This window comes from Trachypithecus francoisi, unplaced genomic scaffold, assembly GCF_009764315.1.
Source record: "Trachypithecus francoisi isolate TF-2019V2 unplaced genomic scaffold, Tfra_2.0 Lachesis_group11, whole genome shotgun sequence".
NCBI classification, from domain to species: domain Eukaryota; kingdom Metazoa; phylum Chordata; class Mammalia; order Primates; family Cercopithecidae; genus Trachypithecus; species Trachypithecus francoisi.
Window position 1 is genome coordinate 22594780 of NW_022681456.1, and position 211807 is coordinate 22806586.

Consider the following 211807-nt stretch of genomic DNA (forward strand, 5'->3'; position numbering starts at 1 on the left):
CAGGATTATTCATAAATTGACGTTTTGCCATACTTGCTCCACATTTCTTTTTTCTTAGGTTTATAGAGGGATAATTTATATGCACTATACGTTTTTTGTGTAATAGTTTTGATGTAAGGTTTTTCTTACACATCAGGGTACAGGTTTCTTTGGTGGGCAATTCTATGAATATTTCTTCTTTCCTTTTTTATTTTTATTTTTGGGTAGACACAGAGTCTCACTCTGTTGCCCAGGCTGGAGTAAGGTGGTGAGATCATAGCTCGCTGCAGCCTTGAACCCCTGGGCTTAAGGGATCCTCCCACCTCAGCCTCTAGAGTAGCTAGGACTACAAGCGCGTGCCACACGCCTGGCTCAATTTTATGAGTTTTTTTTGTTATGTTTTTGTTTTTTTGTGATGGAATTTTGCTCTTGTTGCCCAGGCTGGTGTGCAATCACAATCTCAGCTCCCTGCAACCTCTGCCTCCCGAGTTCAAGCGATTCTCCTACCTCAGCCTCCCAAGTAGCTGAGGCATACACCACCATGCACAGCTAACTTTTTTTTGTATTCTTAGTAGAGATGGGGTTTCACCATGTTGGTCAGGCTGGTTTTGAACTCCTGACCTCAATTGATCCACCCACCTCAGCCTCCCAAAGTGCTGGGATTACAGGCATGAGCCACCATGCCTGGCCTAGTTTTATGCGTTTTTTTGTTTGTTTGTTTGTTTGTTTTGAGACGGAGTCTCGCTCTGTCACCCAAGCTGGAGTGCAGTGGCCGGATCTCAGCTCACTGCAAGCTCCGCCTCCTGGGTTCACGCCATTCTCCTGCCTCAGCCTCCCGAGTAGCTGAGACTACAGGTGCCCGCCACCTCGCCCGGCTAGTTTTTTGTACTTTTTAGTAGAGACGGGGTTTCACCGCGTTACAGGATGGTCTTGATCTCCTGACCTTGTGATCCACCCGCCTCGGCCTCCCAAAGTGCTGGGATTACAGGCTTGAGCCACCGCGCCCGGCCTAGTTTTATGAGTTTTAACAAACACATACAATCATGTTAACCACAACCACAATCAAGATGTAGAACATGCGGGCAAGCTGGCTCACGCTTATAATCCCAGCACTTTGAGAGACCAAGCTGGGAGAATTACTTGAGGCCAGGAGTTCATAGACCAGCTTGGGCCATTGGCAAGACCCCGTCTCTATGGAAGTGAAAAAATTAGCTGTTTTCCATATGGCTGTACCATTTTATGTTCCCCAAAACAGTGCATAAGCATCCAACTTCTCTAAATCCTTGTCAACACTTATGGTTTTCTGTTATTTTGATAGTTATCATCCTAATGGGTACAAGTCGATGTTTCATGGTTTTGATTTCCCTAATGATTAGTGATGTTGTGAATCTCTTTGTGTGCTTGTTGGCCATTGGTATATCTTCTTTGCAGAAATGTCTATCAAGTCAGTGGCCCATTTTTTAATTGGGTTGTTTATTGTCATTGTTCAGTTGTAGGAGTTCCTTATATATTCTGGAAATTATCCTCTTTTCAGATAGGTGATTTACAGATATTTTCTCCTATTCCATTGAGTTGCCTTTCACTCTGTGATTTTTGCCTTTGATGTCCACAAGTTTTTACTCTGATATAGTCCATTTGTCTATTTTTTCTTTTGTTGTCTGTGCTTTTGGTGTCTTATCCAAGAAATCATTGCCAAATCTAATATCCTGAAGCTTTTCCCATATGTTTTCTTCTAGGAGTTTTGAGGTCTTAACATTTTGAGGTCATTAATCCATTTTGAGTTCATTCTGTATATAGTAAAAGTAAGGATCCAGCTTCATTCTTCTGCACGTGATTTCCAGTTTTTCCAGCATCATTTGTTGAAGGGACTCTTCTTTCTCCATTGTGTAGTCTTGGCATGCTTGTTGAAACTCCTCTAGCCATATATGCAAAATTTTCTTTCAGTTCATTATTTTTTTATTTTTTACAATTTTTTGTAGAAATGAAGTTTCACTATGTTGCCCAGGCTGATCTCAAACTCCTGCCTCAAATGATCCTCCTGCCTCAGCCTCCCAAAGTGCTGGGATTACAGGCATGAGCCACCATGCTTGACCCAGAACATTTTGTTTTGTTTTGTTTGTTTGTTTGTTTTGAGACGGAGTCTCGCTCTGTCACCCAAGCTGGAGTGCAGTGGCCGGATCTCAGCTCACTGCAAGCTCCGCCTCCTGGGTTCACGCCATTCTCCTGCCTCAGCCTCCCGAGTAGCTGAGACTACAGGTGCCCGCCACCTCGCCCGGCTAGTTTTTTGTACTTTTTAGTAGAGACGGGGTTTCACCGCGTTACAGGATGGTCTTGATCTCCTGACCTTGTGATCCACCCGCCTCGGCCTCCCAAAGTGCTGGGATTACAGGCTTGAGCCACCGCGCCCGGCCTAGTTTTATGAGTTTTAACAAACACATACAATCATGTTAACCACAACCACAATCAAGATGTAGAACATGCGGGCAAGCTGGCTCACGCTTATAATCCCAGCACTTTGAGAGACCAAGCTGGGAGAATTACTTGAGGCCAGGAGTTCATAGACCAGCTTGGGCCATTGGCAAGACCCCGTCTCTATGGAAGTGAAAAAATTAGCTGTTTTCCATATGGCTGTACCATTTTATGTTCCCCAAAACAGTGCATAAGCATCCAACTTCTCTAAATCCTTGTCAACACTTATGGTTTTCTGTTATTTTGATAGTTATCATCCTAATGGGTACAAGTCGATGTTTCATGGTTTTGATTTCCCTAATGATTAGTGATGTTGTGAATCTCTTTGTGTGCTTGTTGGCCATTGGTATATCTTCTTTGCAGAAATGTCTATCAAGTCAGTGGCCCATTTTTTAATTGGGTTGTTTATTGTCATTGTTCAGTTGTAGGAGTTCCTTATATATTCTGGAAATTATCCTCTTTTCAGATAGGTGATTTACAGATATTTTCTCCTATTCCATTGAGTTGCCTTTCACTCTGTTGATTTTTGCCTTTGATGTCCACAAGTTTTTACTCTGATATAGTCCCATTTGTCTATTTTTTCTTTTGTTGTCTGTGCTTTTGGTGTCTTATCCAAGAAATCATTGCCAAATCTAATATCCTGAAGCTTTTCCATATGTTTTCTTCTAGGAGTTTTGAGGTCTTAACATTTTGAGGTCATTAATCCATTTTGAGTTCATTTCTGTATATAGTATAAAGTAAGGATCCAGCTTCATTCTTCTGCACGTGATTTCCAGTTTTTCCAGCATCATTTGTTGAAGGGACTCTTCTTTCTCCATTGTGTAGTCTTGGCATGCTTGTTGAAACTCCTCTAGCCATATATGCAAAATTTTCTTTCAGTTCATTATTTTTTTATTTTTTACAATTTTTTGTAGAAATGAAGTTTCACTATGTTGCCCAGGCTGATCTCAAACTCCTGCCTCAAATGATCCTCCTGCCTCAGCCTCCCAAGTGCTGGGATTACAGGCTTGAGCCACCGCGCCCGGCCTAGTTTTATGAGTTTTAACAAACACATACAATCATGTTAACCACAACCACAATCAAGATGTAGAACATGCGGGCAAGCTGGCTCACGCTTATAATCCCAGCACTTTGAGAGACCAAGCTGGGAGAATTACTTGAGGCCAGGAGTTCATAGACCAGCTTGGGCCATTGGCAAGACCCCGTCTCTATGGAAGTGAAAAAATTAGCTGTTTTCCATAATGGCTGTACCATTTTATGTTCCCCAAAACAGTGCATAAGCATCCCAACTTCTCTAAATCCTTGTCAACACTTATGGTTTTCTGTTATTTTGATAGTTATCATCCTAATGGGTACAAGTCGATGTTTCATGGTTTTGATTTCCCTAATGATTAGTGATGTTGTGAATCTCTTTGTGTGCTTGTTGGCCATTGGTATATCTTCTTTGCAGAAATGTCTATCAAGTCAGTGGCCCATTTTTTAATTGGGTTGTTTATTGTCATTGTTCAGTTGTAGGAGTTCCTTATATATTCTGGAAATTATCCTCTTTTCAGATAGGTGATTTACAGATATTTTCTCCTATTCCATTGAGTTGCCTTTCACTCTGTTGATTTTTGCCTTTGATGTCCACAAGTTTTTACTCTGATATAGTCCCATTTGTCTATTTTTTCTTTTGTTGTCTGTGCTTTTGGTGTCTTATCCAAGAAATCATTGCCAAATCTAATATCCTGAAGCTTTTCCCATATGTTTTCTTCTAGGAGTTTTGAGGTCTTAACATTTTGAGGTCATTAATCCATTTTGAGTTCATTTCTGTATATAGTATAAAGTAAGGATCCAGCTTCATTCTTCTGCACGTGATTTCCAGTTTTTCCAGCATCATTTGTTGAAGGGACTCTTCTTTCTCCATTGTGTAGTCTTGGCATGCTTGTTGAAACTCCTCTAGCCATATATGCAAAATTTTCTTTCAGTTCATTATTTTTTTATTTTTTACAATTTTTTGTAGAAATGAAGTTTCACTATGTTGCCCAGGCTGATCTCAAACTCCTGCCTCAAATGATCCTCCTGCCTCAGCCTCCCAAAGTGCTGGGATTACAGGCATGAGCCACCATGCTTGACCCAGAACATTTTGTTTTGTTTTGTTTTTTTGAGATGGAGTTTCACTCTTGTTGCCCAGGCTGTAGTGCAATGGCACGATCTTGGCTCAGCACAAACCCCAGCTCCTGGGTTCAAATGATTCTCCTGCCTCAGCCTCCCGAGTAGCTGGGATTATAGGTATGTGCCACTATGCCAGGCTAATTTTGTATTTTTAGTAGAGATGAGGTTTCTCCATGTTGGTCAGGCTGGTCTTGAACTCCCAACCTCAGGTGATCCACCCGCCTCAGCCTCCCAAAGTGCTGGGATTACAGCCATGAGCCACTAGGCCTGGATTACAGGCCGGGCGCCCCAGTCCATTCTTTTTCTTGGTGACAAGTGTTCCAAAAATGGCTCTTTTGCAATTTATCCATCCATTCATCAGTTGAAGGAATTTGGATTTTTCTAGGTTTTGGTGGTTAAAAATAAAATATATGTTTCATTTATCTTATATACATACCTACGGGTCAGATTTCTGGGCTGTATAGTCAGTATGTGTTTAAATGTATAAGAAACTGCCCAACTTTTTTCCAAAGTGACAGGCCCATTTGCTTTCCCAATAACAACGTACGAAAGTCCCAGTTTCCCATGCTCACGGGCACTTAGGATGGCCACCACTGTTTTCATTTTTGTTTTTAGTTATTCTGATAGGTGTATGGTGGTTTCTTCTTGCAGTTTCATTAACTGGCTTTTAAGAAATCCAGTCACGGCAGGGCGCGGTGGCTCATGCCTATAATCCCAGCACTTTGGAAGGCCGAGGCAGGCAGATCACGAGGTCTAGGAGTTTGAGAGCAGCCTGGCCAACATAGTGAAAACCCGTCTCTACTAAAAATACAAAAAATTTAGCCAGGAATGGTGGTGGGCGCCTGTAATCCCAGCTACTTGGGAGGCTGAGGCAAGAAGAATCACTTGAACCTGGGAGACGGAGGTTGCAGTGAGCTGAGATCGCACTACTGCACTCCAGCCTGGTGACAGAGTAAGACTCCGTCTCAAAAAAAAAAGAAAGAAAGAAATCCATTCAGGCCGGGCGCGGTGGCTCAAGCCTGTAATCCCAGCACTTTGGGAGGCCGAGATGGGCGGATCACGAGGTCAGGAGATCAAGACCATCCTGGCTAACACGGTGAAACCCGTCTCTACTAAAAATACAAAAACTAGCCGGGCGAGGTGGCGGGCGCCTGTAGTCCCAGCTACTCGGGAGGCTGAGGCAGGAGAATGGCGTAAACCCGGGAGGCGGAGCTTGCAGTGAGCTGAGATCTGGCCACTGCACTCCAGTCCGGGCGACAGAGCGAGACTCCGCCTCAAAAAAAAAAAAAAAAAAAAAAGAAATCCATTCACCTGGTGACAGCACATCTACATTATATATTAATCTTGGGGTGCTGAAAGTATTTGTCAAATGTGAAATGAAAAAATAAACTCATTTTTCTGTATACAAGGAGCTTCAAAAAATGAAAGTGAGCTGGCTTCCTGGTCCAACTGAGCAACCCTGCTCTCTCCTCCTCCACTGCTATTTCTGTTTCTGTGTTGTAAATATGTTTTCATTCTTTCCTCGGGACCTGCAGATAGTTCCTCTTTCACTTACCTTTTACTGGCTACTGGCAGCCTGTTAGTGAATTCTTCTTCTTCTTTTTTTTTCTCTTGAGACAGAGTTTCACCCTTGTTGCCCAGCCTGGAGTGCAATGGTGTGATCTTGGCTCACTGCAACCATGCCTCCCATGTTCAAGTGATTCTCCTGCCTCAGCCTCCCAAGCAGCTGGGATTACAGGCACACACCACCTCCCCCGGCTAATTTTGTATTTTTAGTAGAGACAGGGTTTCACCATTTTGGCCAGGCTGGTCTCAAACTCCCGACCTCAGGTAATCCACCCACTTTGGCCTCCCAAAGTGCTGGGATTACAGGCGTGAGCCACCACGCCCAGTGTTTGTTTGTTTGTGTGTTTGTTTTCTTTTATTTATTTATTTATTTGAGATGGAGTCTTGCTCTGTCACCCAGGCTGAAGTGTAGTGGCACCATCTCAGCTCACTGCTCACTGTAACCTCCACCTCCTGGGTTCAAGCAATTCTCCTGCCTCAGCCTCCCAAGTAGCTGGGATTACAGGCACATGCCACAACTCCAGATAATTTTTGTATTTTCAGTAGAGATGGGGTTTCACAATGTTGGCCAGGCTGGCCTCAAACTCCTGACCTCAAGTGATCCACCCACCTCGGCCTCCCAAAGTGCTGGGATTACAGGCATGAGCCACTGTGCCTGCTCAGAAATACGTATTCTTCAAGATAAAATCCATCATACTGATGTTTCCAATTAAGACTCTGTCCCCCTCCCCCACTACCAAAAAAAGAGAAAAACAATACCAATAACAATACTAATTCTTAATACAGAATAATGATACCAATACTACCACCCAACCACAGGATTAGTTAAAATATGTTAAGAATGTTTTTAGCTGCACACTTTCTTTTTGGGACACAGTCTCACTCTGTCACCCAGGCTGGAGTGTAGTGGCGTGATCTCGGCTCACCGTGACCTCCACCTCCCGGGTTCAAGAGATTCTCCTGCCTCAGCCTCCTGAGTAGCTGGAACTGCAGACACCTGCCACCACATCCAGCTAATTTTTGTGTTTTTCATAGAGGTGGGGTTTCACCATGTTGGCCAGGCTGGTCTCAAACTTCTGACCTCAGGTGATCCGCCCACCTCAGCCTCCCAAAGTGCTGGGATTACAGGTGTGAGCCACCGTGCCCAGCCTGCACACTTTCATTTAATCCCTCGGTTTTAATGGATGTTTAAAATCCATTAAAGGAGGATGTTGCCTCGCCTCCCCAGATGGTATTTATATTCAATTAATTATTGGTTTTCGGTCCCACCTCTCAGCACAGGGGCCTTCGACCAATTCCTGAGCCTTTCTGGGGTTTATCAACTCTAACTACCTTGCTATTCGTTAGCAACTCCTGCAAGAACTAGGGTTTCTCCTCCCAGGTAAACCACCCATCTACATTCTATCTTCCAAAAAGGATTTGAGATCCCTCATGAGCAGTCTTCTCCCATTCTTTGTGGGTTTATACCTCTTTGATTCCTTTACTAGTATTTTAGGAGTGTTTCAGGAGAGAGCAGAGGTAACTGCATGGGCTCAATCTGCCGTGTTTCTATATGTTTTATGTAAAGATTTTCCTATCAGGCACGGAGAAGTAATATAGCGAAATGATTAGAAGCACACATTCCATAATGGGGGAGGATAGGCCTATGTGGGGCAGGGGATATATCTCTGTACTTTCTGCTCAATTTTGCTGTGAACCTAAAACTGCTCTTAAAAATAAGGTCTAGGCCAGGCGTGGTGGCTCACACCTGTAATCCTAGAACTTTGAGAGGCCAAGATGGGCGGATCAGTTGAGGTCAGTTCAAAACCAGCCTGACCAACATGGTGAAACCCCATCTCTACTAAAGATGCAAAAAAATTAACTGGGCATGGTGGCGTGCACCTGTAATCCCAGCTACTTGGGAGGCTAAGGCAGGAGAATTGCTTGACCCTGGGAGGCGGAGGTTGCAGTGAGCTAAGATTGCGCCACTGCACTCCAGCTTGGGCCACAAAGTGTGATTCTGTCTCAAAAAAAAAAAAAAAAAATGGTCTACTGGGCAGGGCGTAGTGGCTCACGCCTGTAATCCCAGCATTTTGGGACGCTGAGGCGAGCAGATCACTTGAGGTCAGAAGTTCCAGGCCAGCCAGGCCAACATGGTAAAACCCCATCTCTACTGAAAAATTTTTTAAAAATACAAAAATTACTGGGGCCTGGTGGTGGGCGCCTGTAGTCACAGCTACTTGGGAGGCTGAGGCACGAGAATCCCTTGAACCTGGGAGGTGGAGGTTGCAGTGAGCTGAGATTGCCTCTGCACTCCAGCCTGGGCGACAGAGTGAGACTCTGTCTGAAGGAAGGAAGGAAGGAAGGAAGGAAGGAAGGAAGGGAGGGAGGAAGGGAGGAAGGGAGGTAGGTAAGGGAGGGAGGGAAGGGAAGGAGGGAAGGGAGGAAGGAAAGAAAAGAGAAAACGAGCACACTTTCTGAAGCCACAGTGGTTGGGTTCAAATCCCTAGTTCTGCCACTTGCTAGCAGTATAACTTTGGGCATGGTTTCTGTGTTCAGATTCTTCATCTATAAAACAGGGAAATAGTGATACCTAGGTACCAGTTTTGTGCATACAACATGGTGTATGCAGTATGCAGCATGGCTAACTAAGCCCTCAAAAAGCTTTAAAATGCAACCTGGACAATATAGCAAGACTCTTTCTCCACAAAAAACAAAAACAAATTGGCCAGATGTGGTGCCACACACCAGTCCTAGCTACTCAGGAGGCTGAAATGGGAGGATCACTTGAGCCCTAGAGTTGGAAGCTGCAGTGAGCTATGATCATGCTACTGCACTTCAGTCTGGGTGACACAGCAAAATCCTGTCTCCATTTGAAAGAAAATAAAAGCTGTCTGGGCTTGGTGGCTCACGCCTGTAATCCCAGCACTTTGGGAGGCCGAGGCGGGCGGATCATGAGGTCAGGAGATCGAGACCATCCTGGCTAACACAGTGAAACACTGTCTCAGTAAAAATACAATAAATTAGCTGGGCGTGGTGGTACACACATAGTCCCAGCTACTCAGGAGGCTGAGGCAGGAGAATTGCTTGAACCCGAGAGGTGGAGGTTGCCGTGAGCCGAGATCACGCCACTGTGCTCCAGCCTGGGTGACAGAGCAAGACTCCGTCTTAAAAAATAAAAAATAAATAAGCAAAAGCTTAAACATGTTATTTGAGAAAGGGTGCAGGGTGCAGGTTTCCTTAATTGGAAAAGACAAGATGATGTTGATTAATTTTCCAGGAAGCAAAAGGAGAAAATATATATTAATCTTGCCTTGAAATCGACTGTATTGCCCTCAGGATTTAGCAATTTTGAATAATGCCATTTCACCTATTCCCTGCAGATGGCAGCCTTTGTCACCAAAACTTGGTTCCTCTCACAGGGTTGACCCTGAGCAGAGGAGAAAATGCTACTCTTTCATTGGCTCTAGTTCACTCAACAAATATTGACTGAGCACCTACTATGTGCCAGGACCCAGAAACAGCAGTGGTCAGGCAGGCACCAGCATTGCCCTCTCAGAACTTCCAACAGTTCTAGAACTTCATTCCAAGGAGCTGAGGGGCCCTCCCAAGGAAAGCTTCCATGAGAATGGGCCTTCAATTACAGAAGCCTTAACAGGAGTCAGAAACAGAATGCCTTCTCAAGCAAAAACTATGTTGCAAAGGACATTACTCACCACCAATTGATTTCCAGGCTTACCTGCACTTAAAAAGAGCCTTTAATAAATTCCACCCTCAGAGGAAAGAGCTGGGATATTTTATTTTATTTTATTATTTATGTATTTATTTTGAGACAGAGTCTTACTCTGTTGCCCTGGCTACAGTGCAGTGGCCCAGTATAGGCTCACTGCAACCTCTGCCTCCCAAGTTTAAATGATTCTCGTGCCTCAACCTCCCGAGTAGCTGGGATTACAGGTGCCCACCACCACGCCTGGCTAATTTTTGTATTTTTAGTAGAGACAGGGTTTTGCCATATTGGCAGGCTGGTCTCAAACTCCTGAGCTCAGGTGATCTGCCTGCCTCAACCTCCCAAGGTGCTGGGACTACAGGTGTGAGCCACCGTGCCCAGCCAAGAGTTGGAATATTTTAAATTAAATAATTCAAACTTAAAGCTGCTGGAACTTTCTTCTGAACCTTGGGAGGAATGTGGCCATGTAGTATGCAGTTGCAATTTCTGCTTTGTCCTGTAAATGATTAGAAATGACCCAGTAGGCCGGGCGCGGTGGCTCATGCCTGTAATCCCAGTGCTTTGGGAGGCCAAGACGGGTGAATCACCTGAGATCAGGAGCTGGGGACCAGCCTGGCCAATATGGTGAAACCCCGTTTCTACTAAAAATATAAAAATTGGGCATGGTGGTGGGCACCTGTAATCCCAGCTACTTGGGAGGCTGAGGCAGACTTGCTTGAACTCAGGAGGTGGAGGTTACAGTGAGCCGAGATTGCGCCACTGCACTCCAGCCTGAGTGATACACGGTGGCTCACGCCTGTAATCCTAGCATTTGGGGAGGCTAAGGCAGATAGATCACGAGGTCAGGAGTTTGAGACCAACCTGACCAACATGGTGAAACTCCATCTCTACCAAAAAAAAAAAAAAAAATTAGCCGGGCGTGGTGGCACACACCTGTAATCCCAGCTACTCAGGAGGCTGAGGCAGGAGAATCACTTGAACCTGGGAGGCAGAGGTTGCAGTTAGCCAAGATGACACTACTGCACTCCAGCCTGGATGACAGAGGGAGACTCCATCTCAAGAAAAAAGAAAGAAAGAAATGACCCACTAGCACCAGAGATAAGACCCTCTCAGGACATTACTCTTCTTCATAGAATGCTAAAGCATCTTCCTTGAAATGTAGCAAGCTGCTTTAATCAAATGACTGTAACATACATAAGGGCCTTGTATGGAAAATGTTGCAACTCAGCTGAAACTGTTTCTATCTACATAAGTGAAACCTTAGCTTCCCCTCTTTCCAACACTGACCCCATTCCTTCAGAGTCTGTGTTTCCCAGGTGATCATCCTCAAGACTTGCACTTGAGTAAACTCTGTACTTAATCATATTTTCTAAATCTCGTTATGCAAGTTTGACAGATACTAAAAGGCATTGTCACCAATGCAGAAAGAGGGTGGCGGGGTTATGGGGTGAGTAAACGGGAAGATTTAGAAAATACAGACCAGGGATAACAATTCAAAATGCCCCACCAATTTTTAAACGAAACATCTCCTTTTTAAGAAAAATTATCCAAATTTTGGAAATAAGACCAAGAGAGGGCAGTGTAGTTCTTTCAATGTCATCTAGGACTTTGTTTCACAAGCTCACCCAAAGATTACTTAATTCTGTAGCAGGGATCAGCAAACTCTTCGTGTAAAGGTCCAGGTAGTAAATATTTTAGGCTTTGTGAGCTATTTCCTGTCTGTCGACTACTCAACTCTATCGGTCATCGTGGTCCACAGTTTCTGTACAGCAAAAGCAGCCTCAGGAGCTACAGAAATAATTGGGTGTGGCTGTGTTCCAATAAAACTGTATTTTAGGCCAGTCATGGTGGCTCACACCTGTAATCCCAGCACTTTGGGAGGCCGAGGCAGGAGGATTGCTTGAGGCCAAGAGCTCAAGACCAACATAGTGTGACCCCATCTCTTATTTTTAAAAATAATAAAATTAAAATCTTATTACAAACACAAGCAACCAGGCCAGATGTGGCCCACCAACTACTTATATAGGCTAGGGAATGCTCCTTTGTTTGCACAGGTATTGATTGATTAAAGGCCCAGATTTTTGTCCAGTAGAGTTTTTGGTTGTTTTTTGCTTGTTTTTGTTTTTGAGACGGAGTCTCACTCTGTTGCCTAGGCTGGAGTGCAGTGGCATAATCTCAGCTAACTGCAACCTCCACCTCCTGGGTTAAAGCAATTCTTCTGCCTCAGCCTCCCGAATAGCTGGGACTACAGGTGTGCTCCACCAGCTAATTTTTTTTTTTTTTTTTTTTGGAGAGGTGGGATTTTACCGTGTTAATTAGACTGGTCTCGAGCTCCTGACCTCAAGTGATCTGCCTGCCTCGGCCTCCCAAAATGTTGGGATTACAGGCATGAGCCACTGTTCCTGGCCTTGTCCAGTAGAGTTTTGAATTATTTCTCTCCAGTACAAAAGAGAATCCCATAGCTTATAGTTCTTACTACCCTGCAGAAGATTAACCAGTTTTGTATCTAAGTTTCCCACTTCCTCAAGTACCTACTCTCTGAAAACATTCTCTGAACCAACTTCACCATCCGACAGTTTCCTCTTTGACAAGTAGAATACATTTCTGACGTGTCAATTCTATATTTGTTTGTTTTGTTTTTTGTTTTGTGTGAGATGGGGTCTCACTGTGTCACCCAGGCTGGAGTACAATGGTGCAATCTTGGCTTGCTGCAACCTCCACCTCTGGGCTCATGCCATCTGCCCACCTCAGCCTCTCAAGCAGCTGGGACTATAGGCGCACACCACAATGCCCTACTAATTTTTGTATTTTTGGTAGAGACAGGGTTTCAACTTATTGCCCAGGCTGGTCTCGAACTCTGGGGCTCAAATCATCTGCCTGCCTCAGCCTCTGAAAGTGCTGGGATTACAGGCATGAGCCACCATACCCAGCCCTCCATTCTATATTTGAATGAGTCATGCTTTATTTTTATTTTTATTTTTATGTTTTGAGACGGAGTTTCGCTCTTGTCGCCCAGGCTGGAGTGTAATGGCGCCATCTCAGCTCACTGCAACCTCCACCTCCTGGGTTCAAGCAATTCTCGTGCTTCAGTCCCCCAAGTAGCTGGGAGTACAGGCGCATGCCACCACGCCCAGCTAATTTTTGTATTTTTAGTAGAGACAGGGTTTCACCATGTTGGCTAAGCTTGTCTCAAACTCCTGACCTTAGGTGATCTGCCCGCCTCTTTCTCCCAAAGTGCTAGGATTACAGGCGTGAGTCACTGCATCCGGCCCTCTCCCCACCTTCTTAATTTCATTTTCTACCTCCCCATCATTCGCTACACACTTTGGCCACACAGACCCTTTTCCTACTCCTCTAACAACTCAATCTTTAAATAAAAACTTTGGCTGGGCACAGTGGCTCACGCCTGTAATCCTAGCACTTTGGGAGACCGAGGTGAGTGGATTGCCTGAGCTCAGGAGTTCGAGACCAGCCTGGACAACATGGAGAAACCCCGTCTCTACTAAAATACAAAAAAAAAAAAAATTAGCTGGGCGTAGGAGCATGCGCCTGTAGTCCCAGCTGCTTGGGAGGCTGAGGCAGGAGAATCGCTTGAACTGGGGAGGTAGAGGTTGCAGTGATCCGAGATTGTGCCACTGCACTCCAGCCTGGTGACACAGTGAGACTCCGTCTACAAAAAAAAAAAAAAAAAAAAAAAGATTTAATTGTGGTAAAATATATATAACAAAATTTCAGAAACCATCTTTAGGTGTACAGTTCAGTGGTAATAAGTACAATTCACACTGTTGTGCAACCATCAACATAGTCCATCTCCAGAATTCTTTTTCATCTTGCCAAACTGAAACTCTGTACCCATCAAACAATAATTCCACATTCCTCCACCCCCCAACCCCTAGCAACCACCATTCTGCTTTCTGTCTCTATGAATTTGACTACCCTAGGTATCTCCTATAAGTGGAATCATAAAGTATTTGTCTGCTTGTGACTGGCTTATTTCACTTAGCATAATGTCCTTTAAGAAGTACATCCATGTTGTAGCCTGTCTTAAAATTTAAAATTTTTTCCTTTTCTTTTCTTTTCTTTTCTTTTTTTTTTTTTTGCTCTATTGCCCTGGCTGGTGAGCAGTGGCGTGATCTCAGCTCACTGCAACCTCTGCCTCCCAGGTTTAAGCAATTCTCCTGCCTCAGCCTCCCAAATAGCTGGGATTATAGGCATGTACCACCATGCCCAGTTAATTTTAGTATTTTTAGTAGAGGTGGGGTTTCACCATGTTGGCCAGGCTGGTCTTGAACTCCTGACTTCAAGTGACTCCCTCACCTCGGCCTCTCAAAGTGCTGGAATTACAGGTGTGAGCCCCTATGCCCGGCTCCCCCTTTTTTTCTCTTTTCTTTTTTAAAGACAAGGTGTCACTCTGTCACCCATTTTGGGGGGCAGTGGCACACTCATAGCTCACTGTAATCTTGAACTCCTGGACTCAAGTGATCCTCCCACCTCAGCTTCCCGAGTAGCTAAAACTATAGGTTCACACCACCATGCCAAGTTAAAAAACTTCTTTTGAGAGATGGGGTCTTGCTATGTTGTCCAGGCTGGTCTCAAACTCCTAGGCTCCAATAATCCTCCTGCCTCACCCTCCCAAAGTGCTGGGATTACAAGCATGAGCAATAGCACCCAACCAGAACTTCCTTCCTTTTTAAGACTAAATAACCAGGTGCAGTGGCTCATGCCTGTAATCCCAGTACTTTGGGAGGCTGAGGCAGGCAGGTCACAACGTCAAGAGATCAAGACCATCCTGGCCAACATGGTGAAACCATGTCTACTAAAAATACAAAAATTAGCTGGGTGTGTTGGTACACACCTGTAGTCCCAGCTACTCAGGAGGCTGAGGCAGGAGAATGGCATGAACCCAGGAGGCAGAGCTTGCAGTGAGCCAAGATCGCACCACTGCGCTCCAGCCTGGGTGACAGAGCGAGACCCCATCTCAAAAAAACAAAACAAAACAAAACAAAAAAAAACACTGTATGGATGGACCATATTTTCCTCATCCATTCATCTGTCAAAGGACACTCAGATTGCTTCCATGCCTTGGCTATTGTGAATAATGCTGCTACAAACATGGATGAACAAATATCTGTTTAAATCCCCACGTGTGTGTGTGTGTGTGTGTGTGTGTGTGTGTATGAGACAATGTCGCTCTGTTGCCCAGACTGGAGTGCAATGCTGCGTCCCACCTTACTGCAATCTCTGCCTCCAAGGTTCAAGCCATCCTCCAGCCTCAGCCTCCCAAAGTGCTGGGATTACAGGCATATTCCACCACATCCAGCCAATTTTTGTATTTTTAGTAGAGACGGGGTTTTGCCATGGTGGCCAGGCTAGTCTCAAACTCCTGACCTTAAGTGATCTGCCCACCTTGGCCTCCCAAAGTGCTGGGATTAAAGGCATGAACCACTGTGCCCAGCCAAGTCCTCACTTTCTGTTCCTTTTGGGTATATACTCAGAAGTGGAATTGCTAAATTATATGGTAATTCAATTTTTAATTTTTGAGGAGCCACCATACTCTCTTCCATAATGACTACCATTTTACATTTCCACCAACAGAGCACAAGGGTTCCAATGTTTCCACATCCTCACCAACACTTCTTATTTGCTGTTGTGTTTTTTGAGACCAAGTTTCACTCTTGTTGCCCAGGCTGGAGTGCAATGGCAGGATCTCAGCTCACCACAACCTCCACTCCCAGGTTCAAGCGATTCTCCGAGTAGCTGGGATTACAGGCATGTGCCACCAGGCCTGGCTAATTTTGTATTTTTAGTAGAGACGGGGTTTCTCCATGTTGGTCAGGCAACTTGAACTCCCGACCTCAGGTGATCCGCCCACCTCGGCCTGCCAAAGTGCTGGGATTATAGGCGTGAGCCTAGCCTATTTTCTGTTTTGTAATGGGTATGAGGGGGTATCTCATTGTGATTTTGATTTGCATTTTCTTTTTTTGTTTGTTTGCTTTTTTGTTTTTTTGTTGAGACGGAGTCTCGCTCTGTCGCCTAGGCTGGAGTGCAGTGGCCGGATCTCAGCTCACTGCAAGCTCCGCCTCCCGGGTTTACGCCATTCTCCCGCCTCAGCCTCCCGAGTAGCTGGGACTACAGGTGCCGCCACCTTGCCCGGCTAGTTTTTTTGTGGTTTTTAGTAGAGACGGGGTTTCACTGTGTTAGCCAGGATGGTCTGGATCTCCTGACCTCGTGATCCGCCCGTCTCGGCCTCCCAAAGTGCTGGGATTACAGGCTTGAGCCACCGCGCCCGGCCTGCATTTTCTTAATGACTAGTGATGTTGATCATCTTTTCATGTGCTCATTGGCCATTTATATATCTTCCTTGAAGAAATGTCTATTTAAGTTATTTGGCTGTTTTTTTGTTGTTGTTGTTTTTTGTTTTCAAACGGAGTCTCGCTCTGTCTCTCAGGCTGGAGTGCAGTGGTGCGATCTTGGCTCACTGCAACCTCCACCTCCCAGGTTCAAGCGATTCTCCTGCCTCAGCCTCCTGAGTAGCTGGGATTATAGGTGCACGTCATCATGCCTGGCTAATTTTTGTATGTTTTTTATTGGAGACGGGGTTTCACAGTGTTGGTCAGGCTGGTCTCAAACTCCTGACCTCGCGATCCTCCCACCTCCGCCTCCCAAAGTGCTGGGATTACAGGCCTGAGCCACTGCGCCCAGCCTTGCCTGTTTTTCAGTTGGGTTTTTTGTTGTTGAGATGTAAGAGTTCCTTATATATTCTGTTTTTTGTGGGTTTTTTTGTTTGTTTTGAGACAGAGTCTCTCACTGTCGCCCAGGCTGGGCTGGAGTGCAATGGCATGATCTTGATTCACTGCAACCTCTGCCTCCTGGGTTCAAGCAATTCTCCTGCCTAAGCCTCCCGAGTAGCTGGGATTACAGGTGCCCACCACTACACCTGGCTAATTTTTTATATTTTTAATAGAGATGGGGTTTCACTATGTTGGTCAGGCTGGTCTCCAGCTCCTAATCTCAGGTGATCCGCCCACCTAAGCCTCCCAAAATGCTGGGATTACAGGCGTGAGCCACTGCGCCTGGCCTGTATTCTGTTTTTTTGTTTATTTGTTTGTTTTTGTTTTTGTTTTGTAGAGACAAAGTTTCCCTCTGTCTCCTAGGCTGGAATGCTGAGGCATGATCACGGCTCAATGCAGCCTCATCCTCCCGGGCTCAAGCAATCCTTTCACCTCAGCCTCCCAAGTAGCTGGGACTACAGGTGTGTGCCACGACTTCTGGATCTTTTTTTAATTTTTAGTAGAGATGAGGTCTTGCTAAGTCGCCCAGGCTAGTCTTGAACTCCTGAGCTCAAGTGATCCTCCCTGCTCAGCCTCCCAAAGTGCTACGGTTACAGGTATGAGCCATATTATCTGGATATTAGTCCTTTATCAAATATACGACTTGCAAAAATTTTCCCTCATTCTGTTGGTTGCCTTTTCACTCTGTTGATTGTGTCTCATGCACAGAAGCTTTAAATTTGGATACAATCCAACTGATGTATTTCTTCTTTTGTTGCCTGTGCTTTTGGTGTCATATCCAAAAAATCATGGCCAAATCCAATGTCATGAAGCTTTCTCCCTCTGTTTTTTTTCTAAGAATTGTATAGTTTTGGCTCTGACACACAGATTTTTGATCAGTTTTGAGGAACTTTTATTACCTTTTTTTTTTTTTTTTGAAACAAGATCTCACTGTGTCACCCAGGCTGGAGCCTTGATCTCCCCGGCTCAAGTGATCCTCTCACTTCAGCCTCTCGAGTAGCTAGGACTACAGGCATGTGCCACCATGTCCGGCTAATTTTTGTATTTTAGTAGAGATGGGATTTTACCATGTTGGCCTGGCTGGTCTCAAACTCCTGGGCTCAAGCAATCCACCCACCTCGGCCTCCCAAAGTGCAGGGATTACAGGTGTGAACCACCGCACCCAGCTAAACTGTTATCTTTTAATGTGGTCAAGTTGATCTAAATTTTCCTTAACAGCTTGTACACTTTTATATATTATTGAAGCTGCCATTTCTTATCCCAATATTCTATATTCTAAGACTTTTCAATATTTCTTGTTACTCTTGGAATTACTCTTGTATATAATGTGAGTTTGGGATCCAATTTAACTTTTTTTTTTTTTTTTTTGAGACGGAGTCTTGCTCTGTCACCCGGGCTGGAGTGCAGTGGCCGAATCTCAGCTCACTGCAAGCTCCGCCTCCCGGGTTTACGCCATTCTCCTGCCTCAGCCTCCCAAGTAGCTGGGACTACAGGCGCCCACCACCTCGCCCAGCTAGTTTTTTTGTATTTTTTAGTAGAGACGGGGTTTCACCATGTTAGCCAGGATGGTCTTGATCTCCTGACCTCGTGATCCGCCCGTCTCGGTCTTCCAAAGTGCTGGGATTACAGGCTTGAGCCACCGCGCCCGGCCTTTTATTTTTTTTTTTTAAGACAGAGTCTCACTTTGTTACCCAGGCTGGAGTGCAGTGGTACGATCTTGGCTCACTGCAACCTCTGCCTCCTGGGCTTAAGCAATTCTCCTGCCTCAGCCTCCTAAGTAGCTGGGACTACAGGCATGAGCCACCACACCAGTTAATTTTTGTATTTTTAGTAGAAATTGGATTTCGCTATGTTGATCAGGCAGTAGTCTCAAACTCCTGGCCTCAAGTGACTTACCCACCTCGGCTTCCCAAAGTGCTGAGATTATAGGCATGAGCCACCATGCCCAGCCCACAATTTAATTTTTTAGAGAGATAACCAAAGTTCTCACACCATTTAAAAAATAATTTATTTTTTGGCCAGCCACGGTGGCTCACACCTGTAATCCCAGAACTTTGGGAGGCCAAGACAGGTGGATTGCCTGAGCTCAGGATTTTGAGGTCAACCTAGGGAACACGGTGAAACTTAGTATAAAAAAAAAAAAAAGTTACCCAGGTGTGTAACATGGTGAAACCCCGTCTCTGCTAAAATACAAAAAATTAGCCAGGCGTGGTGGCAGGTGCCTGTAGTCCCAGCTACTCGGGAGGCTGAGGGAGGAGAATGGCGTGAACTCGGGATGCAGAGCTTGCAGACAGCCGAGATTGCACCACTGCACTTCAGCCTGGGTGACAGAGTGAGACTCCATCTCAAAAAAAAAACAAAAAAAAAGTTAGCTAGGTGTGGTGGCACGCACCTATAGTTCCTGTACTCAGAAGGCTGAGGGGACAGGATCACTTGAGCTTGGGAGGTGGAGGCTGCAGTGAGCTGAGATTGCACCACTGCACTCCAACCTGGGTAACAGAGTAAAACAGTTTCAAAATATATGTATATTATTTTTTTCCAGTAATTTATAATATTACTGCAACTTCCTTTCAAGTTTTTGTATATTTGTGGGTGTCTTCTTCTCTTACTATCTACCTAGCGGGCTGGGTACGGTGGTTCACGCCTGTAATCCCACCCACTTTGGGAAGCTGAAGCAGGTGGATCACCTGAGACCAGCCTGACCAACATGGAGAACCCTGTCTCTACTAAAAATCCAAAATTAGCCGGGCGTGGTGGTGCATGCCTGTAATCTCAGCTACTCGGGAGGCTGAGGCAGGAGAATCGCTTGAACCCAGGAGGCGGAAATTGAGGTGAGCCGAGATGGTGCCATTGCACTCCAGCCTGGGCAACAAGAGTGAAACTCCATCTCAAAAATAAAAAATAAATTTTATATGTATATATATATATATGTACCTAGTTAAGCCTTCAAAATTTCACCTCCCTTCCACATCTGTTTGGCTTATCTACTAAGATCACAGTTCTAGCTCTTTATAAAAGATCCCTGTAATTCCACCACTTTGGGAGACTGAGGTGGGAGGATCACTTGAACCCAGGAGTTTGAGGCTGCAGTGAGCTATGATCGTGCCACTACAGTCCAGCCTGGGTAACAGAGCAAGATCATGTTTTAAAAAAAAACTCTGCCTTCCTCCAATTTAGTCAGCAGATCTTCCTTTATGTCTTTCACTCTTCTGCTGGTTCTGTCCTGGTAGCACAACAGAAGCATATTTTATTTATTTATTTATTTATTTATTTATTTATTTATTTATTTATTTAGAGATGGAGTCTCTCTTTGTTGCCCAGACCAGGCTGGCTCAATCTCAGCTCACTGCAACCTCCACCTCCCGGGTTCAAGGGATTCTCCTGCCTCACCCTCCCGAGTAGCTGGAATTACAGGCATGCGCCACCACCATGCCCAGCTAATGTTTGTATTTTTAGTGGAGATAGGGTTTCACCATGTTGGCCAGGCTGGTCTCAAACACCTGATCTCAGATGATCCACCCACCTTGGCCTCCCAAAGTGCTGGGATTACAGGCGTGAGCCACCGTGCCCGGCCCAGAAGCATATTTTAAAACACAACCCAGGCCAGGTGGCTCACGCCTGTAATCCCAGCACTTTGGGCAGCAGAAGCATGGTAAAACCCTGTCGCTACTAAAAATTAAAAAAGAAAAATTAAAAAAAAATTGGCTGGGTGTGGTGGCACACACCTGTAATCCCAGCTACTGGGGAGGCTAAGGCATGAGAATCGCTGTTGCAGTGAGCCAAGATTGCACCACTGCACTTCAGCCTGGGTGACAGAGTGAGACTCCATCTCAAAAAAATAATAATAATAAAATAAAAAATAAAAAATAAAAAGCACAACCAGGCTGGCCACGGTGGCTCACACCTGTAATCCCAGCACTTTGGGAGGCTGAGGCAGGCAGATCACTTGAGCTCAGGAGTTCAAGACCAGCCTGGCCAACATGGTAAAACCCTGTCTCTACAAAAAATAAAAAAATAAAAAAAATCCAGGTGTTGGTGCCTCACGCCTGTAGTCCCAGCTACTCGCCAAGTTGAGGCGGGAGGATTGCTTGAACCTGGGAGGTGGAAGTTGCAGTGAGCCAAGATCGCGCCGTGCACTCCATGTGCTCCAGCCTGGGCGACAGAGTGAAACCCTGGCGCAAAACAAACAAACAAACAACCCACAAAAAAACAAAACCAAACAACCCAGGTCCAGGTCCTCCTTGATTTCTCAAGCAAACCTGTTTCTCACAGACAAAAGTTTCAAGGCATAAGCCTGACTGTTTTCTTATCTTATAGGTCTTCATTCAGTTTATCTACCTCCACCTGCAAAGAAGCATATCTCCTACACAATAAGGGCCCTGTTCTTTTCATTTGTTTTCACTAATAAAATATATCCCCATTCTATGGGTAAAGCCAGAGTCTGAGCTCTCCAAATGCTAAACCGTGATCAAAGTTCATGCAATTCACAAAGCAGAGTCAACTTGCCCAGCCACGAGTGTTGCTGAAAGAGGTATTACAAGCCGGGCGCGGGCGCTCACGCCTGTAATCCCAACATTTTGGAAGGCCAAGGCGGGTGGATCACCTGAGGTCGGGAGTTCAAGACCAGCCTGACCAATATGGAGAAACCCCTTCTCTACTAAAAATACAAAATCAGCTGGGCGTGGTGGCACATGCCTATAATCCCAGCTACTAGGGAGGCTGAGGCAGGAGAATTGCTTGAACCTGGGAGGCGGAGGTTGCGGTGAGCCGAGATCGTGCCATTGCACTCCAGCCTGGGCAACAAGAGCGAAACTCCGTCTCAAAAAAAAAAAAAGAAACGAAAGAGGTATTACAGAAAGCAAAAATCTACCCACCGGAGTCTACAGGTTAGTAAACTAAAGTTCTGCCCTTTTTAAGGTAAGCCTTCTCTGGGACAGAAAGACTTTTTCCACAATAATCGAATCCCTGTCTCACCTGCCTGCTGAGGTCAAGGCTTTACTCACATGAGTTAGGTCAAGGCCTGCCCCAGAGGCCCTTGTACTCAGGCTCCAGCCAGTTAAAATCCTGTGAAACCACTGTAGCTGTCACAGACTGCCTGGGTCAAGAACACACTTGACCCATAATTACCTTTAAGCCTGGAGCCCTGACAACACCAGAATTTGATCTCCACAGGACTGCCTCTCAAAGTTTTCTAAAGAAAAAATGTAAATGAACATGTTGGGGTTTCATGGGACTGATAATTAATTGCACCCTTCTTAGCCTTTCCAAATTCCAAACCCACTGAGGAAAAGGTATATGAATCAGGAAACTAGAGCTCTAGAGTTTTTTTTCTGGATAAAGCTGATTGGAGAATGTGGCTTTAGTGGTGCTTGCAATTTCCCTCTGGATTAAACTAATTTACCCAGCCACAGGCTGGGTTACTGCAAATGTCTTCCACAGGGACAGGCTCCTCATGGTGAAGGAGGAAAACAGCAGTGTCTAAAGGTCAGGCATAGCAAAAAGAAAAAAAGAGAAAGGGACTAGGCAACAAACTCAGTATCTTCTCCCAAACCCACCATTAGGCAAATCACTCCTCATCTCATTGAGGTACCAGAGAAAGGGATGAGAAGTTTTCCTTCAGTAGCTTCTCTATTGAAAAGTGGAAGTTCCCTCTCTGCTTATATAAATAAGTGGAGGATAAGTTCCCTTCGAACAGTTGCTTTTGGTTTCGGGATTTGTTTTTGATTCAGTAACTGTAGTCATGGTACTTAGATCACATGATGTATTTGTTAGAATTCACTGCATTACAAGGCAAAATCAAAGTGGCTAAAGCAACATAGGGAACTCATTAGTTCAGAGACTGATCCTCCCTCAGGCAAAGCTGGATTCAGGGTTTGATTGACATTTACCAGGCCTCTGTTTCTTACCATCTCTAGGCTCTGCTTCTCTCTGTATTGACTTCATTCTCAGGCTGGTTCTTCCCAAGTAGCAGCAAAAATGGCCACCAGGCCAGGCTTGGTGGCTCACACCTGTAATCCCAGAACCTCGGGAGGCTGAGGTGGGTGGATCACTTGAGTTCAGGAGTTCAAGACCAGCCTGGCCAACATGGTAAAACCCCATCTTTACTAAAAATACAAAAATCAGCCAGGCGTGGTGGCAGCTGCCTGTAATCCCAGCTACTTGGGAGACTGAGGCAGGAGAACAGCTTGAACCCAAGAGGCAGAGGTTGCAGTGAGCCAAGATCGCACTAATGCACTCCAGCCTGGGCAACAGAGCAAGACTCCATCTCAACAATAACAACAACAACAACAAAAGAAAATTTAAAAATGGCCATCAGCAGCTCCAAGCTTGCATTCTACCAGTTTAGAAACAAACCTTGGTGATAATTTCTCCCTCCTAACACTTTCAGCAAAATCCCATAATGAAGTTTCCTTGGTCTAGCTTGGGTCATGTGCCTTCTCTCTGGACCAACCACTGCTAGCAACAGAATATAATGCTGTGATTGGCCAGACCTAGGCCACGTGTCCATCCTTGGAGCCCTGGTCCAGTTCCACATAAATTGCATGAACCTAGGGGCTGTTGGATTATTCCTCCAAGGAAAATCAAAATACAATAATCAGAGAAGCAGAAGAATGGATTCTAGGGGGAAAAAAACATGACCATCACACATGACACAAAGCAAGATAAGTTAAATGGAAAGAACAGCCAACGGTTAATGACTTCGAAAGGGCTTTTCAGTGAAGGCATTAAGTGTCTCAGGGACACTTCTCCAGTTCAGCCCAGCTCTGCCTAGCGAGATGAATATATTACTCAGCCCTTTCTTCAGCTTATTGCTTGTTACATGTGATTTCCCAGGTTCTTGTATTCAATAGCATTCACTTGTTAGGTTATTTATTTAGCACCTATTATATGCCAGGCACTATGTTGGACACCATATAAAGTCTTTTCTTTTTTTTCTTTTTTAGACAAGGCCTCACTGTTGCCCAGCCTGGAGTACAGTGGTATGATCACAGCTCATGGCAACCTCCACCTCCCCTGGCTCAGGTGATTCTCCCACCTCAGTCTCTTGAGTAGGACTACAGGTGTATGCCACTACACCTGGCCAGTTTTTGGGGTTTTTCTTTGTACAGACAGGGTCTCATTATATTGTCCAGGCTGGTCTTGAACTCCTGGCTTCAAGTGATCCTCCCGTCTTGGTCTCCCAAAATACTGGAATTACAGGTGTGAGCCACTGTACCTGGCCTAAAGTCATGAATAAAATAGACAAAATTTCCTGCTCTCGTGGCATTTATCATTTAGTCAGGGAGGAGACAAACATTCAACAAAATAAGTAAGCACTATGTGTTATGAAGAAAAATGCAGATGGCACTGTTGGGTGATTTAAATAGGTGATCAGGCCGGGCACGGTGGCTCACGCCTGTAAAATCCAGCACTTTGGGAGGCCGAGGCAGATAGATCACGAGGTCAGGAAATCGAGACCATCCTGGCCAACATGGTGAAACCCCGTCTCTACTAAAACACACACAAAAAATTAGCCAGGCATGGTGACGCACCTGTAGTCCCGGCTACTCGGGAGGCTGAGGCAGGAGAATCACCTGAACGCGGGAGGTGGAGGTTGCAGTGAACCGAGATCACGCCACTGCACTCCAGCCTGGCCACACAGCGAGACTCTGTCTCAGAAAAACAAAACAAACAACAACAAAAAAAGAAAACAGGTGATCAGACAAGAAGATGCAGGCCAGGTGTGTGGTGGCTCATGCCTGTAATCCCAGCACTTTGGGAGGCTGAGGTGGGCAGATCACTTGAGGCCAGGAGTTTGAGACCAGCCTGGCCAACATGATAAAACCCTGTCTCTACTAAAAATACAAAAATTAGCCAGGCGTGGTAGCGCACGCCTGTAGTCTCAGCTAGGGGGCTGAAGCAGGAGAATCACTTGAATCTGGGAGGTAGAGGTTGAAGTGAGCTGAGATTGCACTGCTGCACTCCAGCCTGGGCAACATTGTGAGACTCTGTCTCAAAAAAAAAAAAAACAAAACAAAAATAGAAGAGGATGTGGATGCAGTTAAAACACATGGTACATGCTTAACCCATGGACTCCATTGTCCTTATTCTTGTTACTATCATTACCACTATTATTATTTGGCGTATTAAAGGCATTTGGTTACCCTTTGCTGTCTCCAGCATTAAGTAGCCTCCGTTCAGCATATAAGACCCCCTGCGTCAGGTCCTAAATTATTATTTTTATTTTTTTGAGACAGTCTCACTCTGTCGCCCAGGCTGGAGTGCAGTGGTGTGAACTCAGCTCACTGCAACCTCTGCCTCCTGGGTTCAAGCGATTCTCCTGCCTCAGCCTCCCTATTAGCTGGGATTACAGGCACGGGTCACCATACTTAGCTAATTTTTTCTGTATTTTTTAGTAGAGACAGGGTTTCACCATGTTGGCCAGGATGGTCTCGATTTCTTGACCTCGTGATCTGTGCGCCTCAGCCTCCCAAAGTGCTGGGATTACAGGAATTTTTTGATTTTTTGTTAAGAAGAGGTCTCACTGTGGTGCCCAGGCTGGTCTTGAACTCCTGGACTCGAGCAATCCTCCTGCCTCGGCCTCCCAAAGTGCTGGGATTACAGGCATGAGCCACCATGCCCGACCATATTCACCCTTTTAAAGTGTACAGTTCAGCAGTTATTCATATATTTATAAACTTGTGCAACCATTGCCACTATCTAATTCCAGAATATTTTCATCACTCCAAATAGAAACCCGGTACCCATGAGCAGTCACTCCCCATTTGCCCCTCCCCCAAGTCCCTGGCAACCACTAATCTACTTCCTGTCTCTCTGGTTTTGCCTATTCTGGACATTTCATATAAATGGAATCATACAATATGTGGTATTTTGTGTCTGACTTCTTAAAATACTGATTTTGTTTGTTTTGGAACTGGGGTTTCACTACGTTGTCCAGGGTGGAGTACAGTAGCAATTCACAGTCTCCATTGTGACACTCTATAGCCTTAGCCTCCCAAGTAGCTAGGACTACAGGCACTTGCCACCTTGCCCAGCTCTTAACCTCGCCTTTAGCCCCACCTTTTTTTTTCTTTTTGAGACAGGGTCTCACTCTGTCACCCGGACTGGAGTGCAGTGGCATGATCTTGGCTCACCGCAACCTCCACCTCCCAGGCTCAAGTGATTCTCTTGCCTCAGCCTCCCGAGTAGCTGGGATTACAGATGCACGCCACTACCGCCCAGCTAATTTTTGTATTTTTAGTAGAGATGGGGTTTCACCATGTTGGCCAGGCTGGTCTTGAACCCCGGACCTCAAGTGACCCACCCGCCTTGACCTCCCTAAATGCTCAGATTACAGGCATGAGCCACTGCACCTGGCCCAGCCCCGCCATTTATTATTCGTCTTTCAAATCCTAAGGTTGTATTGCTCTTCTCCAATCGCATTCTGCATTCATTGCATATCGTTTTCCTCCTCTTGAGCTGGTTATGCTGCATGACAGACAGAGAGACTTGTCTGTCCATTCAGGCCTCTCACAACTGTCACGTCTTTGTGAAGTGCCCTAGGTGTTCTCTAACCCCAGAGGGTCTCATTTCCCCTTCCCAGACCCCTCCTTTATTTCAGCTTGTGGTGCTTATTATTATTTTATTTAGTTACTTTGAGCCAGAGCCTTGCTGTGTTGCCCCAGCTGGAGTGCAGTGGCATGATCTCGGCCTATTGGAACCTCTACTTCCCAGGTTCAAGCGATTCTCCTGCCTTAGCCTCCCAACTAGCTGGGATCACAGGCGTGCACCAACATTCCCAGCTAATTTTTGTATTTTTAGTAGACCCAGGGTTTCACCATGTTGGCCAGGCTGGTCTCGAACTTCTGACCTCAAGTGATCCACCCCCCTCGGCCTCCCGAAGTGCTGGGATTACAGGCATTAACCACCACACCCAGTCTATTATTATTATTTTAATACATTTACTTAATTTTAACCTTCCTGCTGCACTGTGACTGCCACAAAATCACCATTTTTAAAAATCCTTAGCCTACAGCCTTTAGCATAATAAGTGCTCAACAAACATTTGCTCATTTGCATGGTATTGCTGTAACACAGTGGCTCCAAGTCGGGGACAATTTTGTCCCCTAGGGGACATTTGGCAATATCTGGAGACAGTTTTGGTTGTCCTGGGGGCATGGAGGTGGCATTCTTCTGGCATCTAGTGGGTAGAGGCCAGGGATGCTGCTAAGCCCCCTCCAATGCACGCACAGCACAGCCCTCACAGCAAAGAATCATCCTGCCTAAAATGTCAATAGTGTCAAGCTTGAGAAACCTTGCCATAAGCTAATTAGTGCTCATTGTGAATACGTTAGCAAAAAGAAACCCAAAGAGGTCAATGTACTAGTCTGGCAGAAAATCTCACTAGGAAATGTCATGCCTTCTTTGTTTGTTTGTTTGTTTGTTTGAGGAGTGGAGGGTGACTTTAGTGCAAAGCTCTTTCCTAATGTCATAGAGGTGCCCTGGGAGCCCAGATGGTATTTTCACCACACTTGTTCACCTTTAAGAGTGGCAACTGACCTCTCAGGAATCCTTGAAGTGCTAGGAATGTAACTCTGTTAAGGAAGAAAACTCAGGCCTTTTTAAGTCCAGCAAAATGTCAAATGTGAATTGTGTTTCTGGGAGAGGGAAGGGGAAGGGAGGTGTTTTATACAGTACCCTCTCCTGGCTTCCCCCATGGTGATGAAACTTCAGAGCTGGCTCTGGAATAAATGATTCAAGGGAACTCGAGGCCCTATCTCCTGTTCTTTTAAAACTTGCAAAGGAGTTTTGAGAAGGATTCTGTTCGCCACATGCTTCTGTGGGCAACTCATTTGCAGGAAACTCACTTGCAGGAAATTCATTTGCCGGAACTCAAGGTACTGGTATCACTTAATCATGAAAACAGCGGCCCCATCGGAGCAGAAGTCACTGGCTTTAGAGTCACATCTTAGGTTCCTACTCATCCCATCAAACCAGTTCTTGTGACTGACATGGAAATTAGGTAACATATGCCCTGAAAAGGAAAAGTAGGAGCAGTCTGAAGGAGTTTGACGAGGCAAGAAATAGGGTTGACATGCTATTTTAAAAAGTTTGTCCTTGGGGTAGAATTACCTGCCAGGCTGACAGGGATCTGGTAGTGGTGTGTGTACTTGAAAGAGCTACCTTTAGCACAGCTGGCAGAAATATAAATGCCAAGTAGAGGATTCCGAGAGGCACTACCCCCTCTTCTGGGAACTCTCCAATTCTTGCGCCATTAAAAAAAAGCAAGGTGTGAATGCATTATTGTCATTACTATGCCATTTATCCAGTAAATGAACATTTTCTGGGTTCTGTATATTTGACAAAATGCCACTAGGTGAAGTCATTTCTTCAGTCCAATTTTGATGAAAGCCCTTAAAGACAGAAACATATAGAGAGTACTTGGCACACTGTGAACTGCAAAAGTGTTTAATGATGACAGTAATTAGGATAACAGAATAATGTGTGTTGAGTTGATAGTTGGCAGCATTTAAAATATATTAAGAAAGCATAAAAAAGGACCATTTAAAAACAAGGTGGGAATCCCCAAAGTAACAATGGTCTTGTCAAAAGTGAACTGGAAAAAGACTGCTGTTTCTGAGAAATATATGTTTCAATCAAACTAAAAATTACTCTAAATTGGATTACTTGCCCCAAAGCTCATTTTCTGTTGTTTGTGAACCCCACTCACTCAATCATTCCTGTATTCAACAAACATTACTTTCTTTTATCATTTGTGGTTCTTATTCCATTATTCCTTCTTTTTTTTTTCTGAGATGGGGTCTAGCTCTGTCTCCCAGACTGGAATGCAGTGGCACTATCTCAGCTCACTGCAACCTCTGCCTCCCAGGTTCAAGCGATTCTCCTATCTCAGCCTCCTGAGTAGCTGGGATTACAAGCGTATGTCACCAAGCCCAGGTAATTTTTTTTTTTTTTTTTGTATTTTCAGTAGAGACCACGTTGGCCAGGCTGGTGTCAAACTCCTGACTTCAAGTGATCTGCCCACCTCGGCCTTCCAGAGTGCTGGGATTACAGGTGTGAGCCACCACGCCCAGCCTATTATTCCTTCTTTTATTCCACAGACATTTACACATTCTCCTACTGTGTGCTAGGCATTGCTTTAGATTCTAATAATTCAGCAGCAAATGATCCTTGTCCTTGGGAAACTTAGAATCTAGTGAAATATTCATTCATTCTTTCATTCATTCACGTATTTACTGTGTGCTTACGTCTTCTGAGGATACAGCAACAGAAAACACAGGACCCTCAGATAAACGAATTACATTCTAGAGGGTAGAAGGGAAAGCAAGGGCAAAGGTCTTAAGGCCCTGTGAGCATGGCTAGAGGCCAGTTAGCAAAAGGGACATGACACCACTTGTGTCCCCTCCCACTCTGATAGGGACACATAACATTTTCTCAATTTTTCCTAAAAGACTGTATAAAAAGTCTCTTCTTTCCAAACAGTTTGCCGCCCTACATCCTTCCAGTATATTACTTGGGGAGGTGTCACTAGATCTGTGTACCTGTTTCTCATTGTGTGACTCCATTCTGGTTTCTTGCAGGTTTTTGTTTAAAGGAATGGTGGCGTTATTTATTTAAAACAGGCTTTAAAATATACGGTTAAAACAGGGGAGAAAACCCTCACGTGGCCCACCTACAATTCCTACTAACTTAACACAGGTCCCGGGTTTGGGGAATCCTCCTAGGTCCTAAATCTTTGGCAGCCAAGTCAAATGTGACTACGACGCGGGACTATAATTCCCAGGAGACACTGCGTTCGCACTCTCTGCGCATGCTCAACCTTGGTGACTACAGAAGGCTGAAAGCCCGAGGGGCGGGGCTTGGGGGGGGCTGAGCGTTGAATCGGGGCGGGGCTAGGGGCAGGGCCAGGGAGGGGGCGGTGCTGCCGGCGCCGCCCGGAACACGCTAGTGGAGCGGAAGATGGCGGCGGCAGCTGCGGCTGCAGCCGGGACCTCAGTTGGGCTGAGGCGGAGAAGCCGCCGGCTCTGACCTCGCTCTGGCTCCGGTGCGCGCGGCTGAGCGTGTGCGAGGCCCCGCGCGTCGGGCAGGGGCGGCGGCGGCCACTGCGCGCCGCCCTGAGGAGCGCCCCAGCGGCGGCGCGACTGCGGCTGAGGAGAGAGCCGGCTCCGGGCCTCCGCGTCCTCCTGCTTCCCCGGCCCCCCGCCTCCTCGGGGGGGCGGCGGCGGCGATGTTCTCGGTCCTCTCGTACGGACGCCTGGTGGCCCGCGCCGTGCTCGGCGGCCTCTCGCAGACCGACCCCAGGGCCGGCGGCGGCGGCGGCGGCGACTACGGGCTGGTGACGGCCGGCTGCGGCTTCGGCAAGGACTTCCGTAAGGGCCTCCTCAAGAAGGGCGCGTGCTACGGGGACGACGCGTGCTTCGTGGCCCGGCACCGTTCCGCGGACGTGCTGGGTGAGTCCCCGGCCCGGTTCCCTCGCCCCAGCCTCGGATCCGCCTCCCGGGGACTCCCCGCGCGGGGCTTCCCCAGTTCCTCCCGGCGGCGAAAGGAGCCAGAGCGCTCACATGGAGGGAGCGCTTACTATGCGCCAGGCGCCGTGCCAAGCGCTCCGAGGCGCGTTTTCCGCGTGAACGACCCCCATTTTAGTGAGGAGGAAACTGAGGCCCACAGCGGTCAAGTCGTATTCTCAAGGTCACAACCCGAGAGTGTGACCGGTCTGTCAGAGTCCAGAACCACACTGTCGGTCTCACTCGGCCGTGCCAGCCCTGGGCGACCTCGTCCCCTCCCTGGGCGACACCTGCAGGCTCCTAACCTCGCTCTGGTTCCCTCTTGCGTGCCCCGGGGATCCTTGCCTCTTCGCGTGCTCCCGACACTACAGCCCGGCCCAGGCTGTGGGATCGGGCAGTCGTGAACCCCCAGACAGCCCGGCCGTATTATTTCGCCGCCTGGATGGTGACCAAATCTTCACCCTTTTCGGAGTCTGGCCGTGGGGGCTGCTGGCTTGGCGAAGAAACCCTCACAGCGTGTTCTCCCAAACTAATCTTGTCCACTTGAGGTCACTTGGGGGTTGGCAGAGTCTCCTTGATCCAAAATAGAATGGTCGAACCTACTTGTAGACTGCAGCCGGGAAAGCTTTGAGATTGGTCACAGCCTTTTCAGGCAACAGGTGCTCCCTGAGGCCTATTCCAGTTATACCTTTGAGGGGTGGGAGACTAGGGAGAGAGCTGGCAGAAAAGGCTAAATATAATTCACAAGTAGTCAGAAACTTTATCATAATGTACGCCTTAGGAGATTTTGTGTATGCTGTGGGATACTGTGCCATTAAAACTCTTTGAATGAATAAAGCACTCGCTTTGAAGTTGAAGGACGTGTTGTCATTGAACTTGGGTTCAAATGTCACTTTGATTTCCCTTCCCAGGTGAGACTAACTTTTTGGTTACTTTAAATTTCATATGCTGAGGCAGAGTTTGGCATTGGAACAAATGGTTCTGTAACTTTTTTATGACAGTAATTATTTTTTAATCTGATCTCAGAATAATTGCCTAGTATCTTTGGTTCTACCACGTGTAGTGTTTGTGAACATGGGAATGGAAAGGTTGTTCTCAGTTTAATTTATGAATGACCCCATTACCTGGGTTGAAGAAAAAGCGTTTAATATTTAGGCAACGCTATTGATATTCACGTGAGAGAGAGACTTAGAAAGGTCCTGCAGCTTGCAGATTGAAATTGTACAAATCCACTCCGAAGTCAGCTGTCAGTAGCTATCTTTTCCCTGATACATTTAGAAGTGCCTCACTCAGTGAGCTTATGACCTGTGCTGCTTTTGTTTTGTTTTGTTTTAGACGGCAGGCCGGAGTGCAGTGATGCAATCTCGGCTCACTGCAACCTCCGCCTCCCGGGTTCAAACGATTCTCCTGCTTCAGCCTCCCGAGTAGCTGGGATTATAGGCGCCCACCACCATGTCCAGCTCAGTTTTGTATTTTTAGTAGAGATGGGGTTTCACTGTGTTGGCCAGGCCGGTCTTGAGCTCCTGAACTTGTGATTGGCCTTGTATTTGCCTCGGCCTCCCAAAGTGCTGTGATTACAAGTGTGAGCCCGGCCCCTGTGTTGCTTTTTAAAGTTTTGTTCATAACATAAGATAGGGGATAATGAGCCTCTAAGGTTCACCTTATAAATCTGTATGCTGGGCTGGGCGTGGTGGGTCCTGCCTATAATCCCAGCACTTTGGGAGGCTGAGGTGGGTGGATCACGAGGTCAGGAGTTCAAGACCAGACAGACCAATATGGTGAAACCCTGTCTTTACTAAAAATACAAAAATTAGCCGGGTGTGGTGGTGCACACCTATAGTCTCAACTTCTCAGCAGGCTGAGGCGGGAGAATCACTTGAACCAGGGAGGCGGAGGTTGCAGTGAGCCAAGATTATGCCACTGCACTCCAGCCTGGGTGACAGCGAGACTCCCTCTCAAAAAAAAAAAAAAAAAAAAAAAAAACTGTATGCGGCTTTTGTGGAAGATCTGTGACTTGATTGATGATTTGTGGAGTATTTAAATGTGTCAAATCCTATATTGAAGCTTGATTTTAAAATTTTAGAAGGCTAGGCCGGGCGTGGTGGCTCACGCCTGTAATCCCAGCACTTTGGGAGGCCGAGGTGGGCGGATCACCTGAGGTCAGGAGTTCCAGACCAGCCTGGCCAACGTGGCAAAACCCATCTCTACTAAAAATACAAAAATTAGCCAGGAGTGGTGGCACACGCCTGTAATCCCAGCTACTAGGGAGGCTGAGGCAGGAGAATTGCTTGAATTTGGGAGATGGAGGTTGTAGTGAGCCGAGATCACGCCACTGCACTCCAGCCTGGGTAACAGAGCAAGACTCAGTCTCAAAAAAAAAAAAAATGCAATATGATACAATAAAATTTTGGAAGGCTACCTTCTTAATGGAGTGGGATATTTACAAGAGTTGGGGGGATTTTGGTCAAACCCATTCTAAAAAAGTATAAACATAATTTCATGCCATAGACATCCTGGTGGAAATCCAGCGAACTTTGATGCTCAGCTTTGCCACTTAGTAGCTATGTGATATGTGGTCTTGGGCGGAGCCTCTCTTGAGTCTCCTTTTCTTTATCTGGACTAGGGGATGAAGGGAATGGATGACCTGACCCTTAATGACTACAGCTTCTGACCGTCATCTCATATTTTCTTTTGTTCTTTTCTTTTTTTGGTGGTGGGGGGATGGTACAGAGTTCCGCTCTTGTTGCCCAGGCTGGAGTGCAATGGCACCATCTCAGCTCACTGCAACCTCCACCTCCTGGGTTTAAGGAATTCCCCTGCTTCAGCCACCTGAGTACCTGGGATTACAGGCGTGCACCACCATGCCCGGCTAATTTTTGTATTTTTAGTAGAAATGGGGTTTCATCTTGTTGGCCAGGCTGTTCTCAAACTCCTGACCTCAGATGATCCACCTGCCTTGGCCTCCCAAAATGCTGGGATTACAGGTGTGAACCACCACGCCGGGCCCATATTTTCCTTTTGCTTTGAATAGATGGCACCCTTTGTTGTTCTGCACCTTAAATGACAGGTGTCATGGGCACCTTCGGTAGATGCCTGTTTTGTATGTAGCACTAAGCCAGTGGTTTTTAGCTTTCCTTGGTTCACAACCCCTGAGGATCTTTGTCCAAGAGATTTCTCCTCAGGACCCTGTGCACAGAGATAAAATTTTGCATAGGCTCTTAGGAACTTTGCTGACTCTGTGACTCCTCTAATACCACCTGGAGGTCCATGCATAGGAATCAGATCAAGAACCCCAGCTCTGTACCCGTCTTGAAGGGAATGCCAGTAGACACAGTCAGATAGTGGTTGCTGATGTAACCAAAGGGTGGTTGTTAGCCATGTTTGACAAAGATCAAGCGTGCACATATGCAAATGGTAGGGGATAGGGGCAGTGAAGGACAGGTTCTCCAGGACTGTCCTGTTGTGGAGGAGCTCTTCCAGACAGCAGTCTTGGGAGCCACCTGAAATAACTTCATGAGTTGGCCTCATTTAATCCTTGGCTGTCCTGAACCAGTTCATATGATGGAGACTTCTATTTTGTTGATACTATAAAAGGTGATGACTCTTTTTTTTTTGAGACAGAGTCTTGCTCTGCTGCCCAGGCTGGAGTGCAGTGGCGCGATTTCGGCTCACTGCAACCTCTGCCTCCCAGGTTCAAACAATTCTCGTTCCTCAGCCTTCCAAGTAGCTGGGACTACAGGCGTGTGCCACCACGCCTGGCTAACTGTTTGTATTTTTTTAGTAGAGACGAGGTTTTGCCACGTTGCCCAGGCTGGTGTCAAACTCCTGACCTCATGTCATCCACCTGCCTCAGCCTTCCAAAGTGCTAGGATTACAGGTGTGAGCCACGGTGTCCGGCTAAGGTGATGACTTTCAATGACTCTTTAATACTGCTGTCTACTCTAGAGTTTGGAGTTACAAACTGAATTACATTAAAAGGCTGTGTTGAGTAATAACGTTACGTTGAACTAAAGTGCTTTTTGAAACTTTGGTTCTGTAGATAATTAATTTTCTTTGACACCATATTTTATTTTATTTTTTTTTGAGACAGAGTCTCACTCTGTCGCCCAGGCTGGAGTGCAGTGGCGCGATCTCGGCTCACTGCAAGCTCCACTTCCCAGGTTTACGCCATTCTCCTGCCTCAGCCTCCCGAGTAGCTGGGACTACAGGCGTCCACCACCTCGCCCGGCTAGTTTTTTGTATTTTTTTAGTAGAGACGGAGTTTCACCGTGTTCGCCAGGGTGGTCTCGATCTCCTGACCTCGTGATCCGCCCGTCTCGGCCTCCCAAAGTGCTGGGATTACAGGCTTGAGCCACCACGCCCGGCCCATATTTATTACTGAGTATCTGTGTAACAAATTATTTACTGTGGTCATCTAGGACTCCTTGACTGGAGTGAAAACTTTATTTCTTTTTATATAAGAAAGAGAAAGCTTTGTTTCTTTAATTTAAAATTTATCTGTCCTATTAGTCATGCAGTGACTAATAGTACTTGGTGCTTCACAACATTTTGTATAGTCCCCACTGGATTTCTTTTTGGAAGAACCAACTATGGTGGGTGTGGTGAGACATAGGAACCACTCCTATCATTCTCTGGAAAATTGACAAAGGTGCTTTCTCTTTACTAGGTCCAACAGGAGTAAACCAGTACTAGCGGGAGCTATGTACACTTTTCTTGTTCCTTCTTCCCTGTGGCAAATTCCAAGGTCTCTTATTACTCTATATGGCATGACTTCCTAGGTGCACAAAAATGTGAGAACTGCATGTTGTAATAGCTGGGCTTCCCACAGCCTTATGCTACTTAACAATAGAATCAAAGACTGTTGAGAATTATAACACTTAGAAACCTTGGAGTCTAGTTTTTTTCACCTCACTGATGAGAAAACAGGCCTCCAGAGAGTCAGATGACTTCCCCAAGGTTACTCTACTAGTTACGGGAACTGAGGTTGACACCTCAGTCTCTTAACTGAGACTGCCTTTCCCAGCCCTCTCCCCGTTAGACTACTGGTCAGGTTTTCTTGATGATATATGTGAATTAAAAACCAGTCAGTCTCCTGATAACTTTTGTCCTTCGAATGCTTTTCCTGGGTGTGTGTATGTGTGTGTGTTTATAACTTCTTTATTCACTCTGACTCATAACTGAAGTGCAACAAAAACTCCTCTGCATGCTAAACCACAGTTTACAGAAACCACTTATTTTAAAAATGGCAGCCTGGTCTGTGCCATATAAATTTTGACCTCTGAATAGAATTGTAAAGTATTTATTATGAAACTGTGGGATGTTTATTTAAGCTTGGTTCAACTTGAAACCTAAAAATGAAATTAAAATTTCATATTCCAGCCTTGGATCTGATTTTGATCGTGGTCAGGATTTTGAAGTGTTTTTGTGAGTAATGTCCATCTTAAAAGTAGTTGTCAAGGTATAAAGATCGTGTGAACAAAATTAAGATCTAAATTCTATTTAGGAAGTGAATGGATGAGGTAGAATTTGGTGTTCTCAAACAGTCATGATCATTTTAATATACTTACAGAACCACTATTCTAAAAGTGAGTTGTCCATTTAAAAAAGTAGTCACCTTGAGAGTGTGTGTGTGCCCGCTGACATCAGTCTTTCAAGAAGTCCTCGTTGGAATTTTCCTCAGCTAGATTTCAAGCCATGTCAGGACACCAGTCTCATTATATTACCATAATTTTCTTTCTTTTCTTTTTTTTTTTAATTTTATTTTAAGTTCCAGGATACATGTGCAGGATGTGCCATAATTTTCTTAAAGTCAGATTCCAGCTTCATCTACCTGTTGATAGCAATATGACCTTGAGTGGATTTTTTTTTTTTTTTTTTTTTGAGACAGAGTCACACTCTTGTGCCCAGGCTGGAGAGCAGTGGCGTGATTTTGGCTCACTGCAACCTCTGCGGTGCGATTTTGGCTCACTGCAACCTCCGCCTCCTGGGTTCAAACAGTTCTGCCTCAGCCTCCTAAGTAGCTGGGATTACAGGCGCCCACCATTACACCTGGCTAATTTTTGTATTTTTAGTAGAGATGGGGTTTCACCATGTTGGCCAGGCTAGTCTCCTGACCTCAGGCGATCCACCTTCCTTGGCCTCCCACAGTGCTGGGATTACAGGCGTGAGCCACACGCCCAGCCCCTTGAGTGAATTTTAAAAAACTGATATGTATAATTCACATTCCATAGCATGTATTCTTTTAAAGTGTACAGTTCAGTAGTTTTTACATTCACAGAGTTATACAGCCGCTGCCACTATCTAGTTCCAGAATGTTTTTCATCACCACCCAAGAAACCCCCTATCCATTAGCAGTCACTCCCCATCCCCCAGTCCCTGGCAACAGAAACTAGATTCTGTCTGTGGATTTGTGTTTGGGACATTTCATACAAATGGATCATGTAATATGTGGCCTTTCCCTTAGCATGTTTTCCCTTAGCATGTTTTCAGAGTTCATCCATGTTGGAGCATGTGTTAGTACTTCCTCCCTTTTTATGATATGAATAATGTTCCATTGTATGAATATACCACATTTTGTTGATCCATTCATCTGTTGATGGGGCCACTGAATTGTTTCCACTTTGGGCTGCTGTGAATAGTACTAAGCACATTTGTGTACAAGCTTTTGTATGGACATATGTTTTTAATTTGAGGGGATATATACGTAGGAGTAGAATTGCTGGGTCATATTGTAACCCTGTTTAACTTTGTGAGAAACATAGCTCTTTTTTTATGTAGTTATATAGTATTAATATACATATAATTACTTTATATAAGCGAAAATATTTTTAAAATTGCAGTAATCAAATATATAAATTCTGAGATCAGTCGGTATTTTAAATATGCCTGATTTCATAATGAGCTGTGAGGTTCCAAGAGAATTGTGGAATATTAATAAGGAAGTGTGACTGGGTTTAGTAAAAGAGCCATCTAGGACTAATAAAATAGCAGGATTTAGGAAGCCACTGACTAGTGGCTTTCTGACTATTTTGAGTGTTCTTTCATTCTGTAATATGTAAGATTACAGGGTTGATGGATAGAGGAGGTTTGCTGTTTGCTTTTTAAACTTCTGTTCCTTGATATTTTTCTCATTTTGCTATATAGGTGTATTGCAGTTTTTATAAGGTACTTATAAGATACCTTTATTTTTGAAGTCATTTCCTCATTTGTTATAGCTTCAGAGCTACTTTTCCTTTCTTCACAAATGTTTTGAGATTTTTCTAGCTTAGTTTAAAATTTTCCTAACTTACAGTTTATCTCTCAATTTCTTAATAATCTCTTTAAAGGATTCTGGTTGAATCCTTCTGTAGTGCAAGTAATTGAATTTTAGAAGCACAACTATTTACTTTTTATAAGTGCATTTTTAAAGGAGGTTTTAAATTGTAGCAGAAGGTAGATTACAGATGGAAGCTGTTGTGGAGATTTCTTTTTTTTTTTTTTTTGAGTTGGGGTTCCTGGATGGGAGGAGGCTGTACCCTGAACTTTAGCACGGCTTTATGAAACTGGGCAATACATAACCTGAATGGTTGCAACAGTATCCAAATGGAGTTTGTACTAGTGTATGACACCAGAAGCACTACACCAGGTTAGAATGTGACCTACAACCATGTCCTTTGAGTAGCTCAAATGCTAAAGTTAAGTTCAAGCTAAATGTCAGATTCATTTTATGTTCCCATGCCTTCTAGAGAGAGGTCTTGCCTGGGGCTTTAGGTTCAGAAGTTTTAGGAAAATGCTTTGCAAAAGTAAGTTAGCAGTATTTTATTTCTAAAGAAATTTGACTTTTCAAACAGGAAGTTTTAGTTTATTAAAAATAACGTGAGCTTGCCTTTCAAAATTAGATGTTAACCTTTGGTCTCTTTTTAAGAAGTGATGTCCTGGATCCTAATTTTTGTTGTTAGCAATAAAATTTATGAGTCTGTCTTGTTTGGGAGTTGTCATATATTTTAAAAATATGATAGGGGCTGGGTGCGGTGGGTCACAACCTATAATCTCAGAACTTTGAGAGGCCAAGGCAGATGGATCGTTTTAGGTCAGAAGTTCAAGACCAGCGTGGCCAACATGGCGAAACTCTGTCTCCACTAAAAGTTAAAAAAAAAAAACAAACCGGCATGGTGGCATGCACCTGTAATCCCAGCTACTAGGGAGGCTGAGACATGAGAATCGCTTGAACTCTGGAAGCAGAGGTTGCAGTGAGCCGAGATCATGCCACTGCACTCCAACCTGGATGACAGAGCCAGTCTCTGTCTCAAAAATAATAATAATAATAATAATCTGATAGGGAGTTTTCTATTTCCCTGAGAACTAAAATAATTTGTTTCCTAACAGTTCGCAAAATTGGATGTCATAAATCAAGACTATTGGTAAAAGCTGACCTATTGCAGAGGGCATTAGGCTGACACATGACTTATTATTCATTTCAACTTGAATTGACAACTGGCACAGCTCTTTCAATTTAAAGTTTTTAGAGAAGAAAAGATAAGCTAAATATTTTTGAATAAAATCTCCAACAGGAAAAATCCCCAACAGGATTGGGGATTGAGGATTGGGGAATGGGGAAGGATAGAGGCTTTTCTTTAAGAAGTAAAAATGCTTCATTCTTTTTTCTTCTAAGCCAGTTGTTTGATATCTAACACAAAACATGATTCTCCCATCCTTCTAGTGCTTTGTATAGTGCCTTAAAACTTGCAAAGCATTTTTATATTTTACCTTATTTAATCTTTGTAACTACGAAGCTGCTGCTCTTATCTCCACTTAATCTGAATCTGTTTCCTCATCTATAAAATTGACACATCAAATAATGGTAGTATAGTTAGTATTATATTGGGACTTGAACCTAGGTCTCTTGCTTGCATGTCTAATGCTTTTAATTTTTTTTTTTTTTTTTTTTTAATTATTGTAGAGAGAGAGTCTCTCTGTGTTGCCCAGTCTGGTCTCAAATTCCTGGGCTCCAGCGATCCTCCCACCTCAGCTTCTCAGAGTGCTGGGATTTAAGGCATGAACCACGTGCCAGCCTGTGTAGTGCCTTTATTTATTTATTCATTTAGAGACAGAGTTTTGCTCTTGTTGCCCAGGCTGGAATGCAGTGGCGCAATCTCCACCTCCCGGGTTCAAGCGATTCTCCTGCCTCAGCCTCCTGAGTAACTGGGATTACAGGCATGTGCCACCACACCCGGCTAATTTTGCATTTTTAGTAGAGACAGGATTTCTCTATGTTGGTCAGGCTGGTCTTGAACTCCCAATCTCAAGTAATCTGCCCGCCTTGGCCTCCCAAAGTGCTGGGATTACAGGTGTGAGCCATTGTGTCCGGCCTGTGTAGTGCTTTTTAAATAATGGCTGTTTAGTACTTATAAAAGTAACACATCTTCAGAGAAGTACCACATAAAACACCTATAACTCATAACTCAGCTATAGTAAGCTATAGTCATTGTGGTTCCGTTTAGCCTTTGTGTATATAATTGTATACATGTTATTAAATAACATAAAATACACATTGGATTAATATGCATTCTACTCTGTAAAGCTTAAAAAGTTGCAAGAGTATGCAAATGGAGTTTGTAATGGTGTATGACTCCAAAAGCATGTTGAAGTGCATGTTTCCATACTGGTAAGCATAACTGCATTATATTCTCCTGCATGTATAGCCTATCAGTTACTAAACCAGTCCTCTATTTCTGGTTATTTAGGTTGTTTCCAATTTTCTGTTATAAACAACACTAGAATGAGTATCTCTTTACATCCGAATATTTCCTCAGGGTAAATTCGTTGAAGAGGAGTTCCTGGGTCAAAGCCTATGAATTTGCAAGGCCTTTGATAAAGATGACCATAGGGCCAGGCATGGTGGTTTACGTCTATAATCCCAACACTTTGGGAGGCCAAAGCACGCAGATCCCTTGAGGTCGGGATTTTGAGAGCAGCCTGGCCAACATGGTAAAAACCTGTCTCTACTCAAAATACAAAAATTAGCTGGGCGTGGTGGCAGTCGCCTGTAATCCCAACTACTCAGGAGGTTGAGGCAGGAGAATTGCTTGAACCCAGGAGGCGGAGGTTGCAGTTAGCCGAGATCACGCCACTGCGCTTCAGCCTGGGCGACAGAGTGAGACTGGTCCCAATAAATAAATAAATAAAAATAAAAAAAGATTACCATAGGTCCTCCAGAAAGGTTATATATTACTTTCCCAACTGCTGTGAAATTGCTCTCATCAGCAAACTTATTGTTGATCTTGAGTCTGTCTCACTTAAGAATTTATGAATTTACTGAGTTCCTAAATAGTTGTTTTCGAGATTAGTAAGTTTATAGTTGATGAACTGTTCTAGAATGGATTGAATTGTCGGTATGAATCCTAAGGACTACAAAATGACTGCAAAAACTTTGCCAGAGACTAAGAAAGTGACTTACTATAAGGAGTGCTTTCTGCTGAAGGGCCCAGTACTATTTTTACTTGGCGAATTCCAACACATTTTTGCACTGTTCTGGTACTCATTAACGAAGTATTTTGAAAAGAAAGGGAATTTGTTTCTTTTTGGACTACTCTGTACATTGTTATCTTTGTCTTTTTTTTTTTGGAAACGGAGACTCACTCTGTTACCCAGGCAGGAGTGCAGTGACGTGGTCTCAGCTCACTGCAAGCTCCACCTCCCAGTTCAAGCAATTCTCCCGCCTCAGCCTCCCAAGTAGCTGGGACTGCAGACACATGCCACCACACCCGGCTAATTTTTGTATTCTTAGTAGAGATGGGGTTTCACTATGTTGGCCAGGCTGGTCTTGAACTCCTGACCTCGTGATCCGCCCGCTTTGGCCTCCCAAAGTTCTGAGATTACAGGTGTGAGGTGAGCCACTGCACCCAGCCACGTTATCTTTCAAGGATGCTGCTATCTAGCAAGTTTTTTGACTTATCAAAATTAGTCTATGCTGTCATTTGAGGTAAATGCAAAAGGTTGGCTGGGCAACAAATGAGGCAAACAAAAAGTGCTTCCGTTTTCACATCTGCTATGTTTGAATAGCAGTTTGGGGCAAGAAAATAAGATTTAAGCTATTTCCATAAGAGCTAGAAAACTTTATGGGCTCTAGGTTGACCACTAATTGGTGGTGGAATCATTAGTGTTTCAATGAAATGAGAAAGTCTAAATAAGGATGCCTTATGTATGCATTGTTCTTAGAAATCCATTTCTCTTGGTTTTGAGAGGCCATTTTGATCCTGTCATTTTTTTCTTATTAAAATACACAATTCACCAAACCCTCAATGATCTTTGGATAACAGGGTTAGTGGGTTTTATGGATGCCTGAAACTGTTGAGTATCAAACCCTATATAGGCTATGTTTTTTCCTATACATACATACATACATAGCTGTGATAAAGTTTAATTTATAAATTAGGCACAGTTAGAGGTGAGCAGCAATAATTACTGCACAATTCTATACATGCATATTTATAGATCATTTGACTTCAGTGAAGTCAATACTAATTTATAACCATCTTGTTTGTTGTTGTTGTTGTTCCAGGATCTTGTGCTTGACCATCATCTTTTATTCTTTTATTAGAATTTCAAATTGAAAAGTGGTTGAGGTGTTTGTTAGTAGCTTAGAAAAGAAAAACTTTGCCAACATTTTTTTTTTTTTTTTTTGAGACAGAGTCTTGCTCTGTCGCCCAGGCTGGAGTGCAGTGGCCGGATCTCAGCTCACTGCAAGCTCCGCCTCCCGGGTTCACGCCATTCTCCTGCCTCAGCCTCCCGAGTAGCTGGGACTACAGGCGCCCGCCACCTCGCCCGGCTAATTTTCTGTATTTTTTTAGTAGAGACGGGGTTTCATCATGTTAGCCAGGATGGTCTCGATCTCCTGACCTCGTGATCCGCCCGTCTCAGCCTCCCAAAGTGCTGGGATTACAGGCTTGAGCCACCGCGCCCGGCCAACTTTGCCAACATTTTAGTTAGGTGTTTAAAACTAAAGTGAAAGGACAAGGGGCAGTGTTTCCACTCTCTAAATCATTTTTGAAACTTCACTGGAAATACACATGTGGCAGTGCAATAAGGACAAGAGATGGTAAATTGGGAAGCCTGAAATGGAGCCTTTGTTTCAAAACTAGTTCATGCAGTAAATGTAATATTGTATGTGAAATGCAAAGTATAGCCCTATTTGTTTTGTTTTCTTTTCCTAACTGAATGAAGACAGGATAGCCCTATTTGTTAACCTTTGTTTATAAAGAGTTTCTTAAACTGGCTCTTTTTTCCTGCAGTGTGACTTAAAAGTCCCACAGTCTTGGATCCAAGAAAAGGACTCTAGAGAGACTGTGTCTTCCTGCCCCTCATTTCACAGATGAGGAAACTAAATCTTAGAGAAATGATTTGACCAGTATCTTAGGTCCAGTTAGTGGCAAAGAAAGTTGGGAGCAGTGTTATCTCCAGACTTTTCTTTAATGCTCTTTCCATCAGCTCAGTCCTCTCTTTGTCTTTTTTTATTTTTATTTTTTGAGACGGAGTCTCACTCTGTCGCCCAGGCTGGAGTACAGTGGTGTGATCTCCACTCACTGCAACCTCTACCTCCTGGGTTCAAGCAGTTCTCCTGCCTCAGCCTCCCATATAGCTGGCACCCGCCACCATGCCTGGCTATTTTTTGTATTTTTAGTAAAGATGGGGTTTCACCATGTTGGCCAGGCTGGTCTTGATCTCCTGACCTCAAGTGATCTGTCCACCGTGGCCACCCAAAGTGCTGGGATTACAGGTGTGAGCCACCATGCCTGGCTTTTTTTTGGGGGGGGGAGCAGGATGAGGGGAGTACAGGGTCTTGCTATGTTGTCCAGGCTGGAGTGCATTAGCTTTTCTCTACACAGGTGCAGTTGTAGTGCATTGCAGCCTCGACCTGAACTGAAGCCATCCTTCTGCCTCAGCCTCCCAAGTAGTTGAGACTACAGGCTTGAGCCATCTTGCCTGGCAGCCTTCTCTTTGAATGGCCTGTTAGAGGAACATCTTGTAGCGAGTTCTAACCCAGGGAATGACACCTTGTGAAATGCCAGGATCTGTTACTAGGTTCAATCCCTTTGGAGTTTTTGGCTGAAAGTTTGTATACCAGATGATTGGTGTTCTAACTTTTCATGTCTGGTCAGCTGAATTCATTGTTTATTGGTTGCTTCCTATTAGTTCCTGACAGGTGTTTTAAAGACCAATGAACAAAACAGACTTCAACCCTGATGTTTCATAGTCCTGTGGGGAAGGCAAACATGCACGGGACTGGTGTGAAAGAATACGCATGAGGGCCTGGCGCGGTGGCTCATGCCTATAATCCCAGCACTTTGGGAGGCCGAGGCAGGTGGATCACCAGGTCAGGAGATCCAGACCATCCTGGCCAACATGGTGAAACCCCGTCTCTACTAAAAATACAAAAAATTAGCCGGACGTGGTGGCAGGCGCCTGTAGTCCCAGCTACTCGGGAGGCTGAGGCAGGAGAATGGCGTGAACCCGGGAGGCAGAGCTTGCAGTGACCGAGATAGCGGCACTGCACTCCAGCCTGGGCTACAGAGCAAGACTCCATCTCAAAAAATAAAAATAAAAAAGAATACGCATGAGGTTGTAGGGGTACAGCGTCAGGCCTTAAGAGACGAGTTTTTCAGTAAGCTGAGGCAAATAAGAAGGATGGGGATGCTCCAGATTGAGGGCTCAGCAAAGGCAAAGTAGATCCCCAAAACTGTAGCTGTTTCATGGCTGATAGGGTCGGCATAGGGGGCAGTGTTGAGAATTGGTGTTAGAAAATAGACTGAGACTAAATTGTCATGTTAAGGAATTGGGTGGTTTTTTTTGTTTGGTTTTGTTTGTTTTTTGCGGGGGTAGGTGGGGAGGAAGCTATAGAAGAGGTCTTTGCTTTTGAAGAGGCAGCACATTCAAATGGTAGAGAATTTAAAAGGTGTTCAGAATTCAAAAGAGTGCACAGTGAAGTCTCACCACCCTTGTCTCCAAGCTACAAAGTCCTCTCAAGAGGCAACCAGAGTTGTTAGTTTCTGTGTATCCTCCTAAAGAATATTTTACATATACAAGCAAATAAATATATATACATGGAAGGTATTTGACTAGAGAAGTAACATGGACATTGCGATGTTGTAAAAAAACAAATCGATACAGAAGGTGTAATGGGAGAACTGAAGGCAAAAGACCAGTTACGAAGCTACTGAAATAGTCTGAGCTAGAAAGGGCTTTACCTAGGGCAGTGAGAAGTAGTAGAGCTTCAGACTCATTGTAGACTTGGTGATAATTGGTCAGCGGATGAAAGAGAAAGAGGAGTGCAAATTGATTTAGAGGTTTTCCACTTGGAAGATGCCTTAAGGTTTCTAAGCCTAGAAGTATGGGTAGCTGGGCTGCCATTAATTAGGGTGGGAAATACAAAAAGGAAGGATCAAGTTTGGGAACACAAAATGGGATTGTTTGGTATAAGAAGCAATTTACAAGCAGAACCATCAGGCTTGTGGAATGCTTCCATCCAGCTGGACTGCTAATTCTCGTTAGAATAACCTGTGCTGAGAGGCCTAGGCCCATCCTGGCCACACCAACTCAGGGAGTAGGGCTGGGGTTCCATAGGTAATCTCAGTGTGCAGCAAGGGTGGGGAATCATTGGGCCAGGTAGTAGGCCAGCCAGTGAGGATGAAACGACGGTTAGCGGTGTGAGACTCAGCCCTCTGGGGGCTCACAATATACAGAGGAAGAAGAGAGAAGGGAAAATCGCTATAAAGGCACTGGTATTATTGTAGTGACAAAGAAAATGGTTAGGTCCATGTATGTATTCCTCATAGTTTTAGGATTTCCCATGTAAAATGAGAAATCTTTGAGTTGGAATCCTGACACAGAGGAGGCGGCAGGCTCTGAATAAATATTTGCTAAATAAGGTTACTTCAGAGTCCCTCTGGGGAAAATATTCTTTTCAAAGTGCAGGTAAATCCTTTTTTGCTTGTTATTTTTGGAGACAAATATACGTTTATTTCTTAGTACTTGAAAATGTTACTGTTGAATGTTTAATGGAATATTGAATGGTGGTGGATGTGTGACTGAAAGAGCTGAATGGACTAATCTTTTATGCATTGTATCTGAGTGGGCATTGTCTTTTGGTTGTGACCACAGACTAGTGTTTGTAGAGCTGGCAGCCTACAAACATGGGCCAAAGACTGTTTTCTGATTGCTGCAGTCTAGGCTGGTCTGTTTGCTGTTCACTGGCCTTTCTTAAAGATAGGCGTAACTCTCACTTGCTGAATGTTGGCTGTGAGCGGAGCACTGGCAGGTGTTCTGAACAGGTTATCCTCGTTCCTCACACCGGCCCTGTGAAATCGAGGATACAGCTCCATTCACAGGTGAAACTACTGAAGCTCAGAGAGCTGCTCAAGGCCACGCTTAGCACATCTTGTTCTGGGGCTGGAGTTTGAACCCAAATCTGCCTCCAGAGCCTGTGTCCTTGCTCAGTATCCCACATTGCCTTTCCAGTTAGAAATTATCATTTTAGGCCGGGCGCGGTGGCTCAAACCTGTAATCCCAGCACTTTGGGAGGCCGAGGCGGGCGGATCACAAGGTCAGGAGATCGAGACTCATCCTGGCTAACCCGGTGAAACCCCGTCTCTACTAAAAAATACAAAAAACTAGCCGGGCGAGGTGGTGGGTGCCTGTAGTCCCAGCTACTCGGGAGGCTGAGGCAGGAGAATGGAGTAAACCCGGGAGGCGGAGCTTGCAGTGAGCTGAGATCCGGTCACTGCATTCCAGCCTGGGCGACAGAGCGAGACTCCATCTCAAAAAAAAAAAAAAAAGAAGAAATTATCATTTTAGACTTTCTTTTAGGGAGGTGATTTTGGCTGATGGTGAATTCTACTTAGTTATTAGCTATTGCTTTTGTTTTAATTAAGGGGTTTTGCTCAACTGTTAACCATTAGTTAAAACAAAAGCTTCACAAGCCTTTTTGAGTTTGGTAGCCTCAGGCCAGCCTTTCCTGGGACCTCCTAAATGCCATAAGCTCTGTACTGCATTGTTTGCGCTGATTAATGGTGAGAGGTTCCTGGCATGAGTGTAGTAGACCTGGAGGTCAAGTTTCCCTGCTCTTAGAACTCTCACCTGCTATGACTTGTACTTTATTCCTGTAAGTCAGACTCCTAGGGAGTTGCTCAAAATGCCTGTCTTGTCAACCTCTCCTACAACTCATGTTTTCTTTTATCCTTCAAGGCTCATTTCAGACACTTGTTCATGAATCCCTTTGATTCCTTCAGCTATGCATAATCTGACCTTCTTTGCTTTTGTTTTTATTGGTGCATATTTTGCTTTATTGTAGTCATATATCTTGAATCTCCCTAAACTGTCCTCCCCAGACAAAATCATCACTTCATTTTTAGTTCCCATATGCAGGAAATATTTTATTACATATAAATCCCTTTAGCTCCCTTTCACCATTTTATTACATATAAATCGCTTTAGCTCCCTTTCACCATAGTGTCTTGCATACAGTAAATATCCAATAAAATGTGTTGGATAGTTTTAATATTAAATGTAAGTATAGAATGTAGTTTTTACCTGATTTACATAAATAGTTCTTGTCATCCTTCCCATAAAACTAACATTACTCATTGCTAAAAAATTGGAAAGTATGGGCCGGGCGCGGTGGCTCATGCCTGTAATCCCAGCACTTTGAGAGGCCAAGGTGGATGGATCACGAGGTCAGGAGTTCAAGACCAGCCTGGCCAAGATGGTGAAACCCCATCTCTGCTAAAAATACAAAAAATTAGACGGGCATGGTGATGGGTGCCTGTAATCCCAGCTACTCAGGAGGCTGAGGCAGGAGAATCTCCTAAACCCGGGAGGTGGAGGTTGCAGTGAGCTGAGATTGCGCCATTGCACTCCATCCTGGACGACAAAAGCGAAACTCTGTCTCAAAAATATATATATATATGTGTGTGTGTGTGTGTGTGTATACAAAATTAGTGTTCAGAAGTTAAGAGACAGCTCTCCACTTGGCAGGCTATTCAAAGAATGATGTTCTCATTTAAAGGGGAAAAAAAAGTTACATTTGTGCCAGGCCGCATGTGACTATAGACCTCTCCCAGAGGGTGCCTATTTTAGTCAAGGCCAGCCCTTATTTTTATAGAGGGTGAAGAAAGCGGTGGGTAAATAGTATCTTCTTTAGGGTTAGGTCAAGGATTTATGGCTTGTCATAAATAACAGGTTGACAAGAATTCTAGATCTAATCTTGTAAATTATAAACAGAAGGAAAATCTTCTCCCCGGCCTAAAGGGCCAGTGCAAGTAGGCACATCTCAGATAGCTCACCTTTAATTGCTTATTACTTCCTTACTTAATTTTTGAATTATTTGGTATTATGTGACATTTTCTAACACCTGAAAACAAACTGAAGCCACAGCTTTAATAGAGGCTCTTAATTCTGTAACATACTTAGTGCTCTGCCTCTGCTGTTCATAATTTACAATAAGTATGACCTCCCAGATGATTTGTTTGTTGCTTCCTCCTGTCCAGAAAGCATTGCTAACAGCATTTGGCATTTGAGGAAGATACTGTTGCAGGCCAGAAAGAAGTGAAGTGACCTTTTCAGTGACTTAACCTTCAACTCTGCAGCTTGTGGAAGGCAGGCCAGTGATTCATACCAAGTCTGTAAGTTGCACAAGTTCCCCAAGCCACAGTTGAATCGGAATAGATAATTCCACATTCAGTGTTTGGTATTTATACAGAATTATTAAAGTTAAAGGAAGAACATTTTTACTTTTAAAAGGTTGACCTTAAGTTTCTTTGCCTTCACACAATTGTTTCCTAATCCTCATGTCAGCGCCTTTCACTGCTTTTTAAGACAAGGCAGCTGCCCAGAATAGTCTGGAAATTATCTTCTCTAGGTAATGAAGTAGTCTAGACATAGGTGTAAGTGTATGTGGAGGCTCATTAATTTGATTAATTCTTAAGTAGTCTCATATTTACTAAGCTAGCAAGGAATAGCTAACTATTTTGTTTGGAATTCTCAAACACAAAATGAACCACTTATTCCAGCTTTGATTTTGTTATTTGAGTTTTGCCTGTAGTTTCTATTTTCACACTTTTTTTTTTTTGAGATGGAGTTTTGCTCTTGCTGCCTAGACTGGAGTGCAATGGCGCAATCTTGGCTTACCACAACCTCTGCCTCCCAGGTTCAAGCGATTCTACTGCCTCAGTCTCCTGAGTACCTGGGATTACAGGCACGTGCTACCATGCATGGCTAATTTTGATTTTTAGTAGAAATGGGGTTTCACCATGTTGGCCAGGCTGGTCTCGAACTCCTGACCTCAGGTTGATCCACCTGCCTCAGCCTCCCAAAGAGCTGGGATTACAGGCGTAAGCCACCTCATGCGGCCATTTTCACACATTTTATTACAGAGTTGAACCTTTCTTTCCATCCTTTGAGCTTCATTACCTTCACTTTTGAATTTACTTCTGCTTAGAGATCTTATTCTTGACATAGTCTTGATCTCTGGAGAATCAAAAGACACAGATTTCATTGTGATTAATGTGGAATGGAAACTTCTTTTTTCTTCTTCTTTTTTTTTTTTTTTTGAGATGTAGTCTCACTCACCCTGTCGCCCAGGCTGGAGTGCGATGGCGCAATCTGTGCTCACTGCAGTCTCTGCCTCCCGGGTCCAGGCAGTTCTGTCTCAGCCTCCCAAGTAGCTGAGACTACAGGTGCCCACTACCAAGCCCAGCTAATTTTTGTATTTTTAGTAGAGACAGGGTTTTGCCACGTTGACCAGGCTGGTCTCGAACTCCTGGCCTCGGGTGATCCACCCACCGCGACCTCCCAAAGTGCTGGGATTATAGGCATGAGCTACTGCGCCTGGCCAGAAACATCTTTTCTTCTTTTTTTTTTTTCTTTTCTTTTTTCTTTTTTGAGACAGAGTCTCACTCTGTCACCCAGGCTGGAGTGCAGTGGCTCAATCACAGCTCACTGCAACCTCTGCTTCCTGAGTTCAAGTGATTCTCCTGCCTCAGTTACCCAACTAGCTGGTATTATAGGTGTGCGCCACCATGCCTGGTTCATTTTTATATTTTTAGTAGAGATGAAGTTTCACCATGTTGGCCAGGCTGGTCTCAAACTCCTGACCTCAAGTGATCTGCTCACCTCAGCCTCCCAAAGTGCTGGGATTATAGGTGTGAGCCACTGCACTGGGCCAGAAACTTCTTGCAAAGGGAGTATTTCACTTGCTTGTTAAAACAGGAAGTGCAGCATAATCTATATAATTTTACTTTCATAGAACTGAAAGGACTGTTATTAGTCAAAAAGCAAATGGCATTTTTATGTATAACTTGACAGAATATATTTGTTGAATATAGTTTTTCAGTAATCCTGCTTTTCATTCATTTTGGATTTTTTTTTTTTGAGACGGAGTCTTAATCTGTTGCCCAGGCTGGAGTGTTGTGGTGTGATCTCGGCTCCCTGTGCAACCTCCGCCTCCTGGGTTCAAACGATTCTCCTGCCTCAGCCTTCTGAGTAGTTGGGACTACAGGCATGCGCCACCAGGCCAGGCTAGTTTTTTTCTTTTTTTCTTTTTTTTAATTTTTGAGATGGAGTTTCGCTTTTGTTGCCCAAGCTGGAATGCAATGGTGCAATCTCGGCTCACCGGAACCTCTGTCTCCTGGGTTCTAGTGATTCTCCTGCCTCAGCCTCCCGAGTAGCTGGGATTACAGGCATGCGCCACCACGCCCAGCTGATTTTTGTATTTTTAGTAGAGACAGGGTTTCACTATGTTGGTCAGGCTGGTCTCGAACTCCCGACGTTAGATGATCTGCCTCCTCAGCCTCCCAAAGTGCTGGGATTACAGGTGTGAGCCACCACACCCGGCCAATTTATTTTATTTTTAAAATAGAGACAGTGTCTCGCTCTTTCACCCAGGCTGGATTGCAGTGGCATAGTGATAGCTCACTGCAACTTCATCCTCCTGGGCTCAAGCGACTCTCCCTTTGGGATAATTATTTGCAGGTATATTTCACAGTCCTGAATCACAGGGGAGTGTTTTTTGTTTTTTGTTTTGTTGGGGGTTTTTTTGAGGTGGGTCTTGCTGTGTTACCCAGGCTCGAGTACAGTGGCACAATCACAGCTCCCAGACTCAAGTGATCCTTCTGCCCCTGTCCCCCAAGCAGCTTGGACCACAGGCGTGTGCCACCATACCTGGCTAATTTTTTGTCTTTTTAGTAGAGATGGAGGTTTTACCATGTTGCTTAGGTTGCTCTCGAACTCCTGAGCTCAAATGATCCCCCCGCCTCAGCCTCCCACAGTGCTGGGATTACAGGCATGAGCCACTGCTTCCCGTTGGGAACGTTCTTAAGTGCCCAAATAGTTGAGGTTTAAGAAATGTTGATATAGGCTGGATGCAGTAGTTGACGCCTGTAATCCCAGCACTTTGGGAGCCCAAGGCTGTGTCTGGGGGAATCACTTGAGGTCAGGAGTTTGAGACCAGCCTGGCCAACATGGCAAAACCCCATGTCTGTATACAAATACAAAAATTGGCCAAGCAAGGTGGTGGGTGCCTATAATACCAGCTACTGGGGAGGCTGAGGCAGGAGAGTCGCTTGAACCTGGGAGGCGGAGGTTGCAGTGAGCTGTGATTGCACCACTGCCCTCCAGCCTGGGCCGCAGAGTGAGACTCCATCTCAAAGAAGAAAGAAAGAAAAGAAAAAGAAATGTTGATATAAATGTGATCTGTTCCATTGGATAGGAAATTGACTTTCTACTCTGATCTCATTTTTTTTTCCAGTTATAGTGCTTCATGCTGTGATGTCTTTAGACAAATGAGGTTGGCTCTGAGAACACTATAGTCTTTGAAAAGTCTCAGCATCTGAAAATAAGATGGCTGTCATACTGCAATAAATATTGCTTAGCCCCCTTTCTCATTAGATGGCCCCTTACTGCAGAAAGCGTAAAAGCAGATACCCTTATTCCTCAGAGTACAGAGGGTCTCCTGATACTTCTATTATTCAATGCTTGTGATCCTGCCAGACTCTTACTCAGTTTCTCCTGTAGAGTTTCAATTCACTATCAAGTACCCATCCTAGTAGGCAGGAGATGTGTTTCACTGATGGAAAGACAATCCATGTAGAGCCAGTATGCTGCTTTGGAATGCGAGGCTTGATGTAAGATGGCTTGAGATCATGAAAGATGCAAGGAATAAAGCTGTTAACTTTGGGTACTACTTAATATTTGAAATTCTGCCAGAGTGTACATTAAATACATTTGTGGACAAAATCAAATTGTTGTTCTTCATTGATGCTTATATTAAAATTGAAATTTAGCATTTATTCTCTAGGCATCACTTTCTTCTAGAAAACGTTTACTTTGTAGGTAACTGCATGTCAGTCTGAAGATGAGTGCAGTAGGAAGGGTTTAAAATAATTGCAACATCATGCTGATGACTGATAACGGAGGACAGTGCTGGAGAGGCTCTTGCTGATTTTGACTAGTTCAGAAGTCTTTCTTATAGTGAGCCTTTTGCAATTACACAGTTAGGCGACTGTGTAATTGGGAAGATAGGATTTTTAAGATAGCTATCATTTGGTTATAACTACCTTTTTTTTTTTTTTTTGGAGACAGTCTCGCTCTGTCGCTCAGGCTGAAGTGCCGGCAGTGTGATCGCAGTGATCACAGCTCATTGCAGCATTGACCTCCTGGACTCGAGCAATCCTCCCACCCTCAGCCTCCTGTTTAGCTGGAACTAACTTCAGGTGTGTGCCACCATCCCTGGCTGATTTTTTAATGTTTTTGTAGAGACAGGTTTTGCTTTGTTGCCCAGGCTGGTCTCGAACTCCTTAGCTCAAACAATCCTCCTACCTCAGCCTCCCAATATGCTGGGATTACAGGTGTGAGCTACCACTCCTGGTCATAACTACCATTTTGCATGGTTATACAATTTTGGCAAAGACAAAAACGTGTTAATTAGAAAAATGAAAATTGCTTAAAAATTTTCTTCTTGGCTGGGCTCAGTGGCCCATTCCTGTAATTCTAGCATTTTGGGAGGCCGAAGCAGGAGGATCACTTGAGCCTAGGAGTTCAAGACCACCCTGGGCAACATGGCGAGGACCCATCCCTACAAAAAATAAATAGCTGGGTATGGTGGCACATGCCTGTAGTCTCAGATATTCGGGAGGCTGAAATGGGAGAATCTCTTGAGTTCAGGAGTTCAAGGCCACAGTGAGGTATTACTGCGCCACTGCATTCCAGTCTGGGTGACAGAGTAAGATCCCATTTCTTTTTTTTTTTTTTCCTGAGGTGGCAGCTTGCTCTGTCGCCCAGGCTGGAGTGCAGCTCACTGCAACCTCCACCTCCTTCAAGTGATTCTCCTGCCTCAGCATCCCAAAAAGCTGGGATTACAGGCACGCACTACCATGCCTAGCTAATTGTTGTATTTTTAGTAGAGACGGGGTTTCATCGTGTTGGACAGGCTGGTCTTGAACTCGTGACCTCAAGTGATCTGCCCACCTTGGCCTCGCAGAGTGCTGGGATTACAGGCGTGAACCACCACGCTGGGCCCAAGACCCCATTTCTTTAAAAAAAAAAAAGTTTTTTCTTCTTATAAACACTTAATGATGGCAGACACCCAGAATTACTCTTTTTGCTCCCCTTTTTAACTCTTAACCGTAGAAAATCAGTCTGTGAGAGCAGGCATGATGACTTGTGCTTGTAATCCCAGCACTTTGGGAGACTGAGGCAGGAGGATCACTTGAGCCCAGGAGTTTGAGACCAGCCTGGGCAACATAATGAGACCGCATCACTACAAAAAATTTAAAAAAAAAAAAAAAAATGAATTGTGTGTGGTGGTGCATTCCTGTAGTCATAGGTACTCTGGAGGCTGAAGTGGGAGGATCCCTTGAGCCCAGGAGTTCGAAGTTACAGTGAGCTGTGTTTGCACCACTGCACTCCATCTGTCACAGAGCAGGATGCTGTTAAAAAAAGAAAAAGGGGCTGGGCGCAGTGGCTCAAGCCTGTAATCCCAGCACTTTGGGAGGCCGAGATGGGCGCATCACAAGGTCAGGAGATCAAGACCATCCTGGCTAACCCGGTGAAACCCCGTCTCTACTAAAAAATACAAAAAACTAGCCGGGCAAGGTGGCAGGCGCCTGTAGTCCCAGCTACTCAGGAGGCTGAGGCAGGAGAATGGCGTAAACCCGGGAGGCGGAGCTTGCAGTGAGCTGAGATCCGGCCACTGCACTCCAGCCTGGGCGACAGAGCGAGACGCTGTCTCAAAAAAAAAAAAAGAAAAAGGGAAAAAAAATCAGTCTGTGGAAAACCTAATACTTTGTAGAAACATAAATACTATAACTATTTTCTAATTGCTCATTTTGCTTCATAAAACTGACATTTCCATTGAAAAGATAAAACTAGGCTGGGCACGGTGGTTCACGCCTGTAATCCCAGCACTTTGGGAGGCCGAGGTGGGCGGATCACAAGGTCAGGAGTTCAAGAACATCCTGGCCAACACGGTGAAACCCCGTCTGTACTAAAAATACAAAAAATTAGCTGAGTGTGGTGGTGTGTGCCTGTAGTCCCAGCTACTGGGGAGGCTGAGGCAAGAGAATCACTTGAACCCGGGAGGCAGAGGTTACAGTGAGCCAAGATCACACCACTGCACTCCAGCCTGGGCGACAGAGCGAGACTCCATCTGAAAAAACATAAACAAACAAAGAAACAAAAAAACGCACTAAAGGATTTTTCTGTGTCTCTTCTCAGTCTTTTGCTCAGCTATTTCTGATATGTAACCATTATCGTAATCTAATAGTGATTTTAATTGGATTTGGGGTCAAAGGAAACACTTAAGCTAGATGTGTGCTCACGGAATGTTATTAATGGAGACATAAGATGATTACAGTGAATTAAAGGAAATAGCTTCTATATTCGGTGCAACCTCTTTATCTTGGCATTCAAGGCCTTTCTAGTTATTAATTCAGCCTACTTTTTAGTTTCACTTCTCTCTGCCTCCATAGAGATTATATCATTCTGACAAACTGGATACCCTACCTGAGCGTCTCATTCACCACTAAGGTATCAATTCTTAGATTTTCTGGCCCCAACTTGCCTTGCCAGCCGCAAACTCATAGTTCCTCACTTTATACACAACACTTCCACAAAGATGCCCTGCTGGCACTTGAAGTTCGACATACCCAAGACAGAATTAAATGTCTTTTAAAGGCATTTACACACCCTTGCCAACTATAAAATAATCTAATCAATACTTTCTCATTCCCCAAATCCAGAAACAGTAGTTTCCCCTTATTTGAGGTTTCAGTTACCCATTGATGTGTTTTGGCATTGTCCTCACTCAGATTTCATCTTGAATTGTAGTTCCCATAATAATCCCCATAAACCCCCATGCTACTGTTGTGATAGTGAGTTCTCATAAGATCTGATGGTTTTATAAGGGGCTTTTCCCCTTTTGCTCAGCACTTCTCTCTCCTGCTGCCATGTGAAGAAGGATGTGTTTGCTTCCCTTTCTGCCATGATTGTAAGTTTCCTGAGGCCTCTCCAGCCATGCAGAACTATGAATCAATTAAACCTCCTTCCTTTATAAATTACCTAGTCTCAGGTATTTCTTCATAGCAGCATGAGAACGAACTAATACACCCACATTACGTAACAATAATAGAGACCACATTCACACAACATTTATTATAGTATATTGTTATAATTGTTCTATTTTATTATCGTGTTAACCTCTTTTTTTTTTTTTTGAGACCGAGTCTCGCTCTGTCGCCTAGGCTGGAGTGCAGTGGCCAGATCTCAGCTCACTGCAAGCTCCGCCTCCTGGGTTTACGCCATTCTCCTGCCTCAGCCTCCCGAGTAGCTGGGACTACAGGCGCCCGCCACATCACCCGGCTAGTTTTTTGTATTTTTTCGTAGAGACGGGGTTTCACCGGGTTAGCCAGGATGGTCTCGATCTCCTGACCTTGTGATCCGCCCGTCTCGGCCTCCCAAAGTGCTGGGATTACAGGCTTGAGCCACTGCGCCCGGCCGTTAACCTCTTAACTATGCCTAATATATATATATTAAACTTGGCCAGATGCAGTGGCTCATGCCCATAATCTCAGCACTTTGAGAGGCCAAGGTGTGAGATTGCTTGAGCCCAGAATTTTGAGACTAGCCTGGGCAACATAGTGAGACCTTGTTTCTACAAAAACTTAAAAAAAAAAAATGCTATGTGTCGGGGTGTATCTGTAATCCCAGCTACTAAGGAGGCTGAGGTGGGAGGAACACTTGAACCCAGGAGTTCAAGACTGCAGTGAGCTATGATCAGGTCACCACTCCAGCCTGGGCTAGAGTGAGACCCCATCTCTTAAAGAAAACAAAACTATTACTTTTTTTTTTTTTTTTTTTTTTTTTTTTTTTTTTTTTTTTTTTTTTTTTTTTTTGAGACGGAGTCTCGCTCTGCCGCCCAGGCTGGAGTGCAGTGGCCGGGTCTCAGCTCACTGCAAGCTCCGCCTCCTGGGTTTACGCCATTCTCCTGCCTCAGCCTCCCAAGCAGCTGGGACTACAGCGCCCGCCATGTCGCCCGGCTAGTTTTTTGTATTTTTAGTAGAGACGGGGTTTCACCATGTTAGCCAGGATGGTCTCGATCTCCTGACTCGTGATCCGCCCGTCTCGGCCTCCCAAAGTGCTGGGATTACAGGCTTGAGCCACCGCGCCCGGCCACACAAAACTATTACTAAGTCATTTTAGTTTTTCTTTTGTTGGTACTAAGTTTTTGGAATCCAGAATGTATTTTACACTTAATAGCAAACACTTCTCAATCCAAACAAGTGACATTTTAGACTCAATAGCCACACGTGGCTAGTGGCTCCCATGTTAGACAGCACAGGTCAGTAGCATAAAGAATTTTAAGAAATCTTGAACTGGCATTCTTGATTTTCTACAACTTTCGCTGCTGCTCTGCATTTTTCAGCTTCTCCCTGCTCACCCAAGCCCCAGTGTCTAGTTGTCTGCCTTTCTTTTCTTCTTGTTATCCTTCCCTGCCACGGAAATCTGGCTGACCCCCGCCAGGGACTATCTGAATGCCACTTTCAGAGCAGGCTGGCACTGTTCTTGAGATGCTCCATTCTCATCGTGTCCGTAAGCACTAACCACTGGCTGTTGACCATCCCGCAGCAGCGTTTATGGGAGCCGTTTGTCTGATTTCTCTGTGAAAAGTCTAGCTCCCCACTAGCAGGGGAGCTTCTCAGAGACCGGCTTTCTCTCAGCCCCCTTATTTCCTAGCTCAGTGTGCACAATGTGGTGGTCCACGTGTGGCCTGCATTTGCTCTTAGGGTATTCTTATTCTTATCCTTTGCTGTTTGATAGTTGTATTCCTGACATCTTTGGGATCTTAAGCAATTTCCCTATAACAATTAGTTTTCTCTACCTTTGAAATGTATTCTGAATGAAATTTCCCTTTGTATCTGTATTAGTTCCACTGTTTAAAGTGTGTTCTTGCTCTTTGCAGTCTGAAGCTTTTGCTTATGCAATAGAGGACATTAATTTCTGTGTAGAAACAACCACCTAATATGAATAAAATTAGGTTTCATATATACATGTAGTAGGTTATTCTAGTTTTTTTTTTTTTTTTTTTTTTTTGAGATGGAGTCTTGCTCTGTCGCCCGGTCTGGAGTGCAGTGGCCGGATCTCAGCTCACTGCAAGCTCCACCTCCCGGGTTTACGCCATTCTCCTGCCTCAGCCTCCCGAGTAGCTGGGACCACAGGCGCCTGCCACCTCGCCCGGCTAGTTTTTTGTATTTTTAGTAGAGACGGGGTTTCACCGTGTTAGCCAGGATGGTCTGGATCTCCTGACCTCGTGATCCGCCCGTCTCGACCTCCCAAAGTGCTGGGATTACAGGCTTGAGCCACCGCGCCCGGCCGGTTATTCTAGTTTTAGTCTGATTCTTACCCCAAATACAACTCTTCCCCTCATATAACTTAGTTATATATATATGTACTGTATTAAGGCTTTTTTCCCTACAGCTTTATTGAAGAGTTTATATGCTTTTTGAATTTCTGTCTCCCCTAAAGAGATTTGGTCAGTGGTGTTTTGCTCGGCATCCTTTGCCTGTGTGAAAAAGCAAACAGGTGCCCGAAAGGTTGCGCTCTATTCTGGGAGAAATCTGATTAATGTTGAAGGGCTGTGTCAGGTCAGACTCAACCTGCTGACAGATTATTTAGTGAGTGTGAGGATTGAGGATCAACTCTAAACGTTATCTTAGATTTTAATAGTTTTCTTGTGAAGGGCATTTGCAGATGAAACCAATTTGTAGTTAAAGTTAATTGAAGTTGTACCAGAGACTAGTTAAGAAGAAATTCTTCCCTGAAGCAGGCAGTAGTTTGAAAAGAATGAATGATTCATCAGATAGTGTTGCAAGGCTTATAGTTATATTCTGTATTTTAACATAAATTGTTGTGTTTTAAATTGTGGTGAAATCTTACTCCTAGTAAAATAAGAATTTCTCCAAAGAAGTTCCTATTTAAATGATCTTAAATTCTCTTAATATAAAAAGTTTCCCAAATCTCCTCACAACTCCTTGAAAAACAGAGTGAAATGTGCTGTTCCTTGTAAGATAGATTCCTAGTTAGCCCGGCTGCTTCTCTTTCCCTCACCCTCACCCCTCAATCCACGTGTTCTGTTTCATGGATCCCAAATGTCTGCACACCTCTAACCACACTGCCAGCAGATTGCGAGTGGACTATGAAAGTGGACTATGAAATGGATCTCTTACTTAATCTCCTCCTTCCACTCTTGCTCTCCACACAGCAGGCAAAAGGGTCTTTTTTCTTTGTAAACTTGTTATCGTTATCATATAAATGTTGTGTTATGGAAATTTTAAATATATATCAAAGTAGAGAAATGGGTGTACTTCTTATTCAGCTTCTATTCATGGCCAGTCTTGTTTCATCTGTGCTTCTGTCACTCCTGCTTCAACCCCTTAAATATTTTGAAACCAATCCCAGACTTTTTATTACTTTAATTAGCTAGTTTGGAATTGCCCCATCGTGAAATTTGGCTTATTGGTTGGTCACATAGGTGGGGAAAGTTGCTGTCCCAATGGTGATAAACTATTTGTCGCCTTCTTTATGTCTTCCAATTCTGTTTCCTCTTACTTTTTCAGTGTGTTCCCTTTCTTTTTGATAACTACCATCCCCAGAGAAATAGTTTCACGTGTCCAATTCATGTTAAGCCCTTTTTTCAGGGATGTATATATAGGCACTCTGCTACTTTTGTACCAAATACATTCTTAAAGTTGAATGTACATATAAATGTGTATATGGGAAGGATGTTTCATGCTCAAAGTTTTAAAAATTATAAAATCCCTGTTTTAAAAAATCATGTGATACATGCTCATGATAAAAATAAAATTAAAACAATACAGAATAGTATGAAGTAAAAGGCAAAAATTCCCATTTTGTTCAATGGATCATTTTCAGTTCCTTATTTATTTATTTATTTATTTATTTTGAGATGGAGTCTCGCTCTGTCGCCCAGGCTGGAGTGCCGTGGCCGGATCTCAGCTCACTGCAAGCTCTGCCTCCCGGGTTTAGGCCATTCTCCTGCCTCAGCCTCCTGAGTAGCTGGGACTACAGGCGCCTGCCACCTCGCCCGGCTAGATTTTTTTTGTATTTTTTAGTAGAGACGGGGTTTCACCGGGTTAGCCAGGATGGTCTTGATCTTCTGACCTTGTGATCCGCCCGTCTCAGCCTCCCAAAGTGCTGGGATTACAGGCTTGAGCCACCGCACCCGGCCTTTCCAGTTCCTTATTTCTAAAGCAACCATTGCTAATATGTCTTGTGGATCCTTCCAGAAAGACCATTTAAAGCCTTAATAATGTATATTTTTGACATTTTCTCTCAGTGTCTTTGAATTTAGTAGATAGAAATTAGTTTTAGTGTTGGAAAGAATAGCTTGGTGTTTTGCAAGAGTTTGAGTAGAAGATTGTATGATGGCTTTGATATTTTATTGACTTTCTTAAACACTAATTTCCTCTTGATAAAGGAGCTTTAATCAGACTCTGAACTCATTGGCAACTCTTTGGGCCTATGAAAAGCTCTATACTAGTACTATCCAGTAGAAATATAATGTAAGCCACATATGTAATTTTAAATTTCCTAGTATTCATATTAACTAAAAATAAAAAGAGGCCAGGCATGGTGGCTTACGCCTGTAATCCCAGCACTTTGGGAGGCTGAGGCAGGAGGATCAGTTGAGCCCAGGAGTTCAGAACCAGCCTGGGCAATATAGTGAGATCCTGTCTCTGTATTGCCAGACAAACAAAAACTAGCTAGGTGTGGTGGCACGACCCTGTAGTCCTTGCTACTCAGGAGGCTGAGGTAGGAGGATCACTTAAGCCTGGTAGTTCAAGACTGCAATGAGCTGTGATCCTAACACTACACTCCAACCTGGACAACAGAGCAAGCCACTGTCTGTGAAAATAATAATAATTAATTTTTTAAAAGGTGAAATTTGGCCGGATGCAGTGGCTGATGCCTGTAATCCCAGCACTTTGGGAGGCTGAGGTGGGCAGATCACTTGAAGTCAGGAGTTTGAGACCAGCCTGGCCAACATGGCAAAACCCTGTCTCTCCTACAAATAACAGCCAGGTGTGGTGTCGAGCACCTGTAGTCCCAGCTAGGGAGGCTGAAGCAGGTGAATCACTTAAACCTGGGAGGCAGAGGTTGCCGTGAACTGAGATCATGCCACTGTCCATCAGCCTGGGTGACAGAGTGAGACTCTGTCTCAAAAAAAAAAATAGGTAAATAATGAAAGGTGAGCTGAGTCTTGATAATGCATTCTCTTTGGTGCTTTATATCCAAAATATTCTTTCTTTTTCTGTTTCATTTTTTGAGGCCAGGTCTTGCTGGTCCACCCACGCTGGAGTGCAGTGGTGTAATCATGGCTCACTGTAGCCCCAACCATCGGGCCTCAAGCAGTCCTCCTGCCTCAGCCTTCTGAGTAGCTGGGACTACAGGTGCACACCACTATGCCCGGCTAATTTTTTTATTTTTAGTAGAGTCAGGTACTCACTGTGTTGTCCAAGCAGGTCTTGGGGGGCCGGGTGCCGTGGCTCATACCTGTAATCCCAGCACTTTGGGAAGCCGCAGCCAGCAGATCATGAGGTCAGGAGATGAGACCATCCTGGTTAACACGGTGAAACCCCTTCTCTACTACAAATACAAAAAAATTAGCCAGGTGTGGTGGCATGCACCCGTAGTCCCAGCTAATCGGGAGGTTGAGGCAGGAGAATCCCTTGAACCCGGGAGGCGGAGAGGTTGCATTGAGCTGAGATCACACCACTGCACTCCAGCCTGGCGACAGAGCGACGGAGTTTCACTCTTGTTGCCCAGGCTTGAATGCAATGGCGCAATCTCGGCTCATCGCAACCTCTGCTTCCCGGGTTCAAGCGATTCCCCAGCCTGAGCCTCCCAGGTAGCTGGGATTACAGGTGCCTGCCACCATACGTGGCTAATTTTTTGTATTTTTAGTAAAGACGGGGTTTCACCATGTTGGTCAGGCTGATCTCAATCTCCTGACCTCAGGCAGTCTACCTGCCTTGGCCTCCCAAAGAGATTATACTTTTTTTCATATTAAGTTTTCAAAATCCACTGTGTTTTTTGTTTGTTTGTTTGTTTGTTTGTTTGTTTTTTGTTTTTTTTTTTTGAGACGGAGTCTTGCTCTGTCGCCCAGGCTGGAGTGAAGTGAAGCAATCTTGGCTCACGGCAAGCTTGGCTTCCCGAGTTCACGCCATTCTCCTGCCTCAGCCTCCCGAGTAGCTGGGACTACTAGGCGCCCGCCACCATGCCCGGCTAGTTTTTCGTATTTTTGGTAGAGACAGGTTTTCACCGAGTTAGCCAGGATGGTCTCAATCTCCTGACCTCATGATTTGCCCTCCTTGGCCTCTCAAAGTGCTGGGATTACAGGTGTGAGCCACTGCGCCCAGCCCACTGTGTGTTTTATACTTAGAGGGGCACATCTCAAGTTGGGCTACCCTCATTTCAGATGCGCAGTAGCCACGTGTGGAATGGCTATTGTATTGTACAGTACCGCCCTCCACAGGGTAGAAGGAGAGGGGATGGGATATGTTCTCAATTTTGTTCTTTATTTCCCAGTGATTGACCAATGTTTGCAGCTTTTGATGTTCTTTGTGATCTCCAGCTCTGCCTCAGTTGTATCATCACTAGCATCAGCACTTTGTTTAAAAATCAGTTTTCATTCTTATAAAAGACGACAAAGTATTAATGACAAATACATCTTTACACAGATGCTAATCCTGCTGAAATTGAACTCTTGGCTGGTAGGCAATGCCACCCTGTGGTAGCTCAAAAGTTTATTCATCAATATATGAAAGGCCAAATTCTAAGTAGAGAATGTGGCTTAGGAGTGTTAGTGTAGAATACATTAAACGTGAGTGCTTTTTATAATGAATTTTGGAGTAAATATATGTAGTAGCATGTAGTGAAATTAACTGTTAGGAGAAAACAGAGGTAAGAATTCCTGAGAAGTTGGTAAGATTGTTCTTTTAATGTAATTTTTTTTTTCTTCAGGGGTCGCAGATGGTGTAGGAGGCTGGAGAGACTATGGAGTTGATCCGTCTCAGTTCTCAGGGACTTTAATGCGGACGTGCGAACGTTTAGTAAAAGAAGGACGGTTCGTACCTAGTAATCCCATTGGAATTCTCACCACAAGCTACTGTGAGTTGCTGCAAAATAAAGTACCTTTGCTCGGTAAGTGGATATCCTATGTGTTTTCCTCTAACGAAGCCCCCCAGATGTTTAAAAACAAAACCAAGAAAATCACTTATCGGACCAGCTTTTTTCTGAGGCTCTTCCTACTAAGCAGAGTGTGATAGAGAAACTATAGGCTAACCGCTGGGCACAGTGGTTCACGCCTGTAATCCCAGCACTTTGGGAGGCTGAGGCGGGCAGATCACCTGAGGTCGGGAGTTCGAGACCAGCCTAACCAACATAGAGAAACCCTGTCTCTACTAAAAATACAAACATTCGCTGGGCATGGTGGCGCATGCCTGTAATCCCAGCTACTTGGGAGGCTGAGGCAGGAGAATCACTTGAACCCGGGAGGTGGAGGTTGCAGTGAGCCGAGATGGCACCATTGCACTCCAACCTGGACCACAAGAGCGAAACTCTGTCTCCAAAAAAAAAAAAAAAGAGAAACTATAGGCTAACCAGAATACTTAGTACTGTTTGGAGGGAATGTGGATAGGTACAGCACTTCAGAAAACAATTTGGTATTAAATATGAACACATAGTATGCCGCAGCAATTGCACTTCTAGGTGTTTACCCTAGACTAGAGAAACTCTTGCACAATACGTGAACCAAGAGATAGGTATGAGAATGTTCTCAAAATGTTGCCAATAATAGCAGAGAACTGGGGACAACCTAAAAGTCTGTCTGTTGTAGAAAAATACATTGTGAAAAGAAATGACTTAAAGCTGCATGCTCTACTCAGGAACATGTTGTGAAGGGAAGAGAGAACATTGCAGAATTCCACCTAACAGATTTCACATATTTCAAGTTTAGAAACATAAAAAGTTAAAACTGTATTGTTGAGGGATTCTAAAATTTGGTAAAAGAAGAAAGAAGAGCAAGAGGAAAGAAAAGAAAGGATCTGGCCTGCAAAATTCAGTTCATTACCTGTAATGAGTTCAAGTTGTGTTTGGTCACCCCACACTGCTAACAGGTGATTAGTTGGTGAAATAACTTGGCACAAATTAGATCCCCGATAATCTTGTATTAGAAAATTTAAAACCAAATATCTAGGGGTTGTTTATCTGGTATGCTAATGGAGCATCCTTTGGCCAGGCCTCTACATTTGTTTGTTAAATGATTTCCTGGGAACTTACCCAGCCTTCTAAGCAGACTCTCAGGGTATTATTACATTTCTGCTCATTGCCAGCATCTTTCTAGTTACTAGAAAGCCTCCCTCCCAGTCACCATTGACATTTAAAATCAGCCTCTGTTCGGCCAGGCGCGGTGGCTCACACCTGTAATCCCAGTACTTTGGGAGGCTGAAGTTGGCGGATCACAAGGTCAGGAGATTGAGACCATCCTGGCTAACACAGTGAAACCCTGTCTCTACTAAAAATACAAAAAATTAGCCCGTGTGGTGGCGGGCGCCTGTAGTCCCAGCTACTTGAGAGGCTGAGGCGGGAGAATGGCATGAACCTGGGGGAGCTTGCAGTGAGCCAAGATCGCACCACTGCACTCCAGCCTGGGCAACAAAGCAAGACTCCGTCTCAAAAAAAAAAAAAAAAAAAATCAGCCCCTGTTCAGTGTTAATGGAGATCACCACAGTTGTAGAATTTGCCTTCAGTTTAAAGTCCTTTGTAAGGAGTACTTTTTATCAGTCTGCTGTCTTCTGTCTTTGTGCTGTGATTAACTAACTTGTTTTTCATCAAACTGAGGAGGAATCTTGTCTTGCAGTTGCAGTATATACTGCTTTGTCTGAATTCCCTGTTTTGGACATGCAATCTGGAGCTTGCCTAGCACAGTGAAACATTCTAGATTCTATTTCTAGCACCTCTCTGTCAACTTGCTGTGTGACTTTGGGCAACCCACTTAACCTCTGATCTCCTTGCTTCACATGTTAAATGGAGAGAGAGCCCCTAGACACAGATTCCAGGGGCCTGACTCCTGCATGTTCTCAAGAGTGGCTCTGCTGACCCCCTGACCCCCGATCATTGACTTGAGATAACCGGTTACAAAACACATAACTATCCTGATTTTACACTTTAAAAGCTTTGGTTTTTGCTGTGCTTTTTTTCCTATTCCTACTTTCCCTTTCTTTCTGTTCACCCTCATGTATCTGGGAGATATTAATAAAATATATTTAAATTTAATATTAGAGAAAATAATATTTTCTTGCATTGAATATTGTGATTACTTTTTTCTCCTAAAAGGCACATTGAAGTAGTCTTTCATCACCATGTTTGACATACCTCTTTTTCACAAAATCTACACATCTCTAGGCTGTTGGTAATGAAACTCAAGCATATTTTGACAAAGACAGGCTGCTGAGTTTTACTGAACTTCAGCTAGATATAATTGTAAATCATGACAACTTTTTAAGTTAGGTAATTTTTTTTTTAATCCAGCAATTGCGAAAAAGCCTACAAAGCAATTCCAATATAAAAGGCAAGCTGGTAGCTGTAACCATTTATTTCTTTGACTTTCTAGCTGTGTTTGGGTCTAAGGGCATTACAGACTAATTGTTGACATATATGATTTCCTCAGAAACCCTTAAATGGATTGATAAGGTCCTAAGCAGCCAGCGTATCTTAAGAACATGAGGGATTGGTCCTAATAAGGTTATCCCTTTTTCTGCCACACAAAAGGCTTAGTAGTAGTTTACAAAATAAGGGGCTGGGTGATAAAAATATTTCCATTTGAGGATGAGGGACTCGCCTGCGTTCCCATCTATACGGGTCATTTGTCTAAACATCCTACGCTGTGGTTCTCAGCACCGCTTTTCTTACTCATCTTTGCCTGCTTGTTCCTCTCCAAGCACATGAGAATGATGAGCTTTTCTCCCAATATTAGGCTGCTGGGGCCTGAGCCATGTGCACACATCAGGAATTTGAGGAGGCAAAGGAGGAGGGTACACTCCAAGCCCAGATGGTTCTGTAAGGCCGGGCTTATACTCGTTGGTGCTGCTTTGGATACTGAAGCTCAGTCACTCACCAGGACTGTTTTGATTCCAACTCGGCGAGTTACTGTCACAGGGTAGCAAAGGATAGCCTGGCTTCATCAGTGAGTAATAACGAGTCACATGAGTCCTTCTTGCAGCAGAATTTTCAAGGATGTGCTACTCGGGTTGTTTTTCTTTCTCAGAATATAATCCCATGAGTTTTCAGAAGATGTTTTGGGTGGTGATCTATTAATGATAAATGGTTAGAGTTGATGTGCAGTGAGTTAGGAAGGAAAGGTAATGGGCAATCCTTGTCCTACTGTAAGCTATGGAGCGGGTTATCTGACAGCACTGCCAGTGAGTTATAGTACCCATGCTTTGCTTTTCATTGACACTTAATGGCTAGCGTAGTATGAGTTTAGTACTAATGCATATACTGTAGATAACAAGGAAATGGAATTTCTGTACGTTAGCATGAGAAAGATATGTATATTTTTAAGTGTTTTTAAGTTACTTTGTTAGGACAAAATTAACAAGAATTACCCATAATCCCACTAAGAAAACTATTAATATTTGAGTGATTATGCTTTCAGATTTTTTTTCTGTGTGTATTTGTGCATAGAAGAATGGTAACTTGAATTGAGTCTACTGTGTGCTCACAACAGCCCCATGAGGTAAATACATAGGTACTTAATGTTATTCCCCTCCGCCTTTTTTTTTTTTTTTTTTTTTTTTTTGGAGGCAGGGTCTTGCCCTGTTGCCCAGGCTGGAGTACAGTGGTGCAATCCCAGCTCACTGAAACCTCCGCCCCGCCCCGGGTTCAAACAATTCTTGTGCCTCAGCCTCCCAAGTAACTGGGATTACAGGCGTGCACCACCACGTCCAGCTAATTTTTTGTATTTTTAGTAGAGAGGGGATTTCACCATGTTGGCCAGGCTTGGAGGCTTAGTCTCAAACTCCTGGCCTTAAATGATCCACCCGCCTCGGCCTCTCAAAGTGCTGGGATTACAGGCATGAGCCACCTGATGCCTGTTTTGTCAGGAAGAAACAAATCTGGAGAGAATAAGTGACTTGCCATGGTCATATAACTGGAAAATGATGACACACTGGGATTCAATACAGCTGGTTCCATGGCCTATTTGTTTTGTTTTCCTTTTAACCATTATTTAAATAATTTAGACTTTGCCTATTGCTTTTTTTAAAAAATTTACTTCTAGTAAACATTACTCTTTTTGGTGTACAGTTCTTTAAGTTTTGACATCATCTTTTGTTAAGGAAACTTTCATGAGTTTGTAATCTACTTATTTTAAAGTTACCTTTCCTTTCAAATATATTTTATATAATTTTAATGGCTATAAAATAGCTAACACTATCTGTTGTAAGGGTTTGACATGACTTAACTAATTTTAATCCTTAGAAACAATTCTGTGAGGTACTTACTGTTATCCCTATTTTTGTGGATGAGGAAACTGGGGCACAGAGAGGTTAAGTAGCTCTCTCCGTCACAGAGCTGGGAAGTGGCAGAGTTAGGATTCAGACATAGGCAGGCTGACTCCAGAGCCTGTACTCCTGAGTATTACGTGATGGTGTATCTTTGCACTGTATGGATGTACTGTAATTTATTTAACCAGTCCCTTATTTTAGATGTTTAGATTGTTTCTAGTTCTTCCTCATCTTAAGCAATGTTTTTGTACTTAAGTCTTGTTTGTCCCTCTAATTATTTTCTTAGCATAAATTCTCACAGATGGAATTGCTAGATGAAAGGAGGTACATTTTTCAGGGCTATCTTGCCCTCCAGGAAAGTTGTTTACTTTTACTTTTCACTCCCACAGAATGTTCTGTGCAGTGGGCATGTTCCCTACACTTTGCCAACACCATGCATTATCTTCTTTTGACTCGTGTTAAACTAATAGGTGAAAAGCGTTACTAGTGAGGTGGTCATTTTTTCATATATTTACAGATCATCTACATTTATTTCTTTGTGAACTGCCTATTTTTCTATGTTGCCATTTTTCTGGTGGAGGTAGGTATAGGTTTAACTGTTAGTACTTGAGAGCGGTCTCTGCTAGTTGTGCCGTTAGCGTTTCAGTCTAGGGAAGATTCTGTGGCCTGTGCACAGCTAAGCTATCTTGAGTTCTTTGCCCAGAGTCTCTGTCGAATGAACAGGTTGATTCCACAAGCTGCCTGCAGAAATTTGGTCTTGTTGCCTCATAGTGAGTGAGTCATTAGTCTCCAATAAAAGTTCTTCATGACCTCAACAGATGGAAATCTGGTTTAAAATTGTAGTTATGTGCCCTGTCTTAAATGTTGGTGAATTTTGTGGAGAAGGCTTCCTGCCAGTGACTAATAAGAAATGTCAGGAAAATGTAACATTTTCATTCTGGCATTTAAGTATTAAAACTTAATATCTCAACAACATGCTTTTGAGCATTTGGCATAGGTGATATAGCACTACTGTTGAAATAGTGTGATTAAATACCAGTCATTTTTATTGCTTTCTATCACTGCAAATGGAAGAATTCAGATCATCGGTGGCCCAGTTACTATTTATAATACAAATCCTTTTTCTTTCCCCACCATGTTAACCCTGATCAGGGTATTATTGACATTCATAGAGGATGTGGAACATAACTAAGAAAGGTCCTGTTTAGGCAATGGAGATTCATATTATGGTGTGTTGCTCTTTGGGGTTATGTATTAATGTGTGTGCAAAGGCAGCCTAGGAAGAAAAAATAAATGGAGATGATTTTTGTTTCTAGGTAGCAGCACCGCCTGCATTGTGGTGCTGGACAGAACCAGCCACCGCTTACACACAGCAAACCTGGGCGATTCAGGCTTCCTGGTTGTCAGGGGTGGTGAAGTTGTGCACCGATCAGATGAGCAGCAGCATTACTTCAACACTCCATTCCAGCTCTCAATCGCTCCCCCTGAAGCTGAGGGAGTCGTCTTGAGTGACAGGTAATCTCCCCTCTCAGCCATTAAATGTGAGCAGGATGTGGTTCATTCATAGTCCCCTCCTGTCCCCCTTGAATGCAGTGAGGTAGGTATTTCCATGAAAAGAAGACAGAGAATGTCCTCATCAAGAGGACCTTTTAGTTTAACTTTGAAGGATACTTTGCTGGAACTAGACAATCTAGCTCAGTGGAATTCTGATAAATACCCAATAATTTGACAAGACCATGAAAATGCTATTTCAGGCTTACAGAATATCAGTTTTTCATATCAACACCACATGGTACATACAGTACCTTTATGAAATTGTGCTGGAGAAATGAGTCATTGTTCATGCATGCCATTGCTTATACAAGATTTTGCATACATTGTTGGGGAAGAGCACAAATAGACATCTGCGTTATTTATCAGAGTAACTTCCTGATTCTCTAGACCTCTTATTACATGCATCAAGTAGAACTTGCAGGAAATTGAATCAAAATGGTCTTGAGTGGCTGGGCACGGTTGCTCAGGCCTATAATCCCAGCACTTTGGGAGGCTGAGGTGGGTGGATCACTTGAGGCCAGGAGTTCAAGACCAGCCTGGCCAACACGGTGAAACCCCATCTCTACTAAAAATGCAAAAATTGGCTGGGCGTGGTGGCGGGCGTCTGTAGTCCCAGCTACTCGGGAGGCTGAGGCAGGAGAATCACTTGAACCCGGGAAGCAGAGGTTGCAGTGAGCCGAGATCACGCCACTACACTCTAGCCTAGGTGACAGAGCAAGACTCTGTCTCAAAAAAAACCAAAACATTAAGGCCAGAATGGTCTTGAGGTGGGCACAGTGGTGTAGAACCATAGTCCCAGGTACTTCAGAGGCTGAGGCTGGAAAATCGGTAGAGTCCAGCCTGGGCGACATAGCGACACCCTGTCTCTTAAAAAAAGTGGTCTTGGATATGTTCTTTGATAATGTTATTGAGGTGTTCTCTTTTTCTTTCTCACGTCTTTTCTCAGTTCACTTTTAAATTGTCAAGAACATTCCAAGATGGTACTTTTTTCTTCCCCTCCTTCTCTGAGACAGAGTCTTGCTCTTGTTGCCCAGGCTGGAGTGCAATGGCATGATCTCAGCTCACTGCAACCTCTGTCTCCCGGTTCAAGTGATTCTCCTGCTTCAGCCTCCCAAGTAGCTGGGATTACAGGCGCCCGCCACCATGCCTGGCTAATTTTTGTATTTTTAGTAGAGTTGGCGTTTCACCGTGTTGGCCAGGCTTGTCTGAAACTCCAGACCTCATGATCCACCCGCCTCGGACTCCCAAAGTGCTGAGATTAACAGGCATGAGCCACTGTGCCCAGCCAAGACAGTGCTTTTTTGAGTTGACTTTTACAGTTTTTCTTTTCTTAGATGAGTATCCAGAGTAAGGCAAAGCCCCAGATTTCAGTGTCTTTAACAATCTTATAGCTTTATAGAACCTGGCACAAACATCACTGGCAATTCATAAATGTTGATTAATGGACAATGAGCCTTTTGTAAAAGTAGAAGCATTCTAGCAAGTACTTGTCTCTGCTTAATAGCTCTTATTAAACCAGCTCTTAGGTCCAAACTAAGATAAAATGAATTATTATTATTGCCATCTTTTAAACTGGAATGAGCATGTTATATAATTAAATATTCAGTATTGCCCATCTAAAAAGTAACTTTAGCAGTATAAGTAACTTTTTAAAAGTCTAAATATTCTTCCAATTATGGTCACCAGCTCAAATCCGAAAGTAAAAAGTAAAAGTAGGCGGGTGACCATAATTGGAAGAATATTTGATTCTAGCCCCTTCTTAAGTTGGCTGTAATCTACATTATTGTTAGCCACACTGGAGTGGGGAGAACTCTGAACCCCAAGGCCTCCATAGAGCCCAAGCTCAGATCACAGTTTTTGGAGACTGGTGCTTTTAATTTTTTCTTCATTTGATTCTTCTTGTTGGGCTGCCAAGCACCAAAGCAGCCCTGCCATATCTCACACACTGTCTGTGGGACAGACAGGTTGGGGCAGTACTCTGCCGGCGTGCCAACGAGGTGGAGGTGGCTTCCCCTGGAGCCCAGAGACAGCTCGCTAGCATGTGATTTCAGCTCATGTTTCAGTGCAGTCAAAAGTTTCCAGCAGCACAGTATGTTCAATCAAAATGGGCAAAACTGCAGCTGGCGGAACACCAAGCTCATGGGTGGGAGTGTTAGGAGAGGACGAACGGTCCAATGGGAGCAAGACTCTCACAGACAGAATAGCAAAGGACACTCCTGGGGAAAGAAAAACCTCAGCATAAAACAGAGCTTCAGTGCCAACCTGGTCATTAATCTACACTTCTACAATCGGATTAGCTTTCAAAGGCTGAGTAGATGAGAGCATCTTGCATGGTTTTCTCTTTATTCCACAGAGAGAATTGACCTCGTTTCCCCCAGTTTTACAGTCTTTTTCCTTTTTTTTTTTCATGCTGCATGTATCTCCTTAGTTAATGGTCCCTCTTATCTACAGAATATTATTTTAACCTTAACTTGCAGGTTTTCCTTTAGTAGACATTTTTACAAAATGTTGATTATCTAAATGTGTAAGTGAAAGTCGGTTCCCTGCAGCAGCACGTGGCAGAACTTCACATGTGCCACCTTCTTCCTCAGTCAAGTGAGGATAAACCAGAAATTTTCTGAGTGCATTTAGTGTGAATCCTCAGGCATGTGTGCTTTTGTTTGGTAGTTTTTATGCTTTCTCTTCACAAATGTTGTCACATGTTGCTTACACAAGTGTTGGGGTTTTTCTGTCAAGCTTAGGGTGCTTTGTGTCTGGGGCCTCCCTTCCGGGTCAGTATCTGATTTGCTTTCCTGGCTCTTGTTCCTTAATTACAGGTTAAGGCAGATTATCAGATCTCACCTTTCCCTCCCCAGGGAGGCCTGGAAGGCGTGAAACTGGCCTTAAGAAGTACCCAAGAGGCTGGGCACGGTGGCTCACGCCTGTAATCCCAGCACTTTGGGAGGCCGAGGCGGGCAGATCTCAAGGTCAGGAGATCGAGACCACAGTGAAACCCCGTCTCCACTAAAAATACAAAAAAATTAGCCAGGCACAGTGGCCGGTGCCAGTAGTCCCGCCTGTAGTCCCAGCTACTCGGGAGGCCGAGGCAGGAGAATGTCGTGAACCCGGGAGGTGGAGCTTGCAGTGAAGTGAGATCGCGCCACTGCGCTCCAGCCTGGGCGACAGAGCAAGACTCTGTCTCAAAAAAAAAAAAAAAAAAAAAAAAGGAAGTGCCCAAGAACCAGCCTCAGGAGGCCATGATCTCTGAATATAAGATCTTTTCTCCCCACCCAGGGTTTTCCCCCATTTTTATGGATGCATCTGGTTTTTTTTTGTTTTTTTTGTTTTTAAGAGTTGTACACAAAAAAGTTTAGTGAGACATCTGCCCCTGTTTCTGTCCTCAGCCACATTCTCTCCTCAAAGGTAGCCGCTATGAGCAGTTTCTTTCTTTCTTTTTGTTTTTTGAGAGAGATCTCGCTCTGTTGCCCAGGCTGCTGGAGTGCAGTGGCGCAGTCTCAGCTTACTGCTACCTCTGCCTCCCTGGCTCTGGCAGTTCTCCTGCCTCAGCCTCCCGAGTAGCTAGAATTACAGGCGTGCACCACCACTATCTAAGTTTTTGTATTTTTTTAGTAGAGACGGGGTTTCACCATGTTGGCTAGGCTGGGCTTGAACTCCTGACCTCAAGTGATCTGCTCGCCTTGGCCTCCCAAAGTGCTCGGATTACAGGCATGAGCCACCAGCCACAGCCCACTATGAGCAGTTTCTTTGATTCTCTCCATATTTATTCTCTGCATATAGAAGCATCCATATCTGTGTGTCTTTCTGCCCTTTTTTTTTCTTTATGGAAATGGTTGCACATACGACACACCGTCTGCACCTTGCTTTTTTCTTCAACAGTATATTGAAGAGTTTTTTTCCCCAATTTGGAGAGTCAAATATTTAGCTGCTGCTTTCATTTAGTTATGCAACAGATACTTCTTTTTTCTTTTTTTTGAGATGGAGTCTCACTTTGTCGCCCAGGCTAGAGTGCAGTGGTGCCATCTCAGCTCACTGCAACCTTCACCTCTGGGGTTGAAGCAAGCGATTCTCCTGTGTCGGCCTTCCGAGTAGCTGGGATTATAGGCACACGCCACCATGCCACCATGCTTGGCTAATGTTTATATTTTTAGCAGAGATGGGGTTTTACCATGATGGCCAGGCTGGTCTTGAACTACTGACCTCAAGTAATCTGCCTGCCTCAGCTTCCCAAAGTGCTGGGATTGCAGGCGTGAGCCACCATGCCTAGTCAAGATACCAAGATATTTCTTGAAGACGTGTTAAACCAGGCACACTAATAAATACCCATGTATGGTGAGCACTTTGGGACCCTGGGGAGACACAGAGTCCTTACTGTGCCAATACACTGTAGATATTTCAGGTGAATGAATTCTTTTTTTTTCTTCTTCTTCTTTTTTTTGAGACGGAGTTTCGCTCCTATAGCCCTAGCTGGAGTGCAGTGGCGTGATCTAGCTCACTGCAACCTCTGCCTCCCAGGTTCAAGCGATTCTTCTGCCTCAGCCTCCCTAGTAGCTGGGATTATATGCGCATGCCACCACGCCCGGCTAATTTTTTGTATTTTTGGTAGAAATGAGTTTTAACCAGGCTGGTCTCGAACTCCTGACCTCAGTAATCCGGCCAAGTCTCACTCTGTCGCCAGGCCAGAAGGCAGTGGCACAATCTTGGCTCACTGCAACCTCCATCTCCCGGGTTCAAGCAATTTTCCTGCCTCAGCCTCCTGAATAGCTGGGATTACAAATGTGTGCCACCACGCCCAGCTAATTTTTAAATTTTTAGTAGAGATGGAGTTTCACCATGTTGGTCAGGCTGGTCTTGAACTCCTGACCTCAGGTGATCCACCTGCGTTGGCCTCCCAAAGTGCTGGGATCACAGGCGTGAGCCACCACGCCCAGCAGTGAATGAATTCTTTTTTTTTGAGACGGAGTCTCGCTCTGTCGCCCACGCTGGAGTGCAGGGACCGGATCTTGGCTCACTGCAAGCTCCGCCTCCCGGGTTCACACCATTCTCCTGCCTCAGCCTCCCGAGTAGCTGGGACTACAGGCTGCGCCACCTCGCCCGGCTAGTTTTTTGTATTTTTTTAGTAGAGACGGGGTTTCACCTTGTTAGCCAGGATGGTCTCGATCTCCTGACCTCGTGATCCGCCCGTCTCGGCCTCCTAAAGTGCTGGGATTACAGGCTTGAGCCACCGTGCCTGGCCTAGTGAATGAATTCTTATAGGATTGGCATGTTGTTCTCCACAAGTACTCATCATTCCACCCTCACGGCACCCCAGGAGCCAGATTCAAATATCCAAGGAAACTGATGAGTGAAATATGTGAATAAGAGAGGGTGGGCTGGGCGACTGGTGATTACAGTGGCTCACACCTGTAATCCCAGCACTTTGGGAGGCCAGGGCAGGTGGATCACCTGAGGTCAGGAGTTCAAGACCAGCCTGGCCAACATGGCAAAAGCCTGTCTCTACTAAAAATGTAAAAAAAAAATTAGCCGGGCGTGGTGGTGCATGACTGTGGTCCTACAGGCACTATTTTACACGCCTGTAGTCCCAGCTACTCGGGAGGCTGAGGCAGAATGGCGTGAACCCGGAGGGGCGGAGCTTGCAGTGAGCAGAGATCATGCCACTGCACTCCAGCCTGGGTGACAGAGCGAGACTCCATCTCAAAAAAAAGGAGAGAGAGGGAAGATGGAATTTGGCTCTAAAGTATTAGGAATAAAGACTCATTTCCGCTTGGATTTTAGAGGTGTGTTAGATCTGACTCAGAAGAGAACCCTTCCTCCTTCTCAGCCACTTGTGACTAATCATCATACTTGGTTTTACTCAGGAGTTTCAGTTAAAATTTTGAAACATTTTATATTAGTTTTCAATTAACTTTTTTCAGGGTTGGGAGTTTCAGAGTGACTTTTTAAAAAAATTGATTACATTATTATAAATTAGTTTTTCTTGCAAAAGGCTTATTACATTGTAAAATAGTGCCTGTAGGACATTTTGAACTCATCTCTAAAGGGCCTTTTTAACTTTGTCCCTCTCCTGTCCTTGCCACAGTCCGGATGCTGCTGATAGCACGTCTTTTGATGTCCAGTTAGGAGACATTATCCTGACGGCAACAGATGGACTCTTTGACAACATGCCTGATTATATGATCCTTCAGGAGCTAAAAAAGTTAAAGGTAATTAACTCAAAGGTTAGCTCTTGGGAACAGTGGCCCTCTCTGGACAGCTGAGTTTTATGGATTCAGTTGCATTATCTCTTTGTAGTTTTGGAAAGAACTATTTTGTGAATTTCAGGAAACTAGTAATAGCTCTGGTCTTTCAAATAATTAGAGCACTTGGAAAAAGAAGCTTCCTACCCAAGTTTTTCATAGGCTGGTAAAAGTAGGAAAAGTCTAGATGGAGGGCATTTCTTGTTTGTATCTTTATTTGTATTTTAATGGTGTCTAATGGTGTTGGGTCCTGGTTGTCTTTTTCTCCTTTTATTCTTCTAACACACCCAGCAGGTGTTGAATCAGGCAAAGACGGGAAATAGTCATGTCAGAGCCAGCCAAAGGCAGCAGGCCGCTGGAAGCCTCAATGTGACCTGAGCTGCCACTGGTAACCAAATAGTTTGGGTTTCTCCCATAGAGAGAGGAAGGAGGTGAAAACTAGGCTTTCAACTTTTTCCTGGCTTTGTGAACACACTCTGGGAAAAATTAGTCTTTTTCTCATGAGTCTTTACCTCTAACCAGTATGACTTTGGGTACATTTCTTTCTTTCTTTTTTTAATTATTTATTGAAGTTGCTGAGATCTAGGGTTTCTTAAAAGTGTTTAAGCAGTATTTTCTTCACATAAAATGGGGCATCCTAAAGATCCTCTTTTATAGGGTTGCAGTGAGGATTAACTACAGCCCTGTGTAGGACTCCTTAGTGCCACGCCTTGTCTGTGGAGTGCAGTGTGAGGTGCTTCCTTGTTGCAGGCACTGTGTTCTGTGTGGTGACACAGTGGTGAGCAGAATCTACACAGTCCCTACCTGTATGGAACTTACATCCTAGTGGAGGAAAATAGATAAATACAGGGAAGTAAATCTATGATGTAATGTGGGTGCTAAATAAGAAGAAAAACAAAGCTGGATAAGGGAATAGAGAGTAGAAGGGACTGCTACTACTTTAGATAGATTGGTCAGGGAGGGCCTTTTTGAGGAGGTGACATTGAAGCAGAGACCTGTCGTTACACTGAAACTAGAGCTGAAGTGGACCTCGTGTTCCCATCCCCGTTTTGCAGATGAGGTAGTTGGAGCAGCAAAGATAAAGTTAAGGCCCAAGATTTCACAGCTAGACAGGAATGTCCTCCTGATACAAAATTCTGAAGGTATTTTCACTAGAGCAACTGGCAGCTCTTGGAGGCAAACTGGGGTTGGCCAGGGTGTGTTCCTAAGCAGGTAAGTTTTTGAAGTATCCTTCAAAGGCTATCAGAATCTGCCTTTTCAGTTCATCCTATTTTAGCAAGAATACCTGAAGAATTTCAAATGGGAAAAATGCAAAAATGAAAATCCAAACTTTAGGGCATAAGGCCACCATAGCAAAGGACTTTCTGATTGATACCTTGTGCAGGCAGCACTGGTGTCTTGTTCATATTAGCCAGGGCATGATGTTTTAATGTCTTTTCTAACTAGAATAAAACTTAAATGATGGAAAAGGTGGTTAGATAAATGTTACTGTCTTGAGCATTATGGTAAAATAACTTCCTCATGCTTTATCTTAGAATTCAAATTATGAGAGTATACAACAGACTGCAAGAAGCATTGCTGAGCAAGCTCATGAGCTGGCCTATGACCCAAATTATATGTCACCTTTTGCACAGTTTGCATGTGACAATGGATTAAATGTGAGAGGTAAGCATTCTTTGGGAAGGTCATAGGGACTGGGGACGTGGTGTCAGTAGAGTGGAGCATTCTGGGCTCTGGGTGAGACTGTGGAGGTATCCTTTCCCAGCCCCCAAGCTGTGCACTGGTGGCTTTCAGCAAGGTCAGGAGGATGAGAGCAAGTGCATGTCGTTACGTCTTCCCCACACAGCATGCCCTTCAGAACTGAACCTCATTGGCCGCAGAGGCAGGTGGAACCTGAAGCCCTTTATTGCCGCCACCGCAATGCTTGGACCTGAGCCCAAAAGGCCTCTGAGCTCTGCCCAGAGTGCGTGGACATTCCTAACAGTTTAACATTTTGCCTTTCACGTGTCTGACATTTCGCTTCTCCCTTCCTCTGCTCTGTGGGACTCAACAGTATTTGCCTGCCAAATTGCCACAGCAGGGTTTGAAGAGGGAAGCAATGTGAAACTGCCCTTGACTGAAGACTTGTCCTATCTACTGCCTGATGTGTGACTTTGGGAGCAGGCCGGTGGCTCCGTCTCAGGGCTGGGATGACATGTTGGTGCTAGCATATCAGAGCTAGTAGAATTAGTCAGTTTCTTGTTGATATAATTTTATGACATGTGAAACATTTCTTAGTCCTCCAAAAAATGTTAAAATAGAAAAAAGTGCATGCCATAGCTGTTTGGCAGATTAGAATACAAGGCTATTCCTAGTTTCAAAACACTGGATATGTTTGTCTAAATTAGGATTGTGGGTATAGAAGCATGTAACTTTCTCGTCAGATTCACTGTGATTGATGTGAACAGAGGATGTGGTGGCTGTTTGAATAGAGCGCCTGTTGTAAAGGAGCAGGGAAGATTTTTTTTTTTAAAGCTTCAGTTTCATATAATTTCTTGGAGTTTTGTTTAACTGTTTTTCTTTATCAAATATTTTTTTCTTTATTCTACTAGGGTATACTGACAAACCAAAACTGCCTGGAATGCAAGCATTTGTCTCCTAGTACTTATTTAAGTACACATTTTTTTATTGACTTTTCCTTTTAAAATATACTGATAGGGGGCCGGGTGCGGTGGCTCAAGCCTGTAATCCCAGCACTTTGGGAGGCCGAGACGGGCGGATCACGAGGTCAGGAGATCGAGACCATCCTGGCTAATACGGTGAAACCCTGTCTCTACTTAAAAATACAAAAAACTAGCCGGGCGACGAGGTGGGCGCTTGTAGTCCCACCTACTCGGGAGGCTGAGGCAGGAGAATGGCGTAAACCCGGGAGGCGGAGCTTGCAGTGAGCTGAGATCCGGCCACTGCATTCCAGCCGGGTGGCAGAGCAAGACTCCGTCTCAAAAAAAAAAAAAATATATATATATATAATATATATATATATATATATATATACTGATAGGTTCTCATTTTCATTGTAGGTGGAAAGCCAGATGACATCACCGTCCTTCTTTCAATAGTGGCTGAGTATACAGACTAGCCGAGGTGTCGAGTCCTGCCTTTCCTTTCATCATCCCAAATTTCCCCTGCCATGTGTGCTGATCCTGCTGGCAGGACCACATTTCTTTGCCACTGATCTCAATGGCCAGTGATGTAAGTCTTTTGCCTGTCTTCTTGAGACCCATTGAGATCTTTGTTGAGAACCACTACTATCATTCACTAGCTCATATCTGCCGGCAACAATTGAAGAGATCCAAGATTTGAAGATTGGCCTTCATTTCTCGATGTTCTTTCCATGATGGGGATGGAGGTGTTCAGTGCCACCGTGGCTGTTTATTTTCAAAAGTAGTTGAAATATTGAAAATGAGTAATGTTGGTAAAGTGAATTCAAAATCCTAGTGTGCTAAAGGGATTGTACAAGTCTAACACAAATTGTACGTAATGATACATCTAGAAACATATATTATTCATCAAAAGAAATGTTACACGTGTACTCCACAGGCATAGTCTTTGTTATGATGATTGGTGTGGCTTTATGTCTTTGTTATAAACTCCTGTTTTTCAGGGGCTTATGATTCTGCTCTAAAACATTGCTCTGGGTTATACAGTTTTGATCCCAGAAGCTTTTTTGTTACAAATCGGGAGAAAAATCCATTTTAGTTCTATGGGTGCAAGTATTTCATGCTTTTAAAAAGATGCTTGTGTTCCTGTGGTTAAAGTTTTGGCAGTTTATTGATTAGTCCAAATCACAGGCTAAGGTCTGATCACCAGGAGGGGTGGGGGAGACACTTTACCAGTATTTTTTTATGGAAATATTATTCAAGATTGTAAAACCCCTCAAAGCCTAGAAATTGAATGTTATGGCTGAAATTCCTCCTAGTTGTCTGATAGGATGCCCCCGAATGGGAACTCTAGGGCCCAAGGCCTGAAGGGTTGAGAACAAACAACTGTAACTTTGAATTTTGTTGGCTTTCAGTGGTCATGCTACCTACCCATACTTGTACTCTCAGACCTTTTATTAGTAGCCTTGCTTTCTATAGCGCATACACCAAATCCAGTGAGTCCATGTGGAGAGAGCACTGTGTGCGGCGGCAGCAGCACAGACGTCCATGAGGAAAACTCCCAGTGATGATCTGACATTTACAATTACCCCACACAGAAATGTAGGGGTTTCTGAATCAAGCTTAATGTTTACAGTTTCCGAATAGCCATTTTGCAGTGTATAGTTTCCTTACAAAACTACCCCACATTCAGTTTTCCCATTATCTGCAAGCTGAAACTTATTTTTAAGGTTTGTGTACAAGTGGACTGCTGTAAAGATATATATTTTGGGGTCAGTTTTTTCCTTCATTAACTTGGTGGTAGAAAAAATATATACTTAGAAATCCTTAAATTAAAGCCATGTTTTATATATAAGTCAGGTAACATTGGTGTATAGATGAGAATGCAATTAAACCTGATGAGAATCTACTTGAGAATATAGAAAGTCTTTCTCTAAAGGAGATACTGACTCCCTGGTTTATTGCATTAAAATTTATGTTTGAGGTTACCTCAACTTGTTTTAAAAGATTTTGTTTTGTGAATTTGTACTGTATATTTGAGTAACTGTCAAGCTTTTATTTAAAATTGTTTAACATGTACCATGTACATGTCATTACTATATTTCAATGCATCATGCTTGTAACAGGCATTTCATTTATAATAAGAATGAGTTATTCATTTGTAAGCCGTTCAGTAATTTATCTACTATTCCTAAATTGGCATAATGTTAGATAATCTATTTTGAATCACCTTTAATTACATGTCAGAATGCCTTAACTACCCTAACTTGACAAAACAGAATTCTTTGGTAGACAAGGTGGGGGAGGGGTGGGGGGTCTGGAGGGAGACTCTATTTAAGGAGAAATCATGCTATGATAAAACACAAGCATGAGTGGCAAGTGGCGGGGTATTTATTTTGCACAAACTATTTGCAGTCTCTGTGTATTTAAAAAGTAAAGAAAGTTGCATCCAGAAGGGTTTTGTTAGAAGGAATACATTTATATTAGGATTGACAACTTCAGCTCTTTTGTTTAGGTTTTCAGTTGTTTTTGGTAAGAGGTATGTAGCCTTATGATCTGGATATATTTTGCATTCATTTTCCAACGCCTGTGTTTAATTCCTGGTAAGAGCAATGCTCGTCAAGTTTCTGGTTTTTCTCTGCTCTCATTTAACCTGTCAAACACAGTATTTGTAAAGTTAGATTGGTGGTGTTATACACAACTCATTTACTCAGCTTACCTTTTTGAGAAATGATTGTTAGAAATTGACAATGTGTTTGTTCCAGTGATACTGAAAGTAGTGGGGCAAGAATTGAGTTTCACAGTGGAATTGACTTTGGATCTGGCCTATAGATTAGTGACATAAAATATTTTCTCTATTTTCCCCTGTTCTTTTTGTGTTATGTACTTAATTTTATGACTGCCGGGGGGGTCAGTTGGAGTGCTGCTTAACAAGTATCTCTCCTACTCTCCGGTCAGAGGCTATGTTGGACCCATAGTAGAATTTTCCAGGTCACAGACCCAAGCTTCCATGGGTTGTTACTGTGCTGTACCACTTGGTGGGTCTGATTCTGAACCTGATGTGTGTGTTAATTGTATTTTAAGCAACACACACACACACACACACTTGCCTCATGTAATGGACTTTTATAACAATAGAAAAAATTTGGATTTCTAATTTACAAATGGCAAATTATCCCTCTCTGGATGCACCAAAGACCAGTAAAGTTTATAGCTTTTCCATCTATATTTATAAAGCAATACTGTATTATAAAAATCAATATTTTTATCACATGCTTGAAATTTTTATTTTGTTCTGTTTTAAAGTGTGCACTCTAAACATATCAGAACCTTATTTCTTCCTATGAACTTAAGCTGCCTGCGCACAAAAAAAAAAAATTTACCAAATGGAGATGCAATAGAGTCCATAGGCTCTGAAAACTAAAAGAAGAAATGGGAGGCAGGGGGAACAAGTTATTTGTCCTGAGTTACTGTATTTGCTTGACATGGTTGATGGGTACTAAGTCACAAAAGAATCCATTCCAGGTATGCATGTCTGGGGGTTGGGCTGTGTCTAGATTAGAAACTCGGTTTCAAGCTTTGCATGATGGGAGAGCATCCTCTCCTATCAGCTTTGTGTGTTCTGGATAGGACAGTAGCCCGGAGATGGAAACCACCTTCAGTACCACTAGCCCACCATACCAAGTAACAAGTTAGGCAGGAATCGTGGGAATTTATTGAGTCAGCTTTGAGTGTTTGGGAGAATGTAAACAAGATATTGGCTCGAACTGTAAACATTTGTACTTTGGGCAAGTTCATGGTTCCTTAGGTCACCTTTTACCAGCTGTCTTTGGTAGAAGCTACAGCATTCAGTTTCTCTGGAAACTCTATCACATTTTTGCATTTTAAAAATTTTACAGTATCAAAAACCAAAATCTGCTTATAAAACAAAACATGAAGCAGAACATATTTGGATTCTATTTATTTAAAATTAAATTCTTTGCAAAATTGAACTTCTCAACTAAAATGTGTCCATGTCAAAATTTTAACTGTTAGCAGGTAGTTTGTGGCAAAGATGGCTAAATAATGAAGCAAATTAGAATCTGTGTGTATACTAATGAGCTGCTTTTTTTCTGTTGAGACTATCATTATTTGTCTTATTACCCAAGAGGCAATTACCTGAATTTGGATGTCTGAATTATAACTTATGCAGGAATAGTTCTGTAAATACATTTAAATAAACTGTAAAGATATTTAATAAACATAGTATTTATACTAATCTGTGTACTTCTTTTGGTTTGAATAGTAGCTAAGTGAGACACCAGCCCTTGACACTGAGTTTGTCGGTCTCAAGTCCTCATTTCTAAGCCTCCTAGTCATTCTAGCACTGAATATATGCTACTACTTTAACTGGCTCCAGTTGGCTGCTTCACTATATCAGGTGAGCTTCCTCAGAAATTCATCAAAATGGACTGACAACTGAATGTAAATTATAGAAGTTTTTCCCAGCTGAGGCTTTGCACCTTCCATATATAGAGGGAAGTATAGAGGGAAACTACAAAAAAAATCTGGTGCACAGTCGTGTTGTTTAACAGCAGAGATGTTCTGACAGATGCATCCTTAGCAAGTTCATCATTGTGTACTGACATAAGCCTAGATGATCTAGCCTACTACACATCTGGACTATATGGATAGCCTGTTGCTCCTAGGCGACAAACCTGTATAGCATGTTACTGTACTGAATACTGTAGGCAGTTGTAACACAACAGTAATCATTTGAATATCTAAATATAGAAATGGTTCAGCAAAACTATGGTATGAAAGACAAAAAACGGTACACCTGTATAGGGCAACTCCATTATCTTATGGGACTACCACTGTCTGTGCAGTCCATCATTGACCAAAACTTTGTTATGCAGCAGATGACTGTATTGCAACTTAGCACTTTGTATCCAAATTCTAAAATCCAAAGTGCCCAGCTAGTTTTTGTATTTTTTGTAGAGATGGGATCTCACCATGTTGCCCAGGCTGGTCTTGAACTGCTGGGCTCAAGTGATCCTCCCACCTGGGCCTCCCAAAGTGCTGGGATTACAGGCATGAGCCTTGCCAGTGTTAACTATCTTTAATAGTCCAATGCTGCATCCAGGCTATTACTGATGATGATGCTTTCAAGACCTAAACCCCTCTGCCTATTTCAATGAATGAAGCAGAAATGTTATCCTCAGCAGAGACCCACAGAGTTACTCTTGGTATAAAAGCTCCCTGGTCTAACAAATCTGCATTTGTTAGAAATATCAGAAATTCAGTGTTAATCATCAGTGTAAGCATAAGATACATAAATCTTCAGCCTACCATATGAAAGGACTTAGTTGAAATTATGTGGGCATTGCCAATTACCACAAAAAGCTTGGTTAAGGCCCATTTTCATTCACTAAGGAACATCTTGGGATGAACTTGAGTTTTTATTCGGTTATTGTGGGTAGCTATGACTCATTACTAAGCTACAAGAGCCAAATTCATTCTGGTTTCAGTTAGAACTCTATTCACAGTTCTAAAGCATGCTAATCTACTCCGCCACCTTTATGAATTTCTCACAAAGTCTAAACTACAATTGCTTGCCAGTTAACACTTCCTTAGGTTTGAAGGTTTCAGAAAGACTTAACAATAAGATGTTACAGAAGTCTCGTTTGTCAGGTTATAATTGACTGTAAACAGGTTTGGGGGAGGGAGAGGCACACATCATAAGACATTACATAACAGTGTTTTGTGCCAGATTTTTTAGTCCATTTGTACAGGTAAAAAGCTAACTCTTAAAGGGCCAAAGAGCAGAGACATTTGTTTTCCACCTTATTCCACTCCAAACTCAGGCTGTCTTGGCAGTGGAGGATGCTGTTCTATGTCAGATAATACAGAAATATTTGGCATCACTTCCATTAAATTCTTTTCTGCATCACACTGCAAAATAAAAAATCACATCTGAAAATCAGAACAATTTGAGGTTAAGATATAAAATTTTGTAATACGTAAAAACACTCCAGGCTGGGCGCAGTGGCTCAAGCCTGTAATCCCAAGCACTTTAGGAGGCCTAGGTGGGCAGATCACTTGAGATCAGGAGTTCAAGACCAGCCTGGCCAACACGGTGAAACCCTGTCTCTACAAAATACGAAAAATTAGCCAGCCATAGGGGCACGCACCTGCAATCCCAGCCAACACTGGAGGCTGAGGCAGGAGAATCACTTGGACCTGGGAGGCAGACGTTGCAGTGAGCCGAGATGGCACCACTGCACTTAAGCCTGAGTGACAAAGTAAGACTCCGTCTAAAAAAACTAAGTGAAGGTGACTATATATTTTTATTCTTGATCTTTTTTCCAGGGTTTATTCTACTTAAAGTCTTAAAATATAAAAAACAATGGACAAAAAAGGCCATGGTATTACATGAGAAAACTAAAATCCAAATGTTTGTAATCAAATACAAAAGATACCTGACTACAAATCACAAAATTCCATTTCAAACCATCCTGATGCACTCCAAATGGCTGCTGAATAAAGTTTAAATACCTTTATAAAACTAGCAAAGATGTTAAAAGCTCTAGGGTGAACATGCATTGAATTGAATAACTCTAATGGGCTTTTTTCCTTCACAGGAAACTCTTCTGCCTCCCAAGTAGCATAATGGATTTAAAGCAAGTTACATACACTTGACAAACAGCTATTTCTAGATATGGTTGTTGTACAAGATGATGTGGTTTAAAAGCCCATCCTCCATTCCAAGGAAGTTCTGGACAACCTCTTTTAGACATTAAACATGCAAACTCGTGCTTGAGGGGCAAATGAGCCAGTCACTGGGCTGTGGGCCAGCTCAGACATCATTAAGCATTAGAATATAGAGAAACTGCCATTATTCATGTCCTCTTCACTGTCACTTGCTCTTGCCAGACTGTCGAAAGGGCGGTTGAAGTGTTCTTGCTGGTCAGAAGAAACTGCTCCAAAGAACATGCAAGAAAACTGGAGGGAAAAAAGGAACTGCACTGTTGATTCCAAAGAGAAAGTTTGCTCATTAAATGCTCCAGGTGACAGTCCTCTTCAGAAATCTGACCAGTATTATATCCCTCTTTGCTGGTGATGGTTCACAGAACACCCAGAACCTTCATTATTGGTCCAACAAGTCCTAAAACTATACCTTTCCCTGACTTCAAAGGCACACGACAATCTTCAGTTTGGGATCAATGGTCTGCTGCTGACTCCCCTCCCGAGCCATCAAAGCTTCCACCAGGACTGTGAAAGGCAGAGATCAAGGAAGCCTCCGTAGGCCACTGGATGAATTCATCCATTTTTTTCTTCCCCTCCTGCTACAGCAGAAGCCACCCTTCCAGGTTAAAGCCAGTCATTCCCTATCTCCGCATCCCAGCTCCCTCAGAATATTAGCATTTTCAAATGTTCAAATGCCTTTCATCTTTACTTTTTTATTTGTGATCAGGTCTTGCCCCATTGCCCAGGTTGCAGTGCAGCTGTGTGATCACATCTCACCACAGCCTCAAACTCCTGGGCAATCCTCCCACCTCAGCCTCAGGAGTAGCTGTAACTACAGGCATGCACCACTATGCAGTTTTGTTTTGTTTTTCCCCTCATAAAGACAGGGTCTTGCTATGTGGCCCAGGTTGGTCTCAAACTCCTGGCTTTAAGCAGTCCTCCCACCTTGGCCTCCCAAAATGCTAGAATTACAGGCATGAGCCACTGGGCCCAGTCTTCTTTAAAATACAGAAATAAGCCGGGCGCGGTGGCTCATGCCTGTAATCCCAGCACTTTGGGAGGCTGAGGTGGGCGGATCACAAGGTCAGGAGATCGAGACCATCCTGGCTAACATGGTGAAACCCCGTCTCTACTAAAAATACAAAAAAAATTAGCCGGGCGCGGTGGCGGGCGCCTGTAGTCCCAGCTACTCCGGAGGCTGAGGCAGGAGAATGGCGTGAACCCGGGAGGCGGAGCTTGCAGTGAGCTGAGATCCGGCCACTGCACTCCAGCCTGGGCGACAGAGCGAGACTCTGCCTCACAAAAAAATAAATAAAAATAAAAATAAAAAAATAAAAAATAAAATAAAATACAGAAATAGCCAGGCACAGTGACTCATGGAGGCTGAGGCAGGTGCATCGCCTGAGCTCGAGACCTCAGGAGTTCGAGACCAGCCTGGTCAACATAGTGAATCCCTGTCTCTACTAAAAATACAAAAAATTAGCTGGGCATGGTGGCGGGTGCCTGTAATCCCAGCTACTAGGGAGGCTAGGGCAGGAGAATCACTTGAACCTGGGAGGCGGAGGTTGCAGTGAGCTGAGATTGAGTCACTGCCAGCCTGGGCAACAAGAGCGAAACTCTATCTCTAAATAAATAAACAAACAAACAAATAGCCTAACCTTATCCCATTTCCCCCTTCAGTTACCGCTTTATCTCTACTTGTAGAGCTGTCTACACCCACTGTCTCCATCTTCTCATTCTCCTACTCTTTAACTCTACTTTAAAAAAGCTGTTCCAGGTCAGGCACAGTAGCTCACACCTGTAATCCCAGCACTTTGGGAGGCCAAGGCGGGTGGATCACCTGAGCTCAGGAGTTCGAGACCAGCCTGGGAAACCCTGTCTACTAAAATACAAAAAAATTAGCTGGGTGTAGTGATGTATGCCTGTAATCCCAGCTACTTGGGAGGCTGAGGCATAAGAATCACTTGAACCCGGGAGGTGGAGGTTGTAGTAAGCCGAGATTGCGCCCCTGCACTCCAGCCTGGGCAACAGGGCAAGACTGTCTTTAAAACAAACAAACAAACAAACAGAAAAACTTCTCCCTCACTGACCCCCATATCACAGAAACCCCCCTAGAATTTACCACATCCTTCAAGTCAGGACCCATTTTCAGTCCTCCCCACTTGATATTCACTCTGACACATCTTATGCTACACTCTCCTGGCTGCTCTTAGCTCAGCTGGCTTGCCCTCTTCTAAGCAGCCTCTGAACTTGGGTTTCTTAACCTCAGCGCTGTTGCCATTTGAGGCCTTATGAGTCTTTGGGGTAGAGCTCTCCTGCAGGGAGGAAGATGGTGGGCAGCACTGCGGGTCTTTACCCGCTTACATGCAAGTAGCATTCCCTTAACATACCCAAAACTGAATTCATGGTCCTACTAAGCCCTGAATCTACTCCAAACCTAAGACCTCCCTGGATATCTTTTTCCTTAACCCCCATAACCAATCCATCACCAAGTCCTGCTAGTTTTGGCTCCTAAATGAACTATTTCAGCCACCTCTCTCCACTTCTCATCTAAGTAATCACTGTCTCTCAGATGCTACAATTGGGTGACTATTGCCTCACTGAAGCCCGTTTTTCATATAACACTAGCGGCTCAAGTCATCTGGTCAACATTCAGCTCTGTCAGCCCTCCCAGATAAAGCCATTCAAATATTTTAAATACCCAGGTACTTTGGCCGTTTGCACAGCTTCCAGGACTCTCCAACATGATCTGGGCTCTTACCAAGCACTCTAGCCTCCCTTGTGCCACCGTCTCCCTCTGGCTCTGATCTCCAACCACAGTGGCCATCCCTCAGCTCCTTCAAGTCTCCAGGCTCCTTCCCCTGCCAGGGCCTTTGCACAGGCTGCCCTCCCTGAGCTCTACCCCCACCCCCATGCCCTCATCCTTTCCAGCTCCGCTCAAACACCAGTTTCAAGGGGAAGATGTTCTGACCTGGATTAAGGCAGTACATACCATTAAGTCTTCTCCAAGCACCCTGAACTTCTCCTTTATTGAACTAAACACAGCCTTTTAAAAATTATATATTTAGTCATGTGACTGTGTTATACCTATACCCTAGTCCCGATACCTGATACCCACTCTAGTCTCTAAATAAGTTGAGGAAGCTTGTTTATTTTGTTCACTGTAGTATCCCTAGCATGGCTGTCTAGGACACAACTCTCAAGAAATATTTGGAGCTGCACGGTACCACAAGAGAACAAATGAATGAGCCCTGTTCTTGGGTCATCGTCACGTCTCAGAAGGTGAAGATGCCCTCTGCAAGGCTTGCCTTGCAGCTGTTGGACCTGCTCCCCAGACAGCTGTGATATTAGCTGTGGTAGGCAAGATAATGGTTCCTAAAGAGGTCCATATACTAAGCCCATGAACCTCTGAAGATGTTATGTCACACTGCAAAGAGGAATTAAGGTAGCAGTTGGAATTAAGGTTTCTAATTGCTGATGTGGAATAGCCAGGCAGGCCCAATGTAATCAATCACAGAGATCCTTAGAAATGGAAGAGGGAGACAGGAGAGTTAAGGTCAGAGTGCGGCTGTGTGGAAGAAAACAGCCATTGCTGATTTTGAAGCTGGAAAAGAACTACAAAGCAAAGAATGGAAGTGGCCTCTAGAAGCTGGAAAAGGCAAGAAAGCAGATTCTCCCCCAGAGTCTCCTGAAGGGAACACAGCTCTGATGACACGTTGATTTTAGCCCAGTGAGACCCAATTAAGACTTCCAAACCTCAGAACTGTAAGATACTCAATTCATGTTGTTTCAAGCCACTAAATTTGTGGCAATTTGTTAGAGGGTCATTGGGAAACTAGCATACTCATCTGGCCATAATGGGAAGCATGGTTTTTCTTTTTCTTTTTTTTTTTTTGAGACGCAGTCTCGCTCTGTCACCCAGGCTGGAGTGCAGTAGCGCGATCTCAGCTCACTGCAAGCTCCGCCTCCCGGATTCATGCCATTCTCCTGCCTCAGCCTCTCGAGTAGCTGGGACTACAGGCGCCCGCCACCACACCCAGCTAATTTTTAGTATTTTTAGTAGAGATGGGGTTTCACCGTGTTAGCCAGGATGGTCTTGATCTCCTGACCTTGTGATCTGCTTGCCTTGGCCTCCCAAAGTGCTGGGATTACAGGCATGAGCCACCGTGTCCAGCCAATTGGAGGCATGGTTTCAATTGCCTCTAAAGAGTCTAGTCTTCACCAAGGTCAAGATCCTAAGGCTAGAAAAAACCTAAATATAGCACCTGTGCCTGTCCATGTACATCATCACGTGCAAATAGCTCTTGATAATGTTTGTGGTGCTGTATGAGACTCGAAAGCTGAAGTTTTCTTTAATCTTTGAGAGCTGCCCTGAATTTGCTACTGTCTTAAACACTATTTGCTACCCTCCCTTGTCCCCACCTTCAGCCTATGAGTCTCATATGGCTGGATAATGGGGCCCTTCTCCATGTCTAGTAATCTAATGGAGGAACCTTGAGAACACCCATGCAACCAGAAATTAACCTCAAATCCAATATGATTGGGTAAGAAGAGAGTTATAAAATCTTTTTTTTTTTACTAATATACATATTGTCCCTATTTTGATGCCCCCGAGAGCCATGTATAACTTCTGGTTTAAACTTAATGAAAAATCCACAGCGGGTCAGGTGAGGTGGCTCATGCCTATAATCCCAGACTTTGGGACGCCAAGACAGGTGGATCACCTGAGGTCAGGAGTCCGGGACCAGCCTGGCCAACACAGTGAAACCCTGGCTCTATCAAAAAATACAAAAATTAGCTGGGCATGGCCAGGTGCGGTGGCTCATGCCTATAATCCCAGCACTTTGGGAGGCCAAAGTGGGCAGATCACTTGAGGTCAGGAGTTTGAGACCAACCTGGGCAACACAGTAAAACCCCACCTCTACCAAAAAATACAAAAATTAGCTGGGAGTGGTGGCATATGCCTGTAATCTCAGCTACTTGGGAGGCTGATGCAGGAGAATCGCTTGAACCCAGGAGGCAGAGGTTGCAGTGAGCCAAGATCATGCCACTGCACTCCAGCCTGGGTGATAGATTAAGATTCTGACTCAAATAGAAAAGAAAAAAAAAAATCCACAGCAGAAAAAGCCACTGGTCATTGTTTAGAATATGGCGATATCTATCATAATTTAATTTTGAAAATTCTCGTTCCTAAATTAGCACACCTCGCATATACTTCTTTTTTAAAATAAACTGAATTAAAATTGATCTCATTTGGGAATTCTGTGATATCACCCGAGGATATCCCAAGGCAGAGCAGAAGCTGTGCCAATTCCTGGCTCTGCACTAGGAACACAGAGGTAAGATTCAGGTATGCCCTCGGGGAGCTCCTACTCTGCCTAGTGGTGTAAGAGTACACATAAAGAATTATCGTGTGGCATAATAACGAATGAATACAGCCAGACGCAGTGGCTCACGCCTGTAATCCCAACACGTTGGGAGGCCGAGGAGAGCGGATCACCTGAGGTAAGGAGTTCAAGAGCAGCCTGGCCAACGTGGTAAAACCCTGTCTCTACTAAAAATACAAAAATTAGCTGGGTGTGGTGGCAGGCGCCTGCAATCCCAGCTATTCGGGAGGCTGAGGCAGGAGAATTGCTTGAACCTGGGAGGCAGAGGTTGCAGTGAGCCAAGATAGCACCACTGCACTCCAGCCTGGGCGACAGAGTGAAACTCCATTTCAAAAAAAATAAAAAATTTAAAAATAACGAAGGAATAGGATGAACAAAACGCTCTGACTAGAATTAGAAGGCTTCAAAAGGAGAAGTGTCATTTGAGCCAGGCCTTGAAGGGTGGATAAAAGTTTGAAAGGGCTACATCTGTGTAGTGTGGGTAAAAAATAAAATTAGAAGTTTGAAAGGTAGAGAAGAAAGAAATATGATCACCCCAGGGTGTAGGAACAACAGCAGGAGCAAAAGTAAAACACAAAAGTGTGTGCCACACCTTTCCACTAGGATCAGGAACTAAAAAAGGAGCTCCCTCATTCCACTGCTACGCAGCATCGTACTTAATGCAGCTGAAGAGATAAATTGCAGGCATTAAAGAATAAAACAATTTCTATATCAAATGATAGATAGTATGCCTAGAAAACCTGAGAGAATCAATGATTAATGGAAACAATAACATAATTCAGCAAGGTAGCAGGGTATAAAATTAACACACACAAAAATAGTCTTCACATACATAATAGGCAGAGAAAATAATGGTAGAGAAAACTCCATGTACAACAGCAACAGAGATTATTTAGGAATAAACTTAGTAATAATACAGGCCGGGCACAGTGCCTCACACTTGTAATTCCAGCAGTTTGAGAGGCCAAGGCAGGAGGATTGCCTGTACCCAGGAGTTGAGTTGGAGACTAGCCTGGAAAACATGGCAAAATCCTGTCTCTGCAAAAAAAAAAAAAAAAAAATTAGCTGGGTGTGGTGGTGTGTGCCTGTAGTCCCAGCTCCTTGGGAAGATAAGGTGGGAGGATCACTTGAGCTTGGAAGGTGGAGGCTGCAGTGGGCTAAGATCGCACCACTGCACTCCAGCCTGGATGACAGAGCAAGACCCTGTCTCAAAAAATAAATAAATAAGATAAAAAAGTAAATGTACAAAACCTATACAAAGGAAACGTTAAAACACTCCTGAAAGACAAAAGTAGACTTAAACAAATGGAAACACATTGCCTATTTCTGGAAAGAATGAAAATGTCAGTTTTCCCCAAGTTAAAAATTTAAGAAAATGTGAATAATTTTGTTTGTTTTGAGACAGAGTCTTGATCTGTCGCCCAGGCCAGAGTTCAATGGCACAATCTTGGCTCACTGCAACCTCTGCCTCCAGAATTCAAGTGATTCTCCTGTCTCAGACTTCTGGGTAGCTGGGATTATAGGCACACATCACCATGCCTGGCTAATTTTTGTATTTTCAGTAGAGACAGGGTTTCACCATGTTGGCCAGGCTGGTCTGAAACTCAAGTGATCCGCCCGCCTCGGCCTCCCAAAGTGCTGGGATTACAGGCGTGAGCCACAGTACCCGGCCTGAAAATTTGAATAGATTTTTTATGGAAAAGATAAGTTGATATTGAAGTTCAAATTTAAAATAAACCTAGCTGGGTGTGGTGGCTCACTCCTGTAACCCCAGAACTTTGGGAGGCCGAGGCAGGCAGATCACCTGAGGCCAGGAGTTCAAGACCAGCCTGGCCAACATGGTGAAACTGTGTCTCTACTGAAAATACAAAAATTAACTGGGTGTGGTGGTGCACGCCTGTAATCCCTGCTACCCAGGAGTCTGAGGCAGGAGAATCACTTGAACCTGGGAGGCGGAGGTTGCAGTGAGCCAAGATTGCACTACTGCACTCCAGCCTAGGCGACAGAGTGAGACTCTGTCTCTAAATAAACAAACAAGCAAACCTTCAAGAATAGCCAGAAGAACACTGCCACAAAGACGAACCATACCAGACACTAAAACATACTCTGAAGCCTATGTAAAGTGTGGTCCAGACACATGAAGAGACAAATGGATCAGAAGAACAGAAAATAAAGTCCACAAGTGACTCAAAACAGAAAAAGAAATTTAATATATGATAAACAGGACCTTCAAATCACTAGGGCAAAGGCAGACTTCATAATAAGCGGTTCTGGGATAGCTGGGAAGCCATTTTGAAAAAGATAGAATTAGTTCTGTATTTTATGCCATGCACAAGAAGAGAAACTCCAAATGGCTCAGGATGTAAATATGAAAAAATGAAATCCCACAAGTTCTAGAAGAAAACATGGGTAAATTCCTCTTTTAACTCCATGTAGGGAAAAGCTTGCTTTCTAATTACTGACTCAAAACTCCATTGACAATTCTTAAACAGTATAAATTGGACTACATAAAATGAAAAATTTGAAGAAAGAAAAAAATGAAAAATTTTTGCATGGCAAAAAAAACCTTAAAACACAACTGATAAAGAGGGAAAAAATAAATGCACCATTTATCACAGATACAGGACTAGTATTCCTATCTATATAAAGAATGCTTATAAAAACTCAACAGAAAAATGGGAAGAGACATGAATAAACAATTCACAAAATTATAAAATGGTCTTTAAACACATGAAAAGATGCTCAACCTTACTCACAATTAGAGAAATGCAAATTAAAACCATACTGAGATAACCATTTCTGAACTATCAGCTTGGAAAAAAAAAAAATTAAAGTCAGACAACACATGCTGCTTGCCAGGCTGTGGGGAAATGGGCACTCCACTACTGCAGGCAAGGCAAACTGGCATAACTGGAGAGGAATCTGGCAGAACCTCACAGAACTATATCTGCACTCACCTTGTGAACCAGTGGTCCCACTTTTAGGAATTTACCTTGAAAATACACTTCTGGTGATATAAAAATATATGTGTAAAAAATTATTCATTGCGGCTTTGTTTGTAAATGTAAATAAAATACTGGTGAAGGAATCTAAATGCCCAGATATGGGAGAATGGTTGAATTAACTATGGTACATTCACATGTGAAACACAATGCGGCTATTAGGGGAAAAAAAGAACCCAGGATGGAGTGATTTCTAGTATACGCTCTCAAGTACAAAAAGCAAAGTGGAAAATTGAATTTATAGTGTAAAAAAAAAAGAAGAAAGTGCCAGGCGCGGTGGCTCAAGCCTGTAATCCCAGCACTTTGGGAGGCTGAGACGGTCAGGAGAGGTCAGGAGATCGAGACCATCCTGGCTAACACGGTGAAACCCCGTCTCTACTAAAAAAATACAAAAAGCTAGCCGGGCGAGGTGGTGGGCGCCTGTAGTCCCAGCTACTCGGGAGGCTGAGGCAGGAGAATGGCGTAAACCCGGGAGGCGGAGCTTGCAGTGAGCTGAGATCCGGCCACTGCACTCCAGCCTGGGCGACAGAGCGAGACTCCGTCTCAAAAAAAAAAAAAAAGAAAGTGTATATGTATCTGCTCATTTGTGTAAAAAGAAACACAGAAATGATAAATGAGAAACTAGGGCGGGCACAGTGGCTCACGCCTATAATCCTAGCTAGCACTTTGGGAGGCTGAGGCAGATGGATCACCTGAGGTCAAGAGTTCGAGACCAGCCTGGCCAAAATGATGAAACCACGTGTCTACAAAAATTAGCTGGGCGTGGTGGTGCACAATTGTAATCCTAGCTACTCGGGAGGCTGAGGCATGAGAATTGTTTGAACCTGGGAGGCAGATGTTGCAGTGAGCCCAGATCACACCACTGCACTCCAGCCTGGGCAAAACAGCAAGACTCCATCTTAAAAAAAAAAAAAAAAGGAAACTAATGAGATTTATTCTCTACAAGGGGGTGTAGCACAGAGTAGAAAAGAGAGAGGAAGTAACACTGCTTTGTATAGTTCTGACTTTTAGGACCGTGTTAATGGTTCAGCACTCAAAGCAGCAAATAAACACAATCAACAAGGATTTGTGGAGAACCAAAATGGAAGACAAACAAACAAATGAAGCTAACTATATTACAAATGATTAACGTCACCATACTGAAATCTGAGTGGTGGAAGAAAAGAACTAAGCTAAGTAACTTTGAAAAACATATTTTGAATACTTTAAAGACAAGAATGTTCACAAATACTGTACTTTTAGTTGTAGATTTTTCACAGGAGTATGAGTTAGAACTTCTGAAATTATGCATTCTGGGATTTACAGTAAGTTAATAGCTAGTGGATAAAAGATAAGTTTCTCATTGTCAAACAGTTTCAAATAACGGGGAGAATAGCATGAACCCTATGGTGCTGGAATGGAATAGGAGGAATCAATATGAATTCATAGGTTTTAATGAATGTATATAAATAGATATAATAACAGATCAGTATATGTATACATGTTAATGCATACATATAATTCCTAGCTCTGCCACCTGAGAGGGCCCAGAAGCAATGAAACCCTCATACAAAAGAGCACACTTAGCACCCAGAAATTGGTCTGTATATACCACCTCCAACAAAAGGAACTAGGGTTCTTGGGAGAAACAGCTGATTCCAGAGCTGGGGCAGGGGAAGGACATACGCCAGGAATACCTGAAGGTTCCGAAAGAGTAAGGAAGTGCTCATAAATGTTGGAGACATGTCAAAGGGACATAGGCCCAACTTGAAGAGGCTCTCAGCGGCCGAATATGGTGCACTTTGAGCAACAAAACGAGTAGATTACAACCCATAGAATAAAATGAAGATCCAAGAGTACACAGTGATACAAATCACTGAGTAACACACAGGGGAGAAGACAAAGTTCTTTTTTTTTTTTTTTTTTTTTTCTGAGACAGAGTTTCACTCTTGTTGCCCAGGCTGGAGTGCAATGGCACAATCTCAGCTCACTGCAACCTCCGCCTCCCAGGTTCAAGTGATGCTCCTGCCTCAGCCTCCCTAGTAGCTGGGATTACAGGCATGTGCCACCACGCCCAGCTAATTTTGTATTTTTAGTAGAGACGGGGCTTCTCCATGTTGGTCAGGCTGGTCTCAAATTCCTGACCTCAGGTAATCTGCCCGCCTCGGCCTCTTAAAGTGCTAGGATTATAGGCATGAGCCACCGCGCCTGGCCCACAAAGTTCTTTCTTAAAGTGGGTTTCCATCTAATAAATACACAAAAAATAGAAAAATCACCGTTTTGTAAACATCACAGTAATAACTTTCTGACAAACAAGCATCAGTAGATACTTAAAAAACAAAAAACAAAAAACAGGCCAGGTGCAGTGGCTCACACCTGTAATCCCAGCACTTTGGGAGGCCAAGGCGGGTGGATCACAAGGCCAGGAGTTCAAGACCAGCCTGGCCAAGATGGTGAAACCCCATCTCTACTAAAAACTACAAAAGTTAGCCAGGCGTGGTGGCAGGCGCCTGTAATTCCAGCTACTCGAGAGGCTGAGGCAGGAGAATCACTTGAACCCGGGTGGCAGAGGTTGCAGTGAGCCGAGATCATGCCACTGCACTCCAGCCTGGGCAACACAGTGAGACTCGTCTCAAAAAAAAAAAAAAAAGTATGATGAAAACCAGGATATTTACATAGTATCAAAGTATCTCTCCACAAAATACTTACTAGTTACTAACAGAAAAACAGTAACTTTATAGTAGAGAGCTGGCAGACACCAGCTTGACCATATGATAGAAATTACCACCGCCAATATGGAGAAAAAACAACCTGTTCCTCCAGATATGATGTACAAAGAGAACCCAACATTATTATTCTGTTGAATTCTTACCAAAAATACATAGTTAAAATTTAATCATGAGGAAACACAGAAAAAAACCAAGTTAGGACATTCTACTAAAATGTCAAGGTAAAGAAGGACAAAGCAGGCTGGGCGTGGTGGCTCACACCTCTAAGCCCAGCACTTTGGGAAGCCAAGGAGAGCGGATCACTTGAGGTCAGGAGTTTGAGACCAGCCTGGCCAACATGGTGAAACCCTGTCTCTACTAAAAAACTAAAAATTGGCTGGACACAGTGGCTCATGCCTGTAATCCCAGCACTTTGGGAGGTCAAGGCGGGCGGCTCACCCGAGGTCGGGAGATCAAGTTAACACGGTGAAATCCCATCTCTACTAAAAAAATACAAAAAAAATTAGCCGGGCGTGGTGGCAGGTACCTGTATTCCCAGCTACTCAGGAGGCTGAGGCAGGAGAATTGCTTGAACCTGGGAAGTGGAGGTTGCAGTGAACCGGAGATTGCATTATTGCAATCCAGCCTGGGCGAAAGAACGAAACTCCGTCTTAAAGAAAAAAAAAAAAAAAAAAAAAGAAGAAGAAGAAGAAAGTCTTAAAGGCAGAGTAATAATCAAAATATCTGAAGTGATTATCTCTTGTTTGTATTTTCTGATTTTTGTTCAATGAAATGATCATTGTACTGTTATACTGAATATTAAATGTTGAGGCCCTGTAATCCAGCACTTTGGGAGGCCGAGACGGCGGATCACGAGGTCAGGAGATCGAGACCATCCTGGCGAACACGGTGAAACCCGTCTCTACTAAAAAATACAAAAAACTAGCCGGGCGAGGTGGCAGGCGCCTGTAGTCCCAGCTACTCGGGAGGCTGAGGCAGGAGAATGGCGTAAACCTGGGAGACGGAGCTTGCAGTGAGCTGAGATCCGGCCACTGCACTCCAGTCGGGCGACAGAGCGAGACTCTGCCTCAAAAAAAAAAAAAAAAAAAAAAAAAAAAAATGTTGAGGCCAGGTGCAGTGACTCATGCCTGTAATCCCAGCACTCTGGGAGGCCAAGGCAGGCAGATCATTTGAGGTCAGAAGTTTGAGACCAGCCTGGCCAACCATATCCGGCTAATTTTTGTATTCTCAGTAGAGACAGAGTTTCACCATGTTGGCCAGGATGGTCTTGATCTCTTGACCTTATGATCTGCCCACCTTGGCCTCCCAAAATGCTGGGATTACAGACATGAGCCACCACGCCTGGCCAACCTAAGAGTTTTAAAAGCAAGAGAGTGATAAGTAACAATAATAATTTTTTTTTTTTTGGGGGGGCCGGGCGTGGTGGCTCAAGCCTGTAATCCCAGCACTTTGGGAGGCCGAGACGGGCGGATCACGAGGTCAGGAGATCAAGACCATCCTGGCTAACACAGTGAAACCCCATCTCTACTAAAAAATACAAAAAACTAGCCGGGCGTGGTGGCGGGCGCCTGTAGTCCCAGCTACTCGGGAGGCTGAGGCAGGAGAATGGCGTAAACCTGGGAGGCGGAGCTTGCAGTGAGCTGAGATCCGGCCACTGCACTCCAGCCCGGGCGATAGAGCAAGACTCCGTCTCAAAAAAAAAAAAAAATAATAATAATAATAATGTTTTTTTTTTTTTTTTACACAGAGTCTTGCTTTGTCGCCCAGGCTAGAGTGCAATGGCACGATCTTGGCTCACTGCAACCTCCACCTCCCGGGTTCAAGTGATTCTCCTGCCTCAGCCTCCCAAGTAGCTGGGATTACAGGTGACCGCCACCACACCCAGCTTATTTTTGTATTTTTAGTAGAGATGGGGTTTTACCATCTTGGCCAGGATGGTCTTGAACTCCTGCCCTCGTGATCTGCCCGCTTCTGCCTCCCAAAGTGCTGGTATTACAGGCGTGAGACACTGTGCTCAGCCAATAACTAAATTTTATCAAGCACTGACCATGTGCCTGTTACACCTTTAGCTCAATTTTTACAATTCCATTTAGTGGGCATAATTATTATTATCCCCATTTTACTAAGGAAACTGAGGGCAAAATAAATAACTTGTCCAAGTTACAGTTAATACGTGGTAAGAGAGAGGTTTGAACCTTGGAATGTGAACTCTAGAGCCAGGGCTCTGAACCCCTGGGACTCAATGTAGACCTCAGGTTTGGACAAAAATCTATGAGTACACTGTCGAAGAGAAGCAGGGTGAAGGAGAACAGAGGCACAGAGGACGGCAGGAAGCCCATGGAAGTTCAGGCAGAACACGATAAGGGTCTATATCATTTACCCATAATGTAATTTCAGCTTTGGAGGAGTTTGCCCCATTAAGGCAAATAATTCCCTTTAAAATAGAGCCTTCTTTCAAGAATTTGGTGACACAATAGGAAATTTGGAGTAAAGAGTGCTGTAATGGTGCTCATGGAGCTTAAAGTTCTAAATGTCATTTTCTCTAGCAAAGAAACTGGCAATCTTAGTGAATTTCAGGGACCTGAAGCAGCAGGAAAATGATTTCTGTTGTTGCCTGTGAAAAAGTAAGCACAATATGTGTGACTAGAAAAATACGAGGGGACAGTGCTTTTGTACAATGAGAACACAGATTTTAGTTTTCACTTTATGGCCAACTTAGTAACATACAGGAAGAGAAAATTGCCCTAAGTTTTGGGCATATAACAAGTACTCAGTAAAACACTTATGGTATCAAACTGAGTAAGTCCAGTTTACTAATCAAATTCTGCCCTAAAAGTCATATACAGCGTAACATGGTGAATTTTTTATTTTTTTAAGAGACAGGGTCTCACTCTGTTGCCAGGGCTGAAGTGCAATTGTGCGATCATAGCTCACTGAAGCCTTGAACTACTGGGCTCAAGAGATCCTCCCACTTCAGCCTCCTCAGCAGCTAGGTCTACAGCCACCACATCTGGCTACTATTTAAATTTCTGTAGAGATGGGGTCTCACTCTGTCGCTCAGGCTGTTCTTGAACTCGTGGCCTCAAGAGATCTTCCCTCCTTGGCCTTCCAAAGGGCTGGGGTTACGGCGTGAGCCACTGTACCCAGCCAAGATGGTGATGGTAACTTTCAAAAATATTATTTCTGCTTTCAAATTTCTAATTCTCACTAAGAAACTCATATTTCCAAATCAACAATAACAACAGCAAAACAAGCTTGAACAAAACATTAAACAAGTAAAATTAGGATTATCAATATTTGAGATACTTCAGTTTTTTATACATTGTTTACCTTCAGTAGATTTGTAAGGTTTAACACTACAGCATTCTGTGAAGCTTATCATCTATCTTATAGAATAAGATGTTATTAACTGGGACTCCATTATGAAGGAATTTGTGATATTTGTTGGGATGAAATTTACATTTGTACTATTACGAATACAAGATTTACCAAACAAATTTGAAAAGTAAAATTAGAAGGAAATATTTTAGGAAACAAATTATATGACCTCAACATATTATTGTTATTCAAGATAGAATATACCATAAGCAATCATAATTTATTATTGGAAACAAGTGACCCAAATCTCTACTTAAATATGCTTTATTAGAAATTACTGACTGAACAATTTAACTATTTTCTATTGATATTCCGTAAATCAGACTTTTCTCTATCAGACTTTTCTTCAGTCTATAATTCAGACTAGCTTCACTTTTCCCCTATCAAAAAATAAGAAAATAAATTTTCAGAACATGGCCGGGTGGGGATTGGGGAAGAAGACTGCAAAGGGAGACAGATGAGAATTCTTGACTGAGATGTGGTTGAATCTCAACGCTTTTATTTTACCTTTCTGAGACACAGAGACCCTGGCACTTCCTCTGTGTTGCTGACACTGTTTTCTGATACTTCACTGACATCTCCATTCACTCTTTTCATTGCAGGGCTTCCACAGTTTTCCAGTGCAGAGATGTTTGTGAGAGTCTCCTTAGGATAAAGCCTTCTTGGTGCTGCTTTTCTTGAAATACATTCCAGGGCCTGGCTGGTTACATTTTTGCCAGCCTTTTTTTTAATCAGATCTGACCTGAGGTATTAATAGGCATTAAATGAATGAACTGTTTATTGTGAAATATATTTTTTATATAACTAATGGACAATGTGGGATGACAATGATACCACTGGATTAGGGAATATATTGAAATACATGGAACTAAATTGTTGCTGGTTAAAATTTATATATATGATGATTTGTAAGTTCTCTTGACAGACGAATCTTTCAGTACAAGCAACTCACTGTGCATAGAATATCTTGTGATATGGTAACAGGAGCAAGTTAGAGGAAAAGTCAAGCAAATTACTATACATCTATTATGATAAAATTGTGTACAGTCATTGAGAATCATGTTTTTGGCCGGACACAGAGGCTCACGCCTATAATCCCAACACTTTGGGAAGCCAAGGTGGGTGGATCATGAGGCCAAGAGTCCAAGACCAGCAGAGCCAAGATGGTGAAACCTCGTCTCTACTAAAAATGCAAAAAAATTAGCCGGGTGAGGCGGAGGTTGCAATGAGCTGAGATGGCGCCACTGCACTCCAGCCTGGGTGACAAAGTAAGACTCTGACTCAAAAAAAGAAAAAGAAAAAGAAAAATCATGTTTTCAAGTCATTATCAGTGATATTGAAACATATCCGCAATACCAAAACCGCATATGCTCTATGATCCTAATCTTGTTTTAAAATACAAATATAGATAGACTAGGGGAAGTGGCTCACTCACATCTGTAATCCTAGCACTCTGGGAGGCTGAGGCAGGCAGACTGCTTGAGCCCAGGACTTAAGAGACCAGTCTGGGCAACATGGTAAAACCCAATCTCTACAAAAAACACAAAAATTAGCTGGGTATGGTGGCAGGTGCCTGTAGTCCTGGTTACTTAGGAGGCTGAGGTGGAATGCTTGAGCCTGGGAGGTTGAGACTATGGTGAGCCATGATTATGCTACTGCACTCCAGCCTGGGTGACAGAGTGAGACCTTGTCTCAAAAAATTTTTTTAAAAATTTGAAAATACAAGTATACACAAAATTAAGTCTGAAAGAAAATGCAGTGAGCCAGAATGTTAACAGTGGCTATCTCTGGGTGATACAATTATGAGTAAGTTTTATTTTCTTCTTTGTACTTTTCTCTATTTCCCAAATTTCCCGAAATAACTTTTACAATAAAGCATCCTTCTTCCCCCAAAAGAAATTAAGAAAGAAAAAAAAGTCAGGCGCAGTGGCTCACACCTCTAATCTCAGTGCTTTGGGAGGCTGAGGTGGGTGGATCATGAGGTCAGGAGTTCGAGACCAGCCTGATCAACATAGTGAAACCCCGTCTCTACTAAAAATACAAAAATTAGCCAGGCGTGGTAGTGCACACCTGTCATCCCAGCTACTAGGGAGGCTGAGACAGGAGAATTGCTTGAACCCAGCGGGTGGAGGTTTCAGTGAGCTGAGATCGTGCCACTGCACTCCAGCCTGGGCAACAAAGTGAGACTCTGTCTCAAAAAAAAGAAAGAAAGAAAGAAAGAAAGCAATGGCTATCCCTATATCTGAGCAAAAGTTCTAGGAAGTGAATATAGACTTTCCTATGAAAACATTATGTTAGGCCAGGCGCGGTGGCTCAAGCCTGTAATCCCAGCACTTTGGGAGGCCGAGACGGGTGGATCACGAGGTCAGGAGATCGAGACCATCCTGGCTAACACGGTGAAACCTCGTCTCTACTAAAAATAATACAAAAAACTAGCCGGGTGAGGTGGCGGGCGCCTGTAGTCCCAGCTACTCGGGAGGCTGAGGCAGGAGAATGGCGTAAACCCGGCAGGCGGAGCTTGCAGTGAGCTGAGATGTGGCCACCGCACTCCAGCCCGGGTGACAGAGCGAGACTCCGTCTAAAAAAAAAAAAAAAAGAAAACACTATGTTATTATTAAAAAAAAAAACAACTAAAGGCCCAATGTGGTGACTCACACCTGTAAACCCAGCACTTTGGGAGGCTGAAGTAGGTGGATGGCTTGAGCCCAGAAGTTTGAGACCAGCCTGGGAAACATGGTGAAACCTGTCTCTACAAAAAAAAAAAAAAATACAAAAAATTAGCTGGGTGTGGTGGCACATGCCTATGGTCCCAGCTACTTGGGAGGCTGAGGTGGGAGGATCACTTGAGCTACAGAAATGGAGGCTGCAGTGACTCGAGTTTGCGCCACAGCACTCAAACCTGGGCAATGGGAGTGAGACCTTGTCTAAAACAATAACAACAACAACAAATAAAAACCTAAAAATTGGAATTGAGTTCTGGGACACAACACAGATAAACCAGACAGTCTTGTTCAATTCTGATCAGAGGAGAAAAAGCAAATATCTGACACAAAGATTGGTGATGTTTCTATGCTACAGGTAAGCTTCACTACAGCTCTTCCGTATTCAGCCAAAATTTGTTATCTAATATTTCGCTCCTCAATTGTTTCCTGAGCGAATGCCAGTGAATTACTTCAGAATAAGATTATGACGGCTTGTCCCAATTAATAAAGAAGTTAAAACACAGTCTTACCTTTTTCGTTTCTGTGAAAGACACAGTGACTGTGGTGAAGATGCTCTACTTGGCTCATCAGCTAATGTGGCCAAAATAAAGTTAGCTTCCACTAACATATCATCAATACTTAAAGCCAGAGGTCTAAAAAAGCCAAGTCAGAGCAACAGTGATACTCATTTTCTGATGGACATTAGAAACACATTAGAAATGATACTTAATTCTGGACTAAAAAGAAACAGGGGAGGCCGAGGCAGGTGGATCACCTGAGGTCACGAGTTTGAGACCAGCCTGACCAACATGGAGAAACCCTGTCTTTACTAAAAATACAAAAAAAAAAAAAATTAGCGGGGCATGATGACACATGCCTGTAATCCCAGCTACTCGGGAGGCTGAGGCAGGAGAATCACTTGAACCTGGAAGGCGGAGGTTGCAGTGAGCCAAGATTGTAGCATTGTACTCCAGCCTGGGCAACAAAAGCGAAACTCAGTCTCAAAAAAAAAAAAAAAAAGAAACAGTAAGGCCGGGTGCGGTGGCTCACGCCTGTAATCCCAGCACTTTGGGAGGCCGAGGCCGGTGGATCTCTTGAAGTCAGGAGTTCGAGGCCAGCCTGGTCAACATGGTGAAAGCCCGTCTCTACCAAAAATACAAACATGAGCCAGGGATTACAGGTAGATGCCTGTAATCCCAGCTACTTGGGAGGCTGAGGCAGAAGAATTGCTTGAACCCGGGAGGTGGAGACTGCAGTGAGCCAAGATCATGCCACTGTACTCCAGCCTGGGCAACAGAGTGAAACGCTGTCTGAGTAAAGAAAAAAGAAAATTAAAAATGCCATGTTTCAGCATCTTTCAAAATTTTAGTTTGATAAGTATTAATAGTAAAGTTTAGGTATTCTTGAGGTGTTAATTAACTTCAAAGTGATCCAAAGGGTTTTGTTATTGATATGAAACAAACAGAAAAATTCTCAAGGACCTACTTCCCAGGAAAATCAAAATAAATGGATATAGGAGCATGTGTAGCTTCTGAAAATGTCAGTATTCCCTGAAAAAAGAAAAGCAGAAAAAACTTGAAATCCTTATTAAAAACTTACAGTGAAAATTTGAATTTTAATTTGATACAAATCTTTATTTACCTTCAATTCTTTGAAACAAAATGTTATCTCAGTGTCCATTCCAATTTGAAAGAAGTCAAACTCATCTGAGCCAACAAACATCTCACTGTACACAGCATTGCTCAAATCTGTTTAACATTATGGGAAAATAAAGAATAAAATTAGTTCCAGAGATGAATTCAGAGGAAAAAAGAAATTTTTTGGTCTCCCAAATCCCATCCCATTTCCTCCTACCCTACCTACCCTAACTCCCCAACCTGATATCTGTACGCTATTTTTAAATGCCTTTGTTCAAACAGAAATTTTATATTTTACATTTCTCTTAAACTCCCCAATGATTTAGAGTCTATAAATCCATTTCACATAAATCAAACTGTTTATGTTTAAACATCAGATTTCTTATCTAAGTTAGTTAATTTTTTTTTTTTTTTGAGACGGAGTCGCGCTCTGTCTCCCAGGCTGGAGTGCAGTGGCCGGATCTCAGCTCACTGCAAGCTCCGCCTCCCAGGTTTACGCCATTCTCCTGCCTCAGCCTCCCGAGTAGTTAATTTTTTGTTTTCTTCTTTTTGAGACAGGGTCTTGCTGTATTGCCCAGACTGTAGTGCAGTGGCATGATCACAGCTCACTGCAGCCTTGACCTCCTGGGCTCTGGTGATCCTCTGCCTCAGCCTTCCGAATAGCTAGGACTACAGACATGTGCCACTTTAATGCACATTTTTAAATGAAAGTATGATCTTACCCTACATACCATTTTATAATCTACCCAATAATATATCCTGGCTATTTTTCCATGTCAATAAGCACATTTTTATAATTATTTGTGTTTGTGTGTCAATGTTTTGTGTTTTCCACTATAAAACTGCTTCATTAAACCTCTCTGATATATGCCTTCAGAGAGAGAGGGATGTATTTATACATACACATATAACATTACTTTAATTTTATTATTACTATTATTATCATTTTTGAGATGGAGTCTCACTCTGTTGCTCAAGCTGGCGTCCAGTGGTGTGATCTCGACTCACTGCAAACTCCGCCTCCCAGGTTCAAGCAATTATCCTGCCTCAGTCCCCTGAAGTAACTGGGACTACAGACATACACCACCATGTCCAGCTAATTTTGTATTTTTAGTAGAGAAAGGGTTTTACCATGTTGGCCAGGCTGGACTCAAACCCCTGACCTCAGGTGATCAGCCCTCCTTGGCCTCCCAAAGTTCTGGGATTACAGGCATAAGCCACTGCGCCCAGCCCATTAATTTTTTTTGAGACAGGGTCTCACTGTGTTGCCCAGGCTGGAATACAGTGGCATGATCATAGCTCACTTGCAACCTTGAAATCTTGAGCTCAAGTGATCCTCTTGCCTCAGCTGCTGCAGCATGGACTACAGGTACATGCCACCATACCTGGCTAATTTTTTATTTTTGTAGAGATGGGATCTTGCTATGTTGCCCAGGCTGGTCTGAACTCCTGGCCTCAGGCAATCCTGCCTCAGCTTCCCCAAGCACCGGGATTACAGGAGTGAGCCACTGCACCTGGCCAATGTTACTTTTAATAGTTTCATAGTATTTAATTATCTTCACTTAATCTCCTGTTGTGAGATCTAAAGTATAGAAGGAGATACACCCAACTATTAAAAGTGCTTATCTCTGTATAGTGGGATATCAGGTGACTTAAAATTTTTTTTTGTATTTTTAATTTTCTTCAATGAATATCAATTATTGAAGTAGTAAGAACAAAGATTGAGTGACATATATATTTATTATTATTATTATTATTTCAGACAGAGTCTTGCTCTGTCACCAGGCTGGAGTGCAGTGGTGTGATCTCGGCTCACTGCAACCTCCGCTTCCTGGGTTCAAGCGATTCTCCTGCCTCAGTATCCCAAGTAGCTGGGACTATAGGTGAACACCACCATGACCTGCTAATTTTTTGTATTTCAGTAGAGATGGGGTTTCACCATGTTGGTCAGGATGGTCTTGATCTCCCGACCTTGTGATCCACCTGGCCTCGGCTTCCCGAAGTGCTGGGATTACAGGTGTGAGCCACTGCACCCGGCCAAATGATATATTTTTTAAAGAATCAAAAAATGTCTTAAATATACATTCATCTCCAACAAGAAGGCTCATGTCACTCCCAATATACTAGCATAGAAGTTTAATAATAAGATTAAACAACTAGATTGCCAGTCAACTGTAACTATAACTTCATTAGAAAGCTACTCACAAGGGACAGTTTCTCCTGGTTACTAAATGGCCATTTTTATTCAGAGATGGCATGATGATGCATAAAACAGACCCTTTCACTAGGCAATCTGTGACACCAGGCAAGCCAGTTTCTCTGTGTTTCAATTTTTTTTTTTTTTTTTTTGAGACAGGATCTTGCTGTGTTGCCTGGGCTGGAGTGCAGTGGCACAATCATGGCTCAAGCAATCCTTCCACCGTAGCCTACCAAGTAGCTGAGACTACAGGTGTACACCACCATGCCTGACTATTTGTCTTATGTTTTGTAAAGATGAGGTGTCACTATGTTGCCAAGGCTGGTAAGTCCCCTCAAGTGATCAGCCTCCCAAAGTGTCCAACTGCTTTGTATGTGCTTTATATGTACTTTCAATTTCTTCATATGTAAAATGGGAATAATAGTACCTACATACATTTTAGAGTTATTATGAAGATCAAATGACTTCATAAATGTAAACTATTTAGAACAGAACCTGGCACAAACTAAACACTACAATAGTCATGTGACCCAACTTAAGCCCTGGTTCTACTGGTTTTTCACTTTAAAATAATAGTTCTTTCCTTTGTATCCTCTCCTTACTGCTGTCACCAAAAACATATTATCTAAGGTCAGAGAGTCTCAAACAGCTTGTTGTTCCAAAAGACTCTAGCAAATTTTCTTTTTTATTTTATTTGAGACAAGAGTCTCTGTCGCCCAGGCAATGGAGTGCAGTGGTGCAATCTCGGCTCATTGCAACCTCCACCTCCCAGGTTCAAGCAATTCTCCCACCTCAGCCTCCTGAATAGCTGGGATTACAGGCCCGAGCCACCACGCCCAGCTAATTTTTTTATTTTTAGTAGAGATTGGTTTTCGCCATGTTGGCTAGGCTGGTCTCGAACTCCTGACCTCAGGTTATCCACCTGCCTCGGCCTCCCAAAGTGCTGGGATTACAGGCGGGAGCCACAGCACCTGGCCCCATTCTCCTAATTTTAAAATGACCTGAATTTCAAAGCCAAATATTTTAATTGCTGATTGTGTTAAACTTGTTGGATCTCTTAAAACTTTTTCCAACCTTTCTACATCTTACTGCTTTTTAGACAGGAATAAAATTATGCCACTAATATTTGCAGTATGGTTAGTAATCAAGAGACAGAAAGTAATAACCCATCAAAACACCATTTCAGATACAATCCTTACCCATTGATTCCTCATTAGAACTCTTGAGGCAAAAATTCAGTGGAGTAACAGCAAGAGTAACTTCCTCTTGACTTGATGTAAAAAGAACAATGGCATCAGCAAGCAATCTATAAAATGTAAACAACAGTATTATTTGAAAAACAAACAGAAAGACATAACTTAACTGGGACTCAAATCTCTAATCTGGAAATAATTACTTGGCCTGGGTTTATAAAAATTTACCCAAACTCCTATCTTCTTTCTTATACATAAGCTGCTATATTTTCAGCTTATTTTAAAATTATAACTTCATTTGAAGGCCAAGAGAATAGCAAAATATATCCTTAATAAAACACATGAACGCTGCAGTACAAAAAAAATTCCAGAATAAAATATCTTTAATTCTATGTTTTTGTATGCCCAGTCACTTATGCCCTAGCTCATAATGTAAAGGGAGATACTGCAAAGTGAAGCTGTTCAAAAACAACTCAGGTGAATTATGCTGGAGACCTAGATGAGGGGGCAGAGGTTTCTAGGCAGCCTGCTCTCTATATTCTTTCCCTCTGTTCCTTTCCTCGACTGTTACCCACTTTCAAGGTTCTCTTGACATCCCAAATGCCCTTTTATTCTGGCTCCTTTTTTCAAAACAGTTTTATTGAGATACAATTCCCATACAACATAATTCACAATTGAAAACTGTTTGATTTGCAATTCCCTAATGACTAATGATGTTGGGCATCTTTTCAAGTGCTTATTGCCATTTTCTTTGAAGAAATAACTATTAAAATTCTTCACTTTTTTTTTTTTTTTGAGACGGAGTCTCGCTCTGTCCACCAGGCTGGAGTGCAGTGGCGCGATCTCGGCTCACTGCAAGCTCCGCCTCCTGGGTTCAAGCCATTCTCCTGCCTCAGCCTCCTGAGTAGCTGGGACTACAGGCGCCCACCACCGCGCCTGGCTAATCTTTTGTATTTTTAGTAGAGATGGGGTTTCACCGTGGTCTCGATCTCCTGACCTTGCAATCTGCCCGCCTCGGCCTCCCAAAGTGCTGGGATTACAGGCGTGAGCCACCGCACCTGGCCTCTTTACTTATTTTTTATAGCTGGGTTGTCTTTTTTATTATTGTATTAGAAGTTCTGCACTCCTTTTGACATTGAAGTATTATTAAGATAAAAATAAAATTCTTAGAATTTATGCAATCTTGGTGTTAATATGATGTTAGACATTGGTTTAGCAGTGTTTCTTGATATCAAAATGTCAGGAATACCTACAAAATTCATTTGGGAACTTTTCCAGTGTTAAGCGGGGGCAGTTATAGAAGATACAAAATAATCTGATACAAAAAAATGACAACATGAAGGAAGGAAGGACCAGGTGGGGTAGCTCACACCTGTAATCCCAGTACTTTGGGAGGCTAAGGCAGGTGGATCACTTGAACTCAGAAGTTTGTCTCAATCAGCCTGAGCATCATGGTGAAACCCTGTCTCTACAAAAAATACAAAATTTAGCCGGGCATGGTGGCTCACACTTGTAGTCCCAGCTACTCGGGAAGCTGAGGCACAAGAATTGTTTAAACCCAGGAGGTGGAGGTTACAGTGAGCCAAGATCACATCACTGCACTCCAGCCTGGGTGACAGAGGGAGACTTTGTCTCAATAATAATAATTTAAAAACAATATGGATAAAATATATGTTGGCTCACAACGTAATGTTAATGTTTAATGCTACAGCTGAACTGAAAACTGGATGCACTTTCAAATAAAAAGTTTCAATTTTCAAATTTCAAGACAAATATGCCTCACTATCTAGGGGAAAAAACTGTTAATATTTAGGGCCAAAATCATTTCACATAAAAAATGTTAAAATTTCCTCAAGTTCTGGGTTCTAAGATTCAGAAAGGAACCATATAAATGCAACTTGATATAGAAAGCCACTGATGGGGTGTTTTTAGAACTTTCTTGGGTCGCTAAATTATTATTGCTACCCTTAGTTATTATCCACTATTATCTTTATCAAAGTTTCCTCTTGTCCCTGTATGGTGATTTCTCCAAGTCAAACTTTAGCTTAAAAAAAAAAATGTTCTGGCCGGGCGTGGTGGTGGGATCACGCCTGTAATCCCAGCACTTTGAGGGGCTGAGGCAGGTGGATCACGAGGTCAGGAGATCAAGACCATCCTGGCTAACATGGTGAAACCCCGTCTCTACTAAAAATACAAAAAAATTAGCTGGGTGCGGTGGCGGGCGCCTGTAGTCCCAGCTACTCAGGAGGCTGAGGCAGGAGATTGGTGTAAACCTGGGAGGTAGAGCTTGCAATGAGCCGAGATCACGCCACTGCACTGCAGCCTGGGCGACAGAGCAAGACTCTGTATCCAAAAAAAAAAAAAAAAAATTTTACTGACTGAAAAGCTCTAGGGCATTGATTCTTCACTCCACGATCATACTGTATTCAGGGGGAAAAAAATTGACAACAGAGAACTCATTACCTTGGTTGAATCATTAGTGTATTAGTACAAACATTCTTGTCAAAAATAACTTGCAAAGGCTGACTTTCTTGAAAACATACATTATGAGTTCTTTTAATACCTTAAAAAGAATAAAGCCACCTCTTAATAACTTTAAGTACAAAATTAACAAATTAAAGAAGTCTTTAAGTTTCACAGCCGAATTAAAGTAATAAAGTAACATCTACTATCTGGCAAGTGCATATACCTTGGAGAAGCACTATTCCTTAATTAAATGTGTTTATCGCTCCCTAGTGGACACCTAGCAATATGTCATACCTTCTGACCAATCAGGCAGGAGAGTTCCCAAATTCCTTTGAAATACAGGCAGTTTCCTCCTCCTCCTTCATTTTTTTTGTTGTTGTTAGTATATTTTTATTGATACATGGTATTTTAAAATATTTATGGGGTACATGTGGCCAGGCACGGTGGTTCATGCCTGTAATCCCAGCACTTTGGGAGGCCAAGGCGGGTAGATCAATTGAGGCCAGGAGTTCAAAACCAGCCTGGTCAACATGGCATAACCCTGTCTCTACTAAAAATACAAAAATCAGTCAGGCATGGTGGTGCACGCCTGCAATCCCAGCTACCTGGGAGGCTGAGGCACAAGAATCGCTTGCACCTGGGAGGCGGAGGTTGCCGTGGGGCAAGATCATGCCACTGTACACTCCAGCCTGGGTGACAGAGTGTGGCTCTGTCTCAAAAAGAAAAACAAAACAAAAATAAAGGGCCAGGCGCGGTGGCTCACGCATGTAATCCCAGCACTTTGGGAGGCTGAGGTGGGTGGATCATGAGGTCAGGAGATAGAGACCATCCTGGTCAACATGGTGAAACGCCATCTCTACTAAAATACAAAAAACTAGCCAAGCGTGGTGGCACGCGCCTGTAATCCCAGCTACTCAGGAGGCTGAGGCAGGAGAATCACTTGAACCCAGGAGGCGGAGGTTGCAGTGAGCCGAGATTGCACCACTGCACTCCAGTCTGGCAACATAGCGAGACTCTGTCTCAAAATAAAAAAAAAGAAAAAAGAAAAAATGTATGGGGTACATGTGACAGATATTTGGTTACATGCATAGACTGTGTAATTATCAAGCCAGGATATTTGGGGTGTGTATCACCTCAAATATTTACCATTTCTATGTGTTAAGAACATTTTAAGTCCTCTCTTCCAGCTAGGTTGAAACACAGAGTACACTGATGCTAACTTATAGTCACCCTTCTCTGCTACCCAACATTAGAACTCAATACTTCTGCCTGACTGTATGTTTGTACCCACTAACCAACCTCTCTTCATACTCACCCACACACCATTCCCAGCCTCTGGTATCTACCATTCTACTCTCTACCTCCATGAGAACAACTTTTTTAGTGTCCACATTGTGAGAACATGCAATACTTGTCTTTCTATGCCTGGCTCATTTCACTTAACATAATGACCTCTAGTTCCATCCACGCTGCTGCAAATGGCAAGATTTCATTATTTTTATGGCCAAATAGTATTCCACTGTGTACATATACTACATTTTCTTTATGCATTAGTCCACTAATAGACACTTAGGTTGATTCCATAGCTTTGCTATTATAAATGGTGCTGCAATAAACACAGGGATGTAGGTATTTCCTTGACATATTTATTTATTTTTCCTTTGGATACTCAGTAGTGGGATTGCTGTACTGTATGGTAGTTCTATTTTTAGTTTTTTGAGAAATCTCCAAAATACAGGTAGTTTCTTTTTTTTTTTTTTTTTTGAGACGGAGTCTCGCTCTATTGCCCAGGCTGGAGTGCAGTGGCCGGATCTCAGCTCACTGCAAGCTCTGCCTCCCGGGTTCACGCCATTCTCTTGCCTCAGCCTCCCGAGTAGCTGGGACTACAGGCGCCCGCCACCTCGCCCGGCTAGTTTTTTGTATTTTTTTCAGTAGAGACGGGGTTTCACCGTGTTAGCCAGGATGGTCTCGATCTCCTGACCTCGTGATCTGCCCGTCTCGGCCTCCCAAAGTGCTGGGATTACAGGCTTGAGCCACCGCACCCAGCAGGTGGTTTCTTAAATTGTGTGTAAAATAGTGATTGCAGATCACTACAGACTACAGATAATATTTCTATTACTCTCTTTTAGTACCTTCCATCCAGGACTGGTATTTCTGAAAAGGACTTTTGACAGATTTCAACATCTGGTTTGTTAATTCTATTCTTTTTTCTTTTCCTTCCCTTCTTTTCCCTCCCTCCCTCCCTCCCTCCCTTCCTTCCTCCTTTCTCTCTTTTTTTTTTTTTTGGCCAGGGTCTCGACTGCTGTGGTGTGATCTCAACTCAGCGCAACCTCCAACTCCCAGGCTCAAGTGATCCTCCCATCTCAGCCTCCCTAGTGGCTGGGACTACAGGCACACTCTACCATACCCAGCTAATTTTTGTATTTTTGCTAGAGAGAGGGTTTCTCCATGTTGCCCAGGCTGAATTATTTTCCTTTTAAAGGAAGAGGAGAGGTAGCAATAATGAGAATGAACCTATGTGCCAGGAACTGTCGCATACATATTACATACATTCTCTCTGATCCTCACAGTATCCCTATGGGGTAGCTAGGATGGCCTCACTTTCATGTCTGGGGCCTCAACTGGGACAACTGAAATGGCTAAGGCCTGTCACCTGTTCTTTCATCCTCCAAAAAGCTATTCCATGCTTGTTCTAATGCTGGTGGAAAGGTTCTTAGGGCAACAGTGGAAGCTGACAGGACTCAGCTTGGAACTCAAACATATCACTTACAGTGCATTCTACTGGTATCAAAGCAAATCTAAGGCCGGCTGAAATTCAAAACGAGGAAACATACTCCAGGTATTGAAGGGAGGGGCTGCAGATAATTTGCGACAATTTTTTTTGTGTGTGATCTACCATATAAGGAACTATTTTAGGAGCTGGAACTAGCAGAGAACAAATCAGACAAAAATCTGTCTTCACAGGGCTAACATTTTACAGAGGGGAGATAGATAGCAAGAAAATAAATGGCTAAAACAATAGGCAAGGCAGCAGGGCATACACTCTGAGGAGGAAACATGCCAGGGCTTCTGAATCATGGAGGACCTTATAGGCCATTCTGAGATCTTTGACTTTTACCCTGGGTAAAATGGGGAGCTACTGGAGAGTTCTGAGCACCGAACTGACATAATATGACCTATTTTAAAGGGATCGCTGTGACTGCTGTTTTGGCAAGACACAAAGCTCAAAAGATGACATATTTTACCTATTTAAAAAATATTTTCGGCCGGGCGCGGTGGCTCAAGCCTGTAATCCCAGCACTTTGGGAGGCCGAGGCGGGCAGATCACGAGGTCAGGAGATCGAGACCATCCTGGCTAACCCGGTGAAACCCCATCTCTACTAAAAAAAATACAAAAAACTAGCCGGGCGAGGTGGCGGGCGCCTGTAGTCCTAGCTACTCGGGAGGCTGAGGCAGGAGAATGGCGTGAACCCGGGAGGTGGAGCTTGCAGTGAGCTGAGATCCGGCCACTGCACTCCAGCCCGGGCGACAGAGCGAGACTCCGTCTCAAAAAATAGATATATATATTTTCAAGTTACTTTTGGTGGACTAGGTAATAGATGCACATAGGACAAAATGCAAAAGATATAAAAGAACAGTGAAAGTGAGTCAACCTCCATCCCTGACTCCTGCCACCCCAGAACCTCCACAGAAGCAACTACTGCTGCCAGTTTCTTAGGTGCTCTTTAGAAATAACCTATGCATATATGTTTGTTTATACCTGTATAACAAATATTTGAATCAAGTGAATATTGGTATATGCTGAGGATGTACAAGCTGAGAAGTGTCTTTTCTTTGTCATCCCCAATGCTCCATTCTTGCTTCTTGCTTTCTTCCCTTTTTCTTATAAGCACACACTAGATACCCTCAACCTGTATTTTTGCACACTGTTCCTTCCTCTTAGACTGCCTTCCCAGGCTGGGCATGGTGGCTCACACCGGTAATTCCAACATTAGGAGGCTGAGGCAGGAGGACTGCCTGGCTCAGGAGTTTGAGACCAGCTTCAGAAACATAGTGAGACCTTGTATCTACTAACATTTTTTTTTTTAATTAACCAGATGTGAAAAAAAAATTAGCCAGGTGTGGTGGGTGCACTTGCTCACTCCTGTAATCCCAGAACTTGGGAGGCTGAGGCAAGCAGACCGCTTGAGCCCAGGAGTTCAAGACCAGCCTGGGCAACATGGTGAAACCCTGTCTCTACGAACAATATAAAAAATTAGGGCTGGTCATGGTGACTTAGGCCTGTAATTCCAGCACTTTGGAAGGCCGAGGTGGGCGGATCACGAGGTCAGGAGATCGAGACCATCCTGGCTAACACGGTGAACCCATCTCTACTAAAAATACAACAAAAAATTAGCCGGGCATGGTGGCGGTCGCCTGTAGTACCAGCTACTCGGGAGGCTGAGGCAGGAGAATGGCATGAACCCAGGAGGCAGAGCTTGCAGTGAGCCCAGATGGCGCCACTGCACTCCAGCCTAGGCGACAGAGCGAGACTCCATCTCAAAAAATAAAAATAAAAATAAAAAAATTAGCCAGGCATGGTGGCACACTCCTGTGATCCCAGCTACTCAGGAGGCTGAAGTAGGAGGATCACCTGAGTCTGGGAAGTCAAGGCTGCAGTGAGCCAAGATCATGCCACTGCACTTCATCCTGCTCCATCCTGGGTGACAGAGTGAGACTTTGTTTAAAAAAAAAGAAAAGAAAAGAAAAGAAGCTGCACCCTGGATCAAACCATGGCCATGGCTCATGCCTATAATTCCAGCACTCTGGGAGGCCAAGGCAGGAGAATTGCTTGAGCCCAGGAGTTTGAGACCAGCCTGGGCAACATGATGAGACCCTGACTCTACAAAAATTAAGAACAAAAACAAAAACAAAAAATGCCTGTGACCTAATTTTGAATTTCTTGTTTACATGACCAATACTTCTCTTTATTTTTTAAGCTAGTTTGAGTTGGACCGTCTGTTTTTATTTGTGTTACTTGTAACCTAAAGCATAGTATCATATAACTACCCTACAAAAACTATTAAATAATTAACCAATCACAAATACTTATTGGACATGATTCAAGCTACTTGAGAGATACTTCCAGAAACTGAATACTTGGTTATCTAAAATCTAGTTGGAGATAAGGGAAGAGGATAATTATAGTAACAGCGGTCACTATCAAGTACTCCCCCTGGGGCAGGTACTGCGGTATGTACTTTACATATGTGATCTCACTTCATCCTCTCAATTACTCTGTAACTTGTGGGTAGGCAAGATCATCTCCACTTCACAGTAAGGAATGAAGATTCAGAGAGCTGATGCACTGTCCCAAAGCTAATAAGAAGTGGAGAAGAATTTACACCCACATCTTTGTGATGTCAAGGTTTGCTATGCTTTTAATCATGCTCTTTGAATCATTCTGCTATTAAATGAACTGAAGTTCAAAGAAGGAAAAAATAATGTTAAATTATTACTATTTTATAGGAAACAATTTAAAGACTATCAATAAATGGTGAAATAAAAATGTATTATAATAAATGTAAGATTAAATTAAGAAATATGGCCAGGAGCAGTGGCTTACACCTGTAATCCCAGCACTTTGGGAGGTCGAGGTGGGTGGATCAGCCGAGGTCAGGAGTTTGAGATCAGCCTTACCAACATGGTAAAACCTCGTCTCTGGCCGGGCGCGGTGGCTCACGCCTGTAATCCCAGCACTCTGGGAGGTCGAGGCGGGCGGATCGCGAGGTCAGGAGATCGAGACCATCCTGGCTAACACAGTGAAACCCTGTCTCTACTAAAAAATACAAAAAACTAGCCGGGCGTGGTGGCGGGCGCCTGTAGTACCAGCTACTTGGGAGGCTGAGGCAGGAGAATGGTGTAAACCCAGGAGGCAGAACTTGCAGTGAGCTGAGATCCGGCCACTGCACTCCAGCCTGGGCGACAGAGCGAGACTCCGTCTCAAAAAACAAACAAACAAACAAAAAAAAAAAACCTCGTCTCTACTAAAAATACAAAATTAGATTAGCCAGATGTGGTAGAGCATGCCTGTAATCCTAGCTACTCAGGATGCTGAGGCAGGAGAATTGCTTGAACCTGGGAGATGGAGGTTGCAGTGGGCCAAGATCGTGCCAATGCACTCTAGCCTGGGCAACAGGGCGAAACTCCATTTCAAAATTAAAAAAAAAAAAAAAAAAAATATATATATATATATATATAAAATCAAGCAGCTAGTAAATTTTAGAACAACCAACTGTTTGAATTCATACAGATATTTGAAAAAATTAGGCTGTATGCAGGCAAACTTGTGCCACTGATAAGTCAAAAAAAGAAATATCAATCATCTTACAATACTTCTACAGTGACAGGGAAGATAATACTTCAGGCCAGGTGCAGTGGCTCACGCCTGTAATCCCAGCACTCTGGGAGGCTGAAGCAGGCGGGCAGATCACCTGAGGCCAGGAGTTCGAGATCACCCTGGCCAACATGGTGAAACCCCGTCTCTACTAAAAATACAAAAATTAGCTGGGCATGATGGCAGGTGCCTGTAATCCTAGCTACTTGGGAGGCTGAGGCGGGAGAACTGCTTGAACCCATGAAGTGGAGGTTGCAGTGAGCTAAGGTGGCAGCACTGCACTCCAGCCTTAGCGACTGAGCAAGACCTCATCTCAAAAAAAAAAAAAAGGATAATACTTCAAACTGCCCTACCACTTAACTACACACACTCTAAGCAATAATGTAATGAGAAGTCTTGACATGAAATATCAATGTTCTAAACATGAAAACTATTGAGAAAAAAACACAGTATTTTAAACCACTTTTAATTATACCTACCATGTCTGTAGAAGAATTGAATAACTACTTTGCATTTGTCAGATCTGGTGAATATTTTGCACTTCTCTATATTTCTTTCAAGGGAATTCAGACATCTAAAGATGGGCAAAATTGACTGTAACAGAAATATACATATTAAGCACATACTTAACACCATTGATTCATTTTAAAAACAAAAGTAGGCCGGGCGCAGTGGCTCAAGCCTGTAATCCCAGCACTTTGGGAGGCCGAGACGGGCGGATCACGAGGTCAGGAGATCGAGACCATCCTGGCTAACACGGCGAAACCCCGTCTCTACTAAAAACACAAAAACTAGCCGGGCGAGGTGGCGGCGCCTGTAGTCCCAGCTACTGGGGAGGCTGAGGTAGGAGAATGGCGTAAACCCGGGAGGCGGAGCTTGCAGTGAGCTGAGATCTGGCCACTGCACTCCAGTCCGGGCGACAGAGCGAGACTCCGCCTCAAAAAAAAAAAAAAAAAAAAAAAAAGTATATGCATTCATAAATGAACAGACTTGGCCAGGTGCGGTGGCTCACGCCTGTAATCCCAGCACTTTGGGAGGCCGAGGTGGGCAGATTACTTGAGGTCAGGAGTTCAAGAACTGCCTGGCCAACATGGCGAAACCCTCATCTCTATTAAAAATACAAAAATTAGCGTGGCATGGTGGCGCAAGCCTATAATCCCAGCTACTCGGGAGGCTGAGGCACGAGAATCACTTGAAACTGGGAGGAGGAGGTTGCAGCAAGCCAAGATTGCAAGACTGCACTCCAGCCTAGGTAAAAAAGTGAGACTCTGTCTCAAAAATAATAGTAATAATGAACAGATTTGTCCTGAATGCCATTTAAACTATTAAGTATAGAATACAGATTATGTCCTATATAATGAATATTTCTACAAAATAAGATAAAACCAGGGCCACTTATATTTACCTTCATTCCTAATTTGCATTTTAAATTCAGTGTTGTGTCAAGTTCATTTTCACTCATTTTCACTAAATCTGACCATTGATAATGTTGAAAAAACACAGGAGAGAACAGGACACATCCGTATGCTGACCGAGAAGAATTCACACATCTTAGAGCAAGCTAGAAAAATAAGATAAAAACTATTTAGGAGAGGTTGGGCATGGTGGCTCCCATGAACCTGTAATCCGAGCACTTTGGGAAGCCATCACATCACAGTTAAATGTGTTCAAATAAGAACGTGGGATGTTAATTATGGACTGCCCTATACAGTCTGTATTGAATTTGCATATATATACATACATGTACACCTATATATATACAGGACATACCCTATATTATATACTTGATAGTTTAAATGGCATTCAGGACAAGTCTCTTCATTACACACCTATATATACATATATAGGTGTAACATACATATATATCTACATATGTATATATAGGTGTATACATATATGTATATCTGCTATATTGAATACATATATGTGTTAAATCTAAAAGTTTGCATGTTGAAAACAAAATAGTAAATGCCTACAGGGGCCTTAACTTTCTTTTAATTTTTTTACTTTTTTTTCAAAAAAAAAAAAAAATAGCCTGTTGGCCAGGCTGGAGTGCAGCGGTACCACTGCAGCTCATTGCAGCCTCCAAACACCTGGCCTCAACCAATCCTCCCTCCTCTCAGCCTCCCAAGTAGCTGGGACTACAGGTACACAACACCTCACCGGACTAATTTTTAAAACTTTTTTGTAGAGACAGGTAAGGTCTTGCTTTGTTGCTCAGGCTGGTCTCGAACTCCTGGGCTCAAGTGATCCTCCCATCTCAGCCTCCCAAAGTGCTGGAATTACATTTGTGAACTACCACACCCCGTCATGGTCCTTAACCTTAATGTGTGAAATGGCAGAAGGCAATACATAAGGGAGTTACAGCATACTGGTGGTCTCACACCTTGTCTAACGGAGGAAACCATTATTCAGTTTCAGCCAACTACTTTCATTTGGGAATGAATGCAGTCCCAAAACTGTCAGGTCTTCTGAATTTTCATGAGAAGCAGGAAAAATTGGACTCTCTCATTTTTTTGAGGGGGGGGACACAGTCTCACTCTGTTGCCCAGGCTGGAGTGCAGTGGCACCATGTCGGTTCACTCACTGCAACCTCCATCTGCTGGGTTCAAGCAATTCTCCCACCTCAGCCTCCCGAGTATCTGGGATTACAGGTCCCCACCACCATGCCAGGCTAATTTTTATATTTTTAGTAGAGACGGTGTTTCACCATGTGGGCTAGGCTAGTCTCGAACTCCTGACCTCAGGTGATCCACCCACCTCGACCTCCCAAAGTGCTGAGATTACAGGCGTGAGCCACTGCACCCGGCCTCAATTTTTAAATGTTGGAAATTATTTCAAATTAAAAAAAACAAAAACAGTACAGGCCAACAAACATTCCTGCAGACCGTAGTCTCTTGACTACCAGTTTGTGACTTCCAGTTTAAATCAATCAAGCTTATCCGCATATTTTCAACTTTACTATGCTCTAAGTATATTGGGATATGTAAAATAAAGATAAACAGTTAAAGGGATAATTACAATTTCTGGATTTCCCAGTTAACATTCAATCTGGACTGGGATCTTTAAACATCTCCTCTTGCCTTAATATGTGATCTATTAACTTTCTTACTTACACCTTTTTTAGATGGGTCTAGCCAGAGCTCGTCACTAATTCGTGATAGAGCTTGAACTGCTTTCCCAAATACTATGGAGAAAAAGAAAGGTGATGCTTATATTCTTTCCCTCTAACAATAAAAACAAATCACAAGACTAGTTCAGCATTCAGAGGACTGGAGAAATTCAGAAAGAGCAGTATCTTACAGACTAATGCTACATTACTTTTATACAGTATACCCTCGGCAAAATGCCAGACACATAGAAAGGGCTCAATAAATTTGTAGTATGTGAAATGATAAAACTGACCGAAATTCGTCCTTCTATATGTTTACAGTGTTACATGGAGCTACTGTGGCAAACCAATTTCCATACTAATATATTTTACAAGTTGATTTAGATAAATGTATTTGACCTCCCCCAAAAACTGTGAAAGTGCATGGAGAAGATAATCTGAAGTGGTTTTAATAGCTTGATATCGAAGTCACAACAAGTCATGAGTGAGAAATTAGGGGTATTCAACATACATCTCTGATGTTTGAGGGTAGCCAGACTTCCCCACCACAAAATACATTTAGGGCGGGAAAACACACTAGTCTGATCCCATATGACACTGTTAATGTTCTTTTTTTTTTTTTTTTTTGAGACAGAGTCTCACTCTGACACCCAGGCTGGAGTGCAGTGGCGCGAGTTCAACTCACGGCAGCCTCGACCTCCCAGGCTCAATCGATCCTCTCGCCTCAGCCTTCCAAGTAGCTGGGATTACAGGAGCTACCCCCGCACCCGGCTAATTTTTGTATTTTTAGTAGAGACGGGGTTTCATCGTCTTAGCCAGGATGGTCTCCAACGGCGGGAGTTCGCCCTAAGGTGATTCACCCGCCTTGGCCTCCCAAAGTGCTGGGATTACAGGCGTGAGCCACGGTGCCCGGCCTAATTTCCATTTTGAAAGCGCCGTTTACAATACTAATAGTTCTTGTACATTCCATCTATTGCGGGGCTCTTTACATGCATTTCCATTTCATTGACTCCAAACAAACTCTGTGACGAAGGTGCTCATTACCCCCGTTTGGGTTTTAGAGACCGAGCCCCAAAGAGATTTAGTGACTTTTCCAAGGTCATACATTTAAAAAAATGGTAGAATCTGGGGGAAAAAAAAAACACTGGTTAATGCTTTTCTCTTGGCACAAAAAATACTTTTACTGTCCAAGCATTATTTTTTTATCTCAACTCCTCCCCATGCAGCCTTCAACTTCCCGCGTTTGTGGCCCGATGGTACAACTCCATTTCCCGGATACCAGCCATATTACATCTGCCTTTAAGTAACACGAGATGGGTCCTCATCCTCCCCTCAGAAGCTAACAGGACCTTAAGTGGGTGAGACTGTGGCCAGGGCGTGCGTCCTCAGTCCTTGCGCATAAAGGCAAAGAGGAAAAATTAGACCATGGTAGGGACGACCTATTAACGTCTGCTTTTCTCTCTGCTAAATGGGAAGACAACAAAGGCCGCCCCACCTTTCACCTGACTGCCGCTCATCACGCACTTCAGCATGGCTGCCATACGCCCTAAAAAGCAGGCCCAGAAGGCGCGCCTCAGCTCGACGGCCCAGGTGCCCGGATGCTGCCCGCGCTTTTCGAAGCTTCGCGATCTTGTCTCTGCACTCTACCACCCCGCCTCCACAAGTTCCCAAACTGCTTTACAGCGGGGAAGGGCCCGTGCGGGCCTCCGTATGGCAGTTTCTGTCGCCCTCTGCGCTCATTGGTTGCGGTTAAGTAGGCGGGTCGCCGAGAAGCCTGAGGAAGAGGGCGGCGGCAGTGGTGGTGACTGAGCGGAGCCCGGTGACAGGATGGTGAGGGCTGCAGCTGTGGCGACAGAGGCCTGGCTCTCGGCTGGGGTGCTGCGTTGTTGGGAGCCGTGGGGAGTCCCAGGGGGAGGGATTGGGAAATCCCGGAGGCCTCGGCGTCAGGGCCCACGCGCTGGCCTGGGAAAGGCCCAGGAAGAGGGCTAGGGAAAGAAGGGAGCGGCCACCTCTGGGTGCGGCTGGCCTAGGTCTCGTATCCAGGCCCTAAGGGGCCAGAGGCCATCCAAGGGGTAAAAAGGCCCATCTAAGCTGCCCGACCTGTCACGAGACCCGCACTCCCGAGCCAGGGAAGGCCTTTGGTTGTATACCTCGAGTGTTCCGGGGATAGGGGCAAGGTCCTCCTCTGTTTCTAGACGTTTCCTACTCCTTTCCCGCAAAAAGCACCTCCCGCTGGTTGGGGTGTAGCGGTGGAAGCTGACGTCTCGGATGCAGAACGGGAAGTAGCGAGCAGCATTTCGTACCCGTTTAAGTTTCCCATCTAGGGAAAGGGAATAAACGACCCTCTTCGCCCCGGAAATAACATCCAGCTACCATTGAAATGAACAGGTGTGCGCTCAGAGGGCGGGATTTGGTGCTTGCAATTGCTGGAACTACTTTCCACGGGTTGCTACGCCCCTTTAGGGTAGGATTCCTTAATGATGTGTGAACTCCTTGAAATTGTTAGGAAATTTTTATGAATATACACATTTTTCTGGGGAGAATGCCGGTGTTGGAGACTTGCCTAGTCTCCAGCCACCTTCAAGCAATCACCCCTTCACCCCCAGTAGGTTGGTGCCCCTCAGACCTTCCTACATAAAAATTGGGGGCCTCTACTAGAGAGGGCTCATAGCTGTAATCGTATTTTCCTTCTTTCTTTTTGAGATGGATTCTCGCTCTGTCGCCCAGGCTGGAGTGCAGTGCCGCGATCTCGGCTCACTGCAACCTCTGCCGCCCAGGTTAAAGCCTCAGCTCCTGCCTCAGTCTCCCGAGTAGCTGAGATTACAGGCGCCCACCACCACGCCCGGCTAAGTTTTTGTATTTTTAGTAGAGACGGGGTTTCACCATGTTGGTCAGGCTGGTCTCTAACTCCCGACCTCAGGTGATCCGCCCTCCTCGGCCTCCCAAAGTGCTGAGTTACAGGCGTGAGCCACCGCGCCCGGCCTGTAATCATATTTTCAAAGGTGCCTTTGACTCTTAAAAAGTCAGTTGTTTAAAATGGAGCTGTGATTATCTTCATATTTATGTTGATGGAGGTTGGCTGTAAAGGGACGTCTATCTCTGATAGACATTTATTGCATTTTTATTTTTACAAGGAAACCAAAGAAACCATGCATTTTTAAGATTATTACTATTGCATGACAAACAGCCTTTTCAAGAGGGGACTTACAGACGTGGCAGCCAAAGATTTATGGTGCATGCGTCTTTAAAATCTTTAATCTCGCTTTTAATTTTTGCTTCTAAATAGACTTCAATTTAAAGTAATCCAGTTTACAGTAATTTCGAGACACCTATCCATGGGAGAAGACATAATAACTTGCCATGGTTTCAAAATATTAATGTTTCTTAAGTTGTTTGAAAGGTGAACCCTCTTATTTAGGGTAGTTGTACTGGAACATCATTTTTCGTATGAAATAGAACTGGGAAAAATTTAGCATTAGCCAGTTCTTTAATGATTAAAAGCATTTTATTTGGCAAAGGATGCAGACGTTCAACACTCAGTACAGTGTCCAGAGTCTGTGGGCAGCAAATTCAGGTGTGGGAAAGGTCCAGTTTTACCTGGATAAATATGTTTGTTATTATTTTGTCTTCACCTTTAGTTGATTTGTTCATCACTTGATAATGTATTCATGGTGCTGTGCTGCATCAGCTACAAAAGATCACCTAGCTGCAGCATAATTTTCCAGCTACTAGAATTTTGAATGTAAGATAATTAAAATCCGTATACTTGAACAATTAGACCCTAAGAATCCAGAAAATGTTAGCCTTTAAGCTATTACTGATGATATATTTTCCACAATGTCTTGTAGAAATCTAAATTCATTATTTTATAAAACCTTATAAAAATCTAAACAGAATGGAAAACAGAGATGGAAGTCAATGTACAGAACAAGATTAAGAAAAATAGAAGAAATTGACAAGACAAATTTATTAAAAAGTGTGTGTGTCATGTTCAAAAATAAAGCAAACGTTTCTTTTGGTATTGTTTTGAGCACAGCTGATTTTTAACATTTTCTTTCATAACACTCAGAAATCATTAACAATTGTTTGCTCATTTGGTATGGGTTTTTTGTTCTCCTTTTTTTGATTTCTTTTTGTTGCTTTCTTTTAACATTGGTCATGTTTCACCCTTTTTTTTTTTCATCCCCCCTGTCTGCAATCAACTTCTTCATTCCACTAAGGCTGGGCACAGAGTAAGTTTCTTCACTTAGCTCCTACTAACCATGGTGGTTGGGTGGCTGTTTACTGACTGGATTTCTCACCCTTTTAAGGTCTGTTGAAAGGAAGTAACCGAATTCCCATGCTTTTATTGGGTTGGTTATAAGACTGCCATTTCCAGGATCTTTTGCTTTCTTAAAGGACTCTCTATGTCTATCCCGATTTGTCAACGTGTGGAATTTGGGCAGGAACATGTTTCAAAGTATGACATGTGTTATTTAACACTATTTCCCTGTAACTTTGTCATCAGCAGGAAACCAGAGGATTCTGTCCTAGTAAGGATCTCTACTAATTTGAAATCATTGTGTGGTCATTCATACAGTTACATCTTTAGACCGCTAATAGTCTTGAGTCTTGGGAATAATCCACAGTACTTTATAGAATTAGGTCATCAATCATTATAAAGTACCATGTCTTACTATTGTTCTTTCTGGTACATTCAGATTCAACAGCTCATTCATTATTAGTACCAAACATTTCAGCCTGTTGTAGACATATACCCTTTTATGAGTTTGGGGTTGTTGTGGTTCTTCTTCTTCTTCTTCTTCTTCTTTTAAATATAGAAATCTATTATTTTTACCTTTTTCTCAAAGCGAGATTCCCATACTAACTATGTACTTCAGTCCATATCAGAAGGAATCCCCCTCTAAAATGACGATTGTTCTATATCCAGGTACTTGTATATTGCTTATCAGTGAGGGTGGAAACTTCATAGTGGTTTTTAGTTTTACAGATGTTTTGTCTACTGAGATCTGCATTGAAATAATTAATATAGGTCATAGAACAAATACCTGCTGAAACTAGTCTTTATAAAGAAGAATCTTATTTAACAATTTAAAGTGTGCTAATTTCATAACCTTGTGTTACTTTGAGATTACAAACTATGTGTTGATAACTCTGTGTCCTGATAACAGTTCCTTTTCTTTGCAAAATTTTAATTTTTGTTGCAAGATGAATCAAGCTTCTTTTGGTAATCATTTTAATTTCACACATTTTGGGTTTTTTGATTAATTTTCATTTACAAAGTCTGCAGTGGCAAAACTGTTTTATCCTATTAGCTATTTAATGTTTTCTTAATATTAAAGAATACTCATGCCTTTAAAAGCAGTTAAAGGGTATGTACATTTATGCATGGAATATCTGTAAAAGAAAACATTTTGTATAGAATGAAGGTGCTTATACTGATCATTGTGAAGAAATTGATTCTGTTGGGCCAGGTGCAATGGCTCACACCTATAATTCTAGCACTTTGGGAGGCTAGGGCGGGTGGATCACCTGAGGTCAGGTGGTGAAACCCTGTCTCGACTAAAAATACAAAAATTAGCTGGGCGTGGTGGCGAGTGCTTGTAATCCTAGCTACGCAGGAGGCTGAAGCAGGAGAATTGCGTGAACCCCAGAGGCAGAGTGGCAGTGAGCTGAGATTGCACCATTGCACTCTAGCCTGGGCGACAAGAGCAAAATTCCGTCTAAGAAAAAAACAAAACAGAAATTGATTGTTGTCCTTTGGAGGACAGATACTATTTTTTTGTTTGTATGTTTGTTTTGAGACAGAGTCTCACGCTGTTGCCCAGGCTGGAGTGCCAGTGGCACCGTCTCAGCTCACTGCAACCTCCGCCTTCTGAGTTCAACCAATTCTTCTGCCTCAGCCTCCCAATTAGCTGGGATTACAGGTGCCTGCCACCACGCCTGGCTAACTTTTGTATTTTTCTTTTTAGTAAAGACAGGGTTTTACCATGTTGGCCAGACTGGTCTCGACCTCCTGACCTCAAGTATTCTGCCCGCCTTGGCCTCCCAAAGTGCTGGGATTACAGGCGTGAGCCACCGCACTCAGCCAGACAGATACTATTTTTAAATGATCTTTCTAACAGTATTCTGTTAAATGACTAAATTAATGTTTCTGAAATCTTGAAATTTTTAAATTAAAAATTTACAGGATTGGGGTTTATATTCTTGTATATTTAAAAGCAAAATTTCCTTTTGTCATCTGTGTTGCAGCTCTAAACCACTTTATGCTAAATTTATCACTTGTTTAGCTGATCTCTTTTTTGTTTTAATGCTCTAATATACATGAAGGATTGTGAAAAACAAATTTTTTTTTTTTTTACGTTGGGGAACTATACCGAGGGTATATGACCAATTTAATCCAGACCATAAAAGTATGACTTCTAATAAGGAAAGTGAAGATATCAAAGATTATAATTCAGAGGCACACATTTACTCAGTGAAACTGAAACACAGGCTGTTTGTGTATCTCTGTAACGTATACCTAATAGTTTGAAGTAACAAAAATGCCAAATTTTGGCTACTATGCTTGCAAATAGTTGTCAGTCTAGTACAGATAAATTACAGAATTTTTCTCTATTAACAATTTCTTTTAATGTTTCTGGGATTAATGTATCATTTCATGTTACAACTGCAGAAATATGAATTACCATATCAGTCTTTAAAAATGCCAAATTCTGTAGGGCCCAGTAGTGTACTTTACATTTTGTAATTTTTAAAATTCAGTGTATTTATAGGTCTCTAAATGAATCACTTTAGAATGCTTGATTTCACTCTTGGTAAATAGAATGATTACCTGTATTTTATATACACAACTGTTTACAACCAAAATAAGATTGATTTAGAACAAAGTACATTACCATAAGTATGTCTGTTTAAATTGTCATGATACAATCAATGATGAAACCTATCCCAAAGCTGATGACCTGAAGAAAAATACCTATAGATTCAGCTTCTGATATTAAATAAATAGTCATGATAGGAACTCTATGAATAATTTCTGGGATTCGGGATCTCTTATGAGACTTAAAAGGGGTCTTACAGGAGGAGACTATTTTGTTTTGACATTATGTTTAACATTACGCTTTATCTCCCCTTGACACTTTAAAGTTGGTGTTGGTATTAGGAGATCTGCACATCCCACACCGGTGCAACAGTTTGCCAGCTAAATTCAAAAAACTCCTGGTGCCAGGAAAAATTCAGCACATTCTCTGCACAGGAAACCTTTGCACCAAAGAGAGTTATGACTATCTCAAGACTCTGGCTGGTGATGTTCATATTGTGAGAGGAGACTTCGATGAGGTGATGTATTTCCCTTTCCCTTCTAAAATATCTCCCTTTCTTGATTCTTACTTACATAAGCTTTATCTTTAGACCAGGGTTTCTCAACTGGTAAGGTCTTTTTTTTTTTTTTCTTTTTCTTTTCCAAATGTAAAATTACTATACATATACATCATGCCCCTCCCTAACTGTTTGAAATCACTGATTTAGATCACCTAGTAAACATTAAATACTTATTCTAACTAAATAGATACTGAATAACAGTGGCTTTGTAACTGTTTTTTGCTGTCATTTAGTTTATAAAGTTTTTTTTGTTTTTGTTTTTTTTGAGATGGAGTCTTACTCTGTCGCCCAGGCTCGAATGCAGTGGCATGATCTTGGCTCACTGCAACCTCTGCGTCTCAGGTTCAAGCGATTCTCCTGCCTAACCTCCCAAGTAGCTGAGACTACAGGCGCACACCACCACACCCAGCTATTTTTTTCTTATTTTTAGTAGAGACGGGGTTTTGCCGTGTTGGCAAGGCTGGTCTTGAACTTGTGACCTCAGGTGATCCTCCCGGCTCAGCCTCCCAAAGTGCTGGGATTACAGGTGTGAGCCACCACGCTCGGCCAAGTTTATAAAGTTTTTCTTATGAACTTTTCACTGCCACTACCTCTACTAACTTTATTCCAAGCCATTGTATCATTTTCTTGTATTCCAACTTCCTGATTCTACTCTTGCTCCTTCTCCAACGAGTTTATTCTCCAACTAGCAACCAGCTTGATCCTTTTTAAGTGAAGTAAGATCACATTACTTCTCTGCTAGCAACCCTCCTGTGGCTTCCTTTCTCAAAGGTTGACTTTATAGGGCATGAGGGAGTTTTGAAGGAGTGATAGAGCTGCTCTGTATCTTTAGTGTAGCAGGGCTTACACAGCCATGTGCATTTGTCAAAACCCATCATTACACATGAAAAAGTAAGATTTTACTTTGTGTAAATTATGCCTCAATAAACTTGACTTTTTTTTTTTTTTTTTTTTTTTTTTTTTTTGAGACGGAGTCTCGCTCTGCCACCCAGGCTGGAGTGCAATGGCCGGATCTCAGCTCACTGCAAGCTCCGCCTCCGGGTTTACGCTATTCTCCTGCCTCAGCCTCCGAGTAGCTGGGATACAGGCGCCCGCTACCTCGCCCGGCTAGTTTTTTTGTATTCTTTTAGTAGAGACGAGGTTTCACCGTGTTAGCCAGGATGGTCTCGATCTCCTGACCTCGTGATCCGCCCGTCTCGGCTCCCAAGTGCTGGGATTACAGGCTTGAGCCACCGCGCCCGGCCTAAACTTGACTTTAAAGAAAAAAAGTAAGGAGTTCTGGGCCAGGTACGGTGGCTCACGCCTGTAATCCCAACACTTTGGGAGGCCTAGGTGGGCGAATCATGAGGTCAGGAGATCAAGACCATCCTGGCTAACACGGTGAAACCCTGTCTCTACTAAAAATCCAAAAAAAAAGTTAGCCAGGCATGGTGGCGGACGCCACAGTCCCAGCTACTCGGGAGGCTGAGGCAGAAGAATGGCGTGAACCCGGGAGGCGGAGCTTGCAGTGAGCTAAGATGGCGCCACTGCACTCCAGCCTGGGTAACAGAGCAATACTCCATCTCAAAAAAAAGTGTATATGTATATATATATATACACACACACACACACACACACACACACACATATATTGTATTTCTGGGAATATAAGCTTTTCATAAATTAATGTTGGTTTGTGTTATTTAATGGGGTTCTTCAAACTGAAGGGCGTAGTGTCTTTTTATTGTGTTTTAAAAAGAGTTTGGATAAACTAAAGGTGGCATGGAGGTGAAAGATGGGGAGATGAAAGGACAAACAACTTCTCTGTGCCTGTTTCATCATCCATAAACTGGGGATCATAATATAACCTAGGATCGCTTGTATTAATTAAGCTGATATTTGTAAAACTTATACAGTAGTGCCCGGCTCATACTAAGTACTATATAAGTGTTAGCTCTCATTATTTTAAGCCATCTATGAAAGTATTAAGGCTATATTAAGCCATAATTTGAACATACCCTAACTTACATGCCTTATGTAAAGGAAAATCACAAGTTTGGGGTGAATATTTACAGCATGCACAAAAGAACCCATATTCTATAGGAATAAACACAAAGGGATTGCATGATAAATTCGTTTATATTGAGTAAGTTATGTTTTAAATATAGTTGCAGCCTTAGAAACTGAGAAAAAATAAAATATTTATAAATGTGGGCCAGGCACAGTGGCTCAAGCCTGTAATTCTAGCGCTTTGGGAAGCCAAGGCAGGTGGATCACTTGAGGTTAAGAGTTTGAAACCAGCCTAGCCAACATGGTGAGGCTCTGTCTCTACTAAAAATACAAAAAAATTGGGCAGGCATGGTGGCGAGTGCCTGTAATCCCAGCCACTTGAGAGGTGGAGGCAGGAGAATTGCTTGAACCTGGTAGGCGGAGGTTACCTAGTGAGCTGAGAGGGTACCACTGCACTCCAGCCTGGGCAACATAGCAAGACTCCGTCTCAAAACAAAAAAATGTATAAATGTGTGTGTTGTCGGGTACTACATCAAAACATCCACATGAGATTGAATATTTAAGCAAACTGATTTTTTTTAAACATCAGTATCTCTAAAATACGTATTTTCTTATGTCTCTTTCTTATATTAGAATCTGAATTATCCAGAACAGAAAGTTGTGACTGTTGGACAGTTCAAAATTGGTCTGATCCATGGACATCAAGTTATTCCATGGGGAGATATGGCCAGCTTAGCCCTGTTGCAGAGGCAGTTTGATGTGGACATTCTTATCTCGGGACACACACACAAATTTGAAGCATTTGAGCATGAAAATAAATTCTACATTAATCCAGGTTCTGCCACTGGGGCATATAATGCCTTGGAAACGTGAGTAGTACAGAATTTGGGGACTTTAGTAGAATAATTGCATGTGTGACATTTCATAAAAGAAATGTGGCTGGGCACAGTGGCTTATGCCTATAATACCAGCACTTTGGGAGGCCAGGGCGGGTTGCTTGAGCCCAGGAATTTGAGACCCTGTCTCTACAAAAAAAAATTTAAAAATTAGCTGGGTGTGGTGGTGCATGCCTGTGATCCCACCTACACAGGAGGCTGAGATGAGATGATCCCTTGAGCCCAGGAGGTTGAGACTGCAGTGAGCCACGTTTAAGGCTCTGTACTCCAGCCAGGGTGACAGAACGAGACTCAAAACATACATACATACATACATACATACATACATACATAAAAATGTGCCCTAACCTCTTTTTTTTTTTTTGAGACAGAGTCTTGCTCTGTCACCTAGGCTGGAGTGTAGTGGTACAATCTTGGCTTACTGCAACCTGTCTCCCAGGTTCAAGTGATTCTCGTGCCTCAGTCTCCCAAGTAGCCGGGATTATAGGTACCCACAACCATGCCTAGCTAATTCTTGTATTTTTAGTAGAGACGGGGTTTTACCATGTTAGCCAGGCTGATCTCGAACTCCTGACCTCAGGTGATCCGTCCACCTCAGCCTCCCAAAGTGCTGGGGTTACAGACGTGAGCCACCGTGCCCGGCCACATGTGACCATTTAAATAAATCTAGCCATTTTGGCAATCTTTTGGTAACTGTTCATGTGACATGTAACAGATTTCTCTTTGAATCCAAATAGTCATCTTAAATTGAAATTTATAGTGCTGCTTTGTGCTACAAAACACTGACATTATTTATTTTTTCTTCTAGAAACATTATTCCATCATTTGTGTTGATGGATATCCAGGCTTCCACAGTGGTCACCTATGTGTATCAGCTAATTGGAGATGATGTGAAAGTAGAACGAATTGAATACAAAAAATCTTAAAGCCAGGCCTGTCTTGATGATTTTTTTTTTTCATTGTCCTGTTGAAATCAAGTAATTAAACATTTAAGAGCCACAAAATTGTATCACTTTTATAATATTTTGCAGTAAAATATAATACCATCTTCTCTGTTAATACATAATTGCTCTAAGCTTCCTGTAAACTATAAGAATATATTTAGTTTATAGTATATGAATTCTATGAAAAAATGTCCACAACACAGTAATTGGTCACTTGTTAAGAAAAATTTATCCTTGTAAATATCTTCAAAGTTGGTATTTGGAACTTTATTCCAAAAGTAGTGCATGTGGAGAAAGAATTTAGACTATCTTGTATACATTTTTCTCTTCTCTAGTAATAAACAATTACCTTTCATTTATACTTTCTTGATAACCTGTATTTAATTTTAAAAAACATAAAAATGAGGAACCAAGTGAAACTACAGATATAAATATTAAAGTGAAGTGGACGAGATGACCTTTCAGAGCTCTTCTATTGTGTCATAATGTTGGACTCAGATTTTATTTGCTAAATAATATACCATATTGACATTAAATTAACAGTGATTCTTCAAACTGTTGCTATTTCCATTTTTCGAAGTTTAATAAAAGTTTTAAAAATACAAGTTTAGGGGCCGGGCACAGTGGCTCACACCCTAATCCCAGCACTTTGGCAGGCTGAGGCAGGTGGATCACCTGAGGTCAGGAGCTCGAGAGCAGCCTGGCCAACATGGTGAAATCCTGTCTATACTAAAAATACAGAATTAGCCAGGCATGGTGGTACATGCCTGTAATCCCAGCTACTCGGGAGGCTGAGGCAGTAGAATCACTTGAATCCTGGAGGTGGAGGTTGCAGTGAGCCAAGATTACACCATTGCACTCCAGCCTGGTCAACAACAGCGTAACTCCGTCTCAAAAAAAAAAAAAAAAAAAAATAGAAGTTTAGCAAGGAAGCACACTAGAGTAATATATAACGTAAAGAATCCTCTTGTTAGTGTAACTACTCCCAACTTAATCTAGTCTGAGAGTCTAAGTTATTTATGTGGCAATTTCATAAGATAGGGAAAATGTGTATTTACATTTTAAAGTTGTATTCAAATAGCAAATATTTATTGAGCACCTACTTTGCAAGTCAGAGCATTATCTCTGTCAAATGCTATTCTGTATCTGGATATTTCAGAGCTTTCCTTAGCCCAATCAAGAAAATACTGGTAGGATATTATTATTTTTATTTTTTTTTTTGAGACGGAGTCTCGCTCTATTGCCAGGCTGGAGTGCAGTGGTGTGATCTCAGTTCACTGCAACCTCCGCCTCTGGGTTCAAGCAATTCTAATTCTCCTGCCTCAACCTCCCAAGTAGCTGGGACTATAGACACGCACCACCATGCCCAGCTAATTTTTGTATTTTCAGTAGAGACGGGGTTTCACCACGTTGGCCAGACTGGTCTCGAACTCCTGACCTCATGATCCACCCGCCTCGGCCTCCCAGAGTGCTGGGATTACAGGCTTGAGCCACCGCGCCTGGCCCTTGTAGGATATTCTAATATTGCTGTTTTAGGACTTACTGTGAGCAGAGAAAGAAATATGATGCATTTGTCAGATTTAAAGAAAAGTAATTCAATATTGAATGCAAGAAAAATTTTAATTGTATCTAGCTAGAAGTACAAGTATATGTTACATGTAAATTTTCTTACATAAATATCATTGGTACATGGAACAACATCAGACCAATTACATTGTTTTAAGTTTCTGAACAAACCAAACTTACTTAATGATTTAATGAATAACAATACTATCCTAAACATACAGGACACAACTCACAACCCCTTACCCTCACCTTTGGTACGAATTCAGTACACGAGACAAGACTGTCAAGTTAACATCAGATGTTCTCCCTGTTCTTCAATTGACATTGATTGCATAAACTTATTTAGTAAATCTTCTTCCTTTTTTTCTTCACTCATGTATGATTCAGAATCATTTGAAGAAACTGAAGGAAAAATAAGAATCTACAATTGTCTGTTTTGGAAATAAAGCTCTAAGTACAACTTTCAAAATGACCTGGCTTATTAATAAGCCTGTAGTAAAGACAAATTGACTGAAATTTTCAAGGCTTTTAGTCACCTCACCCTTCCCCCAAGTTTCTTACTCTTTAAGAGGCACGGTACTGTATTCTAACCAAGTTACTGTACAGCAAATTCTCTTGTTACTAAGTCCTATATTACCATTGATTTTCAAAATCTTTTGGTTGGAGGAAATTAAAGTGGTCGGTTACCTCTTCAGAATCTCCGCATTTTCCTTTAGTTCCTTTTCATCTCTTCCACTGGGGACCACAGGGATTTTCCCCCTACAGTTTCCACTAACTGTTCCTTTTGGAACCTGCCCTTTCCCTCATTTCTTGGATAGGCATGGTATATATTTATAGCAGAGCTGGCTAACACTGTCATACAGTGATGGGATATCAATTCAGAAGGCCTAACTTCCCTACTTCTGTTTTATTGTTTTTTGGTTTTTTTTTTTTTGGAGACCGGAGTGCAGTGGCGCAATCTCATCTCACTGTAAGCTCCGCCTCCTGGGTTCACGCCATTCTCCTGCCTCAGCCTCCCGAGTAGCTGGGATTACAGGCATGTGCCACCACGCCTGGCTAATTTTGTGTTTTTAGTAGAGATGGGGTTTCTCCATGTTGGTCAGGTTGGTCTTGAACTCCTAACCTCACGTGATCTGCCAGCCTTGGACTCCCAAAGTGCTGAGATTACAGGCGTGAGCCACTGTGCCTGGCCAACTTCCCTACTTCTTACCCACCTCCCTACTTCACTATGCTGATAACTAGGAAACTACTTAACAAGATTTAACATTATCAGTTCTCAGGAACACTTCTGATCATTCAGTCTGTCTTCCCTATTTGATTTTGCAGTATTTTGTTCTTGTGGTAGAAGGATCTTTTATGCTGATCCTTCCAAAGTCTGGATTTGTTTGAGTTGCAGCTGTAAAATTTTGATAATATCACCTGCTTGGCTTGCTGCCACTGTTTTGTTGAATATCAAACAAAATGGTATACAGAAGTCCCTTCTTATCCACAGTTTTGCTTTCCAAGGTACAGTATAAGATATTTTGAGAGACCACATTCACATAACTTTTATTACAGTATATTGTTATAAAATTGTTCTGTTTATTGTTTATGTGCCTAATTTATAAATTAAAACTTTATCATAGATATGTATTTATAGGAAATAACAAAGTTTATATAGGGTTCAGTAGTATCCAAGATTTTAGCCATCCACTGAGGGTCTTGGAACATATTCCCCAAGGATAAGAAGGGCCTACTATAAGAGATATAGCCCTTTGTAAACTAACAGATGCTATACAAAATATGCTGTTCATCAAAAAATAGCACTAACTCATAAAAGAAGTGCTATTGCTTGAGAAAGTCATGTTTGTGGTTCTGGGTTGACACTGTAAATATCTTCAGCATTAGAAATACCTTGAATCTTACTCCTTTGAACAGTATGTTCTTTCTTTCTTTTTTTTTTTGAGATGGTGTCTCACTGTGTCACCAAGGCTGGACTGCAATGGCACCATCTCAGCTCACTCCCACCTCCGCCTCCCAGGTTCAAGCAATTCTCCTGCCTCAGTCTCCTGAGTAGCTGGGATTACAGGCGCCTGCCATCACGTCCAGCTAAGTTTTGTATTTTTAGTAGAGATGGGCGTTTCGCCAGGCCAGGCAGGTCTCAAACTCCTAACCTCAGGTGATCTGCCTGCCTCGGCCTCCCAAAGTGCTGGGATTACATGGCGCCCAGCCCAGTATGTTCTTTTAATTGCAAGCGTAAACTATATATATATATTTTTTTTTTTTTTTTTTTTTTTTTTGAGGCTGAGTCTTGCTCTGTCGCCCAGGCTGGAGTGCAGTGGCCAGATCTCAGCTCACGGCAAGCTCCGCCTCCCGGGTTCCCGCCATTCTCCTGCCTCAGCCTCCCGAGTAGCTGGGACTACAGGCGCCCGCCACCTCGCCCGGCTAGTTTTTTGTATTTTTAGTAGAGACGGGGTTTCACGGTGTTCGCCAGGATGGTCTCGATCTCCTGACCTTGTGATCCGCCCGTCTCGGCCTCCCAAAGTGCTGGGATTACAGGCTTGAGCCACCGCGCCCAGCCGCGTAAACTATATTTTACGTTTGGTTTTTTATTTGTGACAATAAAAGTAAATCATTTTCTAAATTTGTTAATATCTTCATAATAGAAATGAAATTGTATTTGGTATAGTATTTTTAAGCATACGATCTTAAAAAATGCATATTGTTAAATTTCCACATTTACCTGTTTGCATGAACAGTTTCCTTGGTCTTCTAAAAATCTTCAGTGACTTACATCTTGTTTTAGATGCATATCCAGTTTTTATCCTATAAGAAAGGGAAGTATCTTAGTTGAAGCCAGCAAAGTGAACAGCTGCCTAGGGCATGTGGAAGACCACACAAATTCATTTTATTAACTGCCAACATCACCAAAAAGACCCTTTCAGCACCCAAATTATCCTGTAATTTCTTAACCTTGACATGTAAAGCTGCTGCAGTGCAATTTCAGTACTCATGCTTCTTAATCTTGTTTCTCTCCCTGTTATACAGTATTCCCCTGTGCAAAACCAACCATATGCTTCTCCTTTGAAAAGTATTTGCATTATTTTGAGGTTGAGTGGGAATCACATTGAAAAGGGCATTCATCCATAACTCTATCTGATGAAGAAATTTTTATAATTCCACAACATATATTCTAAAAGAAGTGGCATATTCTTATCAGTGCAGTAAAGGAAAAGTATGAAAATCTCTCTCGGCTGGGCATGGTGGCTCACGCCTGTAATCCCAGCACTTTGGGAGGCCGAAGCGGGCAGATCATCTGAGGCTGGGGGTTCAAGACCAGCCTGACCAACATGGAGAAACCCCATCTCTACTAAAAATACAAAATTAGCTGGGCATGGTGGCGCATACCTGTAGTCCCAGCTACTCAGGAAGGCTGAGGCAGGAGAATCACTTGAACCTGGGAAGTGGAGGTTGCAGTGAGCCGAGACTGCACCACTGCACTCTAGCCTGGGCAACAAGAGCGAAACTCAGTCTCAAAAAAAAAAAGAAAGTATCTCTCTCTGCTTTTTAAAAGTCCAGCCTATTCTGAATTTAGCAAAGTGAACATATTAGGGAACACAAGCATTAATATCACTTAGCTACCGTTCAAGAGATGGGGAAGGCTAGGCACAGTAGCTCACACCTATAATCCCAGTGCTTTGGGAGGCGGAGGTGAGAGTAGCCCGGCCAACATACTGAGACGCTTTCTCAGCAAAAATTTTTTTAAAATTAGCAGGGCATTGTGGTTTGTGCCTTTTGCCTTAGCTACTTGGGAGTCTGCGGCAGAGGCATTGCTTGAGCCTAGGAGTTTGAGGATACAGTAAACTATATCACGCCACTACACTCCAGCCTGGGTGAGAGAACAAGACCCTGTCTCAGAAAAAAAAAAATTAAACTGAGATGCATTTCCCCCATTTTACACACTAAGAAACAGACCCTTCTTTGTTTCTCACTGGCCGCCAAAGGGAATGCTGTATGAGCATTTCAGGTGCAGATGCAACTGCAATATCAGAAGGCCCCGAGTCCTCTCTCTCCAGTTGGTGTCGCCATGTAGTACAAGGGTAATGCTGTTTCTGTGAGTAACGAGAGCTAAGGCGGCTTCTGTGATGAGTGAGGACACCTGTGATACAAATCACCTCCGTTAAAAGACCCTCTCACTAATTGTAAAAACTAGTGAAAAGCCAACTGGAGGTGCACCTGCCTGACTTTTGTGAGCCGTGCTGAAGTACGTGCATGTACTGCCTCTTCATTAACATCTTCAGATAGTTCGCGTTATAGATTTTAGCAATGCTGCACAGGTAACGCTTCTGGCCTGTGGTGAGGTCTGGATGCTAAAAGACAGAATAAGAGGATTTATAGTCTGCATTGTAGAAGAGAAGTTGGCAGTATTCCTTATCTGAAGAGATGAATGTTCAAGAGAGTTGTGCCAACCGCATTTTACTTAAGCAAATTCAACTACGTTAACGTGACAAAAGAGAAACAAATGGCCATTTAAACAGTGCAAGTGGCTCTGCGTGCCATTCCACTCAGGTGATTCAGATGCCCTCTGAAGTCTGAGAAGCCATTGCTCTAGATGAACAAGGATGGAATGAATCTGCTGTTCTGTCGAGTGTTACTTGCTGTGCGCCTCTGTGTGGGCATCTTGCCTTCTCAAAATGATTTTTGAGGTATAACATGGTACCTAAAAGCAACCCAATTACTCTTAGTCTCTACTAAGAAACATTTTTTCCAACACCACAAGAATAACTGTGTTGGACATTCTGAGGGATAGCATGTTGGTCTCTAATTTTTGTTAGGCAGGAATCTAGACCCAACATGGCGGCGTTACCCAGCGTAGCAGGCCTTTTGTTAAAGACTCCCTTCACCCTTGTACACACCCGCAGATTTATATGTGTCAGAGTTCTGGCTGGGCAACCACACTCCCCCATGACCTGCAGCTCACCTGCATTCCACAAGTTCCTAAACAGCAGTTTTGGTTGACAGTTTCCAAAGACCCCTTCCTTATGACCTTTACTCAACTCCTGCCCTAGTAGTTTCAAGACACCCCAGGCCCTGTTTGCACAACCAGCCTCCCTACCTCTCGGGCTATAAAAAGCCCCTACCCTCCTCCCTCAGCGCGACTTCCTTGGCCCACACCTTTGTACCAAGGAACCTCACCCGCAAGCCCTAATAAAGGCTATTCTCACTGCCATTTGCCTTGTGTCTTCGTTCCCGGTTCGGCTCCAGCCTCAGTTTACCTTTACATTTGGCCCCGAAACCCGGGAGAGATCTTGTCCTTCCTAGGACTGGTGGGCACAGTGAGTCTTATCCCGTGGCCCAACTCAGGATCTTTAAGGCCTACATCAAGGTTGTAAGCAGCATCGTCAACCTGGCCTTTGACATCAGACAACAGGAGGAAGCCATCTCAGCTCTAGCCCAGGCAGCAAGCCCCAGGACAGCAGCAACCCTTTTTCCTGGCTAACCTTAGTCAGAGAAGGGGCTCAAGTGGTACACATGGCCAAGGTACACAACATCTCTCGTTGTTTCTTGTGTGCAGCCTTGAATAAGCCCCCACTGGTTGTGGTTCCCTTACCCAGCCCTTTTAACTCCTCTAACCTAACCCCCTCCTTTCCCCTTCCTGGCTGAACACTACATCAATGAGTCAGGACTAGTAGAAACCAATGTCCTCACTCTAGAAAAGATTTGGGAAAGACTCCACCAGAAAAGGCCCTCACTTAGGTGGTGGCAGGCGTCTGTGGCTGGTTAAGTTCTACCCTTTCTAAGCCCCTTACTAATCATTGGCTTCTTGCTACTCATAGCTCCCTGTGTCCTCCGCTTCATCCAGGACTGCATGAAAGAAGTCTCCCAGGTCACTTTCAGTCAGCTGCTGCTCCACCCCTGTACCCGAGTTCCAACCTCCGAAAAACCCCACGACGACCCGTACCAGCAGGAAGCAGCCAGATGAACACGTCGCCCCATTTTCTTCTTAGAAAGAGGTCAGAATGTTAGGCAGGAATCTAGACCCAACATGGCGGCGTTACCCGGTGTAGCAGGCCTTTTGTTAAAGACTCCCTTCACCCTTGTACACACTCGCAGACCTACATGCATCAGAGTTCTGGCTGGGCAACCACACTCCCCCATGACCTGCAGCTCACCTGCATTCCACAAGTTCCTAAACAGCAGTTTTGGTTGACAGTTTCCAAAGACCCCTTCCTCATGACCCTTACTCAACTCCTGCCCTAGTAGTTTCAAGACCCCCAGGCCCTGTTTGCACAACCAGCTTCCCTACCTCTTGGGCTATAAAAAGCCCCTCCTCTCCTCCCTCAGCGCGACTTCCTTGGCCCACACCTTTGGACCGAGGAACCTCGCCCACAAGCCCTAATAAAGGCTATTCTCACTGCCATTTCCCTTGTGTCTTCGCTCCCAGTTCGGCTCCAGCCTCAGTTTACCTTTACAATTTTGACTTGAGATTTTCACTGTACTTGCTGATTTTAGAAGTTAATGCTCACTTAAGATATAAGATTCCATGGCCGGGTGCGGTGGTTCACGCCTGTAATCCCAGCACTTTGGAAGGCTGAGGCAGGTGGATCACGAGGTCAGGAGATCGAGACCATTCTGGCTAACACAGTGAAACCCTGTCTCTACTAAAAATACAAAAAATTAGCTGGGCGTGGTGGTGGGTGCCTGTAGTCCCAGCTACTCAGGAGGCTGAGGTGGGAGAATGGCGTGAACCAGGCAGGTGGAGCTTGCAGTGAGCCGAGATCGCGCCACTGCACTCCAGTCTGGGAGACACGGCGAGACTCCGTCTCAAAAAAAAAAAAAAAAAAGATGTAAGACTCCACTATACATATATATATATATATATATACACACACACACACACACACACACAAGATTTACTTTACTGAATATGTGGTAAGTTCAAAGAAAAATCAAAATGTTAGAAAAATTTACCCTAATTCACATTGCTCTAGAGATATTTTCAGTAGTTACAATCATTAATGGGATACAGGTAACCATTGTAAAATCCTTATTGCCATTTTCTTTCATTTATTTTTCTTTTTTTTTAAACCCTACTAGTTAATTACTGCCATTTTCTTTACCTGCTTTCTTCTTAATTTTGTAGTCCTTGAGTAAAATCTGTGTGAAGTTGGGTTTTTGTTTCTAGGATGGAACTTTTCTTGAGCATCTCCGTGGTTGGGGCATTAAGCTTCCCCTCAGTAAAGATACATTAGATATGAAGTATCATAAAACCCTGAAAGAACTCTTATGATAAAGAATGTATAATCCTTACATTCATTCATGAGTTTACCCAAAGATATTTATTGACTCCTAGACAATTATACTGCATATGCCTTGTCATCTGCAGTACTTCACCCTCCAAGCAGCTCATCTTCAGTAAAAAGTTCAGCTCTGAATACAAAGAGCATTGGTATTTAAATATGTCCCTGTTAGCATACCTTGAAAAAGGACGCATCCATCATTGATTTAGGGAGGTGGACTGTTTGATTTTGGGGAGTTTTCCATAACTCTTGCAGCTTAGCTGTGTGTGAGTTCACTTTGTATCCATCTTTGATTCTATCTATAGGCAAAGACATCATGTGAATTTCAGAGGCAAAGATCAGTTCAACAAACTGAATTATTAAGATCTAGATATTGACATGTGTCAGTGATTATCCTGGAGTAGTATTGAATATTTTAACTCAGACTTAAATTTGAAGAGACTGTATGATACGACATTTGGTTTTACAGCACACAAACAACATCAAAGATACTTGTAAATATTTTATATATAATACATTATTTTGAACTCAGCTGAGATACAAAGTGTTGACAGTAACTTTATCATGTCAGAAACATACTAAAGAGAAAATATACATGCAGGATTTGTGCTTTAACAATTTACAGTAATTATTATTTAACTTTAGTGTATAGTTTTTTTGCTTTTTTGAGATAATCATGAAACAATCAGTTTCACCCTGTCCCCCAGGCTGGAGTGCAGTAGCACGATCTGGTTCTGCCTCCCGGGTTCACACCATTTTTCTGCCTCAGCATCCCTAGTAGCTGGGACTACAGGCACCCGCCAGCATGCCTGGCTAATTTTTTGTATTTTTAGTAGAGACAGGGTTTTACCATGTCAACCAGGATGGTCTCGATCTCCTGACCTCATGATCCTCCGGCCTCGGCCTCCCAAAGTGCTGGGATTACAGGCGTGAGCCACCGCGCCCGGCCTAACTTTATATAGTTTTTTAAAATCTTTTTTTTTTTTTTTTTTTTTTTTTGAGACGGAGTCTTGCTCTGTCGCCCAGGCTGGAGTGCAGTGGCCGGATCTCAGCTCACCGCAAGCTCCGCCTCCCGGGTTCACACTATTCTCCTGCCTCAGCCTCCGGAGTAGCTGGGACTACAGGCACCCGCCACCTCGCCCGGCTAGTTTTTTTGTATTTTTTAGTAGAGACGGGGTTTCACCGTGTTAGCCAGGATGGTCTCGATCTCCTGACCTCGTGATCCGCCCATCTCGGCCTCCCAAAGTGCTGGGATTACAGGCTTGAGCCACCGCGCCCGGCCTAACTTTATATAGTTTTTTAAAATCTTTTTTTTTTTTTTTTTTTTTTTTTGAGACGGAGTCTTGCTCTGTCGCCCAGGCTGGAGTGCAGTGGCCGGATCTCAGCTCACCGCAAGCTCCGCCTCCCGGGTTCACACTATTCTCCTGCCTCAGCCTCCGGAGTAGCTGGGACTACAGGCACCCGCCACCTCGCCCGGCTAGTTTTTTTGTATTTTTTAGTAGAGACGGGGTTTCACCGTGTTAGCCAGGATGGTCTCGATCTCCTGACCTCGTGATCCGCCCATCTCGGCCTCCCAAAGTGCTGGGATTACAGGCTTGAGCCACCGCGCCCGGCCAGTTTTTAAAATCTTTTTTTAAGAGATGGGATCTTGCTCTGACGCCCAGGCTGGAGTGCAGTGGCATAATCATAGCTCACTGCAGCCTCAAACTCCTGGGCTCAAGTGATTCTCCCGCCTCTGCCTCCCAAGTAGCTGACATTATAGGTGTGAGCCACTGCACCTGGCCTTAAAATTCTATTCTGTATTAGACTAGAGTAACACAAATGTTATCCCTTTGGAGATGTAGTATTAACATGAAAGACTGCAGAAATTTATCAAAATTTATTTTTACATAGTTTCAGTTATTTCATTTTTTGTTGTTGATTTTTGTTTGTTTGTTAGTTTGTTTTTGAGACAGGGTCTCACTCTATTGCCCAGGCTCGAGTGCTGGCACGATCTCAGCTTACTGCAACCTCCACCTCCCAGGTTCAAGTGATTCTCCTGCCTCAGTCCCCCAAGTAGCTGGGATTACAAGGATGCACCACCAGCTAATTTTTGTATTTTTAGTAGAGACAGGGTTTTACCACGATGGCTAGGCTGGTCTCAAACTCCTGACCTCAGGTGATCCACCTACCTTGGCCTCCCGTAAGTGCTGGGATTACAGGCATGAGCCACCATGCCCCGCCTATTTCATTGTTTTAAAACAGTTATGGACAGCATAAAAGAATAAGCTTTTAGTAAAAAATAAAAGTTGAAACATATTCCCAGAAGAATGGGAACTGGTTTTCAGTTTCAGACATACGGAGACTAGTAATTTAGAGTATAAGCTTCATTAGCAGTTTGGGGAAAAACAGTATCTGACAATTAAATCATGAAATGCCTCTTTTTATAATAATACTTCCCTATTCCCTGCACACTCCCTTCTCCAGGCAACCACTGATGTGATTTCTATTACTACAGATTCATTTGCATTTTCTTGAGTTTGATATAAATAGGAATACACAGTATTCATTTTTTGTCTGGTTTCTTTCACTCAATGATTTTGAGATCCATTCATGTCACATGTAACAAATAGTTCATTTATTTTTATCATTGGGTTATCTTTTTTTTTTTTTGAGACGGAGTCTCATTCTGTTGCCCAGGCTGGGGAGTGCAGTGGCGCCATCTCAGCTCACTGCAAGCTCCGCCTCCCGGGTTGATGCCATTCTCCTGCCTCAGCCTCCCGAATAGCTGGGATTACAGGCGCCCGCCACCACACCCGGCTAACTTTTTATGTAGGGAGGGGTTTCACCATGTTAGCCAGGATAGTTTCGATCTCCTGAGCTTGTGATCCACCCGCCTCAGCCTCCCAAAGTGTTGGGATTACAGGCATGAGCCACTGCACTCGGCCCATTGGGTTATCTTCTATTGTATATATGTTTACACTGTTACTTGATTATGTACCTGTTGATAGACATTTGGGTGGTTTCCACTTTTTGTTTATTACAAATAAAACTGGAAAGACACATTTTAAGTTAAAAGTCTGTGGCCGGGTGTGGTGGCCCATGCCTGTAATCCCAGCACTTTGGGAGGCTGAGGCGGGCAGATCACCTGAGGTAAGGAGTTCAAGACCAGCCTAGCCAACATGGCGAAACCCTGTCTCTACTAAAAAATATATAAAAATTAGCCAAGCGTGGCGGTGTACACCTGTAGTCCCAGCTACTCAGGAGGCTGAGGCAGGAGAATCGCTTGAACCCAGGAAGTGGAGGTTGCAGTGAGCCGAAATCACACTACTGCACTCCAGCCTGGGCGACAGAGAAAGACTCTGTCTCAAAAAAAAAAAAAAAAAGTTTGTAGTTAGTAAATTGAATTCAATAAGCACATTTTTGTTTCAATATTATTAATAACAGGCTATTTCAGTTTTGTATTAAACTTTAAATTTAGTTATTCAAGATTTTGGCAAATTGGATACTGCAGGTAAGAGTTATACTTGCATACTGAAGGACTAACTAGTTGACCAAGAAATAGAAAATAATTTGGAAATTGTATTATGACCCTTGGAACTTGTAATCTGTAATAATATGAATGCCAATTTAAGATTTTTTAAAGTTATTTTGGAAATCCTTTTTCAAGTTGTAAATGGGGGCTATTTATGTAAGAATATGTCTTGTGGGCCAGGCGCGGTGGCTCAAGCCTGTAATCCCAGCACTTTGGGAGGCGGAGGCGGGCAGATCACGAGGTCAGGAGATCGAGACCATCCTGGCTAACACGGTGAAACCCCGTCTCTACTAAAAAATACAAAAAGCTAGCCGGGCGAGGTGGCGGGCGCCTGTAGTCCCAGCTACTCGGGAGGCTGAGGCAGGAGAACGGTGTAAACCCAGGAGGCGGAGCTTGCAGTGAGCTGAGATCCGGCTACTGCACTCCAGCCTGGGCAACAGAGCGAGACTCCGTCTCAGAAAAAAAAAAAAAAAGAATATGTCTTGTGTCCTTACTAAACAATATTTCTGAGATGCATATTATATTTTGGACTAACACTTAATTTCTCAATAGCTTGATAACATTTATTTACAGAAAACGAAGCACTTAAAAATAAATAGGCTGGGCATGGTGGCTCACACCTGTAACCCCAGCAGTTTGGGAGGCTGAGGCAGGCAGATCACCTGAGGTTGGGAGTCGAGACCAGCCTGGGCAACATGGTGAAACCTGTCTCTACTAAAAGAAAAAAACCACACACACAAAATACTTAGCCGGGCATGGTGTCACACCCCTGTAATCCCAGCTACTTGGGAGGCTGAGGCAGAAGAATCATTTGAACCCAGGAGGTGGAGGTTGCAGTGAGCTGAGTCACTGCAACTGCATTCCAGCCTGGGTGAGAGTTGAGACTCTGACTCGAAAAAGAAAGAAAAAGAAAAATAGTACGGCAGTGCCTCAAACATTTAAACACAGAATTGCCATATAATCTAATAATTCTACTTCTGATCCAGCAGTTCCAAAAGAACTGAAAGCTGGGACTCAAACAGATTGTTTATCCATGCTCATAGCAGCATTACTTCATAATAGTCAAAAAGTGGAAGAAACCCAAGTATCCATCAACAGATGAATATATAAACAAAATGTGGTATATACAAACAATGGAATATTATTTAGCCTTAAAAAAAAACAAGAGAATTCTGACACATGCTATAATATGGATGAACCCTGAAGACATGCTAAGTGAAATAAGCCAGTCACAAAGGACAAATATTGTATGATTTAACTTTTATGAGATACCTAGAATCAAATATATACAGAGTGAAAGAATGGCGGTTACAAGAGGCCAGGGGAAAGGAAGTATATAGGGAGTTAGAGGTTTTTTATTTTGTTTTTTAATTTTCTTTTAGAGACAAAAAAAATTAAAGTTAATTTTATGTTGCCCAGGCTGGTCTCAAACTCCTGGGCTCCAGCGATCCTCCAGCCCTGGCCTCCCAAAGTGCTGGGATTACACGCACAAGCCACTGCACCCACCTGAGAGTTAGTGTTTTATGGGTATGGAGTTTTAGTTTGGGAAGATGAAAACTTTCTGGAGATGGATGGTGGCAGTGGTTGCACAACAGTGTGAATATACTTAATGCCACTGAAATGTACACTTAAAAATGATTAAAATGGGCCAGGTACGGTGGCTCATGCCTGTAATCCCAGAACTTTGGGAGGCTGAGGTAGGCGGATCACTTGAGTCCAGGAGTTTAAGACCAGCCTGGCCTACATGGTGAAACCCTATCTCTACTAAAAATACAAAAAATTAGCCGGGTGTGGTGGGTGGTGGGGGGGGCACCTGTAATCCCAGCTACTCAGGAGGATGAGGCAGGAGAATTGCTTGAACTCAGGAAGCAGCAGTTGCAGTGAGCCGAGATCATGCCATTGCACTCCAGCCTGGGCAACAAGAGTGAAATTCCATCTCAAAAAAAAAAAAAAAAAATTAAAATGGTAAGTTTTATATTATGTATATTTTACCACAAATAAATAGTTAACCAACCCAAGAACTTTGGAATATACTGCTTGGACTATATGCCCTCAAACAAAAACAGCTCTAAGCAAATACTGATCTCTAATTAATTATTAGGCTTTTTTTGTTGTTTTGTTGTTTTTTAGTTTTTTTGTTTTTTTTAGATGGAGTCTCGCTTTGTTGCCAGGCTGGAGTGTGGTGGCGCGATCTCTGCTCACTGCAACCTCCAACTCCCTGGTTCAAGTAATTTTCCTGCCTCAGTCTCCCAAGTAGCTGGGATTACAGGCACGCACCACCACGGCCAGCTAATTTTTTGTATTTTTAGTAGAGACTAGGTTTCATCATGTTGGCCAGAATGGTCTCAATCTCCTGACCTTGTGATCCACCCACCTCAGCCTCCCAAAGTGCTGGAATTACAGGCGTGAGCCACGGCGCCCAGCCTACTAGGCTTTTTTTTTTTTTTTTTTCCAGAAGCATGTGTTAGCACTTCAGAAACTACTTTTTTATACATCTTAGGACTAAGCAAATAATATATTGTAGTTAACGAGAGTCAGGTCTCACACTTTTGGAGACAGGAGTCACCTATTAATGTGGAAAGAGGAAAGCACAGAATAAACCCTGTTTGTTGAATGGGAATTTGGAGTTAGTAGAAATATTGAAATAGATATGTATGGGTATGTATGTGCTCACAGGTAAATGTACACACATTTCTTTCCCAGCACTGTCCTCGGAGAGAGTCTAGAAGCAATGATAATATATTATAAATAAGCACACCTAGCACCTAGATCTTGGTTTCTACATACTCTTCTCTACTTTAAATATATAAAATTAGAAAAAAAAAAAACAAAAAAAAACAGGGCTCTATATTAGTTTTATTTTGCTGCCATAACAAACACTTTACTGGCTTAAAACAACACTCACTTCTTATCTCATAGTTCTATAACTCAAAAGACTGAGTATAACACGAATTCACTGGGTTCTCTGCTTAGAATCTTCACAAGGCCAAAATCAAGCCATCGGAGTGCCTAGGCTACCATCTGGAGCCTGTAGTGGTTCATTCAGGTTGTTGGCAGAATTCAGTTCCTTACAAAACCAAAGTCCCTATTTCCTTGACATGTGGTATTATAACTGAGGGTTATAACTTAATTTTACCTGCAAACTTGCTCCTGCCATGTAACATAACATATTTGCAGGTTAGAGAGATTAGAGTGTGGACATCTTTGGGGACTATGCTGCCTACCACAGGCTCTTTGGAGAAATGGCTGACGTCAAGGGTATAACAGGGACAGTACAACATTTTGTGCTAAAGGATAAAATGTTCAAAGGACAATGAAGACAGAGAACAAGAACTATCTTTAAAGGGCTCCCACTGGCCAAATCTGGGATAATTTGAGCACCAAAACAAATAACAGATTTAAAGGATTTAACCTATTGACTGGTATAAGAATGCATGTATTGACAATTATATAATAAATACATAAATTGAAAAATGGTAGAGAAAGGGAAGCTCTTCATTAGAAAGTCATCTGAAAAATGTAGAATCAATGATGGAATGAGAAAAAGCACATATGACCAGGCGTGGTGGCTCACACCTGTAATCCTAGCACTTTGGGAGGCCGAGGTGGGCGGATCACAAGGTCAGGAGATCGAGACCATCCTGGCTAACATGGTGAAACCCCATCTCTACTGAAAATACAAAAAATTAGCCGGGCATGGTGGCAGACACCTGTGGTCCCAGCTACTCAGGGGGCTGAGGCAGGAGAATGGCATGAACCTGGGAGGTGGAGCTTGCAGTGAGCCAAGATTGCGTCACTGCAATCCAGCCTGGGCGACAGAGTGAGATTCCGTCTCAAAAAAAGAAAAGGAAAAAGAAAAAGTACATATTTCTAGCCATCTTAATAATAATGGATTTAGTCAAGAATGGATGACAAGGCTGGGTATGGTGGCTCATGCCTGTAATCCTAGCACTTTGGGAGGCCAAGGCGGGCGGATCACAAGGTCAGGAGATCGACACCATCCTGGCTAACACGTTGAAACCCCATCTCTACTAAAAAACTACAAAAAAATCAGCCGGGCGTGATGGTGGGCGCCTGTAGTCCCAGCTACTCAGGAGGCTGAGGCAGGAGAACAGCGTGAACCCAGGAGACAGAACTTGCTGTGAGCCGAGATCGCACCACTGCACCGCAGCCTGGGCGACAGTGCGAGACTCTTGTCTCAAAAAAAAAAAAAAAAAAAAAAAGGATGACAAAACTAATGGATGAAACTTTGAGAAGTAATAGGATATATACAGAGTCTTAAAGTATATCCCCATATACTTTTACCTTTACAAAGGGTAAGAATCATAAGTTTACAGTGGTGAAAGCTCACAGACATCACCTGAACCAAATGATGACAACATTGTCCATAATGGTCTAATGCACAACAGGGGTCTCCTGATATGATGAACCAGGACAAACTCAGCACCACTTCTGTGCTATTCCTGCTAGAAGGACATAAGCTGAATCTCATCGGAGGAAACATCAAACAAACCCAAATTTAGGGAAATTCCACAAAAGAACAGGCCTGGGCTGGATGCAGTGGCTCACACCTGTAGTCCCAACTACTTGGAAGTCTCAGGTGGGAGGATCACCTGAGCCTGGGAGGTTGCGGCTGCAGTGTGCTGTAATTGTGCCACTGCACTCCAGCCTGGGCAACAGGGTGAGACCCTGTCTCAAACAAACAAAACCCCATGGGTCTGTATTCTTCAAAAATATCAATGTCAGCCAGGCGCGGTGGCTCAAGCCTGTAATCCCAGCACTTTGGGAGGCCGAGGTGGGTGAATCCTTTAGGTCAGGAGTTTGAGACCAGCCTGGCCAACACGGTGAAACCCTGTCTCTACTAAAAATACAAAAATTAGCCAGGCATGGTGGCATGTGCCTATAATCCCAGCTACTAGAGAGGCTGACATGAGAAATGCTTGAACCTGGTGGGGCAGAGGTTGCGGTTAGCCAAGGCTGCGCAACAGCACTCCAGCCGGGGTGACAGAGTGAGACTTCGTCTCAAAAAAAAGAAAAAAAGCTAAGAAACACAGAAACATTGACAACTGAACGCTATTCATAAATTTGGATTTTTTTTATTTTTGGCTACAAAGGATATTATTGAAAAAATAAACAATATCTCAATAAGGTCTATAGATAACAGTATTTCAAGTTCTTGATTTTGATAGTTATTTTGTGAGATAAATAAATGTAGTTAAGATAGGCCAGGCGTGGTGGCTCATGCCTGTAATCCCAAGACTTTGGGAGGCCGAGGTTTGCTGATTGCTTGAGCCCAGGAGTTCAAGACCAGCCTGGGCAACTTTGCGAGACCCCCATCTCTACTAAAAATATAAAAATTAGGCCAGACGTGGTGGCTCACGCCTGTAATCCCAGCACTCTGGGAGGCCGAAGCAGGCGGATCACAAGGTCAGGAGATTGAGACCATCCTAGCTAACACAGTGAAACCCCATCTCTACTAAAAGTACAAAAAATCAGTCGGGCGTGGTGGTGGGCACCTGTAGTCCCAACTACTGGGGAGGCTGAGGCAAGACAATGGCGTGATCCTGGGAGGCGGAGCTTGCAGTGAGCCGAGATCACCACTGCACTCCAGCCTGGGCGACAGAGCGAGACTCTGTCTCAAAAAATATATATATATATGTGTGTGTGTGTGTGTGTGTGTGTGTGTGTGTGTATATACATATATATATATAAATTAGCTGGGTGTGGTGGTGCACGCCTGTGGTCCCAGCTACTCTGGAAGGCAAGGTGGGAGGATCACTTGAGCCCAGGAGGTTGAGGCTGCAGTGAGCCATGATTGTACCCCTGCACTCCTGCCTGGGGGATAGAGTAAAAAATAGAGCTAAGATAAATACCCCCACTTTTTTTTTTTTTTTTGGCCAGGAACAAAGTCCCAGTTACTTGGGAGGCTGAGGCAAGAAGGATGACTTGAGCCAGGGAGGTCGAGGCTGCAGTTAGCTGAGATTGCACCACTGCACTCCAGCCTGGGAGACAAAGTGAAACCTTGTCTTAAAATAAATAAATAAAGGAAATACATACTTGGAAGTATTTAAGAAAAAAGAGGGCCAGGTGCCGTGGCTCATGCCTGCCCAGCACTTTGGGAGGCCAAGGCAGGCAGATCACCTGAGGTCAGGAGTTAAAGATCAGCCTGGCCAACGTGGTGAAACCCCGTCTCCACTAAAAATACAAAAATTAGCCAGGCATGGTGACGTGTGCCTGTAATCCCACCTATTTGGGAGGCTGAGGCATGAAAAGCGCTTGAACCTGAGAGACCAAGGTTGCAATAAGCCAAGATTACACCACCGCACTCCAGCCTGGGCGAAAGAGTGAGACTCCGTCTCAAAAATAATAATAACAATAATATCTAGAGTCACTGCCAGTAGTTGGCTATAGTGTTTATTTTAAATATGAATCCTTAAGTTCAGCTATAGAGAGAGACAATCAAGCACTTGCTGAATACTGGCCCTCTTCCCCTCCAATTATAAACAGCAATACACATTCTTCACTGCAGATTAGTGAACTAAGTGTATAAAAAGAAAATAAAAACCTTTAATCCCACAATCTAGTAGTAATTTTTTTTAATTAATTACTTTTTTTTTGAGATGGAGTTTCACTCTTGTTACCCAGGCTGGAGTGCAATGGTGTGATCTCGGCTCACCACAACCTCTGCCTCCCAGGTTCAATCAATTCTCCTGCCTCAGCCTCCTGAGTAGCTGGGATTATAGGTATGAGCCACCATGCCCGACTAATCTTTTTTGTATTTCAGTAGAGACCGGGTTTCTCTATGTTGGTCAGGCTGGTCTTGAACTTCTGACCTCAGATGATATGCCCGCCTCAGCTTCCAAAGTGCTGGGATTACAGGCATGAGCCATCGCGCCCGGCTTTTTTTTTTTTTTTTTTTTGAGACGGAGTCTCGCTCTGTCTCCCAGGCTCACGTGCACTGGCATGATCTCAGCTCACTGCAACCTCCGCCTCCTGAGTTCAAGTGATTTTCCTGCCTCAGCCTTCCGAGTAGCTGGGACTACGGACGTGTACCACCACACCTGGCTAATTTTTTTGTATATTTAGTAGAGACGGGGTTTCACCATGTTGGTCAGGCTGGTCTCAAACTCCTGACCTCAGGTGATCCACCTACCTCGGCCTCCCAAAGTGCTGGGATTAGAGGTGTGAGCCACCGTGCCCGGCCTAGTAGTAATTATTTTAAAACACTTTGATATATTGCCTTTCACAGTTTTTACTAGGCATATATTTGTTTAGAAATTTTTCTTTTATATAACTGAGTCAATCTAATATACTGATAATTGTTAATATTTCTTCTTTTATTTCCCTCCACATCTGGAATATATTATTAATAATTAATTTGTTTTTCTTTTTTACATTTAACTATAATTCAGTAAGAATTTTGGTGAGGAATCTCATGAACTCAGACTGCAACATATTTTTTAAATGACCATATTATTTATTTATATATGTATATATGTACACATATATGTCTGTATATTTTTTTCCTAGGTAACTGTAGTGAATACATATTTACCAAGGAAAAGCAAAGTGAACCCAGGTTTATATCACTGAATTTAAATGAAACATTTAAAACCTATCATAACTACTATAATTAAAATATATGCATACACACACACTCCTAAAGTCAGTTAATGCCAGCTCCTCTCCCAGGGGAAAAAAAGCAATTAGTGAGAGACCTTTGGGGTCTTGTCTTACTTACTCTCTTAACTCCAGCAGAGAAGAGGTGAGTACTTTGAAATCTCTATCCTTTATTTCAAGTGAGAGGAAAACATCAGCACTGAGAAATATTTTATATTCTTTGAAGCTATTCAATTTAGAATTTTTTTCTTCTATCCATGTATAAACCCCAGGCTGTGCTCTGTGCTTTTCAACCAACATCAGTTATAAATACAGTTCTTTTAGGATTCACTGCTAATTTTAAAAATGCTTGATGTAAAATATACTGTACCAACAGACAAGAAAAAACCTTCCTAATTGCTCTTTGAAATCTTAAAGACTAAGTTCATCAGGGATGCTAATATGATCTATTTTTAACTCTGTTGTGGGCTGGGTGCGGTGGCTCATGCCTGTAATCCCAGCACTTTGGGAGGCGGAGGCAGTTGGATCACTTGAGGTCAGGAGTTTGAGACCAGCATGCCCAACATGGTGAAACCCTGTCTCTACTAAAAATACAAAAATTAGCCAGGCGTGGTGGCACACACCTGTAGTCTCAGCCACTCAGGAGGCTGAGGCAGGAGAATCACTTGAACGCAGGAGGCAGAGGTTGCAGTGAGCCCAGATCATGCCACTGAACTGCAGCCTGGGCAACAGAGTGAGACTCCATCTCAAAAAAAGAAAAGAAAAAAGAAAAAACTTCTATTACGTAAGTAGTTACAGACAAATAGGCTTCTCAGAACCATGTTACTTGTAAGTATTATCTGCTTTATATGCACTACTCACCAGAACCTTTAGAATTCTGGTAACAAGAGTGTCCAGCTGATCTGTTGAAAAAAAAAGCATATAAATAATATGTAATATTACAATGTTATAAGTACTGAAAAACATATTTCAATTTTATTTTATTTTATTTTTTTTGAGACAGGGTCTCACTTTGTCGCCCAGGTTGGAGTGCAGTGGTATTATCTCGGGTCATTGGAACCTCTGCCTCCCAGTCTCAAGCGATTCTCCCACCTCAGCCTCCCAGGTAGCTGGGACCAGTGCTGCTATGCCCAGCTAATTTTTGTATTTTTAGTAGAGACAGTTTCACCATACTGGCCAGGCTGGTCTCAAACTCCCGACCTCAGATGATCTGCCTGCCTCAGCCTCCCAAAGTGGTGGATTAAAGGCATGAGCCACTGCACCCAACCAACATATTTCAAATTTTAAAAAAGGACAGTGTTGCATATTATTTTTACTTTTCATGTTTCTGTCAGAAATGTCTTGCAAATTTTTTTCTACAATTCTGGTTAAATCCTAATGGCTCCAAGATTTTTTTCTTTCCTTTTTTAGAGATGGGTTCGCCCTCCTTCACCCAGGCTAGAGTGCAGTGCAGGGATTATAACTCACCGCAGCCTCAAAATCCTGGGCTCAAACAATCCTCAGCCTCTCAAGTGGCCACGACCACAGGAATGTGCCACAACGCCTGGCTAATTTTTGTACAGATATGAGCCACCACACCCGTCCCGGGTCTTAATTTTATAGCTTCCTAATCTCATTCCTACAGTGAGCTCAATAAAGTAGTTGGGGCTCCTGGGCTATCCATGTTATTATCTTGCTGTCTCTATTTTTAATGAAGTGATTTGGATATTGAAGACTGTTCTTTTTTTTTTTTTTTCTTTTGTGAGGTGCAGTCTTGCTCTGTCGCCCAGGCTGGAGTGCAATGGCGTGATTTCGGCTCACTGCAACCTCTGCCTTCCAGGTCCAAGCAATTCTCCCACCTCAGCCTCCCAGAAGCTGGAATTACAGGTGCCCGCCACCACGCCCAGCTAATTTTTGCATTTTTAGTAGAGACAAGGTTTCGTCATGTTGGCCAGGCTGGTCTCAAACTCCTGACCTCAAGTGATCCACCACCTCAGCCTCCCAAAGTGCTGGGATTACAGGCGTGAGCCACCATGCCATGCCGAAAGACTGTTCTTTGAATAGTAATTAAGGTGTGCTACAACTGGTAAGCTGGTCTGTAATGTTTCTAATTTCGTACAAATTCTTTTTTCTTTTCTAAACTTAAAACAACCTTCCTTCCCTCATCCTGCAATTTATTCAGTGACCAAGAGTTCATGGGGCAGGCGCCAAGTTTATAAAGTTTTTGTTATGAACTTTTCACCGCCATTACCTCTGCTATTTTGGTCCAAGCCACCATATCATTTTCTTGTATTCCAACTTCCTAATTCTACCCTTGCTCCTTCCAGTTTATTCTCCAACTAGCAACCAGCATGATCCTTTTTAAGTGAAGTAAGATCACATCACTTCTCTGCTGGCAACTCTCCTGTGACTTCCTTTCTCAAAGGTTGACTTTATAGGGCATAAGGAAGTTTTGAAGGAGTGATAGAGCTGCTCTGTATCTTCAGTGTGGCAGGGCTTACACAGCCATGTGCATTTGTCAAAACTCATCATATTATACATGAAAAAGTAAGACTTTATTTACTTTGTGTAAATCACGTCTCAATAAACTTGACTTTAAAGGAAAAAAAGGCCGGGTGCAGTGGCTCAAGCCTGTAATCCCAGCACTTTGGGAGGCCAAGACGGGCGGATCACGAGGTCAGGAGATTGAGACCATCCTGGCTAACCCAGTGAAACCCCGTCTCTACTAAAAAATACAAAAAACTAGCCGGGCAAGGTGGCGGGTGCCTGTAGTCCCAGCTACTTGGGAGGCTGAGGCAGGAGAATCGCTTGAACCTGGGAGGCGGAGGTTGCAGTGAGCCAAGATCACACCACTGCACTCCAGCCTGGGTGACAGAGCGAGACTCCGTCTCAAAAAAAAAAAAAGTAGTTCTGGAGTTCCCATTAGTTAATAACGGGATTTTTGGCAGATTACTTCCCCTTTCAGATTAGTAAATATGACTGGAATGGATGATTTTTAAGACCCCTGCTGTGCCAAAATTGTATGATATAGCATAATAAACCTGATTCTAGTCTGAAAGTTGTATTTTGTGTTTCTGGGAATATAGCTTTTCATAAATTAATCTTGGTTTGTGTGTGTGTGTTTTTTTTTTTTTTTTTTTGAGACGGAGTCTCGCTCTGTCGTCCAGGCTGGAGTGCAGTGGCCGGATCTTGGCTCACTGCAAGCTCCGTCTCCCGGGTTAACGCCATTCTCCTGCCTCAGCCTCCCCAGTAGCTGGGACTACAGGCGCCCGCCACCTCGCCCCGCTAGTTTTTTTGTATTTTTTAGTAGAGACGGGGTTTCACCGGGTTAGCCAGGATGGTCTCGATCTCCTGACCTCGTGATCCGCCCGTCTCGGCCTCCCAAAGTGCTGGGATTACAGGCTTGAGCCACCGCGCCCGGTCTGGTTTGTGTTTTTTAATGAGGTTCCTTAAACCAAACTGAAGGGGCATACTGTTTTTCAATTGTATTTTTAAAAGAGTTTGGATAAACTAAAGGTGGCATGGAGATGAACGACAGGGGTAGATAAAAGGAGAGGACAAACAACCTCTTTGTGCCTGTTTTGTCATCCATAAAGTGTGGATCATAATAGAACTTTCTAGGACTTGGCTGAGCACAGTGGCTCATGCCTGTAATCCCAGCACTTTGGGAGACCAAGGCTGACAGATCGCTTGAGCTCAGGAGTTCAAGACCAGCCTGGGCCAACATGGCGAAACCCATCTCTACCAAAAATACAAAAATTAGCCGGGTGTGGTGGCGCACACCTCTAGTCTAAGCTACTTGGGAGGATGAGGCAGGAGAACTGCTTGAACCCAGGAGGCGGAGGTCGCAGTGAGTTGAGATTGTGCCATTGCACTCCAGCCTGGGTGACAGAGGGAGACTCCGTCTCAAAAAAAAAAAAAAAAAGTTAATGTATCTCCTGATACACTAGGATCCAGCAGTCGGCCAAGGACTGTGAAGAACAGAAAAGAAACCCAAGACTCCATCCCATCTTTAAGAAGTCTTCAGTAGCACCAGATACAAAAAGGATGGCCATGTGGGCGGATCACGAGGTCAGGAGATTGAGACCATCCTGGCTAACACGGTAAAGCCCCGTCCCTACTAAAAATACAAAAAATTAGCTGGGCATGGTGGCACGCGCCTGTAATACCAGCTAATTGGGAGGCTGAGGGAGGAGAATGGCGTGAACCCAGGAGGCAGAGCTTGCAGTGAGCCAAGATCGCGACACTGCCCTCCAGCCTGGGCGACAGAGCGAGACTCCGTCTCAAAAACAAAAAAGGATGGCCATGGGTGCAACAGGGGCCCTGACTGTGGGTTGTACTGAACGGCAAACATATCGCAGTTCTTGCTTTTAGGAAATAAAGGAGGGAGAGGAAGAGGAGGTAGAGTCTCCAGCAGTGACTTCAACAGCTCATTGTCTTCACTATCCAGGAAATAGGTGTAAAAACCTGCTCAAAACGAAATAGATTTGTGAAAAAAAGAACTTCAGTGTGTGAAGAAAAATGTCAAGATCAGGGCACCTCGGATATTCAGTCATTGGTCTCACTGGCGATTAGAAACCCTCGTTTGAGGTCGGGCGCAATGGTTCACCCTGTAATCCCAGCACTTTGGGAGGCCGAGGCGGGCGGCTCACTTGAGGTCAGAGGTTCGGCACAAGCCTGGCCAACATAGTGAAACCGCGTCTCTACTAAAAATACAAAAATTAGCCAGGAGTGGTGGCAGGCGCCTGTAATCCCAGCTACTGGGGAGGCTGAGGTAGGAGAATCACTTGAACCTCGGAGGCTGAGGTTGCAGTGAGCCGAGATCGCACCACTGCACTCCAGCCTGGACAACAGAGAGAGACTCTGTCTCACACTCAAAAAAAAAAAAGAAAACAAAACAAAAAGAAAGAAATCCCGGTTTGACAGGAAGGTGGCTCATGTCACAAGAGGGAAGGAACTAGTTTATGGGCCTCGACGCCCCCAGTTGAATTGGGGGACATCTTCCTCCTCTGTTCCTGCCGCCTCGCCTTTAGGTGGACACACCGTCCTGTGCCAGACAGCAAATGTCCCAGTAGGGCTCGCAGCGCCCCCTCGGGGCAGAGAGATGCACGCGGGCGACTGTCGCAGTCACCTCGTGGCCACTGCACCAAACGCTCCTCCGAGGCTTCCCTCAGAGGCCCTCCCTCAATCGCGAGGCAGTCCTCCCCTCTTCCCTCCCGCCCACAACACAACTGTTCCCCGCCTCTCACTTGAGGGTACCGGAGCCAGCCCGAGACGCGCGGCCGGCCGCAGCCCTCCTCACGGGGCTCACAACCCGGGGGCCCCACGCTGCCACCCCTTACCCCGGGGCCCCCAACCTCACCCGCCGCCGCCACCCTCGGTCCCGGCCACTGCGGGCGGCTCTGCAGAAGAGCTACGCTCCGTCCAGTCGGACCCAGGACCCTGGCCCGGCATCTCCGCGGCGCCGAGACCGCGAGCCGTGTGCGGGAGCAGCTGTCCCAGCGTCCCTCCCCCGACAGCACGCGTGCGTCAGGCGGCTGGTATTCCGGAGAGGCGGCTCCGATGCCGGCTTCTCGCCCCTCCGAAGCCGTTCGGACACTGCCCGAAGAGCTTCGGAAGAGCGGGGCGGGCAGATCTGTGACCCCGGAGTTACGGTGGGGGAGGGGCAGGAGCGCGGCGGTAGCTGAGCGTTTGCACGTTTGCACCTCTGTGGAAGCAGTGCGTCACAGGAGGGAAATATACATGCTCCCCAAAACAAGAGGTGCTTTCCACTTCAGTATTCCAGATCCTCAGCACATTTGCAAATCGCGAGGGTCACCATACAGGTCAAAAGTCTGCACGCCAACCACGGACCGAAGCACGCGGCTCAAGGATGTGGAGCTTTAGCTGTTATCCGTTATTACCCAGGTATCCAAGCTTAGCCTGCATCCCAACGGCCGATTTCCAACAACTACTTCTGCGCACGCGCATATCATCTCCTTCACCCCTCCTCTTTTGTCACAGGATGCGTTTCTCACCGGATTTGGCCCGCGGGCTGTCCCGTAGTAGGAAGTGTGGTAGAAATGGAGACGTAGAAAGAATGTGGATTGCGATTGGTTCGCACTTCACTTTCCCGGAACTCAGTGGGCGTCGCGCGAAGGCTGAGGGAGTGTGGCGGGCGGCTCCGGGAGCCAACATGCCTCGGTATGCGCAGCTCGTCATGGGCCCCGCGGGCAGCGGGAAGGTGAGGATCTGAGGGGACAAGGAGAGAAAAGTAGGGGTTCATGGGAGGCAGGAGGTTGGGTCCTGAGGGAGCGAGCCGGCGGGTATGTGTATTGGGAACCCGGAGACCCCACGCAACTCATTTATGCTGTCTGGCTTCACGTTTTTTGTTGTTGTTTTGAAAGGGAAATAATGGTAGTTGTTAATATTTATTGGATACTTAAGCCCCAGGCAGTAGATTAAACGCCTTGCTGATTTCTGCAACAACCCTGTGAGAGAGGTCTCATTCTCATTTTACAGACAACGAGACACAGAAAGGTTAAGTTCTTTGCCCAGCAAAAAAATTTGAATCCAGTTTTGTCTAAACTCCAGAATCCGGCCCTGTCTCGCTCCCAGGAGGGTAAAGTGGGGTCTCGTTAATTACTGTTTCTCAGAACTTGGAACATGGACTTTTGATATTTAAGGTGCTTTTAGGTGGTACATGGACCCAACATTAAGGAGTATCAGATCATGTATAGAGGAAATTGTTGCCTTTTCATTTCTCTTTCAGTTCTTCGCATTTAGGAGAAATTGTGCTCGGTGCTAGTGTGTATCTTCAGCACTTATTTAATCCTCAGGTCTTTTCAGAGAGCAGTTCTTAGTCTCAGAGCTTTTAATAGGCACCTGTATTTAGCTAAAATTAAGAACATTTAAAAGTTTTATATAATTTTATGTCTAACTTCACGTTATGTCAAATATAACTGGTTTTCAGTTTACAGTAGGGATAAAATTTTTTCTTGTAAACAAATATTAAGGGAATGTTAGGAACATTCAAGTACAGTGGGAATGGTAAAGATATGGATCAAATAACAGATGTGTGGGAAACATAGCCAGGCGTGGTGGGTCACGTCTGTAATCCTATCACTTTGGAAGGTAGAGGTGGACGGATCGCCTGAGCCAGGAGTTTGGGACCAGCCTGGGCAACACGGGGAAACTCTTGTCTTTACAAAAAAATGCAAAAATTAGCCAGACCTGTAGTCCCAGCTTCTTGGGAGGCTGAAGTGGGAAGATTACCTAAACCCAGGAGGTTGAGGCTGTGGTGAGTGGTGATCGTGCCACTGCACTCCAGCCTGGGTGACAGAGGTACTGTCGCAAAAAAAAAAAAAAAAAACTGGGAAACATTAGAGTCTGTGGAGGTGTTGTGTGGCCTCAGTTTTTAACAAACACATTGTTCTAAGCTGTTGAGTTATTCTGAGTAAAAAACGTGTACATGTAACTAAGATACGTATGAACTTTAACTTACCCAGAGTCTGTAGTCTTTTGGGGAAGACAAATAGATGACCTGTCAATTAAGATACAGTGTGATGTGGCCAGGTGTGGTGGCTTAAGCCTGTAATCCTCGCACTTTGGGAGGCTGAGGCCAGCAGATCACTTGAGCCCAGGAGTTCAAGGTCAGCCTGGGCAACATGATGAAGCCCTGTCTCTACCAAAAATACAAAAATTAGCTGGGCCAGAGCCTGTAGTCCCACCTACTCGGGGGGCTAAGGCTGGAGAATCGCTTGAGCCTGGGTCAGAGCAGCAGTGAGCTATATGATGGTGCCACTGCACTCCAGCCTGGGTGACAGAGTGAGACCCTTTGTCCAAAAAAAAAAAAAAGATACAGAGACAACAGTATGTGTAAAGGCACTGAGAGGACAACAAGATAGTCTTTTTCTATAGTCTATTTTAATTTTTGGACTGATTGTGTTAAACAAGTATCTTTATAAGCTTTTGATGCCTACTATCAGAAACATTCATTGAGTATGTTCTTTCTCCCAAGCATGTTTTGGGCCCTGGAGGTTGTGTGGGGAAAAAAACATGCACACAAAAAATCCCTGCCCTGTGGAGCTTATCTTTAAACATAATAAGTCAATTAGAAATAATTATCAAGTATTTATTAGTTAGTAGATATTGTGCTAGTCCCTGTGCTTGGGAAACTGAATGACACATCTCTGCCTTTAAACAGAGGATGTCACAGACAAGTAGCCTAGTTTTTTTTTTTTTTTTTTTGAGCCGGGAGTCTTGTTCTGTCATCCAGGCTGGAGTGCAGTGGTGTGATCTCAGTTCACTGCGACCTCCGCATCCTGGGTTCAAGCGATTCTCCTGCCTCAGCCTCCCGAGGATCTGAGATTACAGGTATATGCCACCACACCCGGCTGATTTTTGTATTTTTAGTAGAGGCGGGGTTTCACCATATTGGCCAGGCTGGTCTCGAACTCCTGACTTCAGGTGATCCACCTACCTCGGCCTCCCAAAGTACTGGGATTACAGGTGTAAACCACTGCACCCAGCCCCAGATTTTAGCATAGTATGGTAACAACTACATAAGGGATAAAGAATTATCTAAACCAAACGTTACAAACTGATAGCCACCTCCAAACTATTTATTGACCTTGGCGTTCCTTCATCTTGGAATGCTCTTCCCCTTAGTATGGCAAGCTCATTTTCATATATTCAGATATGCCCTACTCAGAGACATCATTCCTGACCATCCTACCTAAACCTTTGTTTTGGATTGTACAAGTCCTGGTAGAGACACTGTGTTAGGTGTTACACTATGTAACCAGAAATCTTCCCTTTAAATACCACTTGTCACATGTTAGAGCAGTAAGGAGCCTTAGTGATTACGGAGGACATCCCAGTTAGAGACAAGAAAGTTGACGGGCAGAGTGGAGAAGTAAATTCCCCAGAGTTACCCATGAGTCTAAGGTTTGAATCTGCAGCCCAGTCAGATATCTTTTTCCCTTGTTTTCAGTCAGCCTCTTGGTTGCTGAAGGCATAGTTGTGACCTTAGTGGGTAGTATTCCAGAGTATGGAAAGTAGCACTACACTACCTGTTGCTTTAACCTCTCATGCCTTGTGTCATTACAGAGCACCTACTGTGCCACCATGGTCCAGCACTGTGAAGCCCTCAACCGGTCTGTCCAAGTTATAAACCTGGATCCAGCAGCAGAACACTTCAACTACTCCGTGATGGCTGGTAAGTCCTGAGCAGAGGCTTCCCCCACCTTCAGGAACAGTAAGGGCTGGGGAGGCAGTGAGTACTAGCTGCTTAGCACAGAAGCTGAAAAATTACTTATTATAGTCTGGATCCCTGGTTTTGTGGTAAATAGCATGAGCTTGTCATTTGGTCACATCTGTTCATGGTGATATGTGTGACAGTATCCTTTCTTGGTCTTTGATGTAAGATTTAAACATAAATGGGGCCAGGTGCGGTGGCTCATGCCTGTAATCCCAGCACTTTGGGAGGCTGATGCGGGCAGATCATGAGGTCAGGAGTTCGAGACCAGCATGGTGAAACCCTGTCTCTACTAAAAACACAAAAAAATTAGCTGGGCGTGGTGGCGCGTGCCTGTAATCCCAGCTACTCAGGAGAATCACCTGAACCCAGGAGACGGAGGTTGCGGTGAGCCGAGATTGCGCCACTGCACTCCAGCCTGGGCAACAGAGCGAGATTCCATCTCAAAAAAAAAGTAAATGAACACTTCCCTCAGCACCCTTTCATTCTGTCCCTTTTGTCCTTAGTCCTGCTGTAGTGAATCATGTGGTATATTACTGATGACTATAAGTCAGGAGCCTGGGTTTGTTTTTTTAAATTCTTTTAATTTGTTCTTTCAAGTGTCTGTTGGTCACCTGTTATATGCCAGACACCAGAGTTATGGCAGAGAATAATATAGACATTATCCCTGCCATCACCAACCTTTAGGAAATAGGCAATAAACAAAATGATAAACATGTTACAGAATGTGATGACTGCAGACAGGCTTATGAGAAGTACTCATTGGGAGTTGTTTTAGCTAGGATTGTTAGGGAGGATGGTGACTGAGGAGGGGATCTTTGAGCCTAGACCTGAAGGATGGTAATATGCTCCTCAGGCTGAGGAAAAGCCTTCCAAAATGAGGGAACATTTAGATCATTATATGCCAAGCTGGGTGCAGGGACATATGCCTGTAGTCCCAGCTACTTGGGAGACTGACGTGGGAGGATCACTTGAGCTCAGGAGTTCAAGTCCAGCCTGGGCAACATTACAAGATCCATCTATGAAAAATAAAATAAATAAATAAATAGCCTAGAGGTGAGAAAGGATTTGGTGTTCTCCAGGAAAGCCAAGATGTCAGTGAGCTGAAGCGTAATGACTGAAAGAAAGAAGTAGGTAGAGGCTAACAGGACATGAGAAGATGAGATTTTATCCTGTTGTCAGTGGGGTGCCACTAGAGGGTTTTAAGAAGAGGAAAGGATTGACATTTGATACATGTTTTGGGGGTGTTTTGGTTTTTTTGAGACAGGGTCCAGCTCTGTCGCGCAGGCTGGAGTGCAGTTTCGCAACCTTTGCCTCCTGAGCTGAAGCCATCCTCCCACGTCAGCCTCCCAAGTAGCTGGTACTATAGGTGCGTGCCACCATGCCTGGCTAATTTTTATAATTTTTTTTTTTTTTTTTTGTAGAGACAGGGTTTCACCATGCTGCCCAGACTGGTCTCAAACTCCTGAGCTCAAGCAGTCTGCCGGCCTCAGTCTCCCAAAGTGCTGGGATTAGAGGTGTGAGCCACTGCATCCGGCCTTCTTTGTTGTTGCTTTGTTTTTGAGACAAGGTCTCACTCTGTCACCCAGGCTGTAATACAGTAGCCTGATCAAAGCTTATTGTAGTGTCAACCTTCTAGACTCAAGCAATCCTCCTACCTCAGTCTCCCAAGTAGCTGGGACTACAGGCACACACTATCATGCTTGGGTAATTTTTTATTTTTTGTAGAGGCAGGGTTTCACCATGTGGCCCAGGCTGGTCTCGAACTCTTGGGCTCAAGCGACCCACCAGTTTGACTTCTGAAAGTGCTGGAATAGTAGGCATGAGCCGCCGCACTTGGCCTGATTTATGTTTTAAAAAATAACTCAGGTGCTTAGATGATAAATGGACTCTAGTGGGTTGACAGTAGAAGTACAACCTGCATGGCTAGGCACAGTGGCTCATGCCTGTAATCCCAGCATTTTGGGAGGCCGAAGTGGGTGGTCACCTGAGGTCGGGAGTTCGAGACCAGCCTGGCCAACATGGAGAAACCCCATCTCTACCAAAAATACAAAATTAGCTGGGCATGGTGGCACATGCCTGTAATCCCAGCTACTTGGGAGGCTGAGGCAAGAGAATCGCTTGAACCCAGGAGGCAGAGGTTCTGGTGAGCCAAGATCGCACCATTACACTCCAGCCTGGGCAACAAGAGCGAAACTGTCTCAAAATTAAAAAAAGAAGTACAACCTGCACTGCGGCTGTTGTAGTTAGCCAGGTGTACGCCAGTACTAGGGTGGTCATGGTGGAGATATAGGAAGCAGACAGATTCAGTATATTTTGCAAGTTGAATTAACAGCATTTTGTGGGAGATTGAACCAAGAAGGCATAGGAAAGTAAGGAATCAAGGGTGACTCTTGCAGCTTTGTTGAGTGTATGATAATCATTTCCTGTGGAGGGAGACAGGTCGTTTTAGGTTTGGGGACGTTCTCTTTGCACTCACTAAATGCAAAGAGAAACTTTTAATTTCTGTTAATGAGTGAGCAGGTTGTGGGGAGGCAGATTGAAGGGAGAGGGAGAGATGTGAAATGCTTATCTTTAAGAAAAAAAGCGGCCGGGCGCGGTGGCTCAGCCTGTAATCCCAGCACTTTGAGAGGCCGAGACGGGCGAATCACGAGGTCAGGAGATCGAAACCATCCTGGCTGATGCGGTGAAACCCCGTCTCTACTAAAAATACAAAAAAATTAGCTGGGCGAGGTGGCGGGCGCCTGTAGTCCCAGCTACTCGGGAGGCTGAGGCAGGAGAATGGCGTGAACCCGGGAGGCGGAGCTTGCAGTGAGCTGAGATCCGGCCACTGCACTCCAGCCTGGGGGAAGAGCGAGACTCTGTCTCAAAAAAAAAAAAAAAGAAAAAAAGCATTGTATTACTTTGGAACCATTTGGTTGCAGCAAACAGAAACCACTCTAAGCTAGCTTAGTTAAAAAGAGGACTTAGGATGGGCACTGTGACTCATGCCTGTAATCCCAGCACTTTGGGAGGCCAAGGCAGATGGATGGCTTGAGCCCAGGAGTTCAAGACCAGCCTGGGCAGCATGGTGAAACCCCATCTCTACAAGAAATACAGAAATTAGCCTGGCATGCTGGCAGGCGCCTGTATTCCCAGCACTCAGGAGGCTGAGGTGGCGGGATCACTTGAGCCTACGAGATCAAGGTTGCAGTGAGCCATGATTACACCACTGAGCTCCAGCCTGGGCAGCAGAGTGAGACCCTGTCTAAAAAGAAGGAAAGCCGGCCGGGCGCGGTGGCTCAAGCCTGTAATCCCAGCACTTTGGGAGGCCGAGACGGGCGGATCACGAGGTCAGGAGATCGAGACCATCCTGGCTAACACGGTGAAACCCCGTCTCTACTAAAAAATACAAAAAACTAGCCGGGCGAGGTGGCGGGCGCCTGTAGTCCCAGCTACTCGGGAGGCTGAGGCAGGAGAATGGCGTGAACCCGGGAGGCGGAGCTTGCAGTGAGCTGAGATCCGGCCACTGCACTCCAGCCTGGGCGACAGAGTGAGACTCCGTCTCAAAAAAAAAAAAAAAAGAAGGAAAGCCAGATTTATTGTCCCAATTTGGATCAGTTATCTGTTATTTATCGCTGGGGGAGGGGTAGGAAGGTGTTGTCAGTATAAATGTGTCGGTGAATGAAGCTCAATCCTTTGTGAATGGAGAGTGTAGGTTTGAGCACAAAAATAAGTAAAAACCTAAGGTAGAAAATTCTATATACTGATTCCTAAAAATTAGTAAGATAACCATACGAGAATTTTTTAAGCCTCTCCTGTTGGTGATTTTTTTTTTTTTTTCCACTGAGGCAGAGTCTGTCTCTGCTGCCCAGGCTGGAGTGCAGTGGCACCATGTCATCTCACTGCAACCTCTGCCTCCTGGGTTCAGGTAATTCTCCTGCCTCAGCCTCCCGAGCAGCTGGGATTACAGACACGTGCCAGCACACCTGACTAATTTTTCTATTTTTGTTTGTTTTTGTTTTTGTTTGAGATGGAGTCTTGCTCTGTCACCTGGGCTTGAGTGCAACGGCGTGATCTTGGCTCACTGCAACCTCCGCCTCCTGGGTTCAAGTAATTCTCCTGCCTCAGCCTCCGGAGTAGCTAGAACTACAGGCGTGCGCCACCACGCCTGGCTAATTTTTGTATTTTTAGTAGAGATGGGGCTTCACCATATTGGCCAGGCTGATCTCGAACTCCTGATCTCATGATCCCCTCACCTTGGCCTCCCAAAGTGCTAGAATTACATACGTGAGCCACCACACCCAGCCTAGTTTGTATATTTTTAGTAAAGACAGGTTTCAGCATGTTGGCCAGGCTGGTCTTGAACTCCTGACCTCAAGTGATCCACCTGCCTTACCCTCCGAAAGTGCTGGGATTACAGGCATGAGTCACTGCGCCGAGCCCCTGTTAGTGATTTTGATACATTATCTCATAGTTCTCATCCTTCTACCCCAGGATAAAGAAAGTGAGGCTCAGGGAGGTGAAATAGTTACCTTAGTGTTACTGTGTTAAGAAATGGTAATCAGTTTTCTTTTTTTCGTTTTGTACTTTTTTGGAATAGGTAATACATATTCACATGGTTCATAACGTAAAAGTACTAAAGACTAAGTATACAGGAAAACATCTTCCTCTCAGCTCTGCGTCCCAGCAATCAGCTCCCCTTCCTGGGAGTAGCCAGTGTTACCAGTTTCTGGTGTGTTCTTTCATAGCCTGTGCACATAAAATTCAAGATGTATATGTATTATGTCTATGTAGTGAATTTTTGTCTTTTATTTACACCAGTGATAGCATTCTTACACAGTTCTGTACCTTGCATTTTTCACTGAACAGTATGCCTAAGAGGTTGTATTATTGTTAATACTTAAAGAGATTTTCCCCATTTATGACTGTGTAGTATTTCATTGTCTGGCTGAACAATAATTTATTTGCTCAGTTCTCTATTGCTGGACACTGCTACAGTGAAAAGCCATGTACATAAATAATTTCCTGCATATGAGTTTTTTATGTAATTATTAACTTTTATGTTCTATTTCTAGTAAGGATAACAATTTTTGAAGGGACACATGTATTCTGGGCCCTATTTGTCATTTTCAGACATTCGGGAACTGATCGAGGTGGATGATGTAATGGAGGATGATTCTCTGCGATTTGGTCCCAATGGAGGATTGGTATTTTGCATGGAGTACTTTGCCAATAACTTTGACTGGCTGGAGAACTGTCTTGGCCATGTAGAGGACGACTATATACTTTTTGATTGTCCAGGTGAATCAACAATTTGAATGCTTTCCTTAAAGTCTTGATAGTTCCATCCTTAATAGGAGAAGGGAGAGTGAGCATTTGTAGCTCTAAACTATACTGCAGTAAAGTACCAAGCTATTCTTATTCAATGGCTGTGACTTATTAAGTCTATCTATTGAGGCCGGGTGCAGTGGCTCATGCTTGTAATCCCAGCACTTTGGGAGGCCGAGGTGGGTGAATCACGAAGTCAAGAGATTGAGACCATCCTGGCTAACATGGTGAAACCTATCTCTACTAAAAATACAAAAAATTAGCTGGGCGTGGTGGCGGGCGCCTGTAGTCCCAGCTACTCGGGAGGCTGAGGCAGGAGAATGGCGTGAACCCAGGAGGCAGAGCTTGCAGTGAGCCAAAATCACGTCACTACACTTCAGCCTGGGCAACAGAGTGAGACTCTGACTCAAAAACAAGCAAAAAAAGTATATCTATTGAGTGCTTGATTTGTACACTGGGAATACCATAGAGCACAGATAGCCATGGTCTCTGGCCTCATGGAGCTCACAGTTTGGCAGAACTCAAGACAGTACAAAGAAAAAGCATCCAAATGATTATTTAATATTCAGTTGTCATTGAGTATTCCACGGGAATAGCACAGATCATCACACAGATAATGGCGGTTAGAGAGGCATCTGAGGCGGCCTTTCAGCTGGGCTGGAGGCTGAGGAAGGCAGAGGGCAGAGCCTGCTGAACACCTCCCAGGGGGAAGGAACAACGCTGTTTTAAGGCACTGAAAAGGCCGGTGTGGCTGGAGCATAATAAAGAGGCAATTGTCATGAGGTGTGACTGGTAGGAGACAGATAATAGCACATGGCTTCTGAAGCCAAATTGTGAATTTTCTTTTTTTTTTCTTTTTTTTTTTTTTTTTTTGAGACAGAGTTTCACTCCTGTCACTCAGGCTGGAGTATGATGGCGCCATCTCGGCTCACTCCAGTCTCCACTTCCTGGGTTCAAGTGATTCTCCTGTCTCAGCTTCCCAAGTAGCTGGAATTACAGGTGCCCACCACCACACTCAGCTAATTTTTGTATTTTTAGTACATTTTTGTATATTTAGTACACTTTGTATATTTAGTACACTATTTTGTATATTTAGTACATTTTGTATATTTAGTACACTATGTTGGCCAGGCTGGTCTCAAACTCCGGACCTTAGGGGATTCACCTGCCTCGGCCTCCCAAATGCTGGGATTACTTGTGTGAGCCACCACACCCAGCCCAAATTGTGAATTTTCAACTTGAGCCTGACCTGGCTTTGACCATTTATGTCCCTCACTTTTTTCCCCTTGCTTTTAATTGACCATACATATACCCACAGAAAAGTATATATGTCATAAGTATACAGCTTGATGAATATTCCCAAACTATAGATATCTTTGTAGCACTTATTTATTTATTTTTGTAGAGATAGGGTCTCACTGTATTGCTCAGGCAGGTCTCAAAGTCCTGGGCTCAAGCTGTCCTCCCACTTTAGCCTCCCAAAATGCTGGGATTACAGGTGTGTGAGCCATGGTATCTGGTCAGTAGCACTCACATTGATTGGCAGAAAACTAAAGTGTGAAGAACCTCATGTTCTTTCTTTTTTCTTTTCTTTTTTTTTAAAAAAGATGGAGTCTTACTCTGTCGCCCAGGCTGGAGTGCAGTGGCGTGATCTTGGCTCACTGCAGCCTCCTCCTCCCGGGTTTAAGCAATTCTTGTGCCTCAGCATCCCAAGGAATAGCTGGGACCACAGGCACGCACCACCACGCCTGGCTAATTTTTTTGTATTTTTAGCAGAGACGGAGTTTCACTATGTTGGCCAGGCTGGTCTTAAACTCCTGGCCCCAAGTGATCCACTCGCCACAGCCTCCCAAAGTGCTGGGATTACGGGCATGAGCCACCCTGCCCAACCAGAGAACCTCATTTTCTACATAAAACTTAATAGGGAGTCCTATGGTGGCAGTACCTTAGGTTTTATGATTACTTTGAGAGGCTGTGGGCCCCTTAAAAATGTGTTGGCTTTTATTTTTATCCATCTTATGGGGAAAATTTGTTTCCTCTAACTTGATGATTTAACATATTTGCTGTTTCTAAAATTCTTGCAATACTCTTCATGTAGGTCAGATTGAGTTGTACACTCACCTGCCTGTGATGAAACAACTGGTCCAGCAGCTCGAGCAGTGGGAGTTCCGAGTCTGTGGAGTTTTTCTTGTTGATTCTCAGTTCATGGTGGAGTCATTCAAGGTCTGAAGCTAAATCTCTTACAGATTTTTTTTTTTTTTTTTTTTTTTTTTTGAGACAGAGTCTTACTCTGTTGCCCAGGCTGGAGCACAGTGACGTAATCTCAACTCACTGCAGCCTCCGCCTCCCGGTTCAAGTGATTCTTGTGCCTCAGCCTCCTGAGTAGCTGGAATTACAGGTGCGTGCCACCATGCCTGGCTAATTTTTGTATTTTTAGTAGAGACAGGGTTTTACCATGTTGGCCAGGCTGGTCTCAAACTCCTGACCTCAAACATCAAGTGATCCACCTGCCTTGGCCTCCCAAAGTCTCTTATAGATTTTTAAACTATGAGTACAAGCAGATGACAGTTCCCTTTAATTATTGTGTGATTCTGAACATTTCACAAATGATTCCAGAGTTACTTAGTATTCCTTTTGTTATTAAATTATTATAATATGTTGTAAATCAAAAATAGTAAATTATTATATCATAGAGATTTAGGAGGAACTGCTTACCAAGAAAAAACTGAGGTTGTTGGGCAAAGTGGCTCACACCTATAATCTCAGCACTTTGGGAGGCCAAGGCGGGAGGATTGCTTGAGCCCAGGAGTTCCAGACCTGCTTGGGCAACAGAATGAGACCCTGTCTCCACAACAAATACAAAAATTAGCTAGGCGTTGTTGCACGTGCCTGTAGTCCCAGCTACTTGGGAAGCTGAAGTGGGAGGATTGCTTGAGTACAGGAAGCAGAGGTTGCAGTGAGTCGAGATCGCCAAGATCACACCGTTGCACACCAGCCTGAGTGACAGAGTGAGACTCTGTCTCAAAAAAAAGTGGGGGGTAGTGGGAGGGAAAAAACTGAAGCAGATGGCTATTTTATAAGAGTCTATTTTTAATTTTCTGAGGACTTTTTGTCCAGTTTATGAACTACCTAGATCAAATTTTTTTTATTAATAGCTCTTAAGGAATATTAGATGGGAAAGGAAATTAAAATGCTGTCTAAATTGAGATTTGTGATCACTGTATGTTATCTATATCTTCCCTCACCTTTGGGAACCAAGGATCAAGCATCTGATTAGGGAACTTTTTTTTTTTCCTATATGGCTAGCATTTCTTTTAATAAAATAATAATTTTGCCTTTTCCACATGTTCTGTACTAGCATTTCTTTTTTTTTTTTGAGACCGAGTTTCGCTCTTGTTGCCCAGGCTGGAGTGTGGTGGTGCGATCTTGGCTCACTGGAACCTCCACCTCCTGGGTTCAAGTGATTCTCCTGCCTCAGACTCCCGAGTAGCTGGGATTACAGGCACATGCCACCACGCCCAGCTAATTGTGTATTGTTAGTAGAGACAAGGTTTCACCATTGGCCAGGTGGGTCTCAAACTCCTGGGCTCTAGTGATCCGCCTGCCTTAGCCTCCTCAAGTGTTGGGATTACAGGCATGAGCCACTATGCCCAGCCTGCATTTCTTTTATTTAGGCCAGTTCTATTCCAGTGAGGAATAGAAGACTCTTTATGCAAAGGCCAGATAACTTTGTTGGCAACAGTCAGTTCATCTTCCCTTTTCTGTTTCCTCCTTCAGTTTATTTCTGGCATCTTGGCAGCCCTAAGTGCCATGATCTCTTTAGAAATCCCACAAGTCAACATCATGACAAAAATGGATCTGCTGAGTAAAAAAGCGAAAAAGGAAATTGAGAAGTGAGTTTACTCTTCTTCCATTATTATCAGATCTCAATTGCAGAGATGAACCTTCTGTTTTATTTAGATGGGAAGTTTGGTTGGTTTATAAACCTAGTCTCCTGAATTCATCAGTCTTTCTTTCTTTTAAAGGTTTTTAGATCCAGACATGTATTCTTTATTAGAAGATTCTACAAGTGACTTAAGAAGCAAAAAATTCAAGAAACTGACTAAAGCTATATGTGGACTGGTAAGCTTTTAAAGTTTGGATTTTTTGGCCAGGTGCAGTGACTCATGCCTGTAATCCTAGCACTTTGGCAGACCAAGGCGGGAAGATTGAGTCCAAGAGTTCAGGACCAGCCTGGGCAACAACTCTATCACTAAAAAAAAAATTTAAATTAGGCCAGGCGCAGTGGCTGACACCTGTAATCCTAGCACTTTGGGAGGCCAGGGCAGGCTGATGATTTGAGGTTAGGAGTGCAAGACCAAGCCTGGCCAACATGGTGAAACCCTGTCTCTACTAAAAATACAAAAAAAAATTAGCTGGACATGGTGGTGTGCCTTTGTAATCCCAGTACTCGGGAGCCTGAGGCAGAAGAATCAGTTGAACCTGGGTGGTGGAGGTTGCAATGAGTGGAGATCACGCTACTGCAATCCAGCCTGGGCAACAGAGTAAGACTTTGTTTCCAAAAAAAAATTAGGCCAGGTGCAGTGATTTATGCCTGTAATCCCAGTTCTTTGGGAGGCCGAGGTGGGTGGATCACCTGAGGTCAGGAGTTCGAGACCAGCCTGGCCAACATGGTGAAACCCCGTCTCTACTAAAAAATTCAAAAAGTAGCCAGGCATGGTGGTGCATGCCTGTAATCCTAGCTATTTGGGAGGCTGAGGCAGGAGAGTTGCTGGAACCCAGGAGGTGGAGGTTGCAGTGAGCCGAGATAGTGCCATTGCACTCCAGCCCAGTCCAACAACAGCAAGACTGCATCTCAAAAAAAAGCCAAGCGTGGTGCTGCATGCCTGTAGTTCCACTCTGGAGGCTGAGGTGGGAGGATCCCTTGAGCCTGGGAGGTCAAGGCTGTAGTGAGCCATGATCATGCCACTGTGTTCCAGCCTGGGTGGCAGAGAGACCCCATCTCAAAAAAACAAAAAGGGGGCCAGGCGCGCAGTAGCTCACGCCTATAATCCCAGCGCTTTGGGAGGCCAATGTGGGTGGATCACTTGAGATCAGGAGTTCAAGACCAGGCTGACCAACATAGTGAAACACCATCTCTACTAAAAATACAAAATTAGCCGGGCATGGTGGCACACGCCTGTAATCCCAGCTACTTGGGAGGCTAAGGCAGGAGAATTGCTTGAACCTGGGAGGTGGAGGTTGAGCAACAAGAAAAAAACTCTGTCTCCAAAAAAAAAAAAAAAAAGTTGAAGTTTTTTGGGTTTTTTCCTAAACACCTGGTCAAATGTTTGCCTGTGTCCAGTCATTTGCCGCCTTTATGAAAAGCACAGTTCTTCCCTATTTTCTGCCAAGTGGAGGAAGGAAAAGGGCTGTGGGCTGGTCAGTCAGCAGTTTAATTTAGAAGTAGTTATTGGTAGTGGCCAATAAATTAACTAACATCTCATTATTTCTAGCCATTTGGAGAGTTCAGGACTGTTTGTGCTCCTGTGAAATTTCCAGTGATTGTTGAATTCAGATAAATACCCATGAAACAGTGTCTAGTTAAAGTAATAAGCTAACCAAGTGTTCTAGCCAATCAGAAGTCAGAAAAATCAATGATTTACTCTCTGTGTCTAGCTATCCCTCCTCCTCCTCTTCCCCTAAACACATCAGTGTTTTTATTCAGAAGTATAAATGGTTATAAAACTCAAATATAAGTTGAAAATTATGTATTTTGCACAACTTCAGAATGAACTTTTCTTGAAATCTGCAACTTGTAGATTGATGACTACAGCATGGTTCGATTTTTGCCTTACGATCAGTCAGATGAAGAAAGCATGAACATTGTATTGCAGCATATTGATTTTGCCATTCAATATGGAGAAGACCTAGAATTTAAAGAACCAAAGGTAATTTCTGATTTGGGGTGTTTGTTAGCTTTTGATAAAAATATTTGCCAACACTCACTGGACTCTTGCATAATCCAGGAGACTCCTTAAATTAGTTTTTTGTCTTACTGATGGCTGTTAACTGGGCTTTTCTGGGTGATCTCTGAAATTAACACTGTGCTCCACAAGCTGTATCACTTTTACTCTATTTTTGTTGAGGCAGTATGATGAAGCTTCTGTGTATTCAGAGCTTGGGTGTATGTGCAAAGAGGAGGCGAAATTGTGCTGCCCTCACATATGTCATTGAGAAGGCTAATGATAGTGTCAGCAAAGCATTTTTTTTTTTTTTTTTTTGAGACGGAGTCTCGCTCTGTGGCCCAGGCTGGAGTGCAGTGGCGCGATCTCCACTGACTGCAAGCTCCGCCTCCCGGGTTCACGCCATTCTCCTGCCTCAGCCTCCCGAGTAGCTGGGACTACAGGCACCCGCCACCTCGCCTGGCCAGTTTTTTGTATTTTTTAGTAGAGACGGGGTTTCACCGTGTTAGCCAGGATGGTCTCGATCTCCTGACCTCGTGATCCGCCCGCCTCAGCCTCCCAAAGTGCTGGGATAGCAAAGCATTTTTTAAAATTTTTTTTATTTTTTATTTTCCTGACCACTAGACTACCAGGGAAGTAAAGCACTATCACAGGAAATTAGCCAAGGATCGTCATGAATGTAAATTCAAATGAGAAATGCTTCTGAGATAGAAGCACATTAATTTATCTGGAAAAAAAAATCTGTCAATCATGCCTTTTCTTACTATTAACAGTTACCTGTAAGCAACACCTGGAGCTGGTGCTGGGTAATTAGTTCCACATAGGGTATTACCTGAAAAATATTTAAACACATACTAGTTTTGACTGAGGGGAAATAAATATATTTTCTATTTTGTGTTTCCATTGTGTCAGGAACGTGAAGATGAGTCTTCCTCTATGTTTGACGAATATTTCCAAGAATGCCAGGATGAATGAAGAGTTTACTAAAAAGTAACCATCTATACATGAAGAGCTTGTGGCCAAACCAGTAGTACATTCTTCTCTTCAAAGGATGCAATAGTAGAAAGCTACTTATTTTAATGAAAAAAGTAATACCTCATTCTTTATCAGCCACATGCCTGAATCAAGTTTTTAATTATTCTGAAACTGCTGCTGTTTAAAGTGGAATCTTTTAGTGTTATAACAGCATCACTTTAGATTTTATAAGTCAAAATTGAAATGAATGCACATAGATTTGTATATAATATAAATTAGCACCTGAGCTAAGGTTAAGGCTAAACTTATTTTCACTTTTTGTATTATTTTTGAGATGCAGGAATTACTGTAACAAAATATGTGTGTCCGAAGGGAAAAAGCTACAAGTATATACATAAGACCATTGCTTATCTGTATCTTCCCATTTTCCTATATTGAAAATGTATATTATTTATGTAACTTAAAAAGTAAAAATAACTATGTTTTGAGATATATATGTTTATATATAAAAGAAACAGAAAGGTTTTTAATGATTCTTGGGCCTAGATAACAAGTACAGTGCAGTGTCTAATTTGATTCATTTTAATTAAAGAAGCAAAATGTGGCCCAGCATGGTGGCTCACACCTATAATGCCAGCACTTTGGGAGGCCGAGGCAGGCGGATCACCTGAGGTCAGGAGTTCAAGACCAGCATGGTGAAAGCCCGTCTCTACTAAAAATACAAAAAAAATAGCTGGGCATGGTGGCGCGTGCCTGTAATTCCAGCTATTTGAGAGGCTGAAGTGGGAGAATCCCTTGAATCCAGAAGGTGGAGCTTGCGGTGATCCAGGATCACACCATTGCACTCCAGCCTGGGCAACAGTGAGACACCATCTCAAAAAAAAAAAAAAAAAAAAAAATGTGAGGACCTGTAGGTATCAGTGGTAGCTTATGCCTGGAGGGCCAGGCTAGAGGGAAGGGTCGGGTGTCTACACCATGGTCCAGTCAGGGAGGAGCATGATGAGTGGACAACATGGGGATGTGCTGGGCTTCCTGGGGACTTTCCTGTGGCCCTTAGAGGATAGAGTGTGGAAACAGCCTGATCTCCCAGGGTTCCTAATTCTTAGAAACTTTATTGTCACATGGGAGGGGAAGAAAGAAGAGGCAGCTTTTCAGTTGCCCTCTTGGTCCTCCCTGGTTTAACTTCTAGAGAGTATGGTATGTGCCTGTGGAGAAAAAGTGAAGAACCCAATTCCAGTGCTTTCCCCACTGGACACTAGGGTTTCAAAGATGAATCTGACAATTCCAGTCCTCGAGGATTTCACTGTCTCATAGGCAGGGCTGACATTACACAAATTTACTGAAGTTGTATGGATGCCAGGTACTGGGGATAGAACAGGGACTCACAGTGCAGGCAGGGCCTTGCTCACGTGGGGCTGCCATGCTGGGTTGTGAGACTGACCATGAGGAAGGAAACCTGGGAGAGAGGATGGAAAGAAAAGAAAGCAGAAAAGAAATGGAGAGTGGGCCGGGCGCGGTGGCTCAAGCCTGTAATCCCAGCACTTTGGGAGGCCGAGACGGGCGGATCGCGAGGTCAGGAGATCGAGACCATCCTGGCTAACACGATGAAACCCCGTCTCTACTAAAAACTACAAAAAAACTAGCCGGGCGAGGTGGCGGCGCCTGTAGTCCCAGCTACCTGGGAGGCTGAGGCAGGAGAATGGCGTGAACCCGGGAGGCGGAGCTTGCAGTGAGCTGAGATCTGGCCATAGCACTCCAGCCTGGGTGACAGAGCGAGACTCCGTCTCAAAAAAAAAAAAAAAGAAATGGAGAGTGACTATGGGGCTACTTTGGGCTCTTTGTCAAAAAAGACCTTGCCTAAAAGGTGCTATTTGCCCAGTCACCTGAATGCGAAATCAGATGTGGGAACATGGGGCCCTATTCCAGGCTAGGAACTGGCAGAAGAAATGGCTCTCAGGCAGCAATGAACTTGACTTGTAACCTAAGTTTTCTAGTAATAAATAGGTTAAAAACTCCTGGGCTTTCGGTATGCTCCAAGCATGTAAGTTCTAAGCATTTTACATGTAATTCATTTCATCCTCACAAAATTATAAGGTAAATACTGTTACTGCCATTTTCAGGTGAGTAACTGAAGTACAGAGGCAAGTTAACTTGCTCAAAATTATAGAGCTAGTATGTATTGGAGCTGCGATTCAGATTCCAGTGCCCTTCAGTTTCTCCATTTTTAGATGCAGTGCATTGGGTTCATTCCTTCACTCAAATATTGATATTTCCTACATACCATCACTGTTACAGGCGCCAGGGGACAAAACGGGCGAAGTGCTGTCTTTGGCATTTACGAGGATAGGGAGACAAGCACTAACAGTAAACTAAATACAAGAATCATAAGAACTAAGGGAAAAAGCGGGAGAGAAGGATAAGGCATGGGGCTGGAGTCGGGTGAATTGAAAACAGAATGACCGGAGGCGGCTTCACAGGAAAGGTGTTTTGTTTGTTTGTTTAAGATAGGGTCACACTCTCACCCAGGCTGGAGTGCAGCGGCACGATCTTGGCTCACCGCAACCTCCGCCTTCCTGGTTCAAGCGATTCTTCTGCCTCAGCTTCCCCGAGTAGCTGGGATGCTACCACGCCCAGCTAATATTTGTATTTTTAGTAGAGACGAGGTTTCACCATCCAGGCTGGTCTCGGACTCCTGACTTCATTCAGGTAATCCACCCGCCTCGGCCTCCCAAAGTGCTGGGATTACAGGCGTGAGCCACTATGCCCGGCCCTGAAAAGGTGAAATTTGAAAAAAACACAAAAGAGGTGATTGATCTCAGATTCTGGAACCGCAAGACCCATCTCCATTCTGCGCGCTCCCCAAGCTCCGCCACTCTCAGGGCCCCTGCCTAGTGCTCTGGCGCCCCCTTGCAGATCCAAGCGGCCGCTGCAACCAGAGGCGGAACTACAAGGCCGGAAGCTCACGTCATCACCCCGCCCCTTCCGTTTCGCTTCCGCCTACCCCGCCCGGGCTGCCAGACCGGAAGCGCTCCGCTCTACCTGGATTCTGCTCCTCTGGGTTGGAACCCGGGCGCTGCCAAGATGCCGGTGAGGGTTCGATCCATGGTGTGGGGAGACAGCGGGGATTTTGAAAAGCGGGGAGAAACCTTGTGTGTGCCGAGAGAAGCGGGCGGCGGAAGGCAGAGAGGAAGCGGGGGCCCGAGAAGAAGGGAGGCTAGGGGAGGGGACCGGTCGCTGAAGAATTGGGACGGCCCGGAGGTGCCAGTCGTGGGAGGCGGGGGCGCGGCAGGAGGGGGCCAGGGGGCCAGGGGTAGGGTGTGTGAGGAGGCCCTCTTCTCTCTCTCCGTCTACTCCTTCCGACTCCGGCAGGGTTCCCAAAGCCTCACTACAGCGCGAAGCCAAGGGTTGCGCTTTTTATTTTTCATATTTCAAGTCTAGGGTCTAGCTTCTCCTTTTTCTGTCAGGCCCACTTCCTCCTCCGCCCTGGGGGGCAGGCTCCCTCTGCTGTTTGTCATTTGTCAGAACCCACTTCCCGGCAGCGGCGGTCACCCCGGAGCCACCTGGGTATAGGGCCGTCACAGACTCGGTCGGCGCCAAAGATTTCCTTTTTCGTGTGCATCAGAATGGGAGTAAAAATCTATGACGTTCTGATTTTACTTAATTTCTGACAGGCAGTCTGTGGGCTAGATTTATCACCATCATGGTCTCCATTTTGCAGATTCGGGAAAAGGTGGTTCAGTTATTGTGTGATTGTTCACACTTTTTTTGTTTGTTTTTTGAGAGAGTCTCGTTGTATCGCCCAGACTGGAGTGCAGTGAGGCGATCTCGGTTCACTACAACCTCCGCCACCCTGGTTCAAGCAATCCTCGTGCCTCAGCCTCCTGGGTAGCTGGGATTACAGGCGCGCGCCACCACGCCCAGCTAATTTTTTGCATTTTAGTAGGGACGGAGTTTCACCATGTTGGCTGAGCTGGGCTGGTACTCCAGACCTCAGGTGATCCGCCCCCTCGGCCTCCCAAAGTGCTGGGATTATAGGCATGAGCCACCGCGCCCAGCCTGCTCACACGTTATTTTTAACAAACGTTACCGAGCACCTACTGCCTGCCAGGCTCTATTTACAGCAGCAAATAAGTTCAACAAATCCTTCATCTTAAAGAGTGTACGTTCAAATCGGGAGACGAAACAATAAAAGTGTAAACATAAAGGAGATACATACAGTAGTGTCAGGTAGTGACAAATGCTATAAAGAAGCTAGATGGATGGCCAGGCGCGGTGGCTCACGCCTGTAATCCTAGCACTTTGGGAGGCCTAGGCGGATGGATCACGAGGTCAGGAGTTCAAGACCAGCCTGGCCAACATGGTGAAACCCCATCTCTACTAAAAATAAAAAAATTAACTCGGCGTGGTGGCGCGTGCCTGTAATCCCAGCTACTTGGGAGGGTGAGGCAGGAGAATCGCTTGAACCCAGGAGGTGGAGGTTGCAGTGAGCCGAGACTGCGCCACTGCACTCCAGCCTGGCCACAGAGTGAGATTCCGTTCCCCCCCACTCCATAAAAAAGAAACTAGATGGGTAACAAGACAGTTTGGTGAGAGGGAAGGCAGAGGATGCTTTAGATAAAGTATACCTGTGATGAAAAGGAGCAAGCCATAGTTGCAAATACATATATATATATATATATATTTTTTTTTTTTTTTTTGAGACAGGGTTGCACCCTGTCTCTGAGACTGCAGTGCAGTGACACAAACTTGGCTCAGGTGATCCTCCCACCTCAGCCTCCTGAGCAGCTGGGACTACAGGTGTACGCCACTACACCCAGCTAAGTTTTTGTATTTTCAGTAGAGACAGGGTCTCACCATGTTGCCCAGGCTGGTCTCAAACTTCTGGGCTCAAGCAGTCCTCCTGCCTCAACCTCCCTAAGTGTTGGGATTACAGGCGTGAGCCACCTTATTCAGCCTCACAAATACATATTTTATGAATACCGTAATTACCATTTGACTCCTGAGCTCTGGGGTACACACTTTATAAATTATCCCATCTAATCCTCATAATGACCCTGTGAAGTAGGTACCATGATTCCTGTTTTACAAAAGAGGAAACGGAACCGCAGAGAAGTTAATTTGGACAAAGTTGCCTACTAATGGTAAAACCAGATTTTAAGCCAGGACTCTAGGCTGGGTACAGTGGCTTATGCCTATAATCCCAATACTTTAGGAGGCCAAGATGGGAGGATCGCTTGAGCCCAGGAGTTTGAGACCAACCTGGGCAACATAATGAGACCCTGCGCTACAAAGATAAGAATAAATTAGCTGAATGTGGTAGTGCATCTCCTCCCAGCCTCTCAAGAGGCTGAGGTGGGAGGATCACCTGGAGCCAGGAGTTTGAGGCTACAGTGAACTGTGATCATGCCACTGTATTCCAGCCTGGGTGAGAGGAGACTCTGTCTCCAAAAAAAAGGACTCTAAAGCCCTGTACTGGCTCCAGTTGCACATAGAGCACCCTGGATTCACCCTGGGTTGGTTGGTTGGTTGGTTTGAGATGGAGTCTCGCTCTGTTACCAGGCTAGAGCGCAGTGGCGCCATCTCGGCTCACTGCAACCTCTGCCTCCTGTGTTCAGGTAATTCTCGTGCCTCAGCCTCCCAAGTAGCTGGGAATACAGGCATGTGCTACCACACCCAGCTAATTTTTGTATTTTTAGTAGAGATGAGGTTTCACCATGTTGGTCAGGATGGTCTCTATCTTTTGGCCTTGTGATCTGTCAGCCTCGGCCTCCCAAAGTGTTTGGATTACAGGCGTGAGCCACCGTGCCCGTCCCATCCTGTGATTATTTTTTGTCTGCCTTCTCTACTCTTCAAGGACCAGGACTGTACTACTTTGTATATTACTATATCACAGTGTCTTGCACATAGAAGGTGCTTAGCAATCATTTGATGAGTGAATGAATATATGAATGGGACCCATGTTGTCTTATAAAAAGCCAGGCATCTTGTAAAAGGCAGAACTAAGAATCAGCATACAGAATGCTCTCATAAATGTGATTTTTTTCTTCCTTCCTTTAACTCACACCTACCCACTGAAGGGAATATATATCTTCTCATTTTACAGATTTGGAAACAAGCTAAGAGAAGAAGAATGATGCCTTGGTCAAAAGCATAACTCTAGGAAGTGGCAGAGCTGAAAAGATAGTGCTTGGGTCTTGGTTTAGCTGGGGGCTGGGTACCCTGATTTGTATGATGTTTGCCTTTCTGTGGTGGAAATACTTTCACCAGATACCAATGTGATGTCACCAAACATAGAATTGGAAGAGATGCACAGCAGCACCCCATTATTTAGTATTTCGTAATTATAACTTTAAGAACATGACAATAGGAAAATGTAATTTTTAAAAATTAGGTTATTGCCGGGCGCGGTGGCTCATGCCTGTAATCTCAGCACTTTGGGAGGCTGAGGTGGGCGGATCATGGGGTCAGGGGTTTGAGACCAGCCTGACCAACATGGTGAAACCCTGTCTCTACTAAAAATACAAAAATTAGCTGGGCATGGTGGCTCACACCTCTAATCCTAGCTACTCAAGAGGCTGGGGCGGGAGAATCGCTTGAACCTAGGAGGCGGAGGTTTCAGTGAACAGATATCGTGCCACTGCACTCCAGCCTGGGTGACAGGGCGAGACTCCGTCTCAAAAAAAAAATAAAAAATTTAAAAATTTAGGAAGTAGGCCAAGTGCAGTGCAGTGGCTCACGCCTGTAATCCCAACACTTTGGGAGGCCGAGGCGGGCGGATCACCTGAGGCCGGGAGTTCGACACCAGCCTGGCCAAAATGGAGAAACCCCGTCTCTACCAAAACTACAAAATTAGCTGGGCGTGGTGGCACATCCCTGTAATCACAGCTACTCAGGAGGCTGAGGCAGGAGAATCGCTTGAATCCGGGAGGCGGAGGTTGCAGTGGGCCAAGGTCACGTCATTGCATTCCAACCTGTGCAACAAGAGCGAAACTCCGTCTCAAAAAAAAAATGTAGGAAGTAGCCGGGTGAGGTGGCTCACGCCTGTAGTCCCAGCCCTTTGGGAGGCCAAGGCAGGCGTATCACTTGAGCTTAGGAGTTCGAGACCATCTTAGGCAACATGGTGAGACTCCTTCTCAAAAAAAAAAAAAGAAGTGATGAATATTTAAGCATCATTGGTTTTAACATCATTTACTTTTTTTTTTTTTTGAGACAGAGTCTCACTCTGTTGCCCAGGCTGGAGTGCAGTGGGATGATCTTGGTTCACTGCAACCTTCGCCTCCTGGGTTCGAGTGATTCTCTAGCTTAGCCTCCCAAGTAACTGGGACTACAGGCGCACACTGCCACGCCCGGCTAATTTTTTGTATTTTAGTAGAGATGGGGTTTCACTGTGTTGCCCAGGCTGGTCGCGAACTCCTGACCTCAGGCAATCCGCCTGCCTCAGCCTCCCAAAGTGCTGGGATTACAGGCATGAGCCACTGCACCGGCCAACATCATTTACTTAATTGTAAGTTTATATAATTTGATTTTTGAGAACTGCTGTGTTTAACAACCAGCTTGAAAAATGCCTCATAATTTAACAGTTGGTTTTCTTGAGTCAGAAAGAACCAGCTCTAGCACCTCAATGCTGCTATCCCTTCTCCCTACCCTGATTAATCTTAGGTGGGTTACTCTCTTTTTCCTTTAAGGAAAGGTTGTTTGCCACAATGACATTTGCTCTCTTTCTGCTTCTGTGTTCTTCCTGGGCTTGCCATTACAGGCTTACCACTCTTCTCTCATGGATCCTGACACCAAACTCATCGGAAACATGGCACTCTTACCTATCAGAAGTCAATTCAAAGGACCTGCACCCAGAGAGAGTAAGTCTAAACCCATTATTTTCAAATTTTGGTGTGAAATGCCTAATAGTCTTTAAAATGATAAAATCAGGGAAATTCTTAGCTCAGTCTTCTCTCTCAAATTGCCCTTGTACTTTGGTAGATATTGTGGTCTAGACCTTTCAAGATAGTGGTTATATGTTGCATTTAATAGGAAATTATATTATTTCTTCTGACTTCTCCAGGAAACTCTTTTAAGAAAATGGAGGGGCCGGGCGCGGTGGCTCAAGCCTGTAATCCCAGCACTTTGGGAGGCCGAGACGGGCGGATCACAAGGTCAGAAGATCGAGACCATCCTGGCTAACACGGTGAAACCCCGTCTCTATTAAAAATACAAAAAACTAGCCGGGCGAGGTGGCGGCACCTGTAGTCCCAGCTACTCGGGAGGCTGAGGCAGGAGAATGGCGTGAACCCGGGAGGCGGAGCTTGCAGTGAGCTGAGATCTGGCCACTGCACTCCAGCCTGGGCGACAGAGCGAGACTCCGTCTCAAAAAAAAAAAAAAAAAAAATGGAGGAAATGTGCTTAATTCTGGACACTGTTTATCAGTTCTTTCAAACAAATCTAATGCTGTTACATCTAGAATGCCACATGCCCATCCTTTCTGTTATCAACCTGGAAGAAAACAACAAATATTTTGACCTCTTCCCCGTCTAAATCTACTTCCTTTATTCATTCTTCAAGATCTTCATTTTTAGCAATACCTCAATCTTAAATCTGAAGTATACTATGTAACATTACTTATGTCTGTTCCTACTTTTCTGAGTTTTATTTCAGAAAGCCACAATATTTTTCAGACACTGTCTGAGACTCTTCTGATGCTTTCTGAGATGTTCTCCCAACGGTATTATTGTATTATATTAGACATGGTTTCCCTGTACCCTGCAGGGGTCTGAACTGAATTCCATTCATGGTTTCCAAGACCATTATTATAATTACCAATTTGGTACTGATCCAATTCCCATTTCTCTGCCAGACTGTTTTACTTGACCTTTTTTTTAACCTAATTTTGTTTTCAACACCATTTGAAAGCTCAGTAAACTTTATACATATGGTGAGTCACCACAGTCTCTACTTGATTCTGAGGAAAAGGAACAAGGAAGAAGACAGCCTGAGAAAGAAGAAAAATAACATAAAAGAAAATCACAGGCCAGGCGCGGTGGCTCAAGCCTGTAATCCCAGCACTTTGGGAGGCCGAGACGGGCGGATCGCGAGGTCAGGAGATCGAGACCATCCTGGCTAACACGGTGAAACCCCGTCTCTATTAAAAATACAAAAAACTAGCCGGGCGAGGTGGCGGCACCTGTAGTCCCAGCTACTCGGGAGGCTGAGGCAGGAGAATGGCGTGAACCCGGGAGGCGGAGCTTGCAGTGAGCTGAGATCTGGCCACTGCACTCCAGCCTGGGCGACAGAGCGAGACTCCGTCTCAAAAAAAAAAAAAAAAAAAAAATGGAGGAAATGTGCTTAATTCTGGACACTGTTTATCAGTTCTTTCAAACAAATCTAATGCTGTTACATCTAGAATGCCACATGCCCATCCTTTCTGTTATCAACCTGGAAGAAAACAACAAATATTTTGACCTCTTCCCCGTCTAAATCTACTTCCTTTATTCATTCTTCAAGATCTTCATTTTTAGCAATACCTCAATCTTAAATCTGAAGTATACTATGTAACATTACTTATGTCTGTTCCTACTTTTCTGAGTTTTATTTCAGAAAGCCACAATATTTTTCAGACACTGTCTGAGACTCTTCTGATGCTTTCTGAGATGTTCTCCCAACGGTATTATTTGTATTATATTAGACATGGTTTCCCTGTACCCTGCAGGGGTCTGAACTGAATTCCATTCATGGTTTCCAAGACCATTATTATAATTACCAATTTGGTACTGATCCAATTCCCATTTCTCTGCCAGACTGTTTTACTTGACCTTTTTTTTAACCTAATTTTGTTTTCAACACCATTTGAAAGCTCAGTAAACTTTATACATATGGTGAGTCACCACAGTCTCTACTTGATTCTGAGGAAAAGGAACAAGGAAGAAGACAGCCTGAGAAAGAAGAAAAATAACATAAAAGAAAATCACAGGCCAGGCGCGGTGGCTCAAGCCTGTAATCCCAGCACTTTGGGAGGCCGAGACGGGCGGATCGCGAGGTCAGGAGATCGAGACCATCCTGGCTAACACGGTGAAACCCCGTCTCTACTAAAAATACAAAAACTAGCCGGGCGAGATGGCGGGCGCCTGTAGTCCCAGCTACTCGGGAGGCTGAGGCAGGAGAATGGCGTAAACCCGGGAGGCGGAGCTTGCAGTGAGCTGAGATCCGGCCACTGCACTCCAGTCCGGGCAACAGAGCGAGACTCCGCCTCAAAAAAAAAAAAAAAAAGAAAATCACAGGGCTAGGCGCTGTGGCTCACACTTGTAATCCCAGAACTTTGGGAGGCCAGGGCAAGTGGATCACTTAAGGTCAGGAGTTCGAGACCAGCCTGGCAAACATGGCAAAACCCCATCTCTACTAAAAATACAAAAATTAGCTAGGCATGGTGGTGGGCACCTGTGATCCCAGCTACTCAGGAGGCTGAGACAGGAGAATTGCTTGAACATAGTGGGTGGAGGTTGCAGTGAGCCAAGATTGCACCACTGCACTCCAGCCTGGGCGACAGAGTGAGACTCCATCTCAAAAAAAAACAAAAATTACACTGCAAAGGCCAGGCGTGGTGGCTCACACCTCTAATCCCAGCACTTTGAGAGGTCGAAGTGGGTGGATCACCTGAGTTCAGGAGTTTGAGACCAGCCTGAACAACATGGAGAAACTGTCTCTACTAAAAATACAAAAATTAGCTGACTGTGGTGGCAGGTCCCAGCTACACGGGAGGCTGAGGCAGGAGAATCGCTTGAACTCAGGAGGCGGAGGTTGCAGTGGGCCTAGATCGTGCCATGGCACTCCAGCCTGGGCGACAAAGTGAGACTCTATCTCAAAAAAAAACAGGGCCGGGTGCAGTGGCTTATGCCTGTAATCCCAGCACTTTGGGAGGCCGAGACAGGTGGATCATGAGGTCAGGAGATCGAGACCATCCTGGCTAACACAGTGAAACCCTGTCTCTACTAAAAATACAAAAAATTAGGCAGGCATAGTGGCGGGTGCCTGTAGTCCCAGCTACTCAGGAGGCTGAGGCAGGAGAATGGCCTGAACCCGGGAGGTGGAGCTTGCAGTGAGCCGAGATTGCATCACTGCACTCCAGTCTGGGTAACAGAGCGAGACTCCATCTCAAAAAAAAAAAAAAAATAGATTGCTAGGAACACAAGTCTAGAGTTAGAATTCTGTTGAAATTCTTCCACAGGGCAGTGAGCTGGGATGAAGACAACTTAATTGCAGAGTATGAAAGCTTCAGGATTACTTTGCATTTCTGCTGTGTGAGAATGTTAACAGTCATAGACCAGAAGTATAAATAACTGTCTCAGCACTGCTGAAACCAGCTGCCAGATATCAAGACCCAAGGATTTTGACCTTTTTAAAATAAAAAGAAGGAAAACAAAAAATTGCCAAAGAAATTATGTCATGAGATCTTTTTTTGTCAAGACAGTATTTCTGGTTTTTGTCCATCTAGAGCTACCTACAACAGCTTGTACAAGTATATTTTAAGTCATAGTTTTCATAAAAAGAAAGATGCGTATCTGAACCCCAACGTGTTCTAAATAATTGAGTTTTTTTCCTGAAACTATAATGTGTAAATTCAAATAAAATTATATTGAATACTTTTTATTTTATTTTTTTTATTTGTGTATTATTTTTATTTTTATTTTTTTGAGACAGAGTCTCGCTCTGTCACCCAGGCTTGATTGAGTTCAGTGGCATGATCTTGGCTCACTGCAGCCTCTGCCTCCTGGGTTCAAGCAGTTCTCCTGCCTCAGCCCCCGAGTAGTTGGGATTACAGGCACGTACCACCATGCCTGGCTAGTTTTTGTATTTTTAGTAGAGACAGGGTTTCTCCATGTTGGCCAGGCTGGTCTCAAACTCCTGACCTCAGGAAATCCATCCGTCTCGGCCTCCCAAAGTGCTGGGACTACAGGCGTGAGCCACTGCGCCCGGCCGAATACTTTTTATTTTTAGGAAACAGTTAACGTTAGTCTGTGTCTCAGTGTTTTTTTATAAATGCATTTAGAGACGTCATGAATAATGTTCACCAAATGCTAATGGTAGTTATTTTGGGGGACGTGGGAATTAAGGTGACAATTTAAAAAAAATTTTTTTGGCCTGGTACTGTGGCTTATGCCTATAATCGTAGCTACTCAGGAGGCAGGAGGATCACTTGAGGCCAGGAGTTTGAGACCAGCCTAGGCAATATAGTGAGACTGCATCTCTAAAAAAAAAAATTTTTTTTTTTTTTTTGAGACGGAGTTTCAATCTTGTCTCCCAGGCTGGAGTGCAATGCTGCAATCTTGGCTCACTGCAACCTCCACCCGCAGGTCCAAGCAATTCTCCTGCCTCAGCCTCCCAAGTAGCTGGGATTACAGGTGGCCGCCACCACGCTCCACTAAATTTTTGTATTTTTAGTAGAGGCAGGGTTTCACCATGTTGACCAGGCTGCTGACCTCAGGTGATCCACCCGCATCGGCCTCCCAAAGTGTTGGGATTACAGGCGTGAGCCACCATGCCCAGCCATCTCTAAAAAACGTTAAAGAAAAAAATTGGCCAGTCCTCATGGTGCATGCCTATAGTCCCAGCTACCTGGGAAGCTGAAATGGGAGGATCGCTTGAGCTCAGGAGTTCAAGTCTGTGGTGAGCTATAATTTTATCACTGCACTCCAGCCTGGGTAACAGAGCAAGACCTCTCTCTAAAAAAGAAAACTGTAGTGATTGAATTTCATTTTCTTTTTTTTTTTTTTTTTTTTTTTTTTGAGATGGAGTCTCGCTCTGTCGCCCAGGCTGGAGTGCAGTGGCCAGATCTCAGCTCACTGCAAGCTCCGCCTCCTGGGTTTACGCCATTCTCCTGCCTCAGCCTCCCGAGTAGCTGGGACTACAGGCGCCCGCCATCTCGCCCGGCTAATTTTTTGTATTTTTTTAGTAGAGACGGGGTTTCACCCTGTTAGCCAGGATGGTCTTGATCTCCTGACCTCGTGATCTGCCCGTCTCGGCCTCCCAAAGTGCTGGGATTACAGGCTTGAGCCACCGCGCCCGGCCTGAATTTCATTTTCTAATGAGCATGTGTAACTTTTACAAAAACAATAAAGCTGTAAAAATAAACCGTGTACTACTTTTCTATAAATATTTTCTAAAAACCCGGGCGTGGTGGCTCATGCCTGTAATCCCAGCATTTTGGGAGGCCGGGGTGAGCGGATCACGAGGTCAGGAGATCAAGACCATCCTGGCTAACACGGTGAAACGCCATCTCTACTAAAAATACAAAAAATTAGCCGGGCGTGGTGGCAGGCGCCTGTAGTCCCAGCTACTCGGGAGACTGAGGCAGGAGAATGGTGTGAACCTGGGAGGCAGAGCTTGCAGTGAGGCGAGATTGCGCCACTGCACTCCAGCCTGGGTGACAGAGCAAGACTCTGTATCAAAAAATAAATAAATAAGAAAATAAATATTTTCTAAAAACTTTATATTCCAATAGGATCATTTTATTTTATTCAACTCCACAACTGTTGACAGTTGTATGTGTTTTCCCTTTATGGCTTTGATAGGTGTTATGTTTTATATTTGGCTAATGTTCTCTGTGCTCCTTCCCTTGTGTCCTGCTTAGCAAAAGATACAGATATTGTGGATGAAGCCATCTATTACTTCAAGGCCAATGTCTTCTTCAAAAACTATGAAATTAAGGTAAATTACAGAGCTTTTAATATTTAACTTAGTTTTCTCATAGGGATAATACCAATCTTGCTATCCAAGGTTGCTATCCAAGTGTCTCATAGGGATAATACCAACCTTGCTGTGAGGAGAAAATAAAATGAAATCAGCATGTAATTTTTAAAATTGAGAATAGTGCTTAATTTAAGTTAGCTTTTGTATAAATATTAGTTTCTTTTTTTTCCTTCAAATTCTATATTGGGGTTGGCAAACTCTAACCTGAGGGCCACATTTGGCCCACTACCCCTTTTTGTAAATAAATCTTTATTGGTACACAGCCACAACCATTTGTTTCTATATTATCTGTAGTTACTTTCACACCAAAACAGCAGAATTGAGTAGTTGTGACAAAGACTGTATGGCCCACAAAGCCTAAAAATACTGCCTGCCTTTTACAGAGAAAGTTTGCCAACCCTTTGCTAGAAATACCTTTATTCAACATTAGTTAAGCAGCACCTACTATGTGCCAGCCCTGTGTTTTGTTTTGTTTTGAGACAGGGTCTTGCTCTGTCGCCCAGGCTAGAGTGCAGTGGCACAATCACAGTTCACTATACCCTCAACCTCCTGGGCTCAGGCAGTCCTTCTGCCTCAGTCTCCCAGGTAGCTGGAACTACAGGCACGTGCCACCATGCCTGGCTAATTTTTTGTAGAGACACGGTTTCACCATGTTGCCCAGGCTTACCTTGAACTCCTCAGCTCAAGCAGTCTGCCCATCTCGCCCTCCCAAATTGCTGGGATTACAGGCATGGGCCACCACAACTAGCTAAACCCTGTGTTTTTGTTTAGGAATAAATCCACAACCAAGAAGTCCTATGTGCTGTGTTATTTTTTATGTACTTCTGTGTCCTGGACCTGAGATAGAGAAATGAAGACACTTGAATGACCTTAAATCTTCCTTGAACCACTCTCTCCCCTTCTGTTCTTAGTTCCTGTGAGGAGGATGGTCAGGGGAAGGTAAAAGCAGGAGACCAAAAAGGAGATGGGAAAATGAAAACCAGAAATGTTCTCTGCAAACCTGCTGTGAGAAAGTGACAAGGAATATCAGCAAATTTCCTTGATGGTATTCTAAAATATGGAATTTCTTTTTTTTTTGAGACTGAGTCTTGCTGTCACCCAGGCTGGAGTGCAGTGCCGTGATCTCGGCTCACTGAAACCTCCGCCTCCCAGGTTCAAGCGATTCTCCTGCCTCAACCTCCCAGAGTAGCTGGAACTACAGGCACGTGGCACCACACCCGGCTAATTTTTTGTATTTTTAGTAGAGATGGGGTTTCACCGTGTTAGGCAGAATGGTCTCGATACCCTGACCTCATGATCCGCCCACCTCAGCCTCCCAGCGTGCTGGGATTACAGGCATTGAGCCACCACTACCGGCCCTAAAATACGGAATTTCAACCCCTCCTTGCCAAACTCTGAACTTCTGGAATCAAATAGGGTGTGAATTATTTAATTGTAGACTCTTGGTGTACAAATTGTAGTCTAAACATTCTGTGATGGTAACAGAATGTTTTCTATATCTAATGTGTGGGTTGTTTGTAATAGTTATAAATGTTATAATTCTCTGGGCATATCACTTGAGTCCAGGAGTTCGAGACTGGCCTGGGCAACATGGCAAACTCCCATCTCTACAAAAAATACAAAAATTAGTGCATGGTGGCTCACGCCTGTAATCCCAACACTTGGGAGGCTGAGGCGGGTGGATCACATGATGCCAGGAGTTTGAGACCAGCCCAGCAAACAAGGTGAAGCCCCATCTCTACCAAAAATACAAAAATTAGCCAGGTGTAGTAGTGCATGCCTGTAATCCCAGCTACTCGGGAGGCTGAAGCACAAGAATTGCTTGAACCCAGGAGGTGATGGTTGCAGTGAGCCGAGATCACACTGCACTCAGCCTGGGCGACAGAGCAAGACTGTCTCAAAACAATAATAATAATAATAATTCAGCTACATTTCATTCATTCCCAGATACTATATTGTCTTAAAAATAGGAAAATGTGGCTGGGCACAGTGCCTCTGCCTGTAATTTGGGAGGCAGAGGCGGGTGGATCACCTGAGGTCGGGAGCTGAAGACCAGCCGGACCAACATGGAGAAACCCCGTCTCTACTGAAAATACAAAATTAGCCGGCCATGGTGGCACGTGCCTATAATCCCAGCTACTCGGGAGGCTGAGGCAGGAGAATCGTTTGAACCCAGGAGGCAGAGGTTGTGGTGAGCCGATATCACGCCATTGCACTCCAGCCTGGGCAGTAAGAGCAAAACTCTGTCTCAAAAAAAAAAATAGGGAAATGATGTGGTTTGGGGGTAATTTTTTTGTTTGTTTGTTTTTGTTTTGAGACAGAGTCTCACTCTGTCACCAGGCTGGAGTGCAATGGCGCGATCTTGGCTCACTGCAACCCTCGACTCCCGGGTTCAAGTGATTCTCGTGCCTCAGCCTCCCGAGTAGCTGGGATTACAGGCACACACCACCACGCCAAATACAAAATTTTTGTATTTTTTTAGTAGAGATAGCGTCTCACCATGTTGGTCAGGATGGTCTCGATCTCCTGAGCTAATGATCCACCCGCCTTGGCCTTACAAAGTGCTAGGATTACAGGCGTGGGCCACCACACCCAGCCTTTTTTTTTTTTTTAATTTGAGACAGAGTCTTGCTCTGTTGCCCAGGCTAGAGTGCAGTGGTACAGTCTTGACTCATTGCAACCTCTGCCTCCTGGGTTCAAGCGATTCTCTGGCCTCAGCCTCCCTAGCAGCTGGAATTACAGACACATGCCACCATGCCTGGCTAATTTTTGTAGTTTTAGTAGAGACGGGGGTTTCACCATGTTGGCCAGGCTGGTATCGAACTCGTGACCTCAAGTGATCTGCCCGCCTTGGCCTCCCAAAGTGCTGGGATTACAGGTGTGAGCCACTGCCCTTGGACTGGGGCCAGTTTTTTTACTATAAATTGTTTTTTTTTTTTTATTGTTTTTGAGACAGGTTCTCACTCTGTCACCCAGGCTGGAGTGCAGTGGCACCATCACAGCTCACTGCAACTTTGACCTCTCGGGTTTAGGTGATCCCCTCACCTCAGCCTCTGAGTAGCTGAGACTACAGGTGTGCGCCATCATGCCCAGCTACTTTTTGTATTTTTTGTAGAGATGGTGTTTGCCCAGGCTGGTCTCAAATTCCTGGGCTCAAGCGATCCACCCACCTCAGCCTCCCAAAGTGCTGGGATTACAGGTGTAAGCCACTGCACTTGGCCTAAATTTGTGTAAAATTTGACCCAAAGTCCATGCCACATTTGATCAACTTTCATTTGTCTTCTCCACATTTTCTTTTTTTTTTTTTTTTTTTTTTTTTTTTTTTGAGACGGAGTCTCGCGCTGCCACCCAGGCTGGAGTGCTGTGGCCGGATCTCAGCTCACTGCAAGCTCCGCCTCCCGGGTTCACGCCATTCTCCTGCCTCAGCCTCCCGAGTAGCTGGGACTACAGGCGCCGCCACCTCGCCCGGCTAGTTTTTTGTAGTTTTAGTAGAGACGGGGTTTCACCGTGTTAGTCAGGATGGTCTCGATCTCCTGACCTCGTGATCCGCCCGTCTCGGCCTCCCAAAGTGCTAGGATTACAGGCTTGAGCCACCGCGCCCGGCCCACATTTTCTTTTTGGTTAAGTCAAGACATTGACATTATGGAGTTCTTTGGGAGCAAGTCAAATGTGAAATAGTTGCTTCCTCTTTTAGAGTAATAAATATTTCTGTTCTCAGCAGAGACCCTGAAGTGAAAGGGTTTTTAAAAATTAGCCAACCATATGGAGCAGCTCAGGCTTTCCAGGCAGCCTTGTTACTTCTCCTTCCTACACAGTGAAGGGCTGTTGACACAGATCCTTGGGAACCCTGGGGCAAGGGGAGCCAAGAAAAACAAGAGAGAGCAGCCACTCAGCCAAGCGTAGTGGCTCATGCCTGTAATCCCAGCACTTTGGGAGGCTGAGGTGGGCAGATCACTTGAGGTCAGGAGTTTGAGACCATCCTGGCCAACATGATGAAACCCTGTCTCTCCTAAAACTAGAAAAATTAGCCAGGCATGGTGGCGGGCACCTGTAATCCCAGCTACTTAGGAGGCTGAAGCAGGAAAATTGCTTGAACCTGGGAGGTGGAGGTTGCAGTGAGCCGAGATTGTCCCACTGCACTCCAGCCTGGACAATAGAGCAAGACTCCGTCTCAAAAAAAAAAACAAAAGAGGCCGGGCGCGGTGGCTCAAGCCTGTAATCCCAGCACTTTGGGAGGCCGAGACGGGCGGATCACAAGGTCAGGAGATCGAGATCATCCTGGCTAACACGGTGAAACCCCGTCTCTACTAAAAATACAAAAACTAGCCGGGCGAGGTGGCGGGCGCCTGTAGTCCCAGCTACTAGGGAGGCTGAGGCAGGAGAATGGCGTAAACCCGGGAGGCGGAGCTTGCAGTGAGCTGAGATCCGCCACTGCACTCCAGTCCGGGCGACAGAGCGAGACTCCGCCTCAAAAAAAAAAAAAAAAAGGCCGGGCGCGGTGGCTCAAGCTGTAATCCCAGCACTTTGGGAGGCCGAGACGGGCGGATCACGAGGTCAGGAGATCGAGACCATCCTGGCTAACACGGTGAAACCCGTCTCTACTAAAAATACAAAAACTAGCCGGGCGAGGTGGCGGGCGCCTATAGTCCCAGCTACTCCGGAGGCTGAGGCAGGAGAATGGCGTAAACCCGGGAGGCGGAGCTTGCAGTGAGCTGAGATCCGGCCACTGCACTCCAGTCCGGGCGACAGAGCGAGACTCCGCCTCAAAAAAAAAAAAAAAAAAAAAAAAAAAAAAAAAAAAGAACAAAAAAGAGCAGCCGCACAGCTCAGAGTGGGGCTTGTGCCTTCCTCCCAGGGACAAATGGAAAAGGAGACTGTGCATTTGGAGAATGGAAGTTTTGATGTGATAGTGGCTGTCCTACCACTGCATCCAGTAGATAATCAGAAGACAAAGATGGAATTCATTCATTGCATATCATTGTTATGTTTTGATAACTGTTTTTAAGTCTTCTTTTTCTCCCTGTAGAATGAAGCTGATAGGACCTTAATATATATAACTCTCTACATTTCTGAATGTCTGAAGAAACTCCAAAAGGTAATTAAACTTGGATGATTGTATATCAGGAAAACAAATTGCTGAGAGGCATTTACCCTCCCAGTCATCTGGGATTTGTTGAGACTTTAAAGACAAGTAGAAAATATTTCCTCTGACTTACAGCATGGACTTAAGAGAAAAATTTGAATTTAGTTCTCTGAACTTGTATAATTGACTGACACAAAGATAAAAGTAGTGGTGTTTTAAGCCTTTACATATATTTTCTCAAGACAGAAATCTTGACAGAGGAATTCCTTTTAATCCCTTGGCTCAAGGGTTCTTAACCTGAGGTCCAAGGATGGAATTCTTTTCCCTGTAAAATATATGTGTGTGTGTGTGTGTGTGTGTATATATATATGTTTTTTTTTTTTTTCAGTGCAATTCCAAAAGCCAAGGTGAGAAAGAAATGTATACATTGGGAATCACTAATTTTCCCATTCCTGGAGAGCCTGGTTTTCCACTTAACGCAATTTATGCCAAACCTGCAAACAAACAGGAAGATGGTAAGAACAGGTCTCTATCCTCTCTCTATGGCACAAGATTTTCTCCATTTGACTTCCTACCACCCCTCCTTTTCTTGCCTTGATTCGTATACAGATTGAGAGTGAAATCATAGGAAGTACATTATCTTATTAGTCACTCTCACAAACAATTCTTGGCAACAAGGATGACATGCAGAAAATCTTTTGAACAAAAACAAATGTAGTTATAAAACTATTTGGACTGTCATTTCTATTTCATATCCTGTTCGAATGTATAAAAATGTATTACCACAGTGAGCATCCAAACCTGCAACCAGTACATTTGGGATGTATTTGCAAATACAGTTTTTTAAAATTGTTCTGTTTTAGAAGTGATGAGAGCCTATTTACAACAGCTAAGGCAAGAGACTGGACTGAGACTTTGTGAGAAAGTTTTCGACCCTCAGAATGATAAACCTAGCAAGGTAAGACCCTCTTCTTGCCTGCTTAATTGGTAAATCACCTTTTATCCAATAGCCACCATTGAACACACTAAGGTCTTCCATTGCAATAATATTTTTAATTTCTGCATTGCAGTGTTGCTTAACTTCCGGTATGTGTCTAGTATGTAATATGAGTTCACTGAATCACACTAAATAATGAATTGCAGGCCAGGCGCAGTGGCTCACGCCTGTAATCCCAACACTTTGGGAGGACGAGGCAGTGGATCACTTGAGGTCAAGAGTTCGAGACTAGCCTGGCCAACATGGTGAAACCCCATCTCTACTAAAAATACAAAAAATTAGCCAGGCATGATGGTGCATGCCTGTCATCCCAGCTATTCGGGAGGCTGAGACAAGAGAGTCGCTTGAACCCAGGAAGTGGAGGTTGCAGTGAGCCAAGATCATGCCATTGCACTCCAGCCTGAATGACAGAGTGAGACTTTGTCTAAAAAGAGTTTATGGCCAGGCGCGGTGGCTCACGCCTGTAATCCCAGCACTTTGGGAGGCCGAGGCAGGCGGATCACGAGGTCAGGAGATCAAGACCATCCTGGCTAACACAGTGAAACCCCGTCTCTACTAAAAAATACAAAAAATTAGCCAGGCATGGTGGCGGGCGCCTGTAGTCCCAGCTACTGGGGAGGCTGAGGCAGGATAATGACATGAACCCAGGAGGCAGAGCTTGCAGTGAGCCAAGATCGCACCACTGCCCTCCAGCCTGGGCAACAGAGCGAGACTCCATCTCAAAAAAAAAAAAAAGTTTATAAGAGATTTCAGACTGATGTGAAATTTTATTATTAAATAAATGTGAATTCTATTGTAATTTGACCCCCACTATTCATTCTGTGTTGTCCCCTCTTGTTAGTGGTGGACTTGCTTTGTGAAGAGACAGTTCATGAACAAGAGTCTTTCAGGACCTGGACAGTGAAGGGAACCCGGGCAGCCACCGTCTCCAGAGCCCTGGGCAGCATTTTCCAGCGAGATGTACACAATCTTTTGCCTTTACTTCGTAAAGTTTTATACAGAAGAGAGAAGAGCATGTCTTTACTTGAAAAACTCTTGATCAGTAATTTGGGTGGGATACAAGAAAGTGGGTTATCAAGGGTGATTTGAAGTTTTCTGCAGCATTAAGCTGGCGCTTAATAAGTCATAATAAATAAATTTCTAACATTCCATGTAAGAAAAACTTTATTGCCTGTCTTTGACATTCACTTACAATTTGTTTTAAGATAAAATTCACATTCCATAGTAGCCTTTTAAAGTGTACAATTCACTTTTTTTAGTATACACATGAAGTTTTGCAACCATCACCACTAAATCCAGAGCATTTTCATCACCCCAGTGTAATGAACCTGCACACTTTAGCAGCCACCCCACCCCACATTCCTCCCCAAGCCTCTGTCCTTCCCACTCTCCTCCCAGTATTAATCTACTTTCTGTCTCTATGAATTTGCTTATTCTGGATAATTCATGTAAATTGAATTTTTAATACAACATGTGACCTTTTATGTCCAGCTTCTTTGACTTAATGTTTTCAAATTCACCCATGTTAGAGCATATACATCAGTGCTTTCTTTTCTCTTTTTCTTTTTTTTTCTTTCTGTGTATGTGTACGCAATAAAATATACTAATATGGCTGGGCGCAGTGGATCACGTCTGTAATTCCAGCACTTTGGGAGGCCCACTTGGGCGGATCACCTGAAGTCAGGAGTTCAAGACTAGCCTGACCAACATGGAGAAACCCGGTCTCAACTAAAAACACAAAAATCAGCCGGGCCGGGCGCTGTGGCTCACGCCAGTAATCCCAGCACTTTGCAAGGCCCAGGTGGGCAGCTTACCCGAGGTCAGGAGTTCAAGACCAGCCTAACCAATATGACGAAACCCCATCTCTACTAAAACTACAAAAATTAGCCGGGCATGGTGGCATGCGCCTGTAATCTCAGCTACTCAGGAGGCTGATACAGGAGAATCGCTTGAACCCAGGAGGCAGAGGTTGCAGTGAGCCGAGATCGCACCATTGCACTCCAGCTTGGGCAACAAAAGCGAAACTCCGTCTCAAAAAATAAATAGCCGGGCGTGGTGGCACATGCCTGTAATCCCAGCTACTCAGGAGGCTGATACAGGAGAATCGCTTGAACCCAGGAGGCAGAGGTTGCAGTGAGCCGAGATCGCACCATTGCACTCCAGCTTGGGCAACAAAAGCGAAACTCCGTCTCAAAAAATAAATAAATAGCCGGGCGTGGTGGCACATGCCTGTAATCCCAGCTACTCAGGAGGCTGAGGCAGAAGAATTGCTTAAACCCAGGAGGCAGACGTTACGGTGAGCCGAAGGTTGCAGTGAGCTGAGATCGCGCCATTGCACTCCAACCTGGGCAACAAGAGCAAAACTTTGTCTCAAAAAAATAAAACAAAACCCTAAAATGTATGGTGGTACTTGAATGACTAAAGTATTTGCATTTTGGTTTTACGAGTGAATATATAGTTTTAATATATGAGTTAAATGCTCTTGAGCATCTGTTTAAAGACTTGAATTACAGGCTAGCTAAATACCACAGTTCACATAGCCGAAGGTACGGATATATGAAAACCTACTTCATAGATAAACAGAAGGACAGTCCTGAAACCAAAAGAGTGGTGGTGGTGTGTTGTGAGGGTTTTTTTGTTTGTTTGTTTAATTAAAATTTGTTTATTTGTTTTTGAAACAGGGTATCACTGTTGCCCAGGCTGGAGTGCAATGGCCCACTGCAGACTTGACCTCTTGGGCTCAAACAATCTTCTCACCTCAGCCTCCCCAGTAGCTGGGACTACAGGCACACATCACCAGGCCTAGCTTATTTTGTATTTTTTGTAGAGACGGGGTATCTTGTTTTTTTGTTTTGAGACAGAGTCTCTCTGTGTCCCAGGCTGGAGTGCAGTGGTACAATCTTGGCTCACTGGAACCTCCACCTTTCAGGTTCAAGCTATTCGTCTGCCTCAGCCTCCTGAGTAACTGGGATTACAGGCTTGTGCCACCACGCCTGGCTAATTTTGTTCTTTTAGTAGAGATGAGGCTTCACCATATTGGCCAGGCTGGTCTCAAACTCCTGACCTCAAGTGATCCACCCACCTTAGCCTCCCAAAGTACTGGGATTACAGGTGTGAGTCACAGCGCCCAGTGAGACAAGGTTTTGCTATGTTATCCAGGCTGGTCTCAAACTCCTGGACTCAAGTGATCCACCCACCTCAGCTTCCCAAACACTGGGATTACAGGCATGAGCCACTGCACCTCTCCTAAATTAAAATTCTTAACCCAGAATCAGAGTTTTGGTGTTTGGGTTGGAACTTCTGCCACAGGGGTTACAGACATGTCAGAAAGGAGAGAAAGCCACCCTGATTCATTTCAAGATTACAGGTTTGGGGCCAGGCCTGGTGGCGAGAGGTCTAGGCTGCAGTGAGCCATGATCGCACCACTGCACTCCAGACTGGGCGACAGAGTTAAGACCCTGTCTCAAAAAAGAAAAAAAAAATTACTTTAAACATATCACCACATTGGCCAGGCTGGTCTTGAACTTCTGACCTTAAGTGATCCGCCTGCCTTGGCCTCCCAAAGTGTTGGCATAAGCGTGAGCCACCACACCCGGCCAAATATATGTGTGTGTATATATATATATACATACATACATATATTTTGTTTGTTTTTGAGACAGAGTCTCACTCTGTCTTCCAGGCTAGAGTGCAGTGGCGCGATTTCGGCTCACTGCAAGCTTCGGCTCACTGCAAGCTCTGCCTCCCGGGTTCACGCCATTCTCCTGGCTCAGCCTCCTGAGTAGCTGGGGCTACAGGCGCCCGCCACCGCACCTGGCTAATTTTTTTGTATTTTTAGTAGAGACGGGGTTTCACCGTGTTAGCCAGGATGGTCTCGATCTCCTGACCTCGTGATCTGCCCGCCTTGGCCTCCCAAAGTGCTGGGATTACAGGCGTGAGCCACCGCGCCTGGCCCATTTTTCTTTTTTTATTTTTATTTATTTTTTTTTTTTGAGACGGAGTCTCGCTCTGTCGCCCAGGCTAGAGTGCTGTGGCCGGATCTCAGCTCACTGCAAGCTCCGCCTCCCGGGCTCATGCCATTCTCCTGCCTCAGCCTCCCGAGTAGCTGGGACTACAGGCGCCCGCCACCTCGCCCGGCTAATTTTTTTTTTTATATTTTTTAGTAGAGACGGGGTTTCACCTTGTTAGCCAGGATGGTCTCGATCTTCTGACCTCGTGATCCGCCCGTCTCGGCCTCCCAAAGTGCTGGGATTACAGGCTTGAGCCACCGCGCCCGGCCATTTTTCTTTTTTTAAATTGTGGAACCATCATCATAGAAAACGAGCTTACTTTGGGCCCTGTTCCCAGTTCCATTACTGCCAGCAGGGGGCGCACGGGCCACAGGCGCCGGAAATAGCTTCTGGACCATTTCCCTTTGGGACTTTATCGTGGCAGGTGTTTTCTTTTGTTATATTTTGTTTTTTAATATATGCAAGAGGACAATTTCCAAAGGATTTATTATAAATTATACATGAATATAGTCTGAATTTTTTTTTTTTTTTAAATAGAGGCTTGCTCTGTCACCCAGGCTGGAGTGCAGTGGCGCAATCTCAGCTCATTGCCACCTACGCCTCCTAGGTTCAAGCGATTCTCCTGCCTCCGCCTCCCAAGGAGCTGGAATTACAGGCGTGCGCCACGATACTCGGCTAATTTGTGGATTTTTAGTGGAGACAGCGTTACACCATGTTGGCCAGGCTAGTCTGAAACTCCTGATCTCAGGTGATCCACCCGCCTCAGCCTCCCAAAGTGCTAGGATTACAGGCGTGAGCCACCACGCCCAGCCCAATAGTATGAACTTTAAAATACAGCTTTAATCAAGATGTAATGCTGACACTAAAAACAATTATAATGTATGACTTTTTAGACAAAGTAATTTAATAATAGTTCTCAGATTTTGATTTTTATTTATTTTCTTCCCCTTCTTTTTTTTTTTTTTTTTTTTTTTGAGATGGAGTCTCACTATGTCTCCAAGGCTGGAGTACAGTGGCACCATCTCGGCTCACTGCAAGCTCTGCCTCCCTGGTTCATGCCATTCTCCTGCCTCAGCCTCACGAGTAGCTGGGACTACAGGCGCCCGCCACCACGCCCAGCTAATTTTTTGTATTTTTAGTAGAGATGGGGTTTCACCGTGTTAGCCAGGATGGTTTCGATCTCCTGACCTTGTGATCCGCCCCCCTTGGCCTTCCGAAATGCTGGGATTACAGGCGTGAACCACCGTGCCTGGCCTTTTTTTTTTTTTTTAAATAAAGATGGGGTCTCACCATGTCACCATGTTGCCCATACTGATCTCGAACTCCTGGGCTCAAGTGATCCTCCTGTCTCAGCCTCCCAAAGTGCTAGAACTACAGGCGTGAGCCACTGCTCCCAGCTTCCAGATTTTATTATTTTTGATCAAGCAACTCAACTTCATATTGTTGAATGCTGGCAAAACACACACACACACACACACACACACACTGAAAATAGTTCAGCCATCTCTCAATAGGGAATTGGATAACTAAATTATGGTCCATCCATAAAATTAAATATGGTGCAGTCATTAATAATAGGTTCTATCTATCCTGTCATGGTAAGATATCTTAGGACACATTATTGAGTTTTAAAGTTGAAGACGACTGGGCGAAGGTGGCTCACACCTGTAATCCCAGCACTTTGGGAAGCCAAGCCTCACGAGGTCAGGAGTTCGAGACCAGTCTGGCCAACATAGTGAAACCCCATCTCTACTAAAAATACAAAAAATTAGCTGGACGTGGTGGCGGACACCTGTAAGCCCAGCTATTTGGGAGACTGAGGCAGGAGAAACTCTTGGACCTAGGAGGCGGAGGTTGCAGTGAGCTGAGATCAAGCCACTGCACTCCAGCCTGGGTGACAGAGACAGACTGTGTCTCAAAAAAAAGTTGAAGACAATATTACAGTATGATCCCATACAATGTTTATTTCACTGTATGTACTCCTGGGAAAAGTAGGAGCATGTACAGCTAAATTTAAAATGAATATCTTGGGGCAGGAGAAAGTACAAGACTTGTGCATTCAGAGTAGTATATATCTGTAATTCGGTAAGATATGTGTTCTCTTAATAACCAGGAGGAAAAAACTACTTAAAAAAAACAAAGACTGGCCGGACACGGTGCCTCATGCCTGTAATCCCAACACCTTGGGAGGCTGAGGTGGGTGGATCACGAGTTCAGGAGATCGAGACCATCCTGGTCAACATGGTGAAACCCTGTCTCTAATAAAAATTCAAAAATTAGCTGTGTGTGGTGGTACATGCCTGTAATCCCAGCTACTCGGGAGGCTGAGGTATGGGAATCACTTCAACCCAGGAGGTGGAGGTTGCAGTGAGCTGAGATCAAGCCACTGCATTCCAGCCTGGGTGACAGAGACTCTGTCTCAAAAAAAAAAAAAAGTTGAAGACAGTATTTTAGTATGATCCCAATACAATGTTTGTTTCATTGTATGTACTCCTGGAAAAACTAGGAGCATGTACAGCAAACTTAACAATGAATATCTTGGGGCAGGAGAGAGTACAAGACTTGTGCATTCAGAGTAGAATATATCTATAATTCAGTAAGATGTGTTCTCTTAATAACCAGGAGGAAAAAAACTACTTATAAAAAAAAGATTGGCTGGACGTGGTGGCTCATGCCTGTAATCCCAACACCTTGGGAGGCTGAGGCGGGTGGATCACAAGGTCAGGAGATCAAGACCATCCTGGCCAACATCGTGAAACCCCGTCTCTAATAAAAATACAAAAATTAGCTGGGTGTGGTGGCGCATGCCTGTAATCCCAGCTATTCAGGGGGCTGAGTCACAAGAATTGCTTGAACCCAGGAGGCGGAGGTTGCAGTGAGCCAAGATCACACCGCTGCACTACAACCTGGCGACAGAGCAAGACTCCGTCACTAAAAAAAAAAAGACTGATAGAAAATCAAATCTTGACGACCAAGCGCAGTAATCCCAGCACTTTGGGAGGCTGAGGCAGGTGGATCACTTGAGGTCAGGAATTCGAAACCAGCCTGGCCAACATAGTGAAACCCCATCTCTACTAAAAATAGAAAAATTAGCCAGGCATGGTGGTGCACACCTATAATCCCAGCTACTCGGGAGGCTGAGACAGAAGAATCACTTGAACCCAGAAGGCAGAGGTTACAATGAGCCAAGATTGCCCCACTGCACTCCAGCCTAGGCAACAGAGGGAGACTCCATCTCAAAAAAAAAAAAAAAAAAGAAAATCAAATATTTTATAAAATAACGTTAGCCCAAAACAGTGTGAGGATGATGGTCATCTTGTTCTTCCTTAAGCACCCTGTTTACATTCATCATTGCCATGTGCCACTAATTACTGTCATATGTGTAGAAAGATTACAGTACATGGAAATACATGAACAAGATCTGTGTGATTTGTTTGATTTGACATTTTTCTTTTTCTCAAAAGTATTAGTACTGAAGACCTTCATAAAAAGTTTGGCGCTATGTCCAGAAAGGGACATAATACTAGTCCACCAAAAGCCATTTGGTTTGTTTCCTCCTTCATTTTTGTTTATAGATGTTTGGAAGACCATGCCATTAGGAGAGTGTAATTTTAGGGCCACATCTGCTCTGTGTTGATGTTGAGATAAATCATCCATCATGATTTTCCACTTCGCTTCAACTCTGCAGCTCCAGTTTACAGGTGATCTGGCAGTGTGCTAAGCACTTTACAGTTTTAAATCCTATTTAACCTTTACAAAAAAACTTTTTGTGGGCCAGGTGCTCTGGCTCACACCTGTAATCCTAGCACTTTGGGAAGCTGAGGTGGGTGGATCACTTGAGGTCAGGATTTTGAGACCAGTCTGGCCAATATCATGAAACCCTCTCTCTACTAAAAATACAAAAATTAGAGCTCGGCACTGTGGCTCACACCTGTAATCCAGCACTTTGGGAGGCCAAGGTGGGCAGATCACCTGAGGTCAGGAGTTCAAGACCAGCCTAGCCAACATGGTGAAACCGTGTCCCTACTAAAAATAGAAAAATTAGCTGGGCGTTGTGGCAGGTGCCTGTAATCCCAGCTACTCGGGAGGCTGAGGCAGGAGAATCACTTGAACCCGGGAGGTGGAGTTTGCAGTGAGCCAAGATTGTGCCACTGCACTCCAGCCTGGGTGACAGCGAGACTCCATTTCTTTTTTTTTTTTTTTGAGACGGAGTCTCGCTCTACCGCCCAGGCTGGAGTGCAGTGGCCGGATCTCAGCTCACTGCAAGCTCCGCCTCCCGGGTTTACGCCATTCTCCTTCCTCAGCCTCCCGAGTAGCTGGGACTACAGGCGCCCGCCACCTCGCCCGGCTAGTTTTTTTGTACTTTTTTTAGTAGAGACGGGGTTTCACCGTAGTAGCCAGGATGGTCTCGATCTCCTGACCTCGTGATCCACCCGTCTCGGCCTCCCAAAGTGCTGGGATTACAGGCTTGAGCCACCGCGCCCGGCCGAGACTCCATTTCAAAAAATAAAAATAAAAGGCCGGGAGCAGTGGCTCACACCTGTAATCCCAGCACTTTGGGAGGCCGAGGCAGTCGGATCACGAGGTCAGGAGTTAGAGATCAGCCTGGCCAACATGGTGAAACCTCGCCTCCACTAAAAATACGAAAACTAGCTGGGTGTGGTGGCGGGCTTCTGTAATCCCAGCTACTCAGGAGGCTGAGGCAGGAGAATTGCTTGAACCCAGGAGGCGGAGGTTGCAGTGAGCTGAGATCATGCCATTGCGTTCCAGCCTGGGTGACAAGAGCAAGACTCCGTCTCAAGAAAAAATAAATAGGCCGGGCGCGGTGGCTCAAGCCTGTAATCCCAGCACTTTGGGAGGCCGAGACGGGTGGATTGCGAGGTCAGGAGATCGAGACCAACATAGCTAACACGGCGAAACCCCGTCTCTACTGAAAAATACAAAAAACTAGCCGGGCGAGTTGGCAGGCGCCTGTAGTCCCAGCTACTTGGGAGGCTGAGGCAGGAGAATGGCGTAAACCCGGGAGGCGGAGCTTGCAGTGAGCTGAGATCCGGCCACTGCACTCCAGCCTGGGCCACAGAGCGAGACTCCATCTCAAAAATAAATAAATAAATAAATAAATAAAAATTTAAAAATTATAAAATTAAATACAATTAAAAATTAGCTAGGTGTGATGGCATACACCTGTAATCCCAGCTACTCGGGAAGCTGAGACAGGAGAATCGTTTGAACCTGGGGGGCGGAGGTTGCAATGAGCCGAGATCTCGCCACTACACTCCAGCCTGGGTGACAGAGGAAGTCTCCATCTCAAACAAACAAACAAAATAACACCTTTGTGGCAGATGCAAGTTTATCCCCTTTTCCAGATGAAGAAGGCGAGGCTACAGAAATTAACTTTTTGAAACTCACCCACCTGGAAGTTGGCTAAGTTAAACCTAAATCTGTCAGAATCCAGAGCTGGCCCACACAGCCAAAAGGTAGTCACTTTGAAACAGTGTAATTTTCAGTAACCCATTCATGCAACAGTATCAGTAGATTGCTCTGTTGGGTGCACTGTGCAGTTATTGAAAGGATGCACAAGAGATGTCAGTGTGGTCTCTGCTCCCTAGGACCATAATGGTCTGATGGGAAATGTGTGTAACAAGATATATGTGAAGAAATACTGCAAGGTTCACATGACGCCCAGTTCGGTAGAAGCCCAGAATAAAAGAGGCTTTGTTGAAATTCAGTTGGAGAAGATTTAGCAAAGGTGGCTCTCAAACCAACTGAGCTCTGAAGTGAGCCAAACTGGGCAGACTAGATCCAAAAATGGTATACTGGGCCCGGGTAAATGATGTGGTCAAGCCTGGCATGAAGGCAGCCTTAGGGTGTAGAACATGATGGGGAGGATGCTGCCCCAGCAGGAGGGAATGCCTCACATTTTTGAGAGCCAGGGTCAGACTAGGACTTAAAACTTTATCCTGTCAACAGGGCAAAGGACATAACAGATTCTCCATGTTGGCACTTTTCTGCTTTTCCCACCATTCTGAGAACCATTAGCCTGAGCAATTGTCACTTTTTTTCTTTCCAAGCTATTCCACAGTTTCTGCACTCAACTCTCGTCAGCTTTTAAAAAACAGCCTTGTTGGCCAGGCGCGGTGGCTCAAGCCTGTAATCCCAGCACTTTGGGAGGCCGAGGCGTGCGGATCACCTGAGGTCGGGAGTTCGAGACCACCCTGACCAACATGGAGAAACCCTGTCTACTAAAAATACAAAATTAGCCGGGCATGGTGGCACATACCTGTAATTCCAGCTACTCAGGAGGCTGAGGCAGGAGAATCACTTGAACCCGGGAGGTGGAGGTTGCAGTGAGCCGAGATTGCACTCCAGCCTGGGCAACAAGAGCAAAACTCTGTCTCAAAATAAAAAATAAAAATAAATAAATAAAATAAAAACATCCTTGTTGAAAAATAATTCACATACAATTCACCCATATAAAATGTTCAATGGTGTTTAGCATTTTACACTATTTTCATGTGTAACATAAACTTTGCCATTTTAACTGTTTTAAGTGTACAATTCAGTAGCATTAATTCCATTCAAAATATTGTACAACCATCACCACTATCTATTTTGAAAACTTTTTTTATCACCCCAATAGAAATTCTGTCCCCATTAAACCACTCCCCTGCTTCCATTCAGCCCCTGTAAACTCTAATTTACTTTCTGTCTGTATGCATTCACCTATCCTGGACATTTCATGTAAATGGAATCATGTGAGCCAGGCACAGTGGCTCACACCTATAATCCCAGCATTTTGGGAAGCCGAGGCAGGCAGATCACTTGAGGTCAGGAGTTTGAGACCAGCCTGGCCAACATGGCGAAACCCCATCTCTACCAAAAATACAAAAATTAGCTGGGCATGGTGGTGGGCAGCTGTAATCCCAGCTTCTCGGGAGGCTGAGGCAGGAGAATCACTTGAACCCAGGAGGCGGAGGTTGCAGTGAGTGAGCTGAGATTGTGCCACTGCACTCCAGCCTGGGTGACAGACAGAGACCTCTGTCTCAAAAAAAAAAAAAAAAAGGGAATCTTATGATATTTGTCCTTTTTGTGTTTGACTTCTTTCACTTGATGTAATGTTTTTGAGATTCAGTCATATTCATCCATGTTGTAGCATGTATCAGAACTCAGAACTTCTTTTTTTTTTTTAAAGACAGTCTCACACTGTCACTCAGGCTGGAGTGCAGTGGTGCGATCTCGGCTCACTGCAACCTCGGCCTCTTGGGTTCAAGCGATTCTTGTGCCTCAGCCACCTAAGTAGTTGGGATTACAGGCACACCACACCTGGCTAATTTTTTTTTTTTTTTTTTTTTTTGAGACGGAGTCTCGCTCTGTCGCCCAGGCTGGAGTGCAGTGGCGGGATCTCAGCTCACTGCAAGCTCCGCCTCCCGGGTTTACGCTATTCTCTCGCCTCAGCCTCCCGAGTAGCTGGGACTACAGGTGCCCGCCATCTCGCCTGGCTAATTTTTTGTATTTTTTTAGTAGAGACGCGGTTTCACCGTGTTAGCCAGGATGGTCTCGATCTCCTGACCTCGTGATCCGCCCGTCTCGGCCTCCCAAAGTGCTGGGATTACAGGCTTGAGCCACCGCGCCCGGCCACCTGGCTAATTTTTGTATTTTTAGTAGAGATGGAGTTTCACCATGTTGGCCAGGCTGGTCTCAAACTCCTGACCTCAGGTGACCTGCCTGCCTTGGCCTCCCAAAGTGCTGGGATTACAGGTGTGAGCCACCATGTCCAGCCCTTCATTCTATTTTACAGCTGAATAATATTTCCTTGTAGGGAAAGACCACATTTTGCTTATCCATCTGTTCATGGTCACTTGGATTGTTTCCACCTTCTGTGAAGAATGCTGCAATGAACATGGTTATACAAGCTGAGTTCCTGCTTTCAGAGTGCTTTTAAAAAGTCACTCATTTGCTATTTTATCACAAATCCCCTTGAGATTTATCCCTAAACCATTATTTAAGTCTTTTTACTTCTCTGACTATCTCATAAATAAAAATGACCATCTAGACATCTTAGAACCCTCTTTACTGAAAAGAGGGAAAATCGGTTGGGATGCTGGTTACATTTATTCCCTCCAGTTGTTCAGGCGAATTCTTTGTCATGAAGTTATTTTTCCACTGAAAGGAAACCTATCACTGCCAGGAGACACTTAAGGGATGTTAAGTAATGTTTCCCTTAAGCAATTTATAAGTGTTAGGCTTTTCCCCTTGTACAAAATACAGAGCTAAGAAAAATATCTAATGCAGCTGGGAAAGATTTTCATTCTTAGGAGGCTGCTGGACATTTAGAGATGAACTTAAGTGGAGCAGAACATTTATATTTATAAATTGTTCCTCCAATGTATTTGACCCAACACTCCATGGTATCCACGTCATTCTGCATCTGTTATACAGCTGACCTAACGATTCACAGCCAATTACCATCCCAGGACTTCCGTTTCCTCACATAAAATGAAGATAACCTCTAACATGTCCTCCAGCTCCAAAATTATCCTTTCTGAACATGATTCTATGAGGAAGAGGAGGCCTAGTCCCCTTGGATATATCTCCTGTGTGTCCCAAGTTGGTTTAACACCATACATGCCCTTTGAATATTATTGAAATCAGTATGATCTGGCCGAGCATGGTGGGTCATGCATGTAATCCCAGCACTATGGGAGGCCAAGGTGGGTGGATCACTTTGCTGCAGGATAATTAAAGAATTAGAGAGACTGAGGGGTTAAGAAGGAATTATTTAATTACTTAGGTGCACCAACCCAGTCGGATTAACATCCAAAGAACTGGGCCCTGAACAAGAATCAAGCTACCTTTTAAGCATTTTCTGGGGTGTGGGGAGATCTTTGCCAGGGGAAGCATATTACAGAAGCGAGAAACAAAGGCAGTTATTTAATTGAGACATGCATTACATTATTTCGTACTTTTTAAGGAACAACATGTTTTACAACTTGAGTTTATCTGTCTAGCGATCTTGCAGCTGCACAGCTAGAGAAACAGAGTCTTTACAATGCCAGGGAAAGGGAGAGAGAAGGCTCACTAGCCACAGGAATACAGGCAGTTAATTTTTTTTTTTTTTTTTTTTTTTTTGAGGCGGAGTCTTGCTCTGTCGCCCAGGCTGGAGTGCAGTGGCTGGTTCTCAGCTCACTGCAAGCTCCGCCTCCCGGTTTACGCCATTCTCCTGCCTCAGCCTCCCGAGTAGCTGGGACTACAGGCGCCCGCCACCTCGCCCGGCTAGTTTTTGTATTTTTAGTAGAGACGGGGTTTCACCGTGTTAGCCAGGATGGTCTCGATCTCCTGACCTAGTGATCCGCCCGTCTCGGCCTCCCAAAGTGCTGGGATTACAGGCTTGAGCCACCGCGCCCGGCCCAGGCAGTTAATTTTAAAGGACTACAGCTCTTTCTCGTCCTCAGGGGGAACTGGGTTTTCTTATATATAACTGAGTTTTTGTTTAAACCTTTTTTTTATTTTTTTAAATTCCTGTTTCAGCTTGAGTTCAGTTCAAGACCAGCCTGGCAACATGGCAAAACCCCATCTCTACCAAAAAAAATTAGCCGGGCGTGGTGGCAGGTACCTGTATTCCCAGCTTCTTGGAAGGCTGAGGTGGGATTATCTCTTGAGCCCAGAAGGTAGAGTTTGCAGTGAGCTGTGATTGCACCACTGTACTCCAGCCTGGGTGATAGAGCCAGACCTTGTCTCGAAACAAAACAAAACAAAATCAGTATGATCTGAATTACTTCATATTAATGGGACCTAACCGTAGAAGCTACCCTCTCTTTGATAAGTTGATTTTCTTTTTTTTTTTTTTTTTTTTTTTTTTTTGAGACGGAGTCTCGCTCTGCCGCCCAGGCTGGAGTGCAGTGGCCGGGTCTCAGCTCACTGCAAGCTCCGCCTCCTGGGTTTACGCCATTCTCCTGCCTCAGCCTCCCAAGCAGCTGAGACTACAGGCGCCCGCCACGTCGCCCAGCTAGTTTTTTGTATTTTTTAGTAGAGACGGGGTTTCATCATGTTAGCCAGGATGGTCTCGATCTCCTGATCTCGTGATCCGCCCGTCTCGGCCTCCCAAAGTGCTGGGATTACAGGCTTGAGCCACTGCGCCCGGCCGATAAATTGATTTTCAAGATGAATATTTTGAAACTTCCAGATTAGCTGGGCATGGTACTGCACACCTGTAGTCCCAAGTACTCATGAGGCAGAGATGGAAGGATCGCCTGAGCCCAGGAGGTCAAGGCTGTAGTGAGCTATGATTTCGCCACTGCACTCCAGCCTGGGTGACAGAGACCCATCTCTAAATAAATAAAAATTGGGCACAGTGGCTCATACCTGTAATCCAGTACTTTGTGAGGCCAAGGCAGGAGAATAGCTTGAGCCCAGGAGTTTAAGACCAGCCTGGGCAACATAGCTAGACCCCATCGCTACACACACACTCAATTTTTTAAATTAGCTTGGTGTGGTGCACGCGTATAGTCCCAGCTACTTGGGAGGCTGAGGTGGAGGGATCACAAGCCTGGGAAGTTGAGGCTACAGTGAGGTATGATTGTGCCACTGCCCTCCAGCCTGGGCAACAGAGGGAGACCCTGTCTCAAAAAATACATAAATAAATAAATAAAAACAAAAAATTTCCAGAGGAGATAGGTCCTCCTATGCCTCTAATATTTTCCTCTATAAATATTTTTGCTGGCCGGGCGCGGTGGCTCAAGCCTGTAATCCTAGCACTTTGGGAGGCCGAGACGGGCGGATCACGAGGTCAGGAGATCGAGACCATCCTGACTAACACGGTGAAACCCCGTCTCTACTAAAAACTACAAAAAACTAGCCGGGCGAGGTGGCGGCGCCTGTAGTCCCAGCTACTCGGGAGGCTGAGGCAGGAGAATGGCGTGAACCCGGGAGGCGGAGCTTGCAGTGAGCTGAGATCCGGCCACAGCACTCCAGCCTGGGTGACAGCGCGAGACTCCGTCTCAAAAAAAAAAAAAAAAAAAAAAAAAAAAAAAAAATTTTTGCTTCATACCTTCTTTGTGTGAGTTTATCAGCTTCACAGGTGTGTTTTAGCTCTATTTCTTTATAGGAATTATCAATTCTTTTTTTTTTTTTGAGACGGAGTCTCACTCTGCCACCTAAGTTGGAGTACAGTGGTGTGATCTCAGCTCATTGCAACCTCTGCCTCCCGGGTTCAAGCAATTCTTCTGCCTCATCCTCCCGAGTAGCTGGGATTATAGGCACGTGCCACCATGCCTGACTAATTTTTGTAATTTTAGTAGAGATGGCGTTTCACCATATTGGCCAGGCTGGTCTTGAACTCCTGACCTAGTGATCTGCCCACCTTGGCCTCCCAAAGTGCTGGGATTACAGACCTGAGCCACTGCGCCGAGTCTCAACTTTTCTTCTACCAGTTAGCCAGTGATACATTCTCCTTCATTCCCGTCAGTATATAAAAATGATATTTCTCCCATCAGAACACAAAAATCCTCTCTTTCACCCACCTGCTGCCAACTATGTCCTCCTTCGTGACACTTTGACATTTTGGACTGGCTACTTAAATATATGAATTTAAATTTTTTTTTTTTTCTTTTTGACAAATCTCCCTCTGACACCCAGGCTGGAGTGCCATGGCATAATCTCAGCTCACCGAAACCTCCACCTCCGGGTTCAAGTGATTCTCCTGCCTCAGCTTCCCAAGTAGCTGGGATTACAGGTGTGAGCCACTATGCCTGGCATTAATATAAATTTCTCCTCCACTTTGCTGTGGGGGGCTGTCCTATACATAAAAGAATGTTTAGCAGCATCCCTAGTATCTATCTACCTGATGCCAGAAGCAACATCCACCCCACCTCAGATGTCTCCAGACATTGCCAAATGTCCCTTAGGAATACAGTCACCACTCTGCCTCCACCCCAGTTGAGAACCACTTCTCTGCAGCAAAACTCCTCAAAAGAATTGGCCAGGCACAGTGGCTCAAGCCTATAATCCCAGCACTTTGGGAAGCCAAGGCGGGTAGATCACCAGGTCAAGAGTTCGAGACTAGTCTGGCCAGCATGGTGAAACCCCGTCTCTACTAAAAATACAAAAAGCAGCCAGCTGGGCGTGGTGGCGCATGCCTGTAATCCCAGCTACTTGGGAGGCTGAGGCAGGAGAATCGCTTGAACCCAGGAGGTGGAGGTTGCAGTGAACCAAGATCATGCCACTGCACTCCAGCCTGAGTGAAAGAGCGAGATCCTGTCTCAAAAAAAGAGAATTATCAGCTGGGCAAGGTGGTTCAAGCCTGTAATTCCAGCACTGTAGGAGGCCAAGGCAGGCAGATTACCTGAGGTCAGGTGTTCAAGACTAGCCTGGCCAACATAGTAAAACCCCTTCTCTACTAAAATATACAAAAATTAGCGGGGCATGGTGGCACATGCCTGTAATCCAGCTACTGGGGAGGCTGAGGCAGGAGAATCACTTGAATCTGGGAGGCAGAGGTTGCAGTGAGCCAAGATCATGCCATTGAACTCCAGCCTGGGCAACAGAGCAAGACTGCATTTCAAAAAAAAAAAGAATTATCTATCTGCACTGTCTCACATTTGGCTCCTTCTCTTTACCAAAGTGCCACTGAAAATGTTCTTGTTGAGATCATCAATGACTTTCATGTTGCTAAATGCTATGGTTATTTCTCCATAAGAGGCAAAAAATTAGCAGGGTGTGGTGGCGGGTGCCTGTAGTCCCAGCTACTCAGTAGGCTGAGGCAGGAGAATGGTGTGAACCAGGGAGGCAGAGCTTGCAGTGAGCCGAGATCACGCCACTGCACTCCAGTCTGGGCAACAGAGCAAGACTCTGTCTCAAAAAAAAAAAAAAGAAAAAGAAAAAAGTATAATAGCAAACACTTATATAGTGCTTCTGGAACAGGAATTAAAAGAAATTAAAGAATGTGTAAGCAAAAACTCAGTTGTATGTAAAAAATCGCAATTCTCCCTGAGGAAGAGAAAGAGCTGGAGTCCTTTAAAAATTAACTGCCTGTTTTTCTGTCTGTGGCTAGTGTGCCTTATCTCTCCCTTTCCCAGGCATTGTAAAGACTCTGTTTCTCTAGCTGTGTGGCTGCAAGGTCACTAGACAGATAAACTCAAGTCGTAAAACATGGTTTTCCTTGAAAAGTAAGAAATGATGTAATGCATGTCTCAACTGAATAACTGTCTTTGTTTCTCACTTTCGTAATATGCTTCCCCCTGCACAGATCTCCCCCCGCCCCACAAAATGCTTAAAAGGTAACTTGACTCTTTGTTAGGGGCTCAGTCCTTTGAATGTAAATCCACCTGGATCGATGCACCAAAATAATAAATAATAAGTATCCTCCTCAACCCCTCGGCCTCTTTGATTCCCAAATTATCCTGCTACACTGCAAGGGACCCAGAGATCGCCTCCAGCCCCTCTTTTAACTCTTAGCGGGTTTTTGAGCTGGATCTAGAAAATGAACTGACATCAGGCAGATTAACAAGAGAAAAGTGTACAAACTTTGTTTCACATGTATGGGGGAGTCTACACAAAAGAGTGAAGTCTGAAGAAGTGGTCAAATAAGATGCTTTTTACGTTCTAGACAAAGAGCAATACATTTGAGAAGAAATGACAGGACAAAGAAAATCTGGCTGGGGCAGTAAATTTTTCAAGGGAGTCACTAGGAGATAAACGGTGGAGAGTGCCAAACTGGTGGAAGTAAGGGTAACTTTGTGAAGTATGTTTACAGAGGTCCATTGTAGCCTTTAGTTTTAAGTCTCTGGAGATAAAGGCTATTTTCTTGCTCTTATATGGAGAGGGTACCTTTTCCAGATAAATCCTCATCACTTGTTACATGCAGGAAAACAGTGGTCAGCTCATTGTTTCTGAAACTTTACTTTCTCTCTCTCTCTATTTTTTTTTGTGATGGGGTCTCACTCTGTCACCCAAACTGGAGTGCAGTGACACAATCTAGGCTCACACCAACCTCCGCCTTCCAGGTTCAAGTGATTCCCATGCCCCGTCTCCTGAGTAGCATGCACCACCACATCCAGCTAATTTTTGTATTTTTAGTAGAGAGGGTTTCACCATGTTGGCCAGGATGGTCTTGAACTCCTGGGCTCAAGTGATCAGCCTGCCTCAGCTTCCCAAAGTGTTTGAATTACAGGCATGAGCCACCGTGCCCAGCCTCTCTAGTGCTTTTTTTTTTTTGAGACGGAGTCTTGCTCTGTCGCCCAGACTGGAGTGCAGTGGCGCGATCTCAGCTCACTGCAATCTCCGCCTCCTGGGTTCACGCCATCCTCCCTCAGCCTCCGAGTAGCTGGGACTACAGGCCCGCACAACCACGCCCAGCTAATTTTTTTTATTTTTAATAGAGACAGGGTTTCACTGTGTTAGCCAGAATGGTCTAGATCTCCTGACCTCGTGATCCGCCCACCTCGGCCTCCCAAAGTGCTGGGATTACAGGCGTGAGCCACCGCACCCGGCCTCTCTAATGCTTTTTAACTCAATAATTGATATATCGATTTGGCATATTTGGAGTTTTGGGATTTTTGTTTCTGTTTTTGGTTTTGGTTTTGTTTTGTTTTTGAGACAGGGTCTCTCTTTGTCACCCAGGCTGGAGTGCAGTGGTGGGATCATAGCTCACTGCAGCCTCCACTTCCTGGGCTCAAGTGATTCCCCTGCCTCAGCCTCCCTGGTAGCTGGGACTATAGACGAGCACCACAGTGTCTGGCTAATTTTTGTGTTTTTTTTTTTTTTTTTTTGAGACGGAGTCTTGCTCTGCCACCCAGGCTGGAGTGCAGTGGCCGGATCTCAGCTCACTGCAAGCTCCGCCTCCCGGGTTTATGCCATTCTCCTGCCTCAGCCTCCCGAGTAGCTGGGACTACAGGCACCCGCCTCGTCGCCCGGCTAGTTTTTTGTATTTTTAAGTAGAGACAGGGTTTCACCGTATTAGCCAGGATGGTCTCGATCTCCTGACCTCGTGATCCGCCCGTCTCGGCCTCCCAAAGTGCTGGGATTACAGGCTTGAGCCACCGCGCCCGGCCAATTTTTGTGTTTTTTTGTACAGACATGGTCTTGCCATATTGCCTAGGCAGGTCTTGAACTCCTGAGCTCAAGTGATCTGCCTGCCTTGACCTCCCAAAGTACTGGGATTACAACCAACACGCCCAGTCCAATTTGGCATATTTTAGGATGGCACGTCCTTTGCTCCTTTAGTGCTCACAGTGTGCCAGGTGTTGTTCTAAGTGTCTTAGATATGGTGGAACACCTTGCTGGTTCAACCACCAGAGCAGCTCATTTTTAAAATATTTTCTGTCTTTCATAACAAAATTATAGTCAGCAATAATTCTGAAATGAAGTGACTAATAATCATGGCCAGAAAAGAAACTGAAAGTTTTACTTTATTGAATTTCATGGCCGGGCATGGTGGCTCACACCTGTAATCCCAGCACTTTGGGAGGCCGAAGCAGGTGGATCACCTGAGGTCTAGAGTTCAATACCAGCCTGGCCAACATGGTGAAACCCTGTCTCTACTAAAAATATAAAAATTAGTCTGTAATACCAGCACTTTGGGAGGTCGAGGCAGGCAGATCACTTGAGCTCAGGAGTTCAAGACCTGCCTAGGCAATATGGCAAGACCATGTCTGTACAAAGAAACACAAAAATTAGCCAGACACAGTGGTGCTCGTCTATAGTCCCAGCTACCAGGGAGGCTGAGGCAGGGGAATCACTTGAGCCCAGGAAGTGGAGGCTGCAGTGAGCTATGATCCCACCACTGCACTCCAGCCTCCCAAGTAGCTGGGATTTATTATATATTATATAATATATATTATTTATTATATAATATTATAATTTTTTATTTTATTTTATTTTATTTTGAGACAGAGTCTTGTTCTGTTGCCCAGGCTGGAGTGCAGTGGCACAATCTTGGCTGACTGCAACTTCCATCTTCTGGGTTTGGGCAATTCTCCTGCCTCAGCCTCCCAAGTAGCTGTGATTAACAGGCGTCTGCCACCACAGCCAGCTAATTTTTGTATTTTTAGTCGAGACAGGGTTTCACCATGTTGGCCAGGCTCGTCTTGAACTCCCGACGTCAGGTGATCCACCTGTCTCAGCTTCCCAAAGTGCTGGCCTGGCCTGTTTTTTGTTGTTGTTGTTGTTGTTGTTGTTGTTTTTGAGATGGAGTCTTCCTCTGTTGCCTAGGCTGGAGTGCAGTGGTGCAAACCCACACCTCTGTTGCCCAGGCTGGAGTGCAGTGGTGCAAACCTACACCTCTCTAACCTATGCCCTGGGGTGGATCACTTCTACCATGCTGCCCTTAATAAGCTTCCCACCATGAATTAATTTAATCTTTGTAACAATCCCATTAAATAGGTGCTGTTATATCTCCCCCATTTCACAGAAGGGGTGACCAAGGTTCCGGAAAATTGAGGTGTTTTTTTGTGTGTGTGTGTGTGTGTGTGTATTTTTAGTAGAGACGGGATTTCACACCGTGTTAGCCAGGATGGTCTCGATCTCCTAACCTCGTGATCCGCCCGTCTCGGCCTCCCAAAGTGCTGGGATTACAGGCTTGAGCCACCGCACCCGGCCATGAGTTTTAAATTAAGATAATAAATGGCAAAAATGAGATTTAAACCCAGGCAGTCTAGTGCCTATTTCTATGCTTTTAATGGCTCCCCGCTGCCATTTATGAAGGACAATGTAAAGAATACCTGTATCGGCTGGGTGCGGTGGCTTACGCCTGTAATCCCAGAATTTTGGGAGGCTGAGGCGGACAGATCACGAGATCAGATTGAGACCGTCCTGGCTAACATGGTGAAACCCCATACTAAAAATACAAAAAATCACCTGGGCGTGGTGGCCCTCACCTGTAGTCTCAGCTACTTGGAAGGCTGAGGCAGGAGAATCATTTGAACCTGGGAGGCGGAGGTTGCAGTGAGCCAAGATGGCACCACTGCACTCCAGCCTGGGTGACAGAGTGAGACTCCATCTCTAAACACACACAAAAAAAGAATACCTGTGTCTTTACCATTTGACTTTTTTAGCTGTTACATTTTGCCACAGTTGAAGCTCCCGTAGATCCCTTTCCCATCTCATTCCCTACTCTCGTTTCCTAGATGTAACCTTCAGTTTGATTTTGGTGGGCATCTTCTCTGTGAACTTTTAAATACTTTTCCTAAATATGTATGTATCCAAAAACAATGTATAATATCCTGTATGTTTTCCAACTTTATTTAAATGATATCATAGAGTGATACAATTCTACAACTTACTTTAGTCATTCAATATACTTTTTACATTTATCCATGTTAACATTAATACATGTGTTAGAGTTCATTTATGTTTTAAATGCTGCACAGCATTTCCTTGTCTAAATGTAGCAAAATGTATCCATTCTTCTGTTAATGTATAAACAATATGTTTCAAGGCTTTGGTCTTCTATACATAGAGAGTTCTCCTTATTTTCATTATGGCCAACCTTTAAAAATTGGAACACTTGGCCAGGCACAGTGGTTCATGCCTGTAATCCCAGCACTTTAGGAGGTGGAGGCAGGTGGATCACCTGAGGTCAGGAGTTTGAGACCAGCCTGGCCAACATGGTGAAACCCCATCTCTACCAAAAATACAAAAATTAGCCTGATGTGGTGGCGCATGCCTGTAGTACCAGCCACTCAGGAGGCTGAGGCAGGAGAATCGCTTGAACTCGGGAGGCAGAGGATGCAATGAGCCAAAATCGTGCCACTGCAC

At 44.1% G+C, this 211807-nt stretch overlaps 6 protein-coding genes and 1 non-coding gene across 14 annotated transcripts; 5 read left to right on the top strand and 2 right to left on the bottom strand.

Moving 5' to 3' along the window:
* The first annotated feature begins 29591 nt into the window (after positions 1–29591).
* PPTC7 (protein phosphatase targeting COQ7) lies at positions 29592–80964 on the top strand. Its single transcript, XM_033220632.1, has 6 exons — positions 29592–30116; positions 61737–61916; positions 67597–67795; positions 73911–74034; positions 75603–75732; positions 77127–80964. The coding sequence occupies exons 1-6, from the start codon at positions 29894–29896 to the stop codon at positions 77183–77185; spliced, it is 915 nt and encodes a 304-aa protein (XP_033076523.1). The 5' UTR covers positions 29592–29893; the 3' UTR covers positions 77186–80964.
* Positions 80005–119447, bottom strand: RAD9B (RAD9 checkpoint clamp component B). 4 transcript variants are annotated; one of them, XM_033220628.1, is made up of 11 exons: positions 119089–119447; positions 117598–117668; positions 115887–116042; positions 114961–115075; positions 108103–108202; positions 105646–105752; positions 102254–102360; positions 102098–102162; positions 101143–101265; positions 98418–98652; positions 80005–82640 (listed from the first exon to the last, which is right to left on the bottom strand). In XM_033220628.1, the coding sequence occupies exons 1-11, from the start codon at positions 119132–119134 to the stop codon at positions 82533–82535; spliced, it is 1233 nt and encodes a 410-aa protein (XP_033076519.1). In that variant the 5' UTR covers positions 119135–119447; the 3' UTR covers positions 80005–82532. The 4 variants fall into 4 exon arrangements, with proteins under 4 accessions (XP_033076519.1, XP_033076518.1, XP_033076521.1 ...); XM_033220627.1 differs by having other exon boundaries at positions 80653–83690; positions 119089–119446; XM_033220630.1 differs by having other exon boundaries at positions 80653–83690; positions 118943–119446.
* On the top strand, positions 119268–129259 carry VPS29 (VPS29 retromer complex component). Of its 5 annotated transcripts, none has more exons than XM_033220636.1 (5): positions 119268–119423; positions 121814–121825; positions 124743–124934; positions 127599–127834; positions 128670–129259. In XM_033220636.1, the coding sequence occupies exons 1-5, from the start codon at positions 119421–119423 to the stop codon at positions 128785–128787; spliced, it is 561 nt and encodes a 186-aa protein (XP_033076527.1). In that variant the 5' UTR covers positions 119268–119420; the 3' UTR covers positions 128788–129259. The 5 variants fall into 5 exon arrangements, with proteins under 5 accessions (XP_033076527.1, XP_033076528.1, XP_033076530.1 ...); XM_033220635.1 differs by having other exon boundaries at positions 119332–119423; positions 121814–121903; XM_033220637.1 differs by lacking the exon at positions 121814–121825 and having other exon boundaries at positions 119287–119423.
* Positions 124525–124594, top strand: LOC117091226. Its single transcript, XR_004440333.1, has one exon. It is a non-coding gene; the product is annotated as a small nucleolar RNA SNORD50 (small nucleolar RNA).
* A 1147-nt stretch (positions 129260–130406) lies between the features above and the next one.
* FAM216A (family with sequence similarity 216 member A) lies at positions 130407–154728 on the bottom strand. Its single transcript, XM_033220633.1, has 7 exons — positions 154127–154728; positions 149647–149687; positions 137829–137950; positions 134591–134720; positions 134326–134509; positions 133094–133176; positions 130407–130773 (listed from the first exon to the last, which is right to left on the bottom strand). The coding sequence occupies exons 1-7, from the start codon at positions 154216–154218 to the stop codon at positions 130655–130657; spliced, it is 771 nt and encodes a 256-aa protein (XP_033076524.1). The 5' UTR covers positions 154219–154728; the 3' UTR covers positions 130407–130654.
* Positions 154548–170722, top strand: GPN3 (GPN-loop GTPase 3). Its single transcript, XM_033220631.1, has 9 exons — positions 154548–154671; positions 154768–154987; positions 157855–157963; positions 163118–163285; positions 165411–165535; positions 167090–167205; positions 167338–167434; positions 169114–169242; positions 170170–170722. The coding sequence occupies exons 1-9, from the start codon at positions 154637–154639 to the stop codon at positions 170230–170232; spliced, it is 1062 nt and encodes a 353-aa protein (XP_033076522.1). The 5' UTR covers positions 154548–154636; the 3' UTR covers positions 170233–170722.
* Positions 170723–173170: 2448 nt separating this feature from the next.
* On the top strand, positions 173171–191208 carry ARPC3 (actin related protein 2/3 complex subunit 3). The gene is made up of 7 exons (XM_033220640.1): positions 173171–173319; positions 177989–178088; positions 183848–183924; positions 188993–189061; positions 189438–189564; positions 189913–190007; positions 190888–191208. The coding sequence occupies exons 1-7, from the start codon at positions 173314–173316 to the stop codon at positions 190948–190950; spliced, it is 537 nt and encodes a 178-aa protein (XP_033076531.1). The 5' UTR covers positions 173171–173313; the 3' UTR covers positions 190951–191208.
* Positions 191209–211807: the final 20599 nt, after the last annotated feature.

What these genes read in the sequence shown, in the direction of transcription:
- FAM216A (XM_033220633.1), bottom strand. Translation starts at nt 154,218, where the DNA reads ATGCCGGGCCAGGGTCCTGGGTCCGACTGGACGGAGCGTAGCTCTTCT. An exon ending in CCAGTGAGAAACAAAGAAGG is followed by an intron (nt 133,177 to 134,325) that starts GTCTGTTTCTTA and finishes CCTTTCTTATAG; the next exon opens with GATAAAAACTGGATATGCAT. An exon ending in GAAACTGTTCATGCAAACAG is followed by an intron (nt 130,774 to 133,093) that starts GTAAATGTGGAA and finishes TTTTTCCTTCAG; the next exon opens with TTTCTTCAAATGATTCTGAA.
- RAD9B (XM_033220627.1), bottom strand. Translation starts at nt 119,134, where the DNA reads ATGGCAGCCATGCTGAAGTGCGTGATGAGCGGCAGTCAGGTGAAAG. An exon ending in TTTGTTTCAAAGAATTGAAG is followed by an intron (nt 102,163 to 102,253) that starts GTAAATAAAGAT and finishes TTCTTTTTTCAG; the next exon opens with GGAATACTGACATTTTCAGA. An exon ending in GGTCTCTGTGTCTCAGAAAG is followed by an intron (nt 83,691 to 98,417) that starts GTAAAATAAAAG and finishes TTTTCCCTCCAG; the next exon opens with TTTTCTTGCATGTTCTTTGG.
- GPN3 (XM_033220631.1), top strand. Translation starts at nt 154,637, where the DNA reads ATGTGGAGCTTTAGCTGTTATCCGTTATTACCCAG. An exon ending in CAACTACTCCGTGATGGCTG is followed by an intron (nt 157,964 to 163,117) that starts GTAAGTCCTGAG and finishes TGTCATTTTCAG; the next exon opens with ACATTCGGGAACTGATCGAG. An exon ending in TAGAATTTAAAGAACCAAAG is followed by an intron (nt 169,243 to 170,169) that starts GTAATTTCTGAT and finishes CCATTGTGTCAG; the next exon opens with GAACGTGAAGATGAGTCTTC.
- PPTC7 (XM_033220632.1), top strand. Translation starts at nt 29,894, where the DNA reads ATGTTCTCGGTCCTCTCGTACGGACGCCTGGTGGCCCGCGCCGTGCTC. An exon ending in AGGAGCTAAAAAAGTTAAAG is followed by an intron (nt 74,035 to 75,602) that starts GTAATTAACTCA and finishes GCTTTATCTTAG; the next exon opens with AATTCAAATTATGAGAGTAT. An exon ending in CAATGGATTAAATGTGAGAG is followed by an intron (nt 75,733 to 77,126) that starts GTAAGCATTCTT and finishes TTTTCATTGTAG; the next exon opens with GTGGAAAGCCAGATGACATC.
- VPS29 (XM_033220635.1), top strand. Translation starts at nt 121,856, where the DNA reads ATGGTGGTTGGGTGGCTGTTTACTGACTGGATTTCTCACCCTTTTAAG. An exon ending in GGATTTCTCACCCTTTTAAG is followed by an intron (nt 121,904 to 124,742) that starts GTCTGTTGAAAG and finishes GACACTTTAAAG; the next exon opens with TTGGTGTTGGTATTAGGAGA. An exon ending in GCATATAATGCCTTGGAAAC is followed by an intron (nt 127,835 to 128,669) that starts GTGAGTAGTACA and finishes TTTTTCTTCTAG; the next exon opens with AAACATTATTCCATCATTTG.
- ARPC3 (XM_033220640.1), top strand. An exon ending in AGGACCTGCACCCAGAGAGA is followed by an intron (nt 178,089 to 183,847) that starts GTAAGTCTAAAC and finishes TGTCCTGCTTAG; the next exon opens with CAAAAGATACAGATATTGTG. An exon ending in GTCTGAAGAAACTCCAAAAG is followed by an intron (nt 189,062 to 189,437) that starts GTAATTAAACTT and finishes TTTTTTTTTCAG; the next exon opens with TGCAATTCCAAAAGCCAAGG.